The sequence below is a fragment of the Oncorhynchus tshawytscha genome, linkage group LG04 (assembly GCF_018296145.1).
Source record: "Oncorhynchus tshawytscha isolate Ot180627B linkage group LG04, Otsh_v2.0, whole genome shotgun sequence".
In the NCBI taxonomy this organism is placed as follows: Eukaryota; Metazoa; Chordata; class Actinopteri; order Salmoniformes; family Salmonidae; genus Oncorhynchus; species Oncorhynchus tshawytscha.
The window spans coordinates 65058125-65339665 of NC_056432.1; the positions used below are offsets into that span (position 1 = coordinate 65058125).

General features: G+C 43.4%; 25 protein-coding genes and 1 long non-coding RNA gene across 46 annotated transcripts; 13 read left to right on the plus strand and 13 right to left on the minus strand.

The window, feature by feature from the left end:
• The first annotated feature begins 288 nt into the window (after positions 1–288).
• Positions 289–1335, plus strand: LOC112249232 (protein PIGBOS1). The gene is made up of 2 exons (XM_024419028.2): positions 289–443; positions 938–1335. Exon 2 carries the CDS (start codon positions 983–985, stop codon positions 1211–1213), a length of 231 nt encoding a protein of 76 aa, XP_024274796.1. The 5' UTR covers positions 289–443; positions 938–982; the 3' UTR covers positions 1214–1335.
• Positions 1336–2387: 1052 nt separating this feature from the next.
• Positions 2388–18804, plus strand: LOC112249225 (ras-related protein Rab-27A). 3 transcript variants are annotated; one of them, XM_024419018.2, is made up of 6 exons: positions 2388–2426; positions 14535–14707; positions 15346–15431; positions 15578–15681; positions 15813–15936; positions 17794–18804. In XM_024419018.2, exons 2-6 carry the CDS (start codon positions 14555–14557, stop codon positions 17996–17998), a joined length of 672 nt encoding a protein of 223 aa, XP_024274786.1. In that variant the 5' UTR covers positions 2388–2426; positions 14535–14554; the 3' UTR covers positions 17999–18804. The 3 variants fall into 3 exon arrangements, with proteins under 3 accessions (XP_024274786.1, XP_024274787.1, XP_024274785.1); XM_024419019.2 differs by lacking the exon at positions 2388–2426 and adding an exon at positions 3439–3476; XM_024419017.2 differs by lacking the exon at positions 2388–2426 and adding an exon at positions 5179–5384.
• A 208-nt stretch (positions 18805–19012) lies between these two features.
• LOC112249229 (probable ribosome biogenesis protein RLP24) lies at positions 19013–22582 on the plus strand. The gene is made up of 6 exons (XM_024419026.2): positions 19013–19175; positions 19599–19712; positions 19833–19905; positions 21698–21761; positions 22027–22112; positions 22273–22582. The coding sequence occupies exons 1-6, from the start codon at positions 19095–19097 to the stop codon at positions 22341–22343; spliced, it is 489 nt and encodes a 162-aa protein (XP_024274794.1). The 5' UTR covers positions 19013–19094; the 3' UTR covers positions 22344–22582.
• Positions 22583–22839: 257 nt separating this feature from the next.
• LOC112249201 (conserved oligomeric Golgi complex subunit 4) lies at positions 22840–35174 on the plus strand. Of its 2 annotated transcripts, XM_024418969.2 has the most exons (19): positions 22840–23028; positions 23508–23590; positions 23885–23999; positions 28324–28498; positions 29191–29384; positions 29475–29580; positions 29688–29845; positions 29937–29995; positions 30128–30261; positions 30369–30487; positions 30686–30852; positions 31003–31168; positions 31406–31468; positions 31553–31666; positions 31924–32016; positions 32087–32170; positions 32282–32383; positions 32743–32871; positions 34613–35174. In XM_024418969.2, exons 1-19 carry the CDS (start codon positions 22894–22896, stop codon positions 34745–34747), a joined length of 2331 nt encoding a protein of 776 aa, XP_024274737.2. In that variant the 5' UTR covers positions 22840–22893; the 3' UTR covers positions 34748–35174. The 2 variants fall into 2 exon arrangements, with proteins under 2 accessions (XP_024274737.2, XP_024274738.2); XM_024418970.2 differs by lacking the exon at positions 22840–23028 and having other exon boundaries at positions 23516–23612.
• Positions 35175–35944: 770 nt separating this feature from the next.
• On the minus strand, positions 35945–49111 carry LOC112263723 (guanine nucleotide-binding protein G(o) subunit alpha). The gene is made up of 8 exons (XM_042321077.1): positions 48667–49111; positions 48462–48504; positions 41280–41421; positions 40831–40991; positions 40039–40167; positions 39787–39916; positions 39539–39692; positions 35945–39371 (listed from the first exon to the last, which is right to left on the minus strand). The coding sequence occupies exons 1-8, from the start codon at positions 48782–48784 to the stop codon at positions 39184–39186; spliced, it is 1065 nt and encodes a 354-aa protein (XP_042177011.1). The 5' UTR covers positions 48785–49111; the 3' UTR covers positions 35945–39183.
• A 1920-nt stretch (positions 49112–51031) lies between these two features.
• Positions 51032–62381, minus strand: LOC112263724 (tumor necrosis factor receptor type 1-associated DEATH domain protein). 3 transcript variants are annotated; one of them, XM_042321079.1, is made up of 7 exons: positions 62289–62340; positions 55356–55412; positions 53653–53743; positions 53203–53353; positions 52539–52819; positions 52209–52356; positions 51032–51780 (listed from the first exon to the last, which is right to left on the minus strand). In XM_042321079.1, exons 3-7 carry the CDS (start codon positions 53671–53673, stop codon positions 51452–51454), a joined length of 930 nt encoding a protein of 309 aa, XP_042177013.1. In that variant the 5' UTR covers positions 53674–53743; positions 55356–55412; positions 62289–62340; the 3' UTR covers positions 51032–51451. The 3 variants fall into 3 exon arrangements, with proteins under 3 accessions (XP_042177013.1, XP_024296035.1, XP_042177012.1); XM_024440267.2 differs by lacking the exon at positions 55356–55412 and having other exon boundaries at positions 51032–51750; positions 62289–62381; XM_042321078.1 differs by lacking the exon at positions 55356–55412 and having other exon boundaries at positions 62289–62381.
• A 2332-nt stretch (positions 62382–64713) lies between these two features.
• ogfod1 (2-oxoglutarate and iron-dependent oxygenase domain containing 1) lies at positions 64714–73539 on the minus strand. Its single transcript, XM_024440270.2, has 13 exons — positions 73228–73539; positions 69221–69366; positions 69078–69124; positions 68648–68748; positions 68294–68410; positions 68125–68216; positions 67887–68015; positions 67652–67765; positions 67491–67570; positions 67143–67366; positions 65419–65547; positions 65172–65230; positions 64714–65078 (listed from the first exon to the last, which is right to left on the minus strand). Exons 1-13 carry the CDS (start codon positions 73382–73384, stop codon positions 64917–64919), a joined length of 1557 nt encoding a protein of 518 aa, XP_024296038.1. The 5' UTR covers positions 73385–73539; the 3' UTR covers positions 64714–64916.
• Positions 73540–73902: 363 nt separating this feature from the next.
• On the minus strand, positions 73903–78713 carry LOC112263726 (cleavage and polyadenylation specificity factor subunit 5). The gene is made up of 7 exons (XM_024440271.2): positions 78444–78713; positions 75747–75947; positions 75562–75625; positions 74821–74910; positions 74644–74719; positions 74447–74561; positions 73903–74346 (listed from the first exon to the last, which is right to left on the minus strand). The coding sequence occupies exons 1-7, from the start codon at positions 78566–78568 to the stop codon at positions 74325–74327; spliced, it is 693 nt and encodes a 230-aa protein (XP_024296039.1). The 5' UTR covers positions 78569–78713; the 3' UTR covers positions 73903–74324.
• Positions 78714–81042: 2329 nt separating this feature from the next.
• On the plus strand, positions 81043–81918 carry LOC112264205 (C5a anaphylatoxin chemotactic receptor 1-like). Its single transcript, XM_024440769.1, has one exon. The coding sequence runs from the start codon at positions 81043–81045 to the stop codon at positions 81916–81918; it is 876 nt and encodes a 291-aa protein (XP_024296537.1).
• A 116-nt stretch (positions 81919–82034) lies between these two features.
• Positions 82035–88885, minus strand: acd (ACD shelterin complex subunit and telomerase recruitment factor). 2 transcript variants are annotated; one of them, XM_024440274.2, is made up of 14 exons: positions 88737–88885; positions 88007–88142; positions 87266–87390; positions 86985–87075; positions 86781–86860; positions 86477–86521; positions 85988–86034; positions 85719–85894; positions 85558–85636; positions 85282–85461; positions 85053–85166; positions 84369–84916; positions 84174–84250; positions 82035–82339 (listed from the first exon to the last, which is right to left on the minus strand). In XM_024440274.2, exons 2-14 carry the CDS (start codon positions 88121–88123, stop codon positions 82234–82236), a joined length of 1785 nt encoding a protein of 594 aa, XP_024296042.2. In that variant the 5' UTR covers positions 88124–88142; positions 88737–88885; the 3' UTR covers positions 82035–82233. The 2 variants fall into 2 exon arrangements, with proteins under 2 accessions (XP_024296042.2, XP_024296041.2); XM_024440273.2 differs by having other exon boundaries at positions 85282–85464; positions 88737–88884.
• A 152-nt stretch (positions 88886–89037) lies between these two features.
• On the minus strand, positions 89038–97365 carry LOC112263727 (mucin-5AC). Its single transcript, XM_024440272.2, has 8 exons — positions 97178–97365; positions 93727–93830; positions 92836–93301; positions 92562–92663; positions 92446–92482; positions 92275–92346; positions 90170–92155; positions 89038–90073 (listed from the first exon to the last, which is right to left on the minus strand). Exons 1-8 carry the CDS (start codon positions 97274–97276, stop codon positions 89679–89681), a joined length of 3261 nt encoding a protein of 1086 aa, XP_024296040.2. The 5' UTR covers positions 97277–97365; the 3' UTR covers positions 89038–89678.
• A 701-nt stretch (positions 97366–98066) lies between these two features.
• LOC112263729 (transcriptional repressor CTCF-like) lies at positions 98067–108988 on the minus strand. 2 transcript variants are annotated; one of them, XM_042321081.1, is made up of 13 exons: positions 108730–108988; positions 107020–107286; positions 106719–106910; positions 106248–106605; positions 105699–105869; positions 105446–105579; positions 105252–105372; positions 103778–103927; positions 103501–103661; positions 103098–103280; positions 99671–99806; positions 99391–99543; positions 98067–99180 (listed from the first exon to the last, which is right to left on the minus strand). In XM_042321081.1, exons 2-13 carry the CDS (start codon positions 107191–107193, stop codon positions 98900–98902), a joined length of 2214 nt encoding a protein of 737 aa, XP_042177015.1. In that variant the 5' UTR covers positions 107194–107286; positions 108730–108988; the 3' UTR covers positions 98067–98899. The 2 variants fall into 2 exon arrangements, with proteins under 2 accessions (XP_042177015.1, XP_042177014.1); XM_042321080.1 differs by having other exon boundaries at positions 107020–107302; positions 108730–108959.
• A 763-nt stretch (positions 108989–109751) lies between these two features.
• LOC112263730 (rho family-interacting cell polarization regulator 1) lies at positions 109752–120661 on the minus strand. 10 transcript variants are annotated; one of them, XM_042321083.1, is made up of 17 exons: positions 120411–120649; positions 117595–117680; positions 117157–117277; positions 116924–117002; positions 116724–116747; positions 116541–116594; positions 116171–116320; positions 115856–115919; positions 115643–115686; positions 115428–115553; positions 115008–115156; positions 114629–114737; positions 112846–113538; positions 112527–112771; positions 112185–112287; positions 111956–112088; positions 109752–110330 (listed from the first exon to the last, which is right to left on the minus strand). In XM_042321083.1, exons 3-17 carry the CDS (start codon positions 117246–117248, stop codon positions 110263–110265), a joined length of 2133 nt encoding a protein of 710 aa, XP_042177017.1. In that variant the 5' UTR covers positions 117249–117277; positions 117595–117680; positions 120411–120649; the 3' UTR covers positions 109752–110262. The 10 variants fall into 10 exon arrangements, with proteins under 10 accessions (XP_042177017.1, XP_042177016.1, XP_042177019.1 ...); XM_042321082.1 differs by having other exon boundaries at positions 120391–120649; XM_042321085.1 differs by having other exon boundaries at positions 112185–112284; positions 120391–120648.
• A 1427-nt stretch (positions 120662–122088) lies between these two features.
• Positions 122089–129348, minus strand: vrk3 (VRK serine/threonine kinase 3). Its single transcript, XM_024440278.2, has 14 exons — positions 129112–129348; positions 128311–128537; positions 128093–128236; positions 127865–127984; positions 126041–126181; positions 125732–125787; positions 125562–125628; positions 124443–124527; positions 123833–123939; positions 123638–123729; positions 123411–123543; positions 123181–123301; positions 123010–123068; positions 122089–122914 (listed from the first exon to the last, which is right to left on the minus strand). The coding sequence occupies exons 2-14, from the start codon at positions 128534–128536 to the stop codon at positions 122676–122678; spliced, it is 1590 nt and encodes a 529-aa protein (XP_024296046.2). The 5' UTR covers position 128537; positions 129112–129348; the 3' UTR covers positions 122089–122675.
• A 12385-nt stretch (positions 129349–141733) lies between these two features.
• On the minus strand, positions 141734–148424 carry LOC112263733 (centrobin). Its single transcript, XM_024440279.1, has 3 exons — positions 148065–148424; positions 142554–143018; positions 141734–142362 (listed from the first exon to the last, which is right to left on the minus strand). The coding sequence occupies exons 1-3, from the start codon at positions 148303–148305 to the stop codon at positions 141929–141931; spliced, it is 1140 nt and encodes a 379-aa protein (XP_024296047.1). The 5' UTR covers positions 148306–148424; the 3' UTR covers positions 141734–141928.
• A 906-nt stretch (positions 148425–149330) lies between these two features.
• Positions 149331–153961, minus strand: gfod2 (glucose-fructose oxidoreductase domain containing 2). The gene is given in 5 exon segments (XM_042321093.1): positions 149331–150909; positions 150911–151424; positions 151427–151672; positions 152488–152841; positions 153076–153961. Coding segments are annotated over 4 exon segments (1377 nt in total). The 5' UTR covers positions 152741–152841; positions 153076–153961; the 3' UTR covers positions 149331–150545.
• Positions 153962–155481: 1520 nt separating this feature from the next.
• Positions 155482–162299, plus strand: LOC112263736. Its single transcript, XR_006083289.1, has 4 exons — positions 155482–156281; positions 156973–157111; positions 161685–161764; positions 162042–162299. It is a non-coding gene; the product is annotated as an uncharacterized LOC112263736 (long non-coding RNA).
• A 2473-nt stretch (positions 162300–164772) lies between these two features.
• On the minus strand, positions 164773–177017 carry LOC112264206 (centromere protein T). Its single transcript, XM_024440770.2, has 15 exons — positions 177006–177017; positions 175403–175546; positions 173905–174008; positions 173595–173724; positions 172718–172874; positions 172475–172568; positions 172219–172355; positions 168533–168599; positions 168286–168437; positions 167160–168062; positions 166626–166970; positions 166447–166546; positions 166191–166358; positions 165859–165963; positions 164773–165744 (listed from the first exon to the last, which is right to left on the minus strand). Exons 1-15 carry the CDS (start codon positions 177015–177017, stop codon positions 165612–165614), a joined length of 2751 nt encoding a protein of 916 aa, XP_024296538.2. The 3' UTR covers positions 164773–165611.
• Positions 174737–176507, plus strand: thap11 (THAP domain containing 11). The gene has a single exon (XM_024440280.2). It carries the CDS (start codon positions 174872–174874, stop codon positions 175703–175705), a length of 834 nt encoding a protein of 277 aa, XP_024296048.1. The 5' UTR covers positions 174737–174871; the 3' UTR covers positions 175706–176507.
• A 3782-nt stretch (positions 177018–180799) lies between the features above and the next one.
• On the plus strand, positions 180800–184954 carry LOC112263737 (neuritin-like protein). The gene is made up of 3 exons (XM_024440282.2): positions 180800–181114; positions 182098–182245; positions 182518–184954. The coding sequence occupies exons 1-3, from the start codon at positions 180928–180930 to the stop codon at positions 182825–182827; spliced, it is 645 nt and encodes a 214-aa protein (XP_024296050.1). The 5' UTR covers positions 180800–180927; the 3' UTR covers positions 182828–184954.
• A 61-nt stretch (positions 184955–185015) lies between these two features.
• On the minus strand, positions 185016–189218 carry dnaaf1 (dynein axonemal assembly factor 1). The gene is made up of 10 exons (XM_042321094.1): positions 188947–189218; positions 188705–188840; positions 188517–188608; positions 188096–188317; positions 187598–187764; positions 187292–187413; positions 187007–187173; positions 186181–186827; positions 185888–185953; positions 185016–185661 (listed from the first exon to the last, which is right to left on the minus strand). Exons 1-10 carry the CDS (start codon positions 189071–189073, stop codon positions 185359–185361), a joined length of 2049 nt encoding a protein of 682 aa, XP_042177028.1. The 5' UTR covers positions 189074–189218; the 3' UTR covers positions 185016–185358.
• Positions 189219–198360: 9142 nt separating this feature from the next.
• slc38a8b (solute carrier family 38 member 8b) lies at positions 198361–202368 on the plus strand. The gene is made up of 10 exons (XM_024440772.2): positions 198361–198879; positions 199939–200137; positions 200306–200462; positions 200610–200714; positions 200867–200924; positions 201079–201193; positions 201443–201590; positions 201681–201883; positions 202031–202082; positions 202266–202368. Exons 1-10 carry the CDS (start codon positions 198691–198693, stop codon positions 202366–202368), a joined length of 1329 nt encoding a protein of 442 aa, XP_024296540.1. The 5' UTR covers positions 198361–198690.
• An 11367-nt stretch (positions 202369–213735) lies between these two features.
• Positions 213736–219636, plus strand: cmtr2 (cap methyltransferase 2). Of its 5 annotated transcripts, none has more exons than XM_024440286.2 (3): positions 213736–213817; positions 215903–217161; positions 217457–219636. In XM_024440286.2, exons 1-3 carry the CDS (start codon positions 213811–213813, stop codon positions 218525–218527), a joined length of 2337 nt encoding a protein of 778 aa, XP_024296054.1. In that variant the 5' UTR covers positions 213736–213810; the 3' UTR covers positions 218528–219636. The 5 variants fall into 5 exon arrangements, with proteins under 5 accessions (XP_024296054.1, XP_024296053.1, XP_024296056.1 ...); XM_024440285.2 differs by having other exon boundaries at positions 213758–213821; XM_024440288.2 differs by lacking the exon at positions 213736–213817 and adding an exon at positions 214788–214886.
• A 19495-nt stretch (positions 219637–239131) lies between these two features.
• On the plus strand, positions 239132–246390 carry LOC112264209 (purine nucleoside phosphorylase-like). Its single transcript, XM_042321287.1, has 6 exons — positions 239132–239275; positions 242587–242756; positions 243508–243611; positions 244008–244183; positions 244676–244866; positions 246042–246390. Exons 1-6 carry the CDS (start codon positions 239253–239255, stop codon positions 246236–246238), a joined length of 861 nt encoding a protein of 286 aa, XP_042177221.1. The 5' UTR covers positions 239132–239252; the 3' UTR covers positions 246239–246390.
• A 3659-nt stretch (positions 246391–250049) lies between these two features.
• Positions 250050–262312, plus strand: LOC112264210 (calretinin). Its single transcript, XM_042321289.1, has 11 exons — positions 250050–250243; positions 255861–255937; positions 256235–256324; positions 256536–256616; positions 257433–257489; positions 257652–257729; positions 257828–257883; positions 257991–258030; positions 258678–258731; positions 260547–260618; positions 261624–262312. Exons 1-11 carry the CDS (start codon positions 250150–250152, stop codon positions 261738–261740), a joined length of 816 nt encoding a protein of 271 aa, XP_042177223.1. The 5' UTR covers positions 250050–250149; the 3' UTR covers positions 261741–262312.
• Positions 262313–271638: 9326 nt separating this feature from the next.
• Positions 271639–279394, plus strand: LOC112263739 (aspartate aminotransferase, mitochondrial). The gene is made up of 10 exons (XM_024440289.2): positions 271639–271820; positions 273803–273959; positions 275632–275760; positions 275858–275917; positions 276164–276325; positions 276503–276607; positions 276824–276974; positions 277122–277287; positions 277497–277647; positions 277801–279394. The coding sequence occupies exons 1-10, from the start codon at positions 271738–271740 to the stop codon at positions 277921–277923; spliced, it is 1287 nt and encodes a 428-aa protein (XP_024296057.2). The 5' UTR covers positions 271639–271737; the 3' UTR covers positions 277924–279394.
• The last annotated feature ends 2147 nt before the right edge of the window (positions 279395–281541 follow it).

Genomic DNA, 281541 nt, shown 5'->3' on the forward strand with positions numbered 1-281541 from the left:
ATATAACGTAGATCATTCGAGCAAGCACTAAAATCCACATTCGTTTTTTCACTGAAAAAAAATCCACATTTAGTTCCGTCTTTGTGCTCGTAGGTAGATGACGTCAGGCGATTCCTAGGAAAGTGAATGCGATTGTCAAGATATCATTATTGTGTTACATATCGGTGATGTAAATTTATACAGCGTGTAATGTTATCTGTACCACTTATAGAACATACAATTGATTTAATAAATTATTATATGCATTTTATGGGGATGAATCGTACAAGTCCCGAATCGCATTTTAAATTAATTGTTGTCCTTTATCTTGTCCCCTTTCATTCGCCGTAGATGCATGTTCGACCTTTGCACTCAAACCAAACGTCGTTTTATAACCAGCGTTAGTTGTTTAATTGTTTGAATTGTAGACGGTTTGGTCTAAACACACTTCATAAAAGATCGGGGTGAGTTATGTTAAAGCAAGAAAAATGATGAAAACACAAGATTTGTGTGTCCTTTGTCTCTCACCAGCTAGCTATGGCTAACAACCCAGGGCTTTGTCTAAAGGGGATACAGTTTTTGTGAAAGTTGACTTTGTAGCAGGTTGGAATTTATACAGCAGGTTAGGATAGCCAATTTAGCATTCGTGTAAGTGTAGTAGGGCAGGATCTGGTTGAGTATGAGTGGAGAGTTTTGCAATGTCGCATGTTACAAATAATCTGACACCACAGGGACGTACAACAATTCATATCATTATTATTCATATGATGTATGTAGCTGAGGTTCGCGTTTGCATCACGAATGCTGTATCATGCACACAATGTTTTATAAATGCTTACATTTCCTTCTACACAATTGAGGCCCATGAAGAAAGCTTTGCGTGCTTCCTGCAAAAACGTAATGTACAACATCAGTGTGACAAGGCAAAGCTTTTGGGTAATCTCTTCTATTCTTCCAGGATCATCGATGCAAGTGTAGGTGGGACTCCTGATCCAGAGAGAACATGTTTCGACGAAGGATACCCTTTGCACAGATAGCCTTTGCCACTGTGCTAGGAGTTGCTGGGGGAGTTTATATATATAGACCCATGTTTGAGCCCCAGCACAATAACTCTGTTCCAGAGACTTTGAGTCAAACTGAGGACAATTGGATGCCTGAGAGCCAAGGACAGTCTAGAGATAGCAACAATGTGCCTGAGGGTCCTGTACAGTATGAAATCAATAGAACTGTGTAGGAGAGTGTGGGACAGTCTGCGGCCTATGCAGAAGTGGCTGTCAAGGAATCATTTCAGTTAATTTGTAGTTTGGTGTGTAAATTAGACTTTAATATTAAATAAAATCCCTTCTGCTACTGAAAGATCTCACAAATCCAGTAATGTGTCAGCAGGGTTGGGTAGGTTACTTTCTAATTGTAATTTGTTACAGTTACTAGTTATCTGTTAAAAATTGTTATCAAATGTATTTATATAGCCCTTCTTACATCAGCTGATATATCAAAGTGCTGTACAGAAACCCAGCCTAAAACCCCAAACAGCAAGCAATGCAGGTGTAGAAGCACAGTGGCAAGGAAAAACTCCCTAGAAAGGCCAAAACCTAGGAAGAAACCAAGAGAGGAACCAGGCTATGAGGGGTGACCAGTCCTCTTCTGGCTGTGCCGGGTGGAGATTATAACAGAACATGGCCAAGATGTTCAAATGTTCATAAATGACCAGCATGGTCAAATAATAATCACAGGAGTCATCATCATGCCAGGTAGTCCTGAGGCATGGTCCTAGGGCTCAGGTCCTCCAAGAGAGAGAGAGCAACAAAGAGAGAATTAGAAAGAGCATACTTAAAACTCACACAGGACACCGGGTAAGACACAAGAAATACTCTCGATATAACAGACAGACCCTAGCCCCCCGACACACAAACTACTGCAGCATAAATACTAGAGGCTGAGACAGGAGGGGTCAGGAGACACTGTGGCCCCATCTGATGATACCCCCGGACAGGGCCAAACAGGCTATAACCCCACCCATTTTGCCAAAGCACAGCCCCCACACCACTAGAAAAATGTCTTCAACCACCAACTTACCATTCTGAGACAAGGCCGAGTATATCCCACAAAGATCTCCGCCACGGCACAACCCAAGGGGGGCGCCAACCCAGACCGGAAGACCACGTCAGTGACTCAACCCACTCAAGTGACGCACCCCTCCTAGGAACGGCATAGAAGAGCACCAGTAAGCCAGTGACTCAGCCCTTTTAATAGGGTTAGAGGCAGAGAATCCCAGTGGAAAGAGCGGAACCGGCCAGGCAGAGACAGCAAGGGCGGTTCGTTGCTCCAGTGCCTTTCCGTTCACCTTCACACTCCTGGGCCAGACTACACTCAATCAGAGGACCTACTGAAGAGATGAGTCTTCAATAAAGACTTAAAGGTTGAGACAGTCTGCGTCTCTCACATGGGTAGGCAGACCATTCCATAAAAATTGAGCTCTATAGGAGAAAGCCCTGCCTCCAGCTGTTTGCTTAGAAATTCTAGGGACAATTAGGAGGCCTGCGTCTTGTGACCGTAGCGTACGTGTAGGTATGTACGGCGGGACCATATCGGAAAGATAGGTAGGCACAAGCCCATGTAATGCATGAAATCAGCCCTTGCCTTAACAGGAAGCCAGTGTAGGGAGGCTAGCGCTGGAGTAATATGATCACATGTTTTGGTTCTAGTCAGGATTCTAGCAGCCGTATTTAGCACTAACTGAAGTTTCTTTAGTGCTTTATCCGGGTAGCCGGAAAGTAGAACATTTCAGTAGTCTAACCTAGAAATAACAAAAGCATGGATACATTTTTCTGTATCGTTTTTGGACAGAACATTTCAGATTTTTGCCATGTTACGTAAATGGAAAAAAGCTGTCGTTGAAACAGTCTTGATATGTTCGTCAAAAGAGAGATCATGGTCCAGAGTAACACCGTGGTCCTTCACAGTTTTATTTGAGATGACTGTACAACCATCAAGATTAATTGTCAGATTCAACAGAAGATCTCTTTGTTTCTTGGGACCTAGAACAAGCATCTCTGTTTTGTCCGGGTTTAAAAGTAGACAGTTTGCAGCCATCCACTTCCTTATGTCTGAAACACAGGCTTTCAGCGAGGGCAATTTTGGGGCTTCACCATGTTTCATTGAAATGACCAGCTATGTGTCATCTGCATAGCAGTGAAAGTTAACATTATGTTTTTGAATGACATCCCCAAGAGGTAAAATATATAGTGAATACAATAGTGTTCCTAAAACGGAACACTGAAATTTACAGTTGATTTGTCAGAGGACAAACCATTCACAGAGACAAAGTGATATCTTTCTGACAGATAAGATCTAAACCAGGCCAGAACTTGTCCGTGTAGACCAATTTGGGTTTCCAATCTCTCCAAAAGAATGCGGTGATCGACGGTATCAAAAGCAGCACTAAGGTCTAGGAGCACGAGGACAGATGCAGAGCCTCAGTCTGACGCCATTAAAAGGTAATTTACCACCTTCACAAATGCAGTCTCAGTGCTATGATGGGGTCTAAAACTAGACTGAAGCATTTCGTATACATTGTCTTCAGGAAGGCAGTGAGTTACATTCAATATAGGCCGATAGTTTTTTATATTTTCTGGGTCAAGGTTTGGCTTTTTCAAGAGGCTTTATTACTGCCACTTTTAGTGAGTTTGTTACACATCCACATCTATGTTCAACATAGGAGGGCCAAGCACAGGAAGCAGCACTTTCAGTAGTTTAGTTGGAATCGGGTCCGGTATGCAGCTTGAAGGTTTAGAGGCCATGATTATTTTCATCATTGTGTCAAGAGAGATAGTACCAAAACACTTGTCTCCCTTGATCCTAGGTCCTGGCAGAGTTGTGCAGACTCAGGACAACTGAGTTTTTGGAGGAATACGCAGATTTAAAGAGGAGTCTATAATTTACTTTCTAATGATCATGATCTTTTCCTCAAAGAAGTTCATGAATTTATCCTGTCTTGGGGAATGCTGCTTTTTAGTTAGCTTTGTGACAGTATCAAAAATACATTTCTGGTTCTTATTTTCCTCAAGTTGGGAAAATAGGATGATCGAGCAGCAGTGAGGGCTCTTCGATACTGCACAGTACTGTCTTTCCAGGAACATAACTTTTGGATTACCCAAGCTAAATAACATAATATGATTCCATTCTTTTGCTTTAAGATTACTATCCCCTTAAGAGGCATTAGAAGAAGACAAACATGTATGTTACCAATTGAATGACATCTATTGCAGGATAAATCAATCTCAAAGTTTACATAGGTGGCCATATATGGATGTTAAATTTTAATTTATGGGTTGGTTATGTAGGCTTCTTCTAACCCATCGCTTTCTACTACATATAATAATACGATTTAAATGATATCTTTACATTAAAAACCAAAGTCTATCAGAATTCCAATCATTCCAATAAATGTTATACCCCTTGATCTTCAAGAATAGGACTTGGAAGTATAGATTAGCCAAATTGTTTTACCTGAGCATGACCCCAAAACTAAGGACTTATTAGCCAGCCCTACTCTGTTTATGATTTTGTCATGGAGGACTGATTGGGCTCATGGAATGGCATGCTTTGAGCACTACTGAAAAGTGCTATTTACATGTGACAAATGAATGCCATATGCTGCATTTGCTATAGGCCTATTGTTTACCTTTTTTTGGTGACACTTTAGATATATATATATATATATATATATAACGGCTTGACAGAAATGGTAGCAGAAGGTGAATGTTGAACTTTTGTTGCATACATATCCAGATGATGCTGCATACTATTTTGCGCCATGACACGGTCGGTGTGTTGGAAGTGACACACAGGGTTGGGGAGTAATGCTTCTAACACACCGACAGTGTCATTGCATAAAATAGTAGCAGCATCATCTGGATATGTATGCAACAAAAGTTCAACATTCACCTTCTACCTACTACCATTTCTGTCAAGCCGTTTACGCATACAGTTTGACGTATACGTTCGATAAATCCAACGTATGCACTGCACCTACCTCTGCAACGCAAGGCAAACGCAGCGTTTAATTGTAAATTAATGTAATTCTGGTGTACCAAAATGCAATGAAGCTGTGGGTGTGATCAAAGTGTAGTTCCAAAAGAATACTCCTGAGCGGGTAGGGTTGTTTTCCGTTCCGAGGTCTTTTACGAGTTGGCGAGAGAGGGAGGGGCTGGCTCACTTCAACTGAACGGGAAGTGATGTTACGTTGATTGTAAAGGGTGTTCATGCAACAAATGGATCGAAAGGACTTAGTAAACTCAATTTAGTGAGTAATTTTTTAAATTTAAAAATCAACAAATTGTCATCGCTTTTGATAGGGCGATTCTACACGAAACACCAAGAAAGAAAGAGACGCACAGACACTGGTAAGTTGAATTTCTCGAAATAAAGTTAGCGTGATAAATGTGTCTCGGCATATGGAGCTGTTTAGCGGATTTGTTTCTATCGACAGCTATAAATGCAACATATTACATTTTTTCTCAGGACGGGGTTACTTCATCGTGTAACGACCACCTGAATTTTCACTGAGCTGAGGCTGAAACAAAGTTATTTCCTGCTCACATTTACTAGGCCTACTTGAAGCCAAGTCTACTGAAAGTGCAATGACATTTTTTTGTGTTTTTACATAATGCGATGTGTCTGCTTTTATAGTTGCCTTGAAGTGAATTCTAACTCGGAGGTGACCTCTTAAATTAGATAGACCTACATTGTAAAACAGGATAGGCTACGTGTAGCCTGTACTTAGTTGGGAAGGAATGCGACACTTTCATTGGGAATTGATGTAACATTTTCCTATCAAATTTAATTTTAGTTTTAACATATATATATCGGAGTTGAACGTATCACACCTTATTTAATAGTTTTCCAGTGGAAGCAACAATGAAGAGGGAAACTGTTCACGTGTAATGGGACCTCATAATTACAACCCTTGTATTGGCTACATTTATCTAGGTTTATAAATCTATTAAAACTTCATTCATTTGGCTGGTGAAACATCAACAGGCGTCTACCTCACTATTTTGGTATGGTGTCTTAGGGATATGAGTCTGGCATTTTGGCTGGAGACATGCCATGCAGAAAAAACATCAGACCAAACCAAAAATGAACACTGAACTAAAAATGTTTGTCTTTGTGTTAATACATTTTTGTTTTCTCAAGGTTTAAACACATTCTAGACATGATAAACCAATTTATTCCAAATGAACTTTTAGGTTGTCTTTAGTTTACTTTACATCTGTCAGCTATTCAAAGATAGACCTCTGTCTAGTCTGAGATTTGAGCAATTGTGCTTGTGAACAAACTAGGAGATATGGTTATTAAACAGGGTCAATGGTAGAGTAAAACATGACTACTACATGATGAACAACTGAGCTGGGGGTTATTAGATGTTTTATGTTTCAAGTAGGGTTTGTGTCAGATAATCAATTGTTTTCTTCTGTGTGTGTGTGTGTGTGTGTGTGTGTGTGTGTGTGTGTGCGGGCAGGTATGTGTGTTTGAAATGTTTCTACTGATAACCATAATAAAAAAATTGTTTGTCCTATTTCACACATGTACAAGTGTGTATTAATACGCATTTGTGAATTGGAAATATGTTTTTAAATATCCTAACTCTACCTGAGACACCCTTGGAGAGTGGGGTCATGGCCAGGGTCACTGGTCTAGTAACCGGAAGGTTGCAAGTTCAAACCCCCGAGCTGACAAGGTACAAATCTGTCGTTCTGCCCCTGAACAGGCAGTTAACCCACTGTTCCTAGGCCGTCATTGAAAATAAGAATTTGTTCTTAACTGACTTGCCTAGTTAAATAAAGGTAAAATAAATAAATCACTAGGCTCCCTGCCGCCCATCATAATCTGTAAACCATTTCTCATCAGAATAACATCTTTTCACTTACATATATATACAACATATAGTGTTACAAAATAGTGCTTCCAGTCCTGAACATGGTGAAACCTGGTGATATTTCAGATGCATATTAGCAAGTCATTCTGTCAATACATCTGGGATGAGTGCTGTAGTATTGTGGTACTGCAACAGCCTTCATCTTGTGCAGTTTGTTTAAGTTCATGTCATCTGCATATCCTCATTCAAGGAGTTTGCTGTTATAGTTGGCCAACTGCCCAGGGTGGGTACTTCAGCTCTACTGCTCTGAGAATGTCTGAAAGGCTGTGTTCTGCTTGCTGGCACATAATCTGAGGTGCCCTCCTCCAACTAGTGTGAAATCTGCACCACCAGAGAACAGGGCTTTGCCTAAAGCCTTCTCTTTTAATCACTTTCACTTGAAGTTTAGGTTTAAAAGTAAACATTCAATAACTTTGAAACACCTTTTGGAAGAGGACTAAGGCTGATCCTTGTTTATGAGCTCAGTTTGGATCTTCTGTTTTAGAAATGGGCAGGGGCAGCGATGTGAATCACATAATTTGAGCAAATTCCTGAACAAATGTGTAGAGAATCTGAATTTAATATTTACCTGATATCAGTGACAGGCAGTGAGGTAGAACTAGCCAGTCAGTGCATAGGGATTTCACTCAAAAACAAGTGCAGAAGGCCTACTCAAGATGATGTAATGTCTAACTTGCAAGGTTGTATTTCACACCTTGTTAAAATATTTCATACTGCAGTCACTGTAGTGGGCTTCCTCAAACACAACTTATTTTGCTGCTTATCTGCAACACATGTAATCACAGCCGTTCAGGCTTCCTTGTAGAAGCTGTGATCAGATTAGTCTCAGGACATTTCATTAAAAAAAAAAAAGTTTTATTTTTTAAAACATCTTTGTCCTATGCCACCTATTTTACCAAACCTGCTACTTGTTATCCCACTTATCCCACCAAGGATTTCTATATATATATATTTGTTTTATAGCAAACCCATTTAGCATAATTAGATGAAAATATGTAATTTAGGCTTTTCTTGTTTTTTTTTTTCTCTACAGGCTGTAGCTTAGGGTAGACAGTCTCTATGGGTGTGCCACAGGGTTCAATTCTCGGGCTGGCTCTCTTTTCTGTATACATCAATGATATTGCTCTTGCTGCTGGTGATTCTCTGATCCACCTCTACGCAGACGACACCATTCTGTATACTTCTGGCCCCTCCTTGGACACTGTGTTAACTAACCTCCAGACGAGCTTCAATGCCATACAACTCTCCTTCCGTGGCCTCCAACTGCTCTTAAACGCAAGTAAAACTAAATGCATGCAATTCAATCGATCACTGCCCGCACCTGCTCGCCCGTCCAGCATCACTACTCTGGACGGCTCTGACTTATAATACGTGGACAACTACAAATACCTGGGTGTCTGGTTAGACTGTAAACTCTCCTTCCAGACTCACATTAAGCATCTCCAATCCAAAATGAAATCTAGAATCGGCTTCCTATATCGCAACAAAGCATCCTTCACTCATGCTGCCAAACATACCCTCGTAAAACTTACCATCCTACCGATCCTTGACTTCGGTGATGTCATCTATAAAATAGCCTCCAACACTCTACTCAACAAACTGGATGCAGTCTATCACAGTGCCATCCGTTTTGTCACCAAAGCCCCATACACTACCCACCATTGCAACCTGTACGCTCTCGTTGGTTGGCCCTCGCTTCATACTCGTCGCCAAACCCACTGGCTACAGGTTATCTACAAGTCTCTGTTAGGTAAAGCCCTGCCTTATCTCAGCTCACTGGTCACCATAGCAGCACGCGCTCCAGCAGGTATATCTCACTGGTCACCCCGAAAGCCAATTCCTCCTTTGGTCGTCTTTCCTTCCAGTTCTCTGCTGCCCATGACTGGAACGAATTACAAAAATCTCTAAAGCTGGAGACTCACATCTCCCTCACTAGCTTTAAGCACCAGCTGTCAGAGCAGCTTACAGATCACTGCACCTGTACATAGCCCATCTGTAAACAGCCCATCTATCTACCTACCTCATCCCCATACTGGTATTTATTTATTTTGCTCCTTTGCACCCCAGTATCTCTACCTGCACATTCATCTTCTGCCGATCTACCATTCCAGTGTTTAATTGCTATATTATAATTACTTCGCCACCATGGCCTATTTATTTCCTTAACTTACCTCATCTGCACTCACTGTATATAGACCTTTTGTTCTACTGTATTATTGACTATGTTTTGTTTATTCCATGTGTAACTCTGTTGTATGTGTAGAATTGCTACGCTTTATCTTGGCCAGGTCGCAGTTGCAAATGAGAACTTGTTCTCAACTAGCCTACCTGGTTAAATAAAGGTGAAAACAAAGGGAATGATAGGCAGTTCAATGACACAGTACCCAGGTGAAAGTCTACACACCCCTTGCACTGTATTCACATTGTGCCACCTTAAAATTAAATCCAAAAAGGATTACATTTTTCCCTACAGATCTACATAATCTTTCCACATTTTTTAAATAAATACAAATGTATAGAACATTTTCCTAATTGTAAAAAATATTTATTGATTGCATATGTTTTCACACGCCAGAGTTAATGCTTGGTGGCAGCCATAACAGCTGTGAAAAATTTTGAATAAGATTCTACCAACTTTGCCCGACTCTTATGGCAACATACAGGTAACTGCTAAAATAATGAAAACACTTGCGTAAATAAGGGATACAAAGTATTGAAAGCAGGTGATTCCACAATTCCTGAGTTAAATAAGCAATTAACATCCCATCATGCTTAGGATCATGTATAAAAATGCTGAGCAGGCCATTTTTTTGGCTACCACGGCCATGTCCCCATGTTTTTTGTTGAGTTGGTACAGTTATTTTTCTTTCACTTTGAGAATGTGGAGTAGGTTGTGTAGATCAGTAAAAATGTTTTAAACATTTGTTGTCCCTTTTTAGATAACATTTTAAGGCAACTAAATGTGAAGACAGTGCAAGGGGTCTGTAGACTTTCACTAGAGACTGTAAGCCTTTGGCCTACATGATTAGCATCCTCTGTAGCAGCCTGCTTTCACATGAACTTTTGCAGTTAATCTGATTACCATTGGAGGCGACTGGTGCCGCCTCAGTGATCCTAACCTTCGAAAGAGCAGGGCTGCCCGCAAGCCAGGGGGCCTGTTTCTCTGGGGAAAGCCTCTGTAAATGTGTCCCTGCTGGTCAGATGGTGTACACTTATACCAGCATGAACTGCCTGGCGACCAAGAGATTTGAGACATATCATTTACTTAATAATACAGTTGACTGTCCTTTTTGCTTGACGAGGTCAATCGATTAGTGTGTGCAGGTAGTACTGTGCAGTTGTGCGGTGAAACATAAGTCGGTCCATATATAAGCCTTTAGAATGTAAGCCTGGCTATTCCATTTCCCACTGGGGAACAGCTCAGAGAGGCTGGAGATGGGGTACCACTAGTCCAGTCACAGTGTGTTCATCACAGAACTTGATTTTGCTCCAGACTTTAAGCAGCTTATTGCTCAGGATGAGGGCTTTAGTGCTGGACAGAATGAAAGAATGCCTTTTCATACCGTGGTCATGTGATGGACTCTGCTTTCAGTGAGAATCACATCCAGCTTGTTCTCTTGAATATCATTTGATGGATATCTGTGTTCAGTTCATTTTGTGTCCACCACAGTCTTTCTCATTCACAGGCCTCAACTTTCTAGCTATGCTATAATAACTCCGTAGTAATGCATGTCACTATAGCTTTGTGTAATACATATTTTGTATCTATCAAAAACACATGGATTAATTCTGATTTATTTACATAAACTATTTATGGACCAGGACCAATCATGCCAGTGAAAATTTCAGCTCAATACAATTTGAACTCTATTGTGACAACTCTTATGGAATAACTTGTTTTTGTTGTGAATTTTTAGTCTCTTGATCAATTCAAGCTTCAATTCTTAGTCTTATTTGCATAATTACCCACAATTAATCCTCTCATGTAGAGTTTCAATCTGTAACAGTTGCCCCAAATAGGAGATTATCCACTTTTACCAAGCAAACAGGTGAAAGTTCACTGCGGATGGGGTTATAGCAGGTTCTAAGTTTGAGCATTTCCTTACTGAACATGCATAGAGGCGAATGTAGTTTTTCACATAAAATATTTGTGTTTCCTGTTACTGTGTCAGCATACTTACATGACCATGAGAAGAGAGCTGTAGGCTCTCAAAAGACAGACCGAGGCGTGTCTGTCTCCAGCATAGCTCTAAAAGTTTTGTCCTCGGGTCAACTGTTTCGCAGGCACTCTACCCTGCTAGCGTAAAAATCTGCGCTTTTTAGGACACTGGGAACCGTTTTATGTTGTGGTTATGTAGTAGAAACTAGAGGTTGACCGATTAATCGGAATGGCCAATTTAATTAGGGGCGATTTCAAGTTTTCATAACAATTGGTATTTTTGGACACATTTGGTAGATTTAAAAATAATACAAAAATTACACCTTTTATTTATCCTTTATTTAACTAGGCAAGTCAGTTAAGAACACACATTCTTAATTTCAATGACGGCCTAGGAACGGTGGGTTAACTGCCTTGTTCAGGGGCAGAATGACAGATCTGTACCTTGAATCCCCGAGCTGACAATCTTGCAACCTTACAGTTAACTAGTCCAACGCTCTAACCACTTGATTACATTGCACTTCACGAGGAGACTGCCTGTTACTCAAATGCAGTAAGCCAAGGTAAGTTGCTAGCTAGCATTAAACTTATCTTATAAAAAACAATCAATCAATCATAAATCACCAGTTAACTACACATGGTTGATGATATTACTAGTTTATCTAGCATGTCCTGCGTTGCATATAATCGATGCGGTGCGTAGTTGCGAAAAAGGACTATTGCTCCAATGTGTACCTAACCATAAACATCAATGCCTTTTCTTAAAATCAATACACAAGTATATATTTTGAAACCTGCATATTTAGTTAATATTGCCTGCTAACCTGGCTGGTTGCAAACTCTGTGAAGACTATTCTTCCTAACAAAGACGGCAAACTTCGCCAAACGGGGGATGATTTAACAAAAGCACATTTGCAAAAAAGCACAATCGTTGGACGACTGTACCTAACCATAAACATCAATGCCTTTCTTAAAATCAATACACAAAAGTATATATTTTTAAACCTGCATATTTTGCTAAAAGAAATCCAGGTTAGCAGGCAATATTAACCAGGTGAAATTGTGTCACTTCTCTTGCATTCATTGCACGCAGAGTCAGTGTATATGCAACAGTTTGGGCTGCCTAATTTGCCAGAATTTTATGTAATTATGACATAACATTGAAGGTTGTGCAATGTAACAGGAATATTTACACTTATGGATGCCACCCGTTAGATAAAATACGGAACGGTTCCGTATTTCACTGAAAAAATAAACGTCTTGTTTTCGAGATGATAGTTTCCGGATTGGACCATATTAATGACCTAAGGCTCGTATTTCTGTGTGTTATAATTAAGTCTATGATTTGATAGAGCAGTCTGACTGAATGACGGTAGGCACCAGCAGGCTCGTAAACATTAATTCAAACGGCACTTTAGTGCGTTTTGTCAACAGCTCGTCGCTGTGCTTCAAGCATTGAGCTGTTTGACTTCAAGCCTATCAACTCCCGAGACTAGGCTGGTGTAACCGATGTGAAATGGCTAACTAGTTAGCGCGCACCCTGCTAATAGCGTTTCAAACGTCACTCGCTCTGAGACTTGGAGTGGTTGTTCCCCTTGCTCTGCAAGGGCTGCTGCTTTTGTGAAGCGATGGGTAACGCTGCTTCGAGGGTGGCTGTTGTCGATGTGTTCCTGGTTCGAGCCCAGGTAGGGGCGAGGAGAGGGACGGAAGCTATGCTGTTACACTGGCAATACTATAGTGCCGATAAGAACATCCAATAGTCAAAGGTATATGAAATACAAATCGTATAGAAAGAAATTGTCTGATAATTCCTATAATAACTACAACCTAAAAAGGAACCACCAGCTTTCATATGTTCTCATGTTCTGAGCAAGGAACTTAAACGTTAGCCTTTTTACATTGCACATATTGCACTTTTACTTACTTCTCCAACACTTTGTTCAATTTGGTTTAAATAATGCAAAAACATTCATTTTATTTGAGGCTAAATTGATTTTATTGATGTATTATATTAAGTTAAAATAAGTGTTAATTCAGTATTGTTGTAATTGTCATTATTATACATTTTAAAAAATGTAATCATCCGATTAACCGGTATCGGCTTTTTTTGGTGAAAATCGGTGTTGAAAAATCATGATCGGTCGACCTCTAGTAGAAACCATTCTGAAAATGCGCTCATGATTTGAAAAACACTACATGACCAAAAATGCTCTTCCATCATCATCAACCCCCCCCCCCAGACTCCACTCTTCTGGGAAGGCTTTCCACTAGGTGTTGGAACATTGTTGCAAGGACTTGCTTCCTTTCAGCCACAAGAGCATTAGTGAGATCAGGCACTGATGTTGGATGATTAGGCCTGGCTCAGTCGGTGTTCCAAATCATCCAAAAGGTGTTCGATAGGGTTTAGGTTGTGGCTCTGTGCAGGCCAGTCAAGTGCTTCCACTCTGATCTTGAAAAAACATTTCTGTATGGACCTCACTTTGTACACGAGGGCATTGTCATACTAAAACAGGAAAGGGCCTTCCTCAAACTGTTGCCACAAAGTGGCAGCACAGAATTGTCTAGAATGTCATCGTATGCTGTAGCATTTAGATTTCCCTTCACTAGAACTAAGAGGCATAGCCCAAACCATGAAAAACCGCCCCAGACCACTATTCCTCCTCCATCAAGCTTTACAATTGGCACTATGCATTGGGGCAGGTAGTGTTCTCCTGGCATCTGCCAAACCCAGATTCTTCCGTCAGACTGCCAGATGGTGAAGCTTGATTCATCACTCCAGAGAATGTGTTTTCACTGCTCCAGAGTCCAATGGCGTGGAGCTGTACACCACTCCAGCTGATGCTTGGCATTGCGCATGGTGATCTTAGGCTTGTGTGCGGCTGCTCGGCCATGGAAACCCATTTCATGAAGCTCCTGACGTTGCTTCCAGAGAAAGTTTGGAACTCGGGAATGAGCGTTACAACCGAGGATGGACTACTATTATGGTCCCGTTCTTTGACCTTGTGTGGCCTACTACTTCGCTGCTGAGCCATTCTTGCTCCTAGACATTTCCACTTCACAATAACAGTACTTACAGTTGAACGGCGTAGCTCTAGCAGGGCAGACATTTGACCAACTGACTTGTTGGATAGGTGGCATCCTGGCATCCTATGACGGTGCCATGTTGAATGTAACTGAGCTCTTCAGTAAGGCTATTCTACTGCTAATGTTTGTCTATGGAGATTGCACGGAGGTTTGCTCGATTTTATACACCTGTCAGCAACAGGTGTGGCTAAAATAGCTGTATCCACTAATTTGAAGGGGTGTCCACATAGTTATATGAATGTGTGTGTGTGTGTATATATAGTTTAGTTTACAAATGATTATCTACAGTCTCGGTTTTAAATTTGCATCAGGATATGTGCACAAATTTTAAATTGCTTCCTTCAATGTTTGGTTTCTTTGTCTGGTTTTCAGGTCTGAAATAAGCACTCACTATGTCTGATGGGGACTATGACTACCTCATCAAATTCCTAGCCCTTGGTGATTCTGGAGTAGGGAAAACCAGCTTTCTCTACCAGTACACCGACAAAAAGTTTAACTCCAAATTCATCACTACAGTGGGCATTGATTTCAGAGAAAAACGAGTGGTAAGTTGATTGCCCTAGTCATACAATTTGTCACTTTTGTGAGAAACCATTAATTTAATTATTCACATACAGGTACTCCCCTACCACCCGTAATGACCAGATAGTGTGCTGCTTGGTTGAAAGAGTTAACATTTGAAATGGCCAATTATTCCATGTGAACATTTTTGTAGTGCAGGTTTACTATTAACCATGGAAAGTAAGTAGGAGCTTAAAAGCATTACTCCTCACAGTGCAAAAGGTAGTGGTAGAACTGTTTTTTTTTGTAGGGAATGAGTCTGAAACATATGAACCTGCCGATGTACCAGTATGTGTGGGTGTCGCAGGAATCTGAGGAACTCCCAGACCAAGAATGGATGACTAATATCACTTGAGTTCAGCAGCACCCTCCTAGAAAATAAACACTTCACAACACATAACCAAACACCAGGGTCATTTAATCATAATCACTCATGCTGTGTATAATTGTAGAGATTATCAGGGCAAACATTTTCCATCTAAATGTTTACGTTCACTTTGGGTTGCAAGATAATACAGTATATGTAAGATGACCAATAGGAAAGTATATGTTTAGGGCCTCATGGCCAGAATGACCTCACACTGCTTTATATGGGTATAATAACTCTCTCTCTGTCTGACAGGTATACAAATCAAATGGTCCAGATGGGGCAGCAGGCAGAGGACAGAGGATTCATGTTCAGCTGTGGGACACGGCGGGGCAGGAGAGGTAAGCCAATCCAAAACTCATCTCCCACTGACACTCTTGCTCAAGCCTTCACTGGCTGTCAGGTAGTTGTTGGCAGCTTTCAATTGCTTACTTTCTTCAAGCTGAATGAAGCTCTTTACAAGGTGTTTTTTCTTGTGTGGTGTCAGGTTTCGGAGTTTGACAACAGCTTTTTTCCGAGATGCGATGGGCTTCCTCCTCCTGTTTGACCTCACCAATGAGCAGAGTTTCCTTAATGTCAGAAATTGGATGAGTAAGTCCTCTGTACATGTAGATTCTGACAACCACAATCTCATGTTGACTTCCAAAGAAATGTGCAGTGTCTTAACCACTATCTTTCAATCATGACTGGTGGGCTGATGACTGGCTTATTCACTTTTTCAGGTCAATTACAGATGCATGCTTACTGCGAGAATCCAGACATTGTACTCTGTGGCAACAAGTGTGACCTGCAGGAGCAGAGGGCAGTCCGTGAAGATGAGGCCCGTGAGTTGGCAGAGAAGTATGGGTATGTGTCCCTTACCTGTGACTAACCCTCCCTGAAACATTTGCCAAGAAGGCAGTGGCTGATGTGTGTTTACTCAAGGCTGTGCAGGGGAATCTCGAACAATACTAAATGTTAGGCTAGGTTGGTCTTTCTGGAAAGGCAAATATTTACACATCCATGTAAAGTATCCTGCTTGTGGCCTGAAATTACACATTTAGTGAATATAAAGGGATTAGATATGGACATCCTATGTTTTTCTAAAACTAACAAATGCAAATTTGTGGTCAAAAGCCATGTCGTAAGAGACTACGGACTCTATTTTTAAAAAAAAACTAACTCAATGGTAAATATAAGCGCTGAGGGTAGCTCTATAGGTGGAGGGGTGTGTCAGTAATATTTTAGCTATTTTCACAGCTGTTATTATGAGCATAATAGCTGGCGGTGGTGCGAGATGGCTGTTTTATAAATGTATGAATAAACAAGTTGTAGGTGGGAGGAGGACTTGACCACTCACTGGCCAATCAAGGCTGCATGTGTTAAGTCTCAAGTTCTGTAGGTTATTGAAGGTCTTTGAATATTCTGTCCTAGACCATTGTAGATTGATAATACAGTTTAGTCGTTAGCATAGGCTACAGTAACAAGTGATAACACGAGTAAAAAAAAAATACATCCAGTGTTTGCTCTATTTTGAGTGTTGACAGTCAACCTGGTTATAATAGGCTTCAATCAGTATAGGCCTTTAGATATCCGCTTAAAAAATAGTCTGCCTTAAATTGTATTGTTTGTGTGAGGCACATTCTCAATAAGAAAGATATAGCCTATGTCTACCGTTGATACTGCATAATAGGACTGAATTGTTTAAATACATTTGGAGGAGTGTGTCTTCAATTTTTTTTTTTACAAATCAATACAAAAAGTTTATTGGGTGGCGCAGTGGCTAAGGGCGCTGGTTAAGGGCGCTGTACTGCGCCACCAGGAAGTCCGTGGGGCGACGCACAATCAGCCTAGCGTCGCCCGGGTTAGGGAGGGGTTGGCCGATAGGGATATCCTTGTCTCATCGCGCACCAGCGACTCCTGTGCACCTAGGTTGCCAGGTGCACGGTGTTTCCTCCGACACATTGGTGCAGCTGGCTTCCGGGTTTGATGCGCGCTGTGTTAAGAAGCAGTGCGGCTTGGTTGGGTTGTGTATCGGAGGACGCATGACTTTCAACCTTCGTCTCTCCCGAGCCCGTTCGGGAGTTGTAGCGATGAGACAAGATAGTAGCTACAATTGGATACCACGAAATTTGGGAGAAAACGGGGTAAATTTAAAATAAAAGTTTATGGGGTACATAAGTGCTTTTTAGAGTTATGATCATGTTATGTTAAAAAGTTATGGTGAGCTGAATGGCCATCTTGTGTGCGGAAAATATCTAAGTGACAACATATTTAAAGTTTTAGGACGGGTAATCAGATTAACATAGCCCAGTCATAATGTTATTGCTGAATATCATATAGGTAGCCAGTCTGAAGTCTCTCTTCCAGATGCACATCATATTGAGTTGTCATGGTTGACTAGATACGACTATTTTTTAACGTTGCCGATGGCTCCACCAGTCTGAAATCCAATGTGTTTTTTAGAGAGCCATGCTCCTCTACTATTTCAAATATGCATCTTCCACTGCTGTAGCACAAGTGCATGTTTCATGATGAAAAACAAACACCCACACAAATAATTTTTTTCAACCTTGATTTCTTTTCAACTGCTGAGAACAATATTCTGTCTTAGAGTAAAGCTTTCAATTAGATCAAAACCTATTCAGGTTGTAGGTAGATAGTTTGCATCATACAGAGACATATCAGTCAATGTTCTTATGTGTTGCTCTCCTTCCCGTGCAGAATCCCTTACTTTGAGACAAGTGCAGCTAACGGGCAGTTTGTTAGCCAGGCTGTGGATGTCCTGCTGGACCTCATCATGAAGAGGATGGAGCGCTGTGTGGACAAGTCCTGGATCCCTGATGGAACTGTGCGATCCAATGGACACAGTGGTCACACAGACATCACAGAGCCCAAGACCCAGGAGAAGGGCAAATGTGCTTGTTAGGGTCCACATACAGATAATGGTTACACCATCCCCTCAGTGATGTTTTGGTAGGACTGGGCTTTATGGTATGTGATGAAAGGCATGTAATATTTGTAAATCAATGATGTCATAGTAAGTTTTGGCAAGATGTGTAGGGGGGGGGAGAGGAGTGTGTATGACGTGCAAAGCTGAAAGTAACTACTAACCCCTGCCAAATGTTCCAGAGCATCATTATGTTTTGTTAATTTGATTATGCCATTTGGTGTGGTGCCTCTCCTTACACTTGTCCATACAGTGTCAATTAAGTGCCTTTTTATGTTTTCATTTCGGAGAATATTATATGTATTTTACATTGTAAAAGAAAAGTGTATTATAACCAACTATTTTCTAAGATCCAGTAGAAAAGCGAGAAGCCACTGAAAGTTGTATTAGTTGAGAACACTTTCCTGTGAATTAAAAGGAAACCCATCCTTATTACATTGAACTTTTTGACACAGGATATTTTTGTCACTATGCACTTCCATTTATTCTTGTACAATGTAAAAGTCCTGAGCACATGCAATCTGTAGTGAATAGAGTGATTTTTTTTTGTTTGTATAGGCTTGCTCTGTAGTAGCAGAGTAGCTGTGTGTTTTTATTTGTATCACAATGTCGGTTATTGGGTCTATCAAATGTTTGAGGTTCCATGTAAATCAATGCAGATTTTTTTCATTCGTAATTTTACAATGTGCCTTTAAATCTGCTGTATTCTGTCAAACACTGTTTTCATGCCAAATATGTAAACCATATCCTTTATTCCATAAAATAAATATATTTTATTTATTAAAGCGCTGTCTCAGTTCTCACCTTGGCTAACGTTACCTCTGAAACAATCGTATTATTTAGTCAATCTTGTTGTAGTCAATATGTAACGTAATGCAAATATTTTAACAAACATCTGCATTTCCAAGCGCTAAGGTTTAGAAACGTATCTAGTTACACACTAGGGGGCAGTTTGTAACGAGTAAAAACAAATATCTTTACCGGAAATGGTACATCGTAACTTCCTTTTAAAATCTTGCCACTCGAATTCCACCACGGATAACACATGGGCAATAAATAATCTAGAGGTCTAACGATGCGAATTGAAAAATGTTACTTTTGCTCGGGACCTGTGTATCCCGGGCACGGTACGATGTTTGTGCGGAACGATTGCAAGGTATGACTTTTTTTTTGTGTCCTCCTTTCTGCTTTCACGGCTTCTATGCTAATATGCTAGCTGATTTTCTAACTTCCTGCTAGCTAGCTAGCTTGTTTTGTCAGCTGAGATTTTTTTTCTTCCAAATATCTGTAGCTACGTAACATAAGACAGTATAAGCCCGGGTGCCCAACTATACCAGATAACCTATTCGTTTTTTCACCTCTTAGCTATATTTTAACGTTTTTAGTGCAGTTTCTTAGCCAGCCAGGCCTGTTATTGTTGTAAAGTCTGTCTCACTCAGCAGTGGAGACATTGGCTTTGCTAAAGCTGTAGTAGTATTGTTTCTCGTACATTGAGGGGGTCTCTCCATGAACAGACATGGAACAGTTCTTGTTGCTGCTATCTTGTGTATAAATTAAATAATGACAAATGTATTCTCAGACGTTCAGGTTTTGTAAATCAAAATGTCTCAAAAACTTCAAGAAGAAACGTAACCCAAGAAAAACCAGATGGACCAAGGCTTTCAGGAAAGCGTCTGGCAAGGAATTGACAGTGGTGAGTTCCCACGTCCACCCATGCAAGTTGTAGAATGATGTGAAATTGAATGTGATATGATTGATAAACCACCATAGACGATTTGCCCTTGAGTCTCTTACTGATTTATTTCCAACACAGGATAACTGCCTGGAGTTCGAGAAGCGCAGAAATGTGGCTGTCAAATACCAGAGGGAATTGTGGAGCAAGACAGGTACTTGTTATGGCTAAAGTTCAGGAGTGTATTTATTAGTGCAAACAGTAGCAAAATATTTTGCAATGAAAACTAGTGTTTCTTACTGGATAAGTCAGGGCTGTTTTCAGTACTTCTTGCAACGGAAACTGTTTAACGTTTAAGAACCAAACAAAAGGAATGGAACCGGGAAGGACCTAACTAAATTTGTCCAATATAAATTATAGTTTTCGTTGCAAATCGGTTTCCGCTTGGAGTAAACCCTTTTTGTAACAAAATTTTGCAACAGACTAAACATTTTGCAACAGAATCGGGTGTAATGAATACACCTCTAATGGGTGCCTCTACTTTGGCCCGTTTGGTTCTTACTAATTACAACCCTGCCCTCACTTTCATCTTTCAATTGCTTTCATATTCGATTCAGGTCAATTCTCACATGACAGGTTGAGATCATGCTCTCTGCACATTTAAAAACAAATATATATATTTCACCTTTATTTAACCTGGTAGGCTAGTTGAGAATAAGTTCTCATTTACAACTGTGGCCTGGCCAAGATAAAGCAAAGCAGTGCAACACAAACAACAGAGTTACACATGGAATAAACAAATAGTCAATAATACAGTAGAGAAAGTCGATATACAGTGTGTGCAAATGAGGTAGGATAAGGGGGTAAGGCAATAAATAGGCCATTGTGTCATTTATTTTCAGTATGGCAAATTAAACACTGGGGTGATAGATGTGCAGAAGATGAGTGTACAAGTAGAGATACTGGGGTGCAAAGGAGCAAAATAAATAACAATATGGTGATGAGGTAGTTGGATGGGCTATTTACAGATTGCTTATGTACAGTGATCTGGTGCTTAAAGCTAGTTAGGGAGATACGAGTCTCCAGCTTCAGTGATTTTTGCAGTTCGTTCCAGTCATTGGCAGCAGAGAACTGGAAGGAAAGGCGGCCGAAGGAGGAATTGGCTTTGGGGGTGACCAGTGAAATATACCTGCTGGAGCACATGCTGCACGGGTGACCAGTGAGCTGAGATAAGGTGGGGCTTTACCGAGCAACGACTTATAGGTGACCTGGAGCCAGTGGGTTAGACGACGGATATGAAGCGAGGGCCAGCCAATGAGCGCATACAGGTCGCAGTGGTGGGTGGTATATGGGGCTTTGGTGACAAAACGGGTAGCACTGTGATAGACTGCATCCAGTTTGCTGAGTAGGGTGTTGGAGGCTATTTTGTAAATGACATTGCCAAGGTCAAGGATTGGTAGGATAGTCAGTTTTACTAGGGTATGTTTGGCAGCATGAGTGAAGGATGCTTTTTTGCGAAATAGGAAGCTGATTCTAGATTTAATTTTGGATTGGAGATGCTTAATGTGAGTCTGGAAGGAGCGTTTACAGTCTAGCCAGACACCTAGGTATTTGTAGTTGTCCACATATTCTAAGTCAGAACTGTCCAGAGTAGTGATGCTGGACGGGTGGGTAGGTGTGGGCAGCGATCGGTTGAAGAGCATACATTTAGTTTTGCTTGCATTTAAGAGCAGTTGGAGGCCACAGAAGGAGAGTTGTATGGCATTGAAGCTCGTCTGGAGGTTAGTTAACAGTGTCCAAAGAAGAGCCAGAAGTATACAGAATGGTGTCGTCTGCGTAGAGGTGGATCAGAGAATCACCAGCAGCAAGAGCAATTTAAATGACACATGTTACTTATGGTGTGTATGTTACTTCTACAGCTACATCAAGACCGATGTAGCTAACTGCTAAGGTTTTGTTAATAGCTTTGTTGATCTGTTAAATCCAACTAATTTTGCTATTTTCAGTGGAGGCAATGAGGAAGGTGGAAGGAATAAAACGGAAACGACAGGCACAGTTCATCTTCAACAGGTGAGCCCTAGCTTTCCTCCCACAGATAAGAGCCTGGTTCAATTTGAATTTGTTGGCCACACTAGGAAAGCATGGGCCTTCCAACTTTATAATGATAATATTAGTATTCTGTAAAATCTGGTTGAGTGAGTCAAACTTTAATTACACAGTCCCAGCTTCATAACATTACTATGAGGCCAGTATCGCAAAGTATTCGAGTCTGATATGCATTTAAGCGCTATTTTCAAATTGATTTTGCCATATTTCCTCTCCCTTTCTTGAACAGACTGAAGAAGGGCAAGCAGTTGGAAAAGGAGGAAGCCATCAGTGAAGTGAAGAAGAACATTCACCTCATCAAAGCCCCACATGCAGGTGAGTTCACTGATTTCCCTTGTTGCTGTTTAGTATTTTACGTTGTGTGTGTATAGATGTGTTTGTATACCTCTCTATATTAGGTGATGGCATTCCTTCCACTTTGAGTTTACATAATGAAATATAGAATTTTGCTAATCAATTTGTTTTCCATGTGTAGGCAAAGCCAAGGTTCTGGAGGAGAAGATGGTGCAGAAGTTACAAGAAGATGTGGAAATGGGTGACGATTAGCAAGTCCTTATTGGGCCTCTGCTGAAATAGAGACCTACAAAACAACCACTGGCTCGATTCATAACATCCATAGACTGTCCTTTACCAAACTCTGGACAACACAGTCTGGGAAGAAACAAGGAGACATAGCACTGCAACCCAATGCAGTTTCAGAGCGCTAACACAATATTAAACACTTTGAAAATAATTTGAGTGTTGTCATATTTTGGATTTAATAAAGTCTTGTGTCCTGACAAATATTTGTTTTGTTATTCGTCCTGATATTATTCATCCACATGAACTTTGAAATGGTACATTGCCAAATGTGTTTGAAGTGAATTGCATTTATTGGGAGTTTTGGTGGAGACCTACTGAATTCCAGTACTTCAAGTACAAACATGGCACAGGGAATTGAATGGCAAGATAATGAGAAAGGAATGGCATCAAACAGAAATCCTCATTGTTAAATCCAGCTAAATAGCGACGCCTAGCGGTTCCAGGAAATGTGCCGGTGCAGGTACGGAGCGAGCAAACTGGGAAGTGGCACGTTTTCTGTTTATGTGAAGCAAAGATGGCAGAGAGCAGCCCCGTAGTAGTGAAGCGATGCGATTCTGCATGTGTATCTGCCGTGAGCATGGAGGCTATCTCAGCTCTGACGGAGCTGGATGATCTGGAGCGGGTCTACCAGCAGCTCTGCACCGAGGAGGTGAGAATGCACCCAGCGGGCAGCTGTAGGGATGCAAAGATGTACCCCTAGACTGTGTTAGCATAGCTAGCTAAACCAGAAACATAATTCTCTTGTCATAATATTCTATCTGCCTTATAAACTGGGTGGTTCAAGCCCTGAATGCTGATTGGCCGTATACCACGGGTATGACAAAAAAAATAATACTTGTATACTAATTACGTTGGTAACCAGTTTATAATAGCAATAAGGCACCCCGGGGGTCTGTGGTATATGGCCAATATACCACGGCTACGGACAGTGTCCAGGCACTGCGTGCTTAAGAACAGCCCTTAGCCGTGGTATATTGATTATATACCACACCTTCTCAGGCCTTATTGCTTAATTAACCATTGCCATTATCTATTGAATGCAACCTTTTATGCCTGAAGCCACAGAGAGCTCCCTGTGTGCGTGTGAGAGAGAGAGACTGACAGTCTTTGTGTGTTCATCTACCACAGAAAAAGGTGGAGACTGAGCTGGAGAAGTTGGTTGGGCAGCAGGGGAACATTGACACCAAGATGCTCGCTCTTCAAAGGATGGGGTATGTGTGTGCTCTAGAGAGGGTGAGAGAAGTTTCACTGTCTATGAATACATACCCTACATCCCAATAATCTAGAGAGGTTTCCTTTCCTTATCTCCTTTTCTTCATTTGCACTGGTGTGGAAGAGATGGACTCTGGGAAAAGTGATATCTGGTAGACATTCACCACTAATTTCAACCATTTCCAATCATTATAGATGAAGGAAAGGAGATTAGTTGTGGAAGCTACTGTAAACTATTGAGAGAAATACCATGTCTAATCCAATATCAATTCTCCTGTCACGTTATCCCCCAGGCCCAACCTGCAGCTGATAGGAGGAGATGCCAGTCAGCTGTCTGGCATGATTACATTCACGTGCAGCCTGGCAGAGAATGTCAGCAGCAAAGTCCGCCAGCTAGACCTGGCAAAGGTACTGTCTACAGACACGCTATTTACACCCACATAGACTCACTCACAGAAAGCATGTTTCCATCCACAGTTTTTATGCGAGTGAAGTCATACCATATTTTAAAAATCAGCTGTGATGGAAACAAGAAGTTTCGGTACAATTTTTAAAAATGCAAACAGATCATTTGGTAATTCGACATGGTGGATCTTTTTGTGTCTGTAAAAAAAATAATGTGAGAAATGGCGGGGGAAATGCCTTTATGTGCAAATATTGACATATTTTTGTTTGTATTTATTATGGATCCCCATTGGCTGCTGCTGTGGCCTGTGTACCCTCAGGCCACGACTCTACTACCACATCTACCACACAAAATCCATGTGTACGTGTGTGTATAGTGCGTATGTTATCATGTGTGTGTCTGCGTGTGTCTGTCTCTTCACAGTCCCCGCTGTTCCATAAGGTGCGTTTTTATTTATTTTTTAAATCAAATTTTACTGCTTGCATGAGTTACTTGATGTGGAATAGAGTTCCTTGTAGTCATGGCTCTATGTAGTACTGTGCACCTCCCATAGTCTGTTCTGGTCTTGGGGACTGTGAAAAGACCTCTGGTGGCATGTCTTGTGGGGTATGTATGGGTGTCTGAGCTGTGTGCCAGTAGTTCAAATAGACAGTTCGATGCATTCAACATGTCTCAACACCTCTCATAAATACAAGCAGTGATGAAGTCAATCTCTCCTCCACTTTGAGCCAGGAGAAATGAACATGCATATTATTATTAATTAACATGAATGATTTATTATTATTATTATTATTAATGCATATTATTAATGTTAGTGTACATCCATGTGCCAGCCGTGCTACCAGCCGTGCTACCCTGTTCTGAGCCAATTGCAGTTTTCCTAAGTCCCTCTTTGTGCACCTGACCACATGACTGAACAGTAGTCCACAGTAGTGTTTTGAGATGACTTAGCCATCTGATTCAATGAATGATGGAGCTGAGTTTGCCCTTTTGCCAAACATTTTATTTAAAGTGCTCCAAAGCTTTTTACTATCATTCTTTGTAATTTATCTTTGTTTCATTGTGTAGTTTCTTCTTTTTTATTCAGTTTAGTCACCTGATTTATACATTTGCAGTCCGGTTGCCAATCGGTTGTGCAGCCAGTCTTATTTGTCATTCCTTTTGCCTCATCCCTTTCAACCATACAATTTTTAAATTCCTCATCAATCCACAGAGATTTAACCGTTTTTACAGTCATTTTCTTAATGTGTGCATGCTTATTAGTAACTGGGATAGGCAATTTCATAAATGTGTCAAGTGCAGCATCTGGTTGCTCCTCATTACACACCACGGACAAACAAAAATATTATTTGCATCAACAACATAGGAATCACTACAAAACTTGTGAACTATATTATGCCCAGACTTTGGTATTCTTAGATATGGCTACTATATTGTGATCACTACATCTGATGGATTTGGATACCGTTTTAAAGCTAATTTCTGTAGCATTAGTAAAGATGTGATCAATACATGTTGATGATTTCATTCCTGTGCTGTTCGTAACTACCCTGGTAGGTTGACTGGTAACCTGAACCAGGTTGCAGGCACTAGTTACATATAAGCTTTCTTTTGAGTGGGCAGCCTGATGAAAGCCAGTCAATATTTAAATCACTCAGAAAAGAAACCTCTTTGTTTATATCACATACATTATCAAGCATTTCACCAATATTATCCAGATACTGACTGCACTTGGTGGTCTATAGCAGCTTTCCACCAGAATGAGCTTTAGGTGAGGCAGATGAACCTGAAGCCATATTACTTCAACATTATTTAAGCTACATATGTTAACCTGGGCCATTTTTAGCACTTTTCTGGGATGTTTGATTGTTTTCATTGCTTTACTGGTAAGCTTAGCAGAGGTAGACATGCTCGTGTTAGTTCAGGGTGAGCTGCACACAGTGGACTTCCTACTTTGGCACTCTGGTTCATCGGCACATCGGGTCCCATCCTCCTTATAAAAAGAGCTTTGTTTCCAGAAGGTATATAAATGGTCAAATGTTACACCCAGAGAGCTGCAGTAGTCTCGTAGCCAGATATTGAGGAACCGTTCAATGCCACGATTTAGGGAGGGCAGAGGGCCAGATATTACGGGGCGTTTGCTGGTGTCAAGTAGTGACCATCATATCGAAGTAAACTTGGAGACACGCAATGATATGGTGTGCGGAAATCCAGTTGAAGTCGTAAGTTTACATACACCTTAGCCAAATACATTTAAACTCAGTTTTTCACAATTCCCGACAATAAAATAAAAAAAATCCCTTTCTTAGGTCAGTTAGAATCTCCACTTTATTTTATGAATGTGAAATATCAGAATAATAGTAGAGAGAATTATTTATTTCAGTTTTTATTTCTTTCATCACATTCCCAGTGGGTCAGAAGTTTGCATACACTCAATTAGTATTTGGTAGCATTGCCTTTAAATTGTTTAACTTGTGTCAAATGTTTCGGGTAGCCTTACACAAGCTTCCCACAATAAGGTTAGGTGAATTTTGGCCCATTCCTCCTGACAGAGCTGGTGTAACTGAGTCAGGTTTGTAGGCCTCCTTGCTCGCACACGCCTTTTCAGTTCTGCCCACACATTTTCTATAGGATTGAGGTCAGGGCTTTGTGATGGCCACTCCAATACCTTGACTTTGTTGTCCTTAAGCTAGTTTGCCACAACTTTGGAAGTATGCTTGGGGTCAATGTCCATTTGGAAGACTCATTTGTGACCAAGCTTAAACTTCCTGACTGATGTCTTGAGATGTTGCTTCAATATATCCACATCATTTTCCTACCTCATGATGCCATCCATTTTGTGAAGTGCACCAGTCCCTCCTGCAGCAAAGCACCCCTACACCATGATGATGCTGTCACCCCGTGCTTCACAGTTAGGATGGTGTTCTTCAGCTTGCAAGCCTCCCCCATTTTCCTCCAAACATAACGATGGTCATTATGGCCAAACAGTTCTATTTTTGTTTCATCAGACCAGAGGACTTTCAGGTTATGTCGACTCGTTTTACTGTGGATATAGATACTTTTGTACTTGTTTCCTCCAGCATCTTCACAAGGTCCTTTGCTGTAGTTCTGGGATTGATTTGCACTTTTCGCACCAAAGTATGTTCATCTCTAGGAGACAGAATGCGTCTCCTTCCTGAGCGGTGTGACGGCTGAGTGGTCCCATGGTGTTTATACTTGTGTACTATTGTTTGTACAGATGAACGTGGTACCTTCAGGCGTTTGGAAATTGCTCCCAGACTTGTGGAGGTCTACAATTTATTTTGACTGATTTCTTTTGATTTTCCCATGATGTCAAGCACAGAGGCACTGACTTTGAAGGCAGGCCTTGAAATATATCCACAGGTACACCTCCAATTGACTCAAATTATGTCAATTAACCTATCAGAAGCTTCTAAAGCCATGACATCATTTTCTGGAATTTTCCAAGCTGTTTAAAGACACAGTCAACTTAGTGTATGTAAACTTCTGACCCACTGGAATTGTGATACAGTGAAATAATCTGTCTGTTAACAATTGTTGTAAAGATTACTTGTGTCATGCACAAACTCGATGTCCTACCTGACTTGCCAAAACTATAGTTTGTTAACAATAAATTTGTGGAGTGGTTGAAAAACGAGTTTTAATGACTCCAACCTAAGTGTATGTAAACTTCCGACTTCAACTGTAAATTCTGATGAACTTCACAGGGTGATGAAAGTGCATGGTGATGAGCTTGATGCTCCTTTCCAATAAATATTGAGGGTCTTATTCTGATGACATGATGATCGATGCTTAACTGCTATTTGACTAATAAAAAATATTCTCGCTCTTATCCAAAATAATCTCATGTAGACTAGCCTAGATGTATCTGCAAACTGTTGGCTAGAGCGCACGTGCCAAGACCAGAGTGGGCACATTTGCTATTTAACGCAACAGTTTTTGTGACAAAACTAGTTGTAAATGCGATGGAAACACATTGAACTTTCAATTTTTTTCAGTGCATGACAACTTAAGCGAAAATGTACATTTTGTGTGCACGACATTACCACGCACTGATTTTTATCCGCAATAAATCCGTTTCCCACGGGTGGGGAAATGCATATATCTTCTTAATGCAGATTTTTGAACATTCGAATCGAAATCTGTCGGCAATTGGATGGAAACCTAGCTAATCACACACTTACTGTATGTGTGTACACAAATCAGCATTATAGGCTGTTAACCGAGGGATTAGGATATAAAATGATGTTCCTATCAACTCCAGTAAGTGATATAATGGCGCACTGTTTGTATGTGTGTTAACAGACCCGGCTTTATAAGGTTATCCAGCGGGCTGATGACATCCTGGACCTGAAGTTCTGTACAGACGGCGTTCAGACGGCGCTACACAATGAGGACTATGAACAGGCTGCCGCCCACATCCACCGCTGCCTTTCTCTCGACCAATCAGTCATTGAGCTAAGTCGCCAAGGAGAAGAGAGTAAGGCCCCTATGTTGCACCACAACTCACAACTAGGGTTGTAAAATTACGGGAACTTTTAATAATTTCCTTGATTTTCCAGAAAACTCGGTTGGAATGAGCTGAAAATCCAGAATCCTCCAAACAGGATTTCTGGAAATGCAGGGAATTAATTGAAAGTTCCCGTCATTTTGCAACCCTACTCACGTCACACTTGCTGATAGTGCAGGGGTGAGTAATCATTTTGTATCGAGGGCCGCATCGGGATTTCTAAATTCAACCGAGGGCCGCAGTTGTTTTGGGATCGATTTTGTTTTGTCAAAATAAATGATTATTAGTTATTTAAAAATCGAAAGGTCCATTATCATTTCTACATACTTTCTATCTGGTTCTAGACGTTCATATTTTGTAGGGATGCACCAATGTGGGATTTTTTTATTTGATGACCTTTTAACCATTCTAGCACAGATACAAACTGCAACCAAGTTTCTATGTTCATAAGAGTAATAAGAAAATATGTCAAATGACTTGAATATGGGAAAGGTGTAGAACATTTTTGAATTTGGATCATAAAGTTACTGAAAAGCATTGGAAAGTTCAGGAAATCAGGGAAGCACATCAGGTAATGTGCAGAAAGTAAGATCTGCATTGCTTTCAGTTTTTGTCACAGTCCCTTCTAACGTGTTCTGTGGGGTCTTTGATACTATTTTCAGGCAGTGCTGTGGACGCTAGCCTGGCCATGCTTCAAGAGGCAGAGCAGCGATTGAAAGTCCTGGTTGTGGAGAGACTTGAGGAGGCTGTTACCAGGGGTGATCTGGCGCAGGTGGAAAGATTCTTTAAAATCTTCCCTCTGCTTGGCCTCCACGATCAAGGCCTGGCTCGCTTTGGCCAGTACCTCTGCAGCCAGGTGAGTGGCGTTGTCCATGCAATAGTGTGTGTGTGAGCGTTAATGCTTGTCCATTTGGTTTATCTTCACAGTCATCTTTTTCTCTCTCAGCTGGCCTCTAAAGCAGATGAGAACCTGCTCTTGGCTGTGGGAGGAGAGCTGGGAGAGAGGAGAGCTGCCCTGGTCTTTGCTGACACCCTGACTCTGCTGCTGGAGGGTGAGAGACTGACCATAATGTCTTTTTAGACATGTCTGTAAACGTGTTGGTTTGTGTGTATGTATAGGAAAATAGAATTGGTGGAAAATATTTAGTGTGTGTTTCAGGCATAGCTCGTGTTGTGGAGACCCACCAGCCCATCGTAGAGACGTACTACGGTCCAGGCTACCTGTATACTCTCATCACTCACCTGCAGCAGGAGTGTGACCGACAGGCCCAGAAAGTAGTTGACAAGTTCATCCAACAGAGAGACTACCACAACAAGGTCTGTGTGTCAATTGCATTCAATTAATTAGATCTTTCAATTACAGACTAAAGTAAGAAAGTGTTATTAAATTGAATATCTCTGCTTGCAGTTTCAAATCGTCCAGAGCAGCATGATGAAGAGTGTGCCCACTGAGAGGATTGAACCCAGGTCAGTGTGACAGTTCAGCTCACTTTATTTCAACAGCATTACTCAATGTCATCTTTTGGTGTAGAGGACAATGCATGTGTACTATGCGTATTTATGTTGCGTTTCACCTGTGTTTCACCTGTGTGTGTGTAGGGAGCTGGATCCTGTATTACTGGAAGTCACTCTGATGAATGCCAGGTCGGAGCTTTACTTAAGATTCCTGCGCCGTCGCATGATGGCCGACTTCGAGGTTGGGGATGCTACGGCAACACCTGATATCGTCCAAGGTAAGACACCCAGCACACACACACACTCAACGTACACACTTATAAAACCCTGTACACACGTTGTTGACTGTGTTAGTAAGTTTGGTTGTCTTTGTTTCTTGCTACAGAGCACAAGCATAATGTGGAGAAACTGCTGAAACACTGCATGCTGGGCCAGCTCATGCAGGAGCTGATTGGCTACTACATTCCAATGGAGGAGTACTACATGAGGGAGACCGTCAGCAAGGTTAGCCACCACTTCTAACTATACAGCAGGGGTTTCATTTATCCCTGAATCAGCCCATCATTAGAAGGAAAATAATGAAAACCAGCAATGCTGTCGACCTCAAACCCTGATTTGATTACCATTGATACACAGTATACATATGTAACCACTCAATAGTAATAATGATTATATTAATTCCCTTTGCCCCTCTCTTCTTAGGCTGTAGCAATGGATACATATGAGAAGGGTCAGCTGATGTCCAGCATGGTGGATGACTGTTTCTACATTGTGAAGAAGTGCATCAGCAGAGCCCTGTCCAGCTCCAGCATTGACTGCCTGTGTGCCATGATCAACCACTCAACCTCAGTGCTAGAGTCTGACTTCAGGTAGACAGTAGTAGACACACAATCAATCATTTGAACGCTCATTTGAATCTCCTCCTAGCTCTCACACCTTCCTTTTTCTCTCCATCTTCCACCAACCCATGCTTCTCTCTCCCACCTTCTCCCCCCCCCCCTTCTCTCTGTCTCGCTCAGGGAGGTGTTGTATAATAAGCTGAGGCAGGGCTTCCCTGCGACCACGCTGCAGGACATCCAGCGTGGGGTGAGCAGTGCAGTGAGTCTGATGCAGAGCAGCCTGCAGCAGGGCAAATTCAACAACCTCGGCATCGACAGCGCAGAGGTCGCCAAGGCTGCCTTCCTGGTGAGGGACTTGTGTACACACACAAACACTGACCGACACACAAACACTGACCGACACCGCCAAACTGAGCATTGAAAGCACAGAAAATGCCAAGGCATCGTTCCTGGTAAGAAACACACACAGTCTAAAACACAAACCGGTCACAGAGAGCACACTAAGGCAACATTCCTGATGATAAACTCGGAACAGACAACAGACACATAAATTCACTCACACCCATCTTTCTTTCGATCCCAGGTGACTCTGAATAATGTGGAGGTGTGTAGTGAGAACATCACCACTCTGAAGAGGAACCTGGAGGTGCTAAAGAGTAACATTTCAGTAAGACACATTATGTATAGTATACCACAGATAATGACATTTTCCTCTCTCTCTCTTTCTCAGAGTGATTGCTCCAAGTTGTTCACTCAGGGGGCGGGATCAGGAGAGCAAGCTAAGATTGACAGCTGTCTGTCAGACATGGTCAACACATCCAGCAAGTTCAAGGATCTCTTGCAGGTTGGAGGATGCAGAAGTATACTCAGATCAGAGAGACACATGATCTGTCTCTGTGCAGTTGTGTTAAGGGGGTCTTTGACCTCATTTTGCAAGTAATACTAGTAACAGTAGTAGTGCTAGCAGCAACATTTATTTGTAAGTCACAGTGATAAACTGAATTGTGTACCAATTTACATGCATAGACAATATACAACTACAAAACGTCACCTGTGTGTCTAATCTGTATGGAGTAGAACTAACTCAGTTGTGACCCTCAGGAGGGCCTGACGGAGCTGAACACCACAGCCATCAAGCCTCAGGTCAAACCGTGGATCAGCAGCTTCCTGTCCATCTCACACAACATAGAGGAGGTACAAAAACACACACACTAGGCCACACCCTTTCCCCCCCAGTGTGTGACTGTACTGTTTTCTTGTGCAGGAGGAGTTTAATGAGTACGAGGCCAACGACCCCTGGGTCCAGCAGCTCATCGTCAATCTCGAGCAGCTCATGGCAGAGTTCAAGGTAACCATCGTTCTGCTTAGCTTCAGGAATAAATATCTTACATTAGCATTTTAGAAACTATTTATTTTCTCTTCTCCCCCTCTTTATAATCTCTCTGTCTTGTTCTCTCAGGCGGGGCTCTCTTCAGTTATCTATGACACACTGACCAGCCTCATGACCAGTTTGGTCTCCATGGAGATGGAGAAGACCGTCCTGAAGTGCACCTTCAGCAGGGTGAGATATCCCAAGCGTGGCCACAGGGTGGCATCACACCTACCGCATGCACATCTGTGGTGTAATGATGAGGCCCTCTTTTAATGTTTTATTTATGATTCCAGAAGGATGGTAGATGAAGCTTCTTTCCCCTTGGCATCTGCCTCTTTAGACGGTGTGTGTGCTGTAATTTAGTGCAAGGATACTAAAGCATTTTATTGCAGGCCACGTATCCCCTCTTTCTTTTTCTGGGATGTTCTCTGTTTGATCCTTTGATCATTTTTGATGTGGTCTTTGTTTAAATATTTAATTGCTGGTCTGGACACCTTTGTTCAGTTTCATGCTCTTGATTTGAACCCCTTATTGCACCTGTCTCTTAGCTGGGAGGGCTTCAGTTTGATAAGGAGCTGCGTTCTCTGGTGGCCTACCTCACTACTGTCACCACCTGGACTATTAGGGACAAGTTTGCTCGGCTGACTCAGATGGCCACCATCCTTAACCTGGAGCGGGTAATCTGCAGTATACACACTCACACACATTTCTCAACCCACAAGCAATCCTCAACCCAGACACAATCACATAGTGGGGCCACATACGGTGCATTCGGAAAGTATTCAGACCCATTTACTTTTTCCACATTTTGTTACACTACAGCCTTATTCTAAAATGTATTAAAATATTTATGATTTATGGGATATCCCATAATGACAAAGTGAAAACATGTTTTTAGAAATGTTGCAAATTTATTTTAAAAAATATATAAAAAAACAGAAATACCTTATTTACGAAAGTATTCAGATCCTTTGCTATGAGATTCAAAATTGAGTTCAGGTGCATCCTGTTTCCATTGATCATCCTTGAGATGTTTCTACAACTGTATTGGAGTCCACCTGTGGTAAATTCAATTGATTAGACATGATTTGGAAAGGCACACACTTGTCAATGTAAGGTCCCACAGTTGACAATGCATGTCAGAGCAAAAACCAAGCCATGAGGTCAAGGAAATTGTTTGTTGAGCTCCTAGACAGGATTGTGTCGAGTCACAGATCTGGGGAAGGGTACCAAAACATTTCTGAAGATTTTAAGGTCCCCAAGAACACTGTGGCCTCCATCATTCTTAATTGGAAGAAGTTTGGAACCACCAAGTCTCTTCCTCGAGCTGGCCTTCCGGCCAAACTGAGCAATCAGGGGATAAGGGCCTTGGTCAGGGAGGTGATCAAAAACCCAATGGTCACTGACAAAGCTCCAGAGTTCCTCTGTGGAGATGGGAGAACCTTCCAGAAGGAAAACCATCTCTGTAGCACTTCACCAATCAGTCCTTTATGGTAGAGTGGCGAGACTGAAGCCACTCCTCACTAAAAGGCACATGACAGGCCACTTGGAGTTTGCCGAAAGACACCTAAAGGACTCCCAGGTCATGATAAACAAGATTCTCTGGTCTGATGAAAACAAGATTGAACTCTTTGGCCTGAATGCCAAGTATCACATCTGGAGGAAACCTGGAACCATCCCTACGTGAAGCATGTGGGAATGTTTTTCAGCGGCAGGGACTGGGAGACTAGTCAGGATCGAGGGAAAGATGAACGAAGCAAAGTACAGAGAGATCCTTGGTGAAAACCTGCTCCAGAGCGCTCAGGACCTCAGACTGGGGAGAAGGTTAATCTTCCAACAGGACAACGACCCTGAGCACACAGCCAAGACAACGCAGCAGTGGCTTTGGGACAAGTCTCTGAATGTCCTTGTGGCTCAGCCAGAGCCCGGTCTTAAACTCGATCGAACATCTCTGGCGAGACTTGAAAAGTTCTGTGCAGCGACGCTCCCCATCCAACCTGACAGAGTTTGAGAGGATCTGCAGAGAAGAATGGGAGAAACTCCACAAATACAGGTGTGCCAAGCTTGTAGTGTCATATCCAAGAAGACTTGAGGCTGTAATCGCTGCCAACAAAGTACTGAGTAAAGGGTCTGAATACTTATGTAAATGTATTATTTCAGTTTTTTATTTTTAATAAACCTGTTTTTGCTTTGTCATTATGGGGTATTGTGTGTGTGTGTGTGTGTGTGTGTGTGTGTGTGTGTAGATTGATGAGGGGGGAAACTATTTAATCAATTTTAGAATAAGGCTGTGGAAAAAGTCGAGGTCTAAATACTTTCCGAATTCACTCTATTTACCACTGACCTCTCATTTTGTACTTTCATGTCTCTGTATACACAGGCCTGTTCTCAGAACTGTGTATGTTTTTGTGTTTCTAGGTAACAGAGATCCTGGATTACTGGGGCCCGAACTCTGGTCCTCTAACGTGGCGTCTGACCCCAGCGGAGGTCCGGCAGGTTCTGGCGCTCCGCATCGATTTCCGCAGTGAGGACATCAAGAGGCTCCGCCTCTAACTCTGCTACCCAGAGACTGTGCTGGTGCACATGTTACATGGGACTAGACTCATGCTGATTGGTCTTTGAGGAAAAAGAGGAATGTGCAGGTGGATCCCCTGAGAGGAAGTCCCTGCTGCTTCTGACCTCTGCTGGCATCATAGGAGGAGGAAGAGGTTGCCCCTAACTACAGATACAGGGATAGATATTTGTTTAACCCCCAAATGGTTGCAGTTAGGTTTGAGGGTAGTGAGATCTGATCCTAGATCTGTAGTTAATGCTACTTCTAATTCTAGCGGCCTCATACAGCCAATCAAAGCTAGGAGTAACAGCAGTAATGGAACTATGGGATTGTGGAACAGTGGGATTATGGATTTGAGCCCTTTGGCTTGGATTAATAAATATTATGTAACATATTAAATGTAAAATATTAAAGTGTTCTCTCGAAGATGTCTTTTTTGTCATTAATTTATATTGAAAGCCCAGCCCTTTAACGGAATCCATCATATTGAAACGGGGCACGCAGGGACAGATGAGTGCTATACTCTCTGGCGGAGAGGATCTCGCCTATGTTTTCTGACACTGAAATGACCCAGTAATGAACATCGCATCCATCAAACTAACAGAACCAGGTCAGACGGCTGATCTAGACTCATCATTCAATATATAAATAACACATTTTAATTGATGACCACTATCTTAGAAAATGGAATTCTGTTGATAGCTGCTACTTTCAAATATGTCCTGACATGATGTTCCATACATATGTAGATGGCTATGTAGAAGTCTTGGGGCTAGATTCAATGCGATCTGCCCTTTTTGGCCATGCACCCTTTAAAGGCAATGTTTTCGTGGAGACCGCATTCACGATAAATGCTGCACACATCGGCTCAATCTGAAATTATCTTTAAATGTCAATGGCGCTATAATGCAGATCTGATTGAATCTAGGCCTTATGCTCTCATGAGGCATATAAGACCTGTTTTCAGTCTGAAATCTACCCCTGGACACTTCTGGTAGATCTGAGAGGATTAGACATGTAGGCAGTATGGAGGAAAGTCCACCGATCCAACCATAAGAGTCAATGGAGCTATTACCATATTGCACCCATCCGATCATTTCAGATCAATGAGAATATGAGAAGAGCTTGGGGGTTGATTTCAAACAAAGCACTGGGAGAAAGACAGACGTGAAAAAGATACTCAATATGGCCGTGGGAATAGTTAGGAAAAGTGTGGCTTTAATGTAAACACAACATTCGATTGGCTCAGCACAAACATTCCACATGAGAGAGCAACCAATAATCTACGGAGGAGGAAGGGGTGCAGAACAAAAGCATTCACAGTAAAAAAAAGAAATCTGGTATAATCATATATATACAGTACGGTGTTTAAGGTGAAAATGGAAAGGGGGATTGAGAGAAATGAGGAACGACACGTGATAGAGGGAGTATAGAGGGATAGGATGCATCTTCAGGTGCACAGGTGAATGAGTGGAGAGCAGTACTTTTCCTCTGTGAAAATAGAGAACGTGACAGCCGGGGATTGACTGTGGCCTGCTCAGGGTTAAGAGGTCAGGGGGTAGGGGTTAGGGTTAACCCAAACTCCCCACTGAGAGACTGCTGCTGAATTCCAACTCTACCCCAGCCCCTGCCGCTTGGACATGTCTGTAGATCTAAAATCGATTGTGTGTGTGTGTTTATATTTATATATATATACAAGCAATGTGGCAAAAATACCACCCACTCTATCAGAAGAGAAGGTGACGCAATTACCATATTACCTAACCCATTCATGTCCATATTAACAAATGTGGCACTGAACAAATTCTCTTTGGTGTAAATGCATTACATTTGGTGATAACATAGTTAGTACAAGTGTCTAGACATGCCAAATTGACATTTTAAGATTGGCATTATCTATCATACCTCCAAAGTTGGGATTTTGAGACAATAAAAATCATTAAAAGGACTTCAGCATATGTATTTTGAAATACAATTCAGAATGATATAGTTTAAAAGCATAAAGTATTGTTCTGTGACCTGTTTAAGCCCAAATATGCCAAATAGATGATTCAACTCGTTTGTGAACTACAGCCGTTTCTGTATCGTACTATATTTAGTCTTTGGACACATGGGGTTACTGTATTTTACACATTACACGAATCATGTCATGTGAATACATGTTCAAATGATCAGATCTTAATCACTTTTGGTATATAGATTGTCCAGACCAATATAAATATGAAAACAATATTGAAAGAAATCCACTCCCTCTCTCACACAGACACCTCTAGAGTACATGCAATATTTCCAAATCCAATGGAGACTGCAGAGAGAAACATTTTACAACTGGTGTGCATTGATGTCTGTGGTGTGTATACACACACGTGTGCTTGTGAGAGAGGGAGAGAAAGAAAGAGGGAGAATGCTGTAGTAGCAGGACTCACTCGCCATTGACTTACATTGGATTTGCTTATGCTGTATAATATACTCTAGGAGTGTATGTGGATTTCTTTAGATATTGTTTTTATATATATTGGTCAAAACAATTATTAAAATTTGAACATGTTCTGAGAATCAGATAAAAAATCTCATAAAATGAATTTGCTTGTGCGATAGAGAGGGTGTGGAATTCTTTAGATATTGTTTTTATATTTATATATTGGTCCAGACAATCTATATAGCAAAAATGATTAAGATGTGAACATGTTTAAGATCTGAGAAAGAGGGACAATGCTGTAAAATCACTCACTCTCCAGTCTCTATTGACTTGCATTTGATGGGCTTATACTGCATGCACTCTAGGGGTGTGTGTGTGTGGATTTCTTTAGGTATTGTTTAAACGCTTTGGCCGATTTGTCCATCAGTAAACTCAGAGAACATGTGTACTGTAGAATATTATACATTTCTGTTATGGACATGAAAAGGTTAAACCAATCAAATCCTTTCAAATCTACAGGAATTCCTAGAGGGGGTAGTATGGATGGATTTGGAATTCAGCATGCTTGCTCACAAGGGTCATCCTGAGCTAAGCACTGTGTGGCTTATCTAATCTACAAATTACCTCAACTTCCAAATAATTGAGCATATTCATGTTTTATTACATAAAGAGCACCCAGGAAGACCCTTTTGAACAAGCAGAGAGACTGGTCAGTGGTCTGTGGCTGTCCTCTCCTAAAACTACAAATCTGTAAGGACTAGTGAGTGAAAACAACACGGTGGAAACCTATCCAGTCCTTTCATCTCAGTGATAAGTGATAAGTGAGAGGAGACCAGGAGACAACCATATGATACATCACTGACCAGTGGACTTGAGTGTGCAAGTCTAAAATGATAACCTATTCCCCATATTATGTACTACTTTATGTACTACTTTTGAAGAACTACTTTTGAAGAAGTAGTACACTACATGGGAGGTGACATTTGAGACGGTCCATCAGAGCAGCTCTAGACCCTCTGAGACAGAGACAGGAAGTGGTGTTCCACCGGTCTGACAGGACAGGAAATAAATATGTGGCACGGGATTCTAGGAGGTAGGAGGAAGCATGGAGGGCAAGAGGTTGAAATAAAATCCATAGATAATTTGATGATAATAAAGCGTTTGTGTCCCTTCAATTGCATTATATTGTAAAGATAGTGTGAAAGTGATCAATGATCTCTAATTCTATTCCCCTATCTGTCATGCTCAGAAGGTTGGCACTGATATCACACTTTCCCGACACAGATATATCATTGGCTGACAGGCATTTCATCACACTGCAGGAGGCCAATGGCAGAGCCTGCCACACAAACAGAACCCCCCTTCTGGATGTTTAAAAGAGATAGGAATAAAACAGAGCAGAAGGAGCTCATGTAGAGCAGCCCTGTGTGAGTCCAACAGAGAGGGGGGTTCTATCCAACGCTGTACAGAACCCCAGCCACCAGTACCGCCTCTATTACATCATCACCTAGAGCACAACATCACCTCTGCAAACGGAGCACCAAGGGGTACATTCATTGTGGCTCAATGTTCTGGATGTTGCAGATAGAGATGTAATGTATAGAACTGACACAAATCTCTATCACAAGGAAAAGAGGACCTTCTCCGCTCTATGCATAACATTTCTATCTAATTTGTTGCGAAACATGGCACGAAAACAGAATATACCCCTTGGACCTCCCCTTTTCTGATTTACATCTTACAGTTGTTCACACAATCAACAAAACATGAAAGACATTCAATAGGAAACACATGTTGATAACAAATAAACAAAAGAGGGGTGGTGGAATTCTGAAATTAAAAAAAGGAATAGAGGAACAGAACATGGCAAAGAATCCGTCGTGGTGTCTGGCGGCAGCTCTTTGGGTCCCTTTGGACGTGTAGATTTACATAATTATGCCTTTTAATATCATCAAAATTATTATTATTATTAACCACCTCACACCCTCCAATGCAACCTCTGTGCAGGGCTAGGCCTCAGTATAAGCCACACCCCCTCAGGTTGTTGGCGATGATGATGTCAGTGACTGCGTCAAACACTACCTGGATGTTTCCTGTGTCAGTGGCACAGGTCAGGTGACAGTAGATCTCCTTGTTGGGCGAACGGCTCTTACTCTCAAATTGCACCTGAATGTATGCGGTAGCATCATCATAAGTGTTAGCACCTATGGGGAAATTGGGAGGAAAGGTGGGTGAGGGCGAGAGAGAGGAGAAAGAAGAGTAGGAGAGGAAGAGAGATACAGCGCCAGAGAGTGAGAGAGACTTACGACCATCTGTTTTGCATGTGTGTCTGTCTAAGTTTGTGTATATGCGGACTATAGGGAAGTCTTACCTGTATATTCAGGGAAACAGATACTCAGTGGTGACTTCTTAATCTTCTCCTCGAACAGATCCTTCTTGTTGAGGAAGAGGATGATGGAGGTGTCGATGAAGAACTTGTTGTTACAGATAGAGTCGAAGAGCATGAGGGACTCGTGCATGCGATTCTACAGAAAATACCAAATAAGACAGATGAGATGCATGTTTGAGAATATGTGTGGTGTGTTTGTGAGTAGTACGAAGTGTGTGTGAAGTACTTACAGTTGTTTCGTCCTCATGCAGAACCTGATCATAGCCACTTAACGCCACACAGAAGATAATGGCCGTCACATCCTCAAAGCAGTGGATCCACTTCTTTCTCTCTGACCTCTGACCTCCAACATCAAACAGCCTGAAAGAAACATAAGAGTTATAAATGTGTCATAACATACACCACAAATATGCTACAAACAAATATACTGGACTGGGAGAGGAACTGTATGTGTAAACCTATGTGTGTGTGGTGTGTCTAACCTAAAGTGCAGGTTTTTGAAGGTGAAATGGGTCTCCACGATCCCAGTGGTCTTGACTCGGGTTCTCAGGATGTCCTGCTCGGTGGGCTGGTAGTCAGCAGCACCAATACGGTCTAAACTGTCCAGGTAGCTAATGAGAGAAAGAAGGAAGGAGAGGGGAAATGGAAACAGGAGGGAGGAGGGGGAAGCGAAGGAGGGGAGGGGAGGGGAGGGGAGGGGAGGGGAGGGGAGGGGAGGGAGGGGAGGGGAGGGGAGGGGAGGGGAGGGGAGGGGAGGTAGAGCATCAGTAATACACTCTTAGAAAAAAAGGTGCCATCTAGAACCTAAATGGGTTCTTTGGTTGTCCTCATAGGAAAACCCTTTAAAGAACCCTTTTTGGTTGCAGGTAAAACCCTTTTGGTTCCAAGTAGAATCCTTTCCACAGAGGGCTCTACATGGAACCCAAAAGGGTTCTATCTGGAACCAAAAAGGGTTGTATCTAGAACCAAAAAGGGTTCTACTATGCGGAAAGAGGAAGAGCCCTTTTGGAACCCTTTTTTCTAAGAGTGTAGAGCTACAAAAATACAGTGCGAAGACTAACCTTTGCACTGTAAAGACTAACCAACGCAGTCACTTCAAAGACTAACCTTTGCACTGTGTTACTGTTCAAGAACAGGCAGCTAATGTACTTAAATTCCAATATGTTATGTAACTGGAACTTTCTCACAAATCTTCCATTGATTCAATGCATGAATTATGCTTAATTTAAAGTTTCATGCATTCCGATATGCTTGGTCCCTTAGTGTGTACTCACTAGGCAGCGGAGTCATTGAGCTGGTACTCCCTGGCCCTGTTGAAACACTCCTGGGTCCCGGCATCGGCCCACAGACGCTTCATAGCTGTCAGCAGCTCTGCTGAGTAGGGCTCTGTGTCCTCCATACGAGTGACCACATCACACACCAGCTTAGCATCCGCCTGGACACACACATACATAAGATATTATGTACAAAAGATAGGACTATGCATCACCACACACACGCACGCACGCACGCACACACACATACACAAACAAAAACACATGCATAGATTTATTAAGACACATATGAGGTGAAGACTGTATAGCTAAATTCCTGGATGTCTACCACCATACCCCACTGGAAACATTAAGGTCTCTTTGCAGTGCACCTTGAAGTAAGGTTTTGAAAGGGCCATTGGTTGTACACTATGGATGAATCCTACTCTGTGCAGGGTGCATGTACCCACCTTTCTGTCCTTGTCTGCGTACTCGATGCCCAGAGAGTCCATAGCTCGGAGGACGGCAGCCAAACTCTGGATGGTGTTGCTGTAGACCACAGGCTTATACTGCTTCACATCATCCCCAGAAAAGCCATCCTCATGGATAATCCTGCATACACACACACACATCAGAACACATACAAAATAACACACACACACACACGTACGTAGGCTAAGTGTGCGTGCATGAGCGCACACACACAAACATTCACACTTCAGTGAATCCACATTTCAGCAGACGCTTTAGTGTATGTGCATCTGTATGCGCGTGCATGTGACCAAGAACAGGGTTGTCTCTGAGCGTCAAGCAGTGCCTGCTCCTTTGCACACACCCAAATACACGCAGCACATCAATGGCTGCCACCCACCTTCTCTTTTCTTCTCTCTTTCACACACAAACACTCACTCACACCTCAGCAGCATCAACCGCAGCCAATATAGCCACTTTAGGTTTCACATTTGTAATGACAAAGGTGGTCTGTACATTTAAACCACTCAACAACATTGAAGTGAAACGTTCTGATATTGAGGATCAGATTATAAATCCATTACACTAGCCTAGTCTGGAATACACTTCAGCAGTTGGGGCGGCAGGTAGCCTAGAATGACAGATAAAAATCTGTCATTCTGCCCCTGAACAAGGCAGATAACCCACTGTTCCCAGGCCATCATTGTAAATAAGAATTTGTTCTTAACTGACTTGCCTAGTTAAATAAATAAGTATACCAGTGACTTCAAAAGGTGCATAATCCATAGGTATGAAGATCTTATTCTTACAAAGTAAAGTGGTTCACACATTATGGAACACATTTTTAAAACGACTTCTCAGACAGAGTTCAGTCTGTCAAATCGGAGGGCCTGTTGTCCGGTCCTCTGGCAGTCTCTATGGGGGTACCACAGGGTTCAATTCTTGGGCCGACTCTTTTCTCTGTATACATCAATGATGTCGCTCTTGCTGCGGGTGATTCCCAGATCCACCTCTATGCAGACGACACCATTCTGTATAGATCTGGCCCTTCTTTGGACACTGTGTTAACTAACCTCTAAACGAGCTTCAATGCCATACAACACTCCTTCCGTGGCCTCCAATTGCTCTTAAACACTAGTAAAACCAAATGCATGCTCTTCAACCGTTGTCTGCCCGCATCCGCCCGACTAGCATCACTACTCTGGACGGTTCTGACTTAGAATATGTGGACAACTACAAATACCTAAGTGTCTGGCTAGACTGTAAACTTTCCTTCCAGACTCATATTAAAAATCTCCAATCCAAAATTAAATCTAGAATCGGCTTCCTATTTCGCAACAAAGCCACATTCACTCACGTCGCAAAACATACCCTCGTAAAACTGACTATCCTACAGATCCTCGACATCGGTGATGTCATTTACAAAATAACTTCCAATACTCTACTCAGCAAACTGGATGTAGTCTATCACAGTGCCATCCGTTTTGTAACCAAAGCCCCTTATACCACCCACCACTGCGACCTGTATGCTCTAGTCGGCTGGCCCTCGCTACATACAGTGGGGCAAAAAAGTATTTAGTCAGCCATCAATTGTGCAAGTTCTCCCACTTAAAAAGATGAGAGAGGCCTGTAATTTTCATCATAGGTACACTTCAACTATGACAGACAAAATGAGAAAAAAAAATCCAGAAAATCACATTGTAGGATTTTTTATGAATTTATTTGCAAATTATGATGGAAAATAAGTATTTGATCAACAACAAATGTTTATCTCAATACTTTGTTATATACCCTTTGTTGGCAATAACGGAGGTCAAACGTTTTCTGTAAGTCTTCACAATGTTTTCACACACTGTTGCTGGTATTTTGGCCCATTCCTCCATGCAGATCTCCTCTAGAGCAGTGATGTTTTGGGGCTGTTGCTGGGCAACACGGACTTTCAACTCCCTCCAAAGATTTTCTATGGGGTTGAGATCTGGAGACTGGCTAGGCCACTCCATGACCTTGAAATGCTTCTTACGAAGCCACTCCTTCGTTGCCCGGGCGGTGTGTTTGGGATCATTGTCATGCTGAAAGACCCAGCCACGTTTCATCTTCAATGTCCTTGCTGATGGAAGGAGGTTTTCACTCAAAATCTCACGATACATGGCCCCATTCATTCTTTCCTTTACACGGATCAGTCGTCCTGGTCCCTTTGCAGAAACACAGCCCCAAAGCATGATGTTTCCACCCCCATGCTTCACAGTAGGTATGACGTTCTTTGATGCAACTCAGCATTCTTTGTCCTCCAAACACGACGAGTTGAGTTTTTACCAAAAAGTTCTAATTTGGTTTCATCTGACCATATGACATTCTCCCAATCTTCTTCTAGATCATCCAAATGCTCTCTAGCAAACTTCAGATGGGTCTGGACATGTACTGGCTTAAGCAGGGGGACACGTCTGGCACTGCAGGATTTGAGTCCATGGCGGCGTAGTGTGTTACTGATGGTAGGCTTTGTTACTTTGGTCCCAGCTCTCTGCAGGTCATTCACTAGGTCCCCCACGTGGTTCTGGGATTTTTGCTCACTGTTCTTGTGATCATTTTGACCCCACGGGGTAAGATCTTGCGTGGAGCCCCAGATCGAAGGAGATTATCAGTGGTCTTGTATGTCTTCCATTTCCTAATAATTGCTCCCACAGTTGATTTCTTCAAACCAAGCTGCTTACCTATTGCAGATTCAGTCTTCCCAGCCTGGTGCAGGTCTACAATTTTGTTTCTGGTGTCCTTTGGCAGCTCTTTGGTCTTGGCCATAGTGGAGTTTGGAGTGTGACTGTTTGAGGTTGTGGACAGGTGTCTTTTATAGTGATAACAAGTTCAAACAGGTGCCATTAATACAAGTAACGAGTGAAGGACAGAGGAGCCTCTTAAAGAAGAAGTTACAGGTCTGTGAGAGCCAGAAATCTTGCTTGTTTGTAGGTGACCAAATACTTATTTTTCACTATAATTTGCAAATAAATTCATTCAAAATCCTACAATGTGATTTTCTGGATTTTTTTTCTAATTTTGTCTGTCATAGTTGAAGTGTACCTATGATGAAAATTACAGGCCTCTCTCATCTTTTTAAGTGGGAGAACTTGCACAATTGGTGGCTGACTAAATACTTTTTTGCCCCATTGTATTCGTCACCAGACCCACTGGCTCCAGGTCATCTATAAGTCTATGCTAGGTAAAGCTCCGCCCTATCTCAGCTCACTGGTCATGATAACAACACCCACCCATAGCACGCGCTCCAGCAGTTATATCTCACTAGTCATCCCCAAAGCCAACACCTCCTTTGGCCGCCTTTCCTTCCAGTTCTCTGCTGCCAATGACTGGAACGATTTGCAAAAATAGCTGAAGCTGGAGACTTATATTTCCCTCACTAACTTTAAACTACCTGAGCAGCTAACCGATCGCTGCAGCTGTACATAGCCCATCTGTAAATAGCCCACCCAATCTACCTACCTCATCCCCATATTGTTTTTATTTACTTTTCTGCTCTTTTGCACAACAGTATGTCTACTCACACATCATCATCTGCTCATCTATCACTCCAGTGTTAATTTGCTAAATTGTAATTACTCCGCTACTATGGCCTATTTATTGCCTTACCTCCTCACGCCATTTGCACACATTTTATATAGACTTTCTTTTTTTTCTATTGTGTTATTGACTGTACGCTTGTTTATTCCATGTGTAACTCTGTGTTGTTGTTTGTGTCGCACTGCTTTGGTTTATCTTGGCCAGGTCGCAGTTGTAAATGAGAACTTGTTCTCAACTAGCCTACCTGGTTAAATAAAGATGAAATAAAGAAATCTCTTAGATTTTTTTTTTCACAGATGTTCAAGATGCATAGCCTTCCTCAGTATGTGCCTTTCTTAATGTGTGTGTACCACTTTGCTAGTCTGTACTAGTACACTATGATCAAGTTCTATTAAAACATACTTGCTATTTAATAATTAAGGTGTTGGTTTTTAATAATACAGATTGCTGTATACCATTATCAATTCACCTTGCTACATACAAACACAAACACACACACACACCTTTTTTCTAATTTGGCACAAAGAAACAAGAGTCCATGATTAACTTGGTCAAAGAAAATGGCCCCGATTGGCCTATAGATGACGCTGTTATAAGCAGTCTCACTTAAACTCTCATATCCGCCGCCCGTTTGACACAGACACTTGAAAATTTGCATGTAAATGTCTTTCCGCAAGCTGAACAAATTTGCCACAATGACCCATAAGGTCCTTCAGGATAGATTTTCCTCCATCTTGGAAATTTGTGTTTCCTTAGTTTGAGAAAACTTAAGGGATTGGTTAAGTAATGGCTGAGTTATTGTTAAATCCACTTCACAATGGCCTATAAGTTTGAAACATTAACATGATGAACCATGTTAAGTCTGGCATTGATATCATTAAAAATAATTAACAATTCACTATGTAACGCTAATGCTTAAAATAATCACAAAAAAAATATTATTCTCATGGACTAAAAGTCAGATTCACTCCAAATACGGTCTTTGGACTCATCACAATAGTCCCTAACGAGTTTGACAAAATAACATTGATGAATTCAAAGATGGCCACATGTAGATGCATATTAGCACATAGGCTAAAATTCTAAAATATGCTAAAAATACTTCAAACATCTTCTACTTATGAACCATAGGACCAAATGACACCAAATTTGGAATGTAGCCCATAGTACTTGCCTTAACTTAGTTTAAGAAAAAATCCAAAGATGGCTGAGTTATTGACAAATCAAGAATCTGTTTTTATTTGTGTATTTAAACCAAAGTAAATCCACTCTGATTTTGTGTCCTTTCTGTCATCCTGAGAACCCCGTTCATTGCTGGTCGCGGCTATACTACATCCCATAAAATTAGTGGATTCAGCTATTTCATTGCTGACAGGTGTATAAAATCGAACACACAGCCATGCAATCTCCATAGACAAACATTGGCAATAGATTGGCCCGTAATGAAGAGCTCAGTGACTTTCTACGGGGCACCGTCATAGGATGACAGCTTTCCAACAAGTCAGTTGCGTCAAATTTCCTCTGCCCTGCTAGAGCTGCCCTGGTCAACTGTAAGTGCTGTTATTGTGAAGTGGCAAGGTCTAGGAGCAACAACGGCTCAGCAGCGAAGTGGTAGGCCACACAACCTCACAGAATGGGACCGCCGAGTGCTGAAGCACGTAAAGCGTAAAAATCGTCTGTCCTTGGTTGCAACACTCACTACTGAGTACCAAACTGCCTCTGGAAGCAACGTCAGCACAATAACTGTTTGATGGGAGCTACATGAAATTGGTTTTCATGGCCGAGTAGCCGCACATAAGCCTAAGATCACCATGTGCAATGCCAAGTGTTGGCTGGAGTGGTGTAAAGCTCACCGCCATTGGACTTTGGAGCAGTGATAAAGTGTTCTCTGGAGAGATGTATCACTCTTCACCATTTGGTAGTCCGAAGGACGACTCTGGGTTTGGAGGATGCCAGTATAACGCTACCTGCCCCAATGCAGAGTGCCAACTGTAAAGTTTGGTGGATGAAGAGTAATGGTCTGGGAATGATTTTCATGGTTTGGGCTAGGCCCCTTAATACCAGTGAAGGGAAATATTAATGCTACAGCATACAATGACATTCTAGACAATTCTGTGGTTCCAACTTTGTGGCAACAGTTTGGGGAAGGTATTTTCATGTTTTAGTGTGCACAAAGCTAGGTCTATACATAAATGGTTTGTTGAGATCAGTGTGGAAGAACTTGACTGGCCTGCACAGACCCCTGACCTCAACCCCATCGAACACCTTTGGGATGAATTGGAATGCTGACTGCGAGCCAGGCCTAATCGCCCAACATCAGTGCCCAACCTCACTAATGCTCTTGTGGCTGAATGGAAGCAAGTCCCCACAGCAATGTTCCAACATTTAGTGGAAAGCCTTCCCAGAAAAGTGGAGGCTGTTATAGCAGCAAAGGGGGGACCAACTCCATATAATGCCGATGATTTATTTTTGAATGACATATTTATTATTATTATTACACACCTTTGTAAAACATGATAGGGTATCTCATGGGGTTTATTGTGTCAATGAAATTCTAGCAAATAAACATATGGATGTAAGCACATCCAGACACACACCATTATCAATATACATACATACACAACTACACAAATGCACACCCATGTGTACACACACAAGGAGCCAATGCTATCTCTGTCTTGGATCAGTTTTTCCTGTTCCGATCCTGGCATTATATAATATAACCAATGTAACATATGTAGTTCACAACAGAAGCCTCTCCCGAGCGATGCTTTTGGGTAACTGTCTGTACCGCTAGGGAGAACCCCCAGGATAATTAAATATGGAGAGAGTGCTAGAATGGAAGGAAACAGAGTGGAGTAGAGGGAGTAGTGTGTGTGTGATGGAAAAAGCAGGGTGTGTGTGGGGCAGATGAGTGTGTGCTGAGGTACAGTGAATGTACTGAACCCAACATTTTTGAAATTGTGGATTTTTGAGAGGATGTCTGCATAGCAACAGAGGTGTTTAATTATGTGCATGAAAATATTATATAATGTGCTTTTCCTGCTGGGCCCTGGATACAGAGGTCTTCTTTAAAGAAGAAATCTAGTAACAGGGTTTAGAAAAAGAACAGTGATTTAGATGAGAGAGTGGTTTAGACGAGAAGGGGAAAGGTTTACATGTGGTTTTAGATGCCATATTTTCTGAGTAAATCCGCTTTATAGGCAAAGTACTCTCTGCGATATCAGGCACTTAAAGCCAGTAAGATTAAACCAGAGATATTTGCTAATGGAACTGTAGTGTAGTGACCTCACTAATACACACATATTGGATGCACAAAAACACACACACACAGTCACAAACACCGATGTATTCGCCATGCCTCTTTATCGATAGATGCATGAAAAACCTCTGGGTAAATTTCAGCACCATGTCAGTGGACAGCACCCCGGCGGCCTGCTACTGACCGTGAGCACCGCCTCCGATTACCGTCTACAGGAGGTGCTCGAATCACCGGCAAAGGTACGGCCTCTGAGGAAACATGGCGGAGCTAGCGGCTCAGCCTCACTATGGGCAGGGGAGGCGCAATCTCAGGCCTCGTCAAAGACGCCTGTTTCAGAAAAAAAAGAAACACTTACTTCATTTGTTTGACGATGGTGCTTTTGCCCGATTCTCCTCCCCCTAAAGGGAATAGAGAGCAGAGTGAGAGTCGGTTGTCTTTAGGGGGACATGACATCAGGACCACGGAGAGCGCCTGCCGCCCCGGCCCGGCTCTCTGCAATCGACATCAACATCAACCGAACCGTGCAGAACGGGCAGCCCCCGTTATAAACGTTGTCTTACCAAGCAGTAGCAGTTTCACTTCCTTTGCGGCAGTGACTCCATCATCCTTCAGGTTTTTTTCGATGGCTTTGCTCCTGTCCAGAGCAGCGCGCTCCTCAGCGCTGAGTGTACATCCCATGTCTAGAGTCGAATGAACAATCCCTTCTCCTCTATTCCGCCCTGTCCCTCGCCGACTCAATATGTGTGTTTGTCTCTCTCTCTCGCTCGTTCAGTCTGCTACAGCATGAGGCCCGGATTGAGGGCAAATAAAGCCGGGTCAGAACAGGGTTTTTTCTCCGTCCCTCTTGGAGCGGGGGTGGGGTCGTTGTGTTCGAGCCTCGGGGCTGGGGGTCTCTATAGGGCGGCACTGATGACAGCGAGCGCGAGCGATCTCATCGTTCAATCTCTTCACAATAACCGACGGAGAGAGGAGGGAAGGGAAGGCAGTGTGCGCGAGACTCACCTAGCGCAGACAATCTCGTTGACGTCAGAGCAAAGGCAGGCGCTAATCGTCAGATGCGACCACATTCAAACGGGGATTTTAAAAACACATTTTGCTTCGTGGAATAATTTCGCTGAATATACAATGCATAATGGACCTTTTTATTACATAAAAGGCGTGGTCTCGCACGATACTGGAAGTGGGCTATTCTTGTCTTCCGTGTCCTTATAAATAAAATGTATAATCCACTAGGAGTGGGTAAACATCGGCCTATAACTTTAGCCTTTTTACATTTGACATTTTAGTCATTCAGCAGACACTCTTATCCAGAGCGATTTACAGGAGCAATTAGAGTTAAGGGCCTTGCTCATGTAATGTCAACAGCAACAATAGGCTACACAATGTAGTACAACACAATATCATTACATTTCAATTGTATTAATTATTAATCTAGCAATTGCTTTTATCCTGTGTGTGTGTTATGTTGCTTACATATATGTATTGATGAGTGTGTGTGCGTGTGTTTATGTCTGTAGTGCAGTATGTGTAAAAGTGAATGTGTGTGTATCTTTGTGTGTCTCTGTGTCTGTTTCTCTCTGTACATGTGTGTGTAACTCTATGTGTGTATGTGTGTGCACATTAAAAACCTCCAATCCACATGTGGAAAGAGTGGAGTGGTAAGGTGTGAGGGTTTTACAATGGACTATACTGACACCAAAAGCCTGAATTACCAGTTAAACCTACAGCCTTACAATGCAAGAGGACATTCTCAAAAATATTGGGACAGTGACATGTTTAGCCTATAGCACTTCAATGACTAAACTGCATTCAAACTGGATTTTTCCCCCTCATTTTGTCTGTAATAGTTGAAGTGTACCTATGATGAAAATTACAGGCCTCTCTCATCTTTTTAAGTGGGAGAACTTGCACAATTGGTGGCTGACTAAATACTTTTTTGCCCCACTGTATTTGTGCCTCAGTAACTTTCTCAGTCATCATTATTCACAATTTACTACACACTATGTGTTTATGCACAAATAGTTGCACACACACGCACAGAGAGACAGACACAGTGACATACACACATTAACTTTTACAAATACTGCACTGCAGACAAATACACACACACACACACAAGCAACATAACACACACAAATCCATCCAACAATTTTGTAAAGTCACAAGCTTGATGTAATCATTGCGTGCTAGGAATATGGGACCTATACTAAACTTTTGACTACTTTAATACACATAAGTGAATTTGTCTCAATAATTTTGGTCCCCTAAATAGGGGGGACTACAGTATGTACAAAAAGTGCTATAATTTCTAAACGGTTCACTCGATATGATGAAAATACCCTCAAATTAAAGCTGACAGTGTGCACTTTAACCTTATAGTCATTGTATAATTTCAAATCCATCCAAAGTGCTGGAGAACAGAGCTAAAACAACACAAAATGTTGCACAGTGTGTGTGTGGGCTCGTATTACTATCCGCATGGCTACCAAAAATCCCCAAAAGTCCCCACAAGGATAGCAAAACAAGGAAAATTCTCCCTTGAGAGATATCTCCCAGGTCCCCACAAGGACAAAGGCTGTTTTAAACTTTGGGGTTAGGTTTAAGGTTACAATTGGGGTTAGGATTTAGGGTTAGGTTTAGGGCTTAGGGAAAAAAGGATTTTGAATGGAAATACATTTTAGGTCACCACAAGGATAGTAAAACATTTGCTGTGTGTGTGTGCACATTTTTTAGATACTGCCCATTTCCCAAAGTTGACACATATTTTTTACCTGGGTGGTATTTCCATAGACTGTAGGGCATTTCAGAAAGCAGGATCAACGGGTTTGCTAAATATTCTACGTAATCCATAGTAAAAAGTTTTATCGGGATCTTGGATTGTGGAAATGAAATGCAACTCTCGACATGAATGAAAGCAATGGGCAATTTGTTTTTAAAAATCCAACACTTTATTTGGATTTCGGAACAAATATTCCCCAAACCCATTGCAATAACTAATGGTTATTGGTAGAATGATCAAATACATCAAGGGTCCAGTCTGTGGTGGAGAAAGGGGGTTGGGTTTATAGCGGAAAAAGAAAAGGCCCGCAGTGATTTCAGTTTGCTCTCCAACCAGAGACAACAATGAAGTGACATAGCAATTATGAGAACTATTGGTTTTGTAACACAATACAATTTTACTCAAATAAAAAAAAACATACAATCAAGCTCACAGACACAAAACTCACACAGAAAAGACATGTGGTAGCACACAAGCAATGCCACCCACACGTTACCACTTTTTCACAAAGACACACACACACATACAGACCAACACACACCCCCCAGACAGTGTGACAGACAGCGTCACTCCCGGGGCTGGCTGTCCAAAATGTTCTCAGCCAGGCTGGTGAGTTTGCTGTCTTCCAGTGCTCTGACCAGCCGGCCCAGCCGTGCCGCCCTCCCCTCCGCCTGGATGAAGCGGCTCAACAGCTGATAGGCCTGCTCGTACAGCCCCTCCCTCTCATACTCGTAGGCCAGGTTGTCTATGGCCGGCCCCTTCAGCGCACAGCAGTTCTTGCCCAAGGCCCGCCCCACTTTCCTCCAGTCCCGCCCAACGCCGTTGGAGAATCGCTGCAGGTCTCCTGCCGCCAGTATGCGGTCCTCTGATAGGTCAGGAGACAGAGTGGGAGGGGCTGTTAGAGACATGTATCGAGAGTCTATATATGTTTCTGCATGTAAGACGTGATGTAAGTAAGTAAAATACAGCAGCAATCTTCCAGCTACTGGCCCTCCTCTCTTACCTCTAGGCTACCCTGCCGTCCCGGGTGTAGTAGATGACCCATAATGAGTGTCCTCTATACCAGAGATTGGGCAAGCTATAATGGTTCTCTTCCTCAAAGGACCACTTAGATTAAAACCAGCACTTGAGCGGACTAAAAGTGTCATCAAACTATTTGAGGCACAGGTCAATAACCTTCCCTAGACCAGTGGTGGTCTACTGACCGAGAGGTGAGAAACACTGTTCTATGCCAGTGTATGAATGTAGAGAACCCTGGGGACAGCTCCCTGCTGAACCCCCTCTGAAGATAAGAAGCAACCATGGAAGTCGGAGACAACTCACCAAACACCCTCTTCTGGAACAGGAAACAGTTGCTGGGCACGGGGGGCTCTTCCTGTGAGAGGGTGGGTGGGTGGGGGATGTGACCCAAGGCCTGGCTCTGCAGCTGCTGGTCCAGCTCAGCAATCTCATCATCCCTTAGGCGCCCCGGCTGACAGGAAGTGACATCAACATTTAGAACACCTCATAGTGAGTCATAAGGCATAAGGCACAGCAGAGCACCTGTTAGGTATACACTATAGATTGCTGAAGTATTGCTTGTGATCTGTTGATCATATATTACCAGTAACAACACCACTATTTATGGATTATAACCGGTATATAGTATAATACCTGTGACTGGTGGATGTGTTGCAGACAGAGCTCCAGGTCGTCCAGACAAAAGTCCAAAGTGTGCGTCCCGGCTTTGAGCTGGGTTTCCAAGGCAAGCTCCTGTGGGCCGTGGAGGAGGCGGCAGGCGTGCTGGGAGAGGGACTGTTGTACGGCACCGGAGCCATAGCTCTGCAGGAACCTGCGGCACGCCGCCACATCCTCAAACTTCACCTCTACACCCAGCAGAGGATCTGCATCATGCAGCTTCAGGATCTCGTACCCCTCCAGCCCCCCAGCTGAGTCTGGGACACAGTCCATGTAAGGTCAAAGGTTAGAGGTAACCATAGCAAATCACTGGCACAATAGTAATATTACTGTGACCATAAAATAAATATAACCTGACTGTGTCTCCCTCCACTACTCTGGACCAGGCAGAGCTCTGAGCTCAACCGTGTTATGACTTCCTAAAAGATCTACTAGCGTTTATCTGACAGCAGTTTTTCATAAGCTTTTAACTATATTCATCCCTCAGTAGATAAGCAGGTCACACTGCAACACCAGCCCTTTTTCACTCCCCATGACCACCAAGCTAAGCCTTTCTTTCTATCAATAATACATCTGCCTCACCCAATGCTCAGCATGCTCCCTACGCTAGCTGGAGACCGGATGGCCTGATGTGGCTCACCTGTGAGTGTCAGCTTGAGGACTTTGAAGACGCTGAACTTGCCCTGCTGGTCTTTGTAGAGAGAGAGCAGGTTCACTGCGGGACAGGAGTGCAGGAAGAGAACCGCACATCCTGTCCACGGGCCATCCTCTACACTCAGTGTCACCATTTTCTAAAATATCAGATTAAAGTTCATAATGCCTCTGCTCTGTATACTACTAGTCAGACATTATGCTGAATTTTGTACAGCACAGGAGCATGTACTTATAGCTATATTCTTACATACACAGTACACACACACTCCCCACTTGACATTATCACACGCATGCGCACTAACAGAAACAGACATGCACGTTGTCCTATAAATAGTTAATGGGAACTGTCTCTGTCTCTGCCTCATTCCCTTTTCTCTCTCATACATATCACAGCTCCTCTCTCCTGCCTCTCTCCTCGCAACTAAACATACATTACCTTTTCATCCATTATGTCCATTGTTTGGGCATTCCCGTCATCTGACCTCAGCTGTCACAAGCTTCTTCTGTGTTTCCTTCAAGCCTCCTTCCTGCAGAGATAGAGCAGATATATTGCTCAGACAATCAAAAGTCTGAGTTCAAAGGCTAATACACATCAATCAAATCCCTCCTGGTATTAAAAAGAGTCAGGATCCAGATGCAGTCACAATACCATTTTTTTTACATTTGAATTTTACCTTTATTTAACTAGGCAAGTCAGTTAAGAACAAATTCTTATTTTCAATGACAGCCTAGGAACAGTGGGTTAACTGCCTGTTCAGGAGCAGAACAACAGATTTGTACCTTGTCAGCTCGGTGATTTGAACTTGCAACCTTCCGGTTACTAGTCCAATGCTCTAACCACTAGGCTACCCTACCCTGCCACCCCAATGCAACCCCTCACTTCATATTATCTCACTCCACTATTCTTATTTTACCCCATCTTATCTCCCCTATATGTCATTACATTAATTTACTATTTAATGTCCCTTTACTACCCAGGGGCATTTCTAGGTATTGGAGACATTAGGAACTTAGCCTAAAGCCAGTAGGGGGGTCCGGGGGCATTCTCCCCCGTAAAAAAACGTAAGGAATTTCAACAGCTAAATGCATTAATTTGGTGCAATTTGAGATTAATATTGAGAGATTAGAACATTGAGAGAATATATTTTTTTTCAAGTAACTTCCACCTTCCCACCTGCCACAGGGTCTCTCTACTCTGGAACACACACATCTACAGTGTATTTCCAAAAACCACTGAGCCAAAACTGATTAAAGTCCCACTGTCACGTTGGTATGAATAATTTGGGAGACAGGCGCAGGAATGCTTAATACGTTTTTTTTTTATTACACTCAAATTATAACGTGCCGTGTAAAGACATGGGGACAAAGACCAAACAAACACTATACAAAACACAGGGTAGAAACCCCCCAAAAAGAGCGAGGAATACCTTGAATAGATAACATAAGCGCACAATGATTAACACACAGAATGAGACCCGTAATTATGTGCGCAATTCACAATGGCACGAAAGTCAAAACACACAGCACAGGTACTCACACGAACCAACTGACATTGTAACAATAATTGTCAGGAGACTTGTAAACCAAGGGCACACTTATACAATTACTAACCACTGGGAATAGGGGGCAGGTGTGCGTAATGAAAGTTCCGGAGGAATCCGTGACACCCAAAGTACCCAACCACCCTCTCACACACACACACACTAATATTTTAATAGTAATTTCACAGGATTTTCACCTTACATTTTTTGTAAGCCATGTTTTATTTTTTCACTGTCTGTATTTCACTTCTTATAATTTGTGAAAATAAATTAAACAAATTATATTCTATTGAGCAGCTTGAAGTGATACAGTCTACTGTGTGCTCAATCCACCTGCCCTCTTCTGTTACTTTCTATGTGTCTTGTCTGTTGCTGTCTGTGTCTTGTCTGTTACCATCTCCTTTGTCTATCCTCTTCAGTTTATGGCTTGTTCTGTTCTTCTGGTGTCTCTCCATCCTATCCTATTCTTCTGTTGCTGTCTCTGTCTTGTTTAGTGTGTTTCTTTAATTTTGCAATCCAAAATGGTCAAGGGGATACTGGGGTAGCTTAACTTGTTTTGGGCCTGTGACCGGATCACTTAAATCATCCTCTTTCCTACCATTTGCTCCTGGCTGCTGCTGTTCTAATTGCTCCACTGACCTCCTCCTTGGCTTATCTGAAAGGTAGCAAGGGGCAGCATGTCATTAGTTCGTTTTGAAGGGCAACTGCACTTCCTGATTTGACCTTGTTTGGTTTTGGGGTGTGGTTTGATGTGGGTGTCTCGTGTGCATGTTCACAGGTGGGAAGAATTAGCCAAATTATATTGGCAATTATCTTCAGCCTGCTGGTGTGTGTTCTGACTTTGGATAGCCTATCTCCGAGGCTAGTTATGGCCAGGAAATAAATTACACAATGTAAATGAGCCAATATTTTCATGCTGCACACCTTTTAGTTCTCATGAAATGCTTTTAACTTTTGTATTTGAATTTCTACAATTCATAGTCATTGAAGTCATTGAAATTTGGACCTATTGGAGCTATTGGAATATTAATATATTGTCCCATGTACATTGTGTAATTTACAGAGGGTCTCTAACTAGCCTCATAGGGATATCCAAAGTCAAACTAAATTTACCACAGGCATTACGCAGCTGCACTCCAAATTGATTATTACTTGTGTCCTACCAGCTGTGGGCAGGATTGAAACAAACCCAACCTTCATTTACATTTTGATGCGGTCACAACCACAAGTCTCACAAAACTCAGTTTTGGACAAGACTGACTTCATGACCAAAATCATCATATTTACACTTTGTAGTTAATTTTGACAGTAGAATACATGTTTCATATCTTTTTAGATGGCAGATTCATATTTAAAGTTATTTTAAAGTTATGACCCGGGCAACTGTAAAGAAAAATGATTCTGCATAACAGCGCAAGACAACTCCAAACATGACAGATAAGAAACTACATAGCCCCTAGGCCAGGGATGGGCAACTCCAGAGGACTGGAGTGGTGTCACACTTTCGCCCCATCCCAGGCAAACACAGCTGATTAAACTAATTGCATTCTAAACTGAAGATCATGATTAGTTGATTATTGGAGTCAGGTTTTTTTGCTGAGGCAAAAGAATTACACCAATCAGGCCTCCAAGGTTAACTCTGCTGCTGCTTTGACTTTCTGGCTGTTCTGCCCTCTCCACCTGCTCGCTTTTTTTGCCACTCTTTTGGAAGAAGTTCCGAATATCCAGACTCTGACTGAATGACATGCGTTTTCATAAGTAATGACATTGACATCTAACCAGTGCTGCAGGGGTGAGGGAGGGGTCAAAGGACATGAGCAGTCCACTGCATTGTGAAATCTCAACCACTCCAGGGGCTTCTTGCAGTGCCTAGAGCAGTATATTGTATTGTTTATTTTTGTAGTAAAAATGTGTAGTGATATGTGTTTATAGAAACTTAAATCAGACTGAAATGTGAAAAACAATGTTGCCCTAACCCCTATCTCTGGATAGACTTCTTTCAATATGACTTGGGTCTGGTTTAGGGTCAAGTAAATGCTTGATGTGCTAGACCTGGGAGAGGGATAAATAAAGGGAAAACAGTATCTGAGCTAGATTATGCAGTCTGTGATACAGTCTGGAATCGAACCAGGGTCTGTAGTGACACCTCTAGCACTGAGACGCAGTGCCCTAGACCGCTGTGCCACTCGGGAGCCCAAAATAATACATATAGAAATCTATCTAACGTGTCCATAATAGCCTACAATTCAGGGTTTCAAATTTGGCCTGCGGGTGATTTTATTTGGCCCAAGTTTTCTGAGTAAAGAAAAATATATATCTTTTTAAATTGCTGCCTATTGGGGAACATAAAATACTGTAAAATCCCCATGAAATCAGCTCAAAGTGTTTACATTTAGGAAATCTGTTCCCATGTATTCCCACGCATAAATAGAGGCACATACAGTGCCTTCAGAAAGTATTCATACCCCTTGACTTATTCCACATTTTGTTTCGTTACAGCCTAATTTAAAAAACGATTTAAAAAACTGTTCTTAACCATCTACACACAATACCCCACAACGACAAAGTGAAAACATGTTAAGACATTTTAGTACATTTATTGAAAATGAAATACAGAAATATCATATTTACATAAGTATTCACACCCCTGAGTCAATACATTAGAATCTCCTTTGGCAGCAATTACAGCTGTGAGTCTTTCTGGGTAAGTCTCTAAGAGTTTTTCACACCTGGATTGTACAGTATTTGCACATTATTTATTTTTTTAATTCTTCAAGCTCTGTCAAGTTGGTTGTTGATCACAGCCCTTTTCAAGTCCTGCCATAGATTTTCCATCCGATTTAAGTCAAAACTGTAACTAGGCCACTCAGGAACATTCACTGTCATCTTGGTAAGCTAATCCAGTGTATATTTAGTTTTTAGGTTATTGTCCTGCTGAAAGGTGAATTTGTCTCCCAGTGTCTGTTGGAAAACAGACAACCAGATTTTCCTCTAGGATTTTGCCTTTGCTTAGCTCCATTATGTTTCTTTTTATCCTAAAAAAAACTCCCTAGTCCTTGACGGTGACAAGCATACCCATAATACGATGCAGTCACCAACACGCTTGAAGATATGAAGAGTGGTATGCATGTTTTGGATATTTTGTATTCTATACAGGCTTCCTTCTTCTCACTCTGTCATTTAGGCTAGTATTGTGGAGTGACTAAAATGTTGTTGATCCATCCTCAGTTTTCTCCTATCACAGCCATTAAACTGTGTAACTCTTTGAAAGTCACCATTGTGGCCTCATGGTGAAATCCCTGAGCAGTTTCCTTCCTCTACGGCAACAGAGTTAGGAAGGACGCCTGTATCTTTGTAGTGACTGGGTATATTGATACACAATCCACAGTGTAATTAATAACTTCACCATGCTCAAAGGGATATTCAATGTCTGCATTTTTCATTTGTACCCATCTACCATCCAATAGGTGCCCTTTGCGAGGCATTGGAGAAGCTCCCTGGCCTTTGTGGTTGAATCCACGTTTGAAATTCCGAGGGACCTTACAGATAATTGTACAGTGCCTTCAGAAAGTATTCAGACCCCTTGACTTTTTCCACATTTTGTTACGTTACAGCCTTATTCTAAAAAATTATTGTTGTCTTGGCTGTGTGCTTAGGGTCGTTGTCCTGTTGAAAAATTAACCTTTACCCCCAGTCTGAGGTCCTGAGTTCTCTGGAGCAGGTTTTCATCAAGGATCTCTCTGTACTTTGCTCCGTTCATATTTTCCTCAATCCTGAGTCCCTGCCGCTGAAAAACATCCCCACAGCATGATGCTGCCACAGGGATGGTGCCATTCAGGCCAAATAGTTAAATCTTTTATCAGACCAGAGAATCTTCTTTCTCATGGTCTGATAGTTATTTGGTTCCTCTTGGCAAACTCCAAGCGGGCTATCATGTGTATTTTTACTGAGGAGTGGATTCCGTCTGGCCACTACCATAAAGGCCTGACTGGTGGAGTGCTGCAGAGATGGGAGAACCTTCCAGAAGGACAACCATCTCCACAGCAGAACTCTGGAGCTCTGTCAGAGAAACTATCGAATTCTTGGTCACCTCCTTGTCCAAGGCCCTTCTCCCCTAATTGCTCAGTTTGGCCGGGCGGCTAGCTCTAGGAAGAGTCATGATGGTACCAAACTTCTTCCATTTAAGAATGATGGAGGCCACTGTGTTCTTGGGGGCCTTCAATGCTGCAGAAATATTTTGGTATCCTTCCTCAGATCTGTGCCTCGACACAATCCTGTCTCAAAGCTCTAAGGACAATTCCTTTGACCTCGTAGCTTGGTTTTTGCTCTGACATGCACTGTCAACAGTGGGACCTTATATAGACTGGTGTGTGCCTTTCCAAATCATGTCCAATCAATTGAATTTACCACAGGTGAACTCCAATCAAGTTGTACAAACATCAAGGATGATCAATGGAAACAGGATGCACCTGAGCTCAATTTCAAGTCTCATAGTAAAGGGTCTGAATACTAGTGTAAATAAGGTATTTCTGTTTTTAAAATATCTACAAACCTGTTTTCACTTTGTCATTATGTGGTGTTGTGTGTATATTGCTGAATAAAGTATAATATTTCATCAATTTTAGAATAAGGCTGTAACGTAACAAAATGTGGAAAAAGTCAAGGGGTCTGAATACTTTCCGAATGCACCATATGTGTGGGGTACAGAGATGAGGTAGTCATTCAAAAATCATGTTAAATTATTATTGCACACAGAGCGCATCCATGCAACGTATTATGTGACTTGTTAAGCACATTTTTACTCTTAAACTTATTAAAGCTTGCCATAACAAAAGGGGTTGAATACACAAAATCAAAATTGAATCAGTTTTGAATTCATGCTGTAACACAACAAAATGTGGAATAAATCAAGGGGTGTGAATACTTTCTGAAGGCACTGTATGTGATCGTTTCTCAATGTAATTAAGGTTTGAAATTATTCTGTTTTTGTCAAATACTATATATGTTTGGAATTCTTGATGTCAATTTGCAGTGTACAAATGATTTAGAACTGTGTTACGGCCCTCCGACCATCCGCTCAAAGAAAAATCAGTTCACAGCTGAATGTAATTGGGGACCCCTGGCCTACATGTAATCATAAGCCATCATTACATTCATAGACCGGTAGTGTCATACATTATTAAAACTGAAAGTGTACTGGATTAATTCACCAGATGTAGCCTAGAATACCATAGAGTGTATGAGGATTATGTCATCATCAAGAGTTTATTAATGCAACATTTAACATCCACCACTGCAGCGTCAAAGACTAAAATCATCCTGAAAAAGTGCCAACCAAAGGATTCCCTGGACATTGGGTCAATTCAGTGAATGCCATTCTTTTGATTGGGATGAAAACGAGAATCAGTCTACAAGGCACAGAGTGCCAAACAAGTAGAATTGGTCGGTTTCATTTTTTGTAGTGAATACTTATATTGTACAGTCTATAGATAGCAATAGTAATGATTCATTGGGCAATGCTTACAGGAAAATTGAGTTTTTGTAGGGTTTATCGATAAACGCTGAAAATAAGGCCTGTGGTAAACACAGGCTTAGACGATCTTATACGTTTTGTTCTATGAAATAATCTTCATCAGCTAAAATCCCTTTTTGTGAATTTTGAAGCATTTACATTATAATAAACACATATATTCATAAAGATCATGTTAACTGACTTATTTTCTCATAGAATAAAATATATAAGATCTCTTAAGCCTGTGTTACCTCAGACCCTATTTTTGGTGTTTATCCCAAATCAAATTCTTTCTCCATTCATTTTCCCCATAGGAATGGCTGAATGAACCAGAGGTAATGCATTTCTGGTTTTTAGGACGACAAACTGGTGAGCTCTATGCTGGGTTAGACTAAGCATTTAAATATACACCAGATGACTGACAGGGGGCGCTCTTTTGAAGCTACAAATATTTTGGAATATTTTAGAATGCATTTATTTGTTTTTGCCACATTAACTCTATTACAGACACCTTAATGCATACGTGTGAATCATATTATGTGAGCTAAGCATACAAATAAAACATCTAAATATATAAAAACATCTTCCTTAAAGTATAATATTTTGAAATAACTAATATGTCACTGTCCCCACTACAACAAAATACTTAAAATAGATGTAATTTTGTCCTTGAAAGATTTAAATGAAATACTGAAGAATTCTATTAATTCCTATGGAACTGCTGCTTTCTGAAGAGTGCCAACATGGTGTCAAAGTCTCTCATTGGCCAAAACATAGCATCAGCCAACCAGGGTTTATTTATATACATCATTGGGTTAGACTACTGGGCCTACAAGACAGGTGGCACTGTGGGGTGTGCAGTCCTGTGAAAACGCGAGGCCCGTACATGATGACAGTCATTTCATTACATTCTCTCCTGCTATGAGGCAAGAATATGACACAACAGACTGGTCTCATACACTAGACGTAACATAGTAAATGTAAATCCAGGTCACTCAAATTAGTATGATATGTTACGTTTGGTATAGTGAAAGAGATGGAGACCCGCAAACTGTCTAAAAAAAGGAATGAATCCAAAAGTGAGGCTTGAATGTAAAATAAGGGTTGTTTATTAGAACATCATGATTCCCAAATAAGTGAAGGTATGTTTACACTGAGAATGGCCTAAGGCCAAAACTTTTGTGTTTTGTTTTCACTTTTCATTTATGTACTTTCTTGCACTATGAATAACATCACCCAGGCAAAAACGAAAGGAGGGTGGTTGGTCAGGGTGGATGGGTGAGCATATAATGCGAAAGTGTTTGAATGTCATCACTGACAACTTTATCATTTTAGCTAATTAGTAACTTATCCTAACCTTAACACTTTTAGCGAACCCTTCTCCTAACACTTTAACCTAACTCCCAACCTTAACCCCTAGAGCTAGCTAAAGTTAACATTAGCCACAAAAAAATGAATTTGTTGTGTAACATATCAAATGTTTTGGAAATATGCATAACATATTATATTAATCGCAATAAGTAACATAAGGTTCAAATTGCAATTCGTAATATGTCATATGAATAGTAATTTGTAACATATCATACAAAATAGATGGACATCCACAAATTAATACTTCCCATGCTAAATGAATGAAATGTCTAGCATTTCCGTACAAACACATTTACGTACAGAATAATACGAAATGCTCTGAGACCACGTTGGACACAGTGCGGTTCAGACTTTTAGGAAACTAGAAAAGTACTTAATAGTAAATTAAGCTGCACCAAACACCGCCTATTGACCTTCAATAATAAATTAAAAAATACTGCTGAAGTTTTAATCATACAGTCAAGTTGTTACAAAACAGTAGCCTAATTAAACAATAGAAAGGAATCATAGCAACTTGAGAACATTTTCTTTCACGATTGACTAGTACTGTTATGCATTTGTCTACTGTCATTTGTGTCATTAACTGTTGTATAGGCTATAATTTCGTTTTGGGTTTAAAGTAAAATCATAACTGTTTTGTTAACTTACCTTTAAAGAAAAAACGTCGTAAGGACGGCAACGCGTCCTGACCACAGGAACACACAGACACATTCATAACTTCCCGACAGGTGATTGGCTACAGGGAAACCTGGGGGCACTGTGATTGGTGAGAAAGAACAGGCCGTTTCCCTATTGGTTAGAATCACGGATCTTTACGGGAAGGAAGTAGTTGACTGTTTTGTTGGTTGATTGGATGGAAATAATTGTCGAACTGATCCTTTACTGCTTTAGCCATTTGCTTGCAACTGTGTAGCTAACGACAATGTTGAAATTATATCATTGCATGTACTCACTGAACATGACACTGAAGGCAAAATGAATCGACTGAGAAGCAACATACCAAATAACAGGTTATTTTGTTTAGGCCTATATAGATATAGGTACCGTTATTTTATGTTTTTGGAAGCAGGGCCATGTGTGATGTTATTAATTTGCCCGGTTTATATGTTGTTAACATGTACAATCCTTCCTCGAAGTATTCACTGCGCCATTTGAATGTAAGGGGGGTTCCTTACGTGCACATCCACATTGTCAGACTAAGGTAGGCCACATTTAACAAGGAAATACCTCTGTTACAGACTGAAACTATGGCAACTGCTTGGGGACAAAAACAGGCCAGATGAAGCCTATAACAGAATAAAAAGGATTCACATAAAAATAAATTATGTGAGCAAGGCGCACATAAGGTCTGATAGTAAACTGTCAGTCTTATCTAGGCATGACAGGAAATGGCCTCACTATTAATCAGAGAGCCACTTCCAGGAAGATTCGGACAGGTGAAGTCAAGTCAGAATTTAGCCCTCTCTTCCTCTCTCAGAATCTGATATGCCAACACTTTACAGTGTGCAAAGCTAAAATATCTTGATTAATAAACCCTAGTGCTGAGATATACCTGTAGTGCTGTCAAAACACCCACACACATTAAACGTGTTAGACTACTGTTCATCTCCAAGTATCCTCTTTGATCACAGCAGTAAGATTGTAACCATCACAAACACATTCTCTCTATTTCAATTTCAGTGAAATGGGGGGCATTAACAATTGTGATGACCTTTGTGCAAAGAAAGGAACAAATTTCATGAATTTTATGATATAGACCATTTTTACTTTGTGGTTGTGGAGTCTAGTGAAACCCATTTATCGTCCACACATGGGCTTTTAAATAACCGCACCAGTTCAAGCACCGCCTTCGCCCCAATCTTGATTCATCCAAATAATCAATGATGAAAACCCAAAACCAGGAACTACTGTTGCTAGTAATAACAAAATTCTATGTGAGCCTTGACAGTTTCTCGCCGTTTCATCTGTCCACAAGAGATTATGCCGCTTTCACATGCAAATTGGAATTAGGAAACTCATACATTTCCGATTTGCTAATTCGTAGAAAATTTCCCAGTTATCATGACACACCTATCTCGATCGATGGGAGAAGATTTGAAATAGACAAGATGGCGGCGTACACATCGTTAGATTACTTAATGGAGCAAAACATTTATTTTAATATTGGGGAATTTTCGCACCACTTGCAATTGGACACAGACATTTTAGAAGATACGTTTGTCCGAATCGAGAACGAAGATAGTGTCGCAATGTTAAAGTTGGTCGAAAATTCTCTGTGCTACACCAAACAGTACCTAACCTGCAACTCCCAGTAATGGATACCAAAAGCTTCTGGTTAAATCACAATATCTGGAGTAACAATCAATAACTACAGTATGTAGCTCCATCCTTTGTCGAAATTTAAGTCAGATTGCAACAATTGTTTCAATATTTTCACTAAGGTGACTAAAAACGATATAATGTATACCGATGTGTTTAAGTACTATGCAATGTATTTAAAATAACAATATTTTGCTATGTAACTACTGTGTAAAAAAAGTGCCATGTATGTAAAATGAGTCATATGTAAATGTAACAACAAAAACTGTAAGAGGGGATGGGCCAAAAAAATAATAATTCAAAAGATTAGTGAAATCATAGGTCTGCCAAACATTTAGCTGTTATTACTAATTTGTTATTCAGTTTGATATCCAAGTGAAGAATTTAACATAAGGAGTGGTGGTTGTGCGAGTGTGTGTGGATTTGGTTCTCTAATGTTCAATCACTGCTCTGGAGTTTACTTTCCTTGCAGACAGATTCATCTTTACAGTGACAGCATGAATACTGTAAAATAGTTTGAACACATACTACAGACACATACAAATAAACTAGCAATATATAATAATAATATTATATTCCATTTAGCAGATGCTTTTATCCAACGCGACTTGCAGTCATGTGTGCATATATTTTACGCCTGGGTAGCCCGGGAAACAAACCCACAACCCTGGCGTTGCTAACGCCATGCTCTACCAACTCAGCCATACAGGGCAACAATAATGACACAAGATAATGAACACAAAATACTACCAAATGCTGTCACTGTAGACAATTTAAAAAAATATGTTTTACTCTGTGGCTGCCGACCAAAACCAGGTAACCATGGTAACAGGGTATCCCTGCCTGTTCACTTTAATGAAGAACACATGACATCATGAGGCTTTAGAGTAGACCGACCACCCCTCACAGTGGTGTTATATTACAAACACATACACCTCAACACATACACACAAAAACTCATTCATAATACACAAAGGAGAAGTCATAAACTGCTCTCCTACAAGAATCACCAATAGGTAGAGTGGAGCTTCTGTGATTGATATGTTTGACAAATTTGAGAGTCTCTTTGTCCCTGTAGACAAGAGCCAGGGAGTTCTCCTCTGGATACACCATCAGGAGCTGCGGACAGGAGGACACCGATGAGAAATGACAACCACGACAATCACAGGAATCTAGTTGATCAGTTGCCATTTGAACAGTGACATCGCTCACCTCCTCATCCTCTTCATTAGCAATGTAAGAGGTGAAGCCCCCAAACTCGGTCTGCCAGTCTGAAAAATAAAAAGACAGTTATTACACTTTAGAGTTGATATTGTGTATGATAACATTCACACCTACAATTTTGAAAATAGTTCCCAAAACTATGATTCTAACCTACATTGTGTGTCTGTGTGTGCGTGCTTAGGCATGAATGTCTGATTAAAGCGTGTGTGTGTGATTAAGCGTGTGTGTGACTGACCAGGACAGCTCAGGGGCAGCAGTAGATCAAGGGCGTACTCCGCTTTCGATGCGTCTCCATCGTGCAGAAGTGTGTAGTCCCCGTGAGCCCAGCGACGCAGCTCTCCAACACACACCGGTGTGCTCGGCTCTTGAGGATACACACAGAGGGGTCAACACATACTTACAAAGGCATATTCAGTCCTGAGGAGGTACAGAAAAGTCAAGGCTCACAAACACACATATCTGAGGATACACACAGGGGTCAACACACCCCCACAAACCCACACATACACTACTGGTCAAAAGTTTTAGAACACCTACTCATTCAAGGGTTTTACTTTTTTTTTTTTTTTAAACAATTTTCTACATTTTAGAATAATAGTGAAGATATTAATACTATGAAATAACACATATGGAATCGTGGTAACCAAAAAAACCTGTTAAACAAATCAAAATCTATTTTATATTTGAGATTCTTCAAATAGCCACCTTTGCCTTGATGACAGCTTTGTACACTCTTGGCATTCTCTCAACCGCTTCTTGGGGTAGTCACCTGGAATGCATTTCAATTAACAGGTGTGCCTTCTTAAAAGTTCATTTGTGGAATTTCTTTCCTTCTTAATTCGTTTGAGCCAATCGGTTGTGTTGTGACAAGGTAGTGGGGTATTCAAAAGATAGCCCTATTTGGTAAAATACCAAGTCCTGGCTGTCATGAGGACTGCCACAGGAATGGAAGACCCAAAGTTACCTCTGCTGCAGAGGATACGTTCATTAGTTTCCAGCCTCAAAAATTGCAGCCCAAATAAATGCTTCACAGAGTTCAAGTAACAGACACATCTCAACATCAACTGTTTAGAGGAGACTGCGTGAATCAGGCCTTCATGGTCGAATTGCTGCAAAGAAACCACTACTAAAGGACACCAATAAGAATAGACTTGCTTGGGCCAAGAAACACGAGCTATGGACATTAGACCAGTGGAAACTTGTCCATTGGTCTGGGGTCCAAATTGGAGATTTTTGGTTCCAACTGCCTTTTCTTTGTGAGATGCGGTGTGGGCGAACGGATGATCTCCGCATGTGTATTTCCCACCATAAAGCATGGAGGAGGTGGTGTTATGGTGTCGGGTGCTTTGCTGGTGACACTGTCTGTGATTTATTTACAATTCAAGGCTTAACCAGCATGGCTACCACAGCATTCCGCAGTGATACGCCATCCCACCTGGTTTGGGCTTAGTGGGACTATCATTTGTTTTTCAACAGGACAATGACCCAACAGACCTCAAGGCTGTGTAAGGGCTATTTTACCAAGAAGGAGTGATGGAGTGCTGCATCAGATTACCTGCTCTCCACAATCCCTCGACCTCAACCAAATTGAGATGGTTTGGGATGAGTTGGACTGCAGAGTGAAGGAAAAGCAGCCAACAAGTGCTCAGCATATGTGAGAACTCCTTCAAGACTGTTGGAAAAGCATTCCAGGTGAAGCTGGTTGAGAGAATTCCAAGAGTGTGCAAAGCTGTCATCAAGGCAAAGGATGGTTATTTGAAGAATCTCAAATATAAAATATATTTTGATTTGTTGAAGACTTTGGTTACTACATGATTCCATGTATTATTTCATAGTGTTGATGTCTTCACTATTATTCTACAATGTAAAAAATAGTTTCAAAAAAACAAAAAAACCTTGAATGAGTAGGTGTTCTAAAACGTTTCTTTGGTAGTGTACATACACAAACAAGCAACACACCTTTGTTATTCTTATTAGCTGATGGTGTGTCCCCAGATGACCCTGTGGCTTCTCCCTCTTCCTCATCTTCTTGGTCCTTCTCATCTTCGTCACTAGGGCTGAGGTAGTGCAGTCTCAGGCCAGTGAAGTTGGACAGAAGCAGGAAGAAAGCCTCCGAGCACAGCAACTCCCAGCATGCACTCACACACTGGGGGAAGGACTCTAACGAAGCCACTTCATAACATCTGCACAATGCACATATACAAAAATATTTACACACATCATACACATTTACAGTCATCATAACATTTTAGGGATATCTCTCTCTCTCTCTCTCACTCACACAAACAAATTACTCGACAGGCTCACCTCCTGTTGGGAGGACCTTGCTTGGTCCACTGGACATCAGTCAATCGCAGTGCTTCACTCACCTCCTTAAACTTCTCCTCCTGTAGAGAGAGACACTGTCAACCAGGAGAGGGGCAGCAGGACAGAGATGGAGAAATGAAGAGATAGAGTAATGGTGTTACTTTGAGGAAATTCTTGAGCTGGATCTCAGAGCTGTCCTCAAACTCTTGCTGAACCTGTGACTGGTAGTCAACATCCAGATACAGTGGATTCACCCACTCTAGCAGCAGTGTCTCCTGTGACCAGACACACAAAATACACACTCAGGTAAAATGCACACACACACACGTATTTATTTCATGTGACCACATCCTTGCTCTATGGCTGTGAGTTCACTCTTTCAGAACAAACACACACATCTCTGGGAAGGTGGGGGCTCCTTGGGAAGGGGGGCTCGATGTGACGAGGGGGTCGCTCCAAAGACGGCCCGTGAAACCAGCCACTCAGAGAGAGACGACACTTATCCTCTGACAACACCTCTGCAACCTGGACAAACACACAGAGAGACAGCCATCCGTAGATTGCACTACTGCTACCTGGACAGGTGACAGGTGTGAAGTGTGTGGTTGTTACCCAGTGGTATAGGAAGAACTACCTGGTGGAAGGAGATGGGTGAAACCTCAAAGAGAATCAGAGTGTTCCAGCTGGGCACCAGAGACTTCACCACACTATGGGGCTGGAAGTGATCTATGCACAAAGTAGATTATAAATTAAAACACATGTTTAACTCATGCCAATACACACACCCACAGACCAATACTTACCATCTGTGCTGAAGAGATCCAGGGTTCCTCCATCGCTGCTCTCCCATGGAGGGACAAGGTAGAGGATAAAGGCAACACGCCTCCCCTCCAACTCATCATCATGACACAACAGAACATCTACCGACAGAGAGATAGAAAGGGCATAGATAAAGAGAGAGATATGATACAGATAATGTATATTTCATAATTAATTCCAGAAATATGCATGTCCATATAGACTAACTATGCAGTGGGTAGAATAGGATATCTTGGGGGGATAGCTCAGTGCTTCTGCTCTTTTCTAGGAGGAGCATGCTAATATTAAGGCTTGCTCGTTGTCTTTTTGATGAGTAGAGGTAAAAACATGTGACTCACCAGTGTATTGGTACTTGGCACAGGAAACATCCACTATGGGCTCCAGTTCTATCCCCAACACTTCCCCCAGCCAGGATCGAAACAGCCCAAATAGTGCTGCCCTGAAATCACACACAAAGCTCAAAAACAGCCTAACTGAGAGCATGCACATATGAAGGCCATCACACAGCTTGCTTAGTGAGTAACACTTTCCCTGATTCAGCACATACCAAGGCTTGAACTCAGGACCTCTGCCTCACAAACACATGTGACCACCATCCTGAAGTGTCTTACTCAGTCGTCCAAATGGAGACACTTGTGGAAGCACGCGCAAGTGGAGACACTTCAGGCTGAGGAATGAGTTACACAGATACCCATCTGCTACACACACACAAAGCAAACATGTTCTCTCTACCTCCCTAAATTGCTCTCACACACACATACAAATTACCTCAAGCCTGTGATGTGAGGCTCTTTTCTCTTTTTCAGGTCATCTGACTGTAAGAGAAATTGTCAATGAGTATCAACTCCAAAAAGCAGAGTAAAGAAGCAACCCGTTTAAAAACTGTATTGCTATCAGTTTTACTTTTTCACCTGATTAAATTTGTACAGGTCGTTGGACTTCTCATGGAAGTTGAGGTCCAGAAGCTCCCTCTGTAGGTTCTCTGTAAAGCTGTCACTCTGGATGAAGTTCCTGATGAGCAAGTGAGGGAAAGGGTGGCAGTCCAGCTCCAGGTCCCCTTAAGAGGAACACCAGAGGAACACTCAACGACTGGTCTACCAATATAAAAAAGTTTTAACACTAATTATGTGAATAAATGTAACATTAACTAATGTATGTCTTTTCATTTGAGGTTCTAACCCATTCTGACAGCACATAGGAAGGTGGTAAACCTTCTCAATACTCCAAAAACATAATTTTTTGTGACTTCTCTTTGGGTGCCATATATGTGTCATGTCATGCTCAACAATACAGTGCTCACAATACAAACAGTTTCCTCTCATCTATTTTCCTTTCCTACAATGTTGAGAGACTGTACTGCAGCATTCAATGTCAGCAGAACGAACCCCGATGAATCGGTGGTGCGCAAAGTGTACAAGGCAAGCAGGTACGAGCTCTGCAAATGGATTAGGGATGCAAAAAGACAATACACATCTGGACAAGAGGAACACCAATGTGAGAATGCTGTTCATTGATTACGGTTCAGCATTCAACACTATCGTTCCCTCCAAGCTCGACACCAAACTCAGAGCCCTGGGTCTGGACACCACCCTCTGCAAGTGGATCCTGGACCTCCTGACAGGCAGACCACAGGCTGTGAGGATTGACAACAACACCTCCGCCACACTGACTCGTAACACAGGGGTCCCACAGGGGTGTGCCCTCGGTCCTCTGCTGCACCCCCTGTTCACCCAGGACTGCGTGGCTTTGCACAGCGCCAACTCCATCACCACGGTTGTAGGCCTGATAACAAACAATGACGAGTCAGCCTATGGGGAAGAGGTACGTGAATTGGCATTGTGGTGTCATGACAACAACTTCTCCCTCAATGTAAAGAAAAACAAAGAGTTTATTATTATTTTTTAATGTTTTTTTAAATTGAACCTTTATTTAACTAGGCAAGTCAGTTAAGAAAAAATCTTATTTAGAATGACGGCCTACTCCGGCCAAATCCTGACAACGCTGGGCCAATTGTGCACTGCTCTATGGTACTCCCATTCACGGCTGGATGTGATACAGCCTGGATTTGAACCAGATACTATAGTGACACCTCTTGCACTGATGCAGTGCCTTAGACCGCTGCGCCATTCGAGAGCCCAAAATTATTGACTTCAGGAAGCAGAGGAGGGAACAAGCCCTGATCCACAACAACAGGACTGCAGTAGAGAGAGTCACTAGTTTTAAGTTCCTCAGCATCCACATTACAGAGGACATGTCATGGATCCACAACACCAACACTCTTGTCAAGAGGGTGCAACAGCGTCTCTACTTCCTAAGGCGGCTGAAGAAATCCGGCATGCCTCCAAATACTACAACTGCACTATCAAGAGCGTCTTGACCAGTTTCATCACGGCCTAGTATGGGAATTGCTCCGTGCACTAATGGAAGACCCTCCACCAGGTGGTGAAGATGGCCCAGTACATCACTGGGACCGTGCTACCATCCATCTAGGACATCTACTCGAACTGGTGCCCGAGGAAGGCACACAACATCATAAAGGACCCCACACACCCCAGCCACAAGGAGAAGGTATCGGCAAATGAGGTCTGATACAAACAGGCTCGGTGGCAATTCCTTTCTACAAGCCATCTGACTGCTGAACACTTGAACTGGACTGATTCTCCGCACACATGCGCTCACTCATGCACAGACCCACACATATACATTATTCAGACCCCTTGACTTTTTCCATATTTTGTTACGTTACAGCCTTATTCTAAAATTGTTTATTTTAAAAAAAGCGAAAACAGGTTTAGACATTCTTGCTAATTTATTAAAAATAAACAGTAATGCCTTATTTACATAAGTATTCAGACCCTTTGCTATGAGACTCAAAATTGAGTTCAGGTGCATCCTGTCTCCATTGATCATCCTTGAGATGTTTCTACAACTTCATTGGAGTCCACCTGTGGTGAATTCAATTGATTGGACATGATTTGGAAAGGCACACACCGGTCTATATAAGGTCCCACAGTTGACAGTACATGTCAGAGCAAAAGCCAAGCCATGAGGTATAAGGAATTGTCTTTGAGACAGGATTGTGTCAAGGCACAGGGGCGGCAGGTAGCTTAGTGATTAGAGTGTTGGGCCAGTAACTGAAAGGTTGCTGGATCGAATCCTGGAGCTGACAATGTAAAAATCTGTTGTTCTGCCCCTGAACAAGGCAGTTAACCCACTGTTCCCCGGTAGGCTGTTTTTGTAAAATAATAATTTGTTCTTAACTGACTTGCCTTGTCAAATAAAGGTTAAATAAAAAACATCTGAGGAAGGGTACCAAAAAAATTGTGCTGTATTGAAGGTCCCCAAGAACACAGTGGCCTCCATTCTTAAATGGAATAAGTTTGGAACCACCAAGACACCCTGCCAAACTGAGCAATTGGGGGAGAAGGGCCTTGGTCAAGGAGGTGACCAAGAACCTGCTGGTTACTCTGACTGAGCGCTAGAGTTCCTCTGTGGAGATGGGAGAACCTTCCAGAAGGACAACTATCTCTACAGCACTCCACCAATCAGGCCTTTATGGTAGAGTGTCCAGACGAAAGCCACTCCTCAGTAAAAGGCACATGACAGCCCGCTGTCATATGGCCCTTCTCCTTCGGGGGAGAAGGGCCTTGGTCAAGGAGGTGACCAAGAACCTGCTGGTTACTCTGACAGAGTTCCTCTGTACCTAAATGACTCTGACTATGAGAAACAAGATTCTCTGGTTTGATGAAACCAAGATTGAACTATTTGGCCTGAATGCCAAGCGTTACTTCTGGAGGAAACCTGGCACCATCCCTACAGTGAATCATTATGGTGGCAGCATCATGCTGTGGGGATGTTTTTCAGCAGCAGTGACTGGGAGACTAGTCAGGATCGAGGGAAAGATGAATGGAGCTAAGTACAGAGAGATCCTTGATGAAAACCTGCTCCAGAGCACTCAGAACCTGACTTCCAACAGGACAACGACCCTAAGCACACAGCCAAGACAACGCAGCAGTGGCTTTGGGACAAGTCCCTGAATGTCCTTGAGTGGCCCAGCCAGAGTCCGGAATTGAACATCTCTGGAGAGACCTGAAAATAGTTGTGCAGCAACGCTTTCCATCCAACCTGACAGAGCTTGAGAGGACATGCAGAGAAGAATGGGAGAAACTCACCAAATAGTCTTGTGCCAAGCTTGTAGTGTCATACTCAAGAAAACTCAAGGCTGTAATTGCTGCCAAAGGTGCTTGAAGAAAGTACTGTTTCTTATTTTTAATACATTTGAAAAATGGATAAAAATTCTGTTTTTGCTTTGTCATTATGGGGTATTGTGTGTAGATTGACGAGAAAAGCACAATCCATTTTAGAATAAGGCTGCAACGTAACAAATGTGGAAAATGTGAAGGGGTCAGAATACTTTCTGAATGCTACACACACATATCACAACTTCTGCTACCAGACTCGTATTACACTGCTCAGTTTATACACTGCCCCCTCCCCAATACACGTGTAAATATTAGCTATAAATTGTGCATTCCTGTATTATACCTAAGCTAAAAAAAAGTTATATTCTACGGTGTAATTTACTCTATGTTCGTAATATGATTTGTATTGTATTGTTGTTGCATTGTCGAGAATGAACCTGCAAGTAAGCTGGATGATGTATAAGACTTGTAAAAAAAAAAAAGTAACTTCATGAAAAGTGATGATTGAGGAAGATAGTTTGACCCACATGTTTTAGTGCTTTCAAATCAGTGGTCATGAAAGCAAAGTTGACTAAAGCTTTGCACTTGACTGACAATATTGATATGTAGGGAGACTAATAGCGTATCAATTAAAATAACCATCTATGTAACAAGACTAGCCAAAGCATGTGTTCGGTGTAAACACATGTAGCTAAGATAGCTAGCAAGTAGCTGACCATGAGAGTACTGCGCTCGCTGCGACCATGCTTCCTTCACTCCCCTCTTCACATCTTCGTCCTCGAGTAGTGCTGAAAGTTCTGCTCTCTCTTCGCGTTTATTTCTCTTCTTTCCTTTCTCGTGATTCTCGCTATCTCGCTGTCGTTTACAATTCATTTTTGTATAAATGAGTCGCAGTTAAATTGCGTCATAACACAGCAGGACGTTAGTGGTTCCGAGTCTTTTCGGTGAGCCGGTTCATTTGGCTCATTACATTTAAAAGAGCCGGCTCACTTGGCTCACAAACGACTTCTTTCGCAATGCTTTAAAATCGAGGGGGTCGGTGGGACACATTTTGACATGTTCATAGAAAGAGATCAGGGTCCAGAGTAACGCGGAGGTCCTTCAGTTATTTGAGAGGACTGCACAACCATTGATATTCATTGTCAGATCCGACAGCAGAGCTTTGTTTCTTGGGACCTAGAACTAGCATATCTTTTGTCAAGAGTTAAAAAGTAAAGCATTTGCAGCCATCTACTTCATTTTGCAGCCACCTACTTCCTAATGTCAATATAGCAGTGAAAGTTGACATTGATTCCAAATGACATCACAAAGAGATATGTATATATATGCTATAGTGAAAATAATACATCAAAACCAAGAGGTCATCAACACACTTGTTATAAGAGACCAAGTCTAAATGAAAACACTTATTTATTTTAAAGAAAATGAAATAGCATGACAGTAATACAGGTTAAAACACAACAGGAAACTCAATGCTGTTGTTTCTTTAATCAAACAAATGTATTCTGCTGCAAGAGCATAAAATCTGATTGAGACACTGGGTTGCAGTTTAATCATGTAAGAAATGACAGATTTTTTTCAGATCCAAACAAAAATTCTGACAGTGTATTTTCATCCATCATTGTAAACAGCACATTTACAGTCCCTTCTCTTGAGGTGGTGGGTTTTTTGTTCAGCCTTACCGGGAAGCCAGAGGTGAGTAGCCTTATTTGGATTTCCCCACATTGTTTTACTTCACCTCCATGTCTTCATTTCACCCATAATTGGCTGCACTCACAGAGACAGCTAGCCACTGTGCCCATTCTCATACCATTTAGTTGTAGATAAAGTTGAACCTACAGGAAATAAATATGAATATACAGCATACCTAAGCTCACACACACACACACACACACAAAAGTGCTTAATACACAATATACAACACACACACACTACCTGCTTAGTAGTTGCGGTAGGCTGGATATGATTGGCCCATAGCCGGGGGCGTTGTCATAAAGCTCAAACAGAGGGGCTGCCACCAGTTTGTAGTTCTTTGGGACTGCAAACAGAGCTGAGACACAGAAGCAAATATCACTCAAGATTATGTGTGTAGAGTATGTAGAACAGATTTTGACTAGCTAAGGGGAACTTACCTTTTTCCTGCAGTTGAACCAGGAAGAGTTTTTTATGCTCCTTGGGTTTAGTGATGTGGGCTGGAATGTAGGGATACTGCAGCAGAATAGACAAACACAAATATTTACTGTAGGCTCAATATCTCCTCCTCGATACATTTCAGTGTAAACTATACTGCGTGTTGGGGATGTGCTCACCTGTGGGGGTTCAAAGTTGGGGCGCCACCAGTTTCCGATGGAGTCATCGATCACCCAATCCTGCTTCACCCCGTCCTGCCGGCCCAGGATCTGACAAAGACACAGTAAAGACAATCACTATGGCATCAAGGCTTCCTGCAGGATCTTAAAGAATGCTACCCCACTGGTAGATGCAAACTACTTTAGCGTTTTGTTAAGAGCCCCTGACACTTTCTCTAAATATTAACACGCATCACTTGCAGTACTTTTTTGGAAGCATAAAGAATGCATCTTTCATATCAGCGGGAAAAAAAATCAAAAAATATATTTTCAAACTGTAAATGACTACACACCTTTATAGGGTTAGGTTTGTGTTCCCACAAGACCATATCTCCATGTTACAGCGCTTGTTTAAGGCAGACATAGGCTGCCACCTGTGCTAATTAGCTACCTGTGTGTGAGCTAACTGGGGAGGAAGTGTTGTTCATCAACTGGAGGCACACAATGTGTGCAAACCTGCTACAATAAGTTATTTTTTTAAAGATTCTTTCTCAAAACAATGATTATTGATGTTTCTAAACGTTAAAACACAGCATTGGAATTGGAGTTTACACGGAGCCAAACGTAGGGGAATGGAATGGCTGAAAACCCTACATACAGAGAAGAAGAGTTTGAGAGCTAAGTGAACACTAGGATGGATGTCATCTGAGGTTGTGATTCCAACTCTGGCCGGCCTCCTTTGAGAGTGCATGTGTATCGTACCTCTGTCATCAGGCGTTTCAGCCCATCCACCTCATCCTCCCCCGGACACAGCTCTCCACCTGGCCTGCAAGAGACATACAGACAACCCTATAAGAGAACCATACAAACACACATGCACACTTTAAAAACAAACAGACTGTTGGTGTAACTCCTGCAGGCTGTGCTTGGTTGGTGGTCGTGCTTACAGTTTGAAGAAGGTGGTTCCCAGCTGCAACAGCAGTACATGGGGCAACCTGTGTTCATGGACAATAAGCACTCCCTCCACTGCCCTCCGCATGCCCAGCTTGTCAAACTCCTCCCTCATCCTCTGGAACCGTGCTGCCACTGAACTGTCCTTCTCATACAGAGGCTCCTTGGTCCCAAATGTGTAGTTGGTGAGAGGGTATCTGAAACACAATGTCATGAATACCATTTTTAAGGGTGCACATCCCATAGCATGCCTCTAATAACATGCACACACTACCCAGAACAGGCAATTGGTGGCACCTTAATTGGGGAGGAAGGGCTTGTGGTAATGGCTGGAGCGGAATCGGTGGAATGGAATGAAATACATCAAACACACAGTTTCCATGTGTTCGATGCCATACCAATCGCTCCGTTCCTTCCAGCCATTATTATGAGTCGTCCTCCCCTCAGCAGCCTTCACTGCTACCCAGTCACCCCCCCACGAACACACACAATATAGCTTTTGAATGAGGATGCATCTACAGGACGGTAGACTATCGATTCATCATCATTTTTATGTCACAAACTTTGCCTGTCAAATAGGACATAGAGCCAGTTGCAAAGCTAGCCAGAATCCAAATAGACGTTCATCACATTCTCTCTCCAGTCTGAAGGTGGCTATGCAACGATCAGGACAGAGCCGGCTCAAGATACTGCTCGGAAAATGTACCTCAATCCAGGGATGGGAGATGGCAGCGTACTACTAATGGTCTCATCATCCTAAATGACAAATCGAGATTTAAATACTGCAAGTTTTTTCGTCAGCATGCTAGGCTAGCTAATGCTATAGCAGTCCACTAGATTCGACAACACTTCCAGTAGTTGCCCACCCCAACGCTATGCCAGAAACGGTAGAGAAAGCAAGACACCCCACTCTCTAATTTTTTTCTGACCGGGGCGGGGCCACTCTGGTTTACTTATTGCCCCCGTCCCGTGGGTGCCCCAGGGCGAGACATCTCACTGGCTAATGTTTTCTGGGCGGGACAGGTGGAGTGAAAGGGAGGGGACAATAAGTAGACCAAAGCTAGCTCAAAGACAGAAGAATGAGCCAACAGAACAAGCCAGATATTTCACCTGATGTAAATGTGAAGCATCTGGTTGGCATTTCCACTCACTACCAAATATGGTGATGAGAGGAATCCCAGTGGCTGGCAGTGGGAGAAGATGGATTTTGGCAGACATTCTGCAAATTTTCTCATTGATTAAACATTTTATCTTAATACATTTGATCTTGATCTTAATAATATTTTCTGTTTCCAAAACTATAATCTGTAACAGAGTGGACCGCATTTTGTAGATTTAACCCTTTTCCAAAGTTTCTAAAGGTGGTGTTGTTTAGGAGTGCACGAGTGAATTGAGTTATTGCACACACGCACTTCAGAGTAGGCGTTCCCTAACGTAAATATGCAAACACATGCTACAACGTGCCAATAGGATCTCACTAGCGGGTGTTGAGTGGTAGTGTTCTGTCCTCTCAAGACCTGTGGTCTGGAGTAGGATTAGATAGGGTTAAATAGTGGAATGGAGTTTTTATTATTATAGGGCAAATAGTAGGAGGGGCAATTTTCCACTAATGTATCAAGAATTTAATGTAGGTAGGCCGTGAATGGTCTCACAGCAGTGCAATAGGTGGTGGTGTATGCACCTAAAAGTTAGATGTGATCTGACAATCAAATCCTAAAGAAGAAGAAGATATCGCTAGCCTGTACTTGTTTCACATTTTACAAACATAATAGATTAATTCATATGAATACAAATTTGTTTTCACATCAATACATGGGTTCATCGTTATGTAAATTATGTTAATTAGCCTATTTAATATTGTCAATGGAAGTTGTTGTATGCCAACTTTCTGCTCACGATGCTTAATTTACTACCACTGTAAATGACACAGATGAACTATCTTGGGTTAGATATTTAAGCAATAAGGCCTGGGGGTGGTATGGCTGTTCTTTCATAGGACGCAACATGGAGTGCCTGGACACAACCCGTAGACGTGGTATATTGGCCATGTATCACCGGAGGTGCCTTATTGCTATTATAAACTGGTTACCAACGTAATTAGAGTTGTAAAAATAAATGTTGTCATACCCGTGGTATACAGTCTGATATACCATGCTTGTCAGCCAATCAGCATTCAGTTTATAATTTTTTTATTTTATTCAGTTTATATTTTTTTTATAGAGGCATGAGCTCACGAGGGGGGGCGCATGCTCACGCGAGAGATGAAACGCCCACTTACACAGACAAGATCGTTTGTTAAGGTTCCTATTTAGCCACCATCTTCGGCTAGGATTCAACTTTTCGTGGAATCCAATGGGCTGCTATAGCATTAGCCTAGCATACTGACGAAAAAACTAGCAGTCATTAAAAAATATTCTCGATTTGTTGGAATAACTGGTATTGAGGTCAATTTTCCGAGCCATATCTCTCGCCAACTCTGTGCTAACCTGATCGTGTCATAGCCGTGTTCCGACTAATGTAACCAACGTCTAACTTTTGTCGGATTTTGGCTACTGCAAAGCTTGCAATCCATGAATTTTTCCATACAATTGAATGAGACTGGTATTTTAGGAGTCTTTGCATAACCACGATACATACACACATAATCTGAAGTTAGAAACCAATCCTCGTCCCCCCTTCATCCTGTTACTCACAAATTAATGGTTCTCTCCAGGCTGAGTGGTTTTGCAGGCGCGCTCATGTATTTGTTCCCGCCGAACTGACTTACCCCGCGCGGCCAGCCGGCGGATGAGCGATTCGGAGCAGGCACACTCGACATTGCTCCAATACCACTAAACAAAATCTAACTCCAAAATCCTCTGGTAGAAATGCAATGCAAAACATGTATTATAACAATAACAAAGAAAAATGGAAGGACGTAACCATGCGCAACTTGTCTTCTCCCTTTCTCCTTTTCCTGTTCCGTGTTTGATGCAGTAGGTATACTTCGGCAGTACCACCACCTATCGTGCTGGAGTGTAATAACCAGTAATAAAGTAATCCTGTAGACTAAATTCTGAGGTGGTCGAACTCTATCCAATTGCTTTGCCCTTGTCCAACATAACCCAAAGGTTGTGTTAAATGTAAAAACTATAACCCTGCATGGATAAGGTCATGATGGTTCATCAATAATCAAATCAAAATTTATTTGTCACATACACATGGTTAGCAGATGTTAATGCGAGTGTAGCGAAATGCTTGTGTTTCTAGTTCCGACAATGCAGTAATAACCAACAAGTAATCTAACTAACAATTCCAAAACGACTGTCTTATACACACAAGTGTAAGGGGATAAAGAATATGTACATAAAGATATATGAATGAGTGATGGTACAGAGCGGCATAGGCAAGATACAGTAGATGGTGTCGAGTACAGTATATACATATGAGATGAGTATGTAAACAAAGTGGCATAGTTAAACTGGCTAGTGATACATGTATTACATAAAGATGCAGTAGATGATATAGAGTACAGTATATACGTATACATATGAGATGAATAATGTAGGGTATGTAAACATTATATTAGGTAGCATTGTTTAAAGTGGCTAGTGATATATTTTACATCATTTCCCATCATTAAAGTGGCTGGAGTTGAGTCAGTGTGTTGGCAGCAGCCACTCAATGTTAGTGGTGGCTGTTTAACAGTCTGATGGCCTTGAGATAGAAGCTGTTTTTCAGTCTCTCGGTCCCAGCTTTGATGCACCTGTACTGACCTCGCCTTCTGGATGATAGTGGGGTGAACAGGCAGTGGCCCGGGTGGTTGTTGTCCTTGATGATCTTTATGGCCTTCCTGTAACATAGGGTGGTGTAGGTGTCCTGGAGGGCAGGTAGTTTGCCCCCGGTGATGCGTTGTGCAGACCTCACTACCCTCTGGAGAGCCTTACGGTTGTGGGCGGAGCAGTTGCCGTACCAGGCGGTGATACAGCCCGCCAGGATGCTCTCGATTGTGCATCTGTAGAAGTTTGTGAGTGCTTTTGTTGACAAGCCAAATTTCTTCAGCATCCTGAGGAGGAAGAGGCGCTGCTGCGCCTTCTTCACGATGCTGTCTGTGTGGGTGGACCAATTCAGTTTGTCTGTGATGTGTATGCAGAGGAACTTAAAACTTGCTACCCTCTCCACTACTGTTCCATCGATGTGGATAGGGGGGTGTTCCCTCTGCTGTTTCCTGAAGTCCACAATCATCTCCTTAGTTTTGTTGACGTTGAGTGTGAGGTTATTTTCCCTGACACCACACTCCGAGGGCCCTCACCCCCTCCCTCCATCAAATCTAATTGTATTGATCAAATTCACATATTTAGCAGATGTTATTGCGGGTGGTTATGTTCCTAGCTCCAACAGTGCAGTAGTATGTAACAGTTCACAACAATACACACTAATCTAAAAGTAAAATAATGAAATTAAGAAATATATGAATATTACATTGAGCAATGTCGGAGTGGCACTGACAAAAAAAAAAAAAAATCACCTTTAATTTAACGAGGCAAATACAGTAGAATATAATACAGTATATAAATATGAGATGAGTAAAGCAGTATGTAAACATTATTAAAGTGGCCAGCCCAGTTACGTAACCCAGCCTCTAAGGTGCAGGGTTACGTAACCGGGTGAAAGTCGGCTAATGATGGCTGTTTAACAGTCTGATGGCCTTGAGATAGAAACTGAAGAACAGCTTCTCAGTCCTGTATTGACTCGCCTTCTGGATGATAGTGGCAGGCCGTGGCTCGGAACAGGCCGTGGCTCGGGTGGTTGATGTTCTTGATGATCTTTTTGGCCTTCCTTTGACGTCTGGTGCTGTAGGTGTCCTGGAAGGCACGTAGTTTGCCCCCGGTGATGCGTTGGACAGACCGCACCACTCTCTGAAGAGCCCTGCGGTTGCGGGCGGTGCAGTTGCCATACCAGGCGGTGACAAAAGTTTGTGAGGGTGTTATGGGCCTCTGTTGAGGTTTTCCTGTAACTCTCATGGGTCAGGAGGCTATACATGAGTGTGTCATGCTGGTAGGCTGTTACCTTCACATAACACAGAGCTGTACACACGTTGTATATTCAAAACAGGCCCGGCCCAGAGTCACACACAGGTACTCTTTGTTCACAGCATATCATCACTACCACCCGTAGTTAAGCCAATCTGGGGAACAACTCAGAGCTTAGTGTGTCTCAGTCAGCCCAGCCAGACAGAGGTAGTGAGACATCCCTGTTGAGTTTCTAACCAGCATTCTCTGTGGATTTTAATAGTCTGGACAGTTCAGCCCCATGCAGCAGCCAGAGTCCTATCCGTACTGGCACATGACCCGCGTGATGCCCAGCGTGATCATGGGCTTCTGTTGCATGGTGGGAATTCCTGGGAATGTGGTGGTTCTGATTGTCGTGGGGCGGAAATTTGAGAGTGGGAACTTCAACATGCGTCTGATGCTGAACCTGGCACTGTGTGACCTGATGGTCTTGCTGTGCCTGCCTCTAGTGATTAACAACCTTCTGAGGAACTGGGATTTGGGCTCCGCCGCCTGCAAGCTGCTCTTCTTTCTGATCTATTGCAGCCTGAATGGTAGTGTGCTGACCATCACCCTGCTGAGCGTGCAGCGCTACGTCCAGGTGCTGTACCCCCACAGCTGGGCGCGGCTGGGCCGTATGGGGGAAGAGGCACTCCTCCTGTCCCTGTGGGGGCTGGCAGGGTTCATTGCCTCTCCCGCCTTCTCTGTCCTTGACGTCAAGACATACGACAACCGCCAATCCTGCACCTGGCACTACCAGAACCTCAGACAAGAAATGGCCATCCTACTTGTCCAAACGCTGCTGGGGTTTGTAGTTCCCTGCTGCATCCTGGTTACGTCCTACTTCTACCTCCACAAGAGGGTGAGCCAGGCGGCCCTATTCAGGCAGCGGAGGCTGACCAAGCTGGTCACCTGCATCGTTGTGTCCTTCTTCTGCTTCTGGACTCCGCTGCACCTGTTCAACCTGCTGGCCCTGGTGAACTTGGCCGTGCAGAATGAGGTTGTGGAGAATGTGTGTGACTCAGCTTGGAATATCCTCATGGGTTTCACCATCATCAACAGCTGCCTCAACCCTTTCCTCTATGCCTTCGCCTCTTCAGGAATCCCCAGGGCAAGCCCCCACCCCACCAGCACATGACACTGGCTTCCATTGAGTAGATATAATTGTTTAAAGCACTATGTAAAAGCATTATGTACCTGTGACTATTTTTGTCGTGCTTATATTTTGCAAAAATGATTCTAGAGGACATCTGATATGATTTGTATTTTATTATAGCAGCCAGTGAATGTTTGCATAAGGAAATAAGTGCATGTGTGTTATTCAAATGTCAAATTAAGGAAAGAACATCTGTGTAATGTAAACGTAACAATAGAGATTCATAAAAAAACAAAGCTGCCTCTGTACACTATGGATTCAACACAATGGGAAGATGGGGGTGATGACCTCAGGTGGTCAACTGGGGTGAGTCTGGGGTCGCAGCTGTGTATCCTTGACAACCTCCGTCTGCATGGAAGGGACCAGGTACCTTACAGCCCAGTGCAACATGCCATCAGGAATCCTGCAGGATACGGACGGACAGACACACACAGTTACACATTGTACACACATACAGTGCCTTCAGAAAGTATTTAGACCCCTTGACTTTTTCCACATTTTGGTAGGTTACAGCCTTATTCTAAAATTGATAAAATTGTTTTTTCCCCCTCATCATTCTACACACAATATCCCATAATGACAAAGCAAAAACAGGTTTTTAGAAATATACATTTACATAAGTATTCAGACCCATTACTCAGTACTTTGTTAAAGAACCTTTGGCAGCGATTACAGCCTTGAGTCTTCTTGGGTATGGTGCTACAAGCTTGGCACACCTCTATTTGGGGAGTTTCTCCCATTCTTCTCTGCATATCCTCAAGCTCTGTCAGGTTCGATGGGGAGCGTTGCTGCACAGCTATTTTCAGGTCTCTCCAGAGATGTTCAATCTGTTTCAAGTCCAGGCTCTGGCTGGGCCACTCAAGGACATTCAGAGACTTGTCCCAAAGCCACTGCTGTCTTGGCTGTGTGCTTAGGGTCGTTGTCCTGTTGGAAGGTGAACCTTCTACCCAGTCTGATGTCCTGAGCGGACTGGAGCAGGTTTTCATCAAGGATCTTGCTGTCCTTTGCTCTGTTCATCTTTTCATCGATCCTGACTAGTCTCCTAGTCCTTGTAGCTGAAAAACATTCCCACAGCATGATGCTGCCACCACCATGCTTCACCGTAGGGATGGTGCCAGGTTTACTCCAGAAGTGACACTTGGCATTCAGGACAAAGAGGTCAATCTTGGTTTCACCAGACCAAATAATCTTGTTTCTCATGGTCTTAGTCTTTAGGTGCTTCTTGGAAAACTCCAAGCGGGCTGTCATATGCCTTTTACTGAGGAGTGGCTTTCGTCTGGACACTCTACCATAAAGGCCTGATTGGTGGAGTGCTGTAGAGATAGTTGTCCTTCTGGAAGGTTCTCCCATCTCCACAGAGGAACTCTAGCGCTCAGTCAGAGTGACCATCGGGTTCTTGGTCACCTCCCTGACCAAGGCCCTTATCCCCCGATTGCTCAGTTTGGCCAGGCTGCCAGCTCTAGGAAGTTTTGGTGGTTCCAAACTGCTTCCATTTAAGAATGATGGAGGACACGGTGTTCTTGGGGACTTTCAATGCTGCAGAAATGTTTTGGTACCCTTCCCCAGATCTGTGCCTCTACACAATCCTGTCTCTGAGCTCTAAATCAAATCACATTTTTTTTGTTACATGCTCCGAATACAACAGGTGTAGACTGGTGTAGACAGGTGCTTACTTACAAGCCCTTAACCAACAACGCAGTTCAAGAAATAGAGTTTAGAAAATATTTACAAAATAAAATAAAAAAGTAACAAGAAAATTACATGAAAATAACAAGGCTATATACAGGGGGTACTGAGTCAATGTGGACAATCTACTGACAATTCCTTTGACTTCATGGCTTGGTTTTTCATCTGACATGCACTGTCAACTGTGGGACCTTATAGAGACAGGTGTGTGCCTTTCCAAATCATGTCCAGTCAATTGAATTCACCACAGGTAGACTTAACGTCTCAAGGATGATCAATGGAAACAGGGTGCACCTGAGCTCAATTTCATGTCTCAAAGCAAATGGTCTGAATACTTACGTATTTCAGTTTTTTTGTACATTTGCAAAAATGTCTAAAAACCTGTTTTCGCATTGTCATTATGGGGTATTGTGTGTAGATTGCTGAGGATTTTTTAAATATTTTTTTTATCCCTTTTAGAATAAGGCTGTAAAGTAACAAAATGTGGAAAAAGCCAAGGGGTCTGAATACTTTCCGAAGGCACGGTACACACGCACACACGGTTTACTCACTTTAAATGGCTTAAATCCTTCGAAATGCGGCCACACAGCTGATAAGAATATGAGAACAAAGTACCATCACTGTGAACCTGAGAGAGCAAGACAGATAATTTACTTCACACCAATCTAACAAAATGGACAGGTTCAAAATTCCACTAAATGGTCAATATAAATCCTATTTCTTGGTTTAAAACTGGTCGCCCTTACATTGGAGGGCCTCTGGGGGGCTATTGCTGCAACTGCGTTCTGATTGCAGCTGCTTCCCTCCCCAATCCTGGGAATATTCTGAGTTTCAAACATCCAGGAGGGCGGGCTGCGTTTCTTCTGCATATCTTCCTCCTCCAAGGTGATATCATTATCCTCGGGGGTCTGAACGGAACTCTTCCTCTTAGCCTTACTACACCACCTCTTCACAACATCCTCCTCTTCCTCCACCTGATCCTGCTGCTCTGTGATTGTAAGTTGATGTGCTGTGGTTGAGCTACCGTGGTGGAGCTTCATGCCAGAGTGTTGGTTCTTTGTAGATAGACTCACAGTGGAGGAGGAGCCACTGGAGGGGAGTAGGCTGTGGGAGGGGCCTGGTTTTTGATAAGGAGGAAGGGAGCGCTCGCCTGACCTTTGGGTGGCCCCAGGGGTCAGGGATGGCACCTGGGTGCTGGTTGCCAGGGGAAATGTTGCAAGAGTGACTGGTTGTGGAGTGGAGTCAAGCAGAGACTGGCTCTTCTGGAGGGGGAGGGGCTCCGAGGTGATGGATTCTGTCAGGGAACCAATGAGAGACAGAAGTCATAATATCTGTAGTACGGCACAAAGATAAATGTGCATGGTGTGGTGTGTGTGTGTGTGTGTGTGTAAAGGTTGAATGATTAAAAAGTTAAAAGGAAAGGAGCATACCATCAGATGCAGAGGAGGTCCTGAGCAGCTCTGCTGCTGGTGCAAACATGTCCCATGGGCTCGCCACTGCTCCTCCGGTCATCCCTGACACCACCTCGCCATCCATACTCTCCTCTGGAGAGAGGGAGAGAAAAATAGAGACATTTGTACACACACTGGGCTCTATTGTGGTAGCAGCATACTTCAGCTAGCAGTAACTGATAACAAATACTTAATCTACAGCACGGACCAGTTAACAAACATAAGTCACGAGAAAGTGTTTGCTCATGGGCCGGATGTCTTCTCTCCAGAGGCACTGGCTTGTCAGTCTGCCTGCTGTCAGCAGCAAGGATTGGTTGATCTGTCTCTGGTGGGTCTGTCGGTCTGTCTTCAGATGGAGGGACCAGTCCACTCTGCGTTTCACTGTTGTCTTCTAAATAAAACACAACGGTCAGTTCAGAAAGACAGAACAGGTATAGATGATTTTCAGGAGTGAGAGAGATGGTGAGACACCCTTAAATGTTACCTGAGGGTGTGTGCAGTTTCTGACTCAGATTGTCTGGGATGTGTAGGTGAGACACAGGGACATTGAAAGTATCCTCCCTCTAGGAAAAAACAACAATCTTCTTGTAAAGTTGCAGATTTCCTACTGTTTTCTTACATTTAAAAGGTTGGTCACACACACACCTTATATCTGAACCTTTCAATAGCCCATCTGGTGCCAGTGTGTGTGAGGGCGTTGGAGGTTGAGGCCTGTGGGGAGGGGAGGTTTGTGGGCGTCCTCAGGAGTTCCATCACATCCTTCAACAGAGACTGGCGCCAGTCATGCTGCCACTCCCCCAGCAGCTCTGACAGACTGAACTCTGGGAGACAGGAAACACAGTCATATACACAGGTGTGGCAAACAATAAGGATACAAATCACCAATGTAGTGCAGAGTGTATAGAGTTCCGTACCAGACTGGGTGTTCTGAGTATGGACAGAATCCTGAGCAAGCAGGGATCTGGGGATAAAAGAAAACACATTATCAACAAATACAATATACAACGTAATGTACACATGTATTATACGCAACAACAACAAAAATTAGCAAACACCGACACTTGTCTCTACCTTCTTGCCCTTTGTGCTGTTGTCTGTTCCCAATAATGTTTGTATCCTGTTTTGTTCTGCTACCATGTTGTGCTGCTTCCATGTTTTGTTGCTACCATGCTGTGTTGTTGCCATGCTATGTTGTCTTAGGTCTCTCTTTATGGAATGTTTTGTTGTCTCTCGCCATGATGTGTTTTTCCTATATTTTTTTAAAATTTATTTTTAATCCCAGACCCATCCCCGCAGGAGGCCTTTTGCCTTTTGGTAGGCCGTCATTGTAAATAAGAATTTGTTCTTAACTGACTTACCTAGTTAATTAAAATAAATAATAAATACACACACCCCATGCTCACCTCCATGTTGTACAGATCCTTTGTCTGACTGAGTTGAGCGATGTGCTGAAACAAAAGCCAGTTGGAGAGTCACTACATTTAATGTGTGTAGAACAGGAGGATCGTGAGGAGAGAACGGCTCATAATAATGGCTGAAACGGAGCAAATGGAATGGCATCAAAGACCTGGAAACCATGTGTTTGATGCATTTGTTACCATTTCACTCCAGTCAATAGAATGAGCCTGTTCTCCCCAATTAAGGTGCTACCAACCTCCTGTGGTGTGTATGTGTCTGGATTTAGAGGCCAGGATGTGCGTCTCTTACCAGCAAGGGGTGTTGTCTTTAGCAGCCCCAGCTGATGTGGTGGTCAGCTCACCAACCGATAAGTAAAACTGGCTCTTTGTCTGAGGAGATGAGGACACATTTAGAGTAAAATAAAATATGAGTGGTAAAGACTAAAGAACATGAACTGTCTCTCTAAGACCAAAGGACTAATAGTACCAGTATCATAGGATCATTCACACGCACCTGTTCAGAGTCCATGTTGAACTTCAGTGTGTATGAAAACACACACACTGTGCAATTAATGAGACTGGAGAAGCACTCACGGTCCTCCTGCCTGCCAGAGGATACAGATAGATGGAAAAGCATATTATCTTAATATGTTTTGTCTCGTCTTGTTTATCCTTATGTTGGCTGTTAGATTTGTACTGGGCTTAACAAGATATGGTTTATAGATGGGTTTTAGACATACATGTCATTTAATACGATCTCATAGGCCCCTTGGCTTGTCCTAAATGTTAACTCACTCCTGAAGAGTCTCCCAGGCGTCCTGGGTCAGTATGGCGGGGATGTGCACCACTCCATCAGAGAGGAACAGCAACGTTGTCAAACCCTCAGTCTGCCGGGCCTGAGACTCTGACATCCGGCCAACCTACAGAGAGAGACAGAAAGGTGTGTGCAGCCTCCCGAGTGGCGCAGTGGTCTAAGGCACTGCATCGCAGTGCTAGCTATGACACTAGAGATTATGGGTTCAAGTCCAGGCTCTGTCGCACCCAGCTGCGACCGGGAGGCCCATGGGACGGCGCACAATTGGTCCAGCGTCATCTGGGTTAGGGAGGGTTTGGCCAGCAGGGATATCCTTGTCTCATCTCGCACTAGCGACTGCTGTGGCGGGCCGGGTGCAGTGCACACGGTCGCCAGGTATACGGTGTTTCCTCCGACACATTGGTGCGGCTGGCTTCCGGGTTGGATGGGCATTGTGTCAAGAAGCAGTGTGGCTTGGTTGGGTTGTGTTTCAGAGGACTCATGGCTCTCGACCTTCGCCTCTCCCGAGTCTGTACGGGAGTTGCAGCGATGAGACAAGACTGTAACTACTACCAATTGGATACCATGAAATTGGGGAGAAAAAAAGGGTAAAAAATACACACAAAAAATGGTGTGTGTAAAATAAGTGCCCTCTTGCGCGCACACACACACACACACACACACACCTTCTAAACTTAGAACACAGGCCTTGCATGAAGTGTATGTACTAGATGCCTCATTACCCCCACAACATGCGCTTTCATCAGAGTGTTCTTCTTCTCCTCCTCTGGCTCTGTGCCATAACTCAGGATGACCTGCTCTATCCAGGGCTCCAACTTAGTCCTCCTACCCCGAGTCATGGCCACACACCCTAAAACACTGGAGACAGGCATGTACAGAATAAGTTGGGAGTTGCACTAGTCTCTTATACTATTTTCAGTATAATAGCTAGTTACCTGTTACACTAACTGGTGTGGTGACTATAATATCCATACACAATTGTGGATGTATTAGCTAGCTAAACATTGCAGTGAAAAGGCTCTCATGGTACTAACTTTTCCACACATAACTAGTTTACAAACTAAACTAAGATCAATTAGAACTAGGCCTAGCTATTAGAATAGATCATATGCATATCGAGCTTTGTTGTGAACTGTACGGCGAGGTCTTCCTCCTACTCGTGTGACCGCAAACTTAGCTGCCTACACCTAACGTTAGCTAGCTACTGTAGACCCCCCTTTTTCAGTGGTTTATAACCTTTTTCAGTTACTGTACCACCAACTGAATTTTGCTCTGCCCGGAGTACCCCTGAAGTATTTGACCAGTAGGCCTATGGTCTCATGAGTCTACTCACGTACCCCCTGTGGATAGGCCATGTATCCCCCGGTTGGGAACCACTGCCCTAGGTCGTCATGTCGTTCAGATTTATACTATCACATTTGGGATCAGAAGCAAATAGATATTGCAACTCACCTGATAGTAAAACAACGACAACCACGTTTGAGCCTGGTTAAATGTAGCGGTTCCACTGAGTGTTACTTTATTTACGTTCCGTTGGTGAACCTTTCCACAGCAATTGGTTCCCACTGCAGTCCCCTATCATGGGAAACACTGTTCACGCCATTTCGATACCGAAATGTGTCCTGTCCCACTGCACACGCGTGCGTGCGTGCGCTCGCACACACATACACACACGTTATATTCCTTTCCTTGTCCATTCATGACCCCTTTTCTAAAATGTCGGTATTAAAGTACTGATGGAGAACACCTGTACAGTCCCTTCATCTACCCTTAAAAAAGAAAGGAGATTAAGGAATTATGCCTATAGGAGTACCGGGAGCAACATCTCCTTGTGTAATTGCTCCCCTTCTTCTGCCCTTGACAATTTGTCCTTGGAGACAGGTGATGGCCAGATATGTGTTCTGCTACCACATATTACCTTCATCAATCCAATCATTTCTGTCCCTCAAGGTGTGTCATCGAGGGCATATGGGAATAGGGCAAGGATTCACTCTGGTACTACCATGAAAAAACACTTCTATCTCAGACCTTCTCTCCTTTCACCACCCTTTGTCATACATTTCTGGTTTAGGCTTAGTTATAGACATTCCAAAGAGATTTGGAGCCAGGAACTAACAGATGGACTGAAGCGTGATAAAGACATCATGACATTATGAATATTAATTTTAATAATCATAAGTAACTATATGTCTCATATCCATCTATTGTAAACATATTTCACCACAGTTAATGTATTACATAATCATACAATACGTGCAATGCAAATGTAAACATGGTCGTGAAAAAAAGGACACGTTGCTGGGTCAGTCCATTTGTGTAACACAGAGGGGGTCTCAGTTCTTTGGTCTGATGTTCCACCCTCTGCGGTTTGCTGCTGTGATGTGGTTCCGGTACTCAGTCCCATGGACTCTCCCCCGTTTCTTTTACTGTGGCCTCCCCTGCCTCTATCACAGTAGTTGGTCCCTTGTTTGACTTGCTCTCTACCACCTCCTTAGTATTGAACTCTTTTTCATCTGACCCATTAGTCCCTCCTTCCCTCTTTTTATCCCAATCCTTTTTACACAGCTCTCTACCCTCATTTGATTTGGTCCCTTCTACTCCCTGCCTCATGATCCCATCCACCTTCTGCAGACCCTCTTCCTTCTCCTCTTTTATGGTTTTGTCTATGTAGTTCGCCAGTGATTTCTGTTCTTTTTCTTTCCCTGTGGCCCTCCTGACATCTTCTTCCTTGCTACGTTTCTCCTTCTCTGTCTCCTTGTTCCTCTCTACCCTCTCGGCATTCAAGTCATCTGTAGGAGAGGTAAGGGAAGGACAAATGATGTTATTTTCAACAGATTACTTCCAAATTTCAAGCAATATTATTATTATTGAACACACACACTTACTTGTACCCTTAGTCATGGACAGCAGTCCCATTGCAGGATTAGGGCTAATTCTCTCCTCAGGTGATGGCTGAATAGTATTAGTTGGTGTTTGGCTAGTAGAGTTAGTAGGGGTTGGACTGGAAGAGTTAGTGGGGCTATGAGTAGAAGAGTTAGTGGAACTATGAGTAACGGAATTAGTGGGGATTGAGATAGTGGTTTGTGTAGTAGAGTTAGTAGGTTTAGTGGTGTTGGTTTGATTTGAAGGGCTAGTGGGGGTGCTGGTAGTAGAGTTAGTGGGGCTGAGGGTACTGGTGAGGATAGAAGAGTTAGTGGCAGTGGTGATATTAGAAGGGCTTGTAGAGATAGTGGTGATATTAGAAGGGCTTGTAGAGATAGTGGTGATATTAGAAGGGCTTGTAGAGATAGTGGTGACGGGGCTAGAGTTAATGGGGGTGGGGGTAGTGGTCAGGCTAGTAGAGTTAGTTGGGATGGGACTAGTAGTGTTAGTAGTGGTGTGAGTAGAAGACAATGTGGGGGAGGAAGTAATGGTGGAGTTAGTTGAGTGAGTGGCAGTGGGGATAGAAGTGACAGTGGGGGAGTGATTAGTAGAGAGAATGGGAATCGGACTGCTAGGGATAGTAGCAGTGTGACCAGCACAGTTAGTGGAAGTGGAGCTGGTAGAGGAAGTAGGGATAGGACTAGTAGAGTTAGTGGGGCTTAAGGTAGAAGTGAAGTTGACAGAGTTAGTTGCGCTGGTATTGTTAGTTCTAGTTTGGGTAGTGTTGGAGTCAGTAGAGTTTATGGAGGTAAGGGTGGAAGCACCATTCATAGATTTAAGGGTAGAGGTTGTTATAGTAGCAGCAGGATATGAAGGTGGGGTAACTGAATTAGTAATTAGGGTAGTGGGGGTGGGACACAGAGAGGTAGTGGGGGTGGGAGTAGAAGTGTTGTTGGCAGCAGAAGCAATTATGGAGATGGAAGTATTTAGTGTTGGAGTTGTCAAGTCAGCAGAAGTTGAGGCAGCAGTATCAGTAAAGGTAGGGGTAGAAGCATTAGTGGTGGGGGTTGTTGATGTATGGGTATCAGTATTAGTGTTAACAGGTGTTGGGGCAGTAATGCTTGTAATGGTGATGGTGGCTAGATTAGGGATGGAAGACGCAGAGGTGGTTGGGGTGGTGGAGTCAGTGGAGGTAGGGGAAATTGGGGTGCGGGTAATAGTGGGGATAGAGCCAGAGTTCATGTCAGTAGGGGGGGTGGAAGTTGTAATATTCATAGTGCCAGATGTAGTTGTGATGGAGGTAATGGTAGTGGTTGTGGCAGGGTTAGTACTGGGGATGAAGGTGTTGGTGTTGGGGGTAGGGGCTGTAGTATTGATAGGGACGGGTGCAGAGGTCGTAGAGGGGATGATGTCATTGGGGGTTGAATTAGAGGAAGTAGCAGTGGTAGAAACGGGGATGGAAGAGTTAGTGGGATCTGGGACAGGGGAGGGAATGATGGTGTCAGTGAGAATAGAAGAGTTAGTGGGATCTGGGACAGGGGAGGGAATGATGGTGTCAGTGAGAATAGAAGAGTTAGTGGGATCTGGGACAGGGGAGGGAAGGATGGTGTCAGTGAGAATAGAAGAGTTAGTGGGATCTGGGACAAGGGAGGGAATGATGGTGTCAGTGAGAATAGAAGAGTTAGTGGGATCTGGGACAGGGGAGTGAAGGATGGTGTCAATGGGAATAGAATGGTCAGTGGGATCTGGGACAGTGATGGGAATAGGGGTGTCAGTGGGGATAGATTTAGAACTGGTAGAGGTATCAGTATTAGAACTGGTAGGGGTGGAGTCTGTGGGGAAACACGCTTCTACTTCCTGTATTTGAGCTAGATCATTCTCAGGGGTGAGATGACCGGAGACAGTGGGAGGTGGGGTTGGGCCTCGCTTAATTATTGGCTTAGGAGGCAGGGCAGGTTTACCAGCTGACTCATGTGCGGACACACTCTGTCGGACCGGACGTCTCGTATCTAAATAGAAAGAAGATGAGCATAAGATACACAAAATTGTATTCAATAGTGTGTGTGTTTGTGTGTGTGTGTATGTGTGTGCGTGCATGCGTTTGTGTTTGTCTACGTGAGTGTGTTACCTGATGAGGTGGACATGGTCCTGGGCTTCATAAATGTGGGTGGGGGCTCAGGTTTATTATCGATGATAGTGCCTGAAACCGAGACAGAAAATGAAGGGACACACACATCAAACACAATACACAGACTCACACATACACTGCAGCAACTGTTATATGAGTAAAGGGACTTACCCTCTGATTCAGCTTTTTTCATCTCTCTCTCCTGACTCTGTAGAATGGAATAAGAATTTTTATGTTTTCCTTAGACACACAACCACGTACACACTCAGATTAATATACATACACACCTGTGTCTCTCCTGGCTGAGCTTTGGACACACCAATACGTTGTAGCATGAGCTGCAGCCGCTGCTCAAAGCCATGATGGCCGTCAGATGAGTGTTTCTGAAACTAACCAGAACCAAGGAGAAGCAGTCAGTGCCGATAAGAATCAATCAAAACTAAAGAATGCTCAAAATAAAACCAAAAACAATCCTTTCATAGGCGGTGTAGAATTATTTACCAAATTGCTTTACCCATCAAATTGTTTCAAGGGTCGGTTTGAATACATTCAAATACCTACCTTCCCTTGTGCAGTGTTCTTGGTGTTCCCAGCGTTGGCTGCAGATCCAGAGAGTAGAATTAGAGACTGTGACTTCCCCTCTCTTAGCGCACGACGGGGTGGAGCCTCACCCCTCAGTGGAGTGGGACCATCAGAAGAAGGGGTTTCTGCTTCCACTGGATCTCCTGTCACAACGTTGTCATCCACACTCTCCTTCTCTTTCACTTTTTCATTCTCCTTCACTTTATCTTTTTCAGCTCTGGCGGCCTCCCTGAGAGGCCGGATTAGGTCGGCAATGGAGGTCTTCTTGGCCTTCCCCTCTTGGCTTCCCTCTGATTTCACAGCCCTCCGCTTTTTAAGGGTGAAGAACTCGCCCAGCTTCCTCCTTAGGGTTCTGGAAGGGGCGGGGCAAGGGGCGGCGCTAGTAGGTGCTACTTCCACTTCCTGTTCAGTAATGGAAGGTTCCCCAGCCTCATTCTGTGTTTTCCTGAAGGAAGAGTCAGAGTAGCACAGGATCAGCGTGTGTGTTAGTCAATCATAGGGCCCTGAGCTTTTCCTGGCCATGTGGCCTGACCTGGACAAGCTAGGGCCTGCATGCAGGTAATCTGGTCAGGAAATGTTGTATATTATATTTCTTGAATGTACTTATTGTAGGTTGTTATGAACGTCTCATAAATTACTCAAATTTAAAGAGGTTTACTGTGAGCTGGTTAAGATGTGTTGGGTATGAGATAGTGAAGAGTCAGATTATGCTTCTACAGTGCTTCTACACCTGCATTGCTTGCTGTTTGGGGTTTTAGGCTGGGTTTCTGTACAGCACTTTGAGATATCAGCTGATGTACGAAGGGCTATATAAATAAATTTGATTTGATTTGATTTGATTATCTAGGATGAGTTTGGTCAGATACTCACAGGGTGTCGACAGGAAGGACTCGCTTAGTAAAGAACTCCTCAACTCCCTCATCAACTCGCCCCATGTGATCAGGGACTCCATTTTCATTGTCAACCACCGATTCCTGTGTCACACGCATGCACAGAGAAAGAGATGATAAGTGTTATGATATCTGTGATTATTAGGTGTTTGTGTGTGAGAATGTGTGTGAGCGCTGTTAGACTACCCAAAAAATAGAAATGAAAGAGTTTCCAATTGGTGGAAAGAGTGCTATGTTGGATAACAGGAGGTTACTGAGAGCAGTTTCCTTCATATAGCACATAGCAATTATTACATAAATTGTCACCTCATGGGCTCAGACTTCCCTGACACACAGAATATACACAGACACATCAACAACACCTCATACATACAGTGGGGCAAAAAAGTATTTAGTCAGCCACCAATTGTGCAAGTTCTCCCACTTAAAAAGATGAGAGAGGCCTGTCATTTTCATCATAGGTACACTTCAACTACGACAAACAAAATGAGAAAAAAAATCCAGAAAATCACATTGTAGGATTTTTAATTAATTTATTTGCAAATTATGGTGGAAAATAAGTATTTGGTCACCTACAAACAAGCAAGATTTCTGGCTCTCACAGACCTGCAACTTCTTCTTTAAGAGGCTCCTCTGTCCTCCACTCGTTACCTGTATTAATGCCACCTGTTTGAACTTGTTATCAGTATAAAAGACACCTGTCCACAACCTCAAACAGTCACACTCCAAACTCCACTATGGCCAAGACACAAGAGCTGTCAAAGGACACCAGAAACAAAATTGTAGACCTGCACCAGGCTGGGAAGACTGAATCTGCAATAGGTAAGCAGCTTGGTTTGAAGAAATCAACTGTGGGAGCAATTATTAGGAAATGGAAGACATACAAGACCACTGATAATCTCCCTCGATCTGGGGCTCCACGCAAGATCTCACACCGTGGGGTCAAAATGATCACAAGAACGGTGAGCTTGCTGTCTCTGCCTGGCCGGTTCCCCTCTTTCCACTGGGATTGTCTGCCTCTAACCCTATTTCAGGGGCTGAGTCACTGGCTTACTAGGGCTCTTTCATACCGTCCCTAGGAGGGGTGCGTCACTTGAGTGGGTTGAGTCACTGATGTGATCTTCCTGTCTGGGTTGGCGCCCCCTTGGGTTGTGCCGTGGCGGAGATCTTTGTGGGCTATACTCGGCCTTGTCTCAGGATGGTAAGTTGGTGGTTGAAGATATCCCTCTAGTGGTGTGGGGGCTGTGCTTTGGCAAAGTGGGTGGGGTTATATCCTTCCTGTTTGGCCCTGTCCGGGGGTGTCATCAGATGGGGCCACAGTGCCTCCTGACCCCTCCTGTCTCAGCCTCCAGTATTTATGCTGCGGTGGTTTATGTGTCGGGGGGCTAGGGTCAGTTTGTTATATCTGGAGTACTTCTCCTGTCCTATCCGGTGTCCTGTGTGAATTTAAGTATTCTCTCTTTAATTCTCTCTTTCTCTCTTTCTTTCTCTCTCTCGGAGGACCTGAGCCCTAGGACCATGCCTCAGGACTACCTGACATGATGACTCCTTGCTGTCCCCAGTCCACCTGGCTGTGCTGCTGCTCCAGTTTCAACTGTTCTGCCTGTGATTATTATTATTTGACCATGCTGGTCATTTATGAACATTTGAACATCTTGGCCATGTTCTGTTATAATCTCCACCCGGCACAGCCAGAAGAGGACTGGCCACCCCACATAGCCTGGTTCCTCTCTAGGTTTCTTCCTAGGTTTTGGCCTTTCTAGGGAGTTTTTCCTAGCCACCGTGCTTCTGCACCTGCATTGTTTGCTGTTTGGGGTTTTAGGCTGGGTTTCTGTACAGCACTTTGAGATATCAGCTGATGGACGAAGGGCTATATAAATAAAATTGATTTGAGCTAAAATCCCAGAACCACACGGGGAGACCTAGTGAATGACCTACAGAGAGCTGGGACCAAAGTAACAAAGCCTACCATCAGTAACACACTACCACGCCAGGGACTCAAATCCTGCAGTGCCAGACGTGTCCCCCTGCTTAAGCCAGTACATGTCCAGGCCCGTCTGAGGTTTGCTAGAGAACATTTGGATGATCCAGAAGAAGATTGGGAGAATGTCATATGGTCAGATGAAACCAAAATAGAACTTTTTGGTAAAAACTCAACTTGTCGTTTTTGGAGGACAAAGAATGCTGAGTTGCATCCAAAGAACACCATACCTACTGTGAAGCATGGGGTTAGAAACATCATGCTTAGGGGCTGTTTTTCTGCAAAGGGACCAGGATGACTGATCCGTGTAAAGGAAAGAATGAATGGGGCCATGTATCGTGAGATTTTGAGTGAAAACCTCCTTCCATCAGCAAGGGCATTGAAGATGAAACGTGGCTGGGTCTTTCAGCATGACAATGATCCCAAACACACCGCCCGGGCAACGAAGGAGTGGCTTCGTAAGAAGCATTTCAAGGTCCTGGAGTGGCCTAGCCAGTCTCCAGATCTCAACCCCATAGAAAATCTTTGGAGGGAGTTGAAAGTCCATGTTGCCCAGCAACAGCCCCAAAACATCACTGCTCTAGAGGAGATCTGCATGGAGGAATGGGCCAAAATACCAGCAACAGTGTGTGAAAACCTTGTGAAGACTTACAGAAAACGTTTGACCTCTGTCATTGCCAACAAAGGGTATATAACAAAGTATTGAGATAAACTTTTGTTATTGACAAAATACTTATTTTCCACCATAATTTGCAAATAAATTCATTAAAAATCCTACAATGTGATTTTCTGGATTTTTTTTCTCATTTTGTATGTCATAGTTGAAGTGTACTTATGATGAAAATTACAGGCCTCTTTCATATTTTTAAGTGGGAGAACTTGCACAATTGGTGGCTGACTAAATACTTTTTTACCCCACTGTATATCCCCTAGATCTACATTATCACACTACCATTGGTATGTACAATTACCAATGACTGACTCAGAAAACCAGTAAGACCCTATGATGTCATGTCCTGTGGCACTAAGCCTGCCCATGTGATTAGGTTTGGTTTAGTTCATCCAACAAAAGCAGCATTACATGTGTTAACTCTGATCGTGACTGATACAGTACCAATGGCAGGCATACAATGGATAGGGTGATGATAGTGAAGGTAGAGAAAATTGACACCTACCAAGAAAAAGCCCGCCAGCTTCAGACTAAACATTATATAGTCCTAGAAATTAGCCACATATAATCACAATCCTATACACCAATGCAATCCCCCCAAGGTGTTGAATATGCAAGCAGCTGGTTGCTGTTGCGATCCAAGTACCTTGAATCAAACAGGCACCAGGCATGTTCCCTCCCTTCCTCTGCCTCTGCCTCTTCCCACTGTACCCTATTACATCTCCCCCTCCTTTCCATTATGCCTCTACACAGCACCCCCTTTTCTCCATCTCTCTGTACCTGTGGTCTGCTGGGGCGGAGGTGTTGGTTTTGTCGGTGTGGTCTAGGTCTGCTGCGGGTGTAGTGCCTCAGCGCCGGCCCGCCCAATGGAAGCTCCATAAGGGGAGACACAGCACTCCGTTGCCGTGGTGCTCCGTTGCCGTGGCTCTGTTGCCGAGGCACCGTTGCTAAGAGCACCAGCAGCAGTATTCACTGCCTCCACCAAGGTAGGAGGGGCCAAGCTGAGCTAGACTGACAGATTTGACAACAAGGGGCCTCGCCTTTCTCCTCCCCCCCTCCCTCAGAAAGACTGAAAGAATGAGAAGACGGAGAGAGAATGGAGAAATTTAGAGCTTGTGCTAGAGGGAGAGCAGTGCAGGTGCACAAGGCAGTCTAGTATATATTCATTTATAATATAAATTAAGGTTCTTCATGGAACTGACCAAAATGCAGGAAGGGAACAGTGTGCTGAAATGACAAATGAATAATTAATTTTACGTGGATGGGATATAGAAAATTCAGGGGATGACTGGTGATCTGGCAATGGGTTTCTGGTGTGTGTAAATCTCCATGAAGTGATTCAAATATCAAGCAAGGGAAAACCAGGTAGGGGACTAAAATTGTTTTAATAAAGCACTCAATATCAGAGGGCAGATCCTCTGAAAGAAATTCAACAGGAACAACCAAAATAGTCTAGTTCACCTACTACTCCAAACAGGTTTCTAAAGAGACTTGTGGGCATAAGCCTTCTGTCAGGTGTCAGAACCATGTAGCAGATAAATAGGGCAGATTATGCTGTAGTCTGAACATGATCAAACATCCTATAGTGTATATATTTCAGTATTACATGCCATACTAAATTAGCCTAATCAAGGCTGAAACTGAAGCAAATTGACTCATGACACCCCAGTAGGTTGATCTTTTTTTAATTTGTATTATTATTAGCTGTACAGTCAAGCATTCTCCCACCCCTCCAATCATATCATTGCCATTCAAGTCCCCTAGCATTTCATTTTGATGGTACAAAAGAAAAAAAAGCATCAAACCAAAAAACTAATACATTCTAAAAGCTTTAACAAGAGCAAGGTATTGTGTTTCATTTGAAAACAGCATAACAGTTTGTAAAAGCAGAATATTTCAGGTCATCCCACCCCTAACCTTTGAGCCCCTAACAGCTAATTCCATGGGTGAAAAAGCACATGATACTTGTTTTTAGACAGTCAACAGAGCACGAGAAGAGGGCCAACATGAAGAGGTCAAATGTGGGCCAAAATATGCTACAGAGAAGGCATTATGAGGGCCTATAGAACATAATTGACAGCAGAATGAGGACATGATTTATGACATAATACATCATCATGAGCTAAACCACACCCCCTCTCCTTACATCTTTTCCAGTGACAACACTCTGCACAATGTTATCTAGATTCTGTATACAAACATAATTCAACATGAGGGTGTCAGGGGTTTCGCAGTAGGATGTAGATAGAGATCGCAAGACAGGAAAATAAGCTCTTAAAAAAATAGAATGGGCTAAAGGTATCTTTAGACATGTCCCAGGCATTATCATCAACATCAGAGAGAGATCTAAGGTTATAACTGGGGTGTGCATGTGTGGTATACGTGTACGGTGTATGCGAGGGCAGGTATGTGTGTTTGAGAGTGGGTACAAATGGGGTGCATGTGAGTGTACAGATAGGGGACAATTTGTATTGTTAGATGTAGACAGAGGCTTCGTCTTCATCACCGGTCCATCATACTGAGAATCATCTCAGGAGTGAGGTCACCGTTGGGCGGAGCCTCTGTGACAGACAGTGCCACTTCCTGCACCACCTCCTCCCCCTGGAATGGCTCTTCTACCTGATTGGCAGGCTCTCCTTCAGCATGCTCCACCTCTACTGCTGGCACCTCATCCTCAACAGCTTCTTCCTCCTGGCTCGCCTGCTCGGCTTTCATCTCTTTCTTCACGATGATGTCATCCACCTCGCCTGTGGTCTCATCCTCCACACGGATGATTGCCGCCGCTGAGGGAAGAAGAAAACCATTTTTACAATCTGTTCAGCTGTTTTGAGTCCCTTTGGGTACTGATCAGTGATCTGCACCTGATTAAATATGTGAAGGGCAAAGTATTCACTCGATTGCATGTCTGCATGAAAAGTGATTCCTTCAACAAATTAAGTAGGGAGGATGGTATTTTTAAAATGATTCCAACAGAGTACCAGAGTGTGACTCACTTGGGGCAGGTTTAGCCTTTGGAGGTCTTCCACGTTTCCTCTTGGCTGGCGGGCCAACAGGGGCAGGGACAGGGACAACCGGTGGTGCCTGTTCCACCTCAATCTCAGCTAGCAGCTCCTCCTCCTCTTCCTCAATGTCATCCAGCTCAGGCTCTGTGGAAGAGAGGAACAAGAAAGACCTGATTTTAGCACTGTACTCTTTTAAGATGCACACTAAATAACATTACATGATATTGTTGCATGTGTAAGAACAATAAAATTAACTGTGACTTGGTCGTACCGGTGTCATCATCGTCGTCATCCCGTCTGGAGCGCATCTTCCTCTTCCTGCCGCGGCGGCCTTTCCTGGGTGGGGTCCCGTTCTCGTCGCCGGTGTTCTCTCCATTACAGTTCTCTGCGTGACGCAGCATGGTGTTCTGAGGAGCAAACCGTAATATATAGTGCCTTCAGAAAATAGTGAGATAATCATCCAGCCCAGTGACTCTCTTCATCACTCATCTTGAGAACAATTATACTAAAAACATGTAAATCAACCATTAACATAACAGGGAAAAAAATTAAATGATTTATTGAAATAGCGTGGGTGACCTAGAAAGACAAATTGGTACAATTTAAGGCCATGTGGCAAACAATAATGCTGGTACTAGGGATGGGGTGTGAGCATGTGGGTCTGGGCAGAGGAGATGTAGTCGTTGTTCGTATGTGTAACTGGTTTAAAAAGAAAATTGAAAAAAAAAAAAATTGTAAACAGGTATTCCTATCCCTTGACTTATTCCACATTTTGTTGTGTTACAGCCTAAATTCAAAATGGATTAAATATATTCTCGCTCACCCATCTACACACAATACCCCATAATGACAAAGTGAAAACATGTTTAGAAATGTTTGCACATTTATTGAAGATAAATACAGAAATCTAATTTACACAAGTATTCACACCCCTTTGCTACGACACTCCAAATGGAGCTCATATACATCCAATTTCCTTTGATAATACTTGAGATGTCACTACAATGTGATTGGAGTCCACCTGTGACTAATTCAATTGTTTGGGCATGATTTACAAAGAAACACCTGTCTATATATGGTCCCACAGTTAACAGTGCATGTCAGAGCAGAAACTATACCATGAAGTCCAAGGAACAATCAGAATGGTGATGAGACATCTGGGGAAGGGTATAAAACAATTACTGGAGTGTTCAAGGTTTCAAAGAGCACGGTGGACTCTATCATCGGGAAATTGTAAAAATATGGAACTACCCAGACTCTGCTTAGAGCTGGCCTTCCGACCAAATTGAGCAACTGTGCAAGAAGGACCTTGGTCAGGGGGGTGACCAAGAACCCAATGACCACTGACAGAACTACAGAGTTCCATGGCTGAGATGGGAGAACCTGCCAGCAGTAAAACAGTATCCACAGCACTTCCCCAATCTGGGCTTTATGGGAGAGTGGGCAGACGGAAGCCACTACTGAGAAAAAAAGGCACCAGCACACCTGGAGTTTGCAAAAAGGCATGTGAACGACAGATCATACGGCAAAGATTGTGGTCTGATGAAAACAATTTAACTCCTTGGCCTGAATGCAAAGCACTATGGAGGCAAATACAGGTAAATCATTGATGAGATCCTGCTTTATAGCCAATGACCTTAGACTGGAGTGAACATTTACGTTCCAACCGAATTTTTTTAATTTTTAATTTATTTTAACCTTTATTTTACTAGGCAAGTCAGTTAAGAACAAATTCTTATTTTCAATGACGGCCTAGGAACAGTGGGTTAACTGCCTGTTCAGGGGCAGAACGACAGATTTGTACCTTGTCAGCTCGGGGATTTGAACTTGCAACCTTCCGGTTACTAGTCCAATGCTCTAACCACTAGGCTACCCTGCCGACCAAGCATACAGCCAAAGGAACACTGGAATGGCTTCAGAACAGAATGTAAGAGTCCTTGAGTAGCCCAGCAAAAGCCCAGACACAAATCCCATTGAAAATCGGTGGAAAGACTTGAAGATGGCTGTTCACCGCCGTTCCCCATCTGGCTTAACTTCTCTAGGGTAGGGGGCAGCATTTGGAATTTTGGATGAAAAACGTGCCCAAACTAAACTGCCTTCTACTCAGGCCCAGAAGACAGGAGATGCAAATAATTGGTATATTTAGTTTCCAAAACTGTTCAAATAGTGTCTGTGAGTATAACAGAACTGATTTTGCAGGCAAAACCTGAGAAAAATCCATTCAGGAAGTAGGATATTTTTGTTTGTTGTAGTTTTCTATTCAATGCCATTACAGTATCCATTGACTTAGGACTCAAATTGCAGTTCCTATGCCTTCCACTAGATGTCAACAGTCTTTAGAAATGGTTTCAGGCTTGTATTCTGAAAAATTAGGGAGTAAGAGCAGTCTGAATGAGTGGACCCTGCAGTGTCACAGAGCTTTTTCATACGCGCGACCGAGAGAGTGCCTTTCTTGTTTACCTTTTATATTGACAACGTTATTGTCCGGTTGAAATAGTATCTATTATTTAGGCTAAAAACAACATGAGGATTGAATATAAACATCGTTTGACATGTTTCTATGAACTTTACGGATACAATTTGGATTTTTTGTCTGCCTGTTGTGACTGCGTTTGAGCCTGTGGATGACTGAAGAAAAAGCGAACAAAACGGAGGTTTTCGGAGATAAAGAGAGACTTTATAGAACAAAAGGAACATTTATTGAATGTCTTCTGAGTGCAACCATCATCAAAGGAAAGTGATTAATTATATATCTATTTCTGACTTGTGTAACGCTTCTACTTGGCTGGTTACTGTTTGTAATGATTTGTCTGCTGGGCTATGTTCTCAAATAATTGCAAGGTATGCTTTTGCCGTAAAGCATTTTAAAAATCAAATCTGACACCGTGGTTGGAGTCACAAGTTCATCTTTAAACCTATGTAAAATAGTTGTATCTTTTCTGAATTTTTATAATGAGTATTTCTGTATTTGGAGCTCTGCAATCTCACTGGATGTTGGCCAGGTGATGTCCCACATACCCTAGAGAGGTTAAAGAGTGACTGCCATTAAAAAGCAACGAATCCCTTTGAAAAATGCCTTGTGGCGTCGATGACTCAGAAACCCTAGTGTCAAAAATATTTTAAAAAGTGTGAATATGATATTTGGGACAAAGTCAGTCGTGATGCATGAATGTTTTAGACAACGGGTAAATTAAGATTGCTTTGATTTGACCATGACCATTTGCCCACTAACATGGGATGAAGAGCTGTGGTGATTGCTCTCTGATTGCTCTCCAATAGCATAGACAGTGCGACAGACCTGCTCAGCAGCTCCGAATGTTCACATAAAACACCCTGCAAAAAAAAACGTCTGCCGAATAAATACTTATGGAAATTAGATATTTCATTTATAATATATTTGGGAAAATTTCAATAAACATGTTTTCAGTTTGTGATTATGGGTAGTGTGTGCAGATGGGTGAGAGAAAAAACATTTTAAATTCAGGCTGTAAAACAAAATGTGGAATAAGTTGAGCAGTATGAATACTTTCTGAAGGCACTAAGACCACAACACACGATGGAGAAACTAGGCTTCAAACCTCCCCAACCTGGTGGGAGGGTGTGTTTTTGTGTGTGTCCTGTATTCTGCTTGGGAGGATATGGGTTTGGATGTGAAGAAATCCTTTAGTTTTCTGTGTGGATGTGTATTGTCCCCTTACCCGGCGAGTGAAGGTCTTGGCACACTTGCTGCAGACGAAGGCAGTGGGGATGAAATTGGGATCATGGTAACGTTTGAAGTGCATGTCCAGCAGCTGCTTCTGCCGGAAGGTTTTTTCACATTGGCTGCAGGCGTACGGCTTCTCCCCTGTGTGTGTGCGTCTGTGCATGATCATGTGACGCTCCTAGGGGTCAGAGGTTAAACATAGGACAGTCAGTGAACACGCCGAGGTCTAGAACAGTATCCGGCTGATTCCAAACATATCCATGGGATGCATCTCAATAATCTAAAGTGGCCTCTTCTCCTCATCTCAGATTGATGATGGCAAATATCTGGTGGACATCCACCATTTCAAATCAGGGAAGATTGAGAGGAAACAAGCAGAGAAAGTATCTTTCACGTACCTGTCTGCAGCAATAGTCACACTGGTCGCACTTGAAGCGCTTCTCGTTCTTGTGGGATTTCTGGTGCTGGATGAGTGCGTAACGCTCGTGGAACACAGCGTCACAGTAACGACACTTCCTGCCCATCTCCATGAACGAATGCTGCTTCCGCAAGTGCACACCTGAGAGTGAGAGAGGAAGGAAGGGACGATCCAAATGTAAGGAACACAGACTGATCCAGGTTACAAGACAGTATTTCAGCAGAAGAGATATGACTGTGCACAAGCGAGTCACTTACCCAGGTCACTCTTGCGAGCGATGACTGTGTCACAGTGGGGGCAGTGGAATTTGGCCACATTCTCTGTGTGCTTCTGCAGGATGTGCATCTTCATGGTGCCGCTCTGCGTGAAACGAGCATGGCAGATGTAGCACTCATATGGCTTCTCACCTGCCAGAGAGAGAGACACTTTATTAAGTTGTATGCGAGACAGAGAGATACACATCTACACACACACACACAACTTCAAATTAGTGGATTCGGCTATTTAAGCCACCCCCATTGCTGACGAGTGTATAAGATTGGCTGTGTGCTCAATCTCCATAGACAAACATTTGCAGTAGAATGGCCTTACTGAAGAGCTCAGTGACTTTTAACGTGGCACTGTCATTTTATTTATTTAATTAGGCAAGTCAGTTAAGAACAATTTTTTATTTTATTTACAATGACGGCCTACCCCGGCCAACGCTGAGCCGCCCTATGGGACTCCCAATCTCAGCCGGATGTTATGCAGCCTGGATTCGAACCAGGGAGCGCAGTGACGCCTCTTGCACTGAGATGAGGTGCCTTTGACCGCTGTGCCACTCGGGAGCCACCATTCCAACAAGTGTGTTCGTCAAATGTCTGTCCTGCTAGAGCTGCCCCAGCCAACTGTAAGTACTGTTATTGTGAATTGGAAACGTCTAGGAGCAACAATGGCTCAGCTGCGAAGTGGTAGGCCACACAAGCTCACAGAATGGGACCGCCGAGTGCTGAAGCATATAAAAATCACCTGTCCTCAGGTGCAACATTCCCTGGCGAGTTCCAAACTGCCTCTGGGGGCAACGTCAGCACAAGAACTGTTCGTCGGGAGCTTCGTGAAATGGGTTTCCATGGTCGATCAAAAGCACACAAGCCTAAGATCACCATGCGCAATTCCAAGCGTCGGCTGGAGTGGTGTAAAGCTTGCTGCCATTTGACTCTGGAGCAGCGGAAAGGCGTTCTCTGGAGTGATGAATCACGCTTCACCACCTGACAGTCCAATGGGCGAATATGGGTTTGGCGGATGCTAGGAAAACACTACCTGCCCCAATGCATAGTGCCAATTGTAAAGTTTGGTGGAGGAGGAATAATGGTCTGGGGCTGTTTTTCATTTTTCAGGCTAAGGCCCTTAGTTCCAGTGAAGGGAAATCTTAACCCTACAGCATACAATGACATTCTAGACAATTCTGTGCTTCCAACTTTGTGTCAACAGTTTGGTCCTGTTTCAGCACGACAAAGCCCCAACATCAGTGCCTGACCTCACTAATGCGATTGTGGAAAGCCTTCCCAGAGGAGTGGAGGCTGATATAGCAGCAAAGGGGGGACCAACTCCATATTAATGCCCATGATTTTGGAATGACATGTTCGACGAGCAGGTGTCCATATATTTTTGGTCAAGTAGTGTAGCATCGATCAGCAGAACTAAAATCAGGAATACTTGGGTGTAAGGCTGAGAGATTGGGGTATACGTTACCGGAGTGTGTCCTCATGTGTCTCTTCAGTTTGTAAGTGTCTCGGCTGGCGTAGCTGCACAGACTGCACTGGAAGGGCCTCTCGCCTGTATGGGAGCGGATGTGTCTCTTCAGCTTACTCACCTGGGGCAAAGAGAAAGAAACATTTAAATAACATTCCAGAAAAATTTCAGTTATACATTGCAAATGTACTTACCTCCACACTAGCGTAGTCACACATGGAGCACTTGAAGGGTTTCTCGAATGTGTGTTTGTAGCGACGATGACGCACTAGCTCTCCACTGGTCACAAATGCCATGTCACAATCTTGGCATTTATGAGGACGAGTGCCTAAAATGGAAAGGGAAGGGGCAATATTAAACATAATTAACACGCACCCTATCAATTCATTAAGGATAAATATATATTTTTTTAACAGCCTGCGACTGAACATGAAAGGCTGTAGATACCTGTATGTGTGTTGAGGTGGTTCCTCAGCAGTGTGACTGTTCTGAAGGCCCTCCCACACAGGTGGCATTTGTGTGGCCTCTCATCTGTGTGGCTCTTCATGTGGCGGTCCAGGTTAGAGCGCCGGGGGCAGGTGTAGCTACACAGCTCACACTGGAACGTCTTCTTCACACCTGAGAGAGACAAGAGGTAATTAAACACATTAAAAGGTAGACTCAGCGAAATGACGTTGCCACGAGCAGCACCACAGATATTGAGATGAGCGAAATGCAAGACGTTGCGCTCACTGTCGCACAGTATCTGCACATGTGCACAGAGTCGCTTCACACTGTTAAGAGCGTGGTAGCCACGGGACCAAAACAGCACAGAAGTTGAGCTTGGCTCGTCAACTTTCATAGTTGTTGCGGAAATTGACCCACTATGCGTTCTAGTTTCTGCATCATCGCCGATTCTCCCTTTAACACACATAGATCTCCTCCTCACACCCCAAAAGAGAGGGGTTGCCATACCCCCACATACACACAAAACTTGACCTTTCACACAACTCTGACCTTTCTTTTTTATCTTGGTGGGTTTGGGCGGCTTCATGTTGCCCACAACCTTCTCAGCATTGACCTCAGAGAGCATCCCCTCCTGCTGTTCCTCCTCAAAGTCGTATACAGACACATCCATGTCCCGTTCCCCCTCCCCGTAACGCAGGCGGCTCTTCTTGCCCTTCTTCCCCTTGCGGATGCCAGTAGTTGGCTGGTAATCTGGGTCTTTGGACCAGGTCTGGTCCTCTACTTGTGGCTCAGCTTCCTCCTCCTCCTCCTCCTCCTCCCCATGGGTCACCTGGAGCTCATCCTGAGCTGCCTGCAGTTCTTCCTGCTCAACTGTCTCCACCTCTCCATTCGCCCCCACCTTCACCACCTTCACCAGACAAAAACAATTTGCCAGGAAGGGATTAGAGTTGTATTATAGACAGTGCATCTCACCTGAGCCTTCAGGCCAAAGTGTGTGTTTGTAGTTGAGTAGCGTCCGACCTGGAAGCCCTCGGGCAGAGGGAGGGTGTGGCAAATCACTGGCTCTGCCTCAGTATTGCCTGCAGAGGCGTCAACAAAGCTAGCCTGGAGTTCTTCCACGGTGGCTGTAGTGACAGGAACCTGCACCAGCTGCAGCTGTCCAAGCCCCAGTGCTGCACTTGTCTGCTCCATGTTCCCCTCCATGTTCACCACCTAAAGTCAAGACACAGTCAGGGTCAGTCAATTCTCTGAATAATTTATGCCTACAAGTTTGGCTTACAAAGGATATCTTTCTCAGCGTAAACTCACAAATCACACTAACCTGCAGGGTGATGATCTGTCCCTCGTCTCCCCCGGTGACCGTCACTGTGCCACCCCCTTCGAGGACCTCAGTCTTCATCTGTAGCAGGGCAGGGTCAAGGGTTGAGTCCAGGGTGTCCATCACCATCATTTCAACATTCCCCGTCACCACTTGGGGTGCCACACCCCCTTCCATCAGGGCAGCCTCTACAGTCTGGAGCAGCTCGGGTCCCTCCCCACTGTCCTGGAGACCCTCGACCTGAGCAGTCTCAATGGAAACGACTTCACCCTCCATAGAAAAAGACCTGTTAAGACCATAAAAATAACTGATGTATGATACACTATATATATACATAAAAGTATGTGGAACCCACTTCAAATGAGTGGATTCTGCTATTTCAGCCACACACGTTGCAGACAAGTGTATACAATTTAGCACACAGCCATAGACACACATTGGCAGCAGACAAATCTGTGCTTCCAACTTTGTGGCAACAGTTTGGGAAAGGCCCTTTCCTGTTTCAGCGATACAGAAATAGTTTGTCAAGATCGGCGTGGAAGAACTTGACTGGCCTGGACATAGTCCTGACCTCAACCCCATCGAACACCTTTGGGATGAATTAGAACACCAACTTCAAGTCAGGCCTAATCACCGAACATCAGCTGATTATTTTAATTTTAATCCTACTTCTCTGAACTACCAACCATTTGACAAAGTCCCAATAAAAAAATAACACTGCCAAAATACAAAATAAGCAGATGTTTTTTTTGGTGGGGGTGGGGTATAAAACTCACTGGTAAAATGAAACTACCCTAATCACCCTCGTGTCTTGCCCAGGGAAGAGTGGATGTTTTTGTAACATTAGCGTGCAGGTTAGAGGGAGCTCGGGCTCCCTCTCTCATGACAAGTTTTAAATCGAAAGGCGGCTGTAGGCGGACCGAACGGGCTGGCGCGATGGGACGTGGTGCCGATGGTAGGAAACCAACCCCTAATCTAGTTTCTGATTTGGAAGAAATCTACTCTCCGTGCTCGCAGATTTATTTGGGCTACATAACAGATTACTCTACATTCCCTCCTTCCGTGTTTACTCTCGGGAACCTTTGTGAAACGTTACCTAGTTACCGAGCCAACTTAACTAGAGCCCCATTTTGAGAAGCAGTAAAATAACGAATCCATAGAAAGTATTATACAATTAGTGTTGATATTAGAACCATCGGATGGTTCTAGAACATAGACTAAAACAACTACCCAGATCAGGGGCTATATAGTAAATCTGAGACTACAGAAGATATTAATTTTCATTTTTTCAAATCGTAGCACCATGAGTGACAGGAAACATTAAGGATGTTACATTGAAATTGATACAAAGTTTAAACTCGAAATGTTGAGCTTTCGTTCTAGAACCCGGGAGACGCAGGTTCTCTTCTCAAAAGAGGAAACAAAGGGCACGAGAAGATGGACGCCTGGCCTAAACAAGACCCTAAACATTAAAGCATTTATAAAGCCATCCGTGCCTTAATACGAACCAATAGCAGTCCAAATACACTAATACGTTTAACAGAAGCTCTAACTTCTGGGTTATAAATGTTTTTAGTAAATTTTCGATAACGATAGAGGGAGACAAACACCCCCCCGCCAGTCGCCTGGACCGCGAGCCCCACCGTGACACCTAGAGGCCGACGACAGCTCCTACAAAAATGCCCCCCTTCATCGGAGAAAGTGCCGTTTTACCTGGTCCTCGGTCTTCCTTTTCCGGGTAAATTTGCTTGAGCGCTCAGTGCTTGTTCGGTCTTCCTCTGGCGACGGTAGGGAAGCTTGCCCTTGCGTCCCAGCTCGATTAATCCTCTCACGCGTTGACAGAGTTGTCTCTACACAAAATGGTGGCCTGGAGCAGGCGTGTGTGCATGCGCAGACAGAAGCCCGACGGGAGAAGTGGGAGGGTGGTACCGCAGCAGTTGGGTGGCAGTGACGTCTGGGCGCCAGTTTTGAATTCAAGGGTTCGGGGGCGTGGTTCTAGGTGAACAGTTGTTTCCACACTACAAAAAATGTGATTTTTTTTTCTACAGTTAAGTTTGCATTACCTTAAAAGAGGGCTATTTTACTATGAAAAGCTAAATATTTCAAGACTAAAGACTACCATGCAACCACAGCATAAATGCATGCTTGTAAGAATAGTTTGTGCAAGATGTAGCTTTTATTACATAATGTTATTGTGGGGCTGGGAAGGATTGAAGCAGGCTATTATAGTGTATATCTGTGCTTGACTTGTACCGGCCCCTCAACGTTCTACTGCTTGAGCTCCTAATCCTCTTATAAAATATTAGCTCAAAAGTATTGGGGAGCTCCTGCACCTAAAAATATACAGTACCGGCACCAAACATTTGTACCGACACCTATTTTAGTCCAAGTAAAGCACAGTCAGTGTATATCCTATATACCTCCTTCCAATGATCAATCATTTAATTAAAGATGAAAATAATATTGTGTAAAATTGTATGGCCTCCTCTCCATCATGACCCAGGAGAGGGCAGTACAGTTTAGAAAGATGTTGAAGTCTGGAAGTCATGGACATAAAAGTGCTGCTTTTGGGTAGTGGATGCCAGCCCAGAACATTTGAGGGGTTTTGTTTAATCATTCTCAAACATTGATTTTAAAGCACACTGAAAGTAGTCTCATAAATACCATCCTATGTAGTAGATTTACCTAAATATTTTTTATAATCAAGTTTTAAAAAATTGAGAGCAGGCAACATATCTGCTCAACATTATTTATTTATATGAAACAGTAAATAATTGTATATTTTATTGTGCACAATCTGTAAGTCATCCTAAAAATAAACAATGTATCAAAACTCTGTATACTCATTCATATTCTTCTCTGGTTCGTAATAAAAGCACATTTTCTTCATGTATTTGTTAACTGACAATCCCCCTTTCTGTAACTTGAGGCACTTTCTGATTGAAGAGGCTCCATTAGACTAAAGATGTCTACCTTCACTGTAAGGTGACTGTGTGCATACATGTGGCCTTTGGATGAGTGGACAACAATAGTCATTGTTTTCAATCACGAGTGGAGAGAGGGAAGCAAATACATTTCTGTTCATTTGCACAATCTCCACCCACATGGCAGAAATCGCTTGTCTGATCTAGAAGGGGAGCGGAGCTCTTTGATCTGTTAGTGGTGAAATGGTAAGGATCTCTTAGGAAAGTGGTGGGATTAGGATGGCATCCGATAATGGTCTGAGGAAGTGGCATCTCCATTATGTTAAAGGACAGTGGTGGCCATTATGCTGGGGGTGGAGCGGGGTTCCTCATCACAGGATGCCTCATCACCTGCATGAAGCATAAGTACAACTTACTCTTCACCAATGACAACTCCACAATCAATACAGTGCATTCAGAAAGTTTTCAAACACCTGGACTTTTTCCACATTTTGGTACGTTAGTCATATTCTAAAATTGATTAAATGTTTTTTCCCCTCAATCTACACCATACCCCATAATGACAAAGCAAAAACAGGTTTAGAATTTTTTGCTAATTTATGTAAATAAGTTAATTCTGTTTTTTTTTCATTTTTAATAAGTATTCAGACCCTTTGATACAAGACTCAAAATTAAGCTCAGGTGCATCCTGTTTCCACTGATCATCCTTGATGTTTTTACAACTTGGAGTCCCCCTGTGGTAAATTCGATTGATTGGACATGATTTGGAAAGGCACACACCGGTCTATATAAAGGTCCCACAGTTGACAGTGCATGTTACAGCAAAACCCAAGCCAAGAGGTCGAAGGAATTGTCCGCAGCATTGAAGGTCCCCAAGAACATAGTTGCCTCCATCATTCTTAAATGGAAGAAGTTTGGAACCATCAAGACTTTTTCTAGACCTGGCCAAACTGTGCAATTGGGGGGGAATGGCCTTGGTCAGGGAGATGGTTACTTTGACAGAGCTCCAGAGTACCTCTGTGGAGATGGGAGAAAGTTCCAGAAGGACAACCATCTCTGCAGCACTCCACCAATCAGGCCTTATGGTAGAGTGGCCAGACAGAAGACACTCTACAGTAAAAGGCACATGACAACCTGCTTGGAGTTTGCCAAAAGGCACCTAAAGGACACTGACCATGAGAAATAAGATTCTATGGTCTGATGAAACCAAGATTAGACTCTTCGGCCTGAATGCCAAGCGTCAAGTCTGGAGGAAACCTGGCACCATCCCTACGGTGAAGCATGGTGGTGGCAGCATCATGCTGTGGGGATGTTTTTCAGCGGCAGCAACTGGGAGACTAGTCAAGATCGAGGGAAAGATGAACGGAGCAAAGTACTGAGAGAGATCCTTGATGAAAACCTGCTCCAGAGTGCACAGGACCTCAGACTGGGGCGAAGGTCCACCTTCCAACAGGACAATGACCCTATGCACACAGCCAAGACAACACAATAGTGGCTTCGTAACAAGTCTCTGAATGTCCTTGAGTGACCCAGCCAGAGCCTGGACTTGAACCAGATTGAACATCTCTGGAGAGACCTGAAAATAGCTGTGCAGCAACGCTCCCCATCGAACCTGACAGAGCTTGAGAGGATCTGTAGAGAAGAATGGAAGAAACTCCTCAAATACAGGTGTGCCAAGCTTGTTTTATTTTCATTTAACCAGGCAACCTCTATTTAACTTGTAGCGTCATACCCAAGAAGACTCGAGGCTGTAATCGCTGCCAAAAGTGCTTCAACAAAGTACTGAGTAAAGGGTCTGAATACTTATGTAAATATTTAAGTTGTTTATTTTTTATAAATTTGTACCCCACAAAAAATAGAATAAGGCTGTAATGTAACAACATGTGGAAAAAGTGAAAGGGTCTGAATACTTTCCGAATGCACTGTATATACAAATTACACACATCTCGATCAACACCACTCCCACTTCAAATCACTCTCAAGTTAGCAGTTTCCCGTTTTGACCCTCCTCTCACCATGCTCCTGCCTGGCAGGGATGTCCTCCTCTGTAACCTGCTCCTCCTCCTTCTTGTCTTCCACTTTCTCCTTTTCTTCCTCCTGCTCGTCCCTTGTCTCACTGGAGGCCTGCAGCTGCTCGCTACTCTCCTCCTACGTAAATTTTACATGCAAACTTGTCTACAGTTTAGAACACTGAAATCTAAGGCACTATTTATACATGCATACACTCATGATCATTATCATTACCTCAGAGCTGCAGTCTGCATCTAGAGGAGGACAGTCCTCATTCCGGAAGCCTTCAGGGGCCTCGACAATGATTTCTATAACATCGTCCTCACACTCATCACTACTGAGGACAGCAAAAAGGAGAATATTACAGACCACAATCTGACATACACACTCACACACAGACTCACTCTGTGTAATACAAAATATTGAGCAAACAGTTCTGTCTTATGAAATGGATATGAAGGATTTGGGCACATTCAAAGAAGGGTGGGAGTACAGCATTAGAAAACAGCACTATGCAACTTCACCCAGTATTATACAAACTAAATCCACCATCAAGACTCAACTAAATTCACGTACCATTCCGCTTTCCAAACACTAGATGGCAGGATGAGTTCAGTTAGAGCCTGATACATAAGAGAAGAGAATGCTGACCTATCAGCAGGGTCCCTTGTCTTGTCTTCCTTCTCATCACTCTCCTGATCATCTTCTTCTTTCTCCTCTTCTTCATCATCATCAAGGTCAGAGCAGTTGAGAAAATCAAAGCTCTCCAGGGCAGTCTCAACTTCCTGAGTGAAGCTGGAGGACCGACTGTGAGATCGACCCTATGGAGGAAAGAGACTTAGTACACACATCACACAATTACATGTCTACCCACAAACCTGTCACATACACTCACAGTCACTGTCTCTTCTGGTAGTGTTAGCTCTTGTGGCTGGGTAGATTGGAGTCTGTGATTGTGTTCCGTGGAGGACTTTTCCTCCCTCAGTCCCTCTCCCAGTACACGGTCTGTGGGAAGAGGCTCTACTCCAGCCCCAGGCTTCTCAGCCTGCAGTGTTGAGGCCGGATGAGCATCACCCTGATCCACTGGGGTTGAAACGCATGACTCTGGGCCCCCAGATTCAGGCAAGACCAAGGCTTCATGCATGTCCTGGTTAGAGCAGTGAGAAGCCACATAGGAGCCTTCAAGGTCTAAGCGGGGTAGGGGTTCTGGCATTTCAGAGGATTCAACTGATTGGTCAGACAACCTGTTAGTCGAAGCACAGTCTATGGCTCTCTCACTGATATGGCTGAGAGATCGAGAACACTTCAAATGGCCATTCAGCAGTGTACACTTCACAGAGTCTGTTTCGCCAAATCCCTTGGTGGTGCCTGGCTCCCCTTCCTCATGATTGGAAGAGAGGGATGGGGTAGAGACGCTTGATTGGCGGGGATTGAAGGAGATCTGGATAGTGGGTGTGGTCTGCAGGCTGTGAGTGGCCATCATCCTGTGTGTGTGTCCCATGGCTGGGCTGGAAGAGTCGTCTGATGATTCAGAGGAGTTTGACCAGACTGTACCATTCTCCAGCTCCCCTGGTCTCCTCAATAGAGACTACAGAGAATGATAAATGAGAGAGGGAAGGGGAGGAGGCAGAGGAAGAGAGAAAGATATAACAGCCAAGTCCATCTGACAAAATATGGAAAACAAAAATATATTTATTTCCATCTGGAAAGGAGAATTTAAATTCCTATTTTGATGACCCGGTGTTGCTGTCACACACTTATCTTGGCTAAAACACCATTAATGACAGAACAATTATACCAGAACTGCACACTGAATATTCACTTTAAATACAAACATGCTTTTCAATATATCTGAAGGATAAAATAATCAAATTCCGTAGATGGCACTGCATTTCAGAAAATTGCAATGATCAGACTACATGGACCAAGGCTCACTCACTGGCTAGTTCACATTTACCAAGTACAGAACACTGAAAATCATGACTTGACTACAAACCACCACACACTAACCAGACCACCATATTTCAACTACAGACAACCACACTTCTTCAACTGTATGCAGCCACACACCAACTGTGAGTGGACGCGGCTGGGTGGAGAGAGCCTGTCTGCCAAGGTGTCACGGAACACCTCCAAAGTTGACCAGCGTTGGCCCAGTCTGGCCCTGCTCCGAGGAGAAATGCTCTTCAGCGCAGCGAGGAAGAGGGAGAAATTGGACTACTACTCAACCACTATTAAACAGCTAAGAGAACCACAGCTACATTCATACTCATTTCTGTTCTCACACATATCACTGGTACCTTCATTCACTCCACAACCAGATCTCCACTATTCACACAACTCACTGCTATCCTCACACACTTCTCTCCTACATTTACATAGCTCACCAATACACTCACACGGTCCACAACCCGATCTTGTACACTCACACACTCCTCTCCTACACAGCTCACTGATTCACACACCTCTACTACAATCACACCACTGCTACCTCTACAAACACAGCAGTCAGGGGGAAGCTGAAACAGAACAAACTAATAATAGAGAGTAGTAATCAATGGTTATAATTACATCAATAAAACAATACAATATTTAGGTTTTCCAGACAATTATGAACTGCTGACTTAAGCATAGGTTAAAGCTGGGGAGAGAGGCAGGGAGGCCAAGGTATGACTCACATAAAACACCTGCTCGCGCATGGAAGGTGTGTCTGGAGGGCTCTGATTGGACAAAAAGCGCTTGGAAACCGTACTGGAGGACGAGGTCTGGTCATCTTTATCAAACGGACTGAGAGAGAGAGAAGGATAGTGTGAGAGAGAGGGCAATATAATTACATTAGAGATGTAATTTTATAGAAACAGCTGTATCGTGTGTTTATTACTACTGACAAACGTATGAGTCAGTCTTAACACAAACAGTACTCTTTCTCTTCACAAATGGCCTGGTTTGGCTATCACCAATAGAATGGGGAGATAGATGAAGGTGGAACAGGGGTTGAGGTGGAGAAAGGTGAGACAGGGAGAAGTGGTAAACAGGGATGATTGAGGTGAGACTGACCTCCAGTTGACCTCTAGGTTCAGTTTTACTGTCCCCAAGTCGTTGATATCCACGGCAACCGTCTGAGGCAGCGGACAGAACAGGTCGAGTGTCTCACAAGACACACTGCCAACCACCACGTGATTGGCCAAGCTCTTCAGCTCAGTCACCTTGGCAACCATAACGGACAATAAACCACAGTCAGTTGAATGGTGGCGGTAAGTTATGTTTTTTAGGACTATTGTTAAGTTCTGGGTATTTTTGCTGTTTGTGTACAATAATGCGATAATAACATAGCAATACAGTAATAACAGTTATTATAAACATGTTTATAATATCAATATGTTATTATAAACACAAACACATTCATCCAGAGTTAATTACAGTAAATACTGATTTGATCATAAACACTATCATGCTCCATCCAAAGGGCTTTCTCACCTTGATTGACAGGAGCTCTGTGATGAGAGGCAGGAAGACATTGTCCTCACTGTCCCACACTTGTTTACTGCTGACCTCCACACGACCTTTCATCCGCCAGCGCTGACGCCCGTAACGCATCAGGACCTGGGGGTCAAGGGTACCATCAGTGCCTCATGTGTGTGCGCATACTGCATGTGTGTATGTGTCAGTGTGTGTCCATTAGTTATTCTCACCTCATATTGGTCTCCTGCACACAACCGTGCATAGCCAACCAGACCTGCAGTACAGGAGACATACAGTTACAGCACATAACATATGCTCACAGGGAGAACACTAGAATGAGAGCGAGAAAGAGAGCGAGGAGGTGGTAAGAACAGATGGGATTGAGGGCCAGAACAAATTGGTGGGAGAAGAGGGGGTAAGTGGAGGGTGAGAAAATTACTCACCTTTCATCTTGATATGAAACTCTCCCATCTGGTTCTCCAGTTCACTCTCCAGGGAACACATGTGCTGCAGAGAGACACAAGAGAGAGAGAGAGAGAGAGAGAATGAGTCATTCATATCAATAATATTCTGACGTTTGTTGTCAGAGCAACATTACATTGCAGTCAAACTCTTATTTCTGATAAGTTACTTATTTCAAGACTTACTTTACGTTCTGTAAACGGCTGTTTTAAACATTAAAAGGCGCTATTGAAAGAGCGAATAGCCTTGTTCTCTAACACATCTCCCCAGTGTACCCATAAGCCCCTGCCCCTTACCTCAGTGTACTCCCTGTAGCCCCTGTTGGCCTCATTCAGGCTCTCCCGTGCCTCCTTGCTCCCTGTGGCAGAGTTAAAGGCTGCCACCATCTTGCTGGCCCCATCCCGCAGCCGCCGCTGCATACAGTAAGCATCGTACAGCTCCTCTACCTGGAACGTTACAGCAACATTACAGCTGTGCAGAAACACTATGGTGATGCAGACCTGAAAAGCTCCTTAATCTGCTACCAAAAAGTATTAGAAATGGTTATACTATAACAAAACAGAGTCTACTCTGTAGTTACAACATTATGACAACACTATGACAAATGTATGGCTAACAGGTATCTTACTGCACTGCAGATGCACACACACACACTCAAAGTCATACCTTGCTGAGGTGGAACTCTAAGCGACGCATAAATCTCTCTATGGCCTTCACTTGCTGATAAAGCACAAAGATCAAAGACAAGTTATTCAGTAATTAAATCACCCCAAAATGTACATATTCATTAGTTTATTAATAGAGTTGTGAATTAATACAGTCATCTCCCCTGGTGTGATTGAAACCCACCTTATCCAACTCATACAGAGACCCCTGCAGAGAGAGGAAGGGAGGCATATAACAGTTAACATCACCTTGCACACAGTATTACTCTAACAGACTGTCCTAAGAAATTAAACGTCCCCTAAGTCGGAAGTTGCGAGTGGCATTGGCTAGTGTGATGATGATGGGTTAGTAGTACTGGTGTGATTGGTGGTGTGTGTTCTCACCAGACGGCCATTTCTCTTGCTCTCTCTGATCTGCTGCCCCAGGCTGTCCAGCTCCAGCTGGTGGACCTGCAGGAATGACCTGAGAACACAGCATTGTGATGTCATTTCCTGTTTCACTTTGAACCATTTCCTGTCTCGCTGTCGACCTGTCTGTTACAACAGCCAGGCCAGTCGTGTGTGTGTGTGTGTGTGTGTGTGTGTGTGTGTGTGTGTGTGTGTGTGTGTGTGCTCACTGTAGGCCTCTCCTCAGTGCAGAGTACACCTCGTCCAGCCGCTCAGGCTGAGGTATTTTAGGGGTTGGGTTCTTGGTAGAACCTGTAAACATCCTGGTTCTTTAGATGGCGATGCCGTGAACTTAACACAGAGAGAGAAAGATACTTTGTAATAGACATAGTGGAGTACTGAAGATTAAGAGAGAGAGAGACAACACACACACATGCAATGGTGTTTGCTCGTCGTGGCTTCGTACTCCACAGGGGGTGAAGAGGATAAGTGACTAGTACACACACAGGCAGCCAGACACACAGACACAATGAGTAGATTTGGCTCAATGAGGAAGATAAAGTCACAGTTCACAGACACTGCAGGATGGACTTGCTTTTGTCTGTATGCCAGCCGTCAGTGCGTTACAGCATTCAGGTGTGGAGAGTGTCTGTGTGCATGTGTCTTACCTGTGGAGTTAAGGTGGACCGCCCCTACTGCATGCTGGGGACGATGTAGCACGGTGGGGAGGCTTCCACAGATCCTAGGACACGTCCTGTATGTAAAGGAACAGGAGGGAAGACATTACAGGTTGCACACGCACGCTCTCTTTCTCCCCTTACTCTCTACCATACTCCATCCCATAGCTTATTTTCAAAAGCATCCTTTCCTTCATTTTTTAATTTCACCTTTATTTAACCAGGTAAGCTAGTTGAGAACAAGTTCTCATGACCGTTGATGAGAAAGGACTAGATAAGTGATATTGTATAAGACAAAATGCGTATGGGAAAGGAGAGCCATTTAACAGACCATAGCCTAGCTCCCACCCACTTACTTCCCCTCCTTCCCTCAGAGCTTGTCTGCTGTGTCGTGTCCAATATTATGTGGCTGCATTGTACATAGCTCAACAACCAACACTGACTCCAGCAAACACTTCCTCGCTCTCCTTTCCTGTTCCCCATTACCCCGGTCCCCCCCCACCCCCAATCCTGAATACAGGAAGTCTGATGGCTGACTCTACACAGGAAATTCTACAGAGGAGTTTGGGCCAGGAATATAAAACCATCTGTGTGTGCGCAAGTGTACCCATATGAGTAGGAGTGTGTGAAAGAGTGTAAAACTGCCACTCTTCCTCCTGCTCATATATTCAAGTAATTTGTTAGATTGCATGTGTGTCCACTGTATCATACGCATTACACACACTACAAAATGTTCTGGTTGAAGTACTCTGGAAAAGAGAATCCAATAACAGTCTAAACAAGCAAGACACCAGCCACATGTACAGTCACCATGAACAGAGCCTCTCCAAGAACAGAGTGTAATAAGCATTACAGCCACCCCACAGGGTAAGTGTCTTAGCTATGATAAGACAGTAACACAAAAGGATTAAAGGCTAAACTTGATCTTACTAGCGAAGGCCAAACCTAAATTAATACAAAGGTTCAGTAAATGAGCTGAGGCGAGGCTTAAACTCCACACGCCTGTAGATGAAACTGACATGACGACTCAGCAGTAGCCTACCTTTTACACAGAACACTCAAACCACTTACTACCAATTACTATCCCAAACAGTGTTAGTTACCCTTACTCCACCCTGCATCTTTGTGGTTGGGTGTTTCTGTGAGAGAGTAAGTGGCAGGCAGAGAGAGAGGGAGAGAAGGAAAGATGGACAGGTAAACTAAATTAATCTTAATTTGATGCCTATTTAAATGGACAATAAAAGAATGCACATATCCAACCTCAACCATCGCCATGGAACTGTCCAAGTGATTTCTGGTCTAAGATTGTGAAATCCTTAGACCATGCTGAATTCCAAGCGCCCAGTTTAATCCTTAATCCAAGCCGGACGCTGAGAGGATTAGTTTGGGTTAGTCAAGGTCAGGTTTAGTTTTGGATAGAGGTGTGGTTTGGGTAACAAATCTGATAAATGAAGGCAGTCTATTACATTTTATGGATTCTTTTTTTTTTTACTAGCCAACACATTCACTAACATAGACACATACACAAAACACACATACACCTCTCATCCCAGACATTTTCCTCCAAACACACAAATCCCGAAACTCAATCCCTGCCAGTGCCACCTCTTGATCCAGGTGTAGACTGCAGTAGATCTATATTTGTGATGTTTATGTTTTTCTGTGTGTGTACCCCTTTCTTCACCAGTGTTAGTGAGCAGCTGATTGGATCATTAGCTATTATTAATCCTCTACAGAGGCGACTGGCACACAAAGGACAGATTGTAAAAATGACCCCACAAGGCTGCGTTTCCATAGAGCTGTTCCCACACACTCAGCAGGCCAGCGCATGAGCAGCAAGTCACACTCTTACACACAAACACACGAAGCCATACTCTATGGACCTTCTGCAAACCATACAATATTTCTTGACCATCCTGCTGTAACCTACTGTAAGTCTTACTCCACTGTAACTTTGTAATATTTACAAGACACGGTTAGCCTTCTTTTGAAAGATCTCCCTAAAAAGGGTTTGAATTACACATTATAGTAATAATGTAGTCAGTGAAGAGATCAATTCAATGATACCATGAGGTCATCACCGTGAGACAGTGGCCTTGCACTGTTGTGTATGTGGAGCTCTGTCAAATACATTCTGCACTGCACAAGCAGGGCCATGCTGTCGGTTTTGACAATGGTGGCAAAAGTTACATTCTGGGTAGGGGTGATGGGGACTGGTCCCCTGCATGAATAAACTAACACAGATTATAAAGGAAGGACTATGTGGAGAGATGTAGAGAAACCCATAGACAGATTGACAGACACCCAGCGGTGTGAAAAAAAGCATTTGGAGTACTTTGGATTAGAGATTACGGGATTATCGTCAAAGACACAGACATACATGGACGACATAGGCAATGGCGAACAACTCCAAAACAGCGCATTTGCGCAGCGTTTAGGATGCTCCACTGAGTTGGAACATGGCCTCAAAGTTTGCCACCCAGTAAACTGACTCTTGAGCCAGTGTTTGTGGATGTTTTCTCCTCTGTGTCACCAAAAAATAAAAGTAGGATGTATTATCAGTCACGATTTTTTTTTTAAATGACATGACTCTTTCAATTTGAACAAAACCAAGCCTAGTTAAAAACGTTTAGTAGCCTACCAGAACATCTACTTATGAGCACTGGCTCACTGTCACTTTGCCACATAGCGGAAGAGTGTGAGAAAGCCGAAAATAACACTGTAAACTGTAAATTACGCTATGGATGCAACCCCCACCCCATTAGAAAATTAAAGGGAAATTCTTACAAATTGCTGTTGTTACGTACATGTCCATAGGACCCGACGTTTCAATCGCCGCTATTCCGACCGGAGCACGAGAGTCCGATGTTTCGATGTGAGAATAAAAAGGTAGTAAAAAGGTAGGCCTAACCTATTTCAGCATGGGCGCTGTCCTGCTATCCTTACTCCGACTCCCAACAATTTTTTCACTTTGTCACTGTCACTCTCTCCCATCTCCTCCTCCCCCTCTTCTCCTGGAGACGCCTCGGGGCTTAAACCCCTCCCCTAGTAAGGGGTGTGGCGTTCGGGGTAAACGGAAAAAGCGCGTCGGTTTGTGACTATAAATTTCCCGTTATATCTCGGGAATAGGAAGGGGAGCTGAAAATAAGTTCTCCATAAACATCGACGACGTTTCAGGATTTGCTTGCAGTGTTCTGGAGCCATCAAGCGTCGCACATACCCATCTGCACTAGGGGCCAATAGAAACAGCTTCTGGCACATATTTATTTCCTTCTCTCTCACACACACACACACACACAGAAACACAATGTTTAATACAAGGTTGTATGGGCCATGTGTGAATATGCTATAGCCTTAATGTGCGTCTGTGCATTAAGGCACTACCTCTTTTACTTCTCAAGTGCAGGCCGAACACCTGGGTTATGTAAGCGTTTTGTGCAGGGAGGGGTGGAAAAGTCAGCCAGTCTCTGGGCGTGGGTATAGTTCTTCCTATACTGAATTATTCAAAGGTCTGATTAATATACTCTTCCAAAGCATAAACTAGGACATCGAAGTTTGTGATGTTTCCATGACAACAGTATGTGGTCTCTGGTGCTAAATATAGAACCGTTTCACATATTTTTTTCTTACACCAACATGGTGGTTCACACAGAGATCCCATTAAATTACTAGAAGGGCTATGTCATAAACCCTCAAAGTTCCAGAAAGGTGTGAACATGGCAGCTATATTGGTCAGGGAGAAATCCAAACCAGTCTAATTGGAATGAATGGCAGTAGAGGTATAATCAGGAGTTTTCTTATGCAGGAAAATAAAAGGCCTGTACACAATTAACCTATATCAGCATAGAGACTGAAGAGGTAGCCTAACATCTTTATGGAACACCTAACATTTTAGATGTCATCCATAAATGTTTATTTTCTCAGAAGAAATGTTAAGGGAGGGGGGTGGAATATATGCAGAGGGCTACAAAAGGAGTAAGATAACCACATAACTTTGAAAATGAACAGGATTTCTCTGCTTCCCCCTTTCATGAGACTTAAAGGATCTCTCCCTCTTATAATGAATCTGTTGCCTAACTTTCTTTCAAAGCCAGCAGCCTCACAGGGAGTCCCCACCGTGTAAGTGTCCTGACTTAGAAACTGTTCCCTCAGGGAGGGACCCTCTTAAACAGAGGGGTCATAAGAGACACACAAGTCTAGAGGTGACAAGAGCATGTTGACTAGTCTGTGTTGTATAGCTCAATCTAGCCTCCATACACAGTCTTCCACCATGTTTCTCACATCACAAACATCAAGTCCTGACAGATCTGAGAAGGGGCTCAACAAGAATCTAGGGATATGAGCAGCGAATTGGTTTGGAATTGGGCCATGATACCTACTCTTCCAGATCAGTGTACTGACCCTGAGCACTCAGGGGTACACAAGAAGAGAGTTTCACAATCGACACCAGAAACCCCAAAGAAATTAGCACATACAGAAAAACAGTTGAATTAATAAAAGCTCTTTAATAACAAAGTATTATCCTGATATGAAAACAACACAAAAAGTAAAATGCATATCATGAACATCTACAACACCTAACTGGAACAGTGTACATTTTTGTACTTACAATCATTACCACCCTGAACAGAGGTTCTTTGTTATAAACTGTATTATTTCATAGGTTAAACATTAACTACCCACTCACTGCCACAGCGCCAACTACTGCTGACAATAACACAGTACAGCAGTGCTCACTAACCTGGCATAACCAGGAGTTTCTGTACACTGCACCTCCAGTGAACTTAATGAAACGCACCTTCACACGCTCCTCCTTGAGTGCAGTAAAACCACAGCAGGACCCACACCACAGAGTCATGAAGTCAGCATTTTAAAAACAGCTGGCTAAAAATCCCATTAGTGAATTATCATCCCGAAGTATCATCTTCCTCATATTGCTTTCATCTGAAGAGAGATAAAGATTAAAAAAAACATTCAGACATTCAGAGGTCTAAATTAGTTCAGGAGATAACCTGAACAGGTAGCAGTGTAAGGATGAGTGGTCTAACCAGTTGGAAGGGACAGGTTTCTGGTCAGACCTGCTGGGGGGGTTCCAGGTTTCTGTGGTCATCTGACTGTTTTCTCAATGGAGCTTGGGGATAGTGTGGAGGTTGTGTGGGTGTGGGTGTTCTGACCTGAAGGTCAAGAGGTTGCTCCAGTGACCCTCCCAGCTTCTGCAGAGCTAAACTAAGGCCTGCCCTCAGAGCCCTGTAGTCCGGCTGGTCAGAGTACTGCAGAGCCATCACCTGAGACAGGTACCCCTGCAGCGCACCTGATACATAGTACATACAGATGCATTATATCCCACGCACACACAAAACATATTACGCTGCATACAAAAACTAATCACTAGAAAACTGGACTTACTGGAGACTTTCTTCTGTCCGAAGCAGTGACTCAGGAGACCTGGAACATCCTCCATGTACCTGGATCATTAGTGAATGGTCAGATTTGGCCACTCAAGGCTTTACCATTTTATAAATACAGAATAACATTATCATAATGGTCTTGTTGCCATAGTGAGGACCTGGCTCTCACCTCTCCTTCTCCGTGGCAACACGGGCTGGAGTGTGTGTGAGGGAGGTCCAGGGCAGTGCCCCTGTGTACCAGCGCAGCATGCAGTAGCCCAAAGCCTGCAGGTCACTACGCCGAGACGGACCTAGAAGTACGATCACACACAAGTACTTATGGTTGGTTAGAGGCAACCTGTACATCCTCCACAGTATCTGAAGGACTGCAGATGATTGACAGGCCGTAGGATGACTCACCTGCTCCCTTGTGAGATTCCAGGCTTATAAAATCTATGGCTCCTTCATTTGGTGTTCGGCTACCCTCACGGTACTCCACATGCCGGCCACCAGGTGAGTACCGGAAAGCATGGCAGTACCCTGCAAGATTAACCTACACACATGCATACAGGAGTAAGAGCATAGTAGAAGGGTCTGGCAGCTACACAAATGTACACAAACAAACAACTATACAAACACACTCTAACCTGTGTTTGTTGTGCTGGGCTGATGTAGATGTTTTCAGCATGGATGTCTGCGTGAACATACTCATTTTCATGGATGAACTCCAACACATCAACTGGGAGAGGAGGGAGAAAGGCAGAGTCAAACAGGAAGCATATCAGATAGGACTTCAAAATAGGATTCCCTATCAGGGCCTCAATATGAGCCTGAGAGAGCACTCACTACTCTGCAGGCCAGCTGAAGGACCGCTTTCTCAGACAGGAGCCCCTCCCCCTCATCCATGAAAGACTGAAGAGTTTGGCCCATGCTGGAGAAAATCAAAAACCTGAAACAAAAAATCTTATGTCACATGCGCCGAATACAACAGCCCTTAACCAACAATGCTTTACGTTAAGAAAAACACAAATAAAATGGTAAGTAAAAAAAGAGATGTAGAAAATAAAACAAATAATTAAACAGCAGCAGTAAAATAACAATAGCGAGTCTATATACAGTGTGTACAGGCACAGAGTCAATGTGTGGGAGCACCGGTTAGTCGAGGTAAAATGAACATGTAGGTAGAGTTAGTGACTATGCATAGATTATAAACAGAGAATAGCAGCAGTGTAAAAGAGGGGTCTGGGTAGCCCTTTGATTAGCTGTTCAAGAGTCTTATGGCTTGGGGGTAGAAGCTGTTAAGAAGCCTTTTGGACCTCGGCTCCGGTATCACTTGCTGTGCGGTAGCAGAGAGAACAGTCTGACTACACATTCAAAACACACATACAAAAACACACAAATTCCCCCATATGTACAAGCAGGCAGCAAACACACATCTCAATGTACACACACCTGTATGAGTCTGCATGGAGACCAAATCCTACACAGGAAGGAATCCCAAGGAAGTCCATCTTGGCATGCTTTATCCACTTGTCCACTAGGGGGAGACAGCATCAAAGCAGTTAGAAAGGCTCATTAGTAACTAACAGAGCCTCTACAATGTGCTTCCACCACCAGTAGTCTCGTCAGTCATACACAAACCAAACAGTTCCTCCTACTCTATACCTCAGTTTACACAACTTACACGTCCACCTATGGGTACCCATCGGAGTTGCCCATTCATACGCCAGTTTGCAGCTTTGCATTAATATAAGGATGTTCCAGCCAAGTAGAGCCCAACAGGCAGTGGTATGAAGTACTACTTAATTAAGTAGTTTTTTGGGGGTATCTGTACTTTACTCTTTATATTTGACTACTTTTACTTCACTACATTCCTAAAGAAAACTATATACTTTTTACTCCATACATTTTCTTTGACACCCAAAAGTACTCGTTACATTTTGAATGCTTAGCAGGACAGGAAAATGGTCTAATTCACACACTTATCAACAGAATATCCCTGGTCATCCCTACTGCCTCTGACCTGGCGGACTCACTAAACACATGCTTCGTTTGTAAATTATGTCTGAGTGTTGGAGCGTGCCCCTGGCTATCCGTAAATAATAAATGATCCCATCTGGTTTGCTTAATGAAAGGAATTAGAAATGGTTCATACTTTAACTTTTGACAGTTAAGTATATTTTAGCAAATACATTTACTTTTGATACTTAAGTATACTTAAAACCAAATACTTTTAGACTTCTCCTGGGTGACCTTCACTTGAGCCATTTTCAATTAAGGTATTTAAACTTTTACTCAAGTATGACAATTGTGTACTTTTTCCACCAATGCCTATGGGCTAAACATCAGTGATCTGCAAGCCCTCTGTGACCTGCTTATGAAAGGATTTTGTAACAATCTTGGCCTGGTATTCTGTAGAGCTTCTGTCAAATGTGTAACTGTACGGCCAGACCTACTTAAATGTGTAGATAGCTAAGGTAAGAGGACGGGTAGTCCAGTCAGGGGTCCGTTTTAGAGCTGTAGTCAAGCTGAGGGCTGGCCAGATAACCGAAGGCAGATCTTGACACTCACCAGATGAGGGCTTGGCAGCTCTCTGCAGGAAGTTCTGCTCATTAAACATCTTCCCATCCTTAGCCCCCTGAGAACAACATACATCACTATTCACCACATAACACGCAAAGCAACACTGAAGCCAACATAATCATTCTATATTAGAGAACAGTCTGTGCAGTTACACTCACTAGTTTGAGGATGTGCTTGTAGTCACTGGAATTGGCACCTTGCCCATTCTGCTGGACTGGGGAGAGATTGAAGACAAGAAAAAATAATAAGTGTCTGATTAAATCACCCTAGCCCATGTTAGACACCATTCTGTGTGAAAGTATTCTTCAATCCTGGTCCTAGGGGTCGCACAGGGTGTTGCAGATTTTTGTTCCAGCCCAGTACTAACACACCCGAATCAGTGAATAGTCAACTAATCATCAATACATGTTAGTGCTAGCATGGAACAAGAGCAGTACACCTTGAAGAAGAGTGCAGTGTGACCTCACCTCCATAGAACATCTCTGCATCGCTCTGACTCAACAGTTTCAACAGCCTCCATTTCCTGCCAGTTGTGTCACAAAGCTCTTCCCCTTCCCGCAGTGGCTCCACAGCACATACACGCTTGGCCTTCTTTGCCTTCCCCTTGACTACAGGCACACAGGAACATGCATATATACAAGCACACATACAGTTGAAGTTGGAAGTTTACATACACCTTAGCCAACCAATTACATTTAAACTTAGGTCAGTTAGGATCACCACTTTATTTTAAGAATGTGAAATGTCAGAATAATAGTCGAGAGAATTACTTATTTCAGCTTTTATTTCTTGCATCACATTCCCAGTGGGTCAGAAGTTTACATACACTCAATTAGTTTTTGGTAAAGTTACCTTTAAAATTGTTCAACTTGGGTGAAACGTTTCAGGTAGCCTTCCACAAGCTTCCCACAATAAATTGGGTGAATTTTGGCCCATTCCAACTGACAGAGCTGATGTAACCGAGTCAGGTTTGTAGGCCTCATTGCTCGCACATGCTTTTTCAGTTCTGCGCACAAATGTTCTATGGGATTGAGGTCAGGGCTTTGTGATGACCACTCCAATACCTTGACTGTTGTCGTCCTTAAGCCATTTTGCCACAACTTCGGAAGTATTCTTGGGGTCATTGTCCATTTGGAAGACCCATTTGCGACCAAGCTTTAACTTCCTGACTGACGTCTTGAGATGTTGCTTCAATATATCCACAATTTTCCTACCTAATGATGCCATCTATTTTGTGATGTATACCGGTCCCTTCCACAGCAAAGCACCCCCACAACATGATGCTGCCACCCCCGTGCTTCACGGTTGGGATGGTGTTCTTCAGCTTGCAAGCTTCCCCCTTTTTCCTCCAAACATAACGATGGTCATTATGGCCAAACAGTTCTATTTTTGTTTCATCAGACCAGAGGACATTTCTCCAAAAAGTACGATCTTTGTCCCCATGTGCAGTTGCAAAACATAGTCTGGCTTTTTTATGGCGGCTTTGGAGCAGTGACTTTTTCCTTGTTGAGCGGCCTTTCAGGTTATGTTGATATAGGGCTCGTTTTACTGGAGATATAGATACTTTTGTACCCGTTTCCTCCAGCATCTTCACAAGGTCCTTTGCTGTTGTTCTGGGATTGATTTTCACTTCTCACACCAAAGTACGTTCATCTCTAGGAGATGGAACGCATCTCCTTCCTGAGCGGTATGACGGCTGCGTGGTCCCATGGTGTTTATACTTGCGTACTATTTTTTTGTACAGGTGAACGTGGTGCCTTCAGGCATTTGGAAAATGCTTCCAAGGATGAACCAGAGGAGGTCTACAATTTATTTTCTGATGTCTTGGCTGATTTCTTTTGATTTTCCCAAGCAAAGAGGCACTTGAAATACATCCACAGGCACACCTCCAATTGACTCAAATGATGTCTATCAGAAGCTTCTAAAGCCATGACATCATTTTCTGGAATTTTCCAAGCTGCTTAAAGGCACAGTCAACTTAGTGTATGTAAACGTCCGACCCACTGGAATTGTGATACAGTGAACTATAAGTGAAATAATCTGTCTGTAAACAATTGTTGAAAAATTACTTGTGTCATGCACAAAGTAGATGTCCTAACCGACTTACCAAAACTATAGTTTGCTAACAAGAAATTTGTGGAGTGGTTGAAAAACTAGTTTTAATGACTCCAACCTAAGTGTATGTAAACTTCCGACTTCAACTGTACGAGGGAGAAGGACACAAACCATGATGCCAGGCTGTTGGGAGTAATGTGTTTTGTTAGTTGTAAGTGGCTGTAGTTTAGACTTACCTGTGGAGGGGGACCCGGGGAGAGGTGAAAAGCCAGATGAGGCAAGCTCCACAGACTGGTCCTCTTTTGGGGTGAGAGCACGTCGTTTCCGTGGAGACAAAACAGATTTGTGGCTTTGATCTGCCGATAGGGAGGAAAAAGCATCAATGTGACAATTACATTTCCAAAGCCCGTCAATGGCTACGATCATTACCACTGATGATAATCATACTGCCCATGTCCCCTTACCTGCAGTATGTTTTGGGGAGGCGGTGACAGGGGGACTGGTTATACTACTAGGAGCTTCCTCGCTCCAGGCCACGGGGACAGAGTTACAGGTCCTATGGAGTGGGGGACGGGTCGACACAGGGCTGGGGGTGGCACAGACAAGGCCTGTAAACAAACGAGAGATGTGACAAGTCCATATTTTAATCTCCAGGAAGAGAACCGCCCTCCCTGCCCATTACCTTCTGTGTCCCAGCCAGTCAGCTGTGCTGTGCTTGGAGTAGGACTGCTTGCATTAGCAGTCATAATTACACCATCAGTGACATGAAGCTGAGAGACTCCAGAGGAAGCAACCTCCACAGGTCCAGAGGGGTCCACAACACACTGCAGCTTGCCCCCACAGGAGGGGCAGAACCGGAAGCCAGGTTGTAGTTTGGTGCCACACTGGGGGCAGAAGTGGAAAAGCATCCTGGAAACACAAAATGAGTTTTACAGACAGACAAGATCATGCTGTTTAACATAAACGGAGCCAGAAACTTTAGCTACACAAGTTTTTGCTCATGATTGATGACTGCCCTTTGAACATTCAAGTGCAATGTAGCTAATAACATTATTTTGTTTACATTTTGGCTTAACTCTCAAAGCTATGAACACAACGTTGATAACTAAGTTAGTTAATTAACTAACATAACGTCTAATCAGATGTTTAAAATCAGGAACCTAGCTAATGTAGTTATTTCCTCTGACTTGGTCGGATCTTGCCTAAAAACACAAGGTGACATTCTTTACCATACAAATCTAGATAGAAAACTAAGCTAAACGCTAACGTTGAATCTAGCTAAAGGCTCACGCTCGCTATCTCAACGGTGTTATTAGCAAAACAAGTTTAGACAGCTGCCCTCAGTCTCCTATCGCTAGCTAGCGAAATAAATTGGTCTAGCTTCAGCTTGTACTGCTCTGGTACCTTGCTCTTTGCAATCACAGGGACCTAATAAGGATACATCCAAGGGGCTTCTTATTTCTAACACATTGCAGAGACTCACCTTTATTGGCAGATTTAGGTCCCTGTGATTGCAAACCTGGGGAGAAGTGAAAAGCCAGGTGAGGAGGCAAGCTCCACAGACTGTTCCTCTTTTGTTTGTTCCAGTTTAGGGGTGACAGCACGTCGTTTCCGTTGAGACCCAACAGATTTGCTCCCTATCGGCAGATCAAATCCACAAATCTGTATGTATGTTTGACATGTTATTTTGTTTACTGGCTCACACAGTAACTTCGTATATATATATATATATTTTTTTATATATATATATATATATTTTTTTTTTATGTGTGTGTATATATATACACACACACAAAAAAACACATATATTATATATATATATATATACACACGAAGTTACTGTGTGAGCCAGTAAACAAAATAACATGTCAAAGTGGTGGCGACCGGAAGCAGGGGTGTAATCAATATCAGAACAGTTGCATTTTGCAACGAAAACGAGTTTATTAGACACATTCATTAAGGTCCCTCCCCTTTTTGTTTGCTTCCAGAAACGGTCATGCATGTACATGCATTTACCTGGAGTGCCCGAGGGTGGCGCTGTTAGTAATTACTACATGTGACCATCCTTGGTTTATTTTATTTAATTTTTTATTTTACCTTTATTTTACTAGGCAAGTCAGTTAAGAACAAATTCTTATTTTCAATGACGGCCTAGGAACAGTGGGTTAACTGCCTGTTCAAGGGCAGAACGACAGATTTTGTACCTTGTCAGCTCGGGGATTTGAACTTACAACCTTTCGGTTACTAGTCCAATGCTCTAACCACTAGGCTACACTGCCGCCCCAGTTGACCCAATGACATCAGATAAACGTTATTTTACACGCCTGTGTGCTAATATATTACATGTTCTCAGAAGTTAATACAAAAGAAAGCTCAACATTACGAAACAAGGAACAAATGACACCACCAACTCCTCTGAACCTAGAAGAAAATCTAGCCGAAAATGTAACCTTTATCATAGCCAGTGGCATCTCAGAGAAATCCGAAGTCTAATGTGCCACATTCCTGCACGTAGCCGGAATACTTTTGATTCTGACAATGTCATTTGACGATGACTTGGATGTATTAAAGTAACAAATCGGACGTACTTGAGGCATATCTTGTAATATATTGTCCGCGAGAGACTTAAACCCTAAAAGTGAGTGGCGATTCCATGCAATAAAGTCCAACTGCAATCTAGTGGCGTATTCTGGCCACCAGATGGAGCCAAAAGGCAAGAAACTACCCATGTCAATACAAAAACGGTGTTTGAACTGGAATTTCAAGTGACATAAGATGCACCTGCAATACTTGGACGATCAGCTTGTCTGCAAATGGCCTTAATAAAGAGAATATTCAAGCTCAGAGGACAGAGCTCGACATTGAGTGAATATGAAGATTTATTCACAGGACTTGGAGTTGTTGCAGGAGTTCATTTTTTATTTCACCTTTATTTAACCAGGTAGGCAAGTTGAGAACAAGTTACCATTTACAATTGCGACCTGGCCAAGATAAAGCAAAGCAGTTCGACACATACAACAGAGTTACACATGGAGTAAAACAAACACAGTCAGTAATACAGTAGAAATATAAGTCTATATACACCATGTGAGCAAATGAGGTGAGATAAGGGAGGTAAAGGCAAAAAAAGGCCATGGTGGCAAAGTAAATACAATATAGCAAGTAAATCACTGGAATGGTAGATTTGCAGTGGAGGAATGTACAAAGTAGAGATAGAAATAATGGGGTGCAAAGGAGCAAAATAACTCACCAGCAGCGACATCATTGATGTATACAGAGAAGAGAGTCAGTCCAAGAATTGAACCCTGTGGCACCCCCATAGAGACTGCCAGAGGCCCGGACAACAGGCCCTCCGCTTTGACACACTGAACTATATCAGAGAAGTAGTTGGTGAACCAGGCGAGGCAATCATTTGAGAAACCAAGGCTAGCGACTCTGCCGATGAGGATGTGGTGATTGACAGAGTCAAATCAAATCAAATTTTATTTCAAAAACCTTGGCCAGGTCAATGAATACGGCTGAACAGTATTGTTTCTTATCGATGGCGGTTAAGATATCGCTTAGGACCTTGAGAGTGGCTGAGGTGCACCCATGACCATCTCTGAAACCAGATTGCATAGCGAAAGGTATGGTGGGATTCAAAATGGTCTGTAATCTGTTTGTTGACTTGGCTTTCAAAGACCTTAGAAAGGCAGGGTAGGATAGATATAGGTCTGTAGCAGTTTGGGTCTGGAGTGTCACCCCCTTTGAAGAGGGGGATGACCGCAGCTGCTTTCCAATCTTTGAGAATCTCAGATGACACAAAAGAGGTTGAACAGGCTAGTAATAGGGGTTGCAACAATTCCGGCAGATCATTTTAGAAAGAAAGGGTCCAGATTGTCTAGCCCGGCTGATTTGTAGGGGTCCAGATTTTGCAGCACTTTCAGAACATCAGCTGACTGGATTGGAGAGAAGGAGAAATGGGGAAGGCTTGGGCGAGTTGCTGTGAGAGGTGCAGTGCTGTTGACCGGGGTAGGGGTAGCCAGGTGGAAAGCATGGCCAGCCGTAGAAAAATGCTTCCTGAAATTCTCAATTATAGTGGATTTATCAGTGGTGACAGTGTTTCCTATCCTCAGTACAGTGGGCAGCTGGGAGGAGATGTTCTTATTCTCCATGGACTTGACAGTGTCCCAGAACCTTTTTGAGTTTGTGTTGCAGGAAGCAAGTTTCTGCTTGAAAAAGCTAGCCTTGGCTTTTCTGCCTGTGTATATTGGTTTCTAGCTTCCCTGAAAAGTTGCATATCACAGGGGCTGTTCGATGCTAATGCAGAACGCATAGGTTTTTGTGTAGGTCTTTGGGAGCATGCAGTTGCATGGTTTGCTAACTGTCTGATAGTGCACTCAATTTGATGGGCTTGTCTGTTAAACTGTCTGTCTTGAATGGTGTGCCCCAAGGCTCTGTAATTGGTCCTCTCTTATTCACTATTTATATAAATGATTTAGACAAATTTCCAGACATGCCAACTGCTTTTTATACTGTTCAACAAACCTTGTGTCAATTGAAGTTTATCCTCAATACTGACAAAACGAATGGTGTTTTCTAATGCAAGTGTCATGACGTTGCCCTCTTTGAGTATAGCAAGCCCCACCCCCATCTCCCTGCCTCCCGCTTGCCTCTTTCAACTAGGTTGCTGTGGTCAGAGAGATGTCATAAATTCCTGAGAAGACCCTGCCACATAGTATAAGAGGCAGACTAAATTTTCATAGAGCACAAAGGAATTTCTTCCACCTCACAGACATTGAGGTACGAACAAATTTCATGTTCCGGAGAAAGTATAAAAGATCGGAAAAGAATCCAGCTACAAATTGGTCCATTTGTCACAACTTGGGGAAGCTCATGGGAGACGTGTGGCCGCATTAGCATAATGCTGTTTATATAATAGCCCCAGATATGAGGTTTACATCTAATTGTTGTATAAGATGAATGAGTGAGTATGATACTGTTTACACAATTTTACAATGTGATTTTGGACTGTTTAATGAAGGAAAACTCAAAAAAGGGAATTGGATTTGAACTAAATCAGAGGACCGACCCTGAGCCCAGTTAGGGTCATACATCCTGGGACAGCCCTTTTCTGCCATTCCGAATAAAACCCCCACTCTGGTTTTCGATCAGCAGACCGAGCTTACCTCAAATTACGAGATGGCTAAAGGTTGCAGACCATGTTTTTCTCCATTATCAGAGGACAAAGGTTGTAGACCATTGCTGAATCTTTTAACCATACTGCGTGGTTAAACTCTTAGACTATCGATACCGACAGAATAAGAACAAGTTTTTGATATTAATTACTATTCTGCAGCTAGGAATTCGGTAAAATTGAACGTGAAGAACGACAACCTCCGAAACAACCATTCTATGACGAAACGAATTAACGTCACTCTGAACTATCCACTATAACCACGACAGAGAGAGAGAGAGAGACAATTCTACAAAAGAAACAAACTTTTCACCAGCGATCAAGAAGACACACTGAGCATAAATATATATTAATTGCAATTTTTCCCGAAAGAGTGAGCGTTCATGTGCAAAGGATTAGCATTTCAATTGTTATAAATTATCACTCTGTAGTGACTTCTTAGTCGACAAAGTTATAATTTCCTAAAATAAAGTGGGGGTCATCTGAATATTTTTCCTTGGTGCCCCGACTTCCTAGTAATTACGGTTACATGATTAATCAGTCTAATCGCGTAATACTAATTACAGAGAATCTTCGATAAAAACTATAAGTCATCAGTTAATGATAGTAAAGACAACACACACATAAAAATATATATACACTCACGTGTCTTTGGCTATGCCGGATTTATGCTATTCTATAAAATAATTTCTCCATAATTAATATTACCTGATTGAGCTAATCATGTAAAATGTAATTAACTAGAGTCGGGCACCACAAAAGAATATTTATAGAGCTGTTATCTTCCGAATAAACTCTGAAAGACCTAGTAATATTTTACATCAATAGCAGTCAAGATTAATCGTCATCTTAATTCAGTCTCATCTGAAAGTTGTAAATGCTTGGTTATCTGCACGAACCCTGGCTAACAAGTTGAACCAGCAATACGAAATTGGGTTGAATTATTTATTTACTAAATACCTAACTAATCACACAGAATTACAAATACACATAATTAAATCATAACTTGATTATAAATTACGTCATAAAGGAAAATGTCCCGAGTGGGAGGAACAGATATGACAGCTTGTTACACAAAAGAAAAGGGCTGGGTTTGAGTGAAAGAGCGGGAAGACTGAGGAACAAAGGCCGAAGCTGTGCTACCGTAAATACAGTATCTTATGAATTCTAAATTACCACCCATTTGGAAAAGGAAAATGCAATAAATATTTACTCTGAGCTGCGCTTCGCTAGGTTGGTGGTAGATGGAAGGCCGTGTTGCCCAACCAAGTCCTTTGAAGAATGTCTCTGGTTGTCAATTGGATACGTTGTAGTGACGTCGTTGTGTGGTAGACAGAATACTCTGTCTGTTCCTTCCTAACCTGCGTTTGCATCTGCTGTTGCTAACTCAACGGCTAGGAGGCATCACTTCTGTAGTGAATAGGAGTTCAAAGTTCGTACCATTAGCAACCAAAGCTCACGCTGATGTTGGCTTCGTTCTGTAGTTATCTGAACCATTCTGACATCGGACCATCGTCCTCACATCCTCGGAACAGGAGGTTATATTGTCGTCAAGGCTTTATATAGGAAGGGAGAGGGGCGTGTTTGAAAAGTTTTATAGCCCATGTCCCTTCACAGGGGAGGGCCCCTGATAGGGCTCTGCTCAATCTTATAAAAACCCAAAGCTCACATTGTAGAAGCTAAAATCACATTTCATCCCATCACGAACCATTTCATATTCAAACATTTAAATTGAACAACAATTCCATGTGAATCCGATAACTCTGATGTGTAGACTTTCCACTGTAGAGTTGGTCATCTTATCATTGATGAGAATTGCTCAGATGACAACCGAACTGACAACATATTCATTAAGTACAACCGCATATGTTCCATTGGTCGGATTACCAGAATATAGTTCATTTCCCCCCACCTTCTGATGTTCCCAGAATCTGTTAACCAGGGGTTTTGCAAATGTAACAGCAGGGTAGAGGAAAAAGGGGGAAAGAGGTATTTATGACCGTCATAAACCTACCCCCAGGCCAACGTCATGACAACACATTTATACATACACAAACACATATATACACTGCTCAAAAAATAAAAGGGAACACTAAAATAACATCCTAGATCTGAATGAATGAAATATTCTTAAATACTTTTTTCTTTACATAGTTGAATGTGCTGACAACAAAATCACACAAAAATTATCAATGGAAATCAAATGTATCAACCCATGGAGGTCTGGATTTGGAGTCACACTCAAAATTAAAGTGGAAAACCACACTACAGGCTGATCCAACTTTGATGTAATGTCCTTAAAACAAGTCAAAATGAGGCTCAGTAGTGTGTGTGGCCTCCACGTGCCTGTATGACCTCCCTACAATGCCTGGGCATGCTCCTGATAAGGTGGCGGATGGTATCCTGAGGGATCTCCTCACAGACCTGGACTAAAGCATCCGCCAACTCCTGGACAGTCTGTGGTGCAACGTGGCGTTGGTGGATGGAGCGAGATATGATGTCCCAGATGTGCTCAATTGGATTCAGGTCTGGGGAACGGGCAGGCAGGTCCATAGCATCAATGCCTTCCTCTTGCAGGAACTGCTGACACACTCCAGCCACATGAGGTCTAGCATTGTCTTGCATTAGGAGGAACCCAGGGCCAACCACACCAGCATATGGTCTCACAAGGGGTCTGAGGATCTCATCTCGGTACCTAATGGCAGTCAGGCTACCTCTGGCGAGCATATGGAGGGCTGTGCGGCCCCCCAAAGAAATGCCACCCCACACCATGACTGACCCACCGCCAAACCGGTCATGCTGGAGGATGTTGCAGGCAGCAGAACGTTCTCCACGGCGTCTCCCGACTCTGTCACATGTGCTCAGTGTGAACCTGCTTTCCTCTGTGAAGAGCACAGGGCGCCAGTGGCGAATTTGCCAATCTTGGTGTTCTCTGGCAAATGCCAAACGTCCTGCACGGTGTTGGGCTGTAAGCACTACCCCCACCTGTGGACGTCGGGCCCTCATACCACCCTCATGGAGTCTGTTTCTGACCATTTGAGCAGACACATGCACATTGTGGCCTGCTGGAGGTAATTTTGCAGGGCTCTGGCAGTGCTCCTCCTGCTCCTCCTTGCACAAAGGCGGAGGTAGCGGTCCTGCTGCTGGGTTGTTGCCCTCCTACGGCCTCCTCCACGTCTCCTGATGTACTGGCCTGTCTCCTGGTAGCGCCTCCATGCCCTGGACACTACGCTGACAGACACAGCAAACCTTCTTGACACAGCTCGCATTGATGTGCCACCCTGGATGAGCTGCACTACCTGAGCCACTTGTGTGGGTTGTAGACTCCGTCTTATGCTACCACTAGAGTGAAAGCACCGCCAGCATTCAAAAGTGACCAAAACATCAGCCAGGAAGCATAGGAACTGAGAAGTGGTCTGTTGTCACCACCTGCAGAACCACTCCTTCTGTCTATTCCATTTGCACAACAGCATGTGAAATGTATTGTCAATCAGTGTTGCTTCCTAAGTGGACAGTTTGATTTCACAGAAGTGTGATTGACTTGTCCCCAGCACAAGGTGCATCTGTGTAATGAACATGTTTAAATCAGCTTCTTCATATGCCACACCTCAGGTGGATTATCTTGGCAAAGAAGAAATGCTCATTAACAGGGACATAAACAAATGTGCACAACATTTTAGAGAAATAAGCTTGTTGTGCATATGGAACATGTCTGGGATCTTCTATTTCAACTCATGAAACATGGGACCAACACTACATGTTGCGTTTATATTTTGTGTGTGTGTGTGCAGAAGTTTGGGGTCACATAAAAATGTCCTTGTTTTTTAAAGAAAAGCACATTTGTCCATTAAAATAACATCAAATTGATCAGAAATACAGCGTAGACATTGTTAATGTTGTAAATTACTATTGTAGCTGGAAACGATTATTTTATGGAATATCTACATAGGCGTACAGAGACCCATTATCAGCAACCATCACGCCTGTGTTCCAATGGAATGTTGTGTAAACTAATCAAAGTTTATCATTTTAAAAAGGTTAATTTCTCATTAGAAAACCCTTTTGCATTTAAGTTAGCACAGCAGTCTCAAATTGAGGGAGTGTGTAATTGGCATGCTGACTGCAAGAATTTCCACCAGAGCTGTTGCCAGAGAAGGTAATGTTCCTTTCTCTGCTGCCTCAATGTCATTTTAGAGAATTTGGCAGTACGTCCAACCAGCCTCAACTACTTTTTCTTGCCATTCATTCATATAATTAATATTATTATTATTTTTGCTGCCTCTGGGCCCTAGGGCTTTAGCCCTGGTAAGCCCCTGCATTATCCAGCCCTGCCCATAGGAGAAACCTTTGAAATCTAATTTTAGGTTCCAGGTAGAACTCTTTTGGGTTCCCATTCTAGAGGGTTCTACATGAAACTCAAAAGGCTCCTATGTGGAATTAATAAAGGGTTATTCTATGGGGACAGCAAAGAACCCTTGAGTGTACATACAGTATATCAGACATATATACTGTACGCAACCTTCCAATACATATCAGCATCAAAAGATTGTCAACTCCAACGACCCATGGATTTCAATATAAACTTCCTCTCAATTATATACTATATCAAGGTCCATGCCAGGACGCTGAGCGTGCTCACCTGTGTGGGCAGAGCCATCTGTGTTCTTCTGCACCGTCACCTTACTGACACACTGCCTCCAGCCTTTGTGAGTGACACCCGTCAAGCAAACACACATTTTAAATACTTAAATGGAACCCACCAATCACATTAAAGTCGAGAAGGATTCAAACATTTCATAAGTCATGGATATATGGACACTTATGGATACAGAAAACACATCCTTCTCCATACAGCTAAGCTGCCCATGACTGCTGACAGAGGAGTACCTCGCTAGTTGCTTTGCCTTCGTCCGATGCAGGTCTGCAATCTGAAGGCCATGTACTGTCAGCCTATGTACATGGCCAAAGCTCCCAAGTATCACCACTACAAGTCAAAAGAGCAACTGTATACAAGAAAACGTCAAACCAGCCTCCGCTGATAAGATAATGTTTGTGAATAAGCACTGATGGTGGTACTGTCTGTCTCACCTCACTAGCTATCAGGTTAATGAGGCGGTCATGTCTAGCTATGTATAAGTCCTTGTATGAATGGCAAACGTCCACACACAAAATCTCTTTCAGAAGGAAATCTACTGACCATGTCATGCTGGTTCATCTTCAGTTGGGGGCATCTCTGCTGTTACTCAACCTGCTGCTGTTGAGCAGTGTGGGTTTGGCCTTTGTGGGCCCTGCATCTATGGCCCCTGGCTTGTGTCCTGCTGTGGCCGCCCTGCTGCACTACTCACTGCTCTGCTGCTTCACCTGGATAGGCCTGGAGGCTCTGCATCTGTACAGGCTGCTGGTCCTAGTCTACAACACCTACATGAGACACTACCGGCTGAAGCCAAGCCTGCTGGGTTGGGGTAAGAACAGCCGTTTCAGAACAGATACCACAGTTAAATAGTCAACAACAATGAACATGTCCAGACCAACAGAAAACGGAAAATCCAAAGCCGCAATCTGTCTCCTCTCAGGTGTTCCTGCTTGGTTGTATCCATTGTTGCAGCTGTCAGTACAGATTTCTATTGGCTGAATAGCAGAATGAGAGTTTATTAACAAACCATATCATATTGGTGCATTGCTTACCAGCCCTAAGGAGGACTTTCTCCCTCTGATACACAGGTGCTAGATAAAAGACTGATGTGCTGTACGGCTCTGATGTGGCTTACCTGTTAGTGGTCCTGCTCTTCAACAGCACCATCTTTGTCATCACAACGATGCTCAAGCCACGTCGCCACAGGAGTCACGTCGCCACAGGAGAAGAGGCGGAGCCGCAACATCACCTGCAGTGTTCTGAGGCTGACATGCGCCATGGGCCTCACCTGGTGGCTGGGCTTCTTCTCCATTGGCTACACCAACTACGTCATCCTCTACGTCTTCACCATCCTCAACTCACTTAAGGGTAAACTCTCATCCTTATCGGAGGGAACCAACGGCATACTTTATTTTCAATTTTTCCTTTCTATAAGAGTGCAAAAACAAGCAAGTAACAGGGGTGAAAGACTTCCCGTACATACTATCTAAATAATGCTTATACAGGAACATCACAATTTTACATTTCAAACAATGCAGATCGCAATAATGTAGTGCTGAGCTCCACAGACAAGTACGGCTGTTCTACACAGTATATTGCTTTCTGAACATTCAGCAATGTTGAGCTCTCCGGATACACCTCTGCTAGTTTATGACACTGCTTCCTGTTTTCCACAGGGTTCTTCCTGTTCCTGAGGATCTGTGTTAAGAGACTGCGGGGGCCAGAGCAGAGTTCCATGACAACTGGACAGAGCTCAAGCACCCACATTCTCTCCGTTGGAAGCGAGGTCTGGCCCTCTTCTGGAAGAACAAGGCAGTCAGTGCCTAAAGAGGGAGCAACTGGAGCAATTGCAGCAAATACATCCAAGTTCTGAACAAAAGCTCAATGAGATGAATGGAAATTACTAATGGAAATTAAGTACCGTGAAGGAATTGTTTGCGCCGGTCCCAAACAGTACATCATATTGTTAAATAAATAAATGTTGAAGCAGATCATCACTAAGAAAGAACTTGTTGTACTCCTATCGTTTAATTTCTTCCTGTTAAAATTAGATTTACTGTTTTTTTATGCCATGATGTATGCACATTTCACCTAAAGCCTTCTATTATTATTTTCCTGGGATGGAAAGGGGGGTTGGATTAGGGTTGGGACTGTTCCCAGAGATTGTAATTGTAATGAATTGTAATGATTGTACACTTTAATTCTGTAATAAATATACCATACCAGTCAACTTGACACACCTACTTTATTTGTACTATTTTCTGTATTGTAGAATAATAGTGAAGACATCAAAACTATGAAATAACACATACGGAATCATTTAGTAACTAAAAACGTTTTAAACAAATCAAAATATATTTTACATTTGAGATTCTTCAAAGTAGCCACCCTTCCCCTTGACACCATGCTGTATACTTCTGGCCCTTCTTTGGACACATAACAAACCTCCAGACGAGCTTCAATGCCAGACAGCTCTCCTTCCATGGCCTCCAACTGCTCTTAAATACAAGTCAAATTAAATGCATGCTTTTCAACCAATCACTGCCCGCACCTGCCCGCCCATCCAGCATCACTACTCTGGACAGTTCGGACTTAGACTATGTGGACAACTACAAATATCTAGGTGTCTGGTTAGACTGTAAACTCTCCTTCCAGACTCATTAAGCATCTCCAATCCAAAATTAAATCTAGAATTGGCTTCCTATTTCACAAAAAAGCATCCTTCACTCATGCTGCCAAACATACCCTCGTAAAACTGATCCTCTACCGATCCTCGACTTCAGCGATGTCATCTACAAAATAGCCTACAATACCCTACTCAATAAATTGGATGCAGTCTATCACAGTGCCGTCCGTTTTGTCACCAAAGCCTCATATAATAGCCACCACTGCGACCTGCACGCTCGTTGGCTGGCCCTCGCTTCATACTCGTCGCCAAACCCACTGGCTCCAGGTCATCTACAAGACCCTGCTAGGTAAAGTCCACCCTTATCTCAGCTCGCTGGTCACCATAGCAGCACCCACCTGTAGCACGCGCTCAAGCAGGCATCTCTGGTCACCCCCAAAACCAATTCCTCCTTTGGCCGCCTCTCCTTCCAGTTCTCTGCTGCCAATGACTGGAACAAACTACAAAAATCTCAAACTGGAAACACTTATCTCCCTCACTAGCTTTAAGCACCCGCTGTCAGAGCAGCTCACAGATCACTGCACCTGTACATAGCCCATCTATAATTTAGCCCAAACAACTACCTCTTTCCCTACTGTATTTAGTTTATTTTTATTTTGCTCCTTTGCACCCCATTATTTTTATTTCTACTTCGCACATTCCTCCACTGCAAATCTACCATTCCAGTGATTTACTTGCTATATTGTATTTACTTTGCCACCATGGCCTTTTTTTGCCTTTACCTCCCTTATCTCACCTCATTTGCTCACATCGTATATAGACTTGTTTATACTGTATTATTGACTGTTTGTTTTACTCCATGTGTAACTCTGTGTCGAACTGCTTTGCTTTATCTTGGCCAGGTCTCAATTGTAAATGAGAACTTGTTCTCAACTTGCCTACCTGGTTAAATAAAAAGGTAAAATAAAAAAATAGAATTCAAGGCACACAACCAGCATGGACACCACAGCATTCCGCAACAATACGCCGTCCCATCTAGTTTGCGCTTAGTGGGACTATCATTCGTTTTTCAACAGGACAATGTAACACCACATCTCCAGGCTGTGTAAGGGCTATTTTACCAAGAAGGAGTGATGGAGTGCTGCATCAGATGACCTGGCCTCCATAATCACCCGAACTCAACCCAATTGAGATGGTTTTGGATGAGTTGGCCCGCAGAGTGAAGGAAAAGAAGCCAACAAGTGCTCAGCATATGTAAGAACTCCTTCAAGACGGTTGGAAAAGCATTCCAGGTGAAGCTGGTTGAGAGAAAGCCAAGTGTGTAAAGCTGTAATCTAGGCAAAGGGTGGCTACTTCAAAGAATCTCAAATATATTTTGATTTGTTTGACACTTTTTTAGTTACTACATTCCAAGTGTTATTTCATAGTTTTGAGGTCTTGACAATTCTTCTACAATGTAGAAAATAAGAAAAATAAAGAAAAACCCTTGAATGAGTAGGTGTAGCCTAACTTTTGACTGGTACTGTATATAAAAAAAATATTTTTTAACGAAATATGTTATACCCCTAACTCAAATGAGTTACTTTGTTCTATAGTACAATGATTTAATGGTAGGTCGTCTTCTGCACGAGGACTTTCGATACTCCTGAACTAAAAACTCCACAACTTAATGACATGGTACTGGTTTATTTTCATTTAAAAAAAGTTAAGTATTTACATCACTAAACCCTCTCCAGAGTGCATTCACCCACCATCTCCCTCATTTTAGAGAGGTGTTTGAGGTAGAGTCTGAATGCATGGTGATGGGATAGGTTGTCAACTTCTGAACATTACAGTATCGTCCTGTTGGCTTACTGAAACATCCCCTAACCAAGAACCTCTTCCCGCATAGTCACCTCCTGTTCCACGTCCCCCTGGAATAACCCAGTGGTTCGGTCCACTGTCTGCACCGGACTCCTGTCTTGCCCATACTCCCTTCGTAAGCACTCCAGCTCCTCTCTCTCCCTTTGCATCCTTTCCTTCTCCAACTGCAACTCCACTCGCTCTCTCTGCAGGTCTTCCCTCTCCCTCTGCAGGGAGCGGGCCTCCTGCTTTTGGCTTCTCCTCAGGGTCTCCAGGGCCTCTTTCTCTGCAGATGTCTCTCTGGTGTTGGCCCGACGTAGTGTCTCCAGGAGCTCCCTCTGCTGCTCCAGTGCCCGTGCCTCCTGCTGCTGAGCACTCCTCAAGGCCTCCGTCAGCTCACGCTCCCGCTCCAACACACGCACCTCCCGCTCACATGCTCCCATCATATCAAATGCATCTACAGAGTGAGAGAAAGAGAGCGGAGACAGGAAAGACAGCATGAAATCAAGAGCGCAGGTTCTCTAACTTATGTAATTTCATAAATGAACACACGTATGAGCATCAGTTCTTCAAATACAGAATAATACAGTATTTTGGGATCAACTTGAGCAACACCGACATTCACATATATACAGTCATCAGACCGACCTGGAAATTTCCCTGGGCTTTGTTTCAGTGCAACCTCTCCAATTCTCCTTGACAGGTTGGTGTGTTTGGGGCCTGAGTCAGCGTCTCTGCGCAATGTCTTCTGGACACCGCTGGTCTTCTGTTTCTTGATGTGGCACTCCAGGCGAGCAAAGGCATCTGGATGTCTCTTGGAGAGGTGGCGCAGCAGGTTGCTGGTGCTGCTCTGGTGCTGGATCTTCTCATTGCAGATCAGACAAAGCGCGCGGTTCTGCTCCTCCAAACGCTCGTAGTGCGTCCACACGGAGCTCCACTTCCGGCCGGATGGTGTGGCCCCTGCACTGCCCTGGCCCACAATCCCAGCCCTGCTTTCTCGGCCCACAGCATGATCCTCTGCTGCCTTCAGGATGCCATTGATGGCGGTTGCGATGTCTGCATCACTCACTGAGGCTGCCTGCTCTGGGGGCTGCTCCTCTAGTGCTACCTCCACTGAAACAAACAGACCAGCAAAAAACAAAATACAAAAAAATAAGTTACTCCACTGAGGACTGTCTGACAACCATTCACCTAAAAATGTGTTGCTAGCTAATCTATCTTACTACAAAAGTATGTGGACATCCCTTCAAATTAGCGGATTCAGCTATTTCAGCCACACCCATTGCTGACAGGTGTATAAAATCTAGCACACGGCCATGTAATCTCCAGAGACAAACATTGGCAGTAGAATGGCCTTACTCAAAGTGGCACCGTCATAGGATGCCACCTTTCCAACAAGTTAATTCGTCAAATCTTTGCCCTGGTCAACTGTAAGCGCTGTTACTGTGAAGTGGAAACGTTTATGTGCAACAACGGCTCAGCCACGAAGTGGTAGGCCATACAAGCTCACAGAATGGGACTGCCAAGTACTGAAGCGCGTAGCTCATAAAAAAAATAATCTGTCCTAGGTTGCAACGCTCACTACCGAGTTCCAAACTGCCTCTGGAAGCAACGTCACCACAAGAACTGTTTGTTGGGAGTTTCATGACATGGTTTTCCATGGCCTTAGATCACCATGCAAGATGCCAAGCGTTAGCTGGAATGGTGTAAGCTCACCGCCATTTGACTCTGGAGTAGTGGAAACATTCTCAGGAGTGATAAACCACACTTAACCTTCTGGCAGTTCGATGGACTAATATTGGTTTGGCGGATTCCAGGAGAACGCTACCTGCCCCAATGCATCGTGCCAAATGTACAGTTTTTTGGAGGAATAATGGTCTGGGGCTGTTTTTTTTGTGTTTTTTTTAATAGGTCCGGCTAGGCCCCTTAGTTCCAGTGAAGGAAAATCTTAAAGCTACAGCATTCAATTACATTCTAGACGATTCTGTGCTTCCAACTTTGTGGCAACAGTTTTAGGAAGGCCCTTTCCTGTTTCAGCATGACAATGCCCATGTGCACAAAACGAGGTCCATACAGAAATGGTATGTTGAGATCGGTATGCACATGCATAACTCATGGGTTTGAGCCCTGAATGCTGCTTGGTTGAAAGCCATGGGAATGACAAAAACAAAGAAGGACATAGCAATCAGGCTCCTCAGGGGTTTGTGGTATATGGCCAATAAGCTAGATGCCCTCAATCTCACACAAATCATCAAGGAACCCACCAGGTATAACCTTAAATCTGTAAACAAGGGCACCCTCATAGACGTCATCCTGACCAACTGGCCCTCCAAATACACCTCTGCTGTCTTCAACCAGGATCTCAGCGATCACTGCCTCATTGCCTGTATCCGCTACGGAGCCGCTGTCAAACGACCACCCCTCATCACTGTCAAACGCTCCCTAAAACACTTCTGTGAGCAGGCCCCTGGCCCGGGTATCCTGGAAGGACATTGACCTCATCCCGTCAGTTGAGGGTGCCTGGTCATTCTTTAAAAGTAACTTCCTCACCATTTTACCACCATTTTAGATAAGCATGCTCCGTTCAAAAAATGCAGAACTAAGAACAGATACAGCCCTTGGTTCACTCCAGACCTGACTGCCCTCGACCAGCACAAAAATATCCTGTGGCGGACTGCAATAGCATCGAATAGTCCCCGCGATATGTTCAGGGAAGTCAGGAACCAATACACGCAGTCAGTCAGGAAAGCTAAGGCCAGCTTCTTCAGGCAGAAGTTTGCATCCTGTAGCTCCAACTCCAAAAAGTTCTGGGACACTGTGAAGTCCATGGAGAACAAGAGCACCTCCTCCCAGCTGCCCACTGCACCACTGAGGCTAGGTAACACGGTCACCACCGATAAACCCATGATTATCGAAAACTTCAACAAGCATTTCTCAACGGCTGGCCATGCCTTCCGCCTGGCTACTCCAACCTCGGCCAACAGCTCCGCCCCCCCCCCCGCAGCTACTCGCCCAAGCCCCTCCAGGTTCTCCTCTACCCAAATCCAGATAGCAGATCTTCTGAAAGAGCTGCAAAACCTGGACCCGTACAAATCAGCTGGGCTTGACAATCTGGACCCTCTATTTCTGAAACTATCCGCCGCCATTGTCGCAACCCCTATTACCAGCCTGTTCAACCTCTCATATCGTCTGAGATCCCTAAGGATTGGAAAGCTGCCGCAGTCATCCCCCTCTTCAAAGGGGGAGACACCCTGGACCCAAACTGTTACAGACCTATATCCACCCTGCCTATCTAAGGTCTTCGAAAGCCAAGTAAACAAACAGGTCACTGACCATCTCAAATCCCACCGTACCTTCTCCGCTGTGCAATCTGGTTTCTGAGCCGGTCACGGGTGCACCTCAGCCACGCTCAAGGTACGAAACGATATCATAACCGCCATTGATAAAAGACAGTCCTGTGCAGCAGTCTTCATCGACCTTGCCAAGGCTTTCGACTCTGTCAATCACCATATTCTTATCGGCAGACTCAGTAGCCTCGGTTTTTCGGATGACTGCCTTGCCTGGTTCACCAATTACTTTGCAGACAGAGTTCAGTGTGTCAAATCGGAGGGCATGCTGTCCGGTCCTCTGGCAGTCTCTATGGGGGTGCCACAGGGTTCAATCCTCGGGCCGACTCTTTTCTCTGTATATATCAATGATGTTGCTCTTGCTGCGGGCGATTCCCTGATCCACCTCTACGCATACGACACCATTCTATATACATCCGGCCCGTCCTTGGACGCTTTGCTATCTAACCTCCAAACGAGCTTCAATGCCATACAACACTCCTTCCGTGGCCTCCAACTGCTCTTAAACGCTAGTAAAACCAAATGCATGCTTTTCAACCGTTCGCTGCCTGCACCCGCACGCCTGACCAGCATCACCCCCCTGGATGGTTCCAACCTTGAATATGTGGACATCTATAAGTACCCAGGTGTCTGGCTAGACTGTAAACTCTCCTTCCAGACTCATATCAAACATCTCCAATCGAAAATCAAATCAAGAGTCGGCTTTCTATTCCGCAACAAAGCCTCCTTCACTCACGCTGCCAAACTTACCCTAGTAAAACTGACTATCCTACCGATCCTCGACTTCGGCGATGTCATCTACAAAATTGCTTCCAACACTCTACTCAGCAAACTGGATGCAGTTTATCACAGTGCCATGCGTTTTGTCACTAAAGCACCTTATACCACCCACCACTGCGACTTGTATGCTCTAGTCGGCTGGCCCTCGCTACATATTCGTCGCCAGACCCACTGGCTCCAGGTCATCTACAAGTCCATGCTAGGTAAAGCTCCGCCTTATCTCAGTTCACTGGTCACGATGGCAACACCCATCCGTAGCACACGCTCCAGCAGGTGTATCTCACTGATCATCCCTAAAGCCAACACCTCATTTGGCCGCCTTTCGTTCCAGTTCTCTGCTGCCTGTGACTGGAAGGAATTGCAAAAAAAAATATATATAAAAAAAAGTAAAAAAAAAAAAGAAAATTCGCTGAAGTTGGAGACTTTAATATCCCTCACCAACTTCAAACATCTGCTATCTGAGCAGCTAACCGATCGCTGCAGCCGTACATAGTCTATCGGTAAATAGCCCACCCATTTTTACCTACCTCATCCCCATACTGTTTTTATTTATTTACTTTTCTGCTCTTTTGCATACCAATATCTCTACCTGTACATGACCATCTGATCATTTATCACTCCAGTGTTAATCTGCAAAATTGTAATTATTCGCCTACCTCCTCATGCCTTTTGCACACAATGTATATAGACTCCCCTTTTTTTTCTCTACTGTGTTATTGACTTGTTAATTGTTTACTCCATGTGTAACTCTGTGTTGTCTGTTCACACTGCTATGCTTTATCTTGGCCAGGTCGCAGTTGCAAATGAGAACTTGTTCTCAACTAGCCTACCTGGTTAAATAAAGGTGAAATAAAAATAAATATACCACGGCTAAGGGATATGTCCAAAGAACAGTCCTATTTATTGGCCATATACCACACCTCCTTGGGCCTTATTGTTTAATCATAGCAGTCAAAACAATTTAAAATCAACATCCATTGATAGAAAATAATCTGGAGTTTAATAAGGGTGATTTAGATTCTCTTGCAACATTCTTAAAAACTTGCAAAATTAGGTTTCCCATTAAAATAATAATTCTTGTTTCTTACCCTACGTTGGATATTCCTTAATTCGCTCGATAAAGTTATGGAAAAGGGTTTCATGGATAAATTAGGCAAATCCTTTGACGCTGCAAAACAACATTTTGGGGATAATTTTCAGGCCTTGTGGGCGCGTTTTCAGAGGTCATTGGGTTAGACATTTTTACTAAACCTGGCAACACTGCGTGGCTTGTTCAATTAATCTAAAGTTGCAGACATGCTACCCCAAACGTAAGGAGTGTTATCACAAATCAATTCGTAGATCAGCATGTTTCTCCACGATCACTACATTGTAACGTTGGGTCAGCAACAGCTGATTCCGGACACAGACAACGTAGCTGCGAACGTTACAAACTAGCTAACTTTTGGTGAAAACATTCAGCATTGTGTGCAGCATAATACAGCTAGTTGGTAAGCAGCATTCCATTCGTTTATATTTAGTGTGACTGGCTCAGCTAGCATAATAGGTCTTCCCATAGATGTCCAGCCATTGAGCTAACGACTATCCATTTAAAAGGGCGGCTCGGCAGAAATATTTATATAAACTAATTACATTTTTGACAGCGGTGGCAACAATTACCCACCGCTGCTAAATGAATATAGGCTAAACACTGCCTTTAGGCCATGATCAAAAATAACTAAGCATCGGAGGTCAGAAAGACACACACATTAAGCAGTCAACCAAACTTTGCAACCAGTCTTTCCGCTTTGACCCGAGACTCGTAACACTTGGATATGGGGGACGTTAACATAGCTAGCCCGGCCTAGTATGGGTACAAATGTGTGCTAGCTAGTTGAGTTAGCATCTGGGCTAACACAATGGAAACATTTGACTGAATAACTAAACACCGTATGTGCATCACACGTGGGTTGACGAATGAAAGTTTGATACACTTTACATTCGCATTACCTGATATTCGAGTATGATAACTTAAGATAATATCAAATCATACCATCACAATAGTCTTCACTGTTAATCATCATTGGTTGACTGTTGTCCGCCGCCACAGACCGCCTATCTTTTGATGCTGCCGCGCTACTATACTCGTTCAGGTGTTTGCTTCGCAAATGCCTTAGCATGTTTGTGGTGTGGCCGCAATGAAGGACAGTCTCCAAACACAGCAGACAAGTCACTTTCTTCTCGTCTACTGCTCTGAAAAAAGACCAAACGACACTTCGCTTTCTAGGCGCCATCTTCACATAAACGTCTCGTCGGTCGTCACTAGTTACCACAGCCTCAATGTCATAAAGCTCGCCTATTTATATAATTTATCTTATTAAATTGTGGTTTTAAACCTAACCTTAAACAAACTGCTAACCTTAAATGAAGACCACATGTTTTTTCATTAATTTCTACGATGTAGCCCTTTTGACTTTGTGGTAACTAATAGACGTCTCATCAGCGACCCCAATAAGTACTTCCGGGTCACGACATTTCTGAAACGTTATAGTGTCGCGGCGAGTTGACTGATATACGGATGATGTATTTGTGCACATGCGCTTAGCTATCTAACGTCGCCTACAAGTGTGATCAGGGATTTCTCTTGAAAAAAAAGCAGTTTTATTTTTATCTTCATTTTGGTGTCACATGCGGAAAATTGACAGCAATCCTTGCCCAACCGCGTCATAGAACTGCTTATGCTTCCAGATGCACAACCAAAATTGCTGACATGTCAGAACATATGACGGGGGTCTAGAGAACAAAACAGCCATTATCGGTGCGTTCTTGACCCGCTCAAACTACGCGAGTCCCGGCTGTTCTGATCCTAACCCAAGTTCATATGATCCTAGGCCAAAATCAGAGGATTTTACCCCGATCATGACAACTTGTCTGGGACGGCAAAACATGACGAATTCGTGGCAAAATCGTATAGTGTCTGCATTATACCTTAGTGATTGAGAGTTGCTTGAATGCTGGAAAATGACACTAACGCTGCCACCTATCGTATTTCCAGTTTTCATCGAAAGCCTGCAGCAGAGAATTGGAACCCCTAGCCCGTCTAAATTATCAACATTGTGATGCAGTGCACTTTAGGCTAGTCTAAGTGTACATCCATCATTTGAATGAGACCCCAATTCATAGGGAAAGATTGGAGCTATCATTCAATTAACATTGTGTTGTGTGGATTACTTTACACTACTGGAAAACATTTACATTTTATCAGTCATTTTTGAAAATCCTCACGTCTGAGTAAATTAAACACGCACGGAGGCAGCAATACTAGTCAGATATTTATTAATTTGGGAGCTGACAGGATTGCACGGTGTTTTCACAGCCTCTGTCAACTCCCCTGAAAATAAAATCACAGGTATTGTGTGTAACAGTGATGTAACAGTGATAACACCAAGTAAAACTGAAATAACTTAAAACAAAATATAAATATCCATTTGTCTGGTTTTGCACGCTTTGTACAAAATAATAAAATGCAGTACTACAGGATATTTCTTAACGTAGCTACTTTATTAGCTAGCTACTTTATTAGCTAGCTACTTTATTAGCTAGCTACTTTATTAGCTAGCTACTTTATTAGCTAGCTACTTTATTAGCTAGCTACTTTATTAGCTAGCTACTTTATTAGCTAGCTACTTTATTAGCTAGCTGCATGTTCACTTATCTCCAACCATGATCAACTGACCTTGACCTAACCCTCTGGGTGGTCTTAACCAATCATAGCACAGTATGATACGGCGGTAAAATGCATCCAATTATAATTCAGTATGTTTACACATATGAATATTACGCCATTAACAAACATCTTATAGCTTATCAGACACATTTCCACTTGCTGAACACATACTAATTAAATAAAACAGCTTTTCTTAGTAAAAACTCAAAAGTAAAAATGAAATAAATACAGTAGTCTTTCCACCATATAGGTCAGACACATTCTATTCACAGGCTTGCACACAGCACAGTGTTGTAGTAGCATTTTATCAATGCAAGAGATGCTGATATGGAAAATGGAATCAACAATCAATATAATAAAAAAATACAAATATACACATCAAATAATAATTAACGGAAAGTCAAGGGGGATTGCATATGAGTAACTCTGCTGTGATGGCAGTCTGATGATGATGATACGCATCATCTTGTAAACTCTACGAGAAGTTGTAAAGTTAGATTTTTTAATGAAATTCTTGACTTAGTAAGTTAGTTACTTTTAAATAGTATGTTTTTTTATGTGTATAATACATATTTGTGTAAGAGAAAACCCAACATTTCATCTGTGACATGTATGTAAACAACTCCAAACATTTCTTTCATCGGCAGTAGTGAGGCACAGTGAGAAACTGTAGCATGAATACTAAACACTTCCTCCTTCAAGGTGTTCACTGATTTGATAGGAATGTGTGTCGGTAAGGTGAACTAGGGTTGGATTGTCTGGAAAATTTAAAAACGCACACACAAAAACTCTGCTGAGAAGAAGAGTTCACATCCAGTAGAAGGTGTGCCCACCAGTCTGCCTGCCTGTGGCTTCTTGCAGGGCAGGATGCTGTGGCTTTGAGTGTGGCACTGATGCACGGAAGAGGTCACCAGACACAGGGTAGTGGTTGATAGGGGCAGTCTCCTCAGGACAGGCCATAGAGGCTGTCTGTAGGTCATTTATATTAGTGTGTGTGTGTGTGTGTATATAAATGAGTACTCTGTTCTTGTTTATCAGCAGCACCTCACAGAGGTTTTGGTTGGGATCTGGTTCCTGAGTCATGACCTCCACACTTTCCCACTCACCGCTGCGGCTTGACCGTTTCACCGCCTCCACCACCGTCTGCACATACAGCCCATCCTCAAACGTCGGCAACCGGCCCCCGCGCCCAAAACCGACGCTCTTCCTGTGCTTGGAAAGCATCTTTTAGAGCCGTAACCATGGAGCCTAGCCCCCGCAGGTGTGGCAGGGGGACATCCTTGACCTCTTGTCCCGTCCCTCCGCTGTCCCCTAGCAGCAGCTCCTCCTCTTTCCCTCCATTGCGCTGCCCATACAGCTCTGTCCCCCTGGCAATCAGCCTCCCTGCTGACCCAACAACCATCACCTCGTGGACAAAGGCCCCCGGCATGTTGAAGTTCAGAGTCACAGTGCAGCACACTCCTGACCCAGTCCCAGTCCCTACCCCTCTACCAGAAGCAGACCCTCCCATCAGCATCTGGAAGAAACTGAAGTCATCGCTGGTGATGCAGCGGATCCTGTGGATTGCTCCGTTCTGCCCCACGAACGTCCGGAGAAGGCCGTGCACCCGCACCGCCCGTGCTCCCGTCAGGTGACTCAGAAGGTCCACGAGGGAAGAGCCAACCGTGTGGAGCCCGCCACCCCCATCAGCTCCTCGCAGGTCCAGCCGTATGATTGATCGAGCAGACTGGGACCATAGACACGGGCGTCGCACACTTGCAGCTCACCCATGTATCCCTCTGCCAGCAACTGCCGCATTGCTACGAACGCTGGGAGGAAGCGCAGAGCATTACCCACAATGCTCAGCAACTGGGGGTAGTATTGCACAGCAGTCACCATCTTGAACGCGTCCACAGCGGTAGCAGCCTTCTCACATACCACATTCTTACCTATCCCTGAGAGAGAGAGCGAGAGAGAGAGCGCGAGAGAGAGAGAGGTGTTCTTGAAAACACCTCTATGCTTCAACAACCACCATGTGTGTATGTAGGTTGTGGCACTATTTATTAACTGTGTGTGTGTCTATATGCAAATATAACCTCAGCCCTGACCTTAAAGCCCCACCCAACACAGGAATTCCACCATTCGGTCAACTCAGTAGGAGGAAGAACATACTGTCCAGACCTCTCTGCCGCACACGCACACGCACACACACACACACACACACACACACACACACACACACACACACACACACACACACACACACACACACACACACACACACACCTCCCTCCACCTTCCGGTTGGTGGAGACACTCTCAGGAAGCAGAAACTAAAGCAGGAAGCTGAGGTCAATGCTCAGGAATTCACCCAGATAAGACGGTCACCTCCTTAGACATAACCTACTAGTACCTCAAAACTCACGATTCAGTTAAAGCTTATAGGCAACTATTGTAAATCAGTCAGAATACAGTGAAAGACAGAGAGGGCTCAATAGAGACGTGGAGAGAGAGAGAGATGGGGGGGCTCGTCAAGTATTTGTGTGCTATGAAAACACAGTATGAGTATTTTGTGTATTGGCTGAGCGTTGTGTAGGCATTGTGCCAATGTTTGTGGTGTAAACACTGGGATTGTTACAGCGATTAACCACGCTCTCCCACAGGGCAGAGGCAGGAAAGAACTAAAGTCTGCCACACTTCCTGGGTGGGGCTGGACACCATAGAACTGTGTGTGTGTACAAGCGTGCATGCATGCATTTGTGTCATCTTACCCAGGGCTTTGACTGCAATCTGCCGTGTGAGTGGGGGTGAGATGTAGATGCAGACCAGATCAACATCAGGGTGCAATAAGACATCGTCTGATTGGCTGGTGTGAAACAGAATGCCCAGCTCCTGCGCCAGGGAGCTTGCCTCCTCCTCGCTCCTCCCCCAGAGCGCGTGTACCTCAAACCCTTCCCCCTGCAGCAAAGGAACTAGCACCCGTGCCGTACTCCCTGTGCCAGACACACCAACACCAGGCAACATTGCTGCCACTCCACTTCACTGTATGTCTGGTTGGCATCACACAGACACGCAAGCATGCCAACCTCGTCCTCTTCTCTCACAGTGGTAGTATCTGTTGTTGCCTGGCAACACAGGAAAATGTTTTAGAATTATTATTATGTACAATGGAGAAACTAAACGTTGAATTACTTTTACATGTATTGCACGATTATAAACGTCCACGACTACCTGCTCCTCTGTCCTACTATCTACAAATTGTTAGACCAGATGTGATTTAACCAAATATTTTTGGTATCCATTACTGCGAGTTACAGATTTGCCTATAAAAAACGTTGCCAGAGGTTTTTCCAACTAACCTGGTATTGATTGAGATAGACGGGTCCACCCCAAAGTGTCGCATGTCATGATGACACTCGTGTCTCGATCAGTGAGAGAAGATTTGAAATAGACAAGATGGCGACGTACACATTGTTAGATTACTTAATGGAGAGAAGCATTTACTCATTTTAACAATGGAGCATTTTAGAAATTCCAAACGCACCACTTGCAACTGGACATTTTTGTAGACACATGTTTTGTCAAATCGAGAACGAGGATAGTGTCGCCAATATCAGGTTAGTTGAAACTTATTCTCAAAAACAATTTGATATTCATACCTATGGTTCTATGGCTGATAACCAAGTAGTTTACACTACAGAACTGCAAAGACTGCTACTTATGCATGTGTGAGTTAAGCAGAACCATAGCTCTCAAACCCCCTACAGTTCTCAGCCATTAGCTTTCCCCCAGACTGCCTTGTGTGAACTACAACCGTAACGCTGTGTTTTAACGTATGGAAATGTCAAGTCATCGCTTGCGATACGGCCCTCATCAGCGAGAAACAATCCTTTAGATAAAGAAGATACTTACTGTAGCAGTTTTGCACAGTTCCATACAGCTATGGGTACTTCCATCCTACCAAACTACACTTCAAGTTATGCTTACATACAGGTGTTCGGAGCATGCTAGATTGCTAATTAGCACAGGTGGTCAGCTTTTGTCTTCAGTCTGTTTTCCGTAAACAAGAGCTGTAACATTGAGATATGGCAGTGTGGGAACACTAATCCTATCAAGGTGTGTATAAACGTAACCTTTTTTCTGAAAATTATTTCTTGCTGATATGAAAGGTACAAAAATATAAAACGCAACATAAGTGCATGTACAGTGGGGCAAAAAAGTATTTTGTCAGCCACCAATTGTGCAAGTTCTCCCACTTAAAAAGATGAGGCCTGTAATTTTCATCATAGGTACACTTCAACTATGACAGACAAAATGAGAAAAAAAATCCAGAAAATCACATTGTCGGATTTTTAATGAATTTATTTGCTAATTACGGTGGAAAATAAGTATTTGTAAAATCACTGGATGTTTTTGGAACTACTGAACATAATGTGCCAATGTATACTGAGATTTTCTTTATATAAATATGAACTTTATCAAACAAAACATACATGTATTGTGTAACATGAAATCCTATGAGTGTCATCTGATGAAGATCATCAAAGGTTAGTGATTCATTTATCTCTATTTCCGCTTTTTGTGACTCCTCTCTTTGGCTGTAAAAATGGCTGTGTTTTTCTGTGACTAGACACTCACCTAACAATCGTTTGTGGTGTAAAGCCTATTTGAAATAAGACACTGTGGTGGGATTAACAAGAACTGTATCTTTAAAATGGTGTAAAATACTTGTATGTTTGAGGAATTTTAATTTTGAGATTCCTGTTGTTTGAATTTGGCACCCTACCCTTTCATGGGCTGTTGTCATATCGATCCCGTTAGCGGGATCTCAGCCCAAAGAGGTTTTAAGGGAGCATGCAATTGGCATGTTGATTGCAGGAATGTCCCCCAGAGCTGTTGCCAGAAAATGTCATGTTAATTTCTCTAACATAAAGCGCCTCCAACATCATTTTAGAGAATTTGGCAGTATGTCCAACAGGCCTCACAACCGCAGAAGAGGTGTAAGCCGTGTGGGCAAGCGGTTTGCTGATGTCAACGTTGTAAACAGAGTGCCCCATGGTGGGTTATGGTATGGGCAGGCATAGGCTACGGACAACAAACACAATAGCATTTTATCAATGGCAATTTGAATGCACAGAGATACAGTGAAAGGATCCTTAAGCCCATTGTCCTGCTATTCATCCTGATGACATCACCTCATTTATCAGCATGATAATGGCAAGGATCTGAACACAATTCCTAGAAGATGGAAATGTTCCAGTTCTGACATGGCCTACATACTCACCAGACATGTCACCCATTGAGCATGTTTGGGATGCTCTGGATTGATGTGTTCGACAGAGTGTTCCAGTTCCCGACAATATCCAGCAACGCAACTTCGCACAGCCATTGGAAAAGAGTGGAACAACATTCCACAGGCCACAATCACCAGCCTCATCAACTCTATGTGAAGGTGATGCATCTTGCTGCATGAGGGAATTGGCGATCACACCAAATACCGACTGGTTTTCTGATCCACCCCTTACCTTTTTCTTTAAGGTATCTGTGACCAACGGATGCATATCTGTATCCCCAGTCATGTGAAACTAATAGATTAGGTCCAAATTTATTTCAAATGATTGATTTCCTTCTATGAACTGTAACTCGGTAAAATCGTTAATTGTTGCGTTTATTTTTGTTCACATAAGTTAGCTTGTTAGCTAACATTAACGATCCAGTGGCTGGGGAGACAGACGCCCAGGGGTTCTGGATAACGATTTAGAAAATCGATGAGATCTTTATAACCACTCTTGTGACTAGGATATATTTTGGTGGTTTAGCTAGATGACTTTTGCTCCGCCGATTGTTAGGAGGGTATGCCGTGTAACGTTACCTGCTGATGTGATGACGTCCCCCGTCTCGGTCAGACTCCCGGTGGTCGTTTAATCTGTGGCAGCGAGACTCACCATTCACATTCAGGTCAAAAGTTAATGGTATCAGAGCAATACTCTCAATTTATTCACACTTCTGTATTCTGTCGTCAGTATACTTTTCGAGGTTCACTTTGGGCATCCGCGTTCGCCCAACATCCGTCTTTCTTCAGGACGTTGTCCTGATGAGTTTGCGCAGTGTTATCGGAGAGACACAATTCCAGGCACGTTCATCAGAGCAACGCCTGGACTGGTTCAGAAGAGGGCTCCCAAGGCATCAAGACCCACGCCATTGGCCGTTCGATAGCCAATGGGCTATCAGCAATGCTTTCACCACCGCGTTCGAGCCTTCGAGGAGAAGCAGTCTGCCTGCAGCAGTGCCGCGTCCAACCAGCTAGTTCGATTGACTGACAGCGAGTTAAATGCTACGCTACATGTAAATTAAGGAAGCTTGCTAACGAATTAGATATGGTTTACGAGTATAATTACTTGTTTTCAGATTAAAAAATAGAGCTTAAGTTGCATCATTGACATCGTCAAAGACGTACACACATTGGTATGCTGCGTTGCACTTCATGAAATCAAGAAAAAAACTGGCGACTTTGACAGACTGAGCAGTAGCCTACACTGGAAGAAAGTGAAGACAACTCAGTAAGGTAGCTAGTTACTATAGTTTATCTGTCTATGATGTGTCACTCTGAAATTACAAAATGTCTGTACACTTTTAATTCAATAGCGTGTGCATGTCGTTACATATAAAACAGCACCCACCAGTATCATGAAAGGTAATAGGAAGTCGACCTAATGGTAAATGTTAATTCTGAAATATTGTGATGCATGGCATGCATACAAAAGTATTAGTTATTATATTAATGCCATTTTGACATTTATGTTTCCATCAATGACCGGGGAGGTGTATATATATATATATATATATATATATTTATTATTATTATTTTTTTTTTATCATTCCAAGACATGCCAAGACATGTCAAGACATGTCAATCAGCAGTAGATCCAACAGTGTCCTCCCCACCCCTGGTATGGTGAAAAGCTGAGGGATGGGCCTGGAGAAATATAAATGATCTCAGATTCATAGATGGCGCTATGGATGCAAGGACTGACCATCCATGATATCAAAATTATAGTTTTAACCATGTTTTGAAGCTCTATAGTGTTTGTTTACAAACAGAGTAAAACAAGTATGTATTTTGGGTTCTGATGGGACAGTTGAACTAAGCTCATGAGACATTTCTAAGTTATATTCTTCAATAATCATTGGATACATATTTAATTTAAGTCCAAAAATGGATGTACTGTAGTAACTTCTGATTTCCCCTTTTAAAGTCTGCACATTGGACAAACTGTCAATGCCATTTGGAGACTACCCCACTGGAATAAGAGGTCAACCACCTCCGTACTCAACTGCCTGTCTCTGCCACCTCAGAAAAAGCAGTGTCTTGCAAAGAAACCAGTCAAGATCCAGGTGGGAAACTGCTGGCAGACCATGCTAGGGCTGCCGAAAACAGAACAAAGTAACAAAGAAAGTAGTTTTAGGCCTATCTTAAAATACTTGTCATCGTCCCCCCCAAGGGCTTATTATATAATAAAATGTAGCCAAAGCTATGATATTAGACAGCGTATTCTTTTATCAAATATCTATTTTCATAGTGTTAATAGTTTTGACTGTAATAATACTCGTGTGTTTTTAATTTGAAGTGTGCTTGATGTATCTGACACCCCAAATTGAGTTCCCTCTGGGAAAATAAGTTAGTCATACATGCTATGTGTTTCCAATAACCTTAACTTGAATATTGAATCCATTTGTCACGAGTGCTGCAACAGGGCTGTGCTGTTGGCAACATTTCTGTTTTCTCATATGTAGAGGGTCCAAGTGGGAGTGAGGTCAGTGAAGATGAGGGGGGGGCAGGAGAAGTTAGCAGAGTAGGCCTATATATTACCTGAGCTGGATGTGGTAAAATATGGGATATTTTATGCAGACAAAGTCAAGTCATCTATTTCCGAAATTGGTTAAAATAAGGTTAGGTTAAAAGGTCCAATGCAGCCATTTGTATCTCAATATCAAATCATTTCTGGCCTGGCGAAAAATTATGTACCTTTTACTGTGATTGTTTTCAATTAAAATGGTCAAAAAGAAATCAAAAATCTTAGCAAAGAGCGATTTCTCAAGCAAGAATTTAGCTAGGACTGTCGGACTGGTCTGATTGGGGAGGAGAAAACTGAAAATTTGCTGTTATCGGCAGAAAGGTTTGGAACTCTATTTCTTATTGGTCTGTTAACTAATTTACTGCCTGGTGATGTCACCAGTCAGGCCAAAACTCCATCCCACCAAAGCAGGATGAAATTCCATGCAGTCTTGTCAAACAGCTCTTACATTAAAAGGGCATGATCATAATCATGATCATAATTATCATAAACATAATCAACAGTGATTGATCTGTTGCTCTGCAGAGAGGCTGATTGAGACATTGTACTCTCTTAAGGTCTGGTTTCACAAGCGAGTCAACACTCCAGGAGTCATTTTCATGATGCCTGTCCAGGGTCTTAATTTTATTATTTTGGTTCATGGTACTGTTGGCAATTTCATGGCATGCCTTGCATTGAAGAGACAAGATCTCAATATATGTGACCAGGTCTGGGTGGATGTGGTTTGTCACATTCTCAGAGTGGGAATTCTCATGGCCCTTGTGCTCCAGCATCTTTCTGATACACACTTTTGAGGTGGGCCCATCGTTGATGTCAATGGACACATAGACCTTACAGCTGTTTGCCGTGGTGTCCTGTGGCTGCCGTGTCGACTTTCCTCTTGCCATGTGTTGTTCACAGTAAAAATTTAGTGGTTGTGTATTTAGACTTTTGCAGTCATATGACCCATCAAGGTCACTGATATAGCTTTCGATATACACCTCCACCTCTGCCCTTACGACTCCTTTTGAAAGCACTCTTAATTTTAAAAATCCATTCTGGAAGAAAATAACATACAGCATATAATTTCACTCCTCTACCTCTACCTTATAAACTGCCTCTACCCCCCCACAATCATATTTTTATTGAATTTTGGGTTAGTGGGGCCCCTCAGGATTTTTTTAAACGGACCCCCAATTCACTAAGTCCCCTGCAAGTAGGCCTATTGAGAGCACTCTCTCAGAGGTGAATTACCTCTAAAATTATGTGCAAGCGAGCGCTCTCCGACTTGTCAATCAACCAAAAGCTATTGTAATATTTTACATTATATAGAAGTCCATTGTAATGATGGGTATTAAATCCTAGACAATCATTTTCTAACTATTTTCATTAAATCACTGAGCCTTCACCTACTTCTCGCTCCAATAAGTTTCTTCTCACACAAGTCTTAAGTACTCTCCTGAGGGGAAGACACAGGGGACAGCTGATTGGCAGATAATTAACATATTCATATATTCAAAACCAAAAAGTTTAGTGGTAATAGACAAGTTTTTTTAAATAAAAAAAAATACAATTTGACTGATAATCAGCAATTCAGCTTATTAAACAGACATATGTACATCATTTATCAACCTCTTTCCTTGGGCTCTCGAGTGGTGTTTAGGGTTCTAATGCACTGAATATCAGTGCTAATGGCGTCGCTACAGACCCTGGTTCGTTTCCAGGCTGTATCACAACTGGCTATGATAGGGTGACGCACAATTGGTCTACCGTTGTTAGGGTTTGGTTCGGGCTAGTCAGTCATTGTAAATAAGAACTTGTTCTTAACTGACTTGCATAGTAAAAAAAAAATTTAATAAAAAAATGTTTTAAAAAAACTTTACGCTTCGAACACACCGACTGTGTTATTGCATCGCTGCTGCATAACATTTTGCGCAGGAAGGCAACTATACTGATGCAGGTACCTTTTGCAGACGGTCGAATGCGGTTGGACACATGGAGAGAATCATTTTCGCAGTATCCTCAAAACTGTGTATTTTTGACACAGCTGCTGACAGCTACAAACACAAAAAATGCTGCTTGGAGACAAGTGTCCACGATAGTAGGCTTGCCAGGTCAGTTTAGTAGTGAGCTTGTGCTAGATGTGGCTAGTTAACGTTAGTTAGCTAGTTAACCTGTTTTTTTGTGTGTTTTTTAAAAAATATATCCGTTATTTTACCAGGTAAATTGACTGAGAACACGTTCTCATTTACAGCAACGACCTGGGGGATGAATGAGCCAATTGTAAACTGGGGATTATTAGGTGACCATGATGGTTTGAGGGCCAGATTGGGAATTTAGCCAGGACACCGGGGTTAACACCTCTACTCTTACGATAAGTGCCATGCGATCTTTAATGACCTCAGAGTCAGGACACCCTTTTAACGTCCCACCCGAAAACCTAGCTAATGAGGTGTGTGTGTGAAAGAAAGTCAAATAAATAATGCTAGTTACCACCCCTGATAACTTTACCAAATAATCATGTTTGAAAGAGTGTGAGTGTGTATGCTAGAGTAATAGAAATGGTAGATACTACTGTACCCCTGATAATTTGGTCAGATAACCACGTGTTTGTGTACAGTAGGTGACATGTCCAAGATAGCTATCTAATAACTGTAGTTATGCTAGGTAGTGGTTTGGCTTATCATGTTCATGCCTATGTAGAAGAATACTGTAGGAGGAAGTGGAGAGGACTCAGGGACAGGTATCAGAGAGCGAGAAGGGCAGAGAAAGCAGAGAGGTCTGGGTCAGCAGCTTCAGGCCAGCAGCATTGGTGCTTCTGCCACATTCTTTATTTTCTGGATCCATTTATTGTGCCTAGGGAAACGAGTGGCAATTTTACAGCCAGACCCTTTACTTCATCCACAAGTGTGGGTGCCACCGGTGCATCAAGACCCTTTGTCATTTACAAGTGAGTCCACCGGTGCAGCGAGACCCTCTGTCATCTACTAGTGCGACCATCACCAGTGCAGCGAGACCCTCTACAACATCCACAAGTATGACCACCACCAGTGCAGCCATGGAAGATAATGGAGCAAGCACCTCTGGATCTAGGAACACCTGAGATTATTATGACCACGAGGACCTTGAACAGGATGTGGCCGTGGAGACAAACATGGAGAAATGAAGAGGAACAATGTCACAACAGGCGCTATCGTAGGTACTAGCTTCCAGATCCACTCAACTCATTTCAGCATAGGCTACTCCAAGCCGTCGAGAGGGAGGCAGCCCAACCTGATCCCCACATTGAGGATGAAGAGACACTCTTTGCCTGTTGCCAACCCTGAAGAGGCTGCCTCAAAGAAAAGCAGCAGTTAAGATAAAAATTCTTCAGCTGCTTTTTGATGACAAGTTCAATGGTACGTTTTTTTTCTCTTCACTACACAGGTCGTGTCATAAGTTTTGCAACAGTGAAGTAAAGTGTAATTTTTTACAGTATACTCATGTAGGCTAATTGGTATTTCAGATCAAAGGATTAATGTTTCTGTTTCTGGGATAGAAAATATCCTAAAACACAAATTCCATGAGTAAACAGCAAAAGGTATTGTAGCGACCCGCACAGACAGCTGTGTGTTGTGTGTTAGGCTAGTAGGTGGTTGTGTTGTACTTACCAGTACCCAGTGTTTGCGGGGTCCGACATGCCAATCAACCTGCTATCTGCCAATCACAGGAATGCCTGGAATGTTCTGATGCCGGGTATCCTGGCGGTTGGCGGAGTGGCGTGGGGTTGGGCAGGGGGATGGAGTATTGGAAGTTAAGACCAGGTTTAGCCTTTGTTCTCTCGCTTACGTCTGGCCTTTACAAGAGAAGGTCATGGTTGGCTTGTGGGGTATCTTTTGTTTATTTGGCTTGGGCCAAACAGTAGCCTGTGTAAAGTTGTGTTAATAAACCGTCAATTCGTAAACTCAACCCTCTGTCTGGACAATTGTTCCTTTATGATCTAGTCAGGTCATTACAGTATTACCAACTTTACCACACTGCTCCAATATTTATGCCACAAACCACTATACAAACAGTATTTAGTTAACATACATCTCACATTTAATGGTGTTATTTATTATGTAATGCTTGTATGTTTTTCTCTTCCTTTCCAGAGATGGAGTCAATTTAGCCAACCACAGGTGGAAGAGTTGTCTGGTTGTTGTTTTGACCTTTTCCAATGGGTTTTGAGCAGGTGAGGAATCAAGGAACTGCAACTGAAATTTTCCAACTGTCCTTATTGCACTTTTTTTAGTTTACAATTAATTGAATTCGTAAAGTAAATCGTTTCTCAATATTTAGGATAGCATTCATTATTAGTTGTACATAGATTGCATGAAAACTGACACACCGGAGAATTCAGATTTTCTTGTTCTTTTACAAGACTAAAGGTTAAATGTGTGTTTATCAGTATTGTGGCTACACATTCACTTTTAGTTTTTTCAAACACACCTCTCCTCTCTGTACCTCAGATCTCCAGTGCCCTGCCCTTTCTCTCTTTATGGCCATGTCTGAAGTTCCCTACTACGTCTAGGCTTTATGGAGTAGTCCCTGTATCTGTCTGCAGTTGTGCAAAAAAATACATGCTCTGGTTCTCTTACAGATTACAGGCTACACATTTAATTGTTGTATTTTTACACACACAAGTTATTTTTTAAACATTTTTACAACACATACCTGTCATGTTCTTTCCTGTACTTGAATACTTATTAAATTCTAATGTTTTCATAGTCAGTTTCATTTGTTTATTAATATCTCATTTAGACAAGATGAAAGTAAACGCATTCTCTTCCTAATTGTTTTTTCCCCACCTACATTGTGTCAGAGCAGTGAAGATGGTGGTGAACTGTACTATTTGTATGGACTCTAGGTTACCTTTTCCCATTATCATACTAACTGTATGTCTTATAACCTTAGCGGTCCTGCTATTTTGTGGACAACGGTAGATGTTTCTTAAAATAACCTTGGTGTTAGGGGGCTCTTAAGAGCCGTTTCACTTCATGGCATACTGCCATGGGACTTCACCTGCCGGCGATGAAGTAGGTGGTCAGCTTCTCCTTCACCTGGAGTGCCTGCCTGGGGGTGTTGGCACCTGCCCTGGTGACATCAGGTAGGTGACCATTTGGCGTGCCCATCTCCATCCGGAGTGGCTCCTGGAATGACCTCTGCAGGTAGTTGTGGAGAACATGTGGTCTTCATGCAGGCATCGACATTTGAGGGGCTGAGACCAAGCACTCTCCGATCCATTTCTCCACCGGGCTGCCAGACCCCCAAAGACGCATTCAACAACTAACCTTGACCTGGATAGTCGTTTGTTAAAGATCCTTACAGCCTTTGGCAATGGCAGCTGGTGTCCAGCATAGGGCCTCGTGAGGTTGGGTCTCAAGGAAAGGCCTTGTTGCCGACGAAGACGTGGGGAACAGGTCCCAGGTCTTCAGCCCCAGGGAGTGATGCAGGTGGTGGAATCTCCAGGGTTTGAAAATAAAGGAGAGCCGCACACTCTAGGAGCTCAGATGCAAAAAAATAAATAATAATAATAATAATAAGATTTTGGATCTGAGCTCCTAGAGTGTGCAGCTCTCCTTTATTTTCACGTTTTCTACTCGGCTAGCCAGCACCTCGCCTAAATAGGTGTGCGTTTCTTTTTCTTCTAGGAATCTCCAGGGTGCCATCCTGAAGTGCCTGGCCGAAGGCAGAGTCCCGGAGGGTCCCGCCATCACTTCCCTTGCCGTAAGCACCAACATTGACGACATGGAAACAGTAGATGGCATCTACAACAGCCAAGAGTACAACTTAATATGTACCCTTGTTGTAGAATTGCGAACCTGACCACGGTGGAGCCTGGATTACTATATGTTTCCCAGCAATGGAGCCAAGACGGTTGGGGAAATTCCACCTCTCCAGGAACTCTGCAGCAATGGCCCTCCAGTCTTCCTCCTTGGGGACAGACATGTATTCACCAACCAGACAGTCCCAAATGGCGTGTGCCACAGAGGGGACAATGCCTACCACTGTGGACCGCCCAACTCCGAAGCTGAATCCGATGATTCTGTAGGAGACCCGTCCCCAAGAATCTGAAATATAATTCAAAATAATTATCAATATTGTGTGTAACTTGAAATTCCACCCACATATTATATCTACTCATACCTACCTCATTAGTTTATTATGCTCTAATTATATTGTAAGTCATCAACCATCATTAACAATGCCTTGAAACAATACAATTCAGTCTGACTATCAAACTGTAGCCCAGGCCAACTCTACTCTTAGCACCTTTTTTTCTATCTAGAACCTAAAAGGGTTCTCCGGCTGTCCCCATAGGAGAACCCTATTCGGTTCCATGTATAACCTTTCCCCCAAAGGGTTCAACCTGGAACCAAAAAGGGTTATCCTATGGGGGAAGCAGAAGGACACTCTTGGAAGCCTTTTTTTCCTAAGAGTGTAAGTAATTCCAATAAGAATTTAATGAATGACTGTCTTGAACAACAAGGGGTCCTGGAGAAGACTAGCCTACCTTCATCAGGGCAGAAGGCACCCCAACTTTCTTTTCATTTGGTAACATTGCATCATTAGAGGATTTTAAACCAACTTTGGGAAGTAGTCCGAATGAACATTCTGTTAAAGTACATCTGATGTCACATAGGGGCTATTAACTAAAGAGCCATTCAGCTAGCTAGGTTGCACATAAAATATCCAATCAATTACGGTATCAAAGACTTTTAAAATGTACGAGAATTTAGCTTACGGGAGAAAAATCGCCAGGCGTTCAACTGGACTGATGGACTTCCGGTAGTTGGTTGCCATCGGGGCGATCCTGGCTCCAACAATCCGGAGCAGGTGATTGAACTGGCTGCGGTCCAGACGAAAGTAACTTCGAAATTCCTCTCCAATCGAAGCTTTTGAATGATACGGAACTCCCCTCCATGCTTTCGGGACTTCAACCATTTCTGGACCCACACAGACCTGCGCTTTCCGCGGGGCTGGCCCCGAACACCGGCCCAACAGCGCGATCAAGACCACCTTCCACAACGTTGGTCTCATTGTTGAAAGAGCCTACACTGCTATCTTGACTATTTATTATTGCATTTCGCTCCAAAACTATGCATGAGGTAAATGATAGGCTCTTACAATTTTTTGCTTTCATCGAATAAATATGTATGCTACTTGGCAAATAAATGAATAAAATATGTAAAGAAATGATGTAATTCAACTTTTTATTATGGAATCCCGCTTTTTTTACTGGATATGTGTGCAACAAAAATTAAACATTCTACGCATACAATTTAATGCATACATTCGATTTACTACACACGCAATGCTGTAAGGCAAATGCAGCGTTCCACTGGAAATGAATGTACTTCTAGTGCACCAAAACGCATGACACAGTCGGTGTGTTCGACGCGTACGGCCTGAAAACTCCGTTTACCAAGAACCAAACGAAAGCAAACAAGGCGAACGAAACCGGGCCTACCTGAATTAGTCCAATAGAAACTGTCGTATGCATTTTCTGTTTGGAGTAAATGGTTTGTTGCAAAACGTTTTGAAACAGAATTGGAGTAATGATTACACCCCAAAGTATCGAATGCGAAAGTTTGAATTATTGCTTTTTTTATTCTGACTGTACTGTGATTAGCTGGGTCGATTTTGAAAACTGGGGGCAGCATGAGGACAGAGGACATTAGATTAGTGACTACAAACTATAGTGCTTGTATTGGTTGTGTCTTTCAGGTTGCTCTGATGGAATCCAATGCACTCATAACCTCAGGGCTTTAACTCCAGTCTCCTTTCTCATCCAAAGGCACGTACAAATGCCAGACTACTGAATAAATCAAATAAAACATTTTGCAGTAATATTCGACAAATATAAAAGAAAGCCATATTCAAACAAATACAACACATTTACACCAGGTTACATGGTCTTGTCCTGGCTGTGTTTGATTGAGTGTCTACAAATTATAAATGAACAGCTGTTCATAGATATTCAATCAAATATACAACATCAGCCCTCATTTGGGCTGATCATTCTCAGTATAGGCTGATCATTTTCTCCTCGGTTTGGGAATGACGTAGTTACCACTTGTTGCCACGGGAATGAGGAGCTTTCGGGATTCCATTGGGAGATATTTCTCAATCAACACATTTACTGGCATAATGTCAGTCACAAACCCCTGTCTGGAGAGAAAAACAGAGTTAGAGAAAGACAAATGCACTCACACACACACGAGAAGGAGATTATAGTACATACTGTACACTTAAACACCTGACGAACCACAGCTATAAACAAACCTCCGCATCAGCAGCTCTACGTCCTCTACCTCAATGGTCTTCCTCTTGGCGTGAGCAGCAAACGTCTCCAAGTCATCAGCTAGCCGGTCAAAGTAGCGCTCCATTCTAGTAAGTAAATGTTAAACATGCATTCATCCATCAATACCTTATCATTAAGAAAGTCCTCTATTCTGTCACTAATACATACATCAATGAATTTAACATCAACGATAAAAGAAAAGTTGCATTCTGATGTTTTCCTGTCTTTAAACAGATCGGTACATCACTAAATCACTTGATGTGCAAGTTAATGAACATAAGCACTTTTCCCTAAGATGGGTATAGATTCTTACATCTCCTTTAGGACAGGGTAGACATCTGTAGACACCTTGGTCTTGGCGAAGTGTTTGAACACGCTCATGATGTAGCTCTTAGAGAGACCAGGATCCTTCTTGGCTGATCCAGTCCGCTTTCCCCTCACCGCTTTGGGCTTCACCACAGCTGCAGCACCAGCCGAAACACTGAGGCCCCAAAAGACAACAGATTAGGTCACAAACTAGCACACAATACTACTACTAAAATGATTGCATGTGCTTGTGTGTGACTTGCCTTGGTTGAAGGTCTTTGAGAACAGTGGGTGTGGCCAGGGGGTCAATAGGCAGAGCATTCCTCTTCTCTCTGACAAACGCAGGAGTCTTCATGGACAGCTCTGTAGGAAAGAAGGGGTTAGTCATCACAACATATACGCATGTGCACACACACCTGAATACAGTTCTTGTGGATCCAACCTTCACTCCGGATACCATCCCCCTCTTCCACATCATCCCAGTCCTCCTCATGCTCAGCTGGGCTCTGGGCAGTGATGGGGTGCAGGGATGAGTTGCTGCTGTGAGGGGCGTTGTTCTCAGGTTCAAAGGTAATCTCTAAAGGAGGCATGGAGTTCTCCATCTCCTCATTGCCAAGGCTGGTGCCAGTTCTACTCAAACCTTCCAGCTCATCTTCCTGGGGCAACGGGGAGGGAGGGACGCTGCCAAGGGTTACTGTGCGTGTGTGGGCGCTCTCACTAGCTCCCACCTCCGGCCCGTTGTGCCACTCACCAGCCGTGTCCCCCTCTGACCTTCTGCCTGCCCACCCTACAAAACACACAAAGACATCAATAAAACAGTCTCACAAATACATTAAATAATAGAATAGACCCACAAATATTATTTTTCAAACTTGAAAGACTGAACAGTCTTGTTGACAAGCAGTATTTGAGCCAAGTGAAATACTGTCCACATTGGACAATGCCACATCATGCTCTCATTACCAGCCTGACTCACCAGTCTCTGTAGGATAGAGCGCTGCTCCCATGCTCTTGTAGCCCCTCCCTCCTTCAATCACTCCAGCAACCTTGACGCCACCCTCTGAGCAATAAGCTCTCCGACTGATGTGCATCGCATTGTGTGTTAAACTCTGTGATATCAATCTTTTTTCCTGCCCTTCTTCCACTACCTGTCCCCCTTCATCTGCTACGTCCTCTGCCGTCTGAGATTCAGCCACCTCGTCCTCTGCCGTCTGAGATTCAGCCACCTCGTCCTCTGCCGTCTGAGATTCAGCCACCTCGTCCTCTGCCGTCTGAGATTCAGCCACCTCGTCCTCTGCCGTCTGAGATTCAGCCACCTCGTCCTCTGCCGTCTGAGATTCAGCCACCTCGTCCTCTGCCGTCTGAGATTCAGCCACCTCGTCCTCTGCCGTCTGAGATTCAGCCACCTCGTCCTCTGCCGTCTGAGATTCAGCCACCTCGTCCTCTGCCGTCTGAGATTCAGCCACCTCGTCCTCTTCTGTCTGGGAGTCAGCTACTGCTTCTACAGTCTGTGATTTGGACACCTTCTGTCTCACTGAGTCCTCTCTCTGCCCAGCAGAACCAGCCAAATCCTCTCCATCTTTGTTGTCTAATTCCATCTTGTCCTCATTTTGTTCCCCTACCTCCTCCATAACTTTCTCATCCTCATCCTTCATTCCTCCCATTTCTCGCTGGATCTGTGTTCCTGTGATGGTGTCTTTGTCCTGGGTGGTGATAGTGAAGGTTGTTGCTGTGTCAACAGGCAGGGAGTAGAGCGCTGTGTTGCTGGTGATGATGTCATGGGTGATGTCAGGAGCGGTGAGGTCACTCTGTCCCAAGGTGAACCCCTCAGACCGAACGGTCTCACTGAGACCCTGCTGATCCTCCCTAACACTCAGCTCTGAAAAACAGGGAGGGAGGTGGGCGTGGGAAGAGAAAAAGAGAGGCGGAAGAACTAGGTTTAAGTTCTACTCTTCACACAAAATGTAGTCTTACATAAGTCTCAATTTCATATTGTTCCAGGTAATTTAAGTACATATCAAACAATATAATACACAGAACAAAAGACAAACAGAAATATAAGGGGGGAAGAAATGAGATAGGATGCAGAGGAAGGGGCTTACCAGAGTCTCCACCCATCGCCGCCAGTCGATTCTGTAGGGCCTCGTCAAACTCCTCAAGGCAAATTTTTTTACGATTTGTTACCTTCCTTTGAAATCCCCTTTTCTCAGTCCGAACATCCACAAAGGGTGTTTTCAGGGAGAAGGTGATAGAGCTAGAAAATGTGTGAGAACACAGCCTCAGTTACATTTCTGACATTCACCACTGAAATTCAATGAGTAGAAGTTTTTCCAATTTGCAGCTCTTTACTTTGGAGAGGCAGAAGACAGGGGTGAGAGGTCTTTTTCTGTTGCACTGCCACCTTCAGCCTGTCCATCTGCAAAAAAAGAATCCAAACATAAAATTCTATCAGAAAATGAATACATCCATCATCAGACTCCTAACCAACAGGCTATGAGACAGCTTCTACCCCCAGGCCATAATACTGCTAAATAGGCATAAGACTATTAAATAGTGAGTCCATGTAGCCATGAATTATATGCATTGATCCGTTCTTGCACTGATTACACTACTATTCAAAAGTTTGGGGTCACTCAGACATTTCTTTGTTTTTTAAAGAAAAACAATTTTTTGTTAATGTTGTTAATGACTATTGTAGCTGGAAAAGGCTGATTTTAGTGGAATATCTACATAAGAGTACAGAGGCCCATACAGGCCCGTACAGAGGCCCATTATCAGCAACCATCACTCATGTGTTCCAATGGCACATTGTGTTAGCTAATCCAAGATTATCATTTTAAAATGGCTAATTGATCATCAGAAAACCCTTTTGCAATTATGTTAGCACAGCTGAAAACTGTTTAAAGAAGCAATAAAACAGGCCTTTCATTTTTTAAATTGAACCTTTTTTTTAAAACTAGGCAAGTCAGTTAAGAACAAATTCTTATTTACAACGACAGCCTAGGAACAGTGGGTTAACTGCCTTGTTCAGGGGCAGAACAACAGATGTTTGCCTTATCAGCTCAGGGATTCGATCTAGCAACCTTTCTGTTACTGGCCCAATGCTCTAACCACTAGGCTACCCACCAATCCATTAAATAGTACCCGCAAAACACCAGTCTCAGTGAAGAGGCGACTCCGGGATGCTGGCCTTCTAGGCAGAGTTGCAAATAAAAAGCCATATCTCAGACTGGCCAATAAAAAGAAAAGATTAAGATGGGCAAAAGAGACTGGACAGACACTGGACAGAGGAACTCTGCCTAGAGGGCCAGCATCCCGGAGTCGCCTCTTCACTATTGATGTTGCGACTAGGAGGTCGACCGATTATGATTTTTCAATGCCGATACCGATTATTGGAGGACCAAAAAAAGCAAACACAGATTAAAAGGACGATTAAAATTTTTTGTACTAATGACAATTACAACAATACTGAATGAACACTTATTTTAACTTAATATAATACATCAATAAAATCAATTTAGCCTCAAATAAATAATGAAACATGTTCAATTTGGTTTAAATAATGCAAAAACAAAGTGTTGGAGAAGAAAGTAAAAGTGCAATATGTGCCATGTAAGAAAGCTAACGATTAAGTTCCTTGCTCAGAACATGAGAACATATGAAAGCTGGTGGTTCCTTTTAACATGAGTCTTCAATATTCCCAGGTAAGAAGTTTTAGGTTATAGTTATTATAGGACTATGTCTCTCTATACCATTTGTATTTCATTAACCTTTGACTATTGGATGTTCTTATAGGCACTTTAGTATTGCCAGTGTAACAGTATAGCTTCCGTCCCTCTCCACACTCCTACCTGTGCTCGAACCAGGAACACAACGACAACAGCCACCCTCGAAGCAGCGTTACCCATGCAGAGCAAGGGGAACAACAACTCCAAGTCTCAGAGCGAGTGACGTTTGAAACGCTATTAGCGCACACCCCGCTAACCATTTCACATCAGTTACACTAGCCTCATCTCGGGAGTTGGTAGGCTTGAAGTCATAAACAGCTGCTGGCAAACGCACAAAAATGCTGTTTGAATGAATGCTTACGAACCTGCTGGTGCCTACCATCGCTCAGTCAGACTGTCAAATCAAATCTATCAAATTATAGACTTAATAGACTTAGACTTAACATGATAACACACAGAAATACGAGCCTTAGGTCATTAATATGGTCGAATCCGGAAACTATCATCTCAAAAACAAGATGTTTATTCTTTCAGTGAAATACGGAACCGTTCCGTATTTTATCTAACGGGTGGCATCCATAAGTCTAAATACTCCTGTTACATTGCACAACCTTCAATGTTGTCATAATTACGTAAAATGCTGGCAAATCAGGCGGCCCAAACTGTTGCATATACACTGACTCTGCGTGCAATGAACGCAAGAGAAGTGACACAATTTCACCTGGTTAATATTGCCTGCTAACCTGGATTTCTTTTAGCTAAATATGCAGGTTTAAAAATATATACTTCTGTGTATTGATTTTAAGAAAGGCATTGATGTTTATGGTTAGGTACACATTGGAGCAACGATACCCACCACATCGATTATATGTAACGCAGGACACGCTAGATAAACAAGTAATATTATCAACCATGTGTAGTTAACTAGTGATTATGATTGATTGATAGATTTTTTTTTTTTGAAGATTAGTTTATTGCTAGCTAGCAACTTACTGCATTCGTGTAACAGGCAGTCTCCTCGTGGGGTGCAATTAGAGGCAGGTAGTTAGAGCATTGGACTAGTTAACTGTAAGGTTGCAAGATTGAATCCCCCGAGCTGACAAGGTAAAAAATCTGTTGTTCTGCCCCTGAACGAGGCAGTTAACCCACCGTTCCTAGGCCGTCATTGAAAATAAGAATGTGTTCTTAACTGACTTGACTAGTTAAATAAAGATTAAATAAAGGTGTCCAAAAATACAGATTTCCGATTGTTATGAAAACTTGAAACCGGCCCTAATTTTTTGGCCATTCCGATTAATTGGTCGACCTCTAGTTGAGACTGGTGTTTTGCGGGTACTATTTAATGAAGCTGCCAGTTGAGGACTTGTGAGGAGTCTGTTTCTCAAACTAGACCCTCTAATGTACTTGTCCTCTTGCTCAGTTGTGCACCGGGGCCACCCACTCCTCTTTCTATTCTGGTTAGAGCCAGTTTGCGCTGTTCTGTGAAGGGATAAATCCACAGCGTTGTACAAGACCTTCAGTTTCTTGGCAATTTCGCACATGGAATTTCTCAGAACAAGAATAGACTGACGAGTTTCAGAAGAAAGTTCTTTGTTTCTGGTCATTTTGAGCCTGTCATCAAACCCACAAATGCTGATGCTCCTGATACTCAACTAGTCTAAAGAAGGCCCGTTTTATTGCTTCTTTAAATCAGGACATCAGTTTTCAGCTGTGCTAACATAATTGCAAAAGGGTTTTGTAATGATAAATTAGTCTTAAAATGATCAACTTTCGATTAGCTAACACGTGGCATTGGAACACAGGAGTGATGGTTGCTGATAATGGGCCTCAGTATGCCTATGTAGATATTCCATAAAGAAATCTGCCGTTTCCAGCTACAATAGTCATTTACAACATTAACTATGTCTACACTGTATTTCTGATCAATTTTAGGTTATTTTAATTGGCAAAAAAATGTGCTTTCCTTTCAAAAACAAGGACATTTCTAAGTGACCCCAAACTTTTGAATGGTAGTGTATATGCACTTACAATACTAATATACGGCTCATAAGCAAACATTTAATGGTAAAGTCTACACCTGTTGTATTTGCAGAATGTAATAAATACAATTTAATTTAAACATGAACCCATGAAAAGTGGAATTGTCAGTGGGTCAAAATGAGTGGAACAGAAAATTTCTTCTCATATAGAGCAGTTAACCAGTATGTTTAATCACACCCTCTAACACGTTCAGAACATGCTCCAGTTACAGATGTCACACAAACTTAACCATGCACACACACTGTACAGTGCCAACCCTGACCTTACCTTCATGTTCAAGCTGCCTGTTGAATGCTGTTATGTTGAGACTCCGACGTGGTCGCTTCCTGCTTAGTCCCTTCACCGTATTTGACAGGTTTACTGTGGTGGTCATGTCAGGGAAATCCAAGTCAGACAGCCCTGTACTAGGAGGCACAAACAAAAACAAGGTGTAAACGCACATACACATCACCACACCAATAATGCAGAGGGCTGTGTGTCCTGAGTGCACCTCTGAGGATATCGTCCTTGTCTGTCAGCATACCTTGGGCGGTTGCTGTGAAGACTGGAGTTTGTGGAGGGCAGCTCTGGCTCCTTCTTGACTGGCCGGTCCTGAACCAGAAGGGATGTCTCCGGCTCTGACCAATCAGAGAGGAGACAGAAGAGCGACAAAGATCACTGAACAACGGGCCCTAATGTGCCCATGATGAGCATATAATAACACATCCATCTTACTGCTAGTCAATAATAAAGGCACTGACCCACACACTGTGACGACAACACTCACCTGTCTGCAGGATCCCCCTGAGTAGGTATCTAGGTGTGATGTCATCATCATAGAGAAGTGAGGCTGTGGCTGGTGCAGGCGTGTTTATCTTCCTGACTCCCTCTGATATAGTCCGCCTCTTACTGGGTGGCACTGGCAGGGTAAACCTGGAAGTGCTCTGTAAGAAAAAGACAAATGCAGATGAACTCAACACAAGCCTTGTTTAAAACAGTTTCTCTGCCCAACACAGACAAACAAACAGAAAGACAGATCTTCAAAGTAACACCGAGCAGACACTACAGGAGTGTCAAACTAAGACATGCTGTCTTGACAAGGATGTGATTCCATAGCTAGAACGAGCTGTGGCTCAAAGCAGCCTCAAACATTTTCAGTCAGACATTCATGCTTGCTCTACAGAGTTGAAATATCTAACCAAAACATTTTTAATTGAATAACATTGTGTGTAAAGAGCTGGAACGATTTGACAGTTTGGCAAGGACAAACACATACTAGTAGTATTCATCGCTCCTGCTCGAGAGTACACATTCTGGGTGATGCGATACAATGTCATCATCTCACTGGCACCTTCTCAGGAGAGCTCTCATTGGCTATTGCTGATCACTGTTCTCAAATATTGTCATTGCATATGTCACACTACAAGAACATTGCAGATTTTGTGCAGATAAAATCAAACATGTTTGAAAATATTAGGATGTCAAAGACAGGATCGGAGCCCTCTGATTGCGTCTCTGACCCGCCTACATTAAACAAGCGTAGCTGATGGCCACGCACCCAGAGTAGGCAAGGACATTGGGATTTTGTCTCCGATCTCAAACACTTGTCTGAGACAGCAAAAATTGGGGCCAAAAATCACAGTGTAGACCCGGCTTAACCGGACCTCATGAAGCTTCTTTTTGATGCTCTGTTTGAGGGCCTCCTGTGGTGTAAGGGTCCCAACATCACTCTTCCTTAGTCTGATACTACGTCTGACTCTGGACCCCGGGGACTGGAACTGAGCCTGGGAGGCACTAGAGAGGACATAACACATATGGCTTATTCCGTTAAAATGACACATTTTATCTCGAGATATCACAGTTGACAAGAGAGAGCCTTTCAAACTAACACTCGACAACCGCTTGCCAAAGCAAGTTTAGTTGATAGATAGTAGTAGGTACTGTGGGTGACACTTTTCGACAGTGTTGATTTACCTGCGGGTAATTGGGGACCTGGAGGACTCCGTATGAATTACACTTTGCAGGAGAACTCGAGCAGACACGTCCTCGTCTACAGAATCCATGGCATAACGTTCAGTCTGTCGAAACAGAAGAAGTCAACGTTTTATCAATATTCTGGAAATAATTGACATGCTGTCATCTTTAATTAGCTAGCTAACTACTGGTTTAGTACTTGCTAGCTAACGTTAATGCAAATAAACACATAGCTTACTACTTCTGAAAGTAAGTGGGGCGACTAACGCGTTAAATTTAACTTCGCTAACGGATTAAATTAAATAATTAAATAAAACTTAGCTAAGTTAGCTGTCCATGCTAAGTTAGCTATCCATGCTAGGCTAAAGTTAGATATATCACTGACTAACACAATCAAGGAATTCTACCGAGTCGTGTTCACGATACGTTAGATTCGTGTCGCCTCTTTATGTGGAAAATCACCGTTTTGATGTGCTATTTTATGAAAGTATCCTAAGCTTGCTAGGATACAATCAAATAAATACAATAAAAAGCTTGCTAGCTGGTGTTTACCTTTCAGCGGGTGGCTCCCGCGTTTAAAATTCAAGTGAAAACTCGCGAGATGAGAGTTTATGGAATGCATTATGGGACTTGTAGTTTATTTAAGTTCTTAGTTCTGATTCACGCTTGCTTGGAAAGCAGTAATAATGGATACAATAGTTAAACATCTATCAACATAATAAAAGTCTGCGACATTATATACAAATACGTCTAAAAACATATTAATTGTGCGCAACACTGAACAAAATGTCATATTTTTGGGGCTACCTGCTTAGACACAAAACAGGAAGTTGTAAGCATTGTGGGACGTGTAGTTCCGCTTCGAGGCCGATCGGCTTGATAACAACGCGAGGAAGAACGAAACAAAAATAAATTAGACAAAACTTCAATAGAATAACAAGTTTATCAGATTTTCGTTGGAATAAACATGCCTGGATTCACCTGCTGTGTCCCTGGCTGCTACAACAACTCTCATCGGGACAGAGAGCTGCGGTTCTACACATTTCCAAAGGATACCACGCAAAGGGAGATTTGGCTCAAGAACATCTCCCGGGCCGGGGTGAGCGGCTGTTTTAGTACCTTCCAACCCACTACGGGACACCGCGTCTGTAGCGTACACTTTCCCGGTGGCAGAAAGACCTATACCGTTCGAGTACCGACGCTCTTCCCGCTGAGAGGAGTGAATGAACGCAAGAATCGAAGGGGCAGGAACAGGAAAGCGTCTGCGGCGGCTCCTGTTCCAGCCCCCAGTCCAGGCAGCATTGTCATCACCAACGTTGTTTCGACAGCCCCAGATGCCGTTGAGACCGCTCAGAGCGATGCAGTCACCGACATAGCTGCTACTGATGGCCCTATCCTGGTGCAGATCGGTCCGGACGGCGAATACCTCGGACCAGTAAATCCAGCCGCGCAGGGTGACGGGTCCTGTTTTACTGCAGTCGTCTCCAGCTCCACTGACCTGGCCAGGGGCGACTATCCCCCTGCAGACTCCGCGGCCACTGCCCAGCAGCAGACTGTGCAGTACTACAGCGTTGTCAGCAACCCGCTGGACCACGCGTACTCGCTGACCACCGGGACCACCTCGGCCGAACTGCTTCGGAAGCTGAACGAGCAGCGGGACATCATCGCACTCATGGAAGTGAAAATGAAGGAGATGAAGGCAACCATCCGCCAGCTGCGCGTGACCGAGGCCAAGCTACAGGAGGAGGTGCGCGAGCGGGACCGTTTGCTGTCGGCAGGAGCAGCGGTAAAGAAAATGTGACCATCATTCCCACCCAAATGATGGATAACTAAAGACCGTCGCGACCTAAGACTCTAACGTGAGATGAAGGGGTCCGTGGAGAACAGAGCAAACCCTCTTTTTTACGAAAGCGATGAGAATTTATTTTCAATAGAGGGATAGCAACTTGTTGGTCTACTAATGCTATTTTTGGCTAGCTAGTTGATAGTAATAATCCCATAGTTGCCTATAAAACATTGCCCAGTTTAGTCCACCCATGTGTTTGCTAAGTGCAAGCAGCCTTTTAGGAGAGTGTAAAATCATTGACGAATGAGTTCTTGTGGATCGCCTGGCTGCAACTCTATAGCTTACTTTCGACAGAACATTTAAAGGGAGATGGGGGAATTATTAGGCCATTGTTTTGTTGTTAAGCTGTTTGTGTTTGTATGTCAGTGTCTGCAGTTGAATTCTCCTTGCAGTATATTAAACACCAGCTTTTCAGCTCAGAGGCCATCCTCCAAAACAAGGTTGCTTTGTGACTCTAACTGTGGGAAGATGTGTTGTGCATCATGAAAGTATGTGTGTTTATCAGGTGCCTATTTCCACCAGAGACCTGGCTTGATCCATGGCTCCATCTGGTTGTAAGACTTTAACACCACCTAGAGGTTCACTGTGAATGGTGTCTCAACCTTCTCCTCCCAAATGGTTTGATACAGTATCTGCAGTTGGCACTCACATATGGATATTATGTTAACCTCTGACTGTTGAACTTTGACCTGACAGCAATGACTGTTCTGAAACTTAAACCATATCCATTTGAAGTAAATTTCATTTTAAAATAATATATCCTGCGTTGTTTCTTTATCTGTTTAAATTGTTGCATGCGTGTTATTATGAGTGTTACTAATTTCTTGGATATAGCTCAGTAGGCTGGATAGTGACATTGGTGCAGTGACCTGGATCATATCATGCAGTTGATGTCTATCATTTCTATTCCCCTTTTCAATTGAAACAGACATTCTTTTACAGAAATCCACTAAAGTGAACACCATAGGGATCTAGAATCATGACTTAATCTTATCTTGATTATTGGCCTGACGTATGTATGGTCAAGTTCTGCAAAAAATACCTAGTTAAGCTGCAGCTGGCCCAGAACAGAGCCGCACTTCTTGCTCTTCATTATAATCAGAGGGCTAATATTAATACTATGAATGCCAGTTTCTCTTGGCTAAGAGTTGAAGAAAGACTGACTGCTTCACTTCTTGTTCTTATAAGAAATGTGTTGAACATTTCTAATTGTTTACTTAGTCAACTTACACACAGCACTGACACACACACTTACCCCACCAGACATGCCGCTAGGGGTCTTGTCACAGTCCCCAGATCCAAAACAAATTCAAGTAAATGTACAGCATTATACAGAGCCATGAGTGCACGGAACTCCCTTCCATCTTATATAGAGCAAGTGAACAGCAAACCTGTTTTCAAAAAACAAATAAAGCAACATCTGATGGCACACTGCCTGTCCCCCATGTGAACTACTTGTTGTGTGTTTCTACTGACATGTATGTGTAACTGATAGATACACACACACTACATAGTAATGTTTTTAAATGTAAATGGTAAGGTCTTTTGCCTGTAATGTATTTTTCGTTATGCATTGGACCCCAGTAAGACTAGCTGTCGCCATTGTCGTCTGCTAATGGGGATCATAATAAATCAAATTAAATGACGAGCTCACATTAAGGAATATCTGGTATGGGGAGTTCATTTTTTAAAATAAAGTTTGAATCCTCTCACCAGACCTGCAGCACTATAGAGAAACTGTAGATGGCACTACACTACAGCTTGGACATCAATGTCACTGGACTTTCCCCTCCCCATTCTGTCTGTCTAGTGTCCACCCCTATTGTCATCTTTTCTCTATCTCCTTTGGCGGATCATGGTCCACTATCTTACCTTCCTTTGTTATATGGGACCTTGTGCATTCTCGCCCCTCCCCTGTGTCACTTAGCATCAGAAAACTATTGTATTATTTTGATGTAGATTATATGTATTAGTGATTTATCTTTAGCAAAGACTAATTCTAAACCATTTATCATAGTTAAATAAAGGTTAAATAAAAACAATTTTAAAAAAGAGAGATGTGGTGAGCATTGCAACGTAGGAGGCGTGGCGACAGTTTTTCATGCGAATATTTTAAAATCCGCATAAAAACAATACGCGCATTTTCCCACCAGATATGTTTCCATCAAATTGACTTATTGCTGATAAAAGGCTGTGCGTGATGACGTAGTACACATAAAAATAAATTTTGTGGTTCAATTCCCATGTGCCGTATAAAAAACAGAAGTTAAATGGGTTTCCACCGAATTTTCAACTCTACTGATGGTTTTCTCACAAACTATGATGCGTTATATAGCGAGTGTGCCCACTTGAGACGTGCGCTCTAGCGGTGTTGGCTAGAGCTCATGTATAGCCTACATAGTGAGATTATTATTGATTTGTCAAATGGCAGCCAAACATCGACCATCATGTCACCATAACAAGACCCTCGATATTTATTGGAAAGGAGCATCAAGCTCATCACCTTGCACTTTCACCACCCTGTGAAATTCATCATAATTTATTTAATCTGTAGCCTAATAAACTGTATGGTTTCCCAAATCGTAGTGGGAGGACCACACATGTCATAGCGTGACTCCAAGTTTTTCCCATATGATGGTTATTGTATCAATATTCGCGCATAAAAGCGTTTCAATCGACATATCTCGCATAATTCATTTTACTGGCACAAAAAGATCCCACTATACCTAGCGGATTGAGTTTCATCAACATTTGGAATGTTTCCCGGAAAATGTTCTGTTTCCATCAGGCTGGTCATGAAATGTTTATATTCGACATGTACTTTACCAGTATAAAAAGGTTTAATGGAAACCTCCTTAATTTGTATGGATTTAAAAGCACTGGACAGTCAAAAAACACATTGAGGGATGTCAAATTATACAGTGTAGATTAAGGAAAGGAGACGAGGAGGCCAAGTAAGAGTATTGATATGCACCCTCAGTCTTCTGACCAGACCACTCAAGAGGCTCCACTGCTGGTTTGCAAAGGGTTTGTCTGAGGGTTGACGCCTCACATGAAAGCCAAGAGCTGTTTCCCAGGGTTGGTAACCTGTATGTGTGTATGTTTGTTAGAGACTGTGTATAATGGGTGTGTTTGAATATTCTGTGTTCATTGCATTGCTAGTTATTTTGGAGTTTAAAGACCAATGATGTGTGTAAACTGGATGACTGACTATGCAGTGTTTGAATATATGTATATTTGTTCAACTGACATGGGTACAGGAATTATCTGTGTGACAGAGAGAGAGAGAGAGAGAGAGATGAATGGATAGAGGGAGGTTCCTGATCCTAATCTGGATTTATTCTCTACCCCAGGTCCCAGTAGAGTTATGTAATGACTTAATCTAGGCCTGTCAATCAAATTTACACAACTCTCCCTTCATATTTTTTACAAAACAAACAATTCATGAAATCCTCTATCAAACAATCCCATGCCAAAGCTCTCAGTGGTCATCGTGTGACTTGTGTAAGTGACCACACTGCCATGCATCGTTCCAAGTGGATTTGCCTCTATTTGTAAGGATATTACATTAGCTTTTGTGGCACATTTCTTCCTTTGGTTATGTTAAACCTGTTTAGCCTTGTTTGCCCCTGTGGATTTCGTTAGCCCCTGTGTACTCTGGTTCTATAACCTATACTGTCCTTGCTTTTCATTGTTAGATATTGTTCTTCTCTATTCTCTGAACAACCATAGAGATAAAGCACATACACTTTATCTGACCATAGTGTCCCTACATCTTAATCTACATAAACCGACCCTCAAATCTATATAAAGATGCCATCCATTGAACTGTGGGAGATTAAACACAAGTGTGACGATTGCGGCTCTCAGCTTCCTGCCATGCTGAGACCCTTATTCTGAAATCAGATAGTCAGGGATATTGTGTACAGGACCAGTATGGGGTTGCCTGTCTTTAGAACAAAAAATACATTCCATGTGTCCTAATCTCAATCCCTGCTTCCAGTTGTCATTCTGATTGTCATTCTGACGGTAACACACACACACACACACACACACACACACACACACACACACACACACACACACACACACACACACACACACACACACACACACACACACACACAACACACACAAACACAGACACAGACACAGACACAGACACACACACACACACATCAGAGGGGCATAGCAGGTATCTCCAGAGGCAGACAGGCAGTCAGATTATTCAGAAGTTAATGGTTGTATTAAACCGCAGATTACTGTTGAGATATCGTTCCTCCCATGTGTGACTGTCTACAGATGTGAAACAGAATTGATCTATTAATGTACTCAGCGCCAGCCATCTGGGGGGCATGGAGGGTGGAGCAGGGGGCATACGGTAGGAAGAGGGTTGTTTAAACTGTCTGTAAAATATATTGTAGGAAGGGCTGGCATTGGACGTCGGGCAGATGGAAACTCCACATATGATCTGTGTGTGGGTAACTAATGTTGCCTGAACCCGGTCCCCCCTCCCTGTCCTCTGGGGGCTGAGTTTCCCAGAGGATCCTGTGATTCCGAGCTTGTCTCTCCCAGGTGGGCCAGATTCTCTAATCCTCAGAAGCGGGCCATCTGCCCGCTTCTTCCCAAACATCAGATTATTCAACCCAGCACAGCCCACCTCACCGCCCAAGAAAACAAGACATAGCCCCACTCAGGCAGAAACTGTCAAAATATACAGGACAGATTTACTGAGTAATTCTCAATAAACCCAGAATAAATTCTGTTCATTGAGAAATAGTAACTCCAAACATCTGGAATCTACAGGTCTGTGTTAGGAGTATTTCCCCTCTTTTGTAAGAAACTGTTTTGCAAACTATATGAAGCCCATATTTCTCAGGAGCTCTGCTCCCTCTTCTATCTCTCTACCAAATTGTGCTATGTGGTTTTTTTTACCTTCACTAAATGCCCTTAATACTGAGATTGGAAATGAGAATGCTCTAATCCAGTGTGCTATGATGTGACGTCCCTGGTCCGTTGCCCCCAAGCTTTCCACAGCTTGCCCTCCACCCCTCCCCTACACACACATCCCCTGGATGCAGCTCGTCGGCCCTTTGCTCTGTTAATCCCGTGAACACTCACTACGATCTGCCTGTATGCTCTGCTCTACTCTTGAGCTCTGATGATCCAACAAATGAATGACAGGACACCTCACTCTGAGAAGACACCAAAATTCTGTCCGGGATTATAACACTGCTGTGAACGTCATCAGATCAGAGCCCATTAATTGTGTGCTGGGGCTCCACTGGACTCAGTTGGGCCAGTTGAGTATGAGGTGCCATGCCTGCACCGTGACTTTCCTCCTGCCTGTTGCTCTTTACCTCTGTAAGGATGCCTTTCCCTTATCTATTTATGTATTGTATATCTATGTGTCTCTGTCTGTGTGTGTTGTAGTGATGTTACTTTAGTGCGGTGAGTGCAGTGTGACACTTCATAGGCAGCCTTTATCTCACTCTGCTCTTACTAGTTTCCTGTATTTTTTCTGTTCAATTGTTTTTGTTTATTAGAATATTTTAAACTGAAGCGATGGAATAAGTAGCAGGGCAGGAGTGATGGTTTGGTATGAAGTGATGGTAAGTTGGTCAGGAGAGGAGTGCAATGGTATGGGTGAAAAAGTATTTATTTCTGAATCCATTCGGAAATGAAGGAGAGAGGTTTTATGAAGTACTTATCCTAATGAAATACATGCTGTTCTAGCTTGTTCCGAACAGCGCAGTGTGTGTGTGTTTATTTGTGTGTGTGTGCCTCCCACTGTCGTCTCTCAGGGAGTTGTGGGACAGCTGTAGAATACTATCCCACTGAGTGCTGAGGATGGGGGCGGTACCTCCTCTAGTTTACGGAGTTACTAAAGGCCATAAGAATGTTATGTTGAGAGAGAGACATCATGCATGTTGTGCTAGGACACCAGAGCAAGAGATTAATTTGTAGTGTGTGTTGCATTCACCCCAACCTTCCCCCTGTGGTGATGCTCATCTTCATGTTCCTTCTCCACCCTCTCTCAGAGCTAATGTGTGTGTGTTTGTGTGTGATTATGTGGTTGTTTGTTTGTATGTTTGCCAATGTGTGTGTACATGTGGTTTACACACACACATACACACACAAAGACACAGACACACACACGTGATGTAACTGTAACATACAGTGTAACTGTAATATATAATGCAGGCTGATGAATGACCTTACTCCGATGCTAAAACCCCAGACGTAAATAAACAAATGAAAAGTAATCTATTAACAGCAGTGGACAACAGAGCTTATCTATCTACTGTAATTCACATTGATACTCTTCACTCCCTCCCCTCCCTCAGGTCTGGGCCCTGTGTGTTGGGCTGCTGCGCTCCCTAGCTCCTGTGGCATCATCTACAAGAGCTTTGCTCAGTGTCTCCTCACTCTGGGGGACAGTCTGGGTGACACACAGAAAGAGCAGAGCACACAGGACATTGACACAATCTGCAGGTGAGTCTCTCTCTCCCACTCCAAATTGACACCTACTCTGAATCACTCCAGCTCTCTTTTTATTCTCGCATATTCTCCCATCTCCTCTCGAAAACAACTGTTGTAAATGTTAATCTGACTAAATCACATTTTCAGTCACTCATACAGAATCAGACTGTAGCCCAACATGTGCTCCAATACCTGTAAACACACATACATCTCACTCCCTTACATGTCCCTCATTCACAACCTTCAGAATTCCTTAGAGTTTAGAGTTCCTTGCCCCCTTACAGATCATGGGATGCGTTCCATGTGTGTGCGAATGCGGCACTTGCCAGTTGTCCTGGAGACGCAGCGGCTGTGTGGGAGTCTCTGAGGCAAGAGTCCAGGAAGACCCAGTTTTCTGGAAACCTCTATGACATGTGTGCCAGCCGCACCACACTGGCACCCAATACACTGCCCGTGCCACCCTCCCAGAGGCCACCAACGTCAGACCAGACCAATCAAGAAACTCTAAAAGGGTACACACATCACCTTGGACCCGCCTACACCACGCTTCTGCTCTCAGCATGCATCTCTCTACTGCTCTTGCTCAGGATGTAGCCCTGGCCTCCCTCAGACTGCTATAGGTTCTCTGTGAGCCTTGTGTTTAAATGGACTGAGCATCAAATTAACCAACACACACTTGTAAAAAACCCTCACTCTAACACACACACAAGCACACTCCAAAATGCATGCCTCCTCCAACACGCATCCACACACACACAGAAACGCAAGAAAACACTCCCAAGCGTTATGGACATCATTATTATGCATATTATGTAAAATAGAGTTTCTATGTCAACCTCTCTGTGCAATTGTCTGTATACCACCTATCATTTATAAGAGGGAAGTACTGACATTACTGATACAGAGTTGTTCTATAATCTACATGTTGGGTGAACTCTGTTTTTATATGTGACATGTGTAGTGTGGCAATATTTGATACATGTATGTATGCATATATTATATATACCTCACATGCAACATGTAAATAAGACTAAGCAATAAGCCCATTAACTGAATTATCTGACTTCAGAAGATAAATAACAATATGCAAAAGACTATAGTTAAACCATGTGCAAGTATTATGCTGACTAATATCAAGGAACTGTCACGAGAAGTGAATATCAAAGCAAGTATTACTTAATAACTTTATGCAATGAATGGATTCACATACAATACATAAAGCTTAAGTTACAAAGCATTAGCAAGCATTCTAGGCATGGTCAGAGAGAGAGACAAAGAAACCATAGCTTGAGCCATGGCACATAGCTCATGGGAGAGGGAGAAAACAAGAAAGAAAGGCGAAGTATCTCACCACAGCAGTTCAGGAACAAAAAATAGAAAGAATGAATCTAAGATCTTTTATAACGTTTGAGTTGTTCGGATTCAGAATCTGAGTTGTTGATCAATAGCATTACGGTAAAATGAACTTCCAATCAGATATCAGACCTGTAAAGACAACAGAACCTCTGCTACCCAGAGGTGTGACAATGGGGGTTGGTGAGATGGGGGTTGGTGAGATAATTCTGAATTCCTTAGACAACACAGAGGAATCCTTGCATACAGTTGATAAGTCACTTTGGGGGCGGGCCAGCCACTTTCGTGTTTTTATGAGCTATAAGAGTTCACCTGTACAAAATGTATTTTACTCAGCCACCAGCTGACTAAATCCCTATATTCCCCAATCATTGATTCTTGCATTGCCTGCGTGGGCACTGGGCACGGAATAGCCACCACACACATTGTGCCTGTGGACTTATTATGTAATGATTCCTCATAATGTAAAAATTATATCAGAAGCTGCACTTCACTTACATGTTTGTCTTCATAGTTTCATGTGAGGTTGCTCAGAGCAGTTGCTTTAAGGGGTGCATGCTTTGTTTCATTCAATTGTAAGAAGTGAAATCAGACACACATCTGATTAATCCAGACAGTTAAATTGAATAATAATTCATGCATTCATTTGTAATAAAATATATTAACAAGAATATGTATGGTGTAGCGTGTAACGTGCAATGTGTGTGTATCCTGTATGTGTGTGTGTTTGTAATCTTTGCTCTTAAATCCTTTCATAACAGAAGGTCATGAGCAGATCAATTTAATCTGTCTTTGTTCCTGCCCAGCATCCCTCGATGCACCCTGACAGCCCATGTGTCAGGGTAGGGGAGGGAGGAGGGGTATAGGGAGGAGGAAACATGAAGACATGGTGAATTATGATGTGAACATGGTCATGAACAGAAACAAATATTTAGAGAACAGTAGACAATCCCATTTGTGCATGCGTGTGGCTATGACGAGAGAGATGAAGAGACAGGTGGATATATTTTTTGTTAATCCTCTTTTTGGTACCTTTATTTAAAAGACCCAATCTACTAAAATCTATTCTCTAGTCTCCCTGTGACCAGTATTTGACCTGAGCACTTGGCCCTGAAATCTCACCCTCAGTCCAGGGTAGATTAAATGATAAAGAAGAGATTCTATGTGTTTTTGCATTAGCAGGTCTGTAATAATACTACTACTAAAACTCGCAAAGACTTTGACAAAATAACTGTTCTTTAGGTTCACATTTCTGCATGATCATCATCATCATTATTCTATTTTCTAAACTTGTTTTTGTTTTTTATGTTTTATTTTCTGTAAGAATGGGCCAGTCTATTGCACATATGAGGTGCACATTTGGTACTTAAGTGCCACCTAGTGGTATATTTTAAGTATTTGCGTAACAAGCAATGAGACAAATTCCCCATACTGTACTATAACGTTTTATTTTATGAGCCCTGGCTATAATCTGCCTGGGATTATCTTGGAATGGATTTGAAGTGGAGTTTATGAACATTTCATTTAGAACACTGAGCCTGAGAATACAGAATATAAAGTATAACCAGTAACAGAACAGCTACGAATAACTAACAAAAAAACAAAAAAAATTGTTTAGTGCGGAAAATGTGTTGGGTGTAAACCCGTGGCTGCAAAATAGCTCCATAGCAGCTCTCTGTGCTTACATTGTACCTGTATTCAGCAAAACAAGGCTTTCCCAGATTGAACACCTAAACCTAGTGTTGTTAATGCTATCACAGCCTTCTGCAGAGTTAGTCCAGCTCCTCAATGAGACAACCTGGTTTTCTGGCTTCAGGGCTCTGCCTCTGTCTGGGTTCTCCCTGAGGGTCTGATATCACCAGCTCTGGGGCATCCCCCGCCTCTGGGTCCAATGCTACTAGGTGATTGGTGGGCGATTTGTTTGACGTGTTGTCACAGACCCTGAACAGTGAAGATGAGCTTGGATCTGAGGTAAGTGTGGTCTCTGTGGTCCACACAGTCCCACTCTGATGTATGATTGGATCTACATCGTTGTTCTCTCCTGAAATTACCTCTATCTTTGGCCGGAATACTTGCTGGAAACACAGGTGGTCAATTCAGACACAACACAGCTGACCCAAATTAATTACACTGCTGACTTAAATGCTGTGTTGACCTAATAAAATATTAGTATGTGAGTAATTTAGAGACTAATTGTATGTATTTGGAATATGCATGCTGACTATTGTACAATAAATTCTAAATTCTATTCTTTCTTTTGGATAATCAAAGTTACAGCCTAGTGTATGGTATGTAATGTACCTGAGAGGAGAAGATGCAGGTGCTGTCTGGATCTTCAACATTCACATCCTCCAGGTCAGGGAGATCCTGTAGAGTCAGGTGACCATTAGTCAGGGGACAAGGCTTTAGTGTTCTAAATGAAGGTTAGAGTCAAGAGCTAAATGATATGAGTCTGAGGCAGTCTGTGCTTTTGGATAAGATGCTGATGGAGAGGGACTAGATAACAACAATAAAAAGTTATTACAGTGTAATAATCACTCTATTATAGTGATAGTGACTGGTAATGCTTGGCTGTGGTGGTCAGTCTGACTCACATCAATACGAAGTGGTGGGCGTGGCTCCAGGTGGATGGTCTCCAGGTCCTCTGTCTCCTCTAGCTCAGTCACCATTGGTCCAGGACCGTGCTCTACAATCACCCCAGCTGTCTGAGACTCTGGCTGGCCACATACTGACTGCTCTTTCTCTAACTTCTCTCTCTTTGGCTGCCTTCTTTGTAGTTGTTCTCTCTTTGACTGGTTTAACAGTTCTTCCTTTAAGCTTTCTTCTGCTGCTTGCTCTCCATCTGGCTGTTCTCCCTCTTGGTCCTCTCTCTCTAGCTGATCTCTCTCTTGGTGCTCTCTCTCTAGCTGATCTCCCTCTTGGTCCTCTCTCTCTAGCTGATTTCCCTCTTGGTCTTCTCTCTCTAGCTGATCTCCCTCTTGGTCTTCTCTCTCTAGCTGATCTCTCTCCAGATCCTCTCTTTCTGGTTGTTCTCTGTCTAGCTGTTTCTTCAGTGGCTGTTCATTCCCTAGCTCCTCCTTTTCTGGCTGTTCTCTCTGTGTCTGTAGGAACTCTTCATGGGCCTCCAGACTGTCCTCCACAAATGCCTGAATCCTCTCCTCCCAGCCCAGGCTCTGATTCTGGCTCTGGTTCTTTTCACTGGGGCTCTCAAGTTCTGGAGTTGTAGTGGTCTCATACTCCCCTGGAAAAGGTCAACACACCCTTATCAAACCTTCTCTACGTTGTGTGTGTGTGTGTAGGAGGTTCCAAGTGGTGTGTGTGTGTGTGTGTGTATGTGTGTGTGTGTGTGTGTGTGTGTGTGTGTGTATGTGTGTGTGTGTGGGCACGTGCGTGTGTAAATATGAGAGTGTGTGTGCGTACCTCTCTCTTGCAGCTCTCTGACTCGCAGTCTCTCCCTAGCTTGGTCTCTGATGGTTGCCATGGCGTCCAGACTGTCCTGGATCTTCCTTCTCTCTCGTGTTTGCCATGATTCCCTCTCCCTGCGCTCCCCCTCTGGACCAGCTGTCCCCCACGCCTCCGCACACGCCCTTCATACCGCAACCACATGATAATCATACAGCAACCAAGGACCAACATCACAGAGCACACAATGACTCAACCAACCATTGACATACACAGGCAAACAGAGACAAACTGGTAATGCACCTGTCCTTTGGGAACACAGGTCGGTCATCCAGGTACGTGAGCTGTTTTAGACGCATGATCATAGTCTTCCTGTAGTATGGGATTTTCTTTATCACTTCATTTCCCATCAGGTTCAGCACGCGCTGAGGAGGAGGGAACAACAAGGGTGTAATCACACACACACACTTGGGTATATTATCAGCATGAAGCAAGAGTATTTGCATTTTATAGTCAGTGTGTCATGCGCATGGGCATACTAACGAATAAAGATGATATGATCTCTATTAGCATACAGTACTGTTTATCTGTGTGAGCATGTCTTCTCACCAGTTCAGGCATTCTCTCCAGCACAGTGAGGATGTCTGGGTCATCCAGCAGGTTGTGGGACATGTCCAGTACACTGAGGGAGAGGCACTGACTCAGATGCTCCACGTCTCCCACTGTCTGCAGCTTATTATGGGCTATCTGCAGGGTGCCCAGATCAGGGAGGCAGGCTGGGAAAATACTCACAAATCAGATAGATGGAGTTGTAACTGTATAACTTTAGACTGTCCCCTCGCCCATACCCGGGCGCAAACCAGGGACCCTCTGCACACAGACAACAGTCACCCACGAAGCATTGTTACCCATCGCTCCACAAAAGCCACGGCCCTTGCAGAGCAAGGGGAACCACTACTTCAAGGTCTCAGAGCAAGTGACGTCACCGATTGAAACGCTATTTAGCTCGCACCACCGCTTACTAGCTAGCCGTTTCACATCCATTACACACACACACACACTGAGATAGCAAGATAGGTGTGGTATGTAGAGTGAGGACAGACTCACCAATGTTTTCGATGGTGCGTATGTAGTTGTTGCAGACATTGAGGGTGCAGAGCTTGCTGAGTGGTTCTAAGTTCTCCAGATTGTGTATGAGGTTCTGGTGGAGGAAGAGGCAGCGTAGGTCTGTTTGGGCATGCAGGTTCTGAATGCGCAGCAGCCCGTTGCACTCCAGCCAGAGACACTTCAGCCCTGTGTACTCCTCCAGATTCTCTATAGTGGAGAAGCCTAAGAGGGGGCAAACATAAAACAAAACAAAAAAACAAATAACTACATTAGAATACTACAAGAACACTAACAGCATAGTTATATTCCACCTACAATTCTATATAGACCACACAAAGATTGTGATTTTAATTTCTATAAATGATTCATGCAACAATATATCTAAACCGTCCATAAACAACAACAACAATTCCACACATACCTTTGAAGTGCAAATACAGTGTGTCATTCAATCGAGGTGTCATGTAGAGTTTATTTTGTTTGCAGTGGTCCTTCAGAAATGTCTTTGTCATTCTGAGGAACATAAAGCGTCACTTGTTAGAATGCTAGACAGAACGAACAATAATGTTAGAAGACTACTGACAGCCAATTCCTAGCTTTTAAGATTACCTTGGACCTGAGTCCTTTTCCTTTTTCTCTTGTTGTTGGGCTTGTATGAGTTTGTCAACTTCTGTATGTGAGGACACACAACGGTCTCCTTCGATATCGTTTGGCAGGGGGCTGCAGTTCGCCGTGGGGGCCTCCTCTGAAGTGAGAGAGGAGTATAACTTTAGACATGGCTAGACACATGCGATTATTTAACATGCTGCCAAGTGCTGACTATTATGCTAAATTATAGTGAACTGTCTCACCTAGTTTACTGTAAGTTGTTGACATTGCGTTCAGCAATATTTCTGCATCTCCAGCTTGCAGGGTCGTACTGGAGTCCTCGCCACTCTCTTCTTCCACCTCACCGGATTCGAGGGGTTCAGGATGCATCGTCGATTGTTTTAAGTGATTACTACTTCTATATACTATTTACTTGTTTAGTTAACAGTTTGTGTTAACTTATTAGCCAGGTGTAATAACTTGTCATAAACTCCCTATCAGCTATTTTCCGGTAAAGCTTTTCTGTGTTTCCATAGCAACGGTGAACACCAAACGACGACCGCAATCCTCTCATGATTGGTTGTGCGAGCCAGAGTCATATTTCATTCAAACTTTATTTTTTATCAGGGAGTCATACTGAGACCAAGTTCTATTTTACAGATGAGCCTTGAATTACACAAATAAAATGAAATACATTATAAATAAACTAAGAAATTCGTCAGTATTAATGTGCGGATTCGATTATGCTAAACCGCGGGGCACTGGGTATGGCACGTTACGTCATCGGGTGATATCGGGAGGGAGGAGCGCTCTTCTCAAATCGAACAGTAATCTGCGCCGCTCGGTCATTTTGTCAACAAGGCAACATGGTGTGTACCGTCCAGAAATATACATCTCTATTCCATAAAATTGTTCGACTTTTCTAACTATTTTTCATTGGGAAGGCAGATAAACCGTTTTGATCCCTTTAGCATGGGAAACCACAGAATCCTAGTAATTACTGCACGTGCTAAATTAAGTCACTTTTGTTTTGAGCCGACTTCGCCTAGCTCACTCCCAGGAGGTGAGCCACCTCCAAATCGAATACAATCACCTTTCAGCCAACGGGATTAATCGAACCCCCTCGATGGCTCTGATATAAACTCATGTAGCCAAGCCGTCTTTACACTTAAACATTTTCATTCAGATGCCCTCAATCTCACACAAATCATCAAGGAACCCACCAGGTACAACCCTAAATCTGTAAACAAGGGCACCCTCATAGACGTCATCCTGACCAACTGGCCCTCCAAATACACCTCCGCTGTCTTCAACCAGGATCTCAGCGATCACTGCCTCATTGCCTGTATCCGCTACGGAGCCGCAGTCAAACGACCACCCCTCATCACTGTCAAACGCTCCCTAAAACACTTCTGTGAGCAGGCCTTTCTAATCGACCTGGCCCGGGTATCCTGGAAGGACATTGACCTCATCCCGTCAGTTGAGGATGCCTGGTCATTCTTTAAAAGTAACTTCCTCACCATTTTAGATAAGCATGCTCCGTTCAAAAAATGCAGAACTAAGAACAGATATAGCCCTTGGTTCACTCCAGACCTGACTGCCCTCGACCAGCACAAAAATATCCTGTGGCGGACTGCAATAGCATCGAATAGTCCCCGCGATATGCAACTGTTCAGGGAAGTCAGGAACTAATACACACAGTCTGTCAGGAAAGCAAAGGCCAGCTTCTTCAGGCAGAAGTTTGCATCCTGTAGCTCCAACTCCAAAAAGTTCTGGGACACTGTGAAGTCCATGGAGAACAAAAGCACCTCCTCCCAGCTGCCCACTGCACTGAGGCTAGGTAACACGGTCACCACCGATAAATCCATGATTATCGAAAACTTCAACAAGCATTTCTCAACAGCTGGCCATGCCTTCCGCCTGGCTACTCCAACCTCGGCCAACAGCTCCGCCCCCCCGCAGCTACTCGCCCAAGCCTCTCCAGGTTCTCCTTTACCCAAATCCAGATAGCAGATGTTCTGAAAGAGCTGCAAAACCTGGACCCGTACAAATCAGCTGGGCTTGACAATCTGGACCCTCTATTTCTGAAACTATCCGCCGCCATTGTCGCAACCCCTATTACCAGCCTGTTCAACCTCTCTTTCATATCGTCTGATATTTCCAAGGATTGGAAAGCTGCCGCAGTCATCCCCCTCTTCAAAGGGGGAGACACCCTGGACCCAAACTGTTACAGACCTATATCCATCCTGCCCTGCCTATCTAAGGTCTTCAAAAGCCAAGTCAACAAACAGGTCACTGACCATCTCGAATCCCACCGTACCTTCTCCGCTGTGCAATCTGGTTTCCGAGCCGGTCACGGGTGCACCTCAGCCACACTCAAGGTACTAAACGATATAACCGCCATCGATAAAAGACAGTACTGTGCAGCCGTCTTCATCGACCTTGCCAAGGCTTTCGACTCTGTCAATCACCATATTCTTATCGGCAGACTCAGTAGCCTCAGTTTTTCGGATGACTGCCTTGCCTGGTTCACCAATTACTTTGCAGACAGAGTTCAGTGTGTCAAATCGGAGGGCATGCTGTCCGGTCCTCTGGCAGTCTCTATGGGGGTGCCACAGGGTTCAATCCTCGGGCCGACTCTTTTCTCTGTATATATCAATGATGTTGCTCTTGCTGCGGGCGATTCCCTGATCCACCTCTACGCAGACGACACCATTCTATGTACTTCCGGCCCGTCCTTGGACACTGTGCTATCTAACCTCCAAACGAGCTTCAATGCCATACAACACTCCTTCCGTGGCCTCCAACTGCTCTTAAACGCTAGTAAAACCAAATGCATGCTTTTCAACCGTTCGCTGCCTGCACCCGCATGCCTGACCAGCATCACCACCCTGGATGGTTCCGACCTTGAATATGTGGACATCTATAAGTACCTAGGTGTCTGGCTAGACTGTAAACTCTCCTTCCAGACTCATATCAAACATCTCCAATCGAAAATCAAATCAAGAGTCAGCTTTCTATTCCGCAACAAAGCCTCCTTCACTCACGCCGCCAAACTTACCCTAGTAAAACTGACTATCCTACCGATCCTCGACTTCGGCGATGTCATCTACAAAATTGCTTCCAACACTCTACTCAGCAAACTGGATGCAGTTTATCACAGTGCCATCCGTTTTGTCACTAAAGCACCTTATACCACCCACCACTGCGACTTGTATGCTCTAGTCGGCTGGGCCTCGCTACATATTTGTCGCCAGACCCACTGGCTCCAGGTCATCTACAAGTCCATGCTAGGTAAAGCTCCGCCTTATCTCAGTTCACTGGTCACGATGGCAACACCCATCCGTAGCACGCGCTCCAGCAGGTGTATCTCACTGATCATCCCTAAAGCCAACACCTCATTTGGCCGCCTTTCGTTCCAGTTCTCTGCTGCCTGTGACTGGAACGAATTGCAAAAATCGCTGAAGTTAGAGACTTTTATCTCCCTCACCAACTTCAAACATCTGCTATCTGAGCAGCTAACCGATCGCTGCAGCTGTACATAGTCTATCGATAAATAGCCCACCCATTTTTACCTACCTCATCCCCATACTGTTTTTATTTATTTACTTTTCTGCTCTTTTGCACACCAATATCTCTACCTGTACATGACCATCTGATCATTTATCACTCCAGTGTTAATCTGCAAAATTGTAATCATTCGCCTACCTCCTCATGCCTTTTGCACACAATGTATATAGACTCTCTTTTTTTCTACTGTGTTATTGACTTGTTAATTGTTTACTCCATGTGTAACTCTGTGTTGTCTGTTCACATTGCTATGCTTTATCTTGGCCAGGTCGCAGTTGCAAATGAGAACTTGTTCTCAACTAGCCTACCTGGTTAAATAAAGGTGAAATAAAATAAAATAAATAAATAAATAAAATTGGTCAAAAGGACTGACAGTCAATCAATTTTTTTCCCCGAGATAAAAATATGAATATTTACACAGCATACAGCGATTCCAAAATAAAACTTGTATGTAATCAGTGTATCCTATTCTGAATAATACATGTATTGTCGACCACAAAAAGGCAGAGATCCTATACATCTAGTTTTATTTCTAGTTTTGTAATTCTATGCACTTATATGAACTAACTCTCACAGTAGGCTTATACAAGGCTACAACATGATTAGGCTACCAAAAACAAAGCAAGCCTTAAAGGGGCAATCTGAAGTTGCTTCATTCATCTGAATAAATTAAATGTACCCATTGATTCTTGAAGAAGATAACTTATAAATGCTGCATGAGTTTAGTTCAACTGTCATACCACATCAGAACCCAAAATACAAGCTTGTTTCAATCCAATGTTAGGAAACAAAGTACATGTAAATAAACACTATATAGCCTATAAACATGGTTAGAACTAGAATGTTGATATCGTGGATGCTCAATCCTTGATTCCATAGCTCTGTCTAAGAATGTGACATTGATTACATTTCTCCAGCCCTTTCCCTCAGCTTTTTACTGAAACAGGGGTGGGAATGCAGTTTGTTATTGTTTGAAATGCTGATTGACGCTTTTTAAAAATGTATTTACTAGGCAAGTCAGTTAAGAACAAATTCTTATTTTCAATGACGGCCTAGGAACAGTGAGTTAACTGCCTGTTGAGGAGCAGAACGACAGATTTGTCCCTTGTCAGCTCGGGGATTCGAACTTGCAACCTTTCGGTTACTAGTCCAACACTCTAACCACTAGGCTACCCTACCGGTTTAACGGTTCAATATGCAGAAATCTCTCCGCCATTTGCTGGTTGCTAACATTCTAATAGTTTTCTTAATTTCAGTTTATGTGACAAAACAAGAAATGCCCTGTATAGTGTAGAGAATCAGTATATCGTCTAAACTACATATGTTGTAGGCTAAAATACAGTCAGCAGGAAATGTTTTTTATGCTTGAACACACAACGTTTGTGACAGAATCAACTAAACATGTTTTTTTTTTACAACTGACGTCATAGGCTACATAGTGAGAGGTGCGTGAACCGTTAAATTGAGGGGTCAATTTGAAAAGCGTAGCTTTCTACGAAGACACCGAAATCCAGGTTTACAGTTGCAACCCGTTGTTCCACGCTAGTGCAGTGACATGAGCAAGACAGAAGGGGGCAACACGAGCATGCGGGCGCGAAGCTTCACTCAAAGGGAGCTTGACGCAGTGTCCCGTTCCTCTTATTTCCAGCGCATGTTACCAGAGGTAAATCAAATGCATTGCTATAAAACATAACATATCCACCTAAGCCTACATAATTGCACCATAGTGTATTATTCTCATCTGATATAAGTTGCAGTAAACATGGGAAAGTCAGTGCCTTAGCCTCACTTCTGTGCCAAAAAGGTCAAAGGCTGTAGGCAAAATGAACTGATTCTGGTCTATTGCCCCTCTAAAGACATGGCCAAATACAAAACGCAATGTAAAAGTGAGCACATTTCTAACAAAGATCTATGAGACTGGATGAACTCACTGCTGCCATGTAGCAACTGAGGGGGTAGGCTACAGCAAATAAATTAAATTGCATTTGTCACATGCACCGAATACAACAGGTTTACATAGACCTTACATAGACCTTACTTTGAAATGCTTACTTATAGCCCTTAACCAACAATGCAGTTCAAGAAATAGAGTTAAGAAAATATTTACCAAAGACACAATAAAATTACATAACAATAAGGAGGCTATATATGAGTCAATGTGTGGGGGTACAGGTTAGTCGAGGTAATTTGTACATGTAGGTAGGGGTAAAGTGACTATGCATTAATAATAAACAGCGAGTGGGAGGGGAGTCAATGTAAATAGTCCTGGTGTCTATTTAAATAATTGTTCAGCAGTCTCATAGCGCTCAGGGTAGAACCTGTAAAGGAGCCTTTTGGACCTACACTTGACGCTCCGGTACCGCTTGCAGTAGCAGAGAGAACAGTCTATGAGTTGGGTGACTGGAGTCTTTGACAATTTTTTGGGCCTTCCTCTGACACCGCCTAGTATATACACTACCGTTCAAAAGTTTAGGTGGTGGTTTTCTAGTGATCAATTTGCCTTTTAAAATGATAAACTTGGATTAGCTAACACAACGTGCCATTGGAACACAGGAGTGATGGTTGCTAATAATGGGCCTCTGTACACCTACGTAGTAATTCCAATAAAAATAAGCTGTTTCCAGCTACAATAGTCATTTACAATATTAACAATGTCTACACTGTATTTCTGATCAATTTTATGTAATTTTAATGGACAAAAAAATTGCATTTCTTTCAAAAAACAAGGACATTTCTAAGTGACCCCAAACTTTTGAACGGTAGTGTAGGTCCTGGATGGCAGGAAGCTTGGACCCAGTGATGTATTGGGCCATACACACTACCCTCTGTAGCGCCTTATGGTCGGATGCCGACCAAGGAACTTGAAACTCTTGACCCACTCCACTACAGCCCTGTCAATGTTATTGGGGGCCTGTTCGGCCCTCCTTTTCCTGTAGTCCATAATCATCTCCTTTGTCTTGCTCACATTGAGGGAGGTTGTTGTCGTGGCACCACACTGCCAGGTCTCTGACCTCCTTCCCGTAGGCTGTCTCATTGTTGTCAGTGATTGTTGTGTCGTCAGCAAACTTAATGATGGTGTTGGAGTCATGCTTGGCCACGCAGTCGTGGGTGAACAGGGAGTACAAGAGGGGACTAAGCACAAACTCCTGAGGGGTCCCGGTGTTCAGGAACAGCGTGGCAGATGTGTTGTTGCCTACCCTTACCACCTGGTGGTGGCCCGTTTGGAAGTCCAGGATCCAGTTGCAGTGGGAGGTGTTTAGTCTCAGGGTCCTTAGCTTAGTGATGAGTTTTGTGGGCACTATGGTGTTGAACACTGAGCTGGTGGGAAAGGGAAGTGTCCAGGTGGGAAAGGGAAGTGTAAAGTGCGATTGAGATTGCCTCATCTGTGGATCTGTTAGGTTGGTATGCGAATTGGAGTGTGTCTAGGGTTTCCGGGATGATGGTGTTCGTGTGAGTCATGACCAGCCTTTCAAAGCAGTTCATGGCTACTGACGTAAGTGCTACGTGGCAGTAGTCATTTAGGCAGATTACATCCGGGGCAGGGCTTGTTGTAAACCAGTACTCCTGTAGTTAAGCTATATGGCACTACCTCCTCTAAAATATGCTTCCAGGGACACTACTACCTCCAATGATGGCATTAGCCAACTGTTAATCACAGTTTTTTTTGTATACACAGCATGAGGAGCAAGGAAGGGTTTATGATGCTGTGTTCCATCTCAGGGAGGGGTATGAACCCAAAGTGTCACGTGATAACAAGGCTGTGAACCTTACACTGAACATTAATAAGGAGGTAAGTATTTACAAAGCTTCTTATCTGGGCCATAATCTTTCTGAAGATGTCTCTTCATTTTTGCCAGTCCACTTAGCATTTTGTCCTGTTGCACCAGGAAAGGGGTAGACGGGTGCCTGTCCTCTCATCATCTATGTACGGCTGGCATGTAGACAAACCCCTAGAGGCTCCCTACAAGAAGAATGCGCGCGTGCAGATGGTGAACAAGGGGTTCTTCCGATCCCGAGGGACCTGTATCCCACTAGAGACAGAAATGGGAGAGTTGAATGAAAAATGCAAACCTTAATAAAAGATGCAAAGTGAAATTTTATGCACTGTAGGATATATAAGCCAAACACATACACACACACTCGTATACATTTGCACCCGGAAAGACAGGAACTGGACAGAGATCAGCTAGAGAGCTAGCAACAAGAGGGTGAGAGGTCAGCAAGAGGGAGAACAAGCACAGCAGCAGAATAAAGTACTGATACTACGAGGTAACAACATTTAAGCTCTTGTTCTACATACCCAGAGTCAGATGAACTCATAGATACCATTTGTTTGTCTGCATGCAGTATGACATAGCGGTAGTTTTGTGAGTCAATGCTAACTAGTGTTAGCACAATGACTGGAAGTCTACAGGTATGGTAGCATTGCGAGAGAGAGCAACTACAAAAAACAGAGAAGCTAGAGAGAGTGGTCAGTATGTGGCCAGCCAAAATCTCAGACAGCTGAGGTGATCATAGATCAGGGTTGGAGAGTAACTGATTACATGTAAATAGTTACATGTAATGTGATTTTTTTTTCAACTGCTAATGTACTCATTTACATTATCAGCAAAAATATTGTCCCTCTCCATCAGTGTCTTATCCAAAAGCGCAGACTGCCCCAGACTTCTCTTGATTCTAACCTTAATTTAGAGCACTAAAGCCTTATCCCCTGACTAAAGGTCACATGACTCTCCACATGATCTCCCTGACCTAGAGGATGTGAATGTTGAAGCTCCAGACAGCACCTGCATCTTGTTCTGTCAGATACATTGCATACCACACACAATGAAATAGGAAGAACCTGAGATAATGTATTCTCTATTTTCTGACAGCCCTCTGCTGCATGCTATTTGTCAGGTCCACCTGAGAGATGACCCCTGACCTGCTCCTGATCCTAAAGTTCACATTACAAACAAGGAGGGTTTTCCATCTGTCAAAATGACAATTTGTACTTGTAAATCACAAACGTTTACCTGCTGATCATATAATTCATTTAATTTTGCAAGGATGGCCACGTGAGACTAGATCATCATAAATAAGCCACATTAAACCATGCAGTTGTCAGGTTCGCTGTCAGCACTCGTCACGTTATCCTATTTGCTCAAGTGATACTGTTTGCTTTTGGCACGAGTCACTCTCGTGCCGAATTCCTGTGAACATGCCGAATTCCTTTGAGCATATTTTACTCTCAGTGGGCCTATGTCGTCTGAGTTAACTCGAATTCTAGACGAATATCGCTCGCATCAATTTTACGCACATGCACCTTTATGTACCGCGCTCCTCTGTTCCTATACTAGCGGCTGCCAGCCACTGTTCTTCATATAACTGGACAAAGAGCTGATAATCACTCAACAGTCACCAGATACAAATGCAATCTGTCGATATAATCTACAACTATCATCAGAAATCAAGAGATATGAATCAGACAGTGGGGCGCAGCCAGACCCACTAGTTGGTCAGAAGGTTCAAATCAACATAGTACATGTAGATGTACTGTAGATCGAATTGCACTCAATACATGTTCTTCCTTACTATGGGTCATATTAGCTGGCTATCCCGGGGTAAAAACACTTTTAAAAACCCAGTACGTATATTTGACGAAAGGAAAGGACATCATAAAATATTCTAGTTTCAGTTACAGCACAATTAAAATTATCATTACCCCCTACTCGGAAAGTACGATATGAAACGATGATTTGAACCTTCTGACCAACTACTGCGTCAGACGGCGCCCCACTGTCTGATTCATATCCTTTATTTCTGATGATTGTTCTCGATTATATCGACTGATTAGTTCTGTATGGGGTAGTTCTGTATGGGGTGAAATAGGGCATATTATCCCGGGTTGAATCAACGTTGGTTACAAGTAATTTCAATGAAATTACGTGTAACAGACGTGGAAATTACATTGAATTTAAGTATGTACCCAGTGAGATTACAGGTGTCCCAGTCACACACAGACACACAGTCAGACACAAAATTACACACACACAGTAACGGTCGCAGCCTGGTGTCATATTTGTCACCTCAGAGTGAAATGTGTTGGCTGTTTTATTTGAGTCCACCTCGGATTCTCTTGTGTAATCATGGCGATGCGCGTGGATGCCTCATGGACAGAAAGAGCGGCCACCTAGGGTCGGCCTATATATACAGTATATATAGCACAAATGTATGAAAGACTACTTTTTCTTTCTGAAGCCATAACGCTGAGGACTCTATGGGACTGGAAACTTCAGCGACACTTAAATTAATCTCCTCACACTCTATAGCTATTTGAGGCTCAAGGCGCACTTGAAGGCAGAAGCGCTTTGAAGCGCAACCGTAACATCTGCCATCCCGACTCCAGGAAACTGTACTGCAAAGACGGACAGGGACGGTGACCTGTGTGGCCAAACATGGAAGAACTTGCTCGTGAGAGTATCAGCCTGTTGGCGAGATCTGCTTCGCACGCGGATCCCCCACGGCTCGGTTCGTTCGGTGCCATCTTCATCATGCTCAAATCTGCCCTAGGCGCGGGATTGCTTAACTTCCCGTGGGCTTTCGAGAAGGCGGGAGGAGTCAATAAAGCCATCAGCGTTGAAATGGTGAGCTCAATCAAAAAATCAAGAACCAAAATAGTGGGATTGTTCGAAAAAAAAGAGTAAAGTAATAAAACAGAAAAACATTTTTTTGTCCACACAATCAAGAAATGTGCTGTAACTTGGTGTCAATTCAATTAAACATACACTATGGGAAATATGTGGAAGTCATAGCAAATCAAATGTATTTATATAGCCCTTCGTACATCAGCTGATATCTCAAAGTGCTGTACAGAAACCCTGCCTAAAACCCCAAACAGCAAGCAATGCAGGTGTAGAAGCACGCACCTTGTTGCACCCTTCATTAAAGTCAAAATTAGTTTACTTCATCCTGTTAATACTTAAATGTTCTCATATTAGTTTGTGTGTGTGTGTCATAATGGTGGACTGGCCAACTGGCATACTGGGCAAATGCCAGATGGTCTGGTCCATTTCTAGCCCAGTGGGCCTGTTCTGCTTGTTTTTTTTTTGTTGCACAAAATGATCATTAACTGGCTAATAATGGGTGCCTTGAGGAAAAAATATGTTGGTGTGTTAGAAATGTCAGGACTGATTTCTGGTCCCAGTCTGCCCCTGTGTGTGTGTGTTTGCCTGTGTGAGGCCGCATACACCCATGGCCTAGGCCTGCTTTGTTGAATTTCCTCTCCTTGGTGTGAATGAGATGCATCTTTTCACATGTTAACTCTAATGAAGGGCTCATGGGTCAGGAGCCAGGCAGGCGCCCATGCATGCATACTGTAATAGCAGCAGTACCCACAACGAAGGCCTGCCTGTGTGTGTATTTGTGGTTCTTTCTGTATGTGTCTGATGGGTGGATGATTTACTCCATCAGGGCTACAACAAACAATTAGTTTAGTGGTTTCCATCTCACTGTATCATTGATGGGGAACATGGTTTTCATTTAAATTGCCAAGTGTGAGCTCCCTGTCAAACTTCTAGCACTTATCCAAACAATTTTAGGGATTCAATTCAGGGAGGAAGGGAGAATAGCACTGGAACCATTTATGTGCTCAGACATAATGATATCTGTACTGCAAAACACTCTCCTTCAACCCCGACCCCCAGGTATCACTGGTGTTCCTGATCAGCGGATTGATCATCCTGGGCTATGCTTCATCCATCAGCAGAAAGAATACCTATCAGGACGTGGTGCGAGAGGTGTGTGGGGGGGCCATCGGCCAGCTGTGTGAGGTCTGCTTCTGCTTCAACCTCTTCATGATCTCTGTGGCCTTCCTGGTGGTGGTGCAGGACCAGCTAGACAAACGTGAGTGATAACGTCCAGACCAGCATTGACACAGCATCACGCTGTTCCCACAATGGCCCCATAGCCACAGTTATAAATGGATGCTGTTATCTGATATACCGATAGAGCCACCAACGTCCTGAAAATGTTTTAACGTGTATCTATGAGTGTTTTCTGTATGTGTTCCAGTGTGTGTGTCTCTGTATGAGACGGTGACGGGGTCCTTAGAGGGCGAGATACCGTACCACTGGTACACGGACCAACGGTTCCACCTCTTCATCATGTGCCTCATCTTCATCCTCCCTCTCTCCATCCCCAAAGAGATTGGCATCCAGAAATACACCAGGTGTGTCGGTTGGAGCGGGGGTGCTTGCCTGTGTAATATGTCTTGTGCATGTCTGTGTGTGTTAAAAATTGGGATACTACATGGTTATTCAGACCCCCTATTTCCCCTCTCTTTCTTTGACTCTTTGACACTCTCTGTATCACTCAGTGTGCTGGGCACTCTGGCTGCTACATATCTCTGTGTGGCTGTCATTGTCAAATACTACATGATGGACGAACATTCAGCCGTCATTACCCCAGAGCACAGTGAAGGGTCAGTGAGTGTGTGAGTTGGTTTGTGTGAGTGTGTGTATGTATGTATGTGCATGTGTGTTTGTGTGCACGTGTTTCTTCGGCAAGTTTGAGTATACTTGTGCATATGATATGTGTGATAATATGTTATCCCCTGTCTTCTATGTTTTCTAGAAAAGATTCATGTGCCTCAATGTTCAGCGTCGTCCCCACCATCTGTTTTGGCTTCCAGGTACAGAACAATCTTTTAACTGTTTGAAGTCTGGAGACAGTATCTGTACTATAGGGTTATGCATTTTGATTGTGTGTGTGTTACACTGCTACAACACCTATACTATGTTTGTGTATTATTAGTATGTATATGAATGTGTGTTTGTGTGTTGCAGTGCCATGAGGCCTGTATAGCCATCTACAGCAGCATGGAGAACAAGAAGCTCTCCCATTGGGTGATCATCTCTGTGATCTCTATGTTCTTCTGTCTGCTCATCTACACCCTTACAGGTGAGCTGGCATGTCAATCATGGCATGGTCCCTCCTTCCTTGAAGTAAATCACTGATAAAAGTGGTTGGATTGGTGAAAGCAGTTGGATGGTTTTAGCGTTGAGCAGTGAATACCTCAAGGAAAGAAGGATGGATTTTAGGATGCAAGGAAGTATTCTAACAGGACCTGATGTCCAGCTGTTTAGTGCATTGTGGGAGCTATTGTAGGAGCTGTCAGGCTGTCAGACATATCCCTTTCTCTGTTCTTAGGTATCTTTGGCTTCCTGACGTTTGGGCGCACAGTGGCGGCTGATATTCTGATGTCATATCCTGGAAATGATGTGGTCATGATCATTGCCAGACTGCTATTTGGAATATCAATCATCACCATCTATCCAATTATACTTCTGTTGGGAAGGTAGGGTCCCACTTGGACAGCACAAGCAATTGTTTCTGTGTGTTACCATGTAACTGAGTCTGTGTGTGTAAATTTATGTTCACTGCACAGGTCTGTCATTCTGGACCTGATGTTGCGAATTCGTCGCCATCGGCGCGGTGGGGTCACACACTCGTTTGAGAACCGCTGCAGAGTGATTCTGACTGTCATCTGGATCACAATCACCCTCCTCATCGCCATGTTCGTCCCTGACATGAGTGAGGTCATCAGCGTTATCGGAGGAATCAGTGCCTTCTTCATCTTTATCTTTCCTGGTATGAAACAAAGTGTGTGTGTGTGTGTGTGTGTGTGTATGTAGGCATGTGTCTGAGGTTGTTTGTGACTCACATGCGTTCCTGTGTTGAGCTGATCCTGTGTTTGTGTAAAACTTGTGTCAACTAACATTGAGATGCGTGTTGCAGGGCTTTGCCTGGTATTCACTATGCAGTCAGAGCCTGTGTCACCCAGAGTCAGGTGAGTGGAGTAGTTTGAAGTTATGAGATCACCTGGTGGTTTTGAATTGAATCACAAAATGCCCACAAAACATGAGTTAAATTGCATACTATTGCATTACTATTGTAAACATTCATGAATGTACCTGATTCCACCCATTTCTTTCTCTTTTGTCCCTCTGTCTCTCTCTCTCCCTGTCTGCAGGGTGGTGTGCACTGTGTGGGGTGTGATTACTGTAATTGTTGGAGCCTTCATTTTTGGACAGAGCACTACCATTGCCATTATGGAGATCTTCCACAAATTCTGATAACCATCACCATCAGAACCACCAAAATCACCAGCACTGTCATCTTTGCCAGCGTCATTATCAATAAAACCACATCATTATGATTGTACACGGGTTCTGTTTGAGGTTCATCATGTTTTTAAAGTTGAGGTTCATGGGAGTCAGAAGTCAAGTCTAGAATAACATATTGATGTAGTGCTGCTATATCAACACTGCATTGGGAAATTGATCTATGTACAGTGGGGAGAACAAGTATTTGATACACTGCCGATTCTGCAGGTTTTCCTACTTACAAAGCATGTAGAGGTCTGTAATTTTTTATCATAGGTACACTTCAACTGTGAGAGACGGAATCTAAAACAAAAATCCAGAAAATCACATTGTATGATTTTTAAGTAATTAATTTGCATTTTATTGCATGACATAAGTATTTGATCACCTACCAACCAGTAAGAATTCCGGCTCTCACAGACCTGTTAGTTTTTCTTTAAGAAGCCCTCCTGTTCTCCACTCATTACTTGTATTAACTGCACCTGTTTGAACTTGTTACCTGTATAAAAGACACCTGTCCACACACTCAATCAAACAGACTCCAACCTCTCCACAATGGCCAAGACCAGAGAGCTGTGTAAGAACATCAGGTATAAAATTGTATACCTGCACAAGGCTGGGATGGACTACCGGACAATTTTCAAGCAGCTTGGTGAGAAGGCAACAACTGTTGGCGGAATTATTAGAAAATGGAAGAAGTTCAAGATGACGGTCAATCACCCTCTGTCTGGGGCTCCATGCAAGATCTCACCTCGAGGGGCATCAATGATCATGAGGAAGGTGAGGGATCAGCCCAGAACTACACGGCAGGACCTGGTCAATGTACTGAAGAGAACTGGGACCACAGTCTCAAAGAAAACCATTAGTAACACACTACACCGTCATGGATTAAAATCCTGCAGCGCACGCAAGGTCCCCTGCTCAACCCAGCGCATGTCCAGGCCCGTCTGAAGTTTGCCAATGACCATCTGGATGATCCAGAGGAGGAATGGGAGAAGGTCATGTGGTCTGATGAGACAAAAATAGAGCTTTTTGGTCTAAACTCAACTCGCCGTGTTTGGAGGAAGAAGAAGGATGAGTACAACCCCAAGAACACCATCCCAACCGTGAAGCATGGAGGTGGAAACATCATTCTTTGGGGATGCTTTTCTGCAAAGGGGACAGGTAGACTGCACCGTATTGAAGGGAGGATGGATGGGGCCATGTATCGCGAGATCTTGGCCAACAACCTCCTTCCCTCAGTAAGAGCATTGAAGATGGGTCGTGGCTGGGTCTTCCAGCATGACAACGACCCGAAACACACAGCCAGGGCAACTAAGGAGTGGCTCCGTAATTAGCATCTCAAGGTCCTGGAGTGGCCTAGCCAGTCTCCAGACCTGAACCCAATAAAAAATCTTTGGAGGGAGCTGAAAGTCTGTACTGCCCAGCGACAGCCCCGAAACCTGAAGGATCTGGAGAAGGTCTGTATGGAGGAGTGGGCCAAAAACCCTGCTGCAGTGTGTGCAAACCTGGTCAAGAACTACAGGAAACGTATGATCTCTGTAATTGCAAACAAAGGTTTCTGTACCAAATATTAAGTTCTTATTTTCTGATGTATCAAATACTTATGTTCTGCAATAAAATGCAAATTAATTACTTAAAAATCATACAATGTGATTTTCTGGATTTTTGTTTTAGATTCCGTCTCTCACAGTTGAAGTGTACCTATGATAAAAAATTACAGACCTCTACATGCTTTGTAAGTAGGAAAACCTGCAGAATCGGCAGTGTATCTAATACTTGTTCTCCCCACTGTATGTATGTATGCATAGACATGTATGTGCATTCATAAATTATTCTTCCTTTGTGGCCATCACAACCAATCACAACAGATATACAGCTACAGTCCAGTCAGCTTGCAGTGTCATGTTGCAGAGCTGTGGCAGGGGGCAGTCTTTCATAGGGATGAAGGCAGGAAGACTGAATGAGTTCTTCCACAATGAGACATTGTAAATAAAGACTGCACCTCGAAATGACAGAACATATGGAAACACTTCAATTTTCTCTCCCTTTATACGTATTTATTTTTTTGTTGCTCTGCATCTCTGTATCTCTTCTTCTCTCCCACTTCACTGACCTCTCTCTGTCCCAGCGGTGAGTACTGGTATATCAGTGATGGTGCAGTGTAGAGCCCGACAGCAGAGATGCTGAATATGACTGTTTAAGTGTTAACCAACATCAGAATCAGTAGTTATAGCAACCAATCAATCAAATGTATTTATAAAGCCCTTCTTACATCAGCTGATGTTGCAAAGTGCTGTACAGAAATCCAGCCTAAAACCCCAAACAGCAAGCAATGCAGGTGGATAAGCACGGTGGCTCGGAAAAACTCTCTAGAAAGGCCGGAACCTAAGAAGAAACCTAGAGAGGAACGGCTATGTGGGGTGGCCAGTCCTCTTCTGGCTGTGCCGGGTGGAGATTATAACAGAACATGGCCAAGATGTTCAAATGTTCATAGATGACCAGCAGGGTCAAATAATAATAATCACAGTGGTTGTAGAGGGTGCTACAGGTCAGCACCTCAGGAGTAAGTGTCAGTTGGCTTTTCATAGCCGATCATTCAGAGTATCTCTACCGCTCCTGCTGTCTCTAGAGAGTTGAAAACAGCAGGTCTGGGACAAGGTAGCACGTCCAGTGAACAGGTCAGGCTTCTATAGCCACAGGCAGAACAGTTGAAACTGGAGCAGCCGCACAGCCAAGTGGACTGGGGACAGCAAAGAGTCATCAGGCCAGGTAGTCCTGAGGCATGGTCCTAGGGCTCAGGTCCTCCTCAGAGAGAGAGAGAGAGAGAAAGAGAGAGGGAATTAGAGAGCATGCTTAAATTCACACAGGATACCAGCTAAGACAGGAGAAATACTCCAGATATAACGGACTGAAACCTAGCAGAGTGTGAAGCGTATGTGTGTGAGTCGGTGTGTGAATGAGTTATGTGACAGAGTGGGGAAATGAGGGATGTACTGTATCTATGCATAGAGAGTCATAGGCTGAAAGCACAGATCAGGCTGCTGACAACACACACATGCACACGCATGCAGCCTTTATACCTTATACACATTCACAACAGTGTAACATCATTACATCTGCCTCCTAATTTGCCCTTGGCAAATGAAATTCCTTACATTCAATAAAGTGGCACTATTTGAAGACAATTGAATAATTACTGGATACTATTATGTAAATTAAACAGGAAGACAATGGAACTGACCGTCAAGCATTTAATCAATGTGACAGTGGCAGCACACCATCACGCACACGAACACACACAGCTCTGATAGCTCGCAAGCTGACGGTAGAATATGTTAATGATTACTATTGCTCACATGGAAAGAGAGGAGATTGGGGTTTGTGCGTTCCCCCCCAGATCTTTACTGGCAGGGAGTGACTGAGAGGGAAACACTGCTCAGATGATCAATCAGAAACACTTTTAATCCTCTTAGTCACACATCATTTGCTTTGTTATCTTGCTGTCAGGCTGTGTGAGAAAACTTGAAACGTGTGTGTCTATGTGAGTGTGCATGTGAGTGTGTGTGTGTATAAATTTGTGTGATTTGAAGATTGTACAGGTGTTTCAAATATACAATAATTCTGTCCCTAGTAGCTGACAGATTGCCCTGTGATCCAAGCACAAGCAGGCTATCATAACCTACACTGCATTGCTCTATACTGCCCGAGGTATCTAAAACACACATCAGAGCTTAAATAAAGTACATTTTCTTGATCTGTACCATAGATTAAGAGATTGGTTATGTAATTGAAGGCACCATCAAGGAGCAACTCTCTTCTATTTCTAGGTGTTTTTCTTTTGGAAGGCTGTATGTCAATAGGTTAATTTAGAGAAAAAATGCTAATGCTGTAATCTGTGGCAGATATTGCAATTATCGTCTCACTGCTGCTCTGATTGGTAATGAGAGGGATTGCTGTCCCTGCAGGAAGCTCATCAGGGTTTCTCTAAGAGTTATGGAATGACTGGAAGCTGGGATAAGAGGAGGTAAACACAAATGACATAATATACAGTATGTGCATGAAATACAGTGAGTATACCAAACATTAGGAACACCTTCCTAATATTGAGTTCCCAACCCCCCTCAGGACAGCCACAATTCATCGGGAGATGGACTCTACAAGGTGTCAAAAGCATGTCGGGATGTCCTTTGGGTGGTGGACCATTCTTGATACACACGGGAAACTGTTGAGTGTGAAAAACCCAGCAGTGTTGCAGTTCTTGACACAAAAGCCTGGCATCTACTACCATACCCTGTTCAAAGGCACTTACATTTTTTTACCCTCTGAATGGCACACGTACACAAAACATATCTCAATTGTCTCAAGGCTTAAAAATCCTTCTTCAACCTGTCTCCTCCCCTTCATATGATTGATGTGGATTTACCAAGTGACATCAATAAGGGATCATAGCTTTCACCTGGATTCACCTGGTCAGTCTATTTCATAGAGAGAGCCGGTGTTCAAAATGCTTTGTATACTCAGTGTACATGTATTCACAGCACATGGATACATACAAGCACTCACATGCACAAACACACACACACAGCCTCCAATTCTTTCTGCATCCAAGCCAAAATTCTCACCTAATGGGAATATGTGAAACACACCAATGAGCCCAGCTGGGCCACAATTACAGTACAGCACAATGCAGACATCACACACAACCAGTGTGTACTAGAACTACACACAAATATTGCAGTGTTTTTAACTGGCTCTCCCCCTCCATCATTCTCTCCCTCTGCTTCTGCCTCTCTCAGGCTGTTATTCAGTAATTGAGTTGACAGTTAGAGGACACTTTAAGCTCGGTTCTTCCTAATCAGATGTAATCGGATGTTCACAATCATCGGGGGGAAAAAACTGCCGAGTAGAAGGAACGTGTGTGTCTCTTGTTGCCACTACATTCAAATACGCTATATATAGAAAAGTATGTGGACACCCCTTCAAATGAGTGTATTTCAGCCACACTTGTTGCTGACAGTTATAAAGTTGAGCATACAGCCATGCAATCTCCATAGAGAAACATCTGCAGTAGAATGGCCACACTGAAAAGCTCAGTGACTTTCAACGTGACACCGTCATAAGATGCCAACTTTCCAACAAGTCAGTTCGTCAAATTTCTGCTCTGCTAGAGCTGTCCCGGTCAACTGTAAGGGCTGTTATTGTGAAGTGGAAATGTTTAGGAGCAACAACAGCTCAGCTGCGAAGTGGTAGGTCACACAAGCTCACAGAATGGGACAGTAAAAATCGTCTGTTCTCGGTTGCAATACTCACTACCGAGTTCCAAACTGCCTCTGGAAGCAAAGTCAACACAATAACTGTTTGTCAGGAGCTTAATGAAATGGGTTTCTATAGCCGAACAGCCACACACAAGCCTAAGATCACCATGTGCAATGCCAAGTGTCAGCTGGAGTGGTGTAAAGTTCGCCATCATTGGACTCTGGAGCGGTGGAAACGCGTTCTCTGGGGTGATTAATTATATTTCACCAAAGCTACCTGCTTGAATGTATAGTGCCAACTGTAAAGTTTGGTGGAGGAGTAATAATGTTCTGGGGCTGTTTTTCATGGTTCGGGCCTCTTAGTTCCAGTGAAGTTAAATCTTAACGCTACAGCATACAATTACATTCTAGACGATTCTGTGCTTCCAACTTTGTGGCAACAGTTTGGGAAAGGCTCTTTCCTGTTTCAGCATGACAATGCCCCCATGCACAAAGCGTGGTCCATACATTAATGGTTTATCGAGATCGGTGTGAAAGAACTTTACTGGCCTGCACAGAGCCCTGACCTCAACCCATCGAACACCTTTGGGATGAATTGAAATGCCCACTGCGAGCCAGGCCTAATCGCCCAACATCCGTGCCCGACCTCACAAATGCTTTTGTGGCTGAATGGAAGCAATTTCCAATAGCAATGTTCCATCATCTAATGGAAAGTCTTCCCAGAAGAGTGGAGGCTATTATAGCAGCAAGGGGGGGACCAACTCCATATTAATGCCCATGATTTTGGAATGAGATGTTCAACAAGCAGGTGTCCACATACTTTTGGTCATGTAGTGTATAGTTGTATGATGGCATCAAAAGTTCCTCCCTGTTTCCAACATTCAGCAGCAGTGTCTCTGTTCTCGTGTGTAACAGTTCCAACACACTGCTCCCTCTAACACACACACACACACACACACACACATATACACATACAATGATAGTGACATCATGAAGAGACATTGATATCATTGACATAGACAACTGCAAACAAACAATTTGTCATAGAGGAAGAGTGAAACATCTCTCTAGAGAGGGAAACACAATAAGGTAAGAAAAATAGAAAGTGGCAGACAAATACAGTTTAAGTCGGATGTTTTCATACACCTTAGCCAAATACATTTAAACTCAGTTTTTCCACAATCCCTGACATTTAATCGTAGTAAAAATTCCCTGTCTTAGGTCAGTTAGGATCACCACTTTATTTTAAGAATGTGAAATGTCAGAATAATAGTAGAGAATTGTTTTTTTCAGCTTTAATTTCTTTCATCACATTCCCAGTGGGTCAGGAGTTTACATACACTCAATTAGTATTTGGTAGCATTGCCTTTAAATTGTTTAACTTGGGTCAAACGTTTCAGGTAGCTTTCCACAAGTTTCCCACAATAAGTTGGGTGAATTCTGGCTCATTCCTCCTGACAGAGTTGGTGTAACTGAGTCAGGTTTGTAGGCCTCATACACGCTTTTTCAGTTTTGCCCACAAATTGTCTATAGGATTGACGTCAGGGCTTTGTGATGGCCACTCCAATACCTTGACTTTGTTGTCCTTAAGCCATTCTGCCACAACTTTGGAAGTATGCTTGGGGTCATTGTCCATTTGGAAGACCCATTTGCTGTCACGACTTCTGCCGAAGTCAGTCCCTATCCTTGTTCGGGCGGCGTTCGGCAGTCGACGTCACCGGCCTTCTAGCCATCACCGATCCACTTTTCATTTTCCATTTGTTTTGTCTTTGTTTTCTACACACCTGGTTTCAATTCCTCCCCTTTACATGTTCATTATTTAACCCTCTGGTTTCCCCCATGTTTGTGTGCATGTTTGTTTTATTGTTAGGCTGTGTCTGATGGCTGGTATTATTATTGCTGGGTTTTGTTGTTACGCCCGTTTAATTTGTGGTACCAGTATCTTTCCAGCACCATAGTATTGTGTTTGTTGTACTGGTGTTTTTTTGAATTAAATACCTTGTCCACACATCTCAGCTCTCCTGCGCCTGACTCCTTTCATCAGTTACCCACAGCCTTGACAAGCTTTAACTTCCTGACTGATGTCTTGAGATGTTGCTTCAATATATCCACAGAATTTTCCTCCCTCATGATGCCATCTATTTTGTGAAGGGCATCAGTCCCTCCAGCATCTTCACAAGGTCCTTTTCTGTTGTTCTGCGATTGATTTGCACTTTTCGCACCAAAGTACATTCATCTCTAGGAGACAGAACACATCTCCTTCCTGAGCGGTATGACAGCTGCGTGGTCCCATGGTATTTATACTTGCGTACTATTGTTTGTACAGATGAATGTGGTACCTTCGGGCATTTGGAGATTCCTCCCAAGGATGAACCAGACTTGTGGGGGTCTACAATTTTCCAAGGTGTTTAAAAGGCACTGTCAACTTGGTGTATGTAAACTGCTGACCCACTAGAATTGTGATACAGTGAATTATAAGTGAAATAATCTGTCTGTAAGCAATTGTTGGAAAAATTACTTGTGTCATGCACAAAGTAGATATCCTAACCGACTTGCCAAAATTATAGTTCTGTTAACAAGAAATGTGTGGAGTGGTTGAAAAATTAGTTTTAATGACTCCAACCTAAGTGTATGCAAACTTCCGACTTCAACTGTAACTTGTTAGCAGGTCTACTTTGGTAATAAAATCATTTTAAACAAATACTTTTCTAAAATGGTCTGAATAGGACAATGGCATCCTCAAGTGTGGAGAAAAGGCTGAGACTTCCTCAAGCTAAAGCATGTCACAAATAAACAATATATTTTTGGTTAGTGAATAACATTTTTTAAATGTACAATAATTCCAACTCTTTCGAACCCATTCTGTCATTACTGGCATGTGTCTCTAAAGGGAGTAATTTCTAAGATGTCTAACTCTTATCACAGTTACAGCAGTAGTAATTTGGGAACATACTGTGAGACAGAGCACAGATGTACGCGCCTCAAGGCAGTATGGGTAGAGTGCACACAGTTCTTATGTTGTTCTCTCAGACTAATAAACGAACCATTATCATGTCAAATTAAGGCCATTACATCACCCGCAGCTCCACTCGACAGGCTGAGACATTGGGTGATGGGGGTGAAGTTGTGGATTGCTGGTTTCCCAATGGTTCGGTGCAGTCAGAGAAGGACTTATGTCAGACTTCACTTAATTTGTTCTGGATCAGTTCTATTTAGTGTGGGATTTCCCTAATGGCCCCATTGCCAGTGCTTGACTCGGGCCCCAGCTCACAAGAACTGTACTGGCACCTCAAATGTTCTACAGCTTGAGTTCCAACACCTTAAATATTGGCTTAAAGTTCCAGCACATAAATACAAACAGTACCGGGACCCAAAAATAGTACAGACACCTATTTCAGACCAAGTCAAGCACTGCCCATTGCCAACCAGGCAGCTTAAGGTCGTTGTCATCCAATATTTTCAAAATGTTGCAAACATGGATTAAAACTATGGGTTTTGTGTGGGTGTTTGTCTGGATGATGTTCACAGACTGGATTCATTGGTTATAAAATGCACAAAATACAGATGGATCTGGTGGAAAAGCAAAAGAGTGATCAAATGTAAACTTAGATATAGCCTAATAATGGGGGGATGACTAGGACTGGGAAAGAAGAGCCCTAAAATGGGAAGTGGTCGTTTAGGAGGAAGACGGTGGAAGTGAATGCCGGGGTTGAATCGAGCAGTGCGTTGAGCAAAGTTGGTGAAGATGAATGGACAACAGTAGTGTCAAAGAATGAAACAAAAAGGAAATGATCTAAAGTTGGAATGGAGGATAGATATTTGTGTATGTGAAGGATGCATACATGGGAGACCCGTTTGAGCTGTCGAAGAGTGTGAAACATACTCTGGGAAAAGTGGAATCTATCAAAGTGACCAGAAGTGCTATTATTCTGATTAATTAGGTTTCTGTAGAACAGAGGAAGGTTGTAGTATGCCTCAAAAGAATCAATATAACAGAAGTATCATGCTTTGAACTTCAGAGCAGAGCGCCCCGAGTCATTTCAGGGGTGACGATGGATGTTAACATTAAATACATGAAGAGAATTCCTGGTGTAGTTGGTGTCCGGCGCCTTGGTGAACGGAGAAAAATAAGAAAGTCTGTCGTCCTGTTTTATTTATTAATAAAGAGCATCTACCTACGAATGTGAAACCTAGTTATGTAAGATTCGCTGTAAGAGCTTTCTTCACCAAACCATTCCATTGTAAAAAATTACAAAGAAATTGGCCATGTTTCAAGTTTGTGCAGACGGATGGAGTATACGGAAGAACGGTGTGTAGAAGGACAACGGTGTTACAATTGTGGTGGGGATCATGATCCCAAGTTCCTGGAGCGCCCTGTAAGGGTGAAAGAGATTGAGGTGGCAAAAGTTAGAGGGGTCAATCGAATCTCCTATGCAGAGGCAATTGAAAGAGTTGACAAAACAAGTGAAGCTAATGAAGATATGGTAGTGGATGCACCACAGCTTGTCGTAAATGTTTGCTGCCATTCAAAAGATACCCTGTTTGTTATAAGGTGGAGTTTGTGGCATCATCGCCACAGTTCTAAACCTTATGGCTCAAGTGTCAAAGAAGTCAAAGAAACTTGTGGCTGCAGCAGAAATGTTTTTGAGACTTCAGGTGTTTACATCAGAAGACTTGAAGGGGTACTGGCGCCGGGAGACAGCCCACCCTTCCAGTTCACCAGGAGCCTGTGTAGGGATCAGATCTGTTTTATTTTGAACAGAAAAGATTCTGGCCCAGTGAGACTGAGATTTCAAAAGAGAATGTTTCCTTGCCTTCTGGAAGGTCCATATGTGGTGTCAGGTTGGGTGGAGAAAAGGTTGGAGACTGTTGTTGGTGAAAGTAACTCGAAGTGGACTCGTGATGATTTTTTACATTTCTACCACCCAGAGGAAACGGGTGCTTCTTCCCAAGCACCTAGGGACAAGTACTGGGACTTTTTTTGCTCCCCGGAGCAGGGCGCTGTTGAAAGGAGTGATAACTGGGGTGGCGTTAATGGGTATAAGGTAAGTTGGTATTTCAATTTTTCTACGAAGTGTAATGAATTCACACTCCAGAATAGTAGGTGGAAACACAGAGCAAGATAAGAGGGATAGATGAATAGGGAGGCCTTGACTCCAGTACAGTAGGTGGCGGTGTATGCACATCACAGTTTCGATCCGCCAATACACATTTAAACAACGTTAGCGCATTCAAGCAGTTAACTGATTATGTGTCAGTGTATGCGGCCAAGTTGATGCGCTTGATAATAGGTTTAAAATTGGTGGAGGAGATGAAACATTCAGAGTGATGATCAGCTCTGATTCGGCTGCAGTGTTGAGTAATGTGAAGATGGGCAGGTCAGATAGGGGAGACTTGTTTTTGGAGATGATGGTGCTGTTAATGGGAGTGGTGGTAAGCTTTTTCTGGGTTCCCACCCATGTGCGTGTGGAGGGTAATGAGAAGGCTGATGTGTTGGCTAAGAGTGCTGTTAGGCGAGAGGGTATATATTGAGGTCCCTCTGGGCCGCAGGGAATTCAAGTCCTTGATCCGAGCAAAAGGGTTTGATTTTTGGCAAAGGAAGTGGGATGCTAGTAGTCAAGGGAGCCAATTTTCTCACATGCAATGATCAGTAAAGGAAGAGGTGGGGAGTATGGGATGTAGGTGAGAGGAAGTTGTGTGGAGTAGACTACGGTTTGGGCACACAGGTTTGAATGCCACATTGTGATAGGGAGACATGAAACAGGTCAGTGTGATGACTGTTTAGTGGAGGAAACGGTGGAGTATGTGTTGATATTTTGGGAATTATATTGCGTAGATAAGGAGAGATTGTGTAAAAGGGTTAGAGAGGCTGGACAGGGTTGAGGTTTTGGTGGTGCAGTGGGGGGAGGGAAGTGGTGTTTTAAGGCTCTATTTCACTTTCTTAGAGGAACAGGACTAAGGACATAATTTTATGTAGTTTGGCTGTGCCTGGCCTCACACTCCAGTACAGTAGGTGGCGGTGTATTCACCTTAAGTCAGATGCGATCCACCAACCCAATCCCAAAGAATCTTAAATCAATTAAAGGTAACCTGTAGTGGACTTGTGATATTTGTTTGTGTTACTTATGACCAGAGGGAGAAGGCGCTTTGTGTCATGCAACGTGGGTAAAGATCTGTTTCTTGCTTTGCTCTTAGCTGTCTGTGGTAGTGTTAAGTGTGAAGGTGTAGCAATTGAAGTTGAACATTCCTGGTGTTTGTGATGCCTGCCATTTGGTGCGACCCAGACCCAGTGGGGAGCATGGTGAAACAGAGGAGTCATTGTCAGTCTCTACCAGACAAAGTCATGTTAGGATATATCAGTTATCTGGTTAGAGCTTTTGTGCAGAATCCACTGCTCTGTTTCAGGTGCAATGTTTATGTTCATGTTGTAGCAGTGTGTAAGAGGGAGATTCTAAGATGTGGGAAGTGTGCCGGAGGGCATGTGACAGAGGATTGGGAAGTTTCGGTGGATAAAGTTGTTTGTCAATTGTAAGGGTGCTCATGTTGCTGGGGATCGGAAGTCTATGGGCCTAAAGAGGCAGGTTGAGGTGGCCAGGGTAAGTGTAGTGCAGAAGGTGTCATATGCTGAGGCAGTGAAGAAAGTGGACGAGGATGGGTCAAGGGTGAGGATCCCAGTGAGTGTTAGATTTGTGCCAGCACAGAGGGATAGGCCAATCAGTGAGTTATGCTTCAGTAAGGTTGGCTTCTTAGTGTTCATAGTAATAGATGTCAACTGTATTGCAGAAATGGGAAGTAAATCACAGAAAATATATGCTGTGGTGGCAACTGCAGAGAAGTATTTAGGTATACAAGATTTAACTTCAGAAGAGTTACAGGTTGTATTGAGCGGTGGTGTCCCATCTTCTCGGGCTGTTGGCCTAGGGTAGGATCGGAGAGGGTTAAAGTCGTGGAATAAGGTGATGGGTTTTAATGAGTATAGGGTTAGTTGATAGGGCAATAATAAATACATATATTTTTTTTTTCTGATTCCCATTTAGTATTTTAAGTGTAATGGATCTATAGTTCAGTTGGGGGCGGTAATGCAACATATTGGATGCCAACCGCCATTAAACCTCACCGAAGAAGTCTATTTTTTTCGGGGGAGCACATCTGTCTCATTAAAAAAAATGTCTGCTGAGAAGCTAGCTGTGCTGAGAGAAAGAGGATGTTAGCTGGCCTAGCATTAGCTAGGTATGAACCTCTTAAGTTAGCATTATGACCGACGGGAAGCTTAAATTACAAACAAAAATTAACGACCGTAAGCGTTGTAAACGTGTGTCTTATGGAAGTGTTTGTACAGTAAACAAGCAAGGTATAGTAGATGTATTGTTATTAATTAGGATATGTTCCTTAACGCTAGAGAAACTAGCTTAGTTAGCTAACGAAATGAGTTTAGCCCTAAAAGTCGACCCCGGAATCAGTAAACGTCTGCAAAAAAACGTGATTAACTTGTTGCCAGCACCCCATTTAGTCACCAAAGCTCTGAATTACATGAAAACAGCCTAACCTGCTCTGCTAGGGTGAGTAATGGTCAGAGTGAGGTGTTCTCTCATTTGTGTCTGGAAGTAGCTAGCCAACGTTAGCCAGTTCGCTTGGGTGATTGACTGCGGTTGTGGGGTCAAAACGCTCGGATCAACCCTACTCTTCTTTGGCCGGAGCGTCCAGTGTGCGCTCTGAATGCTCCAAGAGTGAAACGCTCTGAATTTACAAACGCCCAGACCACACTGTCACCCCAGGTTGAATTTACAAACCCACCCTGTTGATTCAGATGCAGAAAATGATTAATGTACAGTGCCAAATGTCCATTTAACGTAAGGCAAAGCCTACTATTCCATCGTAGTTAAATCACGATAGCAACAATGTAGCTGGACTTGAGGAATGATTGTGGGCATGGTTATGTGTTTAGAAAGGTTTATTCAGTTAGGCCTATTTTATTAGTGTGTTCAGACTCCGAGACCATAACCTGGTAGAACTCGTTATGGTACCAGCCATATAAATCAGTAATCAACCACTGCCCATGCATATATAGAGTGATGGCAGTAGCTACACAGACCTGGGACTAGGCATTAATGCATATAAACTAAAAAGTCAACGAATGAGTGTAAATAAAATACAGTTTCCTGATATAATCTACATTATGCAGGGCATGCATTGTATAGCGTTGTGGACGTCATCAAATCACTTCGGTTGTTTTTTGTTTGCTGCAGGGTGTCTGGTGGAGAGGATGAGTTGGGGCCGGGGAGCGAGGAGGAAAGCTGGCAGGCAGCAGCCCACTGATGTGGAAGCCTTTGACCCGGACGTAGTTGCAGAGGTCAGAGAACTCTTCAATAAAGTCAGGACATACGTCAAACCGGCCAATGGGGAGTGGTGTATCCCTGACCCCAGAGAAGCACTGAGACACCCGGCCCAGGACCACATCCTCCTGCAGACCCTGAAGACGTCACTAAATGAGGTGAAGAACCAACTTAGCGATAAGGATCTGGATGTCTGGCACCAGCATACCAATTCCACCAACCGTGCCGGGAAGGTTATTGGTACTGTGCGAGCCGCCTCCAATGCCGAAATCTGCACTCAGGCCTGGTGCAAGTTCTATGAGATCCTGGGCACCTTCAACCTTCTGCCAGAGGAGGCTTTGCAGAGCGGGGAGCTGAACACTGTTCACCTGTGTGAGGCTCCAGGGGCCTTCATCGCCGCTCTGAACCACTATCTCAAAACCAGCAAGTACACGTGTGACTGGAGTTGGGCAGCCAACACACTCAACCCCTATCACGAGGCCAACGGAGGGGGCACCACCATCACAGACGACCGCCTCATCGTCAACACTCTGCCCTGGTGGTTCTTTGGCTCGGACAACACAGGAGACATCATGAGCCAGAAGCACCTGCTGGAGCTGCAGACCTTTGTGGGTAACATGCGCAGTATTGACGTGGTGACGGCGGACGGGAGCTTTGACTGTCAGGGGAACCCTGATGAGCAGGAGGCCCTGGTGTCATCGCTGCACTACTGCGAGGCTGCGGCAGCACTCCTCCTTCTGGGCCCAGGCGGCTCGTTTGTACTGAAGATGTTCACTCTGTACGAGCACTCCTCCGTCTGCCTGCTCTACCTGTTAAACTGCTGCTTCCGCTCCGTCAGCGTGTTCAAACCGGCAACCAGCAAAGCAGGGAACTCTGAGGTGTATGTCGTCTGTCTTCACTACGATGGTAAGAAGGCTGTGAGGCCCCTGCTGTCCAAGCTGATCCGTCACTTCGGGCCGGACCTGGCTGCCCGTGAGGCCCTATTCCCCAACCAGCTCCTCCCACAGTCGTTCCTGGCGCAACATGAGCAGGCGTGCTCCTACTTCCATGACCTACAGACGGGGACGATTTGGGAAAACCTGAGAATGTTTGAGGGCCTGAATGAGAAGCAGAGGCAACGACTGGAAAACATCAGGGACTGCACTGCTCAGGAGTATCTGCAGCGCTTCCAGGTAAGAGTGGCAAATATGCAAAGTTAAAGTAGATAGCGAAGCCTATAGCTCGATAAAAATTTGCTGATGCCCTTTGACCATTCGTTAGACATTATGAAGTGCTAGGATAATAATTATCTACAATTTAAGAATAATGTTTGATGAGTATAATATGAGATATTCAGTGACCGATGGAAACCTCCTGAATTTATTTTTGGTGGATCTGTCATTTATTATCAGTGACTTGTTTAATACAAAGTTCTGCATAAAAATGTTCAAGCCAGGCTTGAGCTGTTCTTCCTATTCCTGTGTGTAGGTGAGTTCTCTGCCGCGGGCCCGCTGGTTGTCTCGTAACACAGTGGCCCCAGCGTGTTGCAGCGTAACGGGTCGGAGGCCCCTGGGCCAGAAGAATCAGATGGGCTCCTTTAACCAGCGGAGGGAGCTGCAGGCCCTGGGCTGGAAGGAGCGTGTTGGGAAGGGCCGCTACGCTGCCTGTGTGGAAGGCCACGGCCCCGACGGCACTGGGGCAGGCTGTGTGCTGGCAGGGCCGCTGGCAGAATGCCATATGGACACCTGGTTTGTGATAGTGGGGGCAGCCCTCACTGTAGTCAGGAACTCACCATTCTGTGATGGGGGTCTGTTGAACCACCTCAATGAAGCCTTGGAGCAGGCTGCCCTAGGCTCAGGCATGGACAGGTCAGCTGCCTGGACTCTGGTCCCTCCCTGTAGCTCCTGCCCAATGGTTGGTACCACCTCCATCCTCTCAGAGGTGGCAGCCCAATGTGACATCACTCCCTGCAATGGCAAGGGAAACAGAAAGTGCCTTGTCTTTGGCAGAGCATCGTGTTGGGGGGATTGTGAGGAGCAGGCTGTGGGGTTGGTGCTGGAGTTCTGTTCGGAGCCCTCGTTACCACCTACGGCACGCACCACTCTGCATGACGGGGAGCCACAGTATCAGAGAGACCTGCTGGACTGTGTCTTGCACTCCCTGCGCCGCATGGGACCTGGCGACGCCCTTCTCTTGCCCATTCTCTCCGCCCTTACCCGCGTAACCGCGGCAACCGTCCTTTGCCTCCACCTGTCCTTCCGCTCTGTCACCTTCAGGTGTCCTTCTCCTCCAGGTGCTGCAGGGGCGGTGCTGGTATGTGTGGGGTTCTGTCCAGAGGCTGCTGCTCGACTCCTTCCCCACCTCGGTGACCTGCAGGAGCGTATGGGCTGCCTGGCCAGTGGGGAGGAGGACGCTGACATTCTGCCTCCTGTTGGCCAGAGACAGGTCCTGCAGTTTGTTCCCATGGAGGAGCTGCTCAAAGGAGAGCTGATAGAGTTCCTGTGGACCATGAACTCAGCCATCGCCCGTCAACTGCTGCACCTGCTCATGCAGGCTTAGCTGGGGTCAACAGAGGGGCTCTGTGTGTCTCAGGTGGATTGTACCATAGCCTGGCCCGAAAACAAGCCCTGACTAGATCATTTCTCTAGCCCCTACCCCATCAGTGTTGACAGATGTAAAGGAATTGGATGGGTGGAAGCACCCCCTTAACTTAATCCCATCTGGTCCCTTCAGATCTGTATCACAGAAGTGGGATGGGGTTGTTTTTGGACCTTGCAACTTTCAATATTTAGTAAGGGCACATTTGGTCCCTGTTTTGCTGAAAATTAGAGGCAAGCAATGCTGTGAAGTAGATCTATTTGATATAATTTGATTGATGCTGTGTTGATCAGACATTGAAGACCTAACTGACTTTTTTATTTTTTATGATTATAAATATCAACAGTTAATCTGTTTCAATTTGACAACATTTGGTCACATTTCCCTGGGTCTCTGATCTAATGTATTTTTAGGACAGCACAATAACTCATGTACTGCTAATTCAAGTTATTTAAAGTAAAAAATACTTTTCATATTAGTTTCACTATTAAAATAAAAATATTAACATGCAGTTTGTTAGGAGTTAAAAAGCCTTTTTGTGTAATTTTTCTGACACTGTCTAACCAGAAGTGACTAAATACAGTAGATTGTGTGACTGTTTTTACCTGGGGACTGCTGTGAAGGCTAGCCGTGCATGCACTGTTTCACTGTGCAGGGGTTTGAAGAAAATGTAGTCTTGCCTTTACGGCATCTATACTTAGACCCCATTTACACCTGGTGTTAAACTGCAAATGAATACCTGATTATGTAGGATCTGATAATATCCACAGCTGGGCTTGAAATGTCTCATATCAGTCTAACCTGCATTTTTATGTTTTCTTTGGAATGATGCATCCAGTAGAACAGCTCGTCTATGTGGTCAGATACTTTATTGAAAAAAATGGTTGGACCGAAATGTTGTGTTTTGGGAACATGCTGTGCAAGCCAATGTGTCCACGAAATGTTTTACGTATACTTTTGTATTGGTTTTGTTTGCCTTTGAAAAACCTTTTTTATATTTATGTGCTGTTGAATATTAGATTTTTTTTTTGCAGGTTGTATTCCTTTAATAATAAAAAATATTGACTTCACTGAATTCTTACCTCGTTTAGCCTTTTAGTCTTCTTTAGTGAACAGAAACAGAGGAGAGCTTATTTATTTTCAAGATATTCACAATAAAGAGTCTGGAACACAGCCATTTGAAAACCAAGAAAAGTCTTCATTAGCAGAAGCTGTCAGGACAATCCTGGTGTCTACTTCAGCAAGAGCCTCCACTTCAGGAAGAGGGTTTAAGGTTTACCAAAGCGAGTGAGAACCCCCAGGGGTGCCCTGTAATATTCACAAGCTGCTGAAATCAGGTTAAATAAAGATACTGAGAGATGATACTTCTTTCTCTTTGTAATGCTCTAAATTTGTTTTTATAAAACCATCCAAAAGCACAAAGGAAACTTCTAAGCTACAGCCCTGAGCCTTGTTTATACAGTACCAATGTACTGTCAGTACATGTTATAGGTAGATGAGGTATAAGATTAAGTGATGAGCAAATCTTTGTATCACAGTAGGCCATTTGGAGAAAGGGAGTATTTGAGAAGCTGTATTTGTCCCAGTGTACCAGCCATTACCTAATTTGCTGATTAATCATTTTCCTGTCTGTGTGTGTTAATTAGGTAGCAGTCAGAAGGGAAACAACCGAAGGACAGTGTAATAGAGAAGATGACAGTGAGGTTTAAAATGCCTCAACAGCCAAGGGGTCCCTGTCAGCTCAGAAGGAGTAGATTCAGATTGCATTTTTAGACATCTCATTGTTTTGCTGCTGACCTCTTCTTCCAATCCATGTGACTGCTGTTGAACACAGTCATTTTCACATTCTTCCTCTATCTCTCTCACGCTCTCTGTTCCACTTTCTCAGCCCACTCCTCCACTACCAACTAATCTCTGTTGATTTCCAGAGCTGTGGAGGGCTTCAGTGATGGGAGTGCAATCTAATGATTTGTTTTAATGGAACCATTGAATGATTCCGAGTAGAATCCCTGCTTTTGCTTCGATTAACCAAATCCACTCACCATCTGTGAGTGAGGGTAGAGATGGGGTTTGGAGGGGGGGGGGAGTAGCCGAGTCGGCAGCTTTATGTGATATCTGGTCAACTAGCATCTCCCCTGGCAAAATTCACACACCAGAGACTACTAATGAAGGACTGAGCAGATGTCTGGATGAACAGAAAATGATAAAAGGAGAAGGTAACAAGCCACCCCTCTGCAGGTTCATTCAGATCAGAATGTTTGTGCGAGTGAGAGAGTGTTGAGGCAACAGCAGAACAGAGTGTGTCTTTTTCTATGTCTGGTTTAGTGTGTCTAGTATAGTGTGTCTTTTTCTATGTCTGGTTTATCAGAATCTTGCTGTGTGGATGAGGCTAAATGGTGAACCCTATGATGGATGGCTAATGTTCTACAGGGTCACACACACACATTCTCACACTTTAAGCACTGACCTGGTATAAGGTCATTACCCACACATTGCCTTTGCTGAATAAATCATAGTTTGAATCACACAAATGTGTACATACATGCACACAGACATGCTAACAATAGATTTGAGAGTTTCAAAGGCATCAACTGAACATGGAAAAGCAATATCCATTTGATTATATTATGTCTGTGTGACAGTGTGAGTTTACTGATTAACTTCTGTCTGTATAATATACTATAGATTAATTTATGTCACAGAGAGTGAAATAGAGAGTGTGTGTGGGTAAGCGAGGTAGATGACAATGAGTTATGATAGGCTTAAGTTGGTGAGAAAGATATAAATTGGTCAGGTGATTGGGTGACATTTTACTGTAAACGTAATCCCTTTTCAGTGCTCCCAATTTGTTCCTCTGTCACTGCTCTGTCCAATCCCAATCTGTACACACACACAGACACACACACACACACACACACACACACACACACACACATGCTCATTCATGATACACACATATCACAACTGCTACTACCAGACTCTTAATTACTATTGTTAATAATGCACAATTTAAAAACTTGCCTCCCAATCCCCCCTTCCCTGATACGCACATGTGTATATATTGGACTATAAATTGTGCCTTACTGTATTATACTTCTGCTAAAACGTTGATTCTATTCTACTGAGCCATTTACTTTATGTTTGTATTCTTATCTTTGTTGCATTGTCGGGAAGGAACCTGCAAGGAAGCATTTTGTTGAACGGTGTATACAATGTGCATCCTGTACATACGACTAATAAAACGCTAAACTTGAAACACACACACGTACACACACACACTGGATGTTCTCTATGAACCCTGCCTCTTACACACTGAATGGATGAACCCATTCCCCTGCCCCCTCTTCTGTGGATGGATGGTCTACACTGGTGGCATGATTCCAGCTACATCACAATCTGTGGAAAGCTTATCCTTCCATATGTCCCTCCATCCATCCAGGAGTGAATCAAAATATAGATCAGGGATGTAATCACTTAATTAACACCAGAGAGAAAGGCCAAAGGTGAAGTGAATGGAGTGGAAAGGCCGTCCTCTTATAATAATAATAATGAATAATTATGGGGGGATTGTGTTGCATTGAAGATGTAGGGGCTTGTGTGGGAAATTACACTGCAAATCCCACCCTTCGTCCCAGTGATGTTGTCCACCATGCCCCACGTCTGCCGCCCAGGTTATACTTGTGTGTTGATGTCAGCCATTGTGTGAAAGGGGGTATTTACTTTCTATGGGATGTCTCCAACCCTGGCTATAATAACAGACTGACATTGACATGTCATAGTGACAGTGTGTCAGACATAAATGGTTTACAGTGTCAGGGTTTTCAAATGATAACAGTATCAGCGTGTTTGGGTTTTTGGAATGAAACGTGTCAGAGTGTGTTTCTGTTTGGAAATGATGGATTGGTGAAGTTCTGCATTTTGGGAATGTTGGAGTGTGGGGATGACAGCTCTTTTCTGTGGCTGGTATCTCCTGAGACAAACTATCACACTGAGACACATTGGGATGCAGAGGCTTGATATAAACACCAAAGAGAAGCACAGTGAAAAGCTGTTTTCTGTTGCAGCAACACAACAACAGGACAGAGAGCCAGTCACCCTCCTTGTTCCTACACTTTCTCAGTTAAGAGATAGAATAGATTCTAAGGAAGCAGGTAGAACGAGTGAGAGAGAGAAGAGTGAAGAGAAATAGGAAGGGAGCGAAGACAGGAAAGAGAGAGGGAGTACAGAGACAGAGGAAAATGAAGGATGATGAAAGTAGGGGAGATGCAGGAAGAGAGGGAGGGAGAGAGAGAGTTTGAAGAAAGGGAGGCACGTGGAAAGGTTTGTGAGACACAGTTGTTCTCCCCAGATGCTTGTTACAGGCAGAGCCTTCTGAAAGAGAACTGTGAGAGCAGCTGTGAGAGGAGCTGGGACACTGTACTGTTAGCTCTACAATAAACATGCAAATAGGAATAAATATAGAATAGAATAAAAAATAATAGAAATCATCAATGGCAAAGACTGGTAATCAGGTCAGGCCACAAACAGCAGTAATTAAAAAGCCAATGCTCAAGGGAGGCTTTAGTCCTTAATGAGGTGCCTTACGGTATGTGATTAACCAAGAGGAGCTTGTTGGGGAAATGAGAAGTAGGTTCCCCTGTCATGTCATTGTTTATCGAAGGAGTCTTGTCCAGCCTCATAAAGTTGCGATGGTAATAAACATAAAGGGGTGATTGGAAGAGGGGGGTCTCCAGCCAAATCAAAGACTGAACAATCAGATGAGAAGGGGAACGGGTGTGAGGATATGGAGGGGTCACAAATCTCTTGATGTTTTCCATCAATTAAACAACAACAACAAATTAACCACTGACAATTAGTCTGGATTGGAATATCCATCTTTGTCGTTACTTGAAAATATTTAATTCTGCCCCCCAGTTGAACGGCTGGTTTTCTGGACTGAGTATGTACATCATGCTAGACTGTCTATGTATTGCTGACTCCAGGTGGTCTATGCCTTTGTCTCTTTAAAGTGTTCTTCATCAATGCTGTCATTCTTCATGTATTTACATTCTGTCTTTCATTTGCCGTATGGAACAAATGAGGCCTGTGTGTGTTTGTGTTTCCTAAAGATTTGAATTAAGCATTTACTGATTTAATTAACATTTCTCCCCTAATCTGTGCTGATGTGACGAGTTGTCTGTGTGTGTGTGTGCGTTTGTGAGACACAGAGAGAGAGAGAGAGAGAGTGAGAGTGAGAGTGAGAGTGAGAGTGAGAGAGAGAGAGAGAGAGAGAGAGAGAGTGTGCAACTGTGTGTGTATATGTGTGACTGTGTATGTGCATGCAAGCATGCTGGTACACAGAGCAGTCCCATAACACACACAGTGCCTTAGGTGAACTTCTGTCCTGGTTGTATTTGGGAACAGAGCCAAATATTTGGGGAATGAAATTCAAACACTCTTAACAACCCAGTGGAGCCTGCATAGTCTGACACTCTAATAGTCTACTGCAATCATCCCTCTTAAGCTCTCACCCATCAACATAATGGAGATGCTTCAGTGTTTGTGTATATGATTAGATGAGAAATGGTACTGGTGGGACTGGTCTGAGGTCAATCTTCTGTATTTATGATTTCTGTGCTGTGAGCTGGAGAAACTGACACAAACACCCCTCTCAGTTTTATTGCAGTCTCGCTCCTCCTTCTCACATGACAATTTACTGTCATAACTCAATGTCAGTGTGTGATAAATGGATGAATGTGCAACTTTAATAATGTGTCTGTAAATTTCAATTCTTCCTTTCCCCAACCTGTGTTGTGTGTGTTCATTGTGTTGTTGTATGGCTGGATTGTATTTCCATTACTCTTTGTAAGTGGCGGCCTTACACTCCCCTTGCAGTAAGGGGAGTGATGATTGTATAGGCCCCAGCCCAGCTCAGAGTGAGGGTGTGTGGGTCGGGGCCACTATGTCGCTTTTCTCTTCCTGTCACTGTAAAGTGTAAACTAACGCCATGAAGCCACTCTCATGCATTACAGTATGGCCATTAGTGCGCTCATTGACCCCATACTATTCATTTCATTCATTTATTCATGCTTTTAATGCTTTTAAGAGCTCCAATTGGGCTCCATTAATTGACACTATTTCAGTTTCCATGGAGCCACAACACTTTTTAATTTCCTTGCATTTATACACCCACTCCTTTACTTCTCGCCCTTTGCTATAAGCGCACACGACAATGAGAAATCGTTACCATTTATGCAGAGACGCCTATTTATAGAGAGGGTATTTTCTGATCCAAAAATGGTTTGGGGTGAGTAATCGCCTTTGATGTGAGGCCTTGCTCACACAGATCAATGTGCTCAATAGGCCTATGCATAAAGTTCCCTATAGCTTATGCTTTATGGCCTACTAAGCACATCACTTGTCCTAAATTCTTGAATATACACTCTGAAACATGGTTGGTTATTTCATGACAGGAATATGACTAATCTAATGGCACAGGCCATATGACCAATATACAGTGCACTTGGAAAGTATTCAGACCCCTTGACTTTATCCACATTTTGTTACGTTACAGCCTTATTCTAAAATGTTTAAATTACACACAATACCCCATAATGACAAAGTGAAAACAAAAATGTTTGCAAATGTATTCAAAATAAAAAACAGAAATACCAACACAGTGAAAATTGTACAATTAATATCCATTATGGCCACCATAATTCAATAAAGGGGAGGAGGGTATAGTAGTCAGCCTTGAGAGCAACGTAAGTTATTAAATCACTCAACAAATATAAAAACAGACATTAACAGGTGTATTTTTTTTATTTCTAATGGACCCAGTTGAAAATTCAAGATGGCAGATTTTTCAAGATGGCCACCATTGAAACTTTAAAAGAGAGTAAATGAAGTCACCCTTGCAGTGGACGTTTCAGTGAGGAGGCATACAAGTGGATCCAGTGCAGCGCACGTGATGAGGGCTTTTATAAGTGAAATCATGGAATCAAAGACTGTACACTATGTACATGTATGTACAACAAAATAACAAACAGGACATAGACTGGACAGTTAACATAAACTGGGGGAAAACTGAAAGTACATTTAAACATAGTAGAGCTCAAAAAATTAACCAGGCCTCAATCATGTCACTGCCAGCATGGCACCTTATCTCTGTCTGGCAAGACACAAATGACAAGGTTTAAATACATTTCAAACATGGCATTCACCTGGACCATACAATTCTCAGCCAATCAGAAATCACTTGTAGAATTAACTTTAAAAAAGGCATGAAATGCACAATAAACCTATTCCAGCATTAAATCAACCATTCTTAAATACATATACACTTCATCATAGTGTTTTAACAAGCATGAAGCATACATCAATAAATACATGAGTATTTCATTCAGATAGGTCTGGCCGGCCAGATAAGTAGGTCCGGCCAGATAGGTCATGCCAGATAGGTCCTTTCGGATAGGTAGGTCTAGCCAGATAGGTCAGGCCAGAAGGGTCCGGTTGGCCGGCCGGCCGGACGGCCAGATAGGTCGGGTCAGTCAGATAGGTAGGTCCGCGGCCAGCCAGATAGGTAGGTCCGGCCAGATAGGTCAGGCTGGCCAGATAGGTCAGGCTGGCCAGATAGGTCAGTCCGGCTGGCCGGCCAGATAGGTAGGCCAAGTTGGCCGGCAGGCCAGAGAGGTATGTTCGGTCGACTGGCCACCCAGATAGATAGATCCGGACGGTCAGATAGGTAGGTTCGTATAGGTCCGGTGAACAACCCTTCAAATTATGTGGACACCTGTTCAACTTAGTGGATTCGGCTATTTCAGCACCCGTTGCTGACAGGCGTATAAAATCGAGCACACAGCCATGCAATGTACATAGACAAACAATGGCAGTAGAATGACTTTCAATGTGGCACCATCATAGGAAGTCGGTTCATCAAATTTCTACCCTACTAGAGCTTCCGCAGTCAACTGTAATTGCTGTTATTGTGAAGTGGAAACATCTAGGAGCGACAACGGCTCAGCTGCGAAGTTGTAGGCCACACAACCTCACAGAATGGGACCTCCGAGTGCTGAAGCACGTAATGCGTAAAAGTCATCTGTCCTCGGTTGCAACACTCACTACCGAGTTCCAAACTGCCTCTGAAAGCAACATCAGCACACATCTGTTCGTCGGGAGTTTCATGAGTTTCAAAATGTACATTTTGGTGGAGGAGGGACAATGGTCTGGGGCTGGGACAAAGGGACAAAGGTTCGGGCTAGGCTCCTTAATTCCATTGAAGAGAAATCTTAACGCTAACGCATTTAATGGCATTCTAGATTATTCTGTGCTTCCAACTTTGTGGCAACACTTTGGGGAATAACCTTTCCTGTTTCAGCATGACAATGCCACCGGCCACAAGACGAGGTCCATACAGAAATGGTTTGTTGAGATCGGTGTGAACTAACTTTCTTTTTTATTTAACCTTCATATAACTAGACAAGTCAGTTAAGAACAAATTCTTATTTACAATGACGGCCTAAACTTGCGTGGCCTGCACAGAGCCCTGACCTAAACCCCATCGAACACCTTTGGGATGAATTGGAACGCTGACTGCGAGCAAGGCCTATTTGACTAACATGAGTGCTCGACCTCACTAGTGCTCTTGTGGCTGAATGGAAGCAAGTTACCACAGCAATGTTCAACATGCAGTGGAAAGCCTTCCCAGAAGAGTGAAGGCTGTTGTAGCAGTAAAGGGGGTGACAAACTCCATGTTATTGCCCATGATTTTGGAATGAGATGTTTGACGAGCAGGTGTCCACATCCTTTTGGCCACGTAGTGTATGACATGCAGGGGCAGCAAGTAGAGTTTAATTGCAAATCAAATGTTCATCATCATAAAGGATGGAGTGAACTGTATGGAACAGTATCAGATGGAAAAATAAATAATACAAAAATACATAATAATTTATGTCCATGAGACATACAGTTGAAGTTGGAAGTTTACATACACATAGGTTGGAGTCATTAAAACTATAGTTTTGGCAAGTCGGTTAGGACATCTACTTTATGCATGACACAAGTAATTTTTCCAACAATTGTTTACAGACAGATTATTTCACTTAGAATTCACTGTATCACAATTCCAATGGGTCAGAAGTTTACATACATGAAGTTGACTGCTTTTAAACAGCTTGGAAAATTCCAGGACATTATGTCATGGCTTTAGAAGCTTCTGATAGGCTAATTGACATAATTTGAGTCAATTGGAGGTGTACGGGTGGATGTATCTCAAGGCCTACCTTCAAACTCAGGGCCTCTTTGCTTAACATCCTTGGAAAATCAAAAGAAATCAGCCAAGACATCAGAAATAAATTGTAGACCTCCACAAGTCTGGTTCATCCTTGGGAGCAATTTCCAAATGCCTGAAGGTACCACGTACATCTGTACAAACAATAGTACGCAAGTATAAACACCATGGGACCACGCAATCGTCATACCGTTCAGGAAGGAGACGCGTTCTGTCTCCTAGAGATTAATGTACTTTGGTGCGAAAAGTGCAAATCAATCCCAGAACAACAGCATAGGACCATGTGAAGATTCTGGAGGAAACAGGTACAACAGTATCTATATCTTCAGTAAAACGAGTCCTATATTGACATAACCTGAAAGGCCGCTCAGCATGGAAGAAACCACTGCTCAAAAACCGCCATAAAAAAGCCAGACTAAGGTTTGCAACTGCACATGGGGACATAGATCGTACTTTTTGGAGAAATGTCCTCTGTTCTGATGAAACAAAAATAGAACTGTTTGGCAATAATGACCATCGCTATGTTTGGAGAAAAAAGGGGGAAGCTTGCAAGCCGAAGAACACCATCCCAACCGTGAAGCACGGGGGTGGCAGCATCATGTTGTGGGGGTGCTTTGCTGCAGGAGGGACTGGTGCACTTCACAAAATAGATGGCATCATGAGGAAAGAAAATTATCTGGATTTATTGAAGCAACATCTCAAGACATCAGTCAGGAAGTTAAAGCTTGGTTGCAAATGGGTCTTCCAAATGGACAATGACCCCAAGCATACTTCCAAAGTTGTGGCAAAATGGCTTAAGGACAACAATGTCAAGGTATTGGAATGGCCATCACAAAGCCCTGACCTCAATCGTGTAGAAAATTTGTGGGCAGAACTGAAAAAGCGTGTGCGAGCAAGGAGGCCTACAAACCTGACTCAGTTACACCAGCTCTGTCAGGAGGAATGGCCAAAATTCACCCAACTTATTGTGGGAAGCTTGTGGAAAGCTACCTGAAACATTTGACCCAAGTTAAACAGTTTAAAGGCAGTGCTACCAAATACTAATTGAGTGTATGTAAACTTCTGGGAATGGGAATGTTATGAATGTGATGAAAGAAATAAAAGCTGAAATAAATCATTCTCTCTACTATTATTCTGACATTTCACATTCTTAAAATAAAGTGGTGATCCTAACTGACCAAAGACAGGGAATTTTTACTCAGATTAAATGTCAGGAATTGTGAAAACTGAGTTTAAATGTATTTGGCTAAGGTGTATGTAAACTTCCGACTTCAACTGTATTAATATGTGAATAGTATTTATTGTCTTTGTGCCTTCAGAAACTATTCACACCCCTTGACTTTTTACAGATTTTATTGTGTTACAGCCTGCATTTAAAATGGATTAAATAGAGATTTTGTGTCACTTGCCTACACACAGTACCCCATAATGTCAAAGTGATTTTTTTTTTAAATAATGCAAAGCTGAAATAAGTATTCAACCCCTTTGTTATGGCAAGCCTAAATAAGTTCAGGAGTAAAAACAAGCCACATAATAAATTGCATTGACTCAGTCTGTTTGCAATACAATTGTTTAACATGGTTTCTGAATGACTACCTCGTCTCTGTAACCCACACACACACAATTATCTGTAAAGTCCCACAGATTTTTTGCCTCCCATCCTATTTTAACCACCTCTCGCCGGCTTTGCATTCATGTTACCTGATGAAATTGCTGTACAATATGATCTTGTTGCCATCTGATGCACATTCAGATGTCATAAATCAGCACTGCAGAGCTCTCCCTGTACTATGCCGTGCCTTGATTGTATTACTGTTGATGATATCTGGAAATGTGCATGTACCCCCTGGCCCATCTACAGTTGCTAGCCCCAAATTTGACTTGTGCTCTGATATTGGCTTCACTGATTTCTGCTCTCGTAAAATCCAGGGTTTTCTGCACGTTAACACTAGAAGCTTACACATAAAATAGATAAATTTAAAGTGTGGGTTCCCAGCTCCAATCCAGATGTGTTGGTCATTACTGAGACGTGGTTAAGGAAGAGTGTTTTGAGTACTGATGTTGACCTTTCTGGTTATAACCTTTTTCGGCATGACAGACCTTCCAAAGGTGGGGGAGTGGCAATCTTTACCAAGGATCACCTTCAGTGCTCAGTCTGTCCCCAAACAATTTGATTTGCTGGTTTTAAGTATTAAACTTTCAAATAGCTCTTTGTTGACTGTTGCTGGGTGCTATTGTCCTCCATCAGCACCGGCCTGTACCCTACCTGCCCTGAGCTCTCTGCTGGCCCCTTACACTAAGTCTGAATTCGTCCTGCTAGGTGACCTAAACTGGGACATGCTTAAACCACCTGACCAAGACCTAAAGCAATGGGACTCCCTAAATCTTTCTCAGATTATTACCGATCCTACAAGGTATTACTCCAAACACCCAGAAAAGGCTACTCCTCACAAATAATCCTGATAGGTATCAGTCTGGTGTTTTCTGTAATGACCTATGTTCATAATGGCTGCTCAGTGAAACGACCTGTCCTGATTTGTCATGGACAATTGCTAAAAAACTTTAATGAGCAAGCCTTCCTTCATGAACTGGCCTCTGTAAAATGGTATAGAATCAGCTTGATCCCCTCTGTCAAAGACACTTGGACCTTCTTTTTTTCTATATTTTCAGTGGTATTGTTAGCAAACACACCCCCATAAAGAAAACAAGAATTAAAAACAGGTTCAGCCCCTGGTCCGACGGTGATCTTGCAAAGTTACTCCACCTCAAGAATTGCATTTGGCGAAATGCTCGGCACACGCACACTCATGCTGACTGGCTCTCGTTCAGGCAAATGAGAAGTAAGTGCACTCAGGTGATCCGTAAGTTACTTTAAGGAGCAGTTCTCTCTCTCTCTGTGGGTCTAACCCCAAGAAGTTCTGGAAAATGGTTAAAGACCTGGAGAATAAACCCTCGTCCTCACAGCTGCACATGTCCCATGTCCCTTTATGATGTGGTTGTTACTGACAAGAAGCACATGGCTGAACTCTTTAGTCACCACTTCATTAAGTCAGGATTCATATTAGACTCAGCCATGCCTCCTTGCCCGTCCAACATTTCCTCATCTCCCACCCCGTCTAATGAGACTATCTCCAATGCTTTTCCCTCTTTTTCCCCTGCCCCGCAACAAAGTTTCTCCCTGCAAGCAGTCACTGAGTCCGGGGTGCTAAAGGAGCTCCTGAAACTTGACCCCAAAAAAACATCTGGGTCAGATGGTTTAAACACTTTCTTCTTTAAGGTTGCTGCCTTTATCATTGCCAATCCTATCTCCGACCGTTTTAACCTGTCTCTCCTTTCTTGGGAGGTTCTGTCACGCCCTGGTCTTAGTATTTTGTGTTTTCTATATTTATTTGGTCAGGCCAGGGTGTGACATGGGTTTATTTTGTGTTGTGTTTATGTATGGGGTTTTTTCGTAGGTTTTGGGATTGTGGCTTAGTGGGGTGTTCTAGCAAAGTCTATGGTTGCCTGAGGCGTTTCTCAATCAGAGGCAGGTGATTCTCGTTGTCTCTGATTGGGAACCATATTTAGGCAGCCATATTCTTTGAGTGTTTCGTGGGTGATTGTTCCTGTCTCTTATTGTCACCAGATAGGCTGTATAGGTTTTCGCGTTATGTTTCTTGTTTTTGTATTGTTTGTGTTTTTTCATGTATTAAACATGTATCGAATTAACCACGCTGCATTTCGGTCCGACTCTCTTTCGACTCAAGAAAACCGTAACAGGTTCCCATTGCTTGGAAGGCAGCCACGGTTCGTCCTTTATTTAAAGGGAAAAATCAAGCGGATCCTAACTGTTATAGGCTTATTTCTATTTTGCCCTGTTTATCAAAAGTGTTAGAAAAACTTGTCAATAATCAACTGACTGGCTTTCTCTCAAAGAGTGCCGTCTCAGTCACTGCCTGTCACCAAGGGAGTACCCCAAGACTCAATCCTAGGCCCTACGCTCTTCTCAATTACATCAACAACATAGCTCGGGAAGTAGGAAGCTCTCTCCTCCATTTGTGTGCAGATGATAATCTTATACTCAGCTGGCCCCTCCCTGTATTTTGTGTTAAATGCTCTACAACAAAGCTTTCTTAGTGTCCGACAAGCTTTCTCTACCCTTAACCTTGTTCTGAACACCTCCAAAACAAAGGTTATGTGGTTTGGTAAGAAGAATGCCCCTCTCCCCACAGGTGTGATTACTACCTCTGAGGGTTTAGAGCTTGAGGTAGTCACCTCATACAAGTACCTTGCTATGTTGTTGTCTTGGGTCTCTCTTTATGAAGTATTGTGTTGTCTCTCTTGTCGTGATGTGTGTTTTGTCTATATTCATATTTTATCATTTTTGTATTTTTAATCTCCGTCCCTGTGGGAGGCCTTTTGCCTTTTGGTAGGCCGTCATTGTAAATAGGGATTTGTTCTTCACTGACTTGCCTAGTTAAATAAAGGTTAAATACACATTTATTTAAAAAAATACACCCAGTCACTACAAAGATACAGGTATCCTTCCTATCTCAGTTGCCGAAGAGGAAGGAAATCGCTCAGGGATTTCATCATGGGGCCAATGGTGACATCAAAACTGTTACAGAGTTTAATGGCTGGGATAGGAGAAAACAAAGGATGGATCAACTGTCACAACCTTATCTGTTTCACTTGTCTTTGTGCTTGTCTCCACCCCCCTCCAGGTGTTATCCATCTTCCCCATGTGTTCTCTGTTTGTCTGTTGCCAGTTCGTTTTGTTTTGTCAAGCCTACCAGCGGTTTTCCCGTGCTCCGGTTTTTCTCTAGTTCCTGTTTCTAGTTTTCCCAGTTTTGACCATTCTGCCTGCCCTGACCCTGAGCCTGCCTGCTGTTCTGTACCTTGTCACACCACCCAGAATTACTGACCCCTGCCTGCCCTGAGCCTGCCATTCTGTACCTTTTGTACTCTGCTCTGGATTACTGACATCTGCCTGCCCTTGACCTGTCGTTTGCCTGCCCTGCTGTTTAGTAATAAGCTTTTGTTACTTGAAACTGTCTGCATCTGGGTCTTCTCCTGAGCCTTGATATCAACAACATTGTAGTTACTCCACAATACTAACCTAATTGAAAGTATGAAAAGAAGCAAGCCTGTACAGAAAGAAAATGTGGCAAAGAAATTAACTTTATGTCCTGAATACAGCACAATACATCACTGAGTAACATTCTTCATATTTTCAAGAATGTTGGTGGCTGCATCATGTTATGAGTATGCTTGTAATCGGCAAGGACTAGGGAGTTTTATTCGTATAAAAACAAACGGAATAGAACTAACCACAGGCAAAATCCTAGAGGAAAACCTGGTTTACTCTGCTTTCCAGCAGACACTGGGTGACAAATTCACCTTTCAGCAGGACGATAACCCAAAACACAGGGGCCAAATATACACTGGAGGGACTGGCCTAGTTACAGTTTCGACTTAGTTCATCTTGAAAATCTATGGCAAAACCTTAAAATGGCCGTTTAGCAATGACCAACAACCCATTTGACAGAGCTTGAAGAATTTAAAAAATAATGTGTAAATATTGTACAATCCAGGTGTACAAAGCTCTTAGAGACTTACTCAGAAAGACTCACAGCTGTAATCGCTGTCAAAGGTGATTCTAACATGTATTGACTCAGGGGTATGAATACTTATGTAAATGAGATATTTATGTTTTTAATTTTCAATAAATGTCATTATGGGTTACTGTGTGTTGACATTTTTTTTTAAATTCAAGCTGTAACAACAACATGTGGAACAAGTCAAGGGGTATGAATACTTTCTGAAGGAGCAAAACTGAAATAGCCCATCATTTATTTTTTTAAATGGGTCAATGAATAGGAAAAATTTCAGAAAGTTGATTGTCAAAAACAGTGCAAGAAGACATTACTCTTCAAACACACGCATCCAATTCGCTGTCTATCAATGCAGCGATCAACACAGGACTGTATGTGATATGAGGGTGTGAGCCGAACCGAGTGGCGGGAAATCAGAACAGGGGAAGCTCTCCTGATGGATGAGACACCTGAAAGTTGTCTTCTTCATATTTGACCGTCGGGACAAAGCTTTCTAAATAACATAACTACTACATATTCGCCATCTGCAACACTGTAAAAAACGCTTCACTAATCACTGAAAGCGAAAACTGGGCAGCATCCTCGAATGCTGCACCTCTGGAATTTAATTCGTTAGCTAAACTGTTAGCTCTGAGTTTCAGGGCAGCAGTTTAATGGGCACAGTACATTTTCTATCTGAAATCTGCAGAATATTAAACATGACTGTGGGTGAATATACAGTGCCGTGCTTTGCACGCCCAATTTTTCAGTTTTTGATTTGTTAAAAAAGTTTGAAATATCCAATAAATTTCGTTCCACTTCATGATTGTGTCCCACTTGTTGTTGATTCTTCACAAAAAAATACAGTTTTATATCTTTATGTTTGAAGCCTGAAATGTGGCAAAAGGTCGCAAAGTTCAAGGGGGCCGAATACTTTCGCAAGGCACTGTATATGTACATACAAGGTAAACAATCTACAATTCAATAATAACTCACACGACGATCAGGAACTTCAAATTCCGTGGTGTATTTTCGACTAATTCTCTTTAAATTGCCACAGAAAAATGTCCTGAAAAGATTGGCAAATCGGGGTGATAGGAATAGAAAGCTGGACTTCCATAGATTCAAATAACATATAGATCAGGTTGATGAGGAATTGTCCAAACCGCAGAAAAAAAACCTAGAAACGCATCTCCAAGTTGTAAAATTAGCAGAGATTGGAGGAGAACAACTCCGCTGAAAGCGGCATGTACTAGCTCCAGTTACAATGAAATAATGCATTTCCAGTAACAACATAGTCAAATACAAGTTAACAAAGGTAACACCAACACACTGATGAACTGTTAGGTATGCGTAACTGGCTGTAAGGGAGTCAGGAGCAGGAGAGCAGAAGTTGGGTAGCCAAAGGAGCCTTTTATTTCCGCGAACAAAACACACGGCACTAAGAACACTAAACACAATATGGGTTGACATAACCCAGCGCAACCAGCCTAGCGTGCACATACACGAAACAACAAACAATTCCAGACATGGGGGGAGACAGACAGAGGGTTATACACACGTCTAATACTGAGGGAATTGAAACCAGGTGTGTAGGAAAACAAGACAAGACAAATGGAAAAATGAAAGGTGGATCAGCGGTGACTAGAAAGCCAGTGACGTCGACTGACGAACGCCGCCTGAACAAGGAGAAGAACCGACTTCGGCTGAAGTCGTGACATGAACACTGCCGTGTATTTTAATGTCATGATGGCGAGAAAAGGGTGTTTTTAATATTGATTAAGTTTTTTTATTTTTTATTTTTATTTATTTCACCTTTATTTAACCAGGTGGGCTAGTTGAGAACAAGTTCTCATTTGCAACTGCGACCTGGCCAAGATAAAGCATAGCAGTGTGAACAGACAACACAGAGTTACACATGGAGTAAACAATTAACAAGTCAATAACACAGTAGAAAAAAAGGGGAGTCTATATACATTGTGTGCAAAAGGCATGAGGAGGTAGGCGAATAATTACAATTTTGCAGATTAATAACACTGGAGTGATAAATGATCAGATGGTCATGTACAGGTAGAGATATTGGTGTGCAAAAGAGCAGAAAAGTAAATAAATAAAAACAGTATGGGGATGAGGTAGGTAAAAATGGGTGGGCTATTTACCGATAGACTATGTACAGCTGCAGCGATCGGTTAACTGCTCAGACAGCAGATGTTTGAAGTTGGTGAGGGAGATAAAAGTCTCCAACTTCAGCGATTTTTGCAATTCGTTCCAGTCACAGGCAGCAGAGAACTGAAACGAAAGGCGGCCAAATGAGGTGTTGGCTTTAGGGATGATCAGTGAGATACACCTGCTGGAGCGCGTGCTACAGATGGGTGTTGCCATCGTGACCAGTGAACTGAGATAAGGCGGAGCTTTACCTAGCATGGACTTGTAGATGACCTGGAGCCAGTGGGTCTGGCGACGAATATGTAGCGAGGGCCAGCCGACTAGAGCATACAAGTCGCAGTGGTGGGTGGTATAAGGTGCTTTAGTGACAAAACGGATGGCACTGTGATAAACTGCATCCAGTTTGCTGAGTAGAGTGTTGGAAGCAATTTTGTAGATGACATCGCCGAAGTCGAGGATCGGTAGGATAGTCAGTTTTACTAGGGTAAGTTTGGCGGCGTGAGTGAAGGAGGCTTTGTTGCGGAATAGAAAGCTGACTCTTGATTTGATTTTCGATTGGAGATGTTTGATATGAGTCTGGAAGGAGAGTTTACAGTCTAGCCAGACACCTAGGTACTTATAGATGTCCACATATTCAAGGTCGGAACCATCCAGGGTGGTGATGCTGGTCAGGCGTGCGGGTGCAGGCAGCGAACGGTTGAAAAGCATGCATTTGGTTTTACTAGCGTTTAAGAGCAGTTGGAGGCCGCGGAAGGAGTGTTGTATGGCATTGAAGCTCGTTTGGAGGTTAGATAGCACAGTGTCCAAGGACGGGCCGGAAGTATATAGAATGGTGTCGTCTGCGTAGAGGTAGATCAGGGAATCGCCCGCAGCAAGAGCAACATCATTGATATATACAGAGAAAAGAGTCGGCCCCAGGATTGAACCCTGTGGCACCCCCTAGAGACTGCCAGAGGACCGGACAGCATGCCCTCCGATTTGACACACTGAACTCTGTCTGCAAAGTAATTGGTGAACCAGGCAAGGCAGTCATCCGAAAAACCGAGGCTACTGAGTCTGCCGATAAGAATATGGTGATTGACAGAGTCGAACGCCTTGGCGAGGTCGATGAAGACGACTGCACAGTACTGTCTTTTATCGATGGCGGTTATGATATCGTTTAGTACCTTGAGCGTGGCTGAGGTGCACCCGTGACCAGCTCGGAAACCCGATTGCACAGCGGAGAAGGTACGGTGGGATTTGAGATGGTCAGTGACCTGTTTGTTGACTTGGCTTTCGAAGACCTTAGATAGGCAGGGCAGGATGGATATAGGTCTGTAACAGTTTGGGTCCAGGGTGTCTCCCCCTTTGAAGAGGGGGATGACTGCGGCAGCTTTCCAATCCTTGGAAATCTCAGACGATATGAAAGAGAGGTTGAACAGGCTGGTAATAGGGGTTGCGACAATGGCGGCGGATAGTTTCAGAAATAGAGGGTCCAGATTGTCAAGCCCAGCTGATTTGTACGGGTCCAGGTTTTGCAGCTCTTTCAGAACATCTGCGCTCTGGATTTGGGTAAAGGAGAACCTGGAGAGGCTTGGGCGAGTAGCTGCGGGGGGGGCGGAGCTGTTGGCTGAGGTTGGAGTAGCCAGGCGGAAGGCATGGCCAGCTGTTGAGAAATGCTTGTTGAAGTTTTCGATAATCATGGATTTATCGGTGGTGACCGTGTTACCTAGCCTCAGTGCAGTGGGCAGCTGGGAGGAGGTGCTCTTGTTCTCCATGGACTTCACAGTGTCCCAGAACTTTTTGGAGTTGGAGCTACAGGATGCAAACTTCTGCCTGAAGAAGCTGGCCTTAGCTTTCCTGACTGACTGCGTGTATTGGTTCCTGACTTCCCTGAACAGTTGCATATCGCGGGGACTATTCGATGCTATTGCAGTCCGCCACAGGATATTTTTGTGCTGGTCGAGGGCAGTCAGGTCTGGAGTGAACCAAGGGCTGTATCTGTTCTTAGTTCTGCATTTTTTGAACGGAGCATGCTTATCTAAAATGGTGAGGAAGTTACTTTTAAAGAATGACCAGGCATCCTCAACTGACGGGATGAGGTCAATGTCCTTCCAGGATACCCGGGCCAGGTCGATTAGAAAGGCCTGCTCACAGAAGTGTTTTAGGGAGCGTTTGACAGTGATGAGGGGTGGTCGTTTGACTGCGGCTCCGTAGCGGATACAGGCAATGAGGCAGTGATCGCTGAGATCCTGGTTGAAGACAGCAGAGGTGTATTTGGAGGGCCAGTTGGTCAGGATGACGTCTATGAGGGTGCCCTTGTTTACAGATTTAAGGTTGTACCTGGTGGGTTCCTTGATGATTTGTGTGAGATTGAGGGCATCTAGCTTAGATTGTAGGACTGCCGAGGTGTTAAGCATATCCCAGTTTAGGTCACCTAACAGAACAAACTCTGAAGCTAGATGGGGGGCGATCAATTCACAAATGGTGTCCAGGGCACAGCTGGGAGCTGAGGGGGGTCGGTAGCAGGCGGCAACAGTGAGAGACTTATTTCTGGAGAGTGTAATTTTCAAAATTAGTAGTTCGAACTGTTTGGGTATGGACCTGGAAAGTATGACATTACTTTGCAGGCTCTCTCTGCAGTAGACTGCAACTCCTCCCCTTTGGCAGTTCTATCTTGGCGGAAAATGTTATAGTTGGTTATGGAAATCTCAGAATTGTTGGTGGCCTTCCTGAGCCAGGATTCAGACACGGCAAGGACATCAGGGTTAGCAGAGTGTGCTAAAGCAGTGAGTAAAACAAACTTAGGGAGGAGGCTTCTGATGTTGACATGCATGAAACCAAGGCTTTTTCGATCACAGAAGTCAACAAATGAGGGTGCCTGGGGACATGCAGGGCCTGGGTTTACCTCCACATCACCCGCGGAACAGAGGAGGAGTAGAATGAGGGTGCAGCTAAAGGCTATCAAAACTGGTCGCCTAGAGCGTTGGGGACAGAGAATAAAAGGAGCAGATTTCTGGGCATGGTAGAATATATTCAGGGCATAATGCGCAGACAGGGGTATGGTGGGGTGCGGGTACAGCGGAGGTAAGCCCAGGCACTGGGTGATGATGAGAGAGGTTGTATCTCTGGACATGCTGGTTTTAATGGGTGAGGTCACCGCATGTGTGGGAGGTGGGACAAAGGAGGTATCAGGGGTATGAAGAGTGGAACTAGGGGCTCCATTGTAAACTAAAACAATGATAACTAACCTGAACAACAGGCTATAAGTAGTATCCTCTTGAGTGAAGTCGTATTTTCCTGCATTCTAAGAGCAGTGTATGAACCATATATATATTTTATTTTTTATTTAACCAGGTAGGCTAGTTGAGAACAAGTTGTCATTTGCAACTGTGACCTGGCCAAGATAAAAGCAAAGCAGTTCGACACACATATTATATATATATATATCCTTATTTTATTTCTATTTTTTTTTTGTGGCCTCTTGGGCCCCCCACAGGCCTGGGCCAAGGGGCTTCAGCCCCGGTAAACCCTTGCATTAAGCCGGACCTGGCCCTCAAACCAGTCCACGTGCTGCACTATTGTCAATCCACCCCGTGAGCTAGTCTGTCCACCTCCATCTTTCAAGCGGAAAGCTATATCACTTCGCGTCGAGACAGCGAGAGAAATAAATCTAACAATTTCCTCAACTGCCGCCGACATGTCATCCACCAGCGAGAGCAGGTACGATAAATAAACGACTACATGATATTAGGCTGGGTCAGAAGGAATAAACCTTAATCTATCACCTCATAAACATGTTTCGCCTATTCGAATTAACCATTAACTCGGGCACAACCAGACCATTGCCATAGCAACGGCGATCATTCCTGGTAGAGAATTTGAGATGTCAGTGAGAAAGCGCAAGAGTTATGTGGCAGCAGTAGCTCTCGTTTCTGATAACGCCCCCGGTCAAAGTGACAGGAAGATAGCCAAAACGTCCTTCCCATATTATACAAGGTGGATGGAAGGAAATAGACTACAGATAGCCAGTTTGAATTCGATGAGAGCTTGCCTATATTGCACACAATAAAACCACGCTGCAGCCAAAACACTGCAGGCTATGCAGGCACAATATTAGGCTATAAACCTATTATCTTAGAAAAAGGGTTTCAAACGTGTTCTTCGGGGGACCCAATAGGTAGTTGTGTAAAGTACTTAAGTAAAAATACTTAAATGTACTTCTTAAAATGGTCCAATTCACACACTTATCAAGAGAACACCCTGATCATCCCAACTGCTTCTGATCTGGCAGACTCATTAAACACAAATGTTTCGTTTGTGAATGATGTCTGAGTGTTAGAGTGTACCCCTGGCTATCCATAAATTCAAAACAAACAAGAAAAGTATGCCATCGGGTTTGCTTAATATAAGGAATGTGAAATTATTTATACTTTTTAGATTTTTATTTTTATATGTTTTAATTAAATTTACTTTTGACACTTAAGTATATATAAAACCAAATACATGTAGACTTTCACTCAAGTAGTATTTTACTGGGTCATTTTCTATTAAGGTATATTTACTTTTACTCAAGTATGACAACTGGGTACTTTTTCCACCACTGTCCCTTGCCGGTTCCAAGTAAAACCCTTTTGGTTCCAGGTAGAACCATTTTGGGTTCCATGAAGAACCCTCTGAAGAAAGGGTTGGAAGCCGAAACAGTTCTACTTGGAACCCTTACCTACCCTAACCTAACCATAATCCTTAATAGTGTGCAATCCTTTTGTAAATACCTTATAAATAGTTGAATATGGATCGTATTAAAGTGTAACTGTCTATTTAGCATACAAACTACAGAGGCTGCTCACCCTACAAAAAACAATGCTAAAACATGCAGAATTCCGCTGCATAATTTCAAGATGCCAACTTGAAAACTCATCAGTCACTGGAGTTGTTTTCCTGCACAGCTACAGGAGGGACTAGGCTAGGGAGAGGTTAGAATTCAGAGTACATGCCTCTCTAGGCTGCTCCTGAGAGGAAATACTGGATATCAGGGCTTTTCATTGTAGCCTACATTAGGCTAGGCCTGTTTGGTATTCAAATGCTCTGAACGAGGCTGCTGTGCTGTGGTCGGTCCTTCTTCTGTATTCATAGCACAAGGGACAGGGACTTTGCCAGAGCGACCGTCAGGACTTTCGACAGCTCTGTGTAGGAGGGAAGGCATGGGGCGATCTTGGGCAATCTAGTTTCCCCTGTTGCGCACTCTGTGCTCATTGTTTGTTTTCTAGTTTCTTAGTACTTTTCTGGTTTCTCAGACATGAGCAGTCGTGCAAGTTGAGCCTGTGGATGCCCCATGTGGCAGGTGATTTTTTTTTACTGATAACTAGATGCAAAGAATTCCAGTAGTCTGGTCTTTCTGGTTCAACACACATGTGAGTGGTGATGTGTGTGAGTGTATGCATGTTTGTGTGTGTGCATCCCCTGTGTGTAGTGGAAAATAGCTATTTTACATTTTCGGCAAGTCATCATAATCTTTGGGCAACAAAAATATATTACTGACTTGCCCAATGGGCAAATGTCTTTGAGGCCTGAATGTCAATTCCTGCATTCTATAGGATGAACTATACTAGGATATACTACTTGCTTCTTTTGCTTGTTTAGTTCGCCTTAACCTAGTAGGCCATTGTTCCCTTTCCTATAGCCCTTCCTCTAGCTACCTTTTCTTGCAACCTCTCACTCATTACTGCCTTTAAGAGCTCTATACACCGAGAGAGAGGGAGAGCATTAACCACACTGACCCATTACAGCATTTAAGAGCTCTATACACTGAGAGAGAGGTAGAGCATTAACCACACTGACCCATTACTGCCTTTAAGAGCTCTGTACACGGAGAGAGAGGGAGAGCATTAACCACACTGACTCATTACTGCCTTTAAGAGCTCTATACACGGAGAGAGAGGGAGAGCATTAACCACACTGACTCATTACTGCCTTTAAGAGCTCTATACACCGAGAGAGAGAGGGAGAGCATTATTAACCACACTGACCCATTACTGCCTTTAAGAGCTCTGTACACGGAGAGAGAGGGAGAGCATTAACCACACTGACTCATTACTGCCTTTAAGAGCTCTATACACCGAGAGAGAGAGGGAGAGCATTATTAACCACACTGACCCATTACTGCCTTTAAGAGCTCTATACACTGAGAGAGAGGGAGAGCATTAACAACACTGATTGCTCTCTTCAATGGCTTCTCATGTCAGAGAACTCTAGTCAACTCCATCCCCACAGACCATCTCTCTCTCTCTCTCTCTCTCTCTCTGTCTGTCTGTCTGTCTGTCTGTCTGTCTGTCTGTCTGTCTGTCTGTCTGTCTGTCTGTCTGTCTGTCTGTCTGTCTGTCTGTCTGTCTGTCTGTCTGTCTGTCTGTCTGTCTGTCTGTCTGTCTGTCTGTCTGTCTGTCTGTCTGTCTGTCTGTCTGTCTGTCTGCCTCTATCTCTCTCTCTCTCTCTCTCTCTCTCTGTCCTTGCCTTCAGGACAGAGTGAGAGATGTCTACTCACCCAGTAAATTGAATTGATCGAATTTGATGAATTTCTCAAGCCATTCCACCCCCCATGACCAAGGCTATCACAAGCGCGTTTATCCCTGCTGGCTGACGGGGCCAGAGGGATGGGGGTTTATTTACGCATTCTAACCCTCCGATCAGGCTTCAGGGCCCACTTGTTGGAAGTGCATGTGTGTGTATGCACACACACTCATACATCACCACCCACGCGTGTGTTGAGTTTCGCATTTTGATGTGTGTGTAAGGGACGGCTTGCTTGCTGTGCTCCAGTGGATTTGCTTATGGAGGCCTCTCAGACTGTGATTCATCACCATCCTTCCAAGTTACCCTACCCAGGGCCTGAGCTAAACGCTCCACTGCAGGAGTGGGTCAAAACTGCATTTACACCCCCCAAATCCTTCCCTTTGCCCCTAACCCTTCATTGTTGTCCCTTTCTTTCTTCTCCCTCTCGCTCTCTCTTTTTCTCACTATCTCTCTCCACTTCGCAGGTACACCTATGAGCAGTACAAGGAGACAGCTGATTGGCTACTGGAGCGTACGCAGCACATGCCCAAGGTGGCCATCATCTGTGGTTCTGGACTGGGAGGGCTGGCAGACTTACTGGAGAATAGTGTAGCCTTCCCTTATAAAGACATCCCTCACTTCCCTCAGAGCACAGGTACAGTACACACACACAACCTTGAGGACTTCTTATCTCTGACACTGAGCTTAACATCTTCTTCACCTCACATGACTACATTGCATAATAAAGTTCTAAAGCCATGTCATCAACATTGGTCCCAGGTGACATCATTAATGAGGGAACATGGTGAGTAGTTGGGGGGGGTAGCTGGGTTGTTTTCCTACTCAGACATAAGCTCTGGGGTACAGGGCTTAATCACCCCTCAGGGGGTAGGGGAACTGGCCCTGCCACTGAGACACACAGGGAGAGGCCCACCTACTAAACACACACACCAATCTCCACCATACTGCACACCAGGTAGACTGGTCTGTCAGTGCTTTGACCTGCAACTTGACCCCCTTTCCTCATCTGTCTGCCTTAATCCCATCCCATGTAGGGTAACATACCTGTGTATGTATGTGTGTTTATGTTTGCGTGCGCGTGTGTGTGTGCAACACCTCGTCGGACCCAAATCTGGCAAGGAAGTTGGTGTATTTTAGTGTGAATGTGCCAGTGCACCACAAGCTGCCAGTGGCACCTTAATTGTGGAGGACAGACTCCTAATAATGGCTGGAACGGAATTATGGAATGGTATCAAACACATCAAACACATGGTTTCCATGTTGTTGATACCATTCCATTCACTCCATTCCAGCCATTATTGTTAGCCGTCCTCCCCTCAGCAGCCTCCTGTGCCGTGCATGTATTTGTGTATCGCTCTCTTTTTTTCTCTCCCTCTTTCTATCAGTGCCAGGCCATGCTGGGAATCTGGTGTTTGGGGAGCTGCAAGGGAAGGCCTGTGTTTGTATGCAGGGCAGGTTCCATTACTATGAGGGCTACAGCATCGTCATGGTTAGACTGCCTCTTCCGCTCTGAAACACAAGGCAACACACATACAGTACATACCATGCTGTGTATGCTATGGTTCCCATAAAAAGTATTTTGAAGACAAATTGCTGTAAAATAAAGACATGCAGTAAACATAGGTCCTGCTTAGACAGTATCAGTTACATGAGCTTGTTACATAGTACTGTATTGGATTCTGCTGTGTCGCTGTCCAACATGAAGCTCCTAGACTATGACCACGGGGCTGGCAGATGACATTATAGTTGGGACAGCAGTGGGGCTGCTGAGTCCTAAGTAAAGACAGCTGATTAATGTGATGATGCTCTCTGTCACTCCAAGACATTGTAATGGTGTAGGTCCACTCTGACTGCTGAAGTACTGTATATTATGTGTGTTGTGCAGGTGACGTACCCGGTGCGTGTGTCTACTCTGCTTGGGGTGGAGACGTTGATAGTGACCAACGCTGCAGGAGGACTGAACCCTAAGTTCAATGTTGGTGACATCATGTTGATCAGAGACCACATCAATATGCCTGGCCTGGCCGGCATCAACCCTCTGAGGGGACACAACGATGACAGGTGAGACACCTAAACTATGAGACAGTCAAACAGGTCCCTTTGATCATCAGTGAGCCACCCAAACACTGAGGCCAAATGACCATAAATGACACCCTATTCTATGGGGTTCTGTCCTATGCACTTTGTACTATATTGAGAATAGAGTGTAATTTGAGATTTGTCATGTTTGAGTCTGAACTAGCAATTCAAGTGCCTCTAAGCAGTCATCACTAAGCCACTGATAATGAGATGTCGATAACCTAAATGGAGTTATGACGATAATGAGTCATTTCGCTGTGATGAGCTCTTATTCCCATCATTAGGTGCTTTGATTGTTGAAGGTATGTGTGGACTTTAAAAAAGTACACTTTAGCATGTGAGGTTTTGGGGTGTATGTTTGAGAGGGTTCAGTGTGTGTGTTAAGTCTACTGCTCTGTGTGTGTGTGTGTGTGTGTGTGTGTGTGTGTGTGTGTGTGTGTGTGTGTGTGTGTGTGTGTGTTTGGTGTGCGGTAGGTTTGGTGTGCGGTTCCCCTGCATGTCGGATGCGTATGATGCAGACCTGGGCCGTTTGGCTCAAGAGGTGGCGGAGGAGCAGGGCTGTTCCTCTTTCCTCCAACAGGGGGTGTACTGCAATGTGGGCGGCCCCGCCTTCGAGACAGTGGCAGAGAGCAAGATACTGCTGAGCCTGGGGGCAGACGCTGTGGGTGAGTACAAACACTGATTTATGGTCAGCTTTCAGATCTGTGCTAAAGGGAAACTTGTACCTTCAGGGAGCACATCAGGCCTCTGATGTGTATACTGTTCTGACTGAGGAAATGGAGAAGGCTCTCCCCAAGAGCACTCCATCTGATAGTGAGCGACCCTGCTCTACATATTTTACTGGTTTGTGACTCACTGACACCGCCCCCCGGTAGAGGGGAATAAAGCAGCCAAAGAACGAACACACAGGAACTTTATTTAAACACACTGAGGAAGATGAATATAGGGATGCATATGGGGGATGTACATGGGGATGAAAAGTGGGAGAGGTTGTGGAATGGTAGTGGATTTTGGGCATGCGCACCATCCCACAAATCCAGAGATATTATTGAGTCCAGTTGTTGATGGGCAGAGACCTGCTTAAGGGAGACTGCAAGTATTGTGTGACCTGTATAATCAAGAGGATGGGCAAATGTCCGGTCACCTACTAACCTCCCAAGAAACCAACCAGGGCACATCTCACACAGGTCAGGGAGAGTTTGAAAGGCAGGTTTATGGGGCCCCGTAGACTCTAAGGCTCCAGTTGTGGGTGATGGGGAGTGGAGTGTGAAGCTCAGGGTTGTGACCAGTCACTGGATTTTGTAATACTATCTAACCAATGACACCATCAATAAAACACAGACACACACACATGAAGAGGTGCATGCAGCTAGAAACAGTATTAGGAACAAACAAACGGATGTTAACAGAAAACGTCAGGTGCTCCTCTCTCTCTAACACACAACATCAGGTGACATCCCACTGGGCACACACAATCAACATTGTTTCCATGTAATTTCAATGAAACCAACGTGGAATAGACGTTGAATTGACGTCTGTGTCCAGTGTGATATCTATGCCAATGGGGTCAGCTTCAGGGGTCACAGTTCAATTGATCTGAACCCTGAGTGGTGTCAGTTAGAGGGTAACAGGTTGACAGGGAGGAAGCTGTACATGTTATCCTTTGACATATCTAATTTTCTAGGTCTCCCCCTCCCCCTATCTTTCCCTTCCCCTCTTTATCCCCTGTCTTTACACACCCACACCCTCCTATATCACTTTCTTTCTCTCCCTCTGTCTCCCTCTGACCTCTCCCTTTTAACTCTGTCTTGCTCCCTGTCTCTCGCTCCCTCTCACTCAGGTATGAGTACAGTGCCAGAAGTGATTGTGGCTCGTCACTGTGGTCTGCGTGTGTTTGGCCTGTCTCTCATCACCAACCGCGTGGTGTCAGAGTATGGCAGCCAGGACCGCGCTAACCATGAGGAGGTGCTGGAAATCACCCAGCGACGCACACAGGACCTGCAGAAACTCATCATCAACCTCCTGGCCCGAATATAGATACACACACTATCTGATAGTGATGTTCAATTTCTTTTTGATTTATTTCACCTTTATTTAACCAGGTAGGCTAGTTGAGAACAAGTTCTAATTTACAACTGCAACCTGGCCAAGATAAAGCAAAGCAGTTCGACACATGCAACACCACAGAGTTACACATGGAATAAACAAACATACAGTCAATAATACAGTAGAAAAAGTCTATAAACAGTGGTAGCAAATGAGGTAGGATACGGGAGGTAAGGCCATGGTGGCGAAGTAATTACAATATAGCAATTAAACACTGGAATGGTAGATGTGCAGAAGATGAATGTGCAAGTAGAGATACTGGGGTGCAAAGGAGAAAGATAAATAAATAAATACAGTATGGGGATGAGGTAGTTGGATGGGCTATTTACAGATGGGCTATGTACAGGTACAGTGATCTGTGAGCTGCTCTGACAGCTGGCGCTTAAAGCTAGTGAGGGAGATATGAGTCTCCAGCTTCAGTGATTTTTGCAGTTCATTCCAGTCATTGGCAGCAGAGAACTGGAAGGAAAGGCGGACGAAGGAGGAATTGGCTTGGGGGGTGACCAATGAAATATACTTGCTGGAGCGTGTGCTACGGGTGGGTGCTGCTATGGTGACCAGTGAGCTGAGATAAGGTGGGGCATTACCTAGCAAAGACGTATAGATGACCTGGAGCCAGTGGGTTTGGTGACGAATATTAAGCGAGGGCCAGCCAACGAGAGCATACAGGTCGCAGTGGTGGGTGGTATATGGGGCTTTGGTGACAAAACGGATGGCGCTGTGATAGACTGCTTCCAATTTGCTGAGTAGAGTGTTGGAGGCTATTTTGTAAATGACATCACCAAAGTTGAGGATCGGCAGGATGGTCAGTTTTACGAGGGTATGATTGGCAACATGAGTGAAGGATGCTTTGTTGCGAAATAGGAAGCCGATTCTAGATGTAATTTTGGATTGGAGATGCTTAATGTGAGTCTGGAAGGAGAGTTTACAGTCTAACCAGACACCTAGGTATTTGTAGTTGTCCACATATTCTAAGTCAGAACCATCCAATACTGTCAGTACAATAAAAACTAAGGACAGCTTGAATCAGAGAGATACGAGTGTATCTGATTCCACACCCTGTTTTCCAAATCAGTATTTGTGAGTTATTAATATGTGCCTGAGATTGAGAGGACTTGGAACTCAACTCCACCTTATTATTGTCCACAACTGATTATTCTTTCTTAATTAATATCTTATTTTCTTGAAAAAGCTGACACTGATATTCCATTCAGTCGAAAGTCCTTTTTGTAACTATCTTTCTAAAAATAAATGAATATATTATATTATAGTACTGTTATCTGTTATTGTACTGACAGTATTGACAGTTTTAATTTATTCATATAAAAGTTTTTATTCTATGAACATAATGCCTCTTTCTGCTGTTGTTGCCTTGCTTATAACCCTGCATCTCTTCTGAAACACTCTTGTGAAATAAAAGTCACCATTCCAATCATGTGTGTCTACCTCTATGTTCAACTGCTTTTAAGTTCATCAATCTATTAATCAAATGGTTTGGTAAGTTAAACCAGTATTGCTTCTCTGATCAGGCTACATCGAAAGAGAAGGAAGAGAGGAAGAGTGGGAATGGGGAGATGGAAAGATGCTAGAGTAAGTCTCATTGATCCAAGCAGGAGATGTTCTGGTGAAACTACAGAATACAAGAAAGGTATTGTCATCAGTAACATGGATCAATAACCAAATGGAGAGAGGGAGGGAGTTATAAGGATAGTGAGGAACTAGAGAGAAATGATGAAGGGAGAAAAGGAGAGTATTGCAGTTGCATAGAGGGGATGACAGGCAGGATCTACTGTAAGCAATATGACCTCTTGCTTTAGGATGAACTCCCTGAACACCCACCCTAAACACACACATGCCTAATGAACACACACATGCCATGCATACTCTCATCCCACGTAGCTCTACCCCAGCTATGGAGTTTAAAAAAAAATCAATTTCAAAAATGAAATTAAAATGGTCTGAAAAGCCTGTTATACACCTGCCCACCTCCTTTATGCCCCCTCCCCCATGTCCCCTATTGTGTTAAAATATGCACATCATTTTTTATTAATATCTATCACATTCTAGCCATTTCATCCTCACTCTAATTTACATTTAAATGCTAAATATGCAGGTGACATTTTTTTTTTAAAGGACGTTACCCTGATTGAAAATGTACTTTCAAATGATCCATGGGGGGTGCAGTGAGAGTGGCATGCTAAAATAATACCCTCACCTTATCAGCAGATTAAATGTAATGGCCTTTCTGATGACCGGATGGTTAAAGAAAGGGAGTAGGTCACTGTACAGGATCACTGTACAGTATGTGTGTTAGTGCATGCATACATGCGTGTGTGGGGATATTTTTGTGTTCAGGTAAACCTTGCGTGAGGATTTAATGGACATATTCACGTGAGAGCTGATCAGTGGTCCATCTACTCTAACTACTACACCCTACTCTCTCTTCCAATCTCTATCGCTCCCTCTCCCCCTCTCTCTCTCCTCTCCCCCTCTCTCTCTCCTCTCCCCTCTATCTCTCCTCTCCCCCTCTCTCTCTCCTCTCCCCAGAGAGATCAGAGCAGAGGGAAACACTCCTATATACACGGTCTGTAATTATTATTCATACAGTATAGATTTCACAACAGGGGTCCACACACACACTCTCTCTCTCGCTCTCTCTCTCTATCTCTCTTAATTTCACTCTAATCAATACACAACACTACTATGTGGAGATAAAATGCTTTTCTCTCTCCCTTTCCCCCTTGAAATCTCTCTCTCTCTCTCTCTCTCTCTCTCTCACACGAACCTTCAGGCTTTATCGAAGCTGCTGGAGCCTCAAATAGAAAGAATGGGAGAAAAGTGAGAAGAAAATAGATAAAGGAGGAGTGGGGATATCCCCCATACCACAGCCTAAAGACGCTTTATTATACTTTAGTGGCAGTACAATATAGTCGTCCTACTGGGTGATATGATTTGTGCCAGCTATGAGGTTGAATGGCCAAGGAGTCTGAGGAGAAACTTAAATCTAAACAGACCCGATAGAAGAGCGCAGGAGATGAGGCAGTGAGAGACTGATGCATTGATGGATGGGGGGATAAAATGGGAGTAAATTAGGAATGGTGAGAGAGGGGATAGTACAGTCTTTTTTCAAAGTGATACTTGATAAGTACAGTAAGATCAATGGTGAGGAATTTGGTAGAGCAGAGAGATAAATACTCGTTACCAGAGCATGTACACACACACACACACACACTCACACACACACACACACACACACACACACACACACACACACACACACACACACACACACACACACACACACACACACACACACACACACACACACACACACACACACACACACACACACACACACACACACACACACACGCACACACACACACACACTTAGTTGGATTCCCACTGTCTTCCTGAGGTGTTGACCTGTTTGATGGGACAGACTATGTGATGGAATGCTTTGATGTAATTTTTGGCTCATGATTGCCAGTATATGGGGCCTTTCTCTGTGTGATTATATTTCCATAATTCCAATCACCCGAGAGAACTGCCCGTGTTATTCTGTATGGACAGAGCCTGCATGGACAGTGCCATTGAGTCATCCCTCTGGGGGGAGTGACAGATCAGTACAGCTCCTGCAAGCTCTCACACTCCTTGGCTCAGAGTACATGCGGGTTCAGAGCCGCTGCGCCCCCGTTCTGTTAGCGTGAAAAGTGCATGCGCCGCGGGGGGGTTTAAAAGCCCCGGCTGAGTGCGAGCCGCTGACAGTTTGGAGAGGCTCTGGATCAGACTGGGAACAAGTTAACTCCGGAAGAAGAAGAAAAAGCAGCAGCGACTGAACCATGGCGAGTCAAGCACAGGAGCCCCCTCATCTCCACCTGGCAGAGCTCACCGCGGCGCAGTTTCTCGACATCTGGAAACATTTCGACGCAGACGGTCAGTACTGCTACGGCCAGGGGGTTAAACTTGGGCAGGACTGGACTATGGGCATATCATAGGAGTAGGCTGGTTGTAAATTCAGAATGGTTGGATAGTTATTAAATTGATAGGCTAGTGCTTGGTGGGACAGAGAAAGTGAGCAGATGTGATAGATGAGGGTAGGAAGTCCTGTGTGTTGTACTGCGGGACAGAGGAGCATATGGGTTGTTATTTAAACAGCGTCTTGGGAATCTTGGCTGTGATTGTCAGTCAGAGGTCCCTGTGCCCTGTACCCTGTTCCGTGATCATGCACTAATGGAAAGATTTTTAACTTTAATTGCACAATTAGCATATTGAAGTTGTATAAAGGGGCATTTGTGGGGTTTGTAGATATTTGTTGCAGAACTGTCAGGTAAGGAAACATATTTTGAAGTAGCAAAGTAGAAAAGCACTTTCAAATAGTTCAGTTTGTGTATTTTTCCCACACGAGCGTTATATGAGATTTCAGTCGACACGTAGGCTAAATATAATCCCCTATAACCATATTTGTTATTCATAATTTTATTTTAGTTCCTCAGTTTACGCATCAAACCGCGCCAAGCTGTGGAACAGAAGGGCGCTGCTTTGGACCACATTTGTGGCACTATTTTCTGTGCGTAAAACACGACAGTCTAATACAGCACTACATTCTTTGAGGGTAAACATGCGTTGTTCTTGCTAGATAATTTATTATATAGAGTGGTGACGTGTGTGAAAAACGGAGTGGATGTTTTTAGCGCTGTTTGATCGCTGTGAATTATATATGTGCCTGGCTTGTAGCGACCCCAACGATGCAACCGGATCCGCGCGTCTCCTATGAATGAATCTACAGTAGCCTATGTCATCACCGGGGCTTCTGCCAGGCGCGGTGTATTGACAGGCAGCTTGCCGTGTCCGGTCTGGGAATGGGAAGGAGTGGAGCGGGAGAGAGAGTAAGGGAGGGGAGTGGGGGGGGTAGTGCACGCACTAGATACTGGGCGGTTATGGGTGTGACTGACTGCAAATCGATGGCCTAGTCGCGGGTACGGTGTGCGTCACTGTGCGCTAGAGCTGGTCTCCGTCACACAGCACTCAAAGGTGATCATGAACGGTTATAAACAGTGATTATAACAGCAGCTATACGAGTTGCTAAATCCCATGACCCTCAGTATCTCTCATTTACGTTTTTGGATTTGAATATATTGCATGGTATAGCACTGCGTTTTCTTTCTTTAATCCATCCATGCATTCATTTCTGCACTGCGCAAAGCATGTTGAATCCTTCTCCCCCATCCCATGGTGGTCCCTTAGGGCCGTTGGAGACGTTCTGCTTGGCAACAAAACAATGGACTAGGCCCGTTTAGACTTACTGAGGGTTCTACTAAACAAGCGCCTGTTGAAGTGTGTAAAGATGTGTCAAAAAGTCTGTGACATTGTGCAGGCTTGACATGTTTCCGCCCCATAGCGCTCACTCTGAGCTCTGCAGCCTCTCACCTAGAGCGTGTAAACAGTCACACCTGAGCAAGCGCATGGATTCTCCGAGCCGCTCAAACACTCCACTGCCCCAGCCGAGGGTTAAATCCGCCCACCGGGTCAACTAAGCCATACGCATCCCTGGCGTGCACTGGGCTGGAATGGACCTAGAAGTAGTAGAGCCAGGGATGAGGAATGAGTGCAATTACACACACACACACACACACACACACACACACACACACACACACACACACACACACACACACACACACACACACACACACACACACACACACACACACACACACAGACAACACACATACACTTTAATTCCACAAATGATAGTTTGTGGAATGTAAAAATAGGTCTCACTGTTCGCTGTGAATACATGAATGCATCTAAGGCTTTTCAGGGATGTTGTGCCAGTGATCCATCTGTGGGAGGCAGAGGTGGTTAACAGAAACATATTGCGGCCAAGCGGGTTTGTGTCAGTCTGTCAAGCCGAATCCGTGTGCCAATCTGTGTCCATAGTCTCATACATGATAAAGTGGGACTAGAACTGGGGTAGTGGAGCATGCTTTTCAAGAATCCTAGATTAAATTTTTTGGTCACTGTCAATGACGCGTTTCAGATTTAAAACTTCAGATGATTCACTCTTAGGACAGGCCTTGTATGGTGTGTGCGTGTGTGTTATGGTTTGTGCAGAATGTGTCTGTGTGTGGACTAGAGAATAGGCCTATGATATTTGGGAAGCGCATGCATTATTCCACTCTTCACACCAAATATTATTACATGCAAGGAAACAAGATCTTTGTCTAACATAACTGGAAAATGTATGAACAGGTTCAAGCCTTTTGGGGCCCTATACGAGATTTGGTTGGGGGGCCTACCACCTCGCTGGTAAAATATTTTAGTGGCTCCCCACTTGACCACGGAAATATTTATACATTTTTTAATTTAATTTCCTGTAATTCCACACATTTTGCCATAAGGCATAGGCATTTTGACATTTTAAAGCAAGTTTTCTGCAATTGTACACATTTTGCCATAGGGCGAAAAATAAACTATTGCAAATGTCTAACTAATTTCATGCAATTTTATTTGTGAGTGAGAGTGGCAAACAAAATCAATGGGGGCCCCCTAAAGGGCAGGGCCCCTATGCACATGCCCTTCGTTCCCGTTCGGTAATTTATTTATTATTACCACAAATTTAGATAGCAGGGTAGACTAATTTACCAATCTAAAAATGCGTAGCTTCTCAGGCTAATTGAGTGCTGTCAGTGACTGACATAACAAGAGGAAAACTGCTGATGCACAACCACATTTCGAAATTGCGCTTTGTGTATTCTGCTGTTCAAATTCTCAACAGTAAGAATTAGTTCCTTTTTGGGTCAGGGGCCCCCTACGTCCCGTAGACAAACTGCCTATGCCCAAGTCCGGCCCTGTGTAAAGACATGGGCATAATTCACATTAAACCCTCACATTGGGAAGAGCAATTAGGATTGTTTGTGATGGTCTGCACATATCTAGCATAATATCCATGTCTCTGGTGAAACACAGTTAACCAGCCAACTCATTCACTTCCCTCCCACACAGTACAGGAATATGTTTAGTTGTGCTTCTGTGGAGTGATGACATGTTGATATAGAGAGGAGACAGCCCTCAGTCCCTCCATCTGATGGGCTGATTTATTTACATACACAAAGCTTTGTGTTTCTGCAGTGATTTGCTTACACCTCAAAGACCAGCCGAGCCGATGCACAGATGGTGATTTACCTATCAAATACAAAACACAAAGTTAAAAGTTTTACGTTGAAAGTTTTATTAGTTGTACGGGATACGTATTGTATACATCGTCCAACGAAATGCTTACTTGCAGGTTCCTTTTCTACAATGCAACAACAATAAAAAAACAGTAAAAAAATAAGAATAAAAACAAAAAAGTGAGCCTGTTGGTATTAGACCACATGCTTAGAAACAGTCTGCCTGAAGGTAAGGGAGAGAACAGCTTGTGGCTGGGGTGTGTGGGGTCCTTGATGATGCTGAGTGCCTTCCTCAGGCACAGTTTCAAGTAGAAGTCCTGTATGGGTGGAAGCATGGTCCCAGTGATGCACTCGGCCGTCTTCACCACCCGCTGGAGGGCTTTGCGGTTGTGGACGGAGCAATTCCCATACCAGGCCGTGAATCAACCGTTCAGGACGCTCTTGATGGTTCAGCGGTAGTATTTGGAGCAACATGTCAAATTTCGTCAGCTGCCTTAGGAAATAGAGGTGCTGTTGCACCCTTTTGACAAGAGTGGTGGTGTTGTTGGTCCAAGAAAAGTCCTCTGTGATGTGGATGCTGAGGTACATAAAACTAGTAACTCTCTCTACTGCAGTTCCGTTGATGTGGATCAGGGCATGTTCCCTCCTCTGCTTCCTGAAGTCAACAGTCAACTCTTTTGTTTTGCTGACATTGAGGGAAAGGTTGTTGTCGTGATGTCACCACAATGCCAGTTCACTTACCGCCTCCCTATAGGTGAACTAGTCATTGTTGGTTATCAGGCCTACAACTATCGTGTTGTCAGCAAACTTGCTGTACACCATGCGTAGCCAGTCACATGCCTGTCATGTTTGTGAATGGTGCTACAGAATATCTAGTGCCCCAATAAACATCTACCTGACCCCCCACTGTCAATCCCCCAGGCACAAAGCCATTCCACTGTGAATATGTTTCTAATGCCTTCTGAGCTGCAGGCGATACCTGTTTTTAAATATCATTCTGTGGCAACATTACCAGAGAATTTCCACACTTCCCATTCGTAAATGCCACCCTGATCTGCCTAAAGTTTCCAGATGCGAGCAGTGCTTTGGTCATGTGACTAATGCAGAACCCCTACCTTCTCCCAACATTGAGCTAACTACAATAATGTAGTTCCCTCTCTTTACCCCCCCTCTCTATTGCTGCATCTCCTAGCTATCTCTTCCCATTCTCTCTCTCTGTTTCTCCTTTTCTATCTGCCTGTAGGGTGGTGTGTGATGTGTTTTTCTCCCGTGTGTGTTTGATGGCCTCTGAGTGTTTCTCTCATCTCCCCGATGGGGGAACTCACAGAGCACAGACCTGGGGGAACTCACAAAGCACAGACCTGGGGGAACTCACAGAGCACAGACCTGGGGGAACTCACAGAGTACAAACCGTTAGAGATGTGATCGGCCAAGACAATTAGGAGCTTGTTATATTCTCAATCAGCCTTAAGTATCTACAGCATGTGGGTTGCCCCTACAGTGTGCACACACACACGCGCACACACACACACACACACACACACACCCGCACACTTATCAAGTATCAAATCTCTTTCCCCTCTCCATCATTTTCTTCCCCGTGAATTCAGCTATCATTTTATTCCTATGGTGCTATGACACAATAAGTCACATTAAGCCCCTGCCTTTTCAGATCCCTCCCTCCGACCTACCCTCCATTTCTCTCCTCCTCCCTCAATCTCATCCTCCCATCAGATACTGGGCCTGATGGTTTTGCTGGGATATCAGATTAATCCTAGTAAGGACCTGGGAGCTCAGCAGGGTGTGTGTGTGTGTGTGTGTGTGTGTGTGTGTGTGTTGGATATAAATATGTGACTCAATGTTATGCTACTGTACTCCTGTGGGAGTTGTGTTGGCCAGATGGACAATATTGTGTGACTGTAGCATTAGGCTAGATAATGAGAGTGTTTTTGTCAAAATGTTTCCATATCGAGTATGCAAACAGTCATGGTGGTGCTATACAACACTTGAATCTCTGGACTCCTTGTGGACTCGTTGTTCTGGACTTTCATTGAGCTACTTGTTGAGCAAATGGCTTAAAAAAATGCCTCCATATTGAACCCTGTTTTTTTTTACAGTAATGAAACACACACTACATACCAGGGTTCTATCTCAATTCACATCAGCTGTATTGGAGAAGAAGGTCCAAGGTCCCTCCCCTTACTTTTTTCTCCAATAGGATTTGCGAAGGAGGTGAGGAGAGAGGATGCGAGGAATCAAGAAAGATAAATTGAGAAAGTGCCATGTAACTATTATGTTTTCCACAGGTTCAAAAGTCAATGTAATCCCCATCTCACTGATCCCAGGAATGACCTTTAACCCTTGGGTATGTTCTACAGGAAATGGCTACATCGAGGGAAAGGAGCTGGAGAACTTCTTCCGGCAGCTAGAGACTGCGCGGAGAGGAACAGGCGTGGTGAGTGGGTTTGAATACTTTGAAAATGCATCCTTCCTTCCTGCCTTAAAGTGAGTGACTGACTCCATCCTAGTCGAGGCAACCTTAAACATTGTATTTAAATGAGAAAATGGTCCACTTTACTTGACTGTCATCATCCATGGTATATTCAGGCTTCTAGATAGGCTAATAGACTAGACAATTTGATATAATATGCTATAACAACTCATCATCATAGAGAGTCGTTAGGTAGGAAGTCTCTGTTTTAGTCGTTTTTGATTTATTCTGTGTGTTTGTGTGTGTGTTTGCCTATTCAAGGATTCCACACATGCTGCCTTTAGAGAGAAAATGAAGGAATTCATGATGAAATTTGACAAGAATGCAGACGGAAGAATCGAGATGTCAGAAGTAAGACTCATACTGTACACAAGCACATTCAAACTCCTCTGTTGAAATGTCTGCTTACTTTTTATGTTTACCTCTGATGTTATATCTGCATGTATGTTATTTGTTTTGTACACAGTGTTGTTGTTGAAATCCGCTTTAATATTGAGTTGGTAGCCAAGTGTACTAATCCTCTCTCTATATATTTTCTCTCTCTCTCCCTCTTTCTCTCCAGTTAGCTCAGATTCTGCCCACAGAGGAGAATTTCCTGCTTTGTTTCAGAACATTTGTGGGATCCAGTGCAGAATTCATGGCGGTAATTTGTGTCTGTCTGTGTGCGTGTGTGTGTGTGTGTGTGTGTGTGTGTGTGCGTGTGTGCGTGTGTGTGTGTGTGTGTGTGTGTAAGCCCACTGCACTGTACAGTATATCCTGGTATCATTGCTCTCCAATACAGATAACTTTTTGGTGTATTGCTAAGTCTGATCACTTCGTCCCATACACAAAAACCAACACACATCCATCCACACACACACACAGAATCAATTCCAAGAGAGCTTAGAAATATCAGGGAAACAGGCATCTCCTTGTCTAAAGTGTTTTATATCTAGAAATAGCTAGAGAGAGAAAGAGAGAGAGGGAGGGGGGCTCCTTTTAACTGTTCTCTGTTGGTGGAGACACGCAAAGTAAGGAGAAGAGAGGATAGACAGAAGGAAGGGGTTTTGCAGTGGTCCAGTGTATTGGCTACCCTGTGTTAAAAGTGGAGGGGGGAGGGGAACACAGAAGCTATTCTCAGACTGCCATACATTATGGATTGGTTGCAGGCTTACTGCAGGAGAGTGGGGGTGTGGGGGGTGGGGGAGGGGTGATGTAGTTTGGGCATCCATCTTTGATAAGGTTTCACTCTAGACACGGGGCAGCTGGTAGATTATAACACAAATTATATACTTTTCTGTCTCACTCTCATCCTCTTCTATCTCCGTCTGGCTACATTCTCTCTACCGATTATAGCATCATGACTTTTCCACTTGTTGTTAAAGTAAAGAGGGTTTTAAGGCTTTAGAGTTCTTAATCTGTGTGTTTAAATGCCTGTGTACTGTGTTGTAATGAAATGTTAAAAATGCTCTGTCTACAGGCATGGAGAAGGTATGACACTGATCGCAGTGGATACATCGAAGCCAATGAACTGAAGGTAAACAAATGTGTCAAGCTTTTAAACATTCATATCCTTCATTAGTCAATTTCCAAGGATTTGTGCTTGTTGTCAGAGGAGGACCCCTGAGCACTCATCCTTAAACTTTAATGTTGGGTCATTGAGCCAGTTAGTGGGGTAACGAGGATCTGTCTTCCTCAGGGTTTCCTGTCAGATCTTCTGAAGAAGGCCAACAGACACTACGATGACAAGAAACTCAACGAATACACACAGACAATCGTGAGTGTGACACACATACTGTACATGTGTACACAAACACACAGGTTTAACACCGTGTAGTAATGTTACGCCACTCACTGTTGCATTTCACTCTCCAGCTGAGGATGTTTGATCTGAATGGTGATGGGAAACTGGGCCTGTCTGAAATGGCCAGGTGAGTGTATGTGTGTCTTGTTCACTGAGAGACTCTGTGTGTTATACTTAAATCCATTTTGAAGTAAAGAATCTGAATGTGAATGATTTTCTTTTATCTCATTTAAGGCTGCTGCCGGTTCAGGAAAATTTCTTGCTCAAGTTCGAGGTGAGACCACACCCACACACCCCACCCCAACCCCACACCCCACCCCACACACAAAATCCTTTAGGAATTGGGGCAATGTAGTCATTTGTGAAAGAGTCGGTCACTATGTGAATTAAAGCAGTCTTGACTATAACCCTAAGGTAAAGGTCATACAATATGTATGTCGGCAGATCTATGGTACAATTCAGCTTTACTGCTATCACTGTACGAAGATTAAACTGTTTATCACAGGAGACGTTTACTGAGTCCGCACCTGGCTAGACTATCACATCGACACCCTTAAAAGTCCTTGCAACACTCTTTCACACGCACTCAAGCACGCATGTTCACACGCACGCACACACACACACACACACACACACACACACACACACACACACACACACACACACACACACACACACACACACACACACACACACACACACACACACACACACACACACACACTGTCTGTCAGTTCTGCAGGCTCGTTAATGAAACCAGTTAGACTCCAGTTTGTGAGGAACAGATGCAGGCATTCCCAGGGTGCTACAACTCAATATTAGGAAGGTGTTCCTAATGTTTGGTGAACTCAGTGAATATATATCATGTACAATAGATATTATTTTTTTCCTTTCCTTTCACTGTTTTTTCTGTCTCTCCAGGGATGCAAGCTTTCAGCAGAGCAGTTCAACATAATATTCACCTTCTATGACAAGGTAAATGAGCACAGTAGACATATTTACAGGGAGGGTGTGTGGGTGGGAGAGTGTGTGAGAGAGATTGTTTGTATCCCTGTCACTCAAGCTACAAGCTCCATGCAAATGGTCACTTGCACAGGTAAATACTCCAGACACACCTGCGTTTGTATCATTTATTTTGTTAGTGAAACCTTGGCAACCTTCCCAGTAGCGGTGCATGGGTTAAATGAAGGGGGAAGCCAATCCAGAAAAAAAAGCCATATTACAACCTATGTGTTGTGATAACTGTGCTGTTTGCTCTATAACCTGTTAGTTCATATGCCTTGACATCATGATATATAGGCCTAATGCCGAGACAATAAGACACAGTAGCAGAATAAATTCAACCACACCTTTGTTTCATTACAAAACCGGAGAGCAACATCTGTCCACAGAACATATTGCATGTAACAGTTACATGACCTACAGCATGGTATTGTTTCCGACATTTTTGGACTACTAAACAACTATTGATTTAGAACCACAGAGAGTTTATTGCAAGATACAAAGAAAACAGGAGCTGCCTGTCAATGTTACTGATTTATGTGTGTGTGTGTGCCTAAACGGTCTATGACTCTGTCACACAGTACACGCTTTTAGTTTTTGTTGTCCTAGGCTACCTTGCTAAAATACTTGCTCGCTAGCTTCCTTTCATAGACAACGATACACCAGGCCAGCTAGTTAACATTAGCATACTACACTCTTTGAAAAAAATATGCTATCTAGAACCTAAAAGGGTTCTTCGGCTATCCCCATAGGAGAACCCTTTGAAGAAACATTTTTGGTTCCAGGTAGAACCTATTTGGTTCCAGGTAGAACCCTTTTGGGTTTCATGTAGAACCCTTTCCACAGGGTTCTACCTGGAACCAAAAAGAGTTATCTTGTGGGGGCAGCCGAAGAACCCTTCTGGAACCCTTTTTTCTAAGAGTGTACATCTAGCTACATGTTGAACTTCCATCCTCTCGGGTCAGGGGCACAATGTATGAATTTATGGATGGATCCCCATTATAATCATTGGCCAGTACAGAGAATTAAGTAAAACCACAAGTCCAAATCCCTAATTTAGGAAAGGGCCGAACACAACGAGATGCAACAATTCAAGTTTTTTTTCTGTCATTAATGACATTTGGCTTTGGCTTGTGATGTGATTGGTCTAAAGTCAAATCCAAACTGGCTTCCCTTGACACTTTTTTTTATGGTGAGCTAGCACCATTCACAGCTGAGCTCACTCAGTTTAGCTCAAAGCTGATTGACAATTATTTAATGTATTTTTTATCAAGGGAGGCCAAATGCTCGCTGGCTTCCCTTGAATTCAATGCTATGGGTGGCAACAATGTCATAATCTTTCTGACCAGAGAGCATCAGATAGGTACTCTACACATACTGAGACAGAGGGGAGCTGTTTGGTTTGCTCGGATGCTTTCTCCGGTGAGATATATTCATTTCAGCCTCTTGTGAATTGAAGGAAATTTATGAAACACAGAGCAACGAAATATGTATTTTTTCTTGGTCAACTTTTTGGGGAAGCCTGGCTTCCCTTGGCATCCATGAATACATGCCACTGAACCTTCCACAAAGAAAACAGGACAGTAGGGAAGATGTGTACAGTACAGGAGTCTCATACTAATGCCTTTGTAATGAGTGAATTGGCAGTTGGTCTGTGAATGATTGATCATACCTGTGTATACTCTGAGTGGGAGGATATCTGAGTGTTTGATTGTTCTTTTAATGAGAATATTATATAAGATGCCCAGCCCCTTTCTGTTGTTTCACTGTTTTTCACTGTTTCACTAGGATGGAAACGGTTACATCGATGAGCAGGAGCTGGACGCACTGCTGAAGGACCTACATGACAAGAACAAAATGGTAACGAACAAGAGACTTCACTTATTTACTGACTCATCTTTTGATTAGTTGATTGGTTGATTATGTCATACTGCACCTGGAGTGTTTACAAGATCAGAATGATTGCCAGAACGTTGTGGTCTGGGACAGGTTATGGTCTTCTGAGTTTTTGTTGGATCAGGATGTGGTGTTGCATTGACTGTTAGGGCCATACCCAGAAAACAGGGGACGTCCTGAGGATATTTGGCGACTTTCCCATTAGGTCCCTTAAAGGTTTAGGCACAACGTTACCCCACTGACGTTCTGAGAATGTTCTAGTTCCCAGGATGTCACTGAGGACCATGTCAGGACCTTTTCAGTACATTCTCAGGACTTTAATTTTACTAGTTCTTAGGACGTCGAATGATGGGCCCAAGGGAACATTCTCTGTGGGACCGTTTTATAGTTCCTGGCTTGACCTGGGAATGTTTTTAGGATGTTCTTGGTCCCGTGAAGGTCACCTGAACGCTCTAGTGCCCGGTTTGTCCCCAAGGACGTTTTTAGCACGTTCTTGGGACGTTGTGTCATGGCCCCCTGGAGGTTTTGTCTAGTTCCCAGTTTGTCCCAGGGATGTCCCCAAGGACGTTTTAAGGACATTCTTGGGACGTTGTGTCATGAAATAAGTAAATCCCTTGCATTGCCAAAATACAAACAGCTGTGACTGGATCAGTGGTTCACCAATCAGGGCCTTGATAGGCTTGACAACAGTAACAAAAGATGATGTGTAATGAAACTAGGGTGTGCGTGTGCCCTGGGTAGATTTCTCTGTGTGTGTGGTCATTGGGACGTTCCTGGGACCATCCGGGAACTAGACAAAACCTCCAAGGGACCATGAGACAATGTCCTGACGACTTCAGCCGACCATTTTGTGAAGCCATGGGGACGTCCTAATGGCTCATTATTGTTTACAGGGTAGACACCATAGTTAATGACATCATTGGTTGAGGCACTAGCACTCATGTCTGTTTCTCTCCCTGTTTGCTGTAGGAGTTGGACTCGACTGGTCTGGTGGGCTATAAGAATAGCATCATGGCTCTGTCCGACGCGGGGAAGCTCTACCGCACCGAGCTGGAGATCGTCCTCTGCCGCGACTCCACACTGTGATCTTTCACCTCTGACCCCTGACAACCCCCCACTGCCCCCATCCTGGCATTACTAGGTGCATGAATGCCCCCCTCCTCCACTCCAACATCTGTAGAGTGAAAGTGAATATCCACTTGAAGGCATAAGCAAGACCCTCAGCCCAACTGCCCCACTCTGTTTAACTACCTGTCCCTTACTATGCCCCACCTCACCTCCCCCTTATCGCAGCGTGGCGCTACCTGATGATGTCATCAACGTCCGCAGCTTTTTTATTCATTTTCTTTTACATGCAATTCTATAGTGAGTTAACCAATACATATGGAAATAATAGAAGGAATATACGATATGACTATTTATTTGAATGCATATACATTTTGCCTGAATGTCCTTTATACTGTACTCCCTAAGCCTACTCTTTGTTTTTTTACAGTTCGCCTGTAAATCTCTCTCTCTTTTTCTATTTACCTCTAATCTCAATGCCCCCTCCCGCACTATTTGTTTCAGTCTGTTGCCTTGTTTTTGAATTGGGTTTAGGCTCGTACTGTTTTAGTGGAGATATTATTGAGAGCATCAATAAATATAGCTGATTCTCACTTATGTCTCTGCCTTACTCACAACCACAGGTCCAAACTGTCTCTATCCTAACCATGGGATCTCAGTCTGCTAAACTTCTATATCAGCCTATACATCTCTATAAATGCATAGTTAAATCTGTTTCTATGAAGACTTAATCTTGGCCAGGCAAAGGAGAGCTATTTTTCTTTGCCAGCATAATGTGTTTCCTGTGAAGATAAAAGTTCCAATACAGATGTTGGGAGCAGGCGCGTTATCTCCCTGAGCACTCCACTCTCGCTGTTCTAATCTCCAGTTGAAAGCCAGCTTGATGAAGGGAGCCTGCACACTCCATTTTTCATAGATGAGAACTTTCAGAGGTACTTATCTGTCTCTATGGCACACTAGGAACACTGAGTGGGTCAAGGCTGGAGGAGATGAGTGACCGAGGGGAGGGATATGAGTGGAGTTAAACAGCCATTCTCCAACACCTGCTAGTAGACTAGTCCTACCATAACAGCCTAACAAACCTTTGAGATCACTAAAGAAGTGAAACTCTCAAGAAGTTTGTTTACTTACTGTGTCACTACAAGAAAAACTCCTGATGTTTTTTGCCTCAGCAGCTCCATCTGAGCCTTTGAGCCTCACTACTTACATGCACATCCCGAATTTGCAGACAGAGCAATTTAGGGGACTCCAGTTGGTGGACACATTTCCCTGTGTAATATACAGTATATACATGGGAATGTCCAGAGTCCTGAAAGAGAATGACAAATATGCACCAGGCTTGTTTTTGGTCTTTAAAGATTTAAAAGAACAACACCACACAACACAGTAATCATTACGTTGTTGCACATTTTTTTTTAAATATATTTTTGTGAGAACCTTCAGTTTCTTGGGTAATACATGTAATTTTATGTACAAGCTTTTGGAGCTGTCCATATTTTTCACTGTATGGAGTGGTCTGGACACCCCTGGTTTAGTACCAAATGGAACAGTCTGACTTCTATCAATTAATCATCCGCACTTTAATCTTTAATTAAACTCGCATTAGTTTTCTTAAAGCACAAAAAAACACCAAACCTCGCACTTGCACACGTACACACACACACACACACACACACACACACACACACACACACACACACACACACACTATTTTTCCTGACAACAGTACAGGAGAAATAGAGTCTGCTCTGATTCCCTCCCCCACATTGGTTCCTCACTCAGAAAGAAAAAGGGAAGAGAGGGAAGCGAGAGATGGGGGAAAAGACAAGCTGCTAAGATTGGGGTCCATATTTAGCTATTCTCCCTGAGTAGAATTGCTATTGCTTCAAACAAAGGGATAGGTGCACACGCACGCACGCAAGCACACACACACACACACACACACACACACACACACACACACACACACACACACACACACACACACACACACACACACACACACACACACACACACACACGAGAGGTGCATGCAGCTAGAAACAGTATTAGGCACAAACAAACAGATGTTAATAACAGAAAACGTCAGATGCTCCTCTGTCTCAAACACACCAAAACAGCTTCAGCTGAGTCAGAGGATGAGGCAATGTTGCAGCCTCGTAGCACAAACATATTTAAAAGAGTTATCGGCACACAAAGTAGAAAAGTTGGGTCTTTTTAGAAATGAGTTTGGGCTTATAAAGTCTGCTGTCTTTTGGTCCAGTACAGATACAGACACAGCCACGCACGCATGCACACGCACACACACACACCACTAAGTGTTGTTGTACAGCTCTGCGCTGGCTGGATAAGGCAAACAGTTGTAAAGCTTTTCAGGAATTTTCTCGGTGAGTCATGGACATGGCCGGAGCAGAGAGGGGAACAGATGCTGTCAAATCCCTGATGGGTTTTGGAACACAGGCCTCTCCTGCTCAGCACAGTCCCAATGTGCCACTAATCCCTGATTTCTGAAATGGTGGCAAAAGAAAAAACACTCGTTGGATTTTCCCTCCATTGTTTCTGTCTCTAATCCATTTATTCAGCAGAGAAATTAATCTCCATTTCTGAAAATGAGTGAGACGAAGAGAGTCAAAGATACTAACACGCACACACACACACACACACACACACACACACACACACACACACACACACACACACACACACACACACACACACACACACACACACACACACACACACACACACACACACACACACACACACACATGGATGCATGATTTTTCACAGCTGTCAGTACCAGTAGTAGTAATATGTTGTCTTCTTTTGTTGCTTTGCTTATCTATTATTCTTTGGAGTCGTAAATGCTTGTCATTGGCTGTGCTTCCTCTGTGAAAATACATGTATGTGTTTAAATACCCCACTAGCAAGGATACACTGACAGAAACACACCCATAAAAATGTATATACTGTAGCCACAGTCTCTCAATCAACTCTCTTTGTCACACACAAGATTTCCCCCAAAAGAGTGTCCCACTCTCCCTGGCCCACTTCTGTGTTTGTGTGCTTACATATGGCTGTCCAATTACAATGCCACAACTTCTTATTTCCGCGGTAATGTATTTCCACAGCAACGCATTACAGTGTAATTAAACTGGCCTGAATCTCTCCATGAGAAACACTGCACCTCTGGGTGTGGAGGAACAATGGGGAACTGTTTGTCAGTGTGTGGGTGTGTGTGTGTGTGTTGGATGGGGGCAAAACATGATCTTTTATCGTTCCCTATAATTACCTTTCCCCTTTTTGACAGCTGCATTCCCTGCAAGCAATTGGCTTTGCACACGTACACATACAAATACTCACATACACACACACAAACACACAAACACACACACACACACACACACACACACACACACACACACACACACACACACACACACACACACACACACACACACACACACACACACACACACACACACACACACACACACACACACACACACACACACACACACACACACACACACACACACTGTGGGTTTTATGAAAGCCTGTCTGACATGGTGCTCAAGGAAACCCCTAATCAGGGGAGGCTTTCAAATGTCATTCAGCATTACAGTCAGTAACACTGCTCTCACATCATTTTCTCCTGCTTCTATCCCCTCTCTCTGTCTCTGTCACTCCTCCTCCATCTCTTCATTTATTGTTTCCTCCTCTCTTCCTCTCATTTCCTCCTTCTCTTTCTCTGTCACTCTGTCCCTCCTTCTTCAATTCTTCTTCCTTCTCTCTCTCTCCATCCTGTCCTGTCATCAGCTTCTCCCCTGACGAACTGCTACAGCAGACCTCCATTCCTGTAACTACTGTGTTTTTCATCCCAGAGCAAATACACGCAGCCACAACATACTTCTAAGCAGTGGTGTAAAGTACAAATACTTTAAAGTACTCCTTAAGTCATTTTTTGGGGGTATCTGTACTTTACTTCACTATTTATATTTTTGACTACTTTTACTTTTACTTCTCTACATTCCTAAAGGAAATAATTTACTTTTTACTCAATACATTTTCCCTGTCACCCAAAAGTACTCTTTACATTTCGAATGCTTAGCAGGACTGGAAAATGGTCCAATTCCCACACTTATCAAAAGAACATCCCTGGTCATTCCTACTGCCTCTGATCTGGTCGGACTCACTAAACACACATGCTTAGTTTGTAAATGATGCTGTGTTGGAGCATGCCCCTGGCTATCCGTAAATTTAAAAAAACACAAGACAATGGTGCCGTCTGGTTTGCTTACAGTTTTTTCCAACTGCTTACACACGTTTTCAAAACTGTCTCCTTTTTTTCAAAACTCTACACACAATTCCCAAAACTGCACACACAAAATGCAAAATGCCTCACATCTCCTTCAAAATGTAACACTGCATTCAAAATGCCATAAACACATGTCAGAATGAAGCATTTGCATCAAATGGCAAACACTGCTTTCATAATAGTACATTTTTGGATATACCATGTAAACACGGTTGTTCTAAATCTAAAGCTCTTTGGTCTTTCATAGGCTTATATCTACATTTCAATACAATGTTCTACAGTGAAAGTAATCTGCTGAGAGGGGTAACAAGTACACTGTAAACACCAATGTAATGTAGAAACAGAAAATATTTATTAGGCCAAACATTACTGTTGTATACAGTAGCATACAACAAACCCATAAACATATGTAAACCAAAAGTATATTCTTTAGAATACAGTAAAGAACACAATTGTGTGTGTGGGGTCCCGGGGGTGCAGTCACCAGTGCTAAGCTACGCTTCATCTCTTCTCCGGCCTGGGTCTGGCCACAATACTTCGTCCACGTCACAAGATACGTTTTCTCTTGCCAAACATGGAGGGAAGTATCTCCTAGCATGGCGTATCCAACCCTGGACAGAGGCAACCTCTATGTCCCCACACGGAGGGAAGTATCTCCTAGCATGGCGTATCCAACCCTGGACAGAGGCAACCTCTATGTCCCCACATGGAGGGAAGTATCTCCTAGCATGGCGTATCCAACCCTGGACAGAGGCAACCTCTATGTCCCCACATGCGTCCTCCATTGCCTGGAGAAGCGGCATGTGGGCATAGGGTTGGCGATCATACACTTTACACATGTTTTACAGTGGCAGGGACTGAGAGACTAGTCAGGATAAAGGGAAAGATGAACGAAGCAAAGTACAGAGAGATCCTTGATGAAAACCTACTCTAGATCACTCAGGACCTCAGACTGGGGCTAAGGTTCACCTTCCAACATGACAACGACCCTAAGCACACAGCCAAGGCAACGCTGGAATTGCTTCGGGACAAGTCTCTGAATGTCCTTGAGTGGCCCAGCCAAAGCCCGGACTTGAACCCGATCGAACATCTCTGGAGAGACCTGAATATAGCTGTGCAGCAACGCTCCCCATCCAACCCGACAGAGCTTGAGAGGATCTGCATAGAAGAATGGGGGAATCTCCCCAAATACAGGTGTGCCAAGCTTGTAGTGTCATACCCAAGAATACTTGAGGCTGTAATTTCTGCCAAAGGTGGTTCAACAAGGTTCTGATTAAAGGGTCTGAATAGTTATGTAAATGTGACAAAATTGTACATTTCAACGTGACAAAATATGGAAAAAGTAACTTGACAAAATGTGGAAAAAGTAACGTGACAAAATGTGGAAAAAGTAACGTGCCAAAATGTGGAAAAAGTCAAGAGGTCTGAATACTTTCCAAAGGCACTGTATCGCTCATTGGTCTATTCCTCTGTGCTGTCACAGATCTACAATTCACAGGAATCCTCTCAGAATCCCTCAGTCTTGACCCATCGTCCTCTACTTTCTTCACTGCCTCAGCATAAGACACCTTCTGCACTACTCTGACTCAAGCCACCTCAACCTGCCACTCTCGAACCGGACACTTCTGATCCCCAGCAACATGTACACCCCTACAGTTGACCTACACAGTTGACCTCAATTACTCCACCTCCACACTTAACGCCACCCCAGAAATCACTCCTTTCAATGATGCCCTGTTCCTAAGAGCAAAGCAAAAAACATATATTTACCCAAGTTGCCTCGCACGGAGCGCTTGTTCCCTCTGATGAAACATAAACAAACATTAAAAGTCAACTTTGGGTTACCTTCACCGGCTCAACAGCACCCACCAACTTTTCTACCCAACCTGCAACCACCCATAGATCAGCCAAAAGGCCTGGTTCCGCCCTCTTCAAAAATATCACTCCCACTGGACAAAACGTATCTTTATCATAACCATGTCCATTAATGTAGGCTCCGAGCCTCTCAGAAGACCTTCTACTCCTACCATTTCACCTCCAGAGCTCGAAGTGGCGTCTGGCTCACTCTGTTTGAACTTGGCACCAATCTTCATCGACATACCCTCTCCCTTGTTATTGCTAGCTTCAACAGATTCAAGCCCATCCTCTGCGCCACCCTCAGTCTTTTCAACCTCCTCTCTCTTTACCTCCAATCCTCCTCCCTTGACCAATTACCTGACTCCTTCTGAAAATATAAAACTTTTTCAAGCCAGAATCTCTTTTTAGCATCCTCGAGAGACATGCTAAGCCATGTACTCCCTCCACTTCAAACACACTACTCTTCTACAGTGGCGATTGAATTTATTCACCCCCGTCCATTTGGTGGCGGCATACAACTCTAACATTTGTTGGCGGACCGCTAAAATACCATAGAAGAAGAAGACCTGAGCACTTTCCCCCCTGGCTTTACAAGTGGGATGCACTGTTGAGCGCTACATCCTGAGGAGTTCATGCTGATTGTATGAAGATTGTGACAGCCGGTTAAATGGCGTGACTTGACAAGGCAATAACAAGATGTATGTCAGGAGAAGTGCAGTATTATCATAAGGAGAGTTATACCTGGAATACGGAGGAGGAATGGAGGGGAAAAAAGAGCCAGAGGAGGTCTAAGAGAGAGAGGGAGGAAGAAGGTGAGCTTGAGTCGGTTAAAAATGGAGGAAAAAAGGGAGATGGTTTGTTAAAGAAGAATGGTAGAAAGTGTAAGCAGAGTGAGTTGAAGACAGGAGGAGAAATGGAAGTGAATGAGGGTGAAGTATTGGAGGTGGTAGGTGTGGGGAAGTTCTCGGAGCCTGAGGCTTGCACCGATGGTCAGGATAAAGATGAGTCTGTGACAGTAGGAGTGAAGTTTTTGGAAAAAGTGGACCCTTGCTTTTTGGCTGATCCATTTGATGTTTCAGGGTAGGTGAAAACAGAATTTGGTGCTGTGGAATTGGTGAGGGTAACCAAATGTGGTCTTCTGCTGGCCAGAGGGAGCAGGCGCTCCGTGTTAAACGAATGGGGGCAAGAGATGTGAATTGTGAAAAGGGTGCCATTGAAAGTAGTGATTTCTGGGGTAGCAGTAAATGTGAAAGCTGACCAACTGAAGGGGAAGATTCCCGGTGTATGTGATGCTCGTTGTTTGGTGTGTCGCAGACAGCGTGGCGTGAGTGAGTCATTGTCTGTACTTTTGAGTTTTGATGTTGAGTCTTTGCCCGACAAGTGATGTTAGGATATATGAGTTATCCTGTACTTGCTTTTGTGCCGACTACATTATGTTGTTACAGGTGTCAAGCTCATGGGCATGTGGAAGCAGTGCGTAGGAGGGAGGTTCCTAGGTGTGAGAATTGTGCAGAAGGGCATGAGACAAAGGAATGCGTAGAAATTGGGAAAGTAGTGGTATGTGTTAATTGCAGGGGTGCCCATGGGGCTGGGGATAAGAATTGTCCAATGGGAGAGAGGCAGGTTGAGGTTTCCAGGGTTAGAGTAGTGCAGAAGTTGTCATATGCTGAGGCAGTGAAGAAAGTAGAGGAAGAGCGGTCAAGGGGGAGGGATCCTGAGATGAGTGGTGTGAGTAGTAGAAGTGTACCATTACAGAGGGATAAAACAACAAGTGATATATGTTTCAGTAAGATTGGATTTTTGCCCTTTATAGTAATGGTTATCCACTGTACTGCAGGGATAGAACGTATTTTGCACAAAATAGAGATTGTGGTAGCAGCTGTAGAGAGGTATTTGGGTGTGCGAGTTATGACATCGGAAGAATTACATGGTGTGTTAAGTGGCGGTGTCCCATCCTTTCAGGCTGTTGGCCTGAAGTCGCACTAAATATATTTAAATAGTGGACTATGGTATTTATTAATACTTTTGTGAGTGTAGTGTTAGATGGTAAGGTATTTGTTGAATACTTTTGAATATACACTGCTCAAAAAAATAAAGGGAACACTTAAACAACACAATGTAACTCCAAGTCAATCACACTTCTGTGAAATCAAACTGTCCATTTAGGAAGCAACACTGATTGACAATAAATTTCACATGCTGTTGTTCAAATGAAATAGACAACAGGTGTAAATTATAGGCAATTAGCAAGACACCCCCAATAAAGGAGTGGTTCTGCAGGTGGTGACCACAGACCACTTCTCAGTTCCTATGCTTCCTGGCTGATGTTTTTGTCACTTTTGAATGCTGGCGGTGCTTTTTCTCTAGTGGTAGCATGAGACGGAGTCTACAACCCACACAAGTGACTCAGGTAGTGCAGCTCACCCAGGATGGCACATCAATGCGAGCTGTGGCAAGAAGGTTTGCTGTGTCTGTCAGCGTAGTGTCCAGAGCATGGAGGCGCTACCAGGAGACAGGCCAGTACATCAGGAGACGTGGAGGAGGCTGTAGGAGGGCAACAACCCAGCAGCAGGACCGCTACCTCCGCCTTTGTGCAAGGAGGAGCAGGAGGAGCACTGCCAGAGCCCTGCAAAATGACCGCCAGCAGGCCACAAATGTGCATGTGTCTGCTCAAACGGTCAGAAACAGACTCCATGAGGGTGGTATGAGGGCCCAACGTCCACAGGTGGGGGTTGTGCTTACAGCCCAACACCGTGCAGGACGTTTGGCATTTGCCAGAGAACACCAAGATTGGCAAATTCGCCACTGGCGCCCTGTGCTCTTCACAGATGAAAGCAGGTTCACACTGAGCACATGCGACAGACATGACAGAGTCTGGAGATGCCGTGGAGAACGTTCTGCTGCCTGCAACATCCTCCAGCATGACTGGTTTGGCGGTGGGTCAGTCATGGTGTGGGCTGGCATTTCTTTGGGGGGCCGCACAGCCCTCCATGTGCTCGCCAGAGGTAGCCTGACTGCCATTAGGTACCGAGATGAGATCCTCAGACCCCTTGTGAGACCATATGCTGGTGCAGTTGGCCCTGGGTTCCTCCTAATGCAAGACAATGCTAGACCTCATGTGGCTGGAGTGTGTCAGCAGTTCCTGCAAGAGGAATTCATTGATGCTATGGACTGGCCCGTCCGTTCGCCAGACCTGAATCCAATTGAGCACATCTGGGACATCATGTCTCGCTCCCATCCACCAACGCCACGTTGCACCACTGACTGTCCAGGAGTTGGCGGATGCTTTAGTCCAGGTCTGGGAGGAGATCCCTCAGGAGACCATCCGCCACCTCATCAGGAGCATGCCCAGGCGTTGTAGGGTCATACAGGCACGTGGAGGCCACACACACTACTGAGCCTCATTTTGACTTGTTTTAAGGACATTACATCAAAGTTGGATCAGCCTGTAGTGTGGTTTTCCACTTTAATTTTGAGTGTGACTCCAAATCCAGACCTCCATGGGTTGATAAATTTGATTTCCATTGATAATTTTTGTGTGATTTTGTTGTCAGCACATTCAACTATGTAAAGAAAAAAGTATTTAATAAGAATATTTAATTCATTCAGATCTAGGATGTGTTATTTTAGTGTTCCCTTTATTTGTTTGAGCAGTGTATACATATATTTTTGAAGGATAAAGGAGTTATACTCCAGTCTAGTAGGTGGCGGTAATACAACATTTATCCGACGCCAACCGCAGTTAAACCTCATCGAAGAAGAAAGAAGCTTGTGTGCCTGTTATCCCTCGGATTCATATGCTCACTCTTTGCTTTTTCTGCCATTCTGCGCCTCGACTCAACCATGTCTCTGTTGAAGTCCGGCAAGGTGATCTCCAGTATTGGGACTTTCTCCCCGTCCCTGGGAGTTTTGTCTACACGTAACAGGTAATACCAGACATGCAATATCTGCACTGTCATGTCTGACATGTAGCTACTTTGGTAGTTACTTTGGTAGTTTTCCATTGAATGAATAGCTAGCAGCACTTAGTTAGCTAGCTAGCCATGCCGCAATGACTCAAGTGGCCTAACTTCAAGTTTACTGAATGGGGTCGGAAGCGGTCATGCACTTACGTCTTTCACCGTAGTTTTGCTATCTACCTAATATTTAAATTACATTTGCTAACTGACTGAAACTCGCATTCATCCATCCGCCGCCTGTCGTGACTGAAATTTCTCGTTCATATCTTTGGGTTTAGTCAAGTCATACTTTGTAGACTTCAAGGCTCAACCAGTTCACTGACAGTCGAACTTCGCAAGGTTACTTTCCAACTATGGATACTGATACTGTTATTTGGTGGCTCTGTAAAAATATTATTCAGATTTCAGTGGCAGACAATCTGTATGTTGATCATTCCCGTGAAAGGAAAATTATTACATTATTTTTTATATTTTAGGGTCGCAGTGGCTTTTAGCCTTTTGATTTTCGACATATTTTCTCGGTTTGATCTCCCTCGCATACCGTAATTCTAGCGTGATCATTGGTTATCGTGTGCAGGCCCCTGGTCGTTGATTGGCCACGGGATGTCCCGGTTTCTGAGATGTGACGACAGTAACCGGTGTCCTTTCTCTCTCCTTTTGGAGGGCAAACTCTGTTAATCACTTATAAGATACCGCTTCACATATCTGGAAAACAGGCTGTGTTCGAAAAGCATCACCAAATACACTCTGCATCACTGTCGAGTTTTGTTAGAAGACCGTGCGCCGAGTTACATTATTCTCAACAAAACATACTACTGTACCAGTGCGCACTGGTGAGTAGCATCAGACACAACACAGTTTTAGTGAGTTCATTATTACAGAAGGCTCCAATAGAAATGTAGGCTGTCTAAAACACATGTGATTCTCTGTTGGGAGTCTTGCAGTGAACTTACATTTTTTTCCATGCAATGTTCTAAATGGATCTCTAGTTCAGCCCCAGCAGGCCTATAGCCTCCAGTACAGTCGTGAGAGGAATGTGTAAGATTAGAGGCCCTGCTTGCCCCTCTTTCAGAGGTCATGTGGATGAGGTCAGGGGCAAGGTCGTGTGTGTGTGTGTGTGTGGTGTGTGTGTGTGTGTGTGTGTGTGTGTGTAATTCTATTAGTTCCTGAACTGGGCCCCTGCTAATTTTCTGTTCTTTCCTCCTCATAAGACACATTCCATACAAGGGGAGAGAATCGTTTCGTGTGTGAGAGCATATGTTTGCAGTGCCTGACCTTCGTGTGTGTGTGGCTGTGGAAAGGGAAGTGTAAAGTATTGGATGGATAATCAGCTTGGTGGGGTCAGTCTGAAAGGAAGACCAGGCTGTAATGACCAGATCCAAAGATATGATGAATGAATGTGTTCTGAATTTCAAAGAACCAATCGTTGCCTTTGTTTCAACCACCCTCCCCCTGCCCTTTAGAGCTGTCATTCTAGTAGTGTAGTGGCGATGGAGAGAGATTTTCATGTATTTAGTGCAGTACATCTCCTCCCTTTTATTGACTCCCCCCTAATGCCATCCAACCCGGGCCCTTCACCTCGACAGACTTCAGCTGTGTGTAGTGGTGATTTTGTAGTGTGTGTGTGTGTGTGTGGCTTTTCGCTGTGCAGGGACTGGGGGAAGACCAGGCATTCACCAGGTCATAGTCCAGAGTGTTGGTCTACTGTGGGTGGTTGGTGCTACTCTCCTCTGGTTGGATGAGAGCAACTGTTTCTTGAGCAGAATATAGAACTGTTTACCGTTGTGTTTTAGTCTTTTATTTTAAGTCCAGTTTCTTGGAGAAATATAAGCCTACACTGAGTGATTAGAAAAATAAACTTGTCCACTATGAAACAAATAAGAACACAAGTGTGCAAAATTATAAATTAAGCTGCTTCTGTTTGTTTCTCCCCCTCCCATCTGTTGCAGTTCATGGTGGGGTGGAGTGCAGATGGGCCCCCCTGACCCCATCCTGGGGGTGTCGGAGGCCTTCAAGAGGGACACCAGTCCGAAGAAGATGAACCTGGGGGTGGGGGCCTACAGGGACGACCACGGCAAACCCTTTGTGCTCGATTGTGTCCGCAAGGTAGGAATACCATGACAACCAGTGTAACTACCCAGGCTTTCACACACACAGGGACAAGATAACTATCCCCAGTATCACTCAGCCATTCATATTGAGGCTCACTCCTCAGAGGAAAGGTGAGTAGCTACGCCGGCTCTTATTGTTTTGTAATCCCGGGCTCAGCATTGGGGAAAGGCTAATCCAGTCACACGGCTACTAGCCCTTTTATGTAAGAACCGGATCAGTTAACAAACACGTAGAAGCATGAAGAAGGTGGTTTCATGTTTTGAGCTGATTCTCACTATACAAGCTTTTGTGGAGTTGCAGGCCTGTGTGTTTCTGTGTTTCTGATGCTTGAAGCATTGCAAAGAGCTGCTGGCAAAACGCACTAAAGTGCTGTTTGAATGAATGCTTACGAGTCTGCTGCTGCTTACCACCGCTCAGTCAGAATACTCTATCGAATATCAAATCATAGACTTAATTATAACATAATAACACACAGAAATACAAGCCTTTGGTCCTTAATATGGTCGAATCCGGAAACTATCATTTCGAAAACAAAACGTTTATTCTTTCAGTGAAATGCGGAACCGTTACGTATTTTATCTAACGGGTGGCATCCATAAGTCTAAATAATGCTGTTACATTGTACAACCTTCAATGTTATGTCATAGTTACGTGAAATAATTTGCCAGAATTTTACAACGAGCCATGTGGCCCAAACTGCTGCATATACCCTGACTGTTGCAAGAGAAGTGACACAATTTCTCTAGTTAAAAGAAATTCATGTTAGCAGGCAATTTTAACTAAATATGCAGGTTTAAAAATATATACTTGTGTATTGATTTTAAGAAAGGCATTGATGTTTATGGTTAGGTACACGTTGGAGCAATGACAGTCCTTTTTTGCGAATGCGCTTTGCATCGATTATATGCAACACAGGACACGCTAGATAACTACACATGGTTGATGCTATTACTAGTTTAACTGGTGATTTATGATTGATTGTTTTTTACAAGATAAGTTTAATGCTAGCTAGTAACTTACCTTGGCTTCTTACTGCATTCGCATAACAGGCAGGCTCCTCATGGAGTGCAATGTAAAGGCAGGTAGTTAGAGCATTGGACTAGTTAACTGTAAGGTAGCAAGATTGAATCCCCGAGCTGACAAGGTAAAAATCTGTCATTCTGCCCCTGAACAAGGCAGTTAACCCAACGTTCCTAGGCCATCATTGAAAATAAGAATGTGTTCTTAACCGACTTGCCTAGTTAAATAAAAGTGTGGGGGAAAAAAAATTCAGATTGTTATGAAAACTTGAAATCGGCCATTCCGATTAATCGGTCAACCTCTAATTTCTGCACGATCATCCTGAGCTTAACTCATATGATGTATACCTATATTGAATCTCTATTACTGTGTGGATGTGTTTGCGCATACTTTTTGTATGTAAGTTTGAGGTGCAGGCTCCAGCAGACCCATGTGTTAGACATCAACATTATTTCTGCATAGTCGTTCTGAGCTCCGCTCATACAGCCCTGCTAAACCCCAGCTGTGTGTGTTACGCTATTAGCTCTGATTTGGCAGGGCTTTGGATCAGTCATGAAGTGGATGCTGAGAAAATGTCATCATTAAAAACCTTTCTACTTCCCCTCCCACTCACTATTTCTCTACCATCATCCCTGACCCTCTCTAGGCAGAGGCTCTGATTTCTTCCAAGCAGTTGGATAAGGAGTATCTGGCCATCGGTGGTCTGGGGGACTTCACCAAGTCCTGCGCTCTGCTAGCCCTGGGGGCTGACAGCGAGGTCCTCAAGAGTGGCAGGGTGAGTGGATGTGTGGGTGGTAGCTTGGAAGCACATTTGCTGTCGGTGTGTTCAGTGAACGATAGAAATGCTATTAACATCTCTCTCCTCTCTTCAGAACATCACTGTCCAGACCATCTCAGGAACCGGCTCACTGTGCATCGGAGCCAACTTCCTGGTAAAGACCCACCTCTTTTAGCAGCTAAACAGGAAGAGAATGAATGCACCTACACTGCTACGGTTGCATTTGGGACCTTAGCCCCCTAGAACAGTGCACCAGCCTATACATGCCTGAAACGAGTGCTTTCTCTATAATATATATGCATTACAAATGATTGTGTTCTGAAACAATAATTTCTTCATACCGGTAGTACTGCGGAGTGTGTATGGTGTCAGTCAGTTAATTCCTTATATTTTTCTCTAGTCTCGTTTCCACAGTGCGTCCCGTGACGTGTACCTGCCCAAGCCCTCCTGGGGGAACCACACACCCATCTTCAGAGATGCTGGCATGCAGCTGAAAGCCTACCGCTACTACGACCCCTCTACCTGCGGCTTCGACTTCAACGGGGCGCTCGACGACATCTCTGTGAGAGAGGGATGGGAAGGGGGGGGGTTGTATGATTCCACACTGACATGGAGGACCATTACCACGTCTTGTGATCTGTTTTTATATTGTTATGTTGACTTTTTAAGGTGTGGGGGTCTATTTCTGTCATGACTCTGATTTGAATGTTAGTGTAACACTATTTTCCCTCTGATACAGAAAATGCCAGAGAAGAGTGTGATCATGCTGCATGCCTGTGCCCATAACCCCACTGGTGTGGACCCCAAGCCTGAGCAGTGGAAGGAGATCGCTGACCTGGTGAAGGTGAGTGTGCTTACCATAGATATGAAATACCTCAATGGTGATTTCTCTGTAAAGGCCCTAACTGGCTAAAGTCTCTGTCACTATTGGGACTCTACTGCTGAAGAGCTTAACTGCCCAGTGCCTACAGGTGTTTTGTGTGAAGACTGACATCTTTACTGTGCCAGACAACTATTTACACACACGGTCCTAATAATAACTGCTCTGCTGTTCCTTCAGAAAAGGGACCTGTTGGTGTTCTTTGACATGGCCTACCAGGGCTTTGCCAGTGGAGATATTGATCGTGATGCCTGGGCTGTTCGTCACTTCATCGAGCAGGGCCACAACATTGTCCTGTCGCAGTCGTTCGCTAAGAACATGGGCCTCTACGGTCGGTCTCATTATTTTGATATATATATATATATATATGCATACATACACACAAAATCTCACACAGACTATGGTATTGACATAGTAGAAGGGTAAAAAAAAAAAAAAACTCCCACCGGTATGGTATCTTACCCATGTGTTTTGACAGGTGAGCGAGTGGGAGGGTTCACTGTGGTGTGTAACGATGCCGAGGAAGTTAAGAGGGTGGAGTCTCAGCTGAAGATTCTGATCCGGCCAATCTACTCCAACCCTCCAATGAATGGAGCCAGAATCGCTGCCACTATTCTCAACACACCAGACCTTTATAAAATATGGTAAGTGTATATATATATATACACACACACGCACACAAATGTTTGCCCATTTTACTGATGCTGTGATTTTATAATCTAGCTGACTGCCTAATCTAGCTGACTGCCTAGGAAGGTATCGGAGTTCTCTTTGGAATGGTCTCCTGTCTCTACACACAACTTCCATTCTGTTTCCTCATCAACCCCCCCCTGATTAACCTCTCTCTACACAGGTTGGGGGAGGTCCACGGCATGGCCAACCGCATCATCAAGATGAGGGAGCAGCTGGCAGCCAACCTGAAGAGTGAGGGCTCCACTCACAACTGGCAGCATGTCATCGACCAAATAGGCATGTTCTGCTTCACAGGCCTCAAGCCTGAACAGGTACACACAAACGACCACACCCAGTCTTTATATCCACACCGGTACCTTATGACATTTATTGTATTCATGTTGGTCATATTCATCAGTTGGAATTAAGTTCTAGTATAATGATAAATTGCGTTGACTCCAGGTGTTTGTGTGTGTCTACCCCAGGTTGAGCGTCTGACTAAGGAGTTTTCAGTATACATGACCAAAGATGGTAGAATCTCCATGGCAGGTGTCACCTCCGGTAACGTGGGATACCTAGCACATGGAATCCACGCTGTCACTAAGTAAAAAGGAGAATGCTGGGAGAAACAGTGGGGCACGGTGGCGCTGGACACAATCCTTAACAAAATAATAATGCCCACTCCACCCACCCCTTACAGAGGAGCTGGACATTCTTTAAGACTGTAAATGGTTCAACTTTGACCTCAACAACGAGGCCACCATGTCAAAGGTTGTTTAGTGATGGTCCAATGATCTGCCCTACATTTGACAAAAGGTCTGATGTCTGTCTTCTACGCCTATTTATTGTATGTCAAAGTTTAATATTAATTAACTTAATAAATGGCTTAATAATGACAGGTTTATATTCTCTTTTAAACCTGCTCTGGCTGCTGTGGTCCAAATTGCTGTCAGGCTACAGATGAGTTTACCAACACTTAGGTTCTGTTGTGTGTATGAACTGTGAACTCTTGTGTCATTGCATATTTTATGTAGGATGTGAAAGTTCAACTTTTCCTCAACACCAGTATTGTAGCAGAAAACTCTGCCATTTCCAGATAACAATTATTTATAAGATTGTCTGCCACTACCTTTAGATGAGATACGGTAATTGATGTTTTAATATGCTTTAGAAATGGACAATGTATGATCATTCTGTCCTTTCACTCAGCCCCTCTCTTGCATTATCTTGTCTTCCCATATTCAATATAAATAATTATATTGCTGTCCAAGTTTTGTGCTTTTTGCACGAAGAGCAGGGTCTATTGCGTTTTTGCTAAGTGTTGATGAGTGAGCAGCCAGTCTTAAATGCCTACTGAATGTCCCTCTAACCCCCCCCAAGCACTTGGTTTATGAGGTTTTGAAGGTGCATTATATAGAAATCGCTCTGCCATTTCCTGGTTGCTAAAATTCTAATAGTTAACCTAATTTAAGTTTGACAAAACAAGTAATGTGTAGAGAATCATTGTACCATCTAAAACGCTGTGAAATGTATCTTAAATAACCTAAAGTGTTGTATTTTCAGCTGGTGTACCAAACAAAGTAAGTTGCAAAAATGAAACTTTGGTAAGCAGGACACAGAACAGATCTACTGTTTCTTAGACTTGTTTTCAATGACTGCTCTATAACTAAACATTTCTATGTGAATTTGGTCCAAAAAGTTACAAATTGCAGCTTTGAAAGGATAGACTGTCCTATGATTGGTGCTCTTGTATTTCCACAAGAAAAGGCATTTCACAAGTGTTATTTGGGTCACTGGGCGACTCCTATCCCCTCCTTTTCAGAACCAAGAGGTTATCTTATCTTATTCTATCTATCTATCTATCTATCTAACCAGTGTTTTGCTCTAATGATCAGCCTTCAAACATTTTATCTGTGTGTCTTTTCTGATTGTAACAAGACAGATTGTGCAGGTAAAATCACCTTTCTGCTGTCTACTCATGAAGATTAATCTGCTCTGACACCATGTTTGGGTTAGAGCAAAATAATATGGAGCATAGGTTTTCTCTGAACAATTAATAAATATCTATAATTGAAATAACTGGGCTTATTTTGTAGTTCTTTCTAAAAAATAATATTGTCAAACTAAATGTAAGTAACTGAACTGATACCGTTGGACTAAGGCAGTGATTCCCAACCTTTTTAAGTTACTGTACCACCAACTGAATTTTGCTCTGGCCGGAGTACCCCTGGTTGGGAACCACTGGACTAGTGTAGGACATGGTTTTACTATGTAAATCATAGATTTTTATTAGACACAAATCAAATGATATTTGTCACATACACATGGTTAGCAGATGTTAATGTGAGTGTAGCGAAATGCTTGTGCTTCTAGTTCCGACAATGCAGTAATAACCAACAAGTAATCTAACCTAACAATTCCACAACTACTACCTTATACACACAAGTGTAAAGGGATAAAGAATATGTACATAAAGATATATGAATGAGTGACGGTACAGAACGGCATAGGCAAGATGCAGTAGATGGTATCGAGTACAGTATATACATATGAGATGAGTAATGTAGGGTATGTAAACAGTGGCATAGTTTAAAGTGGCTAGTGATACATGTATTACATAAAGATGCAGTAGATGATAGAGTACAGTATATACATATACATATGAGATGAGTAATGTAGGGTATGTAAACATATTAAGTGGCATTGTTTAAAGTGGCTAGTGATACATTTTTTCCCATCAATTTCCATTATTGAAGTGGCTGGAGTTGAGTCAGTATGTTGGCAGCAGCCACTCAATGTTAGTGGTGGCTGTTTAACAGTCTGATGGCCTTGAGATAGAAGCTGTTTTTCAGTCTCTCGGTCCCTGCTTTGATGCACCTGTACTGACCTCGCCTTCTGGATGATAGCGGGGTGAACAGGCAGTGGCTCGGGTGGTTGTTGTCCTTGATGATCTTCATGGCCTTCCTGTGACTTCGGGTGGTGTAGGTGTCCTGGAGGGCAGGTAGTTTGCCCCCGGTGATGCGTTGTGCAGACCTCACTTCCCTCTGGAGAGCCTTACGGTTGTGGGCGGAGCAGTTGCCATACCAGGCGGTGATACAGCCCGACAGGATGCTCTCGATTGTGCATCTGTAGAAGTTTGTGAGTGCTTTTGGTGACATGCCGAATTTCTTCAGCCTCCTGAGGTTGAAGAGGCGCTACTGCGCCTTCTTCACAACGCTGTCTGTGTGGGTGGACCAATTCAGTTTGTCTGATGTGTACGCCGAGGAACTTAAAACTTACTACCCTCTCCACTACTGTCCCGTCGATGTGGATAGCGGGGTGCTCCCTCTGCTGTTTCCTGAAGTCCACAATCATCTCCTTTGTTTTGTTGATGTTGATTGCGAGCTTATTTTCCTGACACCACACTCCGAGGGCCCTCACCTCTTCCCTGTAGGCCGTCTCGTCATTGTTGGTAATCAAGCCTACCACTGTAGTGTCGTCCGCAAACTTGATGATTGAGTTGGAGGCTTGCATGGCCACGCAGTCGTGGGTGAACAGGGAGTACAGGAGAGGGCTCAGAACGCACCCTTGTGGGGCCCCAGTGTTGAGGATCAGCCAGGTGGAGATGTTGTTACCTACCCTCACCAACTGGGGGGTGGCCCGTCAGGAAGTCCAGTACCCAGTTGCACAGGGCAGGGTCGAGACCCAGGGTCTCGAGTTTGGAGGGTGACGAGTTTGGAGGGTACTATGATGTTAAATGCTGAGCTGTAGTCGACGAACAGCATTCTCACATAGGTATTCCTCTTGTCCAGATGGGTTAGGGCAGTGTGCAGTGTGGTTGCGTTTGCGTCGTCTGTGGACCTATTGGGGCGGTAAGCAAATTGGAGTGGGTCTAGGGTGTCAGGTAGGGTGGAGGTGATATGGTCCTTGACTAGTCTCTCAAAGCACTTCATGATGACGGAAGTGAGTGCTACGGGGCGGTAGTCGTTTAGCTCAGTTACCTTAGCTTTCTTGGGAACAGGAACAATGGTGAAGCATGTGGGAAAAGCAGATTGGGATAAGGATTGATTGAATATGTCCGTAAACACACCAGCCAGCTGGTCTGTGCATGCTCTGAGGACGCGGCTGGGTATGCTGTCTGGGCCTGCAGCCTTGCGAGGGTTAACACGTTTAAATGTTTTACTCACGTCGGCTCCGATATACTCTCGTTTTATAAAGATGTATCTGCAGTACACAGGAGGTTGGTG

What these genes read in the sequence shown, in the direction of transcription:
- LOC112249232 (XM_024419028.2), top strand. Translation starts at nt 983, where the DNA reads ATGTTTCGACGAAGGATACCCTTTGCACAGATAGCCTTTGCCACTGTG.
- LOC112249225 (XM_024419018.2), top strand. Translation starts at nt 14,555, where the DNA reads ATGTCTGATGGGGACTATGACTACCTCATCAAATTCCTAGCCCTTGGT. An exon ending in ATTTCAGAGAAAAACGAGTG is followed by an intron (nt 14,708 to 15,345) that starts GTAAGTTGATTG and finishes TCTGTCTGACAG; the next exon opens with GTATACAAATCAAATGGTCC. An exon ending in GACACGGCGGGGCAGGAGAG is followed by an intron (nt 15,432 to 15,577) that starts GTAAGCCAATCC and finishes GTGTGGTGTCAG; the next exon opens with GTTTCGGAGTTTGACAACAG.
- LOC112249229 (XM_024419026.2), top strand. Translation starts at nt 19,095, where the DNA reads ATGCGAATTGAAAAATGTTACTTTTGCTCGGGACCTGTGTATCCCGGG. An exon ending in GCACAGTTCATCTTCAACAG is followed by an intron (nt 21,762 to 22,026) that starts GTGAGCCCTAGC and finishes TTTCTTGAACAG; the next exon opens with ACTGAAGAAGGGCAAGCAGT. An exon ending in CATCAAAGCCCCACATGCAG is followed by an intron (nt 22,113 to 22,272) that starts GTGAGTTCACTG and finishes TTCCATGTGTAG; the next exon opens with GCAAAGCCAAGGTTCTGGAG.
- LOC112249201 (XM_024418969.2), top strand. Translation starts at nt 22,894, where the DNA reads ATGGCAGAGAGCAGCCCCGTAGTAGTGAAGCGATGCGATTCTGCATGT. An exon ending in AACACCTGATATCGTCCAAG is followed by an intron (nt 30,262 to 30,368) that starts GTAAGACACCCA and finishes TTCTTGCTACAG; the next exon opens with AGCACAAGCATAATGTGGAG. An exon ending in CCATCCTTAACCTGGAGCGG is followed by an intron (nt 32,872 to 34,612) that starts GTAATCTGCAGT and finishes TTGTGTTTCTAG; the next exon opens with GTAACAGAGATCCTGGATTA.
- LOC112263723 (XM_042321077.1), bottom strand. Translation starts at nt 48,784, where the DNA reads ATGGGATGTACACTCAGCGCTGAGGAGCGCGCTGCTCTGGACAGGAGC. An exon ending in ACGCAGACAAGGACAGAAAG is followed by an intron (nt 40,992 to 41,279) that starts GTGGGTACATGC and finishes GTGTGTGTCCAG; the next exon opens with GCGGATGCTAAGCTGGTGTG. An exon ending in CTGTTTCCCTGAATATACAG is followed by an intron (nt 39,372 to 39,538) that starts GTAAGACTTCCC and finishes ATTTCCCCATAG; the next exon opens with GTGCTAACACTTATGATGAT.
- LOC112263724 (XM_042321078.1), bottom strand. Translation starts at nt 53,673, where the DNA reads ATGGACATAATGGATGAAAAG. An exon ending in TGGACATAATGGATGAAAAG is followed by an intron (nt 53,354 to 53,652) that starts GTAATGTATGTT and finishes CTGATATTTTAG; the next exon opens with AAAATGGTGACACTGAGTGT. An exon ending in GTTCCAGAAGAGGGTGTTTG is followed by an intron (nt 51,781 to 52,208) that starts GTGAGTTGTCTC and finishes TGTCTCTAACAG; the next exon opens with CCCCTCCCACTCTGTCTCCT.
- ogfod1 (XM_024440270.2), bottom strand. Translation starts at nt 73,384, where the DNA reads ATGAATTGTAAACGACAGCGAGATAGCGAGAATCACGAGAAAGGAAAG. An exon ending in CCTCACATCACAGGCTTGAG is followed by an intron (nt 68,749 to 69,077) that starts GTAATTTGTATG and finishes GTGTGATTTCAG; the next exon opens with GGCAGCACTATTTGGGCTGT. An exon ending in CAAGGTCCTCCCAACAGGAG is followed by an intron (nt 67,367 to 67,490) that starts GTGAGCCTGTCG and finishes TGCATTGTGCAG; the next exon opens with ATGTTATGAAGTGGCTTCGT.
- LOC112263726 (XM_024440271.2), bottom strand. Translation starts at nt 78,568, where the DNA reads ATGTCGAGTGTGCCTGCTCCGAATCGCTCATCCGCCGGCTGGCCGCGC. An exon ending in CTGGAGAGAACCATTAATTT is followed by an intron (nt 75,948 to 78,443) that starts GTGAGTAACAGG and finishes ATTGTGTTTCAG; the next exon opens with ATACCCTCTCACCAACTACA. An exon ending in GGAACCACCTTCTTCAAACT is followed by an intron (nt 75,626 to 75,746) that starts GTAAGCACGACC and finishes TGTCTCTTGCAG; the next exon opens with GCCAGGTGGAGAGCTGTGTC.
- LOC112264205 (XM_024440769.1), top strand. Translation starts at nt 81,043, where the DNA reads ATGCAGCAGCCAGAGTCCTATCCGTACTGGCACATGACCCGCGTGATG.
- acd (XM_024440273.2), bottom strand. Translation starts at nt 88,123, where the DNA reads ATGACTCGGGGTAGGAGGACTAAGTTGGAGCCCTGGATAGAGCAGGTC. An exon ending in AGGATCTGTACAACATGGAG is followed by an intron (nt 86,035 to 86,476) that starts GTGAGCATGGGG and finishes TTTTATCCCCAG; the next exon opens with ATCCCTGCTTGCTCAGGATT. An exon ending in TACTCAGAACACCCAGTCTG is followed by an intron (nt 85,895 to 85,987) that starts GTACGGAACTCT and finishes CCTGTCTCCCAG; the next exon opens with AGTTCAGTCTGTCAGAGCTG.
- LOC112263727 (XM_024440272.2), bottom strand. Translation starts at nt 97,276, where the DNA reads ATGGAGCTTCCATTGGGCGGGCCGGCGCTGAGGCACTACACCCGCAGC. An exon ending in CTCAGCCAGGAGAGACACAG is followed by an intron (nt 92,483 to 92,561) that starts GTGTGTATGTAT and finishes TCCATTCTACAG; the next exon opens with AGTCAGGAGAGAGAGATGAA. An exon ending in GAAAAAAGCTGAATCAGAGG is followed by an intron (nt 92,347 to 92,445) that starts GTAAGTCCCTTT and finishes TCTCGGTTTCAG; the next exon opens with GCACTATCATCGATAATAAA.
- LOC112263729 (XM_042321080.1), bottom strand. Translation starts at nt 107,292, where the DNA reads ATGGAGGGTGAAGTCGTTTCCATTGAGACTGCTCAGGTCGAGGGTCTC. An exon ending in GACAGATCATCACCCTGCAG is followed by an intron (nt 106,911 to 107,019) that starts GTTAGTGTGATT and finishes TCTTGACTTTAG; the next exon opens with GTGGTGAACATGGAGGGGAA. An exon ending in CTCTGCCCGAGGGCTTCCAG is followed by an intron (nt 106,606 to 106,718) that starts GTCGGACGCTAC and finishes TGTCTGGTGAAG; the next exon opens with GTGGTGAAGGTGGGGGCGAA.
- LOC112263730 (XM_042321083.1), bottom strand. Translation starts at nt 117,248, where the DNA reads ATGTTTACAGGTTCTACCAAGAACCCAACCCCTAAAATACCTCAGCCT. An exon ending in GCAAGAGAAATGGCCGTCTG is followed by an intron (nt 116,748 to 116,923) that starts GTGAGAACACAC and finishes CTCTCTCTGCAG; the next exon opens with GGGTCTCTGTATGAGTTGGA. An exon ending in TGCGCGAGCAGGTGTTTTAT is followed by an intron (nt 113,539 to 114,628) that starts GTGAGTCATACC and finishes CATTCTCTGTAG; the next exon opens with TCTCTATTGAGGAGACCAGG.
- vrk3 (XM_024440278.2), bottom strand. Translation starts at nt 128,536, where the DNA reads ATGCTTTTCCACTTCTGCCCCCAGTGTGGCACCAAACTACAACCTGGC. An exon ending in CTCCCCAAAACATACTGCAG is followed by an intron (nt 127,985 to 128,092) that starts GTAAGGGGACAT and finishes CCCTATCGGCAG; the next exon opens with ATCAAAGCCACAAATCTGTT. An exon ending in GCCCAGCACAACAAACACAG is followed by an intron (nt 123,544 to 123,637) that starts GTTAGAGTGTGT and finishes GCATGTGTGTAG; the next exon opens with GTTAATCTTGCAGGGTACTG.
- LOC112263733 (XM_024440279.1), bottom strand. Translation starts at nt 148,305, where the DNA reads ATGGCGCCTAGAAAGCGAAGTGTCGTTTGGTCTTTTTTCAGAGCAGTA. An exon ending in CAGTGAAGACTATTGTGATG is followed by an intron (nt 143,019 to 148,064) that starts GTATGATTTGAT and finishes TGTTTGTTTCAG; the next exon opens with TGGAGGTAGCACTAGAGGAG. An exon ending in AAGCCCAGGGAAATTTCCAG is followed by an intron (nt 142,363 to 142,553) that starts GTCGGTCTGATG and finishes CTCACTCTGTAG; the next exon opens with ATGCATTTGATATGATGGGA.
- thap11 (XM_024440280.2), top strand. Translation starts at nt 174,872, where the DNA reads ATGCCTGGATTCACCTGCTGTGTCCCTGGCTGCTACAACAACTCTCAT.
- LOC112264206 (XM_024440770.2), bottom strand. An exon ending in GGATAGTCGCCCCTGGCCAG is followed by an intron (nt 174,009 to 175,402) that starts GTCAGTGGAGCT and finishes CTGTTTCGACAG; the next exon opens with ACTGAACGTTATGCCATGGA. An exon ending in CAGGCAGCTTGAACATGAAG is followed by an intron (nt 168,600 to 172,218) that starts GTAAGGTCAGGG and finishes CTTTTTTTGCAG; the next exon opens with ATGGACAGGCTGAAGGTGGC.
- LOC112263737 (XM_024440282.2), top strand. Translation starts at nt 180,928, where the DNA reads ATGACAGGACACCTCACTCTGAGAAGACACCAAAATTCTGTCCGGGAT. An exon ending in GCCTGTTGCTCTTTACCTCT is followed by an intron (nt 181,115 to 182,097) that starts GTAAGGATGCCT and finishes CCCCTCCCTCAG; the next exon opens with GTCTGGGCCCTGTGTGTTGG. An exon ending in GACATTGACACAATCTGCAG is followed by an intron (nt 182,246 to 182,517) that starts GTGAGTCTCTCT and finishes GCCCCCTTACAG; the next exon opens with ATCATGGGATGCGTTCCATG.
- dnaaf1 (XM_042321094.1), bottom strand. Translation starts at nt 189,073, where the DNA reads ATGCATCCTGAACCCCTCGAATCCGGTGAGGTGGAAGAAGAGAGTGGC. An exon ending in AACAACTTACAGTAAACTAG is followed by an intron (nt 188,841 to 188,946) that starts GTGAGACAGTTC and finishes CTCTCACTTCAG; the next exon opens with AGGAGGCCCCCACGGCGAAC. An exon ending in ACTGTATTTGCACTTCAAAG is followed by an intron (nt 188,318 to 188,516) that starts GTATGTGTGGAA and finishes GCCCCCTCTTAG; the next exon opens with GCTTCTCCACTATAGAGAAT.
- slc38a8b (XM_024440772.2), top strand. Translation starts at nt 198,691, where the DNA reads ATGGAAGAACTTGCTCGTGAGAGTATCAGCCTGTTGGCGAGATCTGCT. An exon ending in AAGCCATCAGCGTTGAAATG is followed by an intron (nt 198,880 to 199,938) that starts GTGAGCTCAATC and finishes CCCGACCCCCAG; the next exon opens with GTATCACTGGTGTTCCTGAT. An exon ending in CCATCTGTTTTGGCTTCCAG is followed by an intron (nt 200,925 to 201,078) that starts GTACAGAACAAT and finishes TGTGTGTTGCAG; the next exon opens with TGCCATGAGGCCTGTATAGC.
- cmtr2 (XM_024440284.2), top strand. Translation starts at nt 214,911, where the DNA reads ATGACCGACGGGAAGCTTAAATTACAAACAAAAATTAACGACCGTAAG. An exon ending in TTGTACAGTAAACAAGCAAG is followed by an intron (nt 215,008 to 215,902) that starts GTATAGTAGATG and finishes TGTTTGCTGCAG; the next exon opens with GGTGTCTGGTGGAGAGGATG. An exon ending in AGTATCTGCAGCGCTTCCAG is followed by an intron (nt 217,162 to 217,456) that starts GTAAGAGTGGCA and finishes TCCTGTGTGTAG; the next exon opens with GTGAGTTCTCTGCCGCGGGC.
- LOC112264209 (XM_042321287.1), top strand. Translation starts at nt 239,253, where the DNA reads ATGTCATCCACCAGCGAGAGCAG. An exon ending in TCACTTCCCTCAGAGCACAG is followed by an intron (nt 242,757 to 243,507) that starts GTACAGTACACA and finishes TCTTTCTATCAG; the next exon opens with TGCCAGGCCATGCTGGGAAT. An exon ending in AGGGCTACAGCATCGTCATG is followed by an intron (nt 243,612 to 244,007) that starts GTTAGACTGCCT and finishes TGTGTTGTGCAG; the next exon opens with GTGACGTACCCGGTGCGTGT.
- LOC112264210 (XM_042321289.1), top strand. Translation starts at nt 250,150, where the DNA reads ATGGCGAGTCAAGCACAGGAGCCCCCTCATCTCCACCTGGCAGAGCTC. An exon ending in GAAGAATCGAGATGTCAGAA is followed by an intron (nt 256,325 to 256,535) that starts GTAAGACTCATA and finishes CTTTCTCTCCAG; the next exon opens with TTAGCTCAGATTCTGCCCAC. An exon ending in GGCCTGTCTGAAATGGCCAG is followed by an intron (nt 257,884 to 257,990) that starts GTGAGTGTATGT and finishes ATCTCATTTAAG; the next exon opens with GCTGCTGCCGGTTCAGGAAA.
- LOC112263739 (XM_024440289.2), top strand. Translation starts at nt 271,738, where the DNA reads ATGTCTCTGTTGAAGTCCGGCAAGGTGATCTCCAGTATTGGGACTTTC. An exon ending in GGGCGCTCGACGACATCTCT is followed by an intron (nt 276,326 to 276,502) that starts GTGAGAGAGGGA and finishes CCTCTGATACAG; the next exon opens with AAAATGCCAGAGAAGAGTGT. An exon ending in TAAGAACATGGGCCTCTACG is followed by an intron (nt 276,975 to 277,121) that starts GTCGGTCTCATT and finishes GTGTTTTGACAG; the next exon opens with GTGAGCGAGTGGGAGGGTTC.